Source organism: Dendrobates tinctorius, unplaced genomic scaffold (assembly GCF_039654945.1).
Source record: "Dendrobates tinctorius isolate UK_male_01 unplaced genomic scaffold, ASM3965494v1 ptg000158l, whole genome shotgun sequence".
Classification (NCBI taxonomy): domain Eukaryota; kingdom Metazoa; phylum Chordata; class Amphibia; order Anura; family Dendrobatidae; genus Dendrobates; species Dendrobates tinctorius.
The window spans coordinates 30814825-31100188 of record NW_027361825.1 but is presented as its reverse complement, the minus strand read 5'-3'; the positions used below and the strand labels follow the sequence as shown (position 1 = coordinate 31100188).

Sequence of the window (285364 nt, the reverse complement as noted above, 5' to 3'; positions counted from 1 at the left end):
GCTTCAAATTTGGTGTTCCAATGGTGTGGAGAGAGCCAAAAAATCATCATGATGACTGTTATTTCTGTGCAGTGCAAGTGCAAGGATTCAATAAGCATAAGAAACGAAAATGGGAGTAACATGGAATCTGCAAGAAGGCCTGTCCCTCATTGTGAAGATGTGCCTGTACCTGTGTTTACCATAAATAACAGTCATCATGATGATTTTTTGGCTCTCTCCACACCATTGGAACACCAAATTTGAAGCTTTTTCTTTGTCCTTTGCTCCATTTTCGTAATAATTCGATACATGCTTTGCACACTATGTGTGGTGCCCAAAACTTGTCTTGGTCCCCAAGCATAACCCCAAAATAGGCAAAATACACTTTTTTTACGAAGTGTGTTATGTTTCTTCTATGTTTTGGCAGTGTATATTCACCACAAATGTAACAGAATGAGTCTGGATCGTTAAGACAACTTCTTCATGATGAGTTCATGCTTTTCACTGGAAAACAGACAACAACATAAAGTTAGTGCAAAAATCAAGCTATGAACAAACTTTTAGAACACTAATTAACACAAAACTATATTGAGAACTGCTCAGTTCAAGTACTAATCCAAAGAAATTAATGAGATGATGCGTCGCATTTACCAACAAGTGCTATAAATAAGATACCAAAAATCTCAAAAACTTGAGCCAATCTGGCAAAACTGATGACATATTCAGAATCAGCACCCCAAAAATACCCTAAATTCGATGAAATATCTTTGGCACCAAAAATGCTGTTGACCAGTGTAATTTATCACTCAATTTATGCTGCTCAAGCCACTAGCAGCAAATATCAGAGCCTTATTGTGAAATTGCAGTTAGGTATGTTTTTCTCTGAAATGCTCTGATGTCAGACAAAATAAAGTTTGAAAATCCTGCCAGGGACCATGGTGAGAGACCTGACTCCCTGTTCTGATTGATTGACAGATGACTCCCTATATACACAAATGGAAGAGACCTGTCAATCACCTGGAGCGGCGCAGGGAGATTCCGACTGGGAGCTGAGCCAGACTAGTCATGTCTCTTATGTTTTCACTGAAATGCCAAAGCGTTTCATAATAATACAATATGCATGGCTGCAACTGAGCGGAAAGTCTCAGTATTCTAGTTGAAACTAGAAGGAACAGATTCTATTTTCGAGCTGTTTACCCTCCATTCTGAGTTAGCTGCAGAGGGCATTTGGTAAAGGAAGGAGTTACAGTGGCTGCAGTAAAGCCTGTAGCGGCGTGTCGACCCAAGTTACTGAAGTAAAATTGTCTCTGTAACCAGTTACAGGAAGTTATGCCTGCCTGTGAAAAATAGAGATTATCCAGAGAGTCAGGAGCTTAGAGAAGTGCCACTGTAAGATGAAGCAGCTTAGTCCTTGGTGAAAGGCTGCTGTGCTGTATCACCCGGGAAGCCTGTGTGTACATGGATGGTGAGGAGGTTATGAAGTACGTGGATGGCGAGGTGTTTGTCACTGACAGTGTAAGAAGAAGGATCGGTCCAGGGGTACCTGTTTTGCGCCGGGTCGGGAACTGTTGGGCTGTCTCCTCTGTTGTCTGGGGGAAAGCTTAGTGAAGCGGAACAACCTTTGCACTTAGCGGCAGGGGGCATTGCTAAGGTTCTGAGACAACAGTGTGTGCGGGAACAGGGAGACTTAGCGGGAAGAGACAGCCTGTAGCAGACAGGAGTGAGCGCTCCTTCCCTCGAGCACTGGCAAGACGCAGGCCCGCGCCGGAGAATCCCCGCCACTGCCAGCAGAAAATGTGAGAAAGGACGTGCAGTATGCTCGCTGATCATTACTAAGCAAGGAGCTGTGCGCTCCAGACCCGTGAGTACCATGCGTTTGCTGCCTGAGAGAGACTGAGGACAGAACTGTGATCTACGCACTGCTTTTCCGGAATATATTTGCCAGACTATGTTGGTCTCAGACAGTGCTGTGGCCTCCATCCTTCCAGCCACACTGGTACATGGACTTGGGGCTCAGCGTAAGGTACCAAAGACCAACCGCTGCCACCAGAAGATGGATGACCGTTATTTCCAGGACCTACGCAAGCATTGTGTCAGCCGTTGTACGCGCCATCATCACCTCACAATACACACTGCCTGAGAATCGGTGGATAGGATAAGTTAACCCTACAAGAACTGCCCTTACTGTCTTTACTGTGTTTTAATCCTATGTACAATTTTACTTTTGAACTGCTTCATTCCCTATTTAACCCTTTACCTCCCTGCATGGAGTATCCCACTGTAAATTAAAACCAGTTAACCCTTGCTCTCCTGTCTGAATCTGTGCAGCGCCCTGCATCTTTATCGCCACAAAAGGGTTAAATATGTACTGTTCTGTATGTGTTTTGTGAGCAATGGGAGTGATGTGTTATGAACGGGTCACCGAGGAGAACAGGAACAGACCAAGCCACAGAAAACCAGAGAAGTTGGAAACTAAGTGGATTGCAGACCCCTGATCCTATCCACACAAATAGCAGTAGCCATGGAGCGTACCTAAGATGCCCTAGATGCCTCGGCATGGCCGGAGAACTAACTCAGCCTAAAGCAAGAAAGGTGAAATCTAAACTGCCCCGGAGCAGACCCCAAAGGAATAGACAGCCCCAAACATATATTGTCGGTGAGACAAGATGAAAACACATACGCAGGCAGAAAAATAGACTGAGCAAATGATGGGGCCCAAACTGACTAGATAGGACAGGAAAGGAAAGACACTGTCTGCAATCACACAAAAAGCCCTGAAAAATACAACACGTCTGATGCACAAAAACACTGAAGTCGCACGACTTCGCCCCCACTATATCAGCACTCTGGTATATACTGAAAGCAAGGCAAAAAGAGACCAATATAACAGGGAACAAAACAAACTAACACAAGCAGCAACATATGGGCGGTGATTCAGCACATCCTCAGCAGGAGCAAGCTGACCCGCACAAAGCAGATATAGACAAAACCAGATCAAATGCTAAAGATTAGCAAATGAGCCACTTATCTGAACCATACAGGAGTCATCAAACATCAGACCTCAGAAGGCATAGGAAGAAAATCACCAGCAGGAATTGAAGGAAGTCAGCTGTCTTAAATACCCCAGTCAGAAACCCCAGATCTCCAGTCATCATCATTATCAGGTGGCAAGCCTCTGTCAAACTGTCCAGCTCCACTACCTTCAGTAACCACCAGAGGGATCCCGGAAAGAGAATTCACAACAGTACACCCCTTGAGGAGGGGCCACTGAACCCTCATCGACGCCACCAGGCTGGTCAGGAAGGCCCGATGAAAAGCATGAACCAATCTTTTGGCATGAATGTCAGAAGCAGAGACCCAAGATTTATACTCCTGGCCATAACCCTTCCACTTGACCAAGTACTGGAGTCTGTGTCTAGCCAAACGGGAATCTAGTATCTTCTCTACCTCATACTCCAAATTACCCTTAACCAATACAGGGTCAGGAGGCGCCGCCATGGGAACTAGTGGCTCTACAAACCTCTTCAACAAAGATTTACGAAAAATGTTACGAATCTTAAACTAACTGGAAGAGCCAAACGGAAAGAAACGGGGTTTAGAATTTCCAAAATCTTATAAGGTCCAATGAATCTTGGCTTGAATTTTGGAGATGCAACCTTCATAGGAATATTTTTTGAAGACAAACAAACCATATCACCCACTTTAAACCGGGGACCAATGGTCCTATGCCGGTTGGAAAACTGTTGGGCCTTTTCCTGAGAGTGGGACAACTTATCCACTACTTGGTCCCAAATCTTCTGCATTCTCTCTACCACAGAATCCACAATTGGGCTGGTCGAAGATTCCACCTGCCCTGAAGAAAATCGAGGTTGAAACCCAAAGTTACAGAAAGAAGGCGACATCAAAGTGGCAGAACTAGCCCTATTGTTTAGCGCAAATTCGGCCAAGGGCAAAAATGAGACCCAGTCATCCTGATCAGCAAATATGAAACATCTCAAATAGGAATCCAAAATCTGGTTTGTTCTCTCAGTCTGCCCATTAATCTGAGGATGAAATGCAGAGGAGAAGGATAACTGAATTCCCAGTTTGGAACAAAAAGCTCTCCAAAATCTGGAAACAAACTGGACTCCTCTGTCCGACAAAACGTTCTCAGGAATCCCGTGCAAACGAACCACCTGTTGTAAAAACAAGGGCACCAACTCGGAGGAAGATGGCAACTTTGGGAGTGGTACAAGATGGACCATCTTAGAAAATCTATCACAGATCACCCAGATAACAGTCATTCTCTGAGAGACAGGAAGATCAGAAATAAAATCCATTGAGATATGGGTCCATGGCCTCCTGGGCACCGGCAGGGGCATCAACAAAACACTAGAATGAGAACAGGGCTTGGACCGAGAACAAGTCCCACAGGAATGCACAAAATTCCTGACATCACAAGATAAGGCAGGCCACCAAAAAGACTGACTCACCAAATCTCTGGTACCAGAAATACCTGATGACCAGCCAACGTGGAGCAATGAACTTCAGACATTGCTCCACTCCCCTACTGGTCAGGGACATACAATTTTCCCATAGGGCAACGTTGAGGTTTGTCCTCCTGAAATTCCTCCAGGGCACGTCTCAAATCGGGTGAGATGGCGGAAAGAACTACACCATCATTTAGAATGGTAGTAGGCTGTCACATCAAGAGAATAAGCAAAGAAACTCCTAGAAAGGGCATCCGCCTTAACATTCTTAGTGCCCGGAAGAAAAGAGACCACAAAATTAAAACACGCGAAAAACAAGACCCACCTAGCCTGTCTGGGATTCATGCCTTTAGCTGATTCAAGATAAATCAAATTCTTGTAGTCAGTGAGGACCACAACTTGATGTCTAGCTCCCTCCAACCAATGTCTCCACTCTTCAAATGCCCATTTCATGGCCAACAATTCCCGATTCCCCATGTCATAGATACGTTCAGATTGGGAAAATTTTAGAGAAAAGAAGGTACAGGGATTCAATTTAGAAGTCACCGGATCTCTTTGGGACAAAACGGCTCCTGCACCAATCTCAGAAGCATCTACCTCCACCTGTAATGGGAGTGAGACATCAGGTTGCCGTAGAACTGGAGCAGAAGTGAATCTCCGCTTGAGCTCCTGAAATGCCAAGGCTGCCTCTGGAGACCAATTCACCACATCAGAGCCCTTTTTGGTCAAATCAGTCAATGGTTTAACAATAACAGAAAAATTACTTATAAATTTACAGTAGAAATTAGCAAAATCCAAAAACTTCTGGAGAGCCTTCAAAGAAGTGGGCTGAACACAATCATAAATGGCCTGTACCTTGGCCGGATCCATTTCAATAGTAGACGGGGACAAAATGAATCCCAACAATGAAATCCTCTGTGCATCAAAAAGACACTTCAATCCCTTAACACACAGAGAATTTTCCTTCAAAATCCGGAACAGAGTCCGGACATGTTCCACATGAGAATCCCAATCACTGGAAAAAAATCAAAATATCATCCAGATAAAATGATCAAAAACTTATCCACAAAATCCCAGAAAATATCGTTCATAAAAGATTGGAAGACAGAAGTGGCATTAGAGAGCCCAAAAGACATCGCCAGGTACTCAAAATGTCCCTCCAGGGTATTAAACGCCGTCTTCCATTTATCCCAGTGCTTGATGCGAATCAGATTATACGCCCCCCTGAGGTCAAGTTTGGTAAACCAACAGGCACTTTTAACTCTGGAAAATAAATCAGAAATCAGGGGTAACGGGTACTGATATTTAACAGTGATTTTGTTAAGGGAACGATAGTCAATACATGGCCTTAATGAGCCATCTTTCTTTGCCACAAAAAAAATAGCACCTAAAGGAGAAGAGGATGGGCTAATATGACCCTTCTCCAATGACTCCATGATATAAGATCGCATAGCATCATGTTCGGGTACCGATAGGTTGAAAAGCCGACCCTTGGGAAATTTTCACCCAGGCATTAACTCAATTGCACAGTCATAACTCCTATGAGGAGGCAAAGACGCAGACTTAGTCTCACTAAATGCATTAGAAAAATCAGCCAAATAGTCAGGAATATCATGAGAATGGGGAGAGGTGGAGAAAACAGGAGTGTCACTAAGAACACATTGACAACCCCAACTCACCACAGACACAGATTTCCAGTCCAAAACAGGATTATGAGTTTGCAACCAAGGAAAACCCAGAACAATAGTATCATGTAAATTGTGCAACACCAAAAATTTACAATTCTCTTGGTGTTCCAGGGCGACCCGCATTATCACTTGGGTCCAAAACTGGCATTTATGCTCCGCCAAAGGAGTAGCGTCAATACCCCTCAAAGAGATAGGAGTCAGCAGGGGTATCATGGGAAAACCACAACGTTTGGCAAAGTCAAAATCCATCAGATTCCAAGCTGCTCCTGAATCAACAAAAGCCTTAGTGGAAAATGTAGACAAGGAGCAGATCAAGGTAATTGCCAAAAGGAACTTAGGCTGTACACGGCCCACCGCAAATGCATGAGCAAAATGCTTTTCTCATTTAGGGCAGACAGAAATAGTATGAGAGGCATCCCCACAGAAAAAACACAACTTTTTACGCCTTCTAAACTCCTGACGTTGCACCCTAAACAAAACCCTATCGCATTGCATGAGTTCAGAATTTAGTTCAAAAGGCGGCAAAGACTCTCGCGTAGTTTAACGTTCACATAAACGCCGATCAATTTGGATGGCCAATGACAGAGTCGTCAAGACCAGAGGGGACAGGTAATCCCACCATAACATCTTTTACGGTTTCTGCCAAACCCTTTCGAAAGAGAGCTGCTAGGGCATCATCATTCCATTTAGTAAGGACCGCCCACTTTCGGAATTTTTGACAATATAACTCTGCAGAATACTGACCCTGGCTCAATGCCAATAAGGTTTTCTCAGCTTGATCAATAGCATTAGGTTCATCATACAACAACCCCAGGGCTTGAAAAAGCGCATCCACATTAGCCAGAATAGGATCTCCGGGTGTCAAAGAAAAAATATCCTCCTACGGCCCCAGAAAAAAAAGAAGATAAAATATACAAAAAAAAGTTCTGACTTTCATTTTTTTTTTAATTCTTTCCTTCCTTAGAGTACCCTAGAGTCTACAGATTGGCTGGTGATTCTGTTATGAACGGGTCACTGAGGAGAACAGGACTAGGCCAAGCCACAGAAAACCAGAGAGGTTGGAAACTAAGCGGATTGCAGACCCCTGATCCTATCCACACAACTAGCAGTAGCCGTGGAGCGTACCTCCGATGCCCTAGACGCCTCGGCATGGCCGGAGAACTAATTCAGCCTAAAGCAAGAAAGGTGAAATCTAAACTGCCCCGGAGCAGACCCCAAAGGAATAGACCGTCCCCATATATTGTCGGTGAGACAAGATGAAAACACATACGCAGGCAGAAAAATAGACTGAGCAAATGATGGGGCCCAAACTGACTAGACAGGAAAGGAAAGACACTGCAATCACGCAAAAAGCCCTGAAAAATCCAACACTTCTGATGCACAAAAACACTGAAGTCACACGACTTCGCCCCCACTATATCGGCACTCTGGTATATACTGAAAGCAAGGCAAAATAGATCACTATAACAGGGGACAAAACAAACTGACACAAGCAGCAACATATGGGCGGTGATCCAGCACAGCCCCAGCAGGAGCAAGCTGACCCGCACAAAGCAGAGATAGACAAAACCAGATCAAATGCTAAAGATTAGCAAATGAGTCACTTAGCAGAACCATACAGGAACAGAGCAGGGGACATCAAACATCAGAAAATCACCAGCAGGAATTGAAGGAAGTCAACTGTCTTAAATACACCAGTCAGAAACCCCCAATCTCCAGTCGTCATCATCATTCTCAGGTGGCAAGCCTCTGTCAGTCTGACAAGCTCCTCTACCTTCAGTAACCACCAGAGGCATCCCAGAAAGAGAATTCACAACAGTTATACTTTCTCTGCTAGACACACACACAATTTGCCACATTCCCTCATTTGTCTGAAGCTGCAAGCTTTGCAGACGTGCCCTAACTGGGAGGGGGAGGGGCTGACTTGTTCTCAGTGTGAAGGAGGAAGAATGTCTTGGACGCCATGATGACATGTGGCTGATCCAGGAGTGAGAGCTAAGAAGCAGGGAACCAGCCCCTAGATCATCCATGCTTTCAGAGCTGGGTGGCAAGCTGAGAGACTGCGTGGGATTATACATCCCACGCAAAAGTATTTTCCCTCAGAAATACTGCAATAACCTGGAATCAATGAAGGACAGTGCAAGTGGGAACTCGAGCTGTGTCACAAAGGATTCAAACTGCAAGTTGCTGAAGGTGAAATACACAGTGATTAGAGGCAATACTGGGAAGTTCTGAACTCCAGAAAGCCTTGGTCCCAGAAGATATTAGAATAGCAGGAGGTTACACTGAGTCACAGCAAGGAAAGATAACTCCCATTCTCCAGAGCAGACTGTAACCTGGTGAGAGTTGTAATATCTCCTCTGAACTGCACCTGAACTACAGTAAATGATAAAGTGACTTTCCTTGTCTCCTGCCTTATTACTCCGTACCTTCTACCTACATCACAATCTCTGGGGGTCCTGCCTGGTTGGAGAGGGTTTTAACATCTGCACTGCCATCACCATCTACTCCCCCAGGGATCATCTGCAGTGCCGGCTGTACTACAGTCGAACATTCCAACTGGTGTCACGAATCACTACATAAACTTTATCCCCATCCAATTCTACGCCTTTTACATGACCGCCTGGGGCCACGGACCGGGTCACCACTCCCATTGAAGTTAACGGGCTCGGTACCGAGTATCCCACGGCCTCTGGGGCGCGTCAACTGCATCCCACAATCTGCTCACAACCTTGTAAGATACATGGATGATGAGGGAGTTACCACAAAGAATGAGAGGCCTGAAGTATGAGATTGATCGTAAACCTGCTGAAAAAGCGTGTTCTGGAAGAACAGCCAGCAGCAGTATCTTTGGGAGAGAGTGAAAGAGCGACAAAGGAGTGGACCAATGCAGAATCATGCCCTGTTATCATGTGTGGAAGGTTTTGCAAGAGAACTACAGAAAAGACCAAATATGTTAATCAAACATTTAAATCAAACACCGCATCTGTTCTTTATTACCGCTGTAAAGAGTCTGTGTTGTGTTTGTCCTCCTGCCAGAGCTGCCTGTGAGTGTACAGTACTGACATGTACTGTGAGTAAAACACGGACATCACATTGACCAAAGCAATCAAATAGAGCTGTTAAGAGGACATTTTTTTTCACAAGGACAAACTGTGTGAAAAAAAATCACAGCATGCACCATTCTCTTCCATATATCTGATGAGACTCATCCATTCAAGTATCTGTGTGCGCAAACAAAATCTGATCTCAAAGGATCAACCGTATAGCATCCGATTTTTACTGATACATTGCCACTATCTAGCTTGGAAATTGCAGTTGATCATGAAAATTTTGAATTCTTGGTGTACCAATACGGATGCTACATGGATGTAAAAAATGCACACAGATGGAACATGGATGAGAATTCAGATGACAATATGGATGAAAATCTGAGTTGTTGGGATGAACATCAGAGGATCTTTTATGTGCTCTTCTTACACCAGTCTTATACTAAATTTGAGGCCTACCATACTAGCTTAGTGCAGCTCTTACAAGCACTATGTTTGAGAGAATCCAGTACCATTTTTTTTTTTTAACTGAGTTACCTGCTTTGTCCAATCTTGCTTGTTAGAAGGGTAGCTCCAAAATAAATTGATAAAGTTGTTCCACTTTCCTAGTCCAAAGAAGAAAAGAAAAGTCCAGCTCCAGGAGATAAAATCCAGAAACTTTTATTGAATCATAGATAAAAACAGATTCATGGCTGCTTGTGATTAAATGACGGCAAACATATTAGATTACCGCATGGGGATATTCCCAAGGTCTCTTTACGCGTTTCGAGCACAAGTGCTCTTAGACTCAGAGTAGCTGTGGAACATCAGCTGGGCAGCATATAAAACTCAATCACAGGTGATAAAAATCATCTAATCAAAAGTAAACAGAAAAAGTAATATCACAAAAAAGAAAAAAGATAAAACAAATATATTATACTATAAAACATAAAAAATAAACAAATAATATCAATAGTGCAACATAAATTCCCTTCTCAGATTTAATCCCAAAAGGAACACGTGTATCAAACATATAGATCCAATATGCCTCTCGGTTTCTTAGAAATTTTTCTCAGTCTCCGCCTCGCACATTTCTTCTAGTCCTTTCCACCGCATAAATCTTCATGCCAGCTAAATCCCTGTTATGGACGGAGATAAAGTGCTTTGAAAGATTAGAGACATTTCTAGCAGTAGTTTGCCCAACATCATAAAGATGTTCACGTATTCTCTCTTTTAGTTTACGGATCGTTGAGCCCACATATTTTAGGTCACATTTAATGCATTCAGCAATATAGATAACATAGTTAGAGTTGCAATTTAAAAACTCTGTAATTCTGTACACCTTGTTGTTAGCAGAATTAGAAAAAGATAAAGTTTTAGATGAAAACCGACATGTTTTACATGGTAATTGACCACACTTGTGATATCCAAATGTGGATAACCAGTTACTTTTGTTACTACTATAGGATTCTTCTGAGCGACACAGACTAGGTGACAGACTATTGCCCAACGTTAATGCCCTTCTGGAAACTATTTTAATAACATTTTTTCATAATTCAATCATAGTATCCTCTTTACGTAAAATATGTAAATTGTTGTTAATAATCTTACGAATTTGATTGAAGTAAGGACTAAAAGTAAGAATTAAATTTGGACAATCACTATTTTTATTTTTGGGAGTAGCAGAATTGGATTTAATGAGAGTATCCCTTGATTTTTTGGAGGATTGGAGGAGGAAAAACATTTTTGTGAGTTTTCGGCAATGCATGCATAATAGGGATTACAGGTATATATAGTATAGTATATATTTTTTGGATCTTTGTTTAATGGGAAAACCGCAACAATGCATCTCTACTACCACCTACAGAAAGAAAACTGCAGATAATACCATTCTTCATGCTCGAAGCTACCATCCAGCCCATACCATTAAAGCTATCCCTGTGGGAGAACTCACACGTGCTAAAAAAAATTGTAGCACAGAGGATAATTATAAAAAAAGAGTTTTTTTCGGGGCGTGGCATGGCTGCTGAGGAGTGAGGACGTGCTTTGGGAAGCTCCCGCTCCTATACCGGCTACCGACCTACCAGAGACCTCTACAGAATCCCTCTACCCCGATGCATACTAGGAGAGGCAAAGGGAGCAAGCTTGTCAGCTCCGCGGTGCCCGAGAAGGCTTCCCACGGCATACCCTGCTATTTTACAGGAGCACGGAGGACGAGAGCTGCAGGCGCCATATTGGATTCGGCGCGCAGAGTGAAGATGGCCCCGCCGACAGCAGGAGGCACGGTGCAGGGGATGGGGAAGCATGCCACGGGAAGCAAAGACTGTGGGGAGACCCCCCGGAGACCTACCACAATAACCTCAGGGGCCCCGCCGGGGACCGAGGGCTCTCCTCAGAATAACATCACAAAACCCCTGGAGACATGTGTCTCACAGGGAGACCCCGCGGGCACGGCAGCGCAGCCTCACACCAGTGCAACACATGTGGGCCTGGAGATGTCCCCGAAGCTTTCTGCGTTATGCCCCCAGACAGGTACCATTGCTCCCCCCGACACCGGCCTTGCCACCAATGTAGGTGCTACAGAGCAGGAAAATATCGCTCCGATGGGGAGAGGGCAGTCAAACTATACCATATCATCTGCCCACCAGGCTGGACCCCCACCCATCATGACTCTCCCACTTACACATCAGTCTACAACTTCCCCGATACCGCAGTGCGGACCAGCAGTCCCGTTCTTTATGGGACACTCTACAGCCCCCATGGGAATCGATCTCACTTTGTTATATGATAAAATAAAAGATATCCCGACGAAGCAGGATATGGAACAATACATCACCCGTTTGGAATCCTCCTATAAAACTGAACTTTCCATACTTAAAGATGACAGTCAGCAATGCGGGGAGAAAGTTGAGTCCCATGACCAGCTATTGGCTTCCCTGACTGGAAGGATAGTAGAGGCTCAGGAAGCAGCTATGACTGTTCAAACTAGACAGCTACAGACCTTAGCAGAAATGCTAGATGATTCGGAAAACAGGGGACGCAGGAACAACATAAGAATATGGGGACTACCTGAGTCCGTGCCCCCTCAGGAGTTGGATTCCACATTAAGGGGCATTTTTAATTCGGTATTGGACAGACCTCAAGATGCCCCATTGGAACTAGACCGTGCCCATAGGGCTCTAGGCCCGCGCCCCAGTGAGCAGGATCCACCGAGAGATGTGATATGCCGGGTACACAAATACCAACTTAAAGATGCAGTCATGGGGGCAGCCAGGAAGACAAGATCCAAAGACCACTTGGATACCCGCATACAGCTCCTACCAGACCTGTCCAGATGGACTTTGCAGAGGCGCAGAGCTCTTCGCCCTCTCTTGGATGTGCTATGACAACATGATCTTCTCTACACTTGGGGGTTTACGTTTTGCCTCCGGGTTCAGAGAGGGGGCAGAGTGCATCGTCTGAGTCATCCTAGTGGAATTTCAGCATTCTCAGCCGCCCTAGATATACCTGAAGTGGACATACCTGAGTGGCCACCTTTACCATCATTTAATAGAATGGATGACCCTCGCAGGGGTCATGCCCCTCAGAGACAGCGGCGACCCAGAAGAGGGCCCAATAGACACGAGCGTATACATCCAGAAGATGGAGATATTGCCTGATTATTCAGCTTCTTGATTTGCGGTTGTTTCTCTTTTAGCTGGATGTGGGGACGGGGATTGGGGACCATCCTTACTGGCAGTGCGGAACTGAGGTTTCAATCGGCTTTCATCGGCAATTGATTCCCCTTTTCTCTTCCCTTCCCCCTTCCTCCCCTTCCCCTTCCTCCCACGTTCCCCCCCTTCCCTCATCCATATTCTCTTTCACAGCTGATGTTTCATGATAAACGCTATCATTTGTTTATAACTGCTCATCATTCTGTTGTACCCTACTTCGAAGGAAGATACGATCCCTAGAAGTCTATGCCACCCTAGGTTTAAATTTTATGGTACCTTTAATATTGTTAGCCGTGACGGTATTGATACCAATGGATATGTGAAATATGCTGATAGCCCAGGAGCTGGTAAACCACGGTCATATATACTTTTCATGTGTTAACTCTCTGCCCTAGAGGTATAGGATTGTTAAGTAGTTATCAGGTTGGGGGCCGAGGGAGATAGAGTCTCCATCTCTCTTCTTGCCGTACACTTACCCCCCTGGAGGTGCTGCTTCGCCCTGGTGGCACGCAGCATTTAAAAAGTACCTCCACTAGGACTCACGTTATTTGTTGGTGTGGTTTATCCACACTTGTATTGTTACGTTTCACCGTTATCCCTAGCTTTCCTTTTCTACTTCTTTGTCTAACTCCTTGTTTATACCCTCTCTGCCCTACTAGCTTCTCCCTCCCCTCTCCACAGCGGGCACTGGATTCCGAGACCGACCCATCCTTTTGAACGAAGTTTGACCTCCTTGAACTCGGACTATGACCACAATGCCTGGTAAGAAGGCTGCACAAAAGATTACATTGGGCTCTCTAAACGTTCGGGGCTTTAACGTACCACAGAAGCGGTCATATTCTATACGGCATGCATAAGAAAAGAGTAAATATATTGATACTACAAGAGACCCACTTTAAAATTGGCCATGTCCCTAACATACCTGACCGCTACTATACGACTTGGTTCCACAGCGCCAACCCGGAGTCGCGATCCCGGGAGGTGTCCATATCACTCCATAAATCCCTCCAACATACCATACTGGACACACTAATTGATGCTGAAGGCAGATATCTGATCTTGAAAATCCGGATTTGATTTTTTCAACAACCTACACTATAGCGGATTGGTACGCCCCCAGCCGAGACCAAATTCAAGCTACCAGGTCTTTTTTGAAGAAAATGGCGGATTTCGCTGAGGGGGTTGTTATACTTGGAGGGGACTTTAACCTGACCCTTAATCCGACGATAGATTCCACAGCGGGGAGGTCTTGCCTTTCCTATCGTCAGATGTCTTCTCTGAAAAAGGATCTTCATGACCTTCATCTTACTGATGTTTGGAGAATCCTCAATCCCAATGTGAAAGACTATACATTCTTCTCCACGCCACATAATTCGTATGGTAGAATAGACTTCTTTCTACTTAGCCATTGTGCATTGGCGTGGGACCCGAAACCCTCCATTGGTAGTTTCCTTTGGTCGGATCATGCTCCAGTCTTCCTGGACATTAATCCTCCTGACTCGGGGACGCGCCAGTGGACGTGGAGACTGAATGATAATCTCTTAAAAGACCCTACCTGCATGACTGATGTTAAGACTACCATAGCAGCATTCTTGCAAGACCATGCACACGACAATACCGCTATGTCGATTAAATGGGAAGCTCTTAAATGCGTCCTTAGAGGGGTACTAATTAAACACGGTTCTCGTCTGAAACAGGTGAAAAACAGGGAGATCATGGACCTCACTGAAAAAATACTAACTCTGGAGACAATGCATAAGTCCGGCTTGGGGGCGGGAGTACAGCCTGACCTGATCAAATGTAGAGATGACTTGAAGTCCCTATTAAACGAGAAGTCGCGTCACCATAGAAACCATTTTAAAAGTATGCTATACGGTCAAGCCAATAAATGTGGACGCCTATTAGCCAGATTTCTACACCCACGCTGCTAGACCACATACATTCCATCTCTCCGGAGACACCGTGGGCAGACAACATCGAACGCAACGGAAATTCTTGATATATTGCGACGTTATTATCACACATTGTACAATATTAATGGGGATGGCCTCCATCAGCCGCCTACAGACTCCCAACCTCAAATAGACTCTTACATACATGATACTGCCCTCCCGACACTAGCAGCTGACTTAACGACACCACTGGAAACTGACTTTACGATTGATGAGGTCGACGAGGCCATTCAGAATACCCCGGCAGGCAAGAGTCCGGGGCCGGTTGGCTTCACTCCTCACTTTTACAAGATGTTCCGAGAGCAACTTAAACCCATTATGACGTCGGTCTTTAACTCCATCGTAGATGATTCACTGTTCGCCCCACAATCCTTAGAGGCTTTCATTACAGTAAGGCTGGAGTCACACTAACCAGCGCAAAATACGCTCCGTAGTTTACATGCGTAATACGGATGAATGACCCCTAAATAGTGCTCCGTAGGTCATCCGTAAGCCAGGTGCGGTCGCGAATTTTGCGCATGTCTGCATCCGTATGTAATCCGTATGGTATCCGTATGCAATCCGTATGGCGAGATTTTCTCGCAGCCTTGCAAAATGGACATTTAACGGTTTTGAAGCCTGCTAACTATTTAAATCATTAGCCTGCACCCTATTTCTACACTCAGAAACAGGTGGCTGCCTCCATACTGTCCATTTGTGAGCTTGCTTTCACGAGGTGTGTTGGTGTTCTTTGTGCAACATGGCAGAGGGTCTGAGATTCAATACAACTGGGCAGGTTCTCTTGAACTGGCTTTTGTCACGGCGCTTTGGGCAACCATACCCAGTGATAGTGGATCCGCGGAGGTGGAGACGCATGTGGGTCCATCCACTTTTGAGGCAACGACTCACAAGAGGTCATTTTCACCGCCTCTATTCTTCTCTGCGGGAGCATCCTGAGAAATTTTACCAGTACTGTCGCATGAGCATTTCCACATTTGATCGACTCTTGGAGACAGTGCACCCTGGGATAACCTTTCAGGACACAAGGATGCGTAAAGCGATATCTGCAGAGGAGCGACTTCTACTCACAATACAGTATGTACTACACAACCACATTCACTATGTTCATAATGTGTGTGCTAAAGTATGTTTTTTTGCCTTCTTGGACAAAGTTTTATGCCCTCATCTTACTCCAAATATGTTTCAACTTACACACCAGAATGTTAGCTCTAATATGTACTGCATATCACTTAGTCATTGTGGAACCAAATATGTGTGTGTTATTCTATCTCAATTCCTCCCAAGTTTGGTCGGCATGTAACTGATGTTTTTGGACTTTATGCATTCTAAACTTATCAATTTATGTTGTTCTACAGCTTCCTGTCCACTGGCCTGTCTTATGCCACCCTCCACCATGAGTTTCTCATTGGAAGATCAACCATTTCAGGCATAGTGAGGTCTACATGTACAGAAATCTGGACAAGACTCCATCAAGTGGTCATGCCCGACCCCAGGATGGAAGACTGGTTGAGGATATCAAGGGACTTTGAGGAGGACTGCCAGTTTCAAAATTGTATTGGGGCCCTGGATGGCAAACATATCTGGGTGCGTAATCCGCCGAACTCTGGCTCCCAATTCTTCAATTATAAACAATACTTTTCTGTTGTATTGTTGTCTCTGGTAGACCCTCAATACAAGTTTATAATTGGTGACATTGGGGCCTATGGAAGGACGGGAGACTCTAGAGTCTTCAATACTTCCATAATGGCTCGGCGGCTACGCACCAACCAGTTGGATCTACCACCACCACGCCAGCTACCAGGCTCCCCTGAAGAATCAGTCCCTTATGTCCTTGTGGCAGATGAGGCCTTTCTGTTATCGCGCAATGTCATGAGGCCATATCCCCGGCGCAACCTTGACCACAGGCGCTGAATTTGTAACTTGCGCCTATCACGTGCTAGGCGACTGGTGGAGTGTTCCTTTGGGATTCTTTGTGCCAAATGGCGGGTACTACAGTCTGCCATTCAGTTGAGTGAACAAAATGTGAATGAAGTTGTGAAAGCCTGTGTTGTTCTGCCTAACTTTACCAGGATACATGATTGTTCCTCCTCTGATGGTGTTGTGCGTAGGCCGGACAATGTGCGCAGGGTGAGACCACCTATGAACCCTCAACGTAGACCGCTCTCTGGCCTCAAAGTGCGTGATATTTTTACTAATTACTTTATCTCACCTGAGGGGGCAACTTCTTGGCAAGAGCATGCTGTGTCTATGTTATAATTTGTTTCTTTAAGTGTGACTAAATATATATTACTCAACCCCTTATGATTGTATGACTGTTTCATTGCATTGGTTAGTGTATGTTAGTATGTTGTGAGGGATTGTGAAAAATCACACAGAGACGTTAACTATAGTAGACAAATTTTTAGTTTTGCCTTTTTTTTTTGTTTGCTTAAAGGCAAACATAACATTGCCATAATAACATTTTGGCAATGGGCAAAATGACCCTTTGTGCCTTCTTTAACTTTTTTGAAAAGTAACATTACATAACATAACCCAAAAAAAGATTAGGCAATAACAACATTGCTGCCTGAGAATATTAAACTAGATTAGGAAAAAAAAGGTGAGCTCCATCACCAAAATAAATGCTAAAAGATAACACTCACATTTCTTCATAATGTTTTCCAATCATAGAAATATTCCACCATGACAGGCAAGGCTACCTCAAGGCTTTCAGACAGATATTACCTGTCTGTAGAACAGAGAATATTTAACCAAGCTATACAGGATGACAAAACAAAACTCACTTGTTAAGACATAGAGAGAGCGTGATATTCTGAAGGCTGGTCGCCTTGATTTGTTTTACTAGAGATTGCTAGCAAAAAAGATGACTACTTCACTAAGGCCAGCACGCCTTTCCTAGGCATTAGCAAGTGAGTAGTGTATTTTCATCCTTTCATTTTACAGTATAGCGCGTTGAAATATTATCTTTTGTACACACATGTAATATCTGTCTGAAAGGCGTGAGGTAGCCTTGCCTGTCATGATCGATTCTTTCATGATTGGAAAACATTATGAAAAAATTAGAATGTTAAATTATGTAAAAAAGCTTGGTGATGGAGAACACCTGTTTTTTCGTTTCTATTTGGAGCACCAGTTAAACCGCACTGTACATCTCCGGCCATCAGACTCATAAATCCTCATAGGTTGGGGAAGGGGAACGTGGAAGAGCAGCCCGTGGGTGCTGCTGGACACTGTGGCCAACATCACCCTGTGTGGGGCCATACTGTTGCCCATGATGCTGGAATTGTCCTGCCTCCTGGGACTGTTGGGGATACTGGCCAGAGTAATGATGATGGTGAGGGGCATCTTGTTGGCTGTGGTAGGCACGTGGCTCTACCCACCAAGATAGCCAGATCGTCCCCAACCAGGTTGGGACCAGCCTCCAACACTGGGTGGGTACAAGTGGCCATATTGGTGGGGTTGGCTAGAGGCTGATATTTGGGGCTGCGGAATAGAAGGTTGGGTAGTGGGAGGAAGGGGTTGAGGTGTTGGCCCACGTATTAGGGGCTGTTCGGACCCTGCTTGAGCAAGCATCTGTGTGGATGGTCTCATGCGCATTAGATTTCAGGGGGAGAGCTGCCACCTCTCCAGAAATTTGAAAACCTCATATGGGGTATTGGGGGGTGCTTGCATCAAGCAGGATCTGAATATATCCCCTAATATGGAGCCTGACCTCACGGGTAAGGGCACGGAGATAAAGGGTGAGGCTACGTGCGTAGGCCTCCTCCCCATCATCTGTAGTTACTCTAGATAAATAATTGAGCAGCCCTGTGTCCACATTGGTCCTGCTCTCTTGAATAGTGAGCAGGCGCCTTCGTGTTCGGCGTGATGTAAGAGCAGCCTGTGGGGAGGCCCTGATCTGGCCAGTTGGGCTGCTGCTCAAGTTGCCCTGCTCTTCCAGGATGGGTGATGGGGCAGCAGCAGACCATCCTGGTGGTGTTGTGTGTTGGGCAGCCATTGGGTTGTCCTGTGATGCCTCATCTTCTGCCATCCTTCTTGTAGGGGGAGAAGATGGGCCAGCCACCTCATCCCCTACAGGATCTATTATGGGCTCTGCCTCTGAGGCCATTCCTCGATCCGTAAGGTTGGATTGAGTTCTGTTATGAAATAGAACAGAGGCAAAAATACATCAATATTTTTGGCCCTGTAAAGTATTTGTGTAATGTGGTGTGAGGCATCTACTTACGGTCTCAGATCCAGAATTGGGGCGAGGAAGGACAGCCGGTCATAGTAGATGTACTTCCTTTTAACATATCCAGCATCCCCACTCCTGGACCGCTGCTGGCGTTCCCGGCGGCACTGGTCCCGGATGCTTTGCCAGCGTTTCATCACATCTTCCACTGCAATGTGACAGGAAATATTGTCAAATTCACATATTTGAGAGGTCACATTTTCTACCAGTAGTCTAGGCATGGGGCCTTCTGGGGTGTGCTTTCTACCCATGGTGGCATATGTAATTGGGCAGATACACAGGGTCTCTTTAGCTACACTTAATAATTGTTTTGTCTAGGAGGATGAGGAGCTTGTGGCCTAACCCCAAATTATGGCTGTGTGAAGCCACGTGTCACATCCAAATGTACGGATTCTATATTCCTTTTTTGTTGCGCGCTAAGGTTACTGATGTTTTGCGTTGTACTTACGAATTTTATGCTGCTTCTCACGTGGTCGGTCACAAAAGTCATGGTACATCTGGCGACAGATGCGCCTCCATGACGCCTCCTTTCTTGACTGGTTTGCATAATTTGCATCGCGTTGGTCCCAGATTTCGGGACGCTCCTGCACCAGGACAATGAGCATCTCAACATTTATGTACGTGGACGCCATGCTGCTGCTGTATTCCATGGAGGCGTACTTCCTGGATGTCTGGAGCGCTTTTTGAGCTCATTTGCATGTCTAGGCTTCCTGATGATGGATTGGCCCATTTCCTGTCACCAGCCAAAAGACCTGCGTATTGCTCGCAGGATACAGGTCTGGTCCGTGTGTAATCCGTATTTTTTGGGCGCCCATAGACTTGCATTGGCGTACTACGGGCGTAGTACGCTGACAATCGCAGCATGCTGCGATTGGCACGGAGCGTAGGATACGGATGAGAAATATACGCCTGGTGCGAGTGACCCCATAGAGAATCATTTGTCCGTGTCTAATGCGTGCTTTTATCGCCTCTCACTCGGCCGTATTCCTCGCCAGTGTGACCCTGGCCTTATACTGAAACCAGGGAAAGATTCCACAGTGGTAACCAACTGCCGCCCAATATCCCTTATTAACATCGATGTAAAACTTTATGCGAAAATCTTGGCTAACCGGTTAGCACCCCTTCTACCTTTAGTTGTTCATTCGGATCAGGTGGGGTTTGTGCATGGAAGGGAGGCGAGATACGGTATAGGTAAGACCCTTATCTTGACAGCACACGCCAAATTAAAACATAAGCCTCTTGCTTTGTTGTCGATCGACGCAGAGAAGGCCTTTGACCGAGTACATTGGGGTTTCATGTTCTCGGCTTTACGACAAATAGGCCTAGGAAATCGTTTCCTACATAGGATTGCGGCTTTGTATTCCGGTCCTTCAGCAAAGGTTAGACTCAAAGATTCCATAGCCATTGGGAATGGCACACGTCAGGGCTGCCCTTTATCGCCCCTTTTATATACGGTGGTTAAGGAACATTTGGCAGTGGCGATTAGAAAGAATCCCAGCGTGCACGGACTATCTGTAGACCGCGTCCATTATAAGGTCTCTCTTTATGCTGATGACCTCCTGCTGTACGTCTCCCAGCCACACATTACTCTCCCGTCGTTGATGGCCGACTTTCAAAAATACGGCGCAGTCAGCAATTTTAAAATTAATATTCATAAAACTGAAGCCATTAATATTTCCCTAACACAATCAGAACTTGTGAGGACCATGGGGAATCCTTTTCGCTGGAGGTCTGGAGCTATTCAATATTTGGGTGTTCAAATTCCCACTGACATGACTGACCCATATAAACAGAACTACTTACCCCTCCTAGAGTCGACTCTGAAATGTCTGAGAGAATACGGCCGAAGGAATATCTCGTGGTTTGGTAGAATGAATTCATTTAAGATGGACATTCTTCCCAGGTTTTTATATTTGTTTCAGGCGGTCCAGATTGTACCACCGAAGGTGTTCTTCCAAACCATCAGATCTGCACTGACCCGCTTTATCTGGCAGGCCTCTAAACCCCGTCTGAAATATTCCATCCTGACTGCCCCGAAGTCCAGAGGCGGAGCGGGCCTCCCTGACCTAGAAATCTACCATTGGGCCTCTATGCTTGTACGTCTATTCGACTGGCAATTCGGCCACCGTTCCAAGCAATGGGTGCAGCTTGAACAGGCATCCTTTAACGTTCCTCTGCGGCACCTGCCACGGATCCGATGTCATGACTTTGCTGTAGATGATCCTGGGGAGTCTACGGGTTTCTTGGCGCGGGAAACATTACAACTCTGGAGTCGTTTAAAAAATAAAAAGAAATTGATCAGCGATCTGAATCCACTGGCTCCAATTTTTGGAAACCCAGATTTCCCTCCTGGTCGTCATAGGGACCAATTTTTGGGTTGGCATATTAGTACTGACCTACGCCTGGGACAGGTGATAGCAGGAGGGCACATCCCATCATTGGAAACTCTACGGGAACAGTCTCCCACCAGGACACTCTCCTGGCTGGAATACAATCAATTGAGATCGTTCATCCGGGGACATATAGTTGACCGTACTCCTCATTTTGCCATAACACGGTTAGAAGAATTACTTCAGCAACAGGACCCTCCCTCTCATCTGATTTCTCTTTTATATAAGGAATTCCACACTAGTGACTCGGATGTGACACCGAGCTACATTCGGGCATGGGAGAGAGAGATGGGATGTGAGTTCTCTGTGGAAGATCTTGACAAAGCTTATCTTTTTACACATAAAATGTCTCCGGCTGGGGGCGCACAGGAGAAAAATTTCAAGATCCTGTCCAGATGGTATCTATCTCCTGTCAAACTGAAGTCTATTTTTCCGTCGGTCGACGATGCGTGTTGGCGGTGTGGAACTGAGAAAGGAACTCTGTTTCATATATGGTGGCAATGTTCCGCTATACAACCCTTCTGGAAGAAGGTGTTCTCGGCATATCACAACATTTCTGGAGATTATATCCCCCCTCCCCACAGATTGCCATCCTTTTGATTCTTCCGGGACCCATATCTGCTCAGAAACGGAGCCTTCTTCGGTTCTGTATCACTGCGGCACGGATGGTGATTTTGCGCCACTGGCGCACGATGGCACCTCCAACTATGGCAGAATGGGTTTCGAAATTCGTAGACATCTTCCGTATGGAGGAGATTATGGCTGAAATGGAAGGGGACAACACCCGCTTAACCCGGGTATGGCAGCCTTGGCTCATGTTTAGGGAAGCTACCGACCTGTCTCAACTGGTTGAAGAGAACTCATAGAGGTCGATGTGGAGATCCGGGGTCCGCTTCCCTCCCCCCTTCTGTTCCTACCCCCTTTTTAGGTTTTATATACATGTTTTGAAAAAAAAATTTTTTTTTATTTTTACCCTTCCTCTCTCCTCTACTCCCCCCCTCTTTTTGTGCCCTTTCTTGTCTCTTTCTTTCTTCTCTTCTAAAGTACACCTGTGCTGAAATCAGTAAAGATGTTACTATGAATGTTTATAGTTGCTGTCTTTATCATTTGATCATTATACTCCACTACTATACCAGAGGACATTTGAGGATGAAGGCTATCCCTCCAGCGTGATTCTTTGAACATAAGCAATGTATAATGAATGTTTATATAGCACCAGTTATTTGAACTGATTCTTGTACATGATGATGTATATGAACCATACACCAATAACCATCCTAATGGGACATTATGTGCCTCCGTTCCAGGGAAAGTCAAGGTCATATATGAGGACGACTATATTGCGATCTTGTATGGATGGGTGTACAATGTTTGATATCTTGTATGATATTTTTGCCTTTTGTTTTCAATAAAAATAGATTCAACAAAAAAAAAAAAGAGTTTTTTTATATCAAAAATCATTTGAATAAAAGGGGTTATCCTAATTGGACTATTCAGAGAGCTGCAAATATTATTGATAAAAAAAAATCAAGGGATACTCTAATTAAATCCAATTCTGCTACTCCCAAAAATAAAAATAGTGATTGTCCAACTTTAATTCTTACTTTTAGTCCTTACTTCAATCAAATTCGTAAGATTATTAACAACAATTTACATATTTTACGTAAAGAGGATACTATGATTGAATTATTAAAAAATGGTCAAAAAATTGTTTCCATAAGGGCATTAACGTTGGGCAATAGTCTGTCACCTAGTCTGTATCGCTCAGAAGAATCCTATAGTAGTAACAAAAGTAACTGGTTATCCACATTTGGATATCACAAGTGTGGTCAATTACCATGTAAAACATGTCGGTTTTCATCTAAAACTTTATCTTTTTCTAATTCTGCTAACAACAAGGTGTACAGAATTAAAGAGTTTTTAAATTGCAACTCTAACTATGTTATCTATATTGCTGAATGCACTAAATGTGACCTAAAATATGTGGGCTCAACGATCCGTAAACTAAAAGAGAGAATACGTGAACATCTTTATGATGTCGGGCAAACTACTGCTAGAAATGTCTCTAATCTTTCAAAGCACTTTATCTCCGTCCATAACAGGGATTTAGCTGGCATGAAGATTTATGCGGTGGAAAGGATTAGAAAAAATGTGCGAGGTGGAGACAGAGAAAAATTTCTAAGAAACCGAGAGGCATATTGGATCTATATGCTTGATACACGTGTTCCTTTGGGATTAAATCTGAGAAGGGAATTTATGTTGCACTATTGATATTATTTGTTTATTTTTATGTTTTATAGTATATTTGTTTTTTCTTTTTTCTTCTTTTTTGTGATATTACTTTTTCTGTTCACTTTTGATTAGATGATTTTTATCACCTGTGATTGAGTTTTATATGCTGCCCAGCTGATGTTCCACAGCTACTTTGAGTCTAAGAGCACTTGTGCTCGAAACGCGTAAAGAGACCTTGGGAATATCCCCATGCGGTAATCTAGTATGTTTGCCGTCATTTGATCACAAGCAGCCATGAATCTGTTTTTATCTATGATTCAATAAAAGTTTCTGGATTTTATCTTCTGGAGCTGGACTTTTCTTTTCTTCTTTGGACTGCTACATACGTCTTGGCAGAGACGTGTCCATGCTCGGAGCTTTCAATCAGTTCTTATGAACTTACTAAAGGTGAGCTGAAATTCATCCTTCTCAGTACCCACTTTCCTAGTGTCTGGCATACCTCCCAACTTTTGAAGAAGGGTGTGATGCTCAGGAGCAGACTACGTCCGAGAGTGGACCCTCTGGGTCACGGACCTGGAGCCCCTGGGCCGAGCGCGCCAGGTGATGACCGACCCCTATACAGGGATCGTTAGGGGCAAGACCGCAGGGGTCAGGACCATGACAGCTGGTACCAAGAGGGACGGCTCGAAGGACAAGCAGGACCAGTAGTGGAACAGGGATGCCGGACAGAGACTGGGGTACCTGAGCAGGGGATACTGGAAAAGGAAGAAACCAGGCAGCGATACTCGTGAGGACTGAAGGAGAGAGGCACAGACGAAGAGGATGGGCAGAGGTGGATGCCCCAGGGGAAGATATAGTAAGGAACGAGCTGAGGCCGAAAGAACCCAGGGGAGGGAAGGAGGCCGGACAGGAAGCAAGAACACAGATGACAGGCAGGGGAGACTCGAAGTGGAATGCACGGTCGACACTAGGGGGACCAGACAGAGAGAATGGTAACGGAGCGAAGACAGAGAAGACACGAACAGGACCAGAGGAAACATCTAGACAAGAGAAGTATAGAACCTATAGGGGTCAGAACTGTGCAGAAATACAACACAATCACCAGGTGTCTTCCCCATAGGGAGGACGCCAGAAATACCTCATTGCCAGGAAGTGGTCACGAAGCCCAGCCCCTCAGCGGCGGCCACCGCCAGGTAAAGAGAGCGGTTGGGCGCGCGCCCGTGGCCTAAGGACGGCGCACGGCACCGCAGCAGAAGGGGAGCGAGGACGGGAGAGCGCACAGGTGGAGGAACACCGGTAAGAAGAGGCTGCGGCGGGTGCCGCCGCTGATGGTTCATAGGCGGGCAGGGCAGCCGATGTCACAGTACCCCCCTCCTTACATCCCCCCCCCTGAGGTTGGCCAAAAATCTTTTCAGAATAAAAGGGACATTAACATTTTCTCGAGGCTCCCTGGACCTCTCCTCGGGGCCAAATCCCTTCCAATCAATAAGAAAAAGAGTCTTTCCATTGACTCTCTTCATAGCCAGAATGTCCTTTACCTCAAAAATGTAATCTGACTCAATTGCTGAAGGAGAAGCAATGGGAGTTGGTTGGAGCCGATTGAAAATCACAGGTTTCAGGAGCGAGACATGAAAGGCGTTAGGGACCCGGAGTGAAGCCAGCAACCTCAGTTTATAAGCCACCTCATTGATGTGTCCAAGTACTTCGAAAGGACCGATGTATCGGGGACTCAACTTTTAAGAAGGGACTCTCAGGCGGATGTGCTTGGTCGAAAGCCAGACTTTGTCACCAGGATGGTACGGAGGAAGGTCCTTTCTTCTCTTGTCTGCATGTTTTTTAAACCGGCCGCTGGCATTCACGAGTGCCTCCCTGGTCTCCCTCCAGACCTGCGAAAATTTCATGGCAAGAGTATCTGCTGCGGGAACTCCTGATGACATGGAAAAGTGCAGCAGAACTCCAGGATTCTGACCAGAAACCACAAAAAACAGCGACTTGGCGGTTGACTCGCTGGGATGATTATTACGGGCAAATTCTGCCCAAGGTAGAAGTGAGACCCAATTGTCCTGATGGGCGTTGGAAAAGTGATGTTGGTAAGTTGTCTGAACTTGATTAATCCATTCCACTTGCCCGTTGGTCTGTGGGTGATATGCAGAGGAGAAGTAGAGAGAAGTGCCCATAAGCCGACAGAGAGCCCTCCAGAATCGAGAGGTAAACTGGACCCCACAATCAGGCACAATCCGTTGAGGAAGACCATGCAGCCTGAAAATCTGGTGGATGAAGATCTCGGCCAATCTTGGAGCTGACGGCAGACCTGGCAAGGGAATGAAATGGGCCATCTTGGGAAGTGATCTGCTTCGAATAAGATGATAGTGCATCCAGCTGAACGGAGCAAATCTGTCACAAAATCCATTGCAATTTGCCGCCAGGGAGCCTCTGGAGCAGGTAATGGGTGCAGAAAACCGGAAGGCAGGCTCCTGGGTACTTTGTTCTGAACACAGATTGTACAAGAGGCTACATAGTCCATAACGTCTTGGCGGAGAGAAGACCACCAGTAATAACGGGAGAGAAGCAAGAAGGTCTTCTTGGTTCCAACGTGCACCGCAACCTTGGAGGAATGCCCCCAGCACAGTACCTCCGAGCGTTTGTTCTGCAGAACAAAGGTTTTGCCTGGCGGAGGAGTAGAGAAATTGACCGGTGCCACGGTGATAACTTTGGCAGGCTCGATAATATAAGAACCCTCATCCTCCTCAGGCGAGTGCAAGGACCTGGAGAGTGCATCCGCTTTGATGTTCTTATTGCCGGGTCGGAAGTGAAGCTTGAAGTCGAAACGAGAGAAGTACAGAGCCCATCTGGCTTGTCTGGAATTGAGTCTTTATGCGGATTGCAGATAGGCCAAATTTTTGTGGTCCATGAAGATAGTAAAGGGGTGCACTGCCCCTTCGAGCAGATACCACCATTCCTCCAGAGCCATCTTAATGACCAGCAACTCCCGATCTCCAATGGAGTAGTTGCACTCTGCAGGTGAAAAGGATTTAGAAAAAAACCCGCAGGGAACCAGATGCCCAGATGATGCCTGCTGGGAAAGAACTGCCCCAGTTCCGGTGGGGGAGGCATCAACCTCAAGGACAAAGGGCCTACTGGGCCACCGGGCGATGTAGGACCGGTGCTAAAGCAAAGGAGTGTTTCAGGGCAAGGAAGGCGTTCTCAGCTTCAGGAGACCAGCTGTTTGACTTAGTTCCTTTACGGGTCAGGGCCGTGAGGGGCTTGGTCACTGTGGAAAAATGAGGAAAAAAACTGTCGGTAATAATTAGCGTAGCCAAGGAAGCGCTGGATGACTTTTATACCAACGGGACAGGGCCACTTGAGTACCGCAGAGAGCTTCTCCGGATCCATCTTCAGACCGGAATCTGTGATTATATACCCCAGGAAGGGTAACGAGTCAACGTTTGCTCAAAGAGGCACTTTTCAATTTTGGCGTAGAGATGATTCTCCCGAAGACGATGCAGGGGCTATGCGTACACTCTTCCGATGAGAGGATAGATCAGGCGAGAAAATAAGAATAGCATCTAAGTACACCACCACGCAGGAGTACAGTAGATCCCGAAACACCTTGTTAACGAATTCCTGAAACACAGCCGGAGCATTTCAGAGACCAAACGGCATGACTAGATATTCATAATGACCATCGCGGGTAGTGAAGGCCGTCTTCCACTCGTCCCCTGCGCGGATCCAGATTAAATTGTAAGCTCCCCGCAGATCCAACTTCGTGAAGATCCGAGCCCCCCTCAGCCGGTCAAAGAGTTCAGGGATAAGCGGAATCGGATACCCGTTCTTAACGGTAATATTGTTCAGGCCCCGGTAGTCAATACAGGGTCGAAGTGATCCGTCTTTCTTCCGAACAAAGAAAAAACCTGCGCCTGCAGGGGACGAGGATTTCCGGATAAAACCCTTGGCCAGGTTTTCTTGTATGTACTCCGTCATGGCCGTGATCTCTGCTGGAGATAGAGGATACCTTCTCCCTCTAGGAGGGGTGGCTCCGGGGATCAGGTCGATAGGGCAGCCATAAGCTCGATGAGGGGGCAAAGAATCCGCTTCCTTCTTGCTGAACACATCAGCGTACGCGTGATACGGCGCGGGAAGACCCGGAGGATCGACTGGCCTAGGCAGAGAACAAGGATGGATGATGGCCCGCAGACAGCGCCCATGGCAGGAATGGCCCCAACGCAGAATCTCCCCTGAGTGCCAGTTGACAACTGGCTCGTGCAGCCTGAGCCAGGGCAATCCAAGGAGAACAGCGTGGGACAATTGAGGCAGAACATAGAAAGCTATTCTCTCGAGATGGAGCGCTCCAACTTGTAGATCTTCTTCAGCTGTAACCATAGTGATGAGCTCGGGTAGAGGTTTGCCATCAACGGAGGTGATTGCTCGCGGGTTTTTTTAGGATGACCACCGGAATCTGGAGTTTATCGACCTCCTTTTGACGAATGAAATTACCAGCCGCACCCGAGTCCACATACACCTCCACATATCTACACTCCCGACCTGCAATAATCAAAACTGAAAGGGTAAGGGGCAGAGAGGAATTATGATCACCTAGGGAGACCTCTCTTACCTGGCCTAGGTGGAGGCGTTTCCCGGTCTCTCAGGACAGGTGCGCACAAAGTGGTTGGCTCCACCGCAGTACAGACAGAGACCGTTTGTCATTCTCTCCCTGTGCCGCTGCTCGGACAAGTTGAAATGATCTATCTGCATGGGCTCGGGAGTAGCGCTAGTAGAGGGTACAGAAGAACGTGGAATGGGAGATTGATACAACCTAAAGGGCCTTTTCTCTCTAGCTGACTCCCGCGCGCATTCCAAAAAGCGCAGATCTATACGAGTAGCAAGGGATATGAGGTCCTCCAGGGAGGTGGGGGTGTCTCGACCGACAAGCTTGTCTTTGATTTTGCCAGAGAGGCCTCTCCAAAAAGCACCCACCAGTGCCTCATTATTCCATCCAAGCTCAGAAGACAAAGTCCGAAAGCAGATGGCGTACTGAACTACAGTAAGGGAACCCTGGTGGAGGTTAAAAAGGGCCTCCATAGTAGACGCTAAGCGTCCGGGTTCATCAAACACCTTGCAGAACATCTCCAAAAAATTCTGGATACTAGAGACTATGGGATCATCCCTCTCCCACAAAGGATTCACCCAGGCCAGAGCCTCCCCCTCGAGATGGGACACTATGAACGCCACCTTGGCATGATCTGTGGGGTATTGCTGGGGCAGGAGCTCAAAGTGCAGTGTGCACCGGTTTAGAAAGCTCCGACATAACTTAGGATCTCCGCTATACCTGGGAGGCTTACCCAGGCGAGGGAGTGGAGACGAAACTGCATCCCGGGGTAGGGTTGAAGCGGCCGCAGAGGACTGCAAAGCAAGCAGTCAATCGTCAACGGACGCCATGTATCCCAAAATGTGAGACTGAGCATCGCGCTGCTGTGCAAGCTCCTGCTGGAGACTGGCTAAGAGGGGAGCATGCCTTGGATCAGTGGTTTGCAAAGCGGACAGCCGGGTGTCCATGGATTTCATAAAGGACATAATCAGGGTATGATTCTCTCGTAAGAAAAGCAGTTCCTTCTGCGTTGAGGCCGTGGTACTGGCGGGGTCCATGGCCTGGTGATACTGTGATGCTCAGGAGCAGACTACGTCCGAGAGTGGACCCTCTAGGTCACGGACCTAGAGCCCCTGGGCCGAGCGCGCCAGGTGATGACCGACCCCTATACAGGGATCGTTAGGGGCAAGACCGCAGGGGTCAGGACCGTGACAGCCGGTACCAAGAGGGACGGCTCGAAGGACAAGCAGGACCAGAAGCGGAACAGGGATGCCGGACAGAGACTGGGGTACTTGAGCAGGAGATACCGGAAAAGGAAGAAACCAGGCAGCGATACTCGTGAGGACTGAAGGAGAGAGGCACAGATGAAGAGGACAGGCAGAGGTGGATGCCCCAGGGGCAGATATAGTAAGGAACAAGCTGAGGCCGAAAGAACCCAGGGGAGGGAAGGAGGCCGGACAGGAAGCAAGAACACAGATGACAGGCAGGGGAGACTCGAAGTGGAATGCACGGACGAGACGAGGCAGACCAGACAGAGAGAATGGTAACGGAGCGAAGACAGGGAAGACACAAACAGGACCAGAGGAAACAACTAGCAAGAGAAGTATAGAACCTATAGGGGCCAGAACTGTGCAGAAACACAACACAATCACCAGGTGTCTTCCCCATAGGGAGGAAGCCAGAAATACCTCATTGCCAGGAAGTGGTCACGAAGCCCAGCCCCTCAGCGACGCCCACCGCCAGGTAAAGAGAGCGGTCGGGTGCGTGCCCGCGGCCTAAGGACGGCGTGTGGCACCGCAGCAGAAGGGGAGCGTGGACGGGAGAGAGCGCAGGTGGAGGAACGCCGGCAAGAAGAGGCTGCGGCAGGTGCCGCCGCTGATGGGGCATAGGCGGGCAGGGCAGCCGATGTCACAAATTGAAAGAGGGAAGAAATTTGCCCAGCGCGTTGCGGCAAATTTTAGGCCACGCCCCTGACCACACCCATTTCACAACTAGTCACCCCCATATCCACACCAAAACCACACCCATTTTGTACTGCAGATCACACTGTTTCATAAACAATAATTATAAACAGAAAAAAATAAATTTATTTTCAAGTGATGAATTAAAGTATTAATGCAAACTTGGTAATAATATTTCTTTTAAATTAGAATGTAAAAGCTGCACAATACATAAGAGACCCACTCTACTAGATAAAATATCTTTAACAATATTGTGCTTTTGGTTAATGGGAGGAATTAGAGTATAGTTGACTTATTGTTCTGCATTTCTTCAGAAATCATGAGACGCATTACCCTCACCTCTCTCAACAGTGAGGTCAAATGAAGCAGAATGACCGGCAGGAACGTCTGTGACCACAAATTGGCACCAAGCAGAGCAGGCAGGTAGTTAACTACTTGCCTGTGAATTCTTAGCCTTTTAAGAAAAAAAATACAAAGGTCCTTCTGGATAGATAACCCCAATTAACCAAGATCACATTATTATTTGTGCTATTTTTGCCCTTAATGGAGCTAATACCTGTCACTTTAAAGGTAGGTTCAAATTGTGTTTCTGCTGTCCGCTTAACGATGATCCTTTAGACAGCAGCAAACACGCAATGTAACAGAGACGTTAACGCCTCCATAGGCTTGCATTCAGCAAATGCATCCAAACGCATGACAAAATAGGCATGTGTTTGCAAGTGTTCGTTTGTTGAAATGCACAGGCAAATGCTGACTGCAGTGTTTTTATGTATGTTTAGCAAACAGACGCAATATAACGTCATGCTACAGATTTGTACAAATCTGCAGCATTGTGTTATATTGCTTTTGCGATAGATGATAGTGGGTCGCCCCTCACACCCAGGGCAGCGGGATACTCGGTACCGGGCCGGTGTTAAGGGGGGATGTGTGTCACAGCAGCGGTGACCCGGTCCGTGGCCCAGGGCGCCCAATATCAATGGCGGTGATGTTAATGGTGTAATAGTTTATTTGGATAGTTTGAGACGCCACCTGTGGTGTTTGGCAAGTAAGATGTTGAGCCAATGCTGCACGCAGATCCACTGGGACTGATGGTGTGGTGCAGCAAAGATGGTGTAGCTCCCCACAGGTGGAGCTGTAGTCCCAGGGCAGTGTAGGTGCAATGGACGAGAAGAGGCGCAGAATGGTATAGATGTTGTTACCCAGATGTGGCGGTGCTGGAATAACTGGAGGACAACAGAGTATGTGGTTCCAAAGCTTTACTCACTGTTTGCAGTTCACACAACTGCCTGCCTCCGCACTGTGTTCTTTGGGTCAGGGCCCCAGCCAACCTCCAGGCAGGATAGGATTCTCCCCTCCACACTCCGCCAATATGTACCTTACTGAACGACTCCTCCAATGCGCCTTTAGGTGCGAAGCACTCCAGTACTTAGCTACCCTGGAATGCCTCTCTCTAGGTGTTCCTAGTCTCTACTTGTATGACAGACAGCTGTAGCCTGCTTCGGGGACTCCTCTCTGCGTCCCGGCTCTCTATTCAGTTGCTGTTGTGTCCCCAGTCTATGATGGGAGTAAAGCGTTAGTGGCTCACCACTCCTCCGGTGTCTGTTGCCGGACATAAAGATCCAATCAACCACGGGGACCGGGCCCTGGCCTTTGCGCTCTGGGCTGGAAGGGTTCTCTCTCTTTCTCAACCTGCTTCCCACCGTCCTTCTATTCTCCTTCGTTCTGATCTGTTCTATCTCTCTTATGGAATCTGTAGTCTCCAGTCTATGTCTCTTTCTTTCTGTTCCTTTCCCTTGCCAGCTGGCTCAGGTCACTGAGGCAGCTGCAGCACTCCTTCCTTCATCCCTCTTCCAGGGATCCTCACTCCTGTCTGAGTGACTTCCTTTCTCTCTCTAACCCTCTGTCAGACTGACCGACTGACCTGAAATCCTACACCTTCCCTCTCTTTTATAGCTAACTCCACCCGCCTCCCCAGCACCTCTCGTGTTACGAAGCCAGGGACCACAAAAGGCAACCCATAACCTTTCCAGCATAAAGCATGGATGGGTCCCTGCTGAACTATCCTGTGTGTGGGGTGTAGGTGTTGGAATGCGGAAGAGAGTTCCCAGCCTACCTGGAAGGTGGGGTACCACACCTTAGGAGAAGGTGCAGTACCTCTGTGGCGACTGAAGCCTCAGGGGCACCACAATAGCATAGATAGATAAAAGATAGGATAGAAAGATGATAGCATAGAAAGATAGATAGAAGCGACAATAGCATTACCAGTGTCTCCGCTCTCTCCTGCTTCCACTTCCGCTCTCTCCTGCTTCCACTTCCGCTCATTAATCTCATGAATATTCACCTAGTAACCAGGAAGCAGCAGGGTGAGAGCGGGGACACTGGTAAGATCGATGCAGCTATTCTATCTATGCTAGTATCTGTCTATCTCCATGTATCACATACGTTTTTGAGCTAGCAAAAATGTATGTGCGCAAAAAGGGCTTAAAATGCCACTTTTGCTGTCAGTTACAACAAAAACTGATAACGTTTCCATTGTAATACACAGCAGCAACGCAATGTGAACCTACCCTTACGCTCTATTTACATTGTGTTTTCGGCAAACGTCAGTCGCTCCAACCAGACCTTCTGTCTGAAGCTCTAAAAAATAGGATATTATCACAACCTGTAAAAGGTCTTATTAAGGCAGACCGAGTCATTTTATGCTTTGTCTGACCTCATTTTTTCCAGTGTCCACCTTTCTGAGGAATTCACAAAAGCATGGTTGACTATACTTTTGCGCTCACCTCAGAAATGTCAATACTGCCAATTGGGAGGTCAGACAGAACACAAAGTGACTGTCTGTCTCATTAAAGGCAATGGCTCTAAAACCTTATTTAAGGACTTCATACAGAAGCTCCAACACAACCACTGACATGTGGCAAAAATGAAATAAGGTCATACATAGCATTATACAGATTTTTTTTTTTACATGACAAAGGCTTTAACTACAAGAACTGAAATAAATAACTGCAAATTTTAAACAGATACCTCACATTTATAATGGGCAAATTATGCATAATATTAAACTGTGCAAAACATAAGTCTTCTAAACCAGGATAACCATATCATCATCAGCAGCAACCTGTGCACTACTAGGCACAGATGTTTGTTTTAAGTCACAGAAGCTTTTTGTCCCTTCTGTGGTACTGTTGTGTCCTTTTTCTCTGCTGCTGCAGTACGCTTACTTGACATGGTAGCAAAAACTTCAAACAGTGATGCTTGCTTCTTGGTGGAAAAATTAGTGTCTTCACTTTGTTGTCTACCCGGAGCTTCCCTTCTTGTAGTTTCAGGCACCGATTCGGTAACACTGTTTTCTTCTGTACCAGGTCCAGCTGTACTACTACTAGCGTGTTCTTTTGCACTAGATTCTTTTCTACTGGATAAAGCCACAGCTGTTACGGATTTTGCCTTTTGGAACAGTTGTCAAGAAGGCTGCCATGTGTGACATGGCGTTCTGGAAAAATATATTAATTTTGCTGGCCAGTATCGCACAGAGGGTGTTTCTGACTGTAGTTACAGCCTCATACACATTTGGACCTGGCTGTTGTGTTGTTGTATTTTATACCAAGGTGCTCCGCTGATCTTGAGGACTTTGCGAACAATGCTAAACAACCTCTCACATGAAGCGTTGCTGTGGGGAATAAGAAGAAGACATTTTACCAGCCTGCATAACACACTGTACTGACATTGCCCATTTATTGGATCCTTAATTTGTGACAACTGATGTGAAAACTCATCAATTCTGACACTTTCCTTTAATAAAACATTACTGCTTTGATGGTCCCTGATCTCCCTTTAGCAGTTTTCCATTTCTTGGGCACCAATTACATTTGAGAACCTGTTGACTATAGTATGAATATCTCCAATACTTGATGACAACCGCACATCTGGGTTTATAAAAGAAACACTTTTAAGTACTGGGTCCCCAAAAGGCATTACCTTTTTTATATAGTCCAGAGCTTTACAATAAAAGTCAACAGTCTCCCTGACGAATTGCCGGAACTTTGAGGTATCTATCAGGTTCCCTCTCCTGGAATAGATTCGTGTTCCAAACTCAATGAGAATATCCCCTTCAGAGATCTATACAGAAGAGTCAGAATACTCAATATCCAAAATGTTTTCAGCGCTAACAATGACATTTGGCTGGACAAATCTGACAAGAAGATCTCTGTACAAATGTAGCATTGCTGGGTGCAAGTGATGGACCATTGGAGCATCCGTCTGCAGAAGCACATAAAAGTAATTGTATACAGGAAGAACAGAGTGCAAAAATAAATGGTACACTTTTGTAATAGAATTTTGAATGCTGGCAAGAATGTGCTTTTCCCTAGCACCAAGTGAACCAATGTCTTCCTCAAATGTACTCAAAAATGTGACTTGAGAGCATCCCAGTTAAATAAGGTCCTTTCAACAGATTTTTGAAGTGATAGCCAACGCGTCTTCACGTGTTTCAGAAGTTTTCTAACTCCAGTGTTATAAAATGCCATATATTCCTGTAAGGCATTTACCTTTTTTTGAACTTTTTTGAAAATGAAAGTAAATGTCAACAATGAGGTCTTCTACACTTATGAACAAAGGTTTAGCTGCATGTTCAGCCATTAGATGGACTAAGTGGCAGGGACAACCAACTGCCTAAATTTTTTGTTCTGAACTCTGGGCAATTCTAATTCTTGACAACACACTATTGTGTTTTCCCTGCATGATAGCTGCATTATCAGCTGAATATGTTGCACACATATTCCAGTTTACATTATGATTTTTTTTAACATGGCATCCACAGCATTAAAAAGGTCTTGATGCGCCCCAGAGGCCATGGGATACTCAGCACTGGGCCCATTAACTTCAAAGGGAAATGTCACAGTGGCAGTGACCTGGTCCATGTCCTCAGGCGGTCATGTAAAAAGGGTAGAATTGATTAGGGATAACGTTTATGTAGTGATTCGTGACGCCAGTTGGAGTGTTCAACTGTAGTAAAGCCGGCACTGCAGATGATCCCTGGGGGAGTAGATGGTGATGTCAGTGCAGATGTTTAACCCTCTCCAACCAGGGCTGACCCCCAGAGATTGTGATGGAAGTAGGAGGCATGGAGTAATAAGGCAGGAGACAAGGAAAGCCACTTTATCATTTACTGTAGTTCAGGTGCAGTTCAAAGGAGATATTACAACTCTCACCAGGTTACAGTCTGTTCTGGAGAATGGGAGTTATCCTTCACTTTGCTTGTGACTCAGTGTAAGCTTCCTGCTATTCTAATCCCTTCAGGGACCAAGGCTTCCCAGAGTTTGGAACTTCTATTATAGCCTGTACTCACTGTGTATTTCTCCTCTGGCAACTTGCAGCTTGGATCCTTTTGTGAAGCAGCTCAAGTTCCTTCTTGTACAATCCTTCACAGATTCTAGATTGTTGCAGTCTTTCCGAGGGAAAACACTATGCTGTTGGTTGTATAATCCCACACAGTCTCTCAGCTTACCACCCTGCTCTGAAAGCATGGATGGTCTAGGGGCTGATTCCCTGATTCTTATTAGCTTTACTCCTGAGGGAGCACATGGCATGGCTTCCAGGTGCGTTCTTCTCCTTCTTCACTACTGAAAACAACAACTCTAGACTCCTCCCCCTCCCAGTTAGGGTATGTCTGCAAAGCTCTAAGCTTCAGACAAGTAAGGGATTGAGGTAAATTGTGTGTGTGCAGTGGTCTCTAGCAGAGAAAGCATAACTCTCATTGCTCACAAAACACATGCAAAACAGTACATATTTAACCCTTTTGTGGTGGTAAAGATGCAGGGCGCCACATTCTTAGGCTTTGCCAGATGGACTTGATACCATACCTAAAAATTCAGTCACAATTAGCCCTGTTTCTGGATGTTTATAAGTGAAAAGTATAGGGAAGTACTTTTCAAATTCATCAGAACTGGCATCCAGTGAGATGCCAAAATATTTTTTCTGGCCTTGGATAACATCTCTAAGATTTTGAAGAGCCTCTGGAGCTAGAGCACCCTGAATAATATGGGTAGTCTTAGTTGCTGCACACGCATATCTATCAGCAATCTTTACTAAATGCCGTGCATGGTCACTTGTGGCTAATGGGATATTATGCTCAACCAAGAAATTATTAAATAAGACTTCAGCTTTAATGACATCTCCAAATTTGGAATTGGAAGTAGGAAAGAAGGTAGATACTGGTTTTTATTGAGAAGCAGCCTTGTCTGATCCTATATGTTTATCAGTTTTAATATGGCTGCTTACCTCATTATTGCCAACATGGCTCACTGAAAAGTCCGCTGAACAAACTTCATAGAAAGCATATAAAACACCTCGCCATGACTTCTTTATAAAATGAGAAATCTTTCAACCAGGCATCTTTAAATTGACAGAGCCTTTTTGCCATTTTCTTAGGTGATTCACAGTATTTCTCAGACATAATGAATTCTGGAACTTCTTTGATAAACTGAAAGCTATTTGCTTTGGAAAGAGAAGCATAGAGACTGCATTACACTTAAGGCAGATACAAATTTACTAAAAGTAAGGAACTACTGTAACAATAAAACTATAACCCCAATAGATGTAGAAGAATGGATTTACACGTGCAGGTTTTGCTAATTTTTTTTTAACTACTACTGGAGCAAAGATAAAGAGAAAAGTATTTGTGAAATGACTAGTTTCACAAAGTCCTATTACTTGCACATATAAAAATAGGCAAGTTCTGGACCAACCATGAAGTTATGGGCTAGAGCCAGCACATTCCTATAATAGTCTCACATAAGCAACCTCCTTAATATGTTCATGTGAGAATAGTCTAAAAGTGTAACAAAAAGATCACAAGACCAATGCAAAATCTGCAATTTTTATTACTGGTGACCTGTTTATATGGCAAAGGAGACTTAAAACCCCTTTAGGCACTTGGGACAAGAAAAAAAACACAATCTCACTGATCCTGCACTGCTTCCAATGTTATTGCTGCTTCATACTTAGTTACACTTACTTATACTACATCATGATACACAGCATATGGCTAGAAGAGTCTTCTCAGCCGACCAATGGCTACAGCAGTGAACCGAGTTTGCAGGTGACTGAATAACAGGAAATTTCCAGTAATTTTCTGTGTGTAAGCATGAAAGGCAATATAGAGACCAAAAGAGGTTTTTCAAAAATTCTGACCTCTTAAAAAAATCCCCTGAACAATCCTGTGTTTAGCTAAAACAAAAAAAAACTACAGGCACAAATCCAGTCTTACAAATTTTAACACAATATGTAGTAAAATGCTTTTTGGATACTACAGTAGGATGTGCCATCATCAAATGACTAGTTGGGATCTGACTGCTGGAACATGTACTCACATGGTGAATTGGCAGGTCACAGTAGGGTTTACAATTGCGTGTTGATTGTTCAAAGCAGATAAACCTGTTATGGCCACAATCAGGGCTGTGGAGTCGGAGTTGTGGTCAGTGTTCATTTTGGTGGATTCAGAGTTGGTTTAAAATGGACCAAATCCGACTTCTGAAATATAAAATAAAATTGAGTCCAGTAGTTAAAAGCAGTATGTGCTGAATTTTTTTGACTTAATAGTTTGGGAATGTTATGAAATTTCCTATAAATGTCTGTTCTATTCCTGATCAAAGGATCTAGGCTTTTAGTTGAGATGAATATGTGCTGCACTTTGTGTACATGATAAGTAGTGAAGCTCCTCCTCTACAGAGAAGGGTAAAAGTACACTGGGAAGGAATGCCGGCACTCATCTCAGAACTGCTAGATTCTAGAGTGAACAAGGCCCTCGGTACCATATCCCTGTCAAAACAAAATTAAAATAAAAAATCATGATATTTTCACCTTCCGGCAGCCCCCGGCTGCCCCCTTCCCGCCTCTCAGCCACGCTCCCGGCGACTCTCATTCCCAGCGATGCCTTGCGACAATGACCTGTGATGATGTAGCGGTCTCGCGTGATGCTACGTAATCTGGGGTCATTGTCGCAAGGCATCGCTGGGAATGGGAGTTGCCGGGAGCATCGCGAGGATTGGGAAGGCTACGGGGGCTGCCGGGAGGTGAGAATATTGCGATTTTTTATTTTTTTTTTATTATTTTTAACATTATATCTTTTTACTATTGATGCTGCATAGGCAGTATCAATAGTAAAAAGTTGGTCACACTTGTCAAACACTATGTTTGACTAGTGTGACCAACCTGTCAATCAGTTTTCCAAGCGATGCTAAAGATCGCTTGGAAAATGCTAGTATTCCGCAAGCTAATTACGCTTGCAAAACGCTAGTTTTTCTCGGGAATTCCACATGCGTATTTCCCACATATTTCCCGCGGCAGGGAGTTGCGGAATTGCCACAGAAATTTCTTCGGCAATTCCGTACGTGTGCACATAGCCTGAATGAGACTCGCCCATTCAAGTTTATGAGTCTGAGGAAAAAAAAAATCAGATGCCACACAAACACAGTATTGCAGTGTCCCACAACTCCATTCCTCAGGAGCCACCAACAGATCATGTGCTCAGGAATTCATTATTATTGCACAGGGGATAATTCCCGCACCTGTCCAATGCTAAGGTCGCTCCTGAGGACTGGAGTTGGAGAACACTAACTGTATGGCTTCAAATTTTTATTGATACGTAGCAATTCTAGAACATAGGAAACTGTAAATGCTCCTGTTAATTATTAATAGCTGCTGCTGTAAAAATAACAGATTGTACACGGCAAAAAAAAAAAGTCCCACTTTTCTGGATAAAAATCGAACTAAAGGCACACGCATGAAAGGCACTAAAGGGTGTAAGTGTATAATATGTTGAGGGGTGACATTATTTGCTGTAGGAGAACTATTTATTCTATCTATCTATCTATCTAGCTGTGTATTGGTATTGCGTTTATTTAGGACAATGATGTAAAAAATGACATACAGTATTATACAGTAGGGTGTGTAAAAGCTCATATTAAAAATGCATAGCACCCACAAGACATACCGATGCTAGGTGAAGAAAAAAAAAAGCATGACACTCTCCAGACACTCACAAATTATGCTGGCTGAGAATCTCTGTGATTTATATACAGTGAATGAAATAATTCTTTGTTCCCTTATTGATTTTGTAAGCTTGCTCACTGACAAAGAAATAAACAATCTATAACTTTAAGGGTAGGTTAGTTTTATCAGTGAGAGATAGAATATCAAAAATAAAACCAGAAAATCACAGTCTAAATTATATAAAGTTATTTGGATTTTGAAGAGGGAAATAAGTATTTAATACCCTACCCTAGTATTTAATCATCGGACCCAAAGAGTGGTCGTAAATGGCTGCACATCCAGTTGGAAGAATATCGCAAGTGGGGTACCACAGGGCTCTGTCCTGGGCCCTGTATTGTTCAACATCTTTATCAACAATTAGATGAAGAAATTGAGGGTCAACTGATTAAATTTGCTGATGACACAAAGCTAGGAGGGATAGCTAATACTAGAGAAGAGAGAGAGAGGATTCAAAAAGATATAAATAAACTGGAGCAGTGGGCAGCAACTAACAGAATGGTTTTTAACAGGGAAAAATGCTACTACATCTGGGCACTAAAAATAAAAAAAGCATATACAGAATGGGAGGAATAGGGCTAAGCAATAGTGTATCACCCAGAGCGGAGTACTCAGGACGCCGGGCAGCATTGGATTCAGGAGGTCACGAGGGTGGCAGTCGTGCCCGGTGCCTGTGCTCCGAGGACAGTGAAATGGGGGTTAAAAAATAAAATAAAAGTAAAAGAAATTTGAAAAAGAGTGTAGTGAAACCTCCACCAGGGGGAGCTGGTGAGGGAAGAGAGGTTACACACTAAGAGCAGCAACCCTGAGAAACAGCACAGGTGCCATAGGTAACGAGAGAGAATAGTCAGACGAACCGAGTCAGAAACTAGCAGGAGCAGATATACCAGAAGGAGCAGCAATACACGTAGTCAAAATACCAAGACGAGAGTCAGAAAGCCAGAACATGAGCACAGGGTCCAAAACGTGAGGCGAAATACGTGGTCGGGGTACAAGCCGGGGAGTCAGATGCCAGAGAGGGAACGTAACAACAGAGACGAATACCAAGAGACGGGGTCAGAGATCAGTCATACACGTGAATATCAGTCAAAGGCAGGAGGATCACCAAGGTACAAGGGTCAGAGACTCTAAACTGGAAGCTTGAGCTATCACTAACACTGGTCAGCAGGCTGTGAGAGACTGAAATAGCCCAGCTAGCTCCAGAACGAGGCTGAGGAGATTAACCCCCGCATGACCAGTCCAGAGTGAAGACAGCAGAAGATAAACTCCGGACTGGACCATGACAGTACCCCCCTCTCATTGAGGGGCCACTGGACCCCCAGGCTTCCCTGGATGACGAGCGTGAAAGGCCCGGACAAACCAATCTGCATGGACCGAATGCGCTGGCACCCATGACCGATCCTCAGGACCGTATCCTTTCCAATGGACCAAGTACTGAAGTGAACAACGGAGCATACGAGAACCCACCACCTGTTCCACCTCGTACTCGGTCTTACCATCTACCATAACAGGCTGCAGGTGCGAGGGAGACTCGTCAGAGGAAGGCAACGACAGTTTCAGAAGCGCCTTATGGAACACATTAGGAATCCGTAATGATGGAGGCAAACGCAAGTGAAAGGCCACAGGATTAATCACCTCTAAAATCTCATACGGACCAATAAACTTGGGACCCAATTTAGCAGAGGGAATTCTCAGCCTTATGTTTTTGGTGGATAACCATACCTTATCCCCCACCTGATAAGTCGGCCCCACCGAGCATTGTTCATCAGCAAAAAATTTATATTTGCCCTGAGCCTCCCCAATGTTTTTCTGAACCTCCTTCCAAACCTCCTCCAACCGCAAAAAGGCCAAATCAGCCCCTGGACACTCCGAATCTAGTCTGGAGAATTCACCAAAACGAGGCTGAAACCCATAGTTGCAGAAGAAAGGAGAAGTATCAGTAGACTGATTGACACGATTTTTGAAAGCAAATTCCGCTATAGGTATCACAGAGCACCAATCATCCTGTCTGGATGTGACAAGACACCGCAGGATCTGCTCCAAAGACTGATTGGTCCTTTCACTCTGACCATTGGTCTCGGGATGGTAGGCCGGTGAAAAGGTCAGACTGATGCCAAGCCTTTTACAAAAAGCTCTCCAGAATTTTGCCACGAATTGCACCCCTCTATCAGACACCACACTGACAGGCACACCATGCAACCGAATCACATGCTCAATGAATAGCTTAGATAGAGTCTTAGCATTAGGAAGGCCCGTTAAGGGTACAAAATGTGATTGTTTACTGAACCTATCCACAACTACCCAGATCACGGTTTTGCCATTAGAGGGTGAGAGATCGGTGATAAAATCCATGGACAGGTGAGTCCATGGTCTATTCGGAATTGGCAGTGGCACCAATTGCCCGGCTGGCCGGTTGTGGGAGGCTTTAGCACGGGCACAAATTTCACAGGAGGACACAAAACCAGTGACATCAGAAGTCAACGAGGGCCACCAGAGCAGCCTAGTGATGGCTTTACGAGTGGCTGAGATTCCAGGATGCCCACTCAGAGCTGAGTCGTGGAACTCCCGAAGCACCCTTAACCAATACTGGACAGGCACAAAGAGCTTATTTTCAGGTATGGACGAAGGAGCAAGAGATTGGGCCTCACGAATCTCCTGCTCCAATCTCGGGGACACCACAGCCACCACACCCCCCGCACTGAAGAATGGAGGAGGAGGCTCAGGAGGCGATACCAGATCTAGGCAGCGAGACAAGGCATCCGCCTTCACATTCTTGGAACCTGGTCTGAAAGTGATGGAAAACTGAAAGTGACCACCTTACCTGTCTTGGAGTCAGACGTTTGGCGGATTCGATGCAAGACAGGTTCTTGTGATCTGTAAAGACAGTGATACGATGGACAGCCCCCTCCAAAAAATGCCTCCATTCTTCAAAAGCCAATTTAATGGCCAACAACTCTCGGTTACCCACATCATAATTTCTTTCAGCAGAGGAAACTTTTTTAAAAAAGAAGGCACAGGGTCTTAAGTTAGTTAATGTGGTGGGCCCCTGGGACGACACAGCCCCCACTCCCACCTCAGAGGCATCCACTTCAATGATGAATTGTTTAGACAAGTCAGGTTGAACCAGTACCGGAGCAGTCATGAAACGTTCTTTTAACAAAGAAAACGCCGCCACAGCTGGAGCTGACCAGTTTTTGAGATCCGCCCCCTTTTGGGTGAGATCAGTGAGGGGTCTGACCACTTGAGAGAACCCCTTGATGAATTTTCTATAATAATTGGCGAAACCCAGAAATCACTGAAGACCCTTGAGATCTCTGGGTTGCACCCAATCCACAATGGCCTGTACTTTCCTAGGGTCCATACGAAACCCTTCAGCGGACAGAATGACCCCTAGAAAGGACAATTCTTGAGTAAAAAATGAACATTTCTCCAATTTGGCAAAGAGTGAGTTCTCTCTGAGCCTCTGGAGAACCGCATGAAGATGACCTATATGACTTTGTCTATCAGAAGAATATATGAGTATGTCATCAAGATAAAACAACTACAAAGCGTCCAATAATATCAGAAAAAACATGGATAATGAAATTCTGGAATACCGCTGGTGCGTTAGTCAAACCGAAGGGCATAACCAAATTTTCAAACAGACCCTCAGAGGTGACAAACGCAGTTTTCCATTCATCTCCCTGCCGCATACAGATGAGATTGTATGCTCCCCTGAGGTCCAACTTAGAGAACCACCTGGCCCACGACAATTGATTGTACAAATCAGGTATCAGTGGGAGAGGGTAAGTGTTTCTTATGGTTATATAATTAAGTTCTCGAAAATCGAGGCATGGGCGTAAACCACTATCCTTTTTTTTTTTTTTTTACAAAAAAAGAACCCCGCTGCCACGGGAGATACAGATGGCTGTATATGCCCTTTACAGAGGCTCTCAGAGATATAATCCTTCATAGCAGACCGCTCAGGGCCGGAGAGATTGTACAGCCGGGCTTTCAGCAATTTGGCACCGGGAACAAGATCCACGGCACAATCGAATGGGCGGTGTGGTGGTAGAACCTCAGCCTCCTTTTCGGAGAACACATCCTTAAAACCCTTCAGGTACTCTGGAATACCCTCCAGACTGACGGATGACAGACACAGTAGCAAGACAATTTTCAGAACAACCAGGTCCCCATTTAACAATATCCCGGGACCCCCAGTCAATAACCGGGTTATGCCGTTGCAACCAGGGAAACCCTAACACCAGGCTAGCAGGGAGGTTATGCAAAACAAAGCATGACATGCGCTCCTGGTGTAGGGCCCCCACCCTGAGGGTGAATTCTTTAGAAATGAAATGGAGACCATCCTTAGTGAGAGGTGTAGAGTCAATAGCCACAATTTTTAAGGGAGTCCCCAACCTAACTGTCCCTAATCTACAGCGAGCCACCAGCTTAGAGTCAATCAGGTTCAGGGATGACCCACAGTCTACAAAAGCCGACGTATGGTAAAAGTCGTTCTCAACACCAAGTTCCACCTTAAGCAGTATCTTTGAAAATGAAGAAAAACGTACCTGAGAGTCTGCGTGACCTCCACGATTATCACCCAGACTCAGCCGCTTGTTAGTCGGAGGACAGGAGGGGCAGTCTTTTTTCCAATGTCCTGGATCTCCGCAGTAAAAACACAACTTTCCATCACGTCGCCGTTTCCTCTCCTCCTGGGGGTTGGTGGCTCCCACCTCCATAGGTTCTGATGGAAGCAAAACATCAGGGTTAGTAGGGAAAAACGGAACCCCTCGCTGAGTATCACCTCTCTCTCGCAGTCTCCGATCCATACGAATAGCCTGAGTCATAGCCTCCTCCAACGAGCTGGGAGGTGGATGGAGAGCCAGAGCGTCCTTCAAGCAATCCGACAGTCCCTTCCTGAACAGACATCTCAGTGCGGAGTCGTCTCAGGACACCTCAGTGGACCATCGACGGAATTCGGAGCTGTACCATTCGGCTGAGTGCTTCCCTTGCCCCTGACCCATAATAGTGTCCTCTGCCACCCTAACACGGTCTGGTTCATCATATATAAGTCCTAGGGCCTCAAAGAACCTATCTACCGACATCCATTCATGGGCATTAGGGGGCAACGAGAAAGCCCAGGATTGGGGACCCTCCCTAAGTAAGGAGATAACAGTCCCCACCCGCTGAGTCTCATCCCCAGACGATCGGGGTCAAAGAGAAAACCATAATTTACAACTCTCCTTGAATATGTGAAATTTATCCTTTTCGCCAGAAAATGTGTCAGGAAGTTTAACTGAGAGTTCAGGAGAGTGCAAAATAACATTTACAGAGTCACCTGGTGGACAAACAATATGAGAGGTGTTTCCCTGCATGGTCTTAATAGTCTCAGTCAGTTCTCTCTGTAAGTGGGTCTGAGACATGACAAGGGACTGATGATTCACAGAAAAGTCCTGCGCCATCTGCGTCAAACTGGACACTTGATCTGCCAAGTTATGCAGCAGATCCATGACCAAAGAAAAAAAAAGCGCAAAATCCCGTTTAAATGTATAGGCTAGTGATAATGTAGTGAAACCTCCACCAGGGGGAGCTGGTGAGGGAAGAGAGGTTACACACTAAGAGCAACAACCCTGAGAAACAACACAGGTGCCACAGGTAACGAGAGAGAATAGTCAGACGAACCGAGTCAGAAACTAGCAGGAGCTGACATACCAGAAGGAGCAGCAATACACATAGTCAAAATACCAAGACGAGAGTCAGAAAGCCAGAACATGAGCACGGGGTCCAAAACGTAAGGCGAAATACATGGTCGGGGTACAAGCCGGGGAGTCAGATGCCAGAGAGGGAACGTAACAGCAGAGAGAAATACCAAGAGACGGGGTCAGAGATCAGTCCGGGTCATACACGTGAATATCAGTCAAAGGCAGGAGGATCACCAAGGTACAAGGGTCAGAGGCTCTAAACTGGAAGCTTGAGCCATCACTAAAGCCCCCGTTACACACTGCGATATCGCTAGCAATATCGCTGTAAAGTCACCGATTTTGTGACGTAACAGCGATATTGCTAGCGATATCGCTACATGTGATACTTACCTCCGACCGCCTCCCCCGCAGATTATCGCTGGTCGCACGAGAAGGTCCTGGATCATTTCTCGTCGGGCGCTTCCTGCAGGGCTTCCTGTGGCGCCGACGAGCGACGCATGGACGCGGGCGGGAGGAAGTTAGGATCGCCACATCTGACAGGTAAGTAGCAACCCCCGACCCCAGCAATGTCGCTGCTGAGATCTGCCTGTGTGGCAGCTCACTAGCGACCACTTAGCGATGCACCAGCGATCCATATCGTTGTCGGGATCGCTGGTGCATCACTAAGTGTAACGGTACCCTAACACTGGTCAGCAGGCTGTGAGAGACTGAAATAGCCCAGCTAGCTCCAGAACGAGGCTGAGATTAACCCCTGCATGACCAGTCCGGAGTGAAGACAGCAGAAGATAAACTCTGGACTGGACCATGACAAAGAGTACGTGATGCCAGTTGGAGTGTTCGACTGTAAGATAGCCGGCACTGCAGATAATCCCTGGAGGAATAGATGGTGATGGCAGGGCAGATGTTTAACCCCCTCCAACTAGGGCTGACCCCCCAGAGATAGTGGTGGAAAAAAATGGCACGGAGTAACAAGGCAGGAGACAAGGAAAGTCACTTTATCATTTACTGAAGTCCAGATGCAGTTCAGAGGACAAAACTACAACTCTCACCAGGTTTACAGTCTGCTCTGCATGATGGGAGTTATCCTTCTCGCTGCTATGACTCAGTGATGTGAAGACAAGTGACGTGAAGCAGACCACAAGGGCTTAAGAGGCATCAAAACACAGAACCAGACTCCAATCAGAGGACAATGAAACTTTCATTCCTTATCTATGAATTGGTCCAATATTTATGTTTATCCCCCTCCCATAATGATAGTTCTTCTTCACGTCACTTGTCTTATCTATTGCATATTTTCTGTGCTGTGTTGTGCATAAATATGTGATTCTTGAGATTTTGTATTAGTCAATGCCTGATGAAGAGACCTGAGTAGTCTCGAAAGCCTGCAATTTGTTACCATCTTTTCCGTTAGCCATTAAAAGGTATCAACCACTGAAGACTCTCAATTCTGAATATTCTTCTATCTACTGGCTAACATGGTACAAAGATATACATCTTTCCTGTGTCATTCCACATGGTTCGAGGGCTCCGTGCAAAATCTTTCCTTATGGGGTATCGGGGTATCCAGGATCATGAGGAAGGTGAGAGATCAGCCTAAAACTACAAGGGGGAACTTGTTAATGATCTCAATGCAACTGGTACGAAAGTCACCAAGAAAACTATTGGTAACATGTTACGCTGTAATCGATTAAAATTCTGCAGTGCCTGCAAAGTCCCAATGCTCAAGAATGCACATGTGCAGGCCCGTCTGAAGGTTGCCAATGAACACCTTGGTGATTCTGAGAGTGATTGGGAGAAGGTGCTGTGGTCAAATGACACAAAAATTGAGCTCTTTGGCATTAACTCAACTCGCCATGTTTGGAGGAAGAGAAATGCTGCCTATGACCCAACAACACTGTCCCCACTGTCACGCATGGTGGTGGAAACATTATGTTTTGGGGGTGTTTCTCTGCTAAGGGCACAGGACTACTTCACCGCATCAATGGGACAATGGATGGAACCTCCTTCCCTCCGCCAGGACATTAAAAATGGGTGGTGGCTGGGTCTTCCAGCACAACAATGACCCAAAACATACAGCCAAGGCAACAAAGGAGTGGCTCAAAAAGAAGCACATTAAGGTCATGGAGTGGTCTAGCCAGTCTCCAGATCATAATCCCACTGAAAATTTAAGGAGGGAGCTGAAGCTCCGAGTTGCCAAATGACAGCCTCAAAATCTTAATGAATTAGAGATGATCTGCAAAGAGGAGTGGACCAAAATTCCTACAGACATGTGCGCAAACTTCATCATCAACTACAAAAAAGTCTGACAGCTGTGCTTGCCAGCCAGGGTTTTGCCACCAAGTATTTTCTTGTTTGCCAGAGGGATCAAATACTTATTTCTCTCTTCAAAATGCAAATAAATTTGTATAATTTATACAATGTGATTTTCTGGATTTTATTTTTGATATTCTCTCACTGTTAAAATTAACCTACTCTTAAAATTATAGATTGTTCATGTCTTTGTCAGTGGACAAATTTACAAAATCAGCAAGGGATCAAATAATTATTTCTTTCACTGTACGTCGATGTGAGCGAACCCTTAAAGAGGCTGTCCATTGCTCAGATAACCCCTTCTCAATTAATATATTTCATCTTGCTGGCATTGTTTCAGCATTATTGTTGCCAGGTCTCACGTGATGTTATCTCACATGAGCTGTTCAGCCAATCAACGGGTGCTTCACTCTCATTTCCTTTAAACATAACTTATATCCAGAAAGAGTTTGAGAGCAGCAGTTGTTATTACTTCTGGCTGTCAGTTTCGCCCAAAATAAGTGAAAGTGAAGTGATCCATGAAGCAATCCCCGGTGTGTTCCCCCTGTGCACTCTGTCTCTAATCCCCTTGCGCTCTACTCCACCTTGTGCGCTGTCCCCTGCCTTTTACGCTGGCTTCTTCTACTTGTGTGAGCTGTGCTGCAATAAGTGGGCATGAGGGGCATGCTGCAGTGATAAGCCTTCTGATCCCAACACCCATCTCACCTGCTCAGCTGCTTCATCTTCATGTTCCCACCAGCGTTTGGGCCATCTCGCATCACTGCTATGCATTGGGCTGACGTCAGCTCCCAGCACATAGCAGTGATGTTCAATGGCAGCCAGCCTATCACAGGCTGCTAGCTTATGTGCGCGGCCTTTGATAGATAAGGGATCATTAAATGTTTATGCTATGTGGCAGGAGCTGACATCAGCCATCTTAATACCTTAGTTTGCGACGCATGGCTGCAGTTTCTGATAGGCCCGTGGTCAGATATAGAGTGGGCCCGAGGTTACTGGCGGGAGGATCTGGGGCTCACCGGGGGTTATCCGCTGTCCCAGCAGGCTACTCCTGCCCTATCCCCATGTGTCACCTTCTTCTCCCATTTATTTTCATCCTGCCTCCATTGTCTATCACCATGTTGTGGCCTACAGTACAAAAAAAGTTCCTCCTCACTCGGCCGTGGTCCAGCATAGTCTTCCTCCTTTCTCCTCACCCGGCCACGGTCCAGCATCGTCCACCTCCTTCCTCCTCACCCACCCACTGTCCAGTGTCATCCTCCTCCTTCCTTCTCAACCGGCTGTGGTCCAGCGTCGTCCTCCACTTTCCTCCTCACCCAGCCACGATCCAGCGTTGTCCTCTGCCTTCCTCCTCACCCGGTCGTGATCCAGCATTGTCCTCCTCCTTCTTCCTCACCCGGCCGCGATCCAGCATCGCCCTCCTCCTTCCTCCTCACCTGGCAGTGGTCCAGCGCTGTCCTCTTCTGTATGTGACTCCGCCTCCCATCACCTGGCACAACCACTCACTCTCCGTGGTCAGGAGCATGTTAGCTGCTGTAAAATAATGCATATCCTGTAAAATACTCAGGACTAGTTACCAGATAAAAATATAGTGGTTTATTTGGATTCTTCCATCAAAGAAAGGTTATTACAGAAAAACAGGTGAATAAAAATAAGTGAAAGAGATATTGTCCATTGTTCATAGCAAAGCAGCATGTATTCTTCTTTCTCTCCGGGATCTCACATGGCAAATGGCGTCTGTCTCTCAGTTCGGCTTCTTCGTAGTCAAGTAACATACCAGCTGTTGAGTTATGTCATCTTGCGTCTGTGTCTCATGATGGTGAGGGAAGAAGAAGAGCGACCTCTACAGTTAGCCATGAATTATATACGTCTCCTAAAGCACGTGGTCTCTACATATATGGAGTTTGACATTTACCTCAAGGCTAAACTTAAAAATAGCCTATGTCATGTAAGCTAAAGCATTCTACAGAACTGGGTGTAATAAGAAATATTTAACGAATTATTAATATTTAACAATTCCCCCTTTTGAGGGAGACAGACATTAATTGGAACCCTCAAATATAACGATCTTTTTTTCTTCTTTTCTTCTTCTTTGACAAAATAATTTAATATCAATAATAATAATAATAATAATAATGATAATAATAATAATAATAATAATAATAATAATAATAATAATAATATTAGATTACCGTTATAAGTACTCAATTACATAATTGATGTGAATTCATGTTATGGTAAGCCGTGAACAATATTCATATAAAATATGTATAATTATACTTCCCTAAGTCTAAATTGAAGCATCTCAGGTCCAGTCATCATCATCTGGTGTCATCTGGTCTTCATTTTGATGTCTTCTGTCTTCTTCTTGGTTCTTTTAAAAACACAGTTTTTCTATAGCATATAGAAATTGTGTTGTGTATCAAATCAAAGTCCATAATTTCAAATGTTAATACGAAAACAAAGTCTATGCAGCTTTAATATCTGTGCAGTGTCATCTTTAAAAACCTGGGCTTATATTGGCTCGCCTTGGATATTCTGGAATCCTCCATCGGTACTGGTCTTTGAACAGGTGTGACGTCTTTGGTCAGCAAAGCAAGGGTTAAAATGACTCTTCCTTGCTAAACACAGCACCATAACCAGTCCTTGTCCTAATGCACAGGACATATGTCAGGGTTGTAGCTTCCTGACAATTACCTTCATTGTTCACCAGCTTTACATCGAAGCTTTACAGGTGATTGAAAACTTCTGGAACTTGATAAGAACGAGATAACACAGTTCACATCAGCATCGTAGGATCATCGTCCTCTGGTTGTCAGGTTAGACACTTTAATTGTGACTGTCAGTGGTGGATTCTGCACTTGTAATTAACACAGTCTTACTGAGAAGTCATAGCTTTGTTACCTTCTGGGACTTCTGGATCGCGGCATTCTTCTTCTTGCAACTGATAAGAATCAGTTTTAATATGAAAAGTCTTTATTAACGTAATTTCAGTATCTTGCTTGAAGTCTTCATTCCCTAGTCTATACCAAATCCGGTAATTTTCCTATCCTATAATATCACAGCGTACCATAGCAATCAGTAATATCCATATAATTATTATCAGAATTTGTACCATATATAGATTTCAATGTTTGAAATATTAAACCAATAATAAGTGATAATACATTATTATCCATATTTTTTCATGTGATAGAACATTTTTATGTCATAGGTGTAATTACCTTTTTCAACCCATAGGTGTCACTGTGTTTTATGTAACCAGTGTTTTCATCTTTATTAATAAGGAATATATTTATTATACTAATAATATGTAGGAATGTAAAGCCATGAACCAAAATAAGAATATATGAGTGAGCGAATGAATGAATAAAAGAATTGTTGCATATAACTCAGAAGTGAAACATTTCCTTAGTAATAGAACCATATAATTGCTATATTTAATGAAGCAATATTCTCAGTAGATATTACTTTACTAAATATTGGTGAAAGAATTAAAAATAATGAAAAATAAGAATAAAAATAAAAATAAGAATAAGGCCTTTATGTTGATGCAGAGTAGTTATGTCTTCAGTAACATATACCCTTAATATTTCCATGATCTGGATTATTTCATAATTGTCATAAACTTGTGTTATCAAAATATTCAAATCATGCAACTTTGCATGTAATTCCTCTTAGTGTAAAGAAATGACTCTTTATAATACTTGTTATTATACCCAATACTTATACCATTGTACCTTATTAATAATTTTTTCCTATTAAAATGTGTGAAGAAGAGGTATTAATCAAATGTGATGATGTAGTCAGGATCAAAAACATATTTCCCCCTTAATACCAAAAAATATTGTTTCATGAAATAATTCATTTATCAAAACCAAAATTAAAAATAATTAATGTATAAATTATGTGAATTTATACTTGCTTATACCATTATTTGTCTGAAGATGTGTAACCATCAAAATTAATTTGAATATCATAAAATTATCCTTTGGAAAAATTAATTTAAATGTAGTTTAAGATTAACACACTTGGACAGAGAAGGAAGGTCCACTATTCCCAGATGCAGCTGGTGAATACCAGGCTCTGTGCTGGTGCCTGTTTAAAAGAGCTAAAGCTGATAAGGAAAGAATAGATTTTCTTCCTAAACTATTTTCTATTTTGTTGTGCGATTGCACTTATCCACAATTAACTAAATCAAGAAATAATTACTATAGAAATACAGAAATATATGTTGTATAGATAATATTTCATTATATATCCTAATATTCTAATAATCTAACTGATCTGCATATTTCTCCTAAAGATAAAAGCTTTGGGGTTTTTTTTTTTTTTCTCTCTTATAGAATCCTGAGGCCTCATACAAACGTATCACATCACTCGCTCAGCAGCTGCTCATACACTCAGTCACTGTCACTCAGACTGTGTCACATATTAAGTTTAAACCAAATACCTCACATACGAAGGTGTGATGAATACACGTATTTTAACCCAAATTATCCTAATTATCAATGCATTGTAAACTATTTCAATTTAGTCTCTTAATATTTCTTTGAATATTCCCCAAATACACATGACATAAATATATGTATATGTATAGCTATACTTGACATTTAGGCCTGGAAAAAAAATTCCATTGGTTTGCAAAAGTTGAGACCCCCTTAAAAATTCTTTTCCTAAGGAACAGGGACATAGTATACTGGTATACTTGTATTATTAGAACAAGGTTCAAATTCCCCTGCTGTGGTTGTCATTCAAACCATGCAGTAAAGCACACACCCAGAACATTTTAAAAAGCAATTAGTTATTTCCTTTTAAGGGTTAGATATATAAAATCATGCAATATTGCAACTTCCTGTGTAAATAAAGGCATAAATCCTTGGAAGAGAATTTTTCTCGATTAAGTCCTGCTTTGAAATGAAAATTCTAAGGAAACATAAAAAATAAGGTTAATATCATATTCATAATTCTATATATTATTACTGATGTAGATTTTAATTTTCATTAAAAAATACAGTTCTACTATTTCTACTTCTACAAACACTCTATATATACTGTATGAATATGTATATATCCACAAACCATAAAACTACAGGATTATACTCTATAACTCACTAATTGTATAACACTGTTACACAATATATATTACTTTTTTCCTAGCCAATTCCTACACCCATACTTATTTCTCTGCAAAAAATATCCTGAAAGGTTCTTGCCATTTTAAAGCTGATAGATTCTTGGAGCAGAGTATTCAGTTTACAGGCCATGATGTCACTCACCACCTGTTTCTGTCTGTTAAATTCGGCCATCTTTGTTACAGAAAGAAAATCAGAACTCATCATTTTTCTTAATTCCATTTGTGTCTTTTCGGTGTTCCTTTGCATCATTCCATATGGCTTATAACAAACATGTGATTTTCTTTTTCTTTCTTCGTAGATTTGATTTTGGGGAAATCTCATTTTAGAAGGTTTTGCTAATACAGGCTTCTGATAAGATTTTACTCTGCCTGTCTTTACAAAATTAGCACAATTTACTTTCCTCTCACGATTCTCGTGTTTTCTGGCAAAATCAAGGGATTGCGCACATTCAAACAAAGAATCTTTTTGTGACGCAATAACACGAGATGCAGGATTTAGAAACCAAAATTTGCTTACAAAACTCCTTATGAGGGACGGTGTTTTGACATTCTCACTCAGCATTCTATACAAACGTTCATATATGGACATGAACGTAAAAATACATTCCTTCCGACCAATCCTTAATTTTTGAAGAATATCAATATCTGGATGATTTTCATTTGATGAACAAAAAATGAGAATTTTTAATCTGTCTTTATCAGTTAAATTCTCATGTGTTTCACCAGATAACTTTAAAGACAATCTCCTAGCAAAATTTACAGGGATCCACATTTTGAACAACTGATTCTTCTCCTCGTTAGATAAATCAAATTTATCAGCACAACTTTCAAAAATCTCAGAGTTTCTACAAACATCTATTTTGTTGTCATAAGCAGGAATTATTTGGCATATCTTTATCAAAGTTTTCCTTCGGATTTGGGCCTGTGAGTCGTCTATTTTTAGTGGTACGTCTTTCCCTTGTACGTCCTCTACGTCAGTTCTGAAGTCTCCTCCTACTTCTCCATCTTGTTCCACGTCTGCAAGGTCACCTTCAATAGCTGCTACTTGTAACTGTTTCTCCACATTACAGTGAATCTCGGGAACATCACAACAATCATTTTTAGATTTCTCTGACACAGATCTATGAAATATATCTACCATCTGTAGAATATTTTTTAATCTCTCTCTTTCTCTATTGAAAAACTTAGAATCTAACCTCTGATTCTCGAGTTCACACTCGGCATATAAACTTAACCATAAAACTTCTGAATTAGAATTGTCTACAGACTTAAATTTCAATTTACTCTGCTTAGCAAGACAATTAATGACATCCATTTTATCTTACCTTGAAATGTCTCAGCTTGTTCCTTTGATGGACAACGCTGGGTTCCTGTTGTCTTGGTTTCAGCACGTCTGGCACTTTGGCACTTGCAGTACGTCTCAATCTATCTGGCAATTCTTACTTCTAGGTTCTGTGTGATTCTTGTAAGTAGTGGAATTCCCGATAACTTGCACATATGATTTGACGTTAGCAAAGTCCAATCCCCCGTGTGGGCAAGTTGAGGGAAATCCGCAAAAAAGTACAAAAATTCAGATCTGGCTGGCTCTCCAATGTAAAATAATGCATATCCTGTAAAATACTCAGGACTAGTTACCAGATAAAAATATAGTGGTTTATTTGGATTCTTCCATCAAAGAAAGGTTATTACAGAAAAACAGGTGAATAAAAATAAGTGAAAGAGATATTGTCCATTGTTCATAGCAAAGCAGCATGTATTCTTCTTTCTCTCCGGGATCTCACATGGCAAATGGCGTCTGTCTCTCAGTTCGGCTTCTTCGTAGTCAAGTAACATACCAGCTGTTGAGTTATGTCATCTTGCGTCTGTGTCTCATGATGGTGAGGGAAGAAGAAGAGCGACCTCTACAGTTAGCCATGAATTATATACGTCTCCTAAAGCACGTGGTCTCTACATATATGGAGTTTGACATTTACCTCAAGGCTAAACTTAAAAATAGCCTATGTCATGTAAGCTAAAGCATTCTACAGAACTGGGTGTAATAAGAAATATTTAACGAATTATTAATATTTAACAGCTGCATATATTTCACAGCAAGCTCTTGTCAAGAGAGCGAGCAGTCGTCAAAGGCAGTGCGGGACGCGGCGGGGGCGCAAGAGCAATGTTATATGCCGGCGACCCACGCACTCACGTCAACAGCCAGCCCCTGATTGGCTGATGGATGTTAACTATTCCAGGGATAGCAGGAATCAATGCATTTCAGCTGAACGCGCATCGGCATGTTCAGATGAATACAGAACCTGACGAATGTTGTCCCTGAGGCCCTGTGAGCAGAAGCAAAAAAGGGGGGTCATTCCAGGCTCACAGAGCCCCATACACCACCCTGCCTGCAGGCACAGGGTCCACCCTGAGACTGCCACACTCTACCCTGAGACTACAGTAACTCACTGCCCTGAGAGACTGCCCTGACACTGCCATGAGAAACTGCTGCTGACTGCCCTGCCACTGTCAGGGCCTGAAATCAACCTCCACTGGTCTCCTCTCCTGCAGGACCTGGCTGCTGCTGGGTCAAGTTATTAACTCAAGTTGCAGGAGAACAGTTTTTGCTGTGGCAATGTGGAGATGAGCTGGGGTCACATGTGAGGATTCTTCCTCGGTAGCACATGCAGGCAAAGGGGGAATGGCCATAACATAGAGGGGGCTTGGCCTACAGAAGAGATGCTATAGAAGGCATCTTGAGTGTGCATGGCCAGCATCAATATGGGGCATGACCGGTACAGTAGGGGCGTGACCCCTACAGTGGGGGCGTGGACTCCACTGAGCGAGAACATGTATGCAGAGGGTGTGTGGCCAGCATGATGAGGGGGCGTGACCAGCAAAAGAAAAGGGGCCTGGCCGACACCGAGAGCTACATGGATGCATCAAGAGGGGAGCGTGGCGGCTGATTCTTAGTGCAGATTGAGAAAAGTAAGATCCCGGCCAGGACAGCGGGACAGAGTCTCAAAATTGGGACTGTCCCCCTGGATCTGGGATGGTTGGGAGTTATGGTGACTGGTCAAGAACCTGGAAGAAATTATGACATTTGTTTGCATTTCAAACTCAAGAAACCATATTAAATATTGAAGAATTACTAAAAGTGGCTTCATCATATAGCCCCTTAAAGTTCTGGAGGCCCCAACAACTGCTTTAACAGGCGCTTGGAGTCCACCAATTCTTTATATTTCAGAAACAATTGAGCGCAGCTGTAAAAGCTGAGCACCACACTCTTACATTAGAATAACACATAAAATGAACATATCTGAGATATTCCAACTTATCGCCTAGTACACAATTTGACTTTTTTCACCAGTTACCTCAACTAACCTTAGGCATGTTTTCTAGCAATCCTGGTCAGGCAAAAGGTTGTGAAGAGATAGAGATGATAGAAAATATGATAAGAGAATAAACAGTGACTTGACAAATATGCTCGTGTTCTTATCAAGGATTTAGGATCAATATATAAATTTTTTTTTTTACTTATAAACCCTAGTTAAACACTTACTAATAAAAAAATAAGGTAAAACTAGGATCACAGAAATTTCAATAAACAATTGCTCCACTGGCAAAGAAAACTGCACAAGTGTACTGTGATATTGTACTTACCAACACATGCATTTCACAGTTTAGATGTACTGTACAATGAACTTTTTTTCATATTTTAAAAATTGACAAAGAACAGGAAATTTTATCTTATAAAATAAAAAATAAGCTTTACCTTGATTAAGCTCAGTGCATACAAGTCATTAGACTATGGCAGGCACAACGCATGTTGAAAAGTGAGCAAAAGTGAGATCCAGCACCTGAAATGCTGGGAGAATGTTGATGGAGAAACAGTACTCTGAAAAAAATTGGATGGTACTGTAAATTATAGAGCATGAAAATTGGGTAGTATCTCGACATACTGTATTAAGCTAGTATAAAGTCTGTCAAGAACTTAGAGACTGGGAATAAGCATCCTGCTCATCACTTGCTGCTGTAGCTGGGATGGGTTCTGTCTGTGAACCTGCTGCTGCTGTGGTGGAGGACGGGAGTACTACAGCTCCCAGGTTTTCTTTTTGTGTCAACAGTACTGCAGGAATCCGCCTGACATGGAGGGCATACCAGCCTCCTTCACCATAGTGCCAGGTGAAGGACACGCGCTCTCCCGGGAACAGATCTCGATCTGGGTGTCCCCTGATGAGATGGGACTCCACATTTGACAAAGAGATCTTGTGCTTTGCCTGAATCCCTGATGAACCCCCAACCCTGCTCTAGGCTGAAACTCATCACGGTACCCCAACTCAGCGGGGTCTGGCCCTCCATGCGCATCTTGTGGGCCTGGGCTTTGGCCTGCAGGTTTCTTTCTTCCAATGCCTCCCAGCGGGCCTGACGCTCCCACGCCCCCTGCTCTAGCTTCAGGACCGGCTGGCGGCAGAACTCCTCATCCACCAGGAATCCCATTAAATCTGACCCCTTGCTCTCCCACAGGATCACCTCCGGTCGGCCTGGAAGTGGGTGCTCAGGCTTCACTGGTTCTAGCAGCCCACTCCTGTGATCTACCATCCAGTCCCAGGCGACATCTATCATCACTTGGCTTGGTTTAGTGACTGGCAGTGGTTCTACGGGCCCCAGCAGGGTTTCCCATTTCCCAGGGGCAGCACCTGTACCTGCTCCTCTAGTGCTGGTATCATCAGTCGCAGGTTCCGGCGTAGGGGGTATCAATAGTGTGGGTACCCAGGACCCGGTGACATTGTCCGCCACCGTCTGCTTCCACCGGGTGATTGCAGCCAATTGTGTGCGCAGGAAGCGACGCGTCAGCTCCTCCACCTCTCCTTCCAGGAGCTCCAGGTCAGTTCCAGTCGGGCGAGTGAAGCCTTGATCTTCCTGGCCTGGGGAGCCTTCCGCCTCCACCCCATGCCCGACAGGCCTCCATCCACTGCTCGCCATGATGCATGGCTCCCAAAGTCCCGATTCCCGCGGGACAGTCCCGTTTTTGACACCCCCCCTCCTGCATCCCGCCCGGGATGCTATTTTCCCCGCATTGCACTCAGCTGCCATGCCACGCCCCCCATCCACCGACGCCATGCTCGCCGTCCCAGATAGACGCACCGCAGCCTGTAATGCTGTGTGTGTTCTGTGGGCAGAGGACCTGTGAGAGGGGAGGAGTCAGGGATCACATGATCAGGGGCCTCCATGACTATGTGGCTGGGCTGTGTGTGTTCTGTGCGCACAGGACCTGTGAGAGGGGAGGAGTCAGGGGTCACATGATCAGGGGCCATGTCTGCCTCCGTGTCTGTCTGTACTCTGCAGGACTCTGCTGTGCTGGTTGTCATGGTGTTGGATGAGGTAAAGTTTCTGTGTGGGGAGGGTTTTACAGTGTGGATGTAGCAGAGCCATGTGTGTTTGAGGTGTACGGAGCGGAGCCGTGTGTGTTCGAGGTGTACGAAGTGGAGCCGTGTGTATACAAGGTGTACTTAGCAGAGCCGCGTATGAGGTGTACAGAGCGGAGCTGTGTGTGTACATGGTGTACGGACCGGAGCTTTGTGTGTACGAGGTGTACGGAGCCGTGTCTGTACGAGGTGTAGGGAGCGAAGCCGTGTGTGTACGAGGTGTACGGAGCAGAGCTGTGTGTGTACGAGGTGTACGGAGCAGAGCCACGTGTGTATGAGGTGTACGGAGCAGAGCCACGTGTGTACGAGGTGTACGGAGCAGAGCCACGTGTGTACGAGGTGTACGGAGCAGTGCCACGTGTGTATGAGGTGTACGGAGCAGAGCCACGTGTGTACGAGGTGTACGGAGCAGAGCCACGTGTGTACGAGGTGTACGGAGCAGTGCCACGTGTGTATGAGGTGTACGGAGCAGAGCCACGTGTGTACGAGGTGTACGGAGCAGAGCCACGTGTGTACGAGGTGTACGGAGCAGTGCCACGTGTGTATGAGGTGTACGGAGCAGAGCCACGTGTGTACGAGGTGTACGGAGCAGAGCCACGTGTGTACGAGGTGTACGGAGCAGTGCCACGTGTGTATGAGGTGTACAGAGCGGAGCCACACGTGTACAATGTGTACAGAGCGGAGCCGCGCGTGTGCGAGGTGTACGGAGCGGAGTCGTGTGTGTACTTGGTGTACGGAGCGGAGCCGCGTGTGTATGGGGTATGCGGAGCAATGTGTGTACGGAGTGGAGCCTTATGTGTGTTGGATGTATGGAGCGGAGCCAAGTGTGTACGAGGCATACAAAGTGGGCTTTTCCCATGGACACAGGAGTACATGGCGGAGCCCCGAGGAGCACTTTAACCCCTTAACGACTGCCGATACGCCTTTTAACGGCGGTAATTAAGGGTACTAAAACCACAGTGCCGTTAATTCACGGCGCTGTGATTTAAGTGAATAGCGCCCCCCAGTGTCGGATTTTCTCCGGGGTCTCGGCTGCCAGGGGTAGCCGAGACCCCAGAGAACATGAATCGGTCGGTTTTTACCGACCCCCGCTTTTGCGATCGCCGTTATTAACCCTATAACGGCGACCGCAAAAAAAAAAAAAAAAAGCCGCGATTTTACATTTAATTTCTCTCTCCTCTGATGTGATCGCACATCAGAGGAGAGAGAAATAGGGTCCCCGATCCCCCCCCGGTACCTCTCCGTGGCCCTCCGTCCCCTCCCGGTGGTCCCACGTCCCGCCGGCATCCTCCGATGGGCGCTGCCATCTTGAAAATGGCGGGCGCATGCGCAGTGCGCCCGCCGGGAATCTGCCGGCTCCGGCTGGCAGATTCCATTCATTATTTTGATCACTATGATAAACGATCATAGTGATCAAAATAAAAAAAATAGTACATAATCCCCCCGTTTATCACTCCCTTATATAGGCCAATATAATGAAATAAAGAAAATTTTTTTTTTCAGTTTTCCATTAGGGTTAGGGTAGGGTTAGGGCTAGGGTTAGGGGTAGGGTTAGGGTTGGGCTAGGGTTAGGGTTAGGGTTGGGCTAGGGTTAGGGTTGGGCTAGGGTTAGGGCTAGGGTTAGGCTAGGGTTAGGGTTGTGCTAGGGCTAGGGTTAGGGCTCGGGTCATGACTAGGGTTAGAATTAGGGTTAGGGCGAACTAGAATTAGGGTTAGAATTAGTATTAGGGATTAGGGTTGGGATTAGGGTTAGGGTTGGGATTAGAGTTAGGGGTGTGTTGGGGTTAGGGTTGGAGCAAGAATTGAGGGGTTTCCACTATTTGCCAACTTTAGGGGTCTAAAAATTGGGGTCTAAAAAATCACTTTTGTGGAAATAAAAAAAGACTTTTTATTTTCACGGCTCTGCGTTTATAAACTTTTGTGAAGCGCTTGGTGGTTCAAAGTGCTCACCACACATCTAGATAAGTTCATTAGGGGGTCTAATTTCCAAAATGGGGTCACTTGTGGGGGGTTTCCACTGTTTAGGCCCATCAGGGGCTCTGCAAGCGCAACATGATGCCCGCAGACCATTCCATCAAAGTCTGCTTTCCAAAATGGCACTCCTTCCCTTCCGAGCTCTCCCATGCGCCCAAACAGTGGTTCCCCCCACATATGGGGTATCGGCGTACTCAGGACAAATCGCATAATAACTTTGGGGGTATGATTTCTCCTGTTACCCTTGTAGAAATAAAAATTTGGGGGCGAAAATATCATTTTTGTGGAAAAAAAATGAATTTTTTATTTTCACGGCTCTATGTTATAAACTTCTGTGAAGCACTTGAAGGTTCAAAGTGCTCACCACACATCTAGATAAGTTCCTTAATGGGTCTAGTTTCCAAAATGGGGTCACTTGTGGGGGGTTTCCACTGTTTAGGCCCATCAGGGGCTCTGCAAGCGCAACATGATGTCCGCAGACCATTCCATCAAAGTCTGCATTCCAAAATGGCACTCCTTCCCTTCCGAGCTCTCCCATGCGCCCAAACAGTGGTTCCCCCACACATATGGGGTATCGGCGTACTCAGGACAAATCGCATAACAACTGTGCGGGTATGATTTCTCCTGTTACCCTTGTAAAAAAATAAAAATTTGGGGGCGAAAAGATCATCTTTGTGGAAAAAAATAGATTTCTTATTTTCACTGCTCTACGTTATAAACTTCTGTGAAGCCCTTGGGGGTTCAAAGTGCTCACCACACATCTAGATAAGTTCCTTAATGGGTCTAGTTTCCAAAATGGGGTCACTTGTTGGAGGTTTCCACTGTTTAGGCACATTAAGGGCTCTCCGAACGCAACATGGCATCCGATCTCAATTCCAGCCAATTCTGCGTTGAAAAAGTCAAACGGCGCTCCATCCCTTGCGAGCTCTGCCGTGTGCTGAAATAGTGGTTTACCCCCACATATAGGGTATCAGCGTATTCAGGAGAAATTGTACAACAAATTTTGTGGTTGATTTTCTCTTTTAACACTTGTGAAAATAAAAAAATTGGTTCTGAAGTAAATTTTTTGCAAAAAAAAGTTAAATATTAATTTTTTTCCTTCCACAATGCTTTAGTTCCTGTGAAGCACTTAAAGGGTTAATAAACTTCTTGAATGTGGTTTTGAGCACCTTGAGGGGTCTAGTGTTTAGAATGGTGCCACTTTTGGGTATTTTCTGTCATGTACACCCCTCAAAATGACTTTCAATATGATGTGGTCCCTAAAAAAAATGGTTTTGTAAATTTTGTTGTAAAAATGAGAAATCGCTGGTCAACTTTTAACCCTTATAACTTCCTAACAAAAAAAAATTTTGCTTCCAAAATTGTGCTGATGTAAAGTAGACATGTGGGAAATGTTATTTATTAAGAAATTTGTGTGACACATCTCTCTGATTTGAGGGCATAAAAATTTAAAGTTTTAAAATTGCAAAATTTTCAAAATTTTCGCCATATTTCCATTTTTTTCATTAATAAACACAAAACTTATCGAAGAAATTTTACCACTAATATGAAGTACAATATGTCACGAAAAAACATTCTCAGAATCAGCGGGATCCATTAAAGCGTTCCAGAGTTATAACCTCATAAAGGGACAGTGGTCAGAATTGTAAAAATTGGCCTGGTCATTAAGCTGCAAACTGGCTCTGTCGCTAAGGGGTTAAAACTCGCACATGACGTTCCACCGGAAGTGATGTGCTGGAAGCTGACTGGAAATGAGGTAATTTCATGAGGAGATTGTGACGGAACCAGGAATGCTTCAGATCCATCACCATGTCCTCCGACAGTGCGGACAGCACCGGGAGGGTCAGGTGGCCATTACAACGGGAGCCGGGCTGCTATAGTATCTTTATGGAATCTTACTTTCTTTCTTTCTCTCTCTCTCTGTTCTTTCTTTCTCTCTCTAATCTTTCTTTTTCTCTCTCTGTTCTTTCTTTCTCTTTCTGTTCTTTCTTTCCCCTCTTTCTTTCTCTCTCTCTTTCTTTCTCTCTGTTCTTTCTTTACTTCTTTCTTTCGTTCTCTCTGTTCTTTCTTTGTCTCTCTCTGTTCTTTCTTTCCCCTCTCTTTCTCTCTATCTCTGTTCTTTCTTTCTTTCCCCTCTTTCTTTCTCTCTGTTCTTTCTTTCATTTTTCTTTCTTTCTTTCTCTTTCTTTCTCTCGCTCTCTGTTCTTTCTTCCCCTCTTTCCTTTTCTCTATCGCTCTGTTCTTTCCCTTCTTTTTTCTTTTTCTCTCTGTTCTTTCTTTCTCTTTCTTTTTTTCTTTCTCTCTATTCTTTCTTTCCCCTCTTTCTTTCTTTCGCTCTCCCTCTGTTCTTTTTTCTGTCCCCTCTTTCTTTCTCTCTCTCTGTTCTTTCTTTTTTCCTTTCCCCTCTTTCTCTCTCTGTTCTTTCTTTCTCTCTGTTCTTTCTTTCTCTCTGTTCTTTTTTTCTGTCCGCGCTTTCTTTCTCTCTGTTGTTGTGAGTTCATTTTCCCCTTCACTACTGAGGCCCGATGAACTCCCTCTTCTGGTAAAGAAAGGTAATGAGCCTGATTATCAAACACCTGAGCCTAATGATGATGACTGGCTGAGTGGAGTTACTGACTGGATATAAGGCTGCCAACGCCCTTCTGCCCTGCGGGTGATTTCTCTGTGGGATCCTTGGAGACCAGTCTGAATTCCTGCTCTTCTAAAGCTAAGTTTTCTGCTCGGCCTTTTGCATTTGTGCTTTGACTTTGTTTTGCTTTGTTTTTCTGGATTTCTGCCATTCCCTGCTGGGGTGAGCTGAATTCCTTTAGCTCTGTCTTCTGAAAATACCTGAGTGCTGATTTAGTTTTTGAAGCCTAGCTGCTTCAGGGTCTTTTTCCATATCAGCTTGTTGGCTTATGTCTTTGATAGGGTTTTGGCAGATTGCAGACAGCAACCTTCCTTTCCTGTTCTGTTTAGTTAGCTTGGGCCCCATCGTTTGCTCAGCCTATCTTTCTATCTGTGTGAGTGTTTTTTCATCTTGCTTCACCATCATTATATGTTGGGGGCTGCCTTTTACTTTGGGGTCTGCTCTGGGGCAGTTTAGATTTCCTTTTCTGTCTTTAGGCTATTTAGCTCTCCGGCTGTGATCGAGGGGTCTAGGGCACCGTAGGAACACCCCACGGCTACTGATAGTTGTGTTGATAGGTTCAGGGGTCTGCAATCTGATAGTTGCCAACTTCTCTGGTTTTCTGGACGTAGCTTCTATTTTTGTGTCTGCCTCCTACGGTGACTCTTTCATAACACTCTATGTTCTTTCTTTCTTTTTCTCTGTTTCTTTATTTCCCCTCTTTATTTTTCTCTGTTCTTTCTTTCTTTCCCCTTTCTTTTCTCTCGCTCTATTCTTTCTTTCGCTCTCTGTTCTTTCTCTCTCACTATGTCCCTAATAGCAGTCAGTGTGATCAGCAGTGCTAAATGGGTGTGGCTGGGCATGGACATGTGTGTGACTAGTCGTGAAATGGGTGTGGTTGGGGCGTGGCCTAAAATTTGCGGTGGCGCGCTGCGTGTGCCACAGCCTTTGTCCCTCTTTCCCTTCTTCAAAAGTTGGGAGGTATGATTATGTCTTCCTAGTGCTCTGCCTTCTCTTCTGCTTTCTTTCCACCACTGGGTCTCTGCCTGCCCTCCTCTATGGGCAGTGCCTGTATCCTTTGCAGGCATACCAGGGCAGGAGGCAGACTCCCCTTGCTGTCGGCCATGATTGAGTCACATAGAAGTAAAGGCAGGGGACGTTCATGCTGTTTCGCACCCTGGTCTTGGTACCACCCATGATGGCACGCCTCACTGCACACCGCATGGAACAGCAATGGCAGTCATCTTTACAGTCCAACGAATTCACTCCTTTGCACATTCTCTTAGGCTCACGGGACCCTTGTTAAAGGGTCAGTTCATCCTGTTCGTGATGCCAAAATGGATCTCCCGCCAGGGCAGTGGGGATACTCGGTACCAGGCCGCTTCTTAAAAGGATGTGTCACGGCAGCTGTGACCCAGTCCGTGGCCCTGGGCTTCCAATAAAAGGAGATATTTACAAAGGATGATAAAGTTTGTAACATTTATAATGAAGTGTTTGTGGCGCCACCTGTGGTTTATTGTCAGAGGTGACCAGCGCTGCAGTGCAGACCCTCTGGACTGATGGTGATGCAGCAGAGTTGGTATAGCTCTCCACAGGCAGAGCTTTGTCCTAGGGCAGTTGTAATACAAGAGATGTTGTGTTTGATGAGGTTAGATGTAGCAGAGTTGGGTAGGTGACGCAGGAAGAATTAGAGGACACAGCTGGATGCATTTTCAAAGGTTTACTCACAGTTCTGGTGCGGGGCACAATAAATGCCCAGGTAGATCAGGATCCACCTTCCTAGGACTCCTTTCAGTGTATGCCTTTCCTGGCTGTCTCACTGTGCTGGTTTCTACTCCTCTTCCTGCCCAATACTTCACAGTCAGTGTCCCAGGCCAGCAGCCACGGACCTTGTCGGTCGACATCCTCTCTGCGTCCCCTTGCTCCCTTATCACTGCCTTTCTGGAGAAGATAACTGTGGCTGTGTCTGAGGTACCTGCAGGTGCCTCTGCCTCCAGCTTCCAGCTGAGTCTGATGATTATTCCACTGGATTAGGGTGCCTGTTATGATTGGGTCACCGAGGAGTTAAACAAAACCAAGCTAAGTCACAGAAAACCAGAGAGGTTAGTAACTACGCGGATTGCAGACACCTGATCTTAACCACAGAATTAACAGCAGCCGTGGAGCGTACCTACGATGATTCTAGATGCCTCGTCACAGCCGGAGGACTAAATAAGCCTAAAGCAAGAAAAGGGGAAATCTAAACTGCCCCAGAGCAGACCCCAAAGAAATAGACAGCCCCCACACATGTATTGACGGTGAAACAAGATGAAAGCACAAACACAGGTAGGAAAATAGGCTGAGCAAACGATGGGGCCCACACTAAATAGAAAGGACAGGAAAGGAAAGATGCTGTCTGCAATCACGCCAAAAAACCCTGCAAAAATGTCCAACACTTCTGATGGCCAAAGAAACCCTGAAGTCACTAGACTTCACCCACTATATCAGCACTCTGGCATATTCTGAGAACAGAGCAAAAAGAGGCCAATCTAATAAGGGACAAAAAGCAAACTGGCACATACAGTAACATAAGAGTGGAAATTCAGCACAGCCCCAGCCGGGGCTGGCTGACGACACAAAAAACTGAATAGACCAAACCAAATCAAATGTGAACATTAGCAGAGACAACTTAGCTTGAGAAGGCAGGAACTGAGCTGGAAACTAAGACCTCAAGAGGCAGGAAAAAATCACGAGAACTGGAGGGAATAGGGAGTTGGCTGTCTTAAATCCAGTCTGAGACTCCAGATGTCCAATCCTCATCCTCATCAGGTGGCAGGTCTCTGTCAATTAGATCAGCTTCATTACCTCTTGCCACCACCAGAGGGAGCCCGGAAAGAGAACTCACAACTCCTCTGTCAGCACAAACAGTTCCCCCACCAGAAACCAGAGGCAGACCAGAAAATGAGTTCACAACGGGCTGGTACCCCACTGCGACCTGATCCCTCCACCCAACATCAGTTGGCATAAAACAAGCCCCACAGGCAGTATGGTTGCTGCGCCATGCCTCTAGGATCCCTTCTCTCCAGGAGCTTCCTTCTGTCTCTTTCCTTCCTCCAGCTCCTCCTGACAGGGAGCTGCTTCACAAAGTCTTTCCACTTTCACTTCCTCTTCAGTCTGACTAAAACTCTCTTCTTCCCCTCTCATCCTACTAACTCCACCCACATCCCAACACCCTTTACTACCCAGGCAAGGTTGAGATCATCCTCCTGTATGGTACATCCAGGGTGCCCTGCTTCTGTAGTGTGTGTTGGGTGCAGGTGTTAGAGTCCAGGGTGGTGCTCCCTCCTTACCTGAGAGTGGGGTACCACACCTCTGGGTGAGGTGCAGTACCTCTGTGACGACTGGACCCTCAGGGGCGCCACAAATACAATTAGATAAATTCTAATCCTTAAAGACTGGTACTAAAAACTTGCAGGAAAAAGAAAAGCGCAGATAGGGTCTTATCTCACGATTTACAAGTGTCATATTAACAAAGAGCTGCTCACCTGATAGTGGTGTAATGAAAACATGTATATGCCAGCTGCCGCAGATCCACGGGTCGACACGCGACCATAAGAGGAATGTTAAAAATGAAGATTGTGACCACACTGCCAACCAATTCAAAGCCAGACATAGTAAAGATATGATGAATTAGTTCCTATGTCTTAAGGGTATTCTGATATCTCCATGGCATATGCCATAATTGTCTGGTAGATGGAGGTTCCACCTGTTGGACTCACATGTATCTCATAAGTAGGACCTGATCTTTAGCAACCGAGAATGGAGAAATGATCTCACAGAAAGGTCTTTCTCCATTCACTTCTTTTATATCCATGATTTTCTGCCAGCATATGTGGATTTCTGCACAAGCAGTGGTAATCAGAAGAAGCAAGGAGGAGGAGATGAGTGGTAAGGGGAATATGAGAATTTATTTCATTTTTTGCATGTTTATTATGCTCTGAGGTAAGGAAATACCCCAGAGTTCAATAAGGAACATGTAATTAGCAGAGATTGAATGTGTGTGAAGAAGCAAATTTGAATTTTGCCTTATATGTTCATCTCTACATGCTAGCTTAACCTCTTTCTGACATGAGACGTACTTGTCATGGTTAGGACATGGTTAATGTCCTGGTTTCTCAGGGTTAATTTTGCCGGCCTCTCTTTGGATCTGGGAGGGGTATTTATACTCACTCTAGACTAGGATTCCCTGTCAGCTATAATGTTATTCTGGCTGTGTGACTGACCCCCTGGGTGTGCTGGTAAACTGCATTGCTTGTTTGATTCCCGGGTATGACACGATCTGTCTCCTCACTCTGTTCTCTGTCTCACATTTTGGTACTATTGTCTTCTCTGGTTCTGACCTCCTTGCTTGGCTATCGTTACTCTGTTACTGTTTGCCCCTTTTCTACCATCTATTGCCCGTTCTGGTTTTCAGATCTATTCCTACGTCCTGACTATCCGCTTTGGTTAACCCTTTGGTACTGTCCTGCTATCTCGTGCTTTGACCTGTTATGATTGAGTGACCGTAGGAGGCAGACACAAAAATAGAAGCTACGTCCAGAAAACCAGAGGAGCTGGCAACTATCCGATTGCAGACTCCTGAACCTATCAACACAGCTAGCAGTAGCCGTGGGGGGTACCTACGGTGCCCTAGACCCCTCGGACACAGCCGGAGAACTATATAGCCTAAAGATAGAAAGGGAAATCTAAACTGCCCCAGAGCAGACCCCAAAGTAAAAGGCAGCCCCCAACATACAATGACGGTGAAGCAAGATGAAAAAACACTGACACAGATAGAAAGATAGGCTGAGCAAACGTTGGGGCCCAATCTAATCTAAACAGGAAAGGAAAGGAAAGCTGCTGTCTGCAATCGGCAAAAAACCCTATCAAAAACATAGGCCAGCAAGCTGAAATGGAAAAAGACCCTGAAGCAACTAAGCTTCAAAACTAAATCAGCACTCTGGTGTTTTCAGGAGACAGAGCTAAGGAGTTCAGCTCACCCCAGCAGGGAATGTCTGAAATCCAGAAAAAACAAAGCAAGGCACAAATGCAAAAAGCAAGGAAGAAAACTTAGCTTTAGCAGAGCAGGAATTCAGACTGGACTCCAAGGATACCACAGAGAAATCACCCGCAGGGAGAATGGGCGTAGGCAGTCTTATATCCAGTCTGTGACTCCACTCAGCCAGTCATCATCATTAATCTCAGGTGTCTGATAATCAGACTCACTACCTCTCCTAACCAGAAGAGGGAGTTCCTCGGGCCTCAGTGATGAAGGGGAGAATGAACTCACAACATTGACCCCAGCTTGTTCTGGTTTTCATCCCTGTCTATGCCCCTTGGTAACTTGTCCCATAGTTACCTTTCTAGGAGTTTCCCTGCAGCTCCTAGCTCTGTGGAGCTTGGGCCATGCCCCCAGCAGTCACGTGCTTCAGGTCTTGATAGTCTGAAGCACACATCATCACCGCTGCTGCCCTGCTCCACAGGTATCTTTGAGCACTGTTTATGTACTCAGGACACGCGCACTGGCTCAGTGAGCAAGTGCAGTGCGGTGTTCCTGACAGTACTATACCATCCATGTGCCCTGGGCCTGTATGACCATGGACGGTATGGTACGTCTCAGCGATCGGTCGGGCACATGGGTGGTGTGCGGCCGATCACGGCCCGGTGTCAGCTGATTATCACCGCTGACATCTGGCACTAAGTGCCAGGAGCGGTCACAGGCCGCTTTTGGCACTTTAACCCCCGGAATACTGCGATCGAACATGCAGCATTCTGGGAGCAGGCAGAGGGCTGACAACTCCTCTGCCTTTGGATTGGAGTGATGCGGGGTCCCGATCTCTGTCATGGTAACCCGTTGTCGTCATGACAACATCCGGGTTACCAGAGCTGAGAAATTTCCTGTCATGAGCAGTGCATGTCAGGAAGTCTCTTAGGTCAGTGTGCATGGATTGCACTGCTGACAGCTTCTGTAGCATGCAGATGCTGCTTCATCTGCATGCTATAGAAGTGATCAGCCTGCAAAAAATGATTGTCCCATAGTGGGACATAGTGTAAAAATTTTAAATAATTGTAAAAATATTAAAAAAATAACTAATAAAAAAATCAATATTTATTCTATCACTAAATAAATATTTGAATGAAAAAAAATCTAAACAATAAGAGTACATATATTTGGTATCTCTGTGTCCGTAATGACCCGACCTATAAAACTTTCCCACTAGTTAACCCCTTTAGTGAACACCATATAAAGAAGGTAAGAAGCAATGCTTTATCATCATACCGCTGAACAAAAATGGAATAACACGCGATCAAAAAGACGGATATAAATAAACATGGTAGCGCTGAAAACGTTATCTTGTCCCGCAAAAAGCGAGCCATGATACAGCGTCATCAGCAAAAAAATGAAAAACTTATAATAAAATAAGCTATAGCTTTCAGAATAAAGTGATGACAAACAATTATTTTTTTAATAAAACCATTTTTATTATATAAAAGCGCCAAAACATAAAAAATGATATAAATGAGGTATCACTGTAATCGTACTGACCTAAAGAATAAAACTGCCTTATCAATTTTACCACACGCGGAGCGGTGTAAATGCTCTCCCAAAAGAAATTCATGAATTGCAGGATTTTGCTCATTCTGTCACCAAACTATGCCTAACAGTGCCTCATCAATACCCTCAGGGATGACCAACAAGGAAATTATCTCCTGATGTTTTGGAAAGATTATGAATGTAAGAGGAATGGTTTGATGAGGGATTTGTGTAGACAGAGTGGACCCATTAACCACCTGGATGGTGATTGGCTTTGGGAGCATCACCAGGGGTATTGTGTGCCGTCGGGTGAAGGTTGAAAGCAGAAAATTGCCCTCAGCCCCGGAATCCATGCAAGCCTCAATAATGTGAGTAGTCGACCCATATGAAAGAGTCACCTTAAAGGTTAATTTGTTGGACACATCTGCCATGTCTATTGAGCCTCCTGTGATAGCCACTAGATGCAGTCGTCTCCCTGCCGCCTGGGGACACTTGTTAGCATAATGACCTGCCTGCCAACAAAAAAATGAGGTCGGGCATTTATGAATGGAACGGGACCTAGGTTCCGCTTAAGATACCTCCACGGCCTTTACTGGCTCGCTAGTCTGGGCCAGAGACCCCAAAGGATTGGTAAAAGTTGGGGCCAACCGAATCCTTTGTCTACACTGGGCTTGCTCCAATCTTTGCTCAACGTGCCAAAGATCGATGTGAGTGGACACCGATATTAAGTCATCCAGTGTAGTGGGAATCTCCCTAGTGTCCAGAGCATCCTTTACGTGGTCAGCAAGGCCCCTCCAAAAAACGGGAATCAGAACCTGATCTGACCACTCCAACTCGGAAGCTAAAGTCCAGAATCGGATATCAAAGTGGCAGGCATTGGAAGAACCCTGGGTTAACGCCAAGAGTTGGAGTGCGGTGTCATGGGTATCCTCAGGTCCTAGAAAGACCTGCTTCAGGGCACCCAGGAAGCAAGAGGCGCTCCGTAAAACCTGATCCTTACGCTCCCATAGCGGCGTAGCCCACTCCATTGCTCTGTCGTCAACAGAAACACCACAAATCCAACCTTGGCCCGTTTAAATGAGAAACGTGAGGCCAATCGCTCCAGCTGAATCGAGCACTGGTTCACGAATCCCCTGCATGCCTTGCTGTCCAAAGAGAACTTATCGGGAAGCAGGAAGTGTGGGAAAGATGAAGCAAGAGTCGCAGCAGAAACCCTAGTAGCAGGTACACTGGCTGTCTGTGCCGCTACTGCGGATAGATCCGCAGCTGATGTCACCTGCTCAAGCGTGGACAACCTGCCCTCCAACTGCTGGATATTTTGCTGAAGCTGCTGCTCGTCCACCATTACTAGCCAGACTCTGGCGCTACTGGCGGATTGCACTAAATTAAAATAAACGATAAAGTGCAATCTCAATCCGGGATCCACCGTGCAGAAATGTATACCTGCTGCTAGTAAGTACTGAATGAACACACAGCGAGCAATTTCTAGTACACACAGAGTTAACGCCACTCAGTATGCACAGGACGCTGAGTTCCAAATTCTGTTAAATGTCACAGGGAAAGTAGCAAATATGACGCTAGGTGTGAAACCCTATCGCTCTCCCAGGGAAGTCTAGGCTAAAGGTCAGTCTTGCCCTGCAACTCAGCTGTGCCAATTGCACACAAGATGGAAACAGATGCTAATCCAAGCGGGGTTTCCCACCCTACACTACCTGCCTAGACACACAGCCTCTCGTAAAGAGCGGCAAACACACACACGTGCAAACAGAGTGGTAGCATATCCACACTCGTACCTCAATACATATGACACTAGCACCCCGGCATGCACCTCTGAGAGCCTTTTATACACTATGCTCATGTCCAGTCGGACAGGACCTTGCCCATGGACCAATCTGGATCTGCCACATCACCAGAGCAGCTGTCGTCTGACCACCAATAGGAAGACACCACATCACAGACATGTTCAGTAAGGTGATTTCTGGACTTAGACTTCAGAGCGTCCAATCACCGCTGCCTATCACTGGTTACCATAGACTTGGTTGGAGAGCCAGCAGTAGCCAAACGAACAGCATGAGCCTGAGCAAGACACTGGGACTGACGTCTATGCTCAGCAGCAGTGGTCGAAGCTGAATTGGAGACCGCAGAGGCAGATAAGGCTTGGGATCTATCCCATGCAGCGGGAGAATCCTGACGCCTAACACATATGACATTCTCCCAATGCTCTTCTGGATAATCCAGATGCTCTCTAGCAAACTTCAGACTGGCCCAGACATGTACTGGCTTAAGCAGGGGGACACGTCTGGCACTGCAGGATCTGAGTCCCTGACGGCGCAGTGTGTTACTGATGGTAGCATTTGTTATGGTGGTCCCAGCTCTATGCAGGTCATTCACTAGGTCCCCTGTGTGGTTCTAGGATTTTTGCTCACAGTTCTTGTGATCATTTTGACCCCACGGGGTGAGATCTTGCATGAAGTCCAAGATTGAGGTAGATTATCAGTGGTCTTTTTTTGTCTTCTATTTTTATTTTCCTCACACTAAGCTGCTTGCCTCTTGCAGATTCAGTCTTCCCAGCCTGATGCAAGGCTACAATTTTGTTTCTGCTGTCCTTCGATTCAACCACTCTTTGGTCTTCACCATAGTTGAGTTTGAGCATATGGACAGGTGTCCTTTATACTAATAACAAATTCAAACAGGTGCCATTACTACAGGTAATGAGTGGAGGACAGAGGAGCCTCTTAAAGAAGAAGTTACAGGTCTGTGAGAGCCAGACATCTTGCATTTTTTTAGGTGACCAAATACTTATTTTCCACTATAATTTGAAAAATAAATCTTGCCAAATCAGACAAGGTCATTTTCTGGATTTGTTTTCTCATTTTGACTTTCATAAATGTAGTCTACCTATGATGTCTATTATAGGTCTCTCTCATTTTTTTTAAGTGGGAGAACTTGCACAGTTGGTGGCTGACTAAATACTTTTTCCCCCACTGTATACAGTTGTGGCCAAAAGTATTGACACCCCTGCAATTCTGTAAGATAATACTCAGTTTCTTCCTGAAAATGATTGCAAACACAAATTCTTTGGTATTATTATCTTCATTTAATTTGTCTTAAATGAAAAAACACAAAAGAGAATGAAGCAAAAAGCAAAACATTGATCATTTCACACAAAACTCCAAAAATGGGCCAGGCAAAAGTATTGGCACCCTCAGCCTAATACTTGGTTGCACAACCTTTAGCCAAAATAACTGCGACCAACCGCTTCCGGTGACCATCAAGGAGTTTCTTACAATCCTCTGCTGGAATTTTAGACCATTCTTCTTCGGCAAACTGCTCCAGGTCCCTGATATTTGAAGGGTGCCTTCTCCAAACTGCCATTTTTAGATCTCTCCACAGGTGTTCTATGGGATTCAGGTCTGGACTCATTGCTGGCCACCTTAGAAGTCTCCAGTGCTTTCTCTCAAACCATTTTCTAGTGCTTTTTGAAGTGTGTTTTGGGTCATTGTCCTGCTGGAAGACCCATGACCTCTGAGGGAGACCTAGCTTTCTCACACTGGGCCCTACATTATGCTGCAAAATTTGTTGGTAGTCTTCTGACTTCATAATGCCATGCACACGGTCAAGCAGTCCAGTGCCAGAGGCAGCAAAGCAACCCCAAAACATCAGGGAACCTCCGCCATGTTTGACTGTAGGGACCGTGTTCTTTTCTTTGAATGCCTCTTTTTTTTCTCCTGTAAACTCTTTGTTGATGCTTTTGCCCAAAAAGCTCTACCTTTGTCTCATCTGACCAGAGAACATTCTTCCAAAACATTTTAGGCTTTTTCAGGTAAGTTTTGGCAAACTCCAGCCTGGCTTTTGTATGTCTCGGGGTAAGAAGTGGGGTCTTGCTGGGTCTCCTACCATACAGTCCCTTTTCATTCAGATGCCGACGGATAGTACGGGTTGACACTGTTGTACCCTCGGACTGCAGGGCAGCTTGAACTTGTTTGGATGTTAGTCGAGGTTCTTTATCCAACATCTGCACAATCTTGCGTTGAAATCACTTGTCAATTTTTCTTTTCCGTCTACATCTAGGGAGGTTAGCCACAGTGCCATGGGCTTTCAACTTCTTGATGACACAAGAACATTCAGGTCTTTGGAGATGGACTTGTAGCCTTGCGATTGCTCATGCTTCCTCACAATTTGTTTTCTCAAGTCCTCAGACAGTTCTTTGGTCTTCTTTCTTTTCTCCATGCTCAATGTGGTACACACAAGGACACAGGACAGAGGTTGAGTCAACTTTAATCCATGTCAACTGGCTGCAAGTGTGATTTAGTTATTGCCAACACCTGTAAGGTGCCACAGGTAAGCTAAAGGTGCTGTTAATTACACAATTTAGAGAAGCATGACTTGATTTTTCGAACAGTGCCAATACTTTTGTCCACCCTCTTTTTGTGTGAACTCAGCCTAAAAGCTATGATTGTATCAAAACTGCTGCAACTAGTAAATTAAGTGACATATTGCTGGAATCAGGAACACAAAATGTAGCTGTTTTAATTTTATTTAAGAAATCTATATTACATGTGAAAATAAGAAACTTTGCACTATATCTTATCAGAGAAATCATTCTTACTTTCAAAATTCTTAATTCACAGACTGTAGGGGGCTTCAGTGAAAAAAGATTTTCTCATTACTGGGATAGTTGGTGCTTATAAAGCACTAGCTGAAGAGCTCGGCGCTGCCCGGGCATAGTAACTAACTACGGTTAGTTATAACAAATTATAATGATTATATATATATATATCTAATATATAAAGCTCAAAGTGTGTATGTATGTGTGTATGTATGTGTGTGTGTATGTCAGGGATTGGCATCCGCACCGTCGCAGCTACAGCCACAAAATTTGGCACAGTCACACGTCTGGACGTCCCTAGTGCACCCATCTCCCCAGTGCACCCGTCTCCCCAGTGAACCAATCTCCCTAGTGCAGCCATCTCCTCATTGAACGTGCACCCATCTCCCTAGTGCAGCCATCTCCTCAGTGCAGCCATCTCCCTAGTGCAGCCATCTCATTGCAGCGATCTCCCCAGTGCACCCGGCTCCCCAGTGAACCCATGTCCCTAGTGCAGCCATCTCCCTAGTGCAGTCATCTCCTCAGTGCAGCCATCTCCCTAGTGCAGCTATCTCCTCTGTGCAGCCATTTCCCTAGTGCAGCCATCTCCTCAGTGCAGCCATCTCCCTAGTGCAGCCTTTTCCCCAGTGCAGCCATCTCAGTGCACCCGTTTCCTCAGTGCAGCCATCTCCTCAGTGCACCCATGTCCCTAGTGCAGCCATCTCCTCAGTGCAGCCATCTTCCCAGTGCACCCATCTCCCCAGTGCACCCATCTCCTCAGTGCAGCCATCTCCTCAGTGCACTCATTTCCCCCCTGCACCCATCTCCCCAGTGCACCTGTCTCCCCAGTGCAGCCATCTCCTCAGTGCACCTGTTTCCCCAGTGCAGCCATCTCCCCAGTGCAGCCATCTCCCCAGTGCAGCCATCTCCTCAGTGCACCCATTTCCCTGATGCACCGATCTCCATAGTGCAGCCATCTCCCCAGTGCACCCGTCTCCCCAGGGCAGCCATGTCCTCAGTGAACCCATCTCCCCAGTGCACCTGTTTCCCCAGTGCACCCATTTCCCCAGTGCAGGCTCCGCTCATTCTCCACCTGGCTCATTCCCCCCAGTGCTCATTCCGCCCCCGGCGCACATTCTTCACCCCGGAGCTCATTCCCCCCCGGGGCTCATTCTCTACCACCCTCCTGTTGCTCATTGCCCCCCAGGTGCTCATTCTCCACCTTCCCCCAGCGCTCATTGCCCCCCCGCTCATTCTCCACCTGGCTCATTCACCCCCCGCCGCTCATTCTCTATCTGGCTCATTCTCCTCCTCCCCCACTGGGCAGCATGGGCTCACTCATCCTCCTCCTCCTCCCCGCTGCCGTTTTTTTCACTCATCCTCCTCCCCCCTGCTGCCATGGGCTCACTCATCCTTCTCCTCCCCCCGCAGCCGTGGGCTCACTCATCCTCCTCCTTCCCCCCCCGCTGCCGTGGGCTCACTCATCCTCCTCCTTCCCCCCCCGCTGCCGTGGGCTCACTCATCCTCCTCCTTCCCCCCCGCTGCCGTGGGCTCACTCATCCTCCTCCTTCCCCCCCGCTGCCGTGCGCACACTCATCCTCCTCCTCCCCCCCCGCTGCCGTGGGCTTACTCATCCTCCTTCCTCCCTCTCCCTGTATGGATGACATTGGCTGGGCTCACCTCGCGGTCCCTGCATGTGTATGTTTACCCCAGCCGGCATCTTCACGCGAGCGGTCACGTGGTACCACTCATTAAGTTCATGAATATGGATGCCACGCCTACGGGAGAGGAGTGACATCCATATTCATTACTGTAATGAGCGGCACCTCGTGACCACTCACACAGGAAGAGCTGGGGTGCTGGAGACCATCGGAGCTGCAGACACCGCTGGAGAAGGTGAGTATGATGTCAAGGAGGGAGGGGGACACCGGTCTAAAAAAAAAAAACCTTGCTCAGGTGCTGCCCTCCCGCAAAGTCCCACTCCAGGCACGGGCCCTCCAGTGCCTGATGGCAAATACGGCCCTGGTCGCAGCCAAGCACAAGTGGAGGTAGACGTGGAGAGTGGAGAGCTGTTGCTGCTGCTTCTGCCCTTGAAATGATGCCTCCATCTGAGACATCACAAGAAGTCCTTGAGTTTTTAAGGAAAATAAAACAAGACCCAGAGGAGGAGCTATTAAGGAGCTTCAGACCATATTTTCACAATATGCTCCCGGAAAACAAGCAGAGCTGCATTAGTATGATATTAATAGTGTCATTTATATATGTTCTCTAGTATTGAGCGATACCTTCCGATATCGGGAAATATCGGATCGGATTGGATCGGACCGATACCCCAAAAATATCAGGTATCGCCGATTCCGATACCGGAAACCCATGCAAGTGAATGGGGCACAAATATCGGAATAAAAATAAACACTTTCTTTCCTTGCACATCCAGTTCGGGAGGGTGAAGAGTGTGGGCAGTGCATGGGCGGAGACTGTGCATGTCTGTACGGGCCTCTCGTAGGTCTGTACGGGCCTGCCGGGGGGGGGGTCTGTGCGGGCTGCCGGGGGTCTGTGCGGGCCTGCCAGGGGTTGTGTGTTTGTGTGCAGGCATCGTCCGATGGGACTACAAGTCCCATTGGGCTATGCCTGCTACAATGACAATGATTGACACATTAGCCAATGATGGGACAGTAGTAGTCCCATCATCCGGCTAATGTGCTGAATGTAAAAAAAAACATACATACTACATACATACTGCATATGTACAACATTCATACAACATACATGCAACATACATACTAAAGTACATACATACTTCATATATACTACATTCATACAACATACATACATACTACATATATACTACATTCATACAACATACATACTACATATATACAACATTCATACAACATACATACATACTACATACATACTTCATATATACTACATTCTTACAACATACATTACATACTTCATATATACTACATTCATACAACATACATACATACTACATACATACTACATTCATACATGCTACATACATACTTCATATTTACTACATTCATACAACATACATACACCCTACATACATACTACACATATACTACATTCATGCAACATATATACATACTACATATATACTACATTCATACAACATACATACTACATACATACTTCATATATACTACATTCATACAACATACATAAAACATGCTACATACATACAACATACATTCATACAATACATACATATAGACATACAGTACATATAACATAGAGTACATACCATCACTTGTCACTTTGATCCCCGAAGCCAGTGTCATCTGTAAAAAATATTAAAATAACAAACAACCTATATACTCCCTGATCCGCAGAAATCCATGAGTGTCCCATGACGATCTCCCGTGGAGAACAGCAGCATCAGCTGATACAACCGCTCTCTAGGGGCCCCAGGAATACAATGACGGGAGGTAGGTATCCTTCCGCACTGTATTCCTCCGCCACTGTAAAAAAATAGTCCCTAGTCTCACTTTTGGCATTGCTGTGTGAGAAAGTTCCCACGCTGCTTTTGCCATAAAGTGAGATCAGTGAACTATAGTAACCTCTCAGTGATGCACTGCAGGAGATCGTCGTGGGACACTCATGGATTTCTGTGGATCAGGGAATATATTAGTTGTTTGTTGTTTTAATATTTTTTACAGTGAGAATGACACTGGCTTCGGGGATCAAAGTGACAAGTGATGGTGAGTATGTTGTTATGAATGGGTCACCGAGGAGGAACAACAAAAAGCTAAGTCCCAGAAAACCAGAGAGGTTGGTCACTCTGCAGATTGCAGATCCCTGATCTTAACCACACAACTAACAGTAGCAGTGGAGCGTTCCTACGTTGTTCCTAGACGACTCGTCACCGCCGGAGGACTACTTAAACCTATAGCAAGAAAAGGGAAAACTAACTGCCCCAGAGCAGACCCCAAAGGAAAAGACAGCCCCCACACATGTATTGACGGTGAAGCAAGATGAAAGCACAAACACAGGCAGGAAAATAGGCTGAGCAAACGATGGGGCCCGACTAACTAGAAAGGACAGGAAAGGAAAGCCACTGTCTGCAATCTGCCAAAAAACCCTACCAAAAATAATGTCCAACACGTCTGATAGCAAAATTAACCCTGAAGTCACTAGACTTCTCCCACTATATCAGCACTCTGAAATATTCTGAAACAGAGCAAAAAGAGGCTAATCTAATAAGGGACAAAAAGGCAAATTGGCAAATACAGATAAATAGGAGTGGAAGTTCAGCATAGCCCCAGCAGGGGCAAGCTGACCACACAAGAAACTGAATTGACCAACAAGTGCAAGTGTGAACATTAGCAAGAAACAAACTAAACTTAAGAAGACTGGAAGAGAGCTGAAGTCCAAGACCTGAGAAGCAGACTGAATCACCAGCACTAGGATAGGGCGTCGGCTGTCTTATATCCAGTCTGATACTCCAGAGATCCAATCGTTATCCTTCTCATCAGGTGGCAGATCACTACCACTTAAACCAACCTCACTACCTCCTGTCACCACCAGAGGGGGAACGGAAGGAGAACTCTCAACTGGTGGAGCAGAAAATGAGCTCATAACAGTATGTACTCTATGTTATATGTACTGTATGTCTATATGTATGTATGAATGTATTGTATGTAGTATGTATGTAGTATGTATGTAGCATGTTGTATGTATGTAGTATGTATGTTGTATGTAGTAAGTATGTAGTATGTATGTATGTTGTATGAATGTAGTATGTATGTAGTATGTATGTAGTATGTAGTGTGTATGTATGTTGTATGAATGTAGTATATATGTAGCATGTATGTAGTATGTATGTATGCTGTATGAATGTAGTATATATAGTATGTATGTAGTATGTATGTATGTATGTTGTATGAATGTAGTATATATGAAGTATGTATGTAGTATGTTTGAATGTTGTATATATGCAGTATGTACAGTCATATGTAAAAGTTTGGGCACCCCTATTAATGTTAACCTTTTTTCTTTATAACAATTTTGGTTTTTGCAACAGGTATTTCAGTTTCATATATCTAATAACTGATGGACTCAGTTATATTTCTGGATTCAAATGAGGTTTATTGTACTAACAGAAAATGTGCAATCTGCATTTAAACAAAATTTGACCGGTGCAAAAGTATGGGCACCCTTATCATTTTCTTGATTTGAACACTCCTAACTACTTTTTACTGACTTCCTGAAGCACTAAATTGGTTTTGTAACCTCATTGAGCTTTGAACTTCATAGCCAGGTGTATCAAATCATGAGAAAAGGTATTTAAAGTGGCCACTTGCAAGTAGTTCTCCTATTTGATTCTCCTATGAAGAGTGGCATCATGGGCTCCTCAAAACAACTCTCAAATGATCTGAAAACAAAGATTATTTAACATAGCTTTTCAGGGGACGGATACAAAAAGTTGTCTCAGAGATTTAACCTGTCAGTTTCCACTATGAGGAACATAGTAAGGAAATGGAAGAACACAGGTACAGTTCTTGTTAAGCACAGAAGTGGCAGGCCAAGAAAAATATCAGAAAGGCAGAGAAGAAGAATGGTGAGAACAGTCAAGGACAATCCACAGACCACCTCCAAAGACCTGCAGCATCATCTTGCTGCAGATGGTGTCACTGTGCATCGGTCAACAATACAGCGCACTTTGCACAAGGAGAAGCTGTATGGGAGAGTGATGCGAAAGAAGCCGTTTGTGCAAGCACGCCACAAACAGAGTCGCCTGAGGTATGCAAAAGCACATTTGGACAAGCCAGTTACATTTTGGAAGAAGGTCCTGTGAACTGATGAAACAAAGATTGAGTTGTTTGGTCATACAAAAAGGCGTTATGCATGCGCTGTATTGTTGACCGATGCACAGTGACACCATCTGCAGCAAGATGATGCTGCAGGTCTTTGGAGGTGGTCTGTGGATTGTCCTTGACTGTTCTCACCATTCTTCTTCTCTGCCTTTCTGATATTTTACTTGGCCTGTCACTTCTGAGCTTAACAAGAACTGTACCTGTGTTCTTCCATTTCCTTACTATGTTCCTCACAGTGGAAACTGACTGGTTAAATCTCTGAGACAACTTTTTGTATCCTTCCCCTGAAAAGCTATGTTGAATAATCTTTGTTTTCAGATCATTTGAGAGTTGTTTTGAGGAGCCCATGATGCCACTCTTCATAGGAGAATCAAATAGGAGAACTACTTGCAAGTAGCCACCTAAAATACCTTTTCTCATGATTTGATACACCTGGCTATGAAGTTCAAAGCTCAATGAGGTTACAAAACCAATTTAGTGCTTCAGGAAGTCAGTAAAAAGTAGTTAGGAGTGTTCAAATCAAGAAAATGATAGGGGTTCCCATACTTTTGCACCAGTCAAATTTTGTTTAAATGCAGATTGCACATTTTCTGTTAGTACAATAAACCTCATTTGAATCCAGAAATATAACTGAGTCCATCAGTTATTAGATATATGAAACTGAAATACCTGTTGCAAAAACCAAAATTGTTATAAAGAAAAAAGGTTAACATTAATAGGGGTGCCCAAACTTTTACATATGACTGTATGTTTTTTTTTTTTTTTACATTCAACACATTAGCCGGATGATGGGACTACTACTGTCCCATCATTGGCTAATGTGTCAATCACTGTCATTGTAGCAGGCATAGTCCCATGGGACTTGTAGTCCCATCGGACGATGCCTGCACACAAACACACAACCCCCGGCAGGCCCGCACAGACCCCCGGCAGCCCACACAGACCCCCGGCAGACCCCTACAGACCTCCGGCAGGCCCGCACAGACCCCCGGCAGGCCCGTACAGACCCCCGGCAGCCCGCACAGACCCCCGGCAGGCCCGCACAGACCCCCGGCAGTCCGCACAGACCCCCGGCAGTCCGCACAGACCCCCGGCAGGCCCGCACAGACTCCCGCCAGCCCGCACAGACCTCCGGCAGGCCCACACAGACCCCCGGCAGGCCCGCACAGACCGCGCATCATGATATCATTTCAGCAGCCAATCACAGCCATGCCATTAGTTAACATGGCTAACACAACTGGCTCATTGCATTATGGGATCTTCCGATTCTGGTATTCGATATTGTAAAAATATCGGTACTCGGTATCGGAAATCCGATACTGCAAATATCGGCCGATATTCGCTGTATCGGAATGCTCAACACTAATGTTCTCACAAACCCCATCCAATTGATTGGAGGAGGCTATTCCTGGGTTTTCTTTCTTTCTTTTTTTTTTTAAGGCCATGTAGGAAATGTTGTTTTTTGATATTTCCAAACTATTTCTGTACAATATATATATATTTTTCTAAAATATATTTTGTTGAAATTTAGCAAACTAACTTTGTGAGAAGGTTTTTTGATTGGGATCAGTAAGTCCCAGCCATTAGTTCTGATCTTGTGTAGCAGACTGAGACTCGATTAGTACTCTAGTTTCAGTGTGCCACATAAGATCAGAACTAACAATAATTGTAGAGTAGATCAAATTGGATTAGTGACGTGAACTGAGTGACATCAGTTTCCAAGTCTGTAAGCACGTAGCTGCATACAGGCTGGAAGCAAAAATGTCAGTAGCAAAAAAACCCACCAAATTTGCACATGATAGATCCACCTCAACTAAATCTAATTTTTCTATGGACGAGGATATATCCACACAACCATCTCATTCCGGTGGAAATTCTACGCTTGATCCACTTTCCAGACGTTTTGTTACGCACCAATCTGCTAAAAGCAAAAATACAACAGGGCGCAATCACCCGGAGGGTTCCACCAGCAGTCTTCAGGTGATCAATCTCTCCTCATATGATCTCACTCAACCACAGCTGGAGGTCTTGAGTCGGGGCTGGACCTTCTCCCCCACTAACCCCTTTGATTATTTTGTAGCATTAAAAGACCTTCATCTTTTTGCGAGGAAGTTGCTATTACGAAAATTACATCATAAAAATTTGTTTAACAAGCCAATGACTGAGAACGAGAGGGAGGCACTTCGGGCCTTGGAGGACCTCCTTGAGGAACAGACACCTCCTACTCAGAGTAAGTTTCCTCCTAATATTTTACCCAGATCTACGAGTTTCCCCCCTTGTCTTTAAGTCCTGCCATATACATTTTTACTAAACTTGTCACAGAAGACTTCAAAAAGTTGTCCTCCTGGCGAAGATTCGACAATCTCACCCACAGGCAGCGTCAAGCGATTGCCAAATTGCAATCCATCCCCGGGGTGGTTTTTAAGCTGGCAGACAAGGGGGGGGAATGTCATGGTCTGGCCCACAATTATGTATGAATGTGAGGCCTATAGACAATTGAAAAATCCTGACACATATGAGAAATTGTCTTTCAACCCGACTGCCTCCTTCTCGCTCGCACTCCAGTGCATTCTCATTCGCTCCTTAGATGAAGGAACCATCACTAAGGTGGTTTTTGAGGGGTTGATGGTCAAGACCCCTAAAACACCTACCTTCTACCTCTTGCCCAAGATCCACAAGGATGCCGTCGAGCCCCCTGGTCATCCGATCGTGTCCGGTATTGAGGGACTGTGTGCAAATTTTTAGATTATTACCTCAATCCACTGGTCGAGCTGTCAACATATTATATTAAGGACATGACGGACATCCTTACATGGGTCGATGGCGTCCTTGTGGATACCCATACTCTTTTGGTGACTGCGGACGTCGAATCCCTATACACCTGTATCGATCACACCCTAGGCCTGGATGCGGTTCACCTTTTCCTGAGGATGTCCGACTTGGACGGCCCCTTGTGCGATTTGCTCCTCGAGCTGCTGCAATTTGTCCTAACCCATAATTATTTTGTCTTTAAAGACCAATTTTATCTTCCGTGGTGTGGCACGGCCATGGGTGCGGCCTGTGCGCCCTTGTATGCCAATCTCTTCCTGGGCTCTTGGGAGAAATTCATTTTTGGCGATGGGGGCACGCCGGCCTCCTCCCATGTGCTGTGCTGGCACCGCTATATTGATGATTATTTATTTTTTGGGATGGGACGGTGCAGCAGCTCGGGGTCTTTATGGCGTGGCTTAATGTAAATACTTACAACATTAGACTTACTTTTAAGTATGATTCTAAAAGCATTGATTTTCTGGACGTCACTCTGAAGATAGACGACCATCGTCGCATCCAGACTGACGTATACAGAAAACCCATCTCTGTGAATGCTTTACTCCAAGCCGGTTCTTCGCACAACTTTTCCACCATTTGGGCCGTCCCGGTTGGCCAGTTCCTCAGGATGAGGCGAATCTGCTCCACTGATGACAGATTTGAAAGACGTGCCAGGGATTTGCGTGCACGCTTTCGTGATCGTGGATACAGCAACAGGTGTATAGGGAGGGGTTATGACAGGGCCAGAGCCACTGCTCGTAAAGACCTGTTGTACCCAAGAACAGGCACCCCCGGCAGAGGTGGGGGGAGAGATGGGTCTAATCCCATCCGTTTTATCTCGACCTTCAATCATGAGTGGGACCATATGAGGAGGATACTCTCCAAACATTGGGCGGTTTTGAGCTCTGAACCCTCCTTGAGTACTGCTATTGGTGATCGTCACATGATGACTTCAAGGAGATCCAAGAATCTCAGGGACCTTTTAGTGAAGAGCCATTATTCCCCTGTAGTTGCCAACCCCTTTGGATCTAGAGGTCCAATAGTGGGATCCTTCCCATGTGGCCACTGTGTTGCCTGCTCGAATGTCCTGCGCTGCTCGACATTTCACTCCTCTGATGGATCAAAAATTTCCAGATCAAACAGCATATATCGTGTGGTAGCACCAATGTTATTTACTACGCCACATGCGGGTGCCCCATGATATATGTTGGCTTGACATCTAGGGAACTACGTGTGAGGGTGCGTAAGCACGTGAGGGACATTCGAGCGGCCAAGACAGTGGCTGACATTTCTACTCTTAAAACCATCCCCCGCCATTTTAGGGCCTTTCATAAGTGTGATCCACAAACCTTTATGGTGAGGGGGATAGATTGTATCCATTTGGGAATTCGGGCTGGCAACTACAAAAAAGCATTGGCCCAAAGAGAGGCCAAATGGATTGTCACTCTGGATACAGTGACCCCCAAGGGTCTTAACGAGTCCCTGAGTTTTGCCTCTTTTATATAGCCTATGCTGTCTCTGTTGCATTCACCAGTGTATACACTCCAGTTCCTGTTGGCAAATTTTATGGTTTTTAACTTTTTTGTCTTTTTCTTTCATTTTAGTTATTGTTCTAATATTTGTTTCGGCTGTTTGTGGATACTACGGACCTTCTTTGGATCCATGCTGCTCCTACATTCTTTACCTTCTTATGATCGAGATATGAGGATTTTTTGTCATCTACATGGTAGGAGACTGGTCACTCGCCGTGGCTACATAGAAGGACTCTTGTTATGCTCATTATGGGACCTGCCATCTTTTATTGACAGCTATGGATAATTTCTGCAGCATAGCGGATTGTTTTGTATATTTATAGGCTCTGTGATCTTGGTATTGTGTCGTTGATATTTTGACACTGCGGGCTGGTTTTTGATGTATTATTTTGTCTTTGCACATTATTTTATTGTGCTTATTACTATTTTCATATATATCTGTCATGTAAGCACTACCATTTATCAGATAACAACATTGGCAATTCAGTGCATTATGCTGCGGTATATATGTGGTTTATGTTTCCCAGATATTATTGTGCTCACATATACCTATTATATACACATCACCATATATGAGATAATAACATTGGTAATTCAGTGTATTGTGCTGCGGTGCGCATGCGGTCTATGTTCCCCAGTAAACCTCTGCATGGAGGAGGGTGTCTATTGTGCCTTGGACGCAGGTGCGGGGGTCTGCCCCGCCGCGTGCGCTCTGATGCCTGATGCCTGTCTTCCTGTCAGAGGACCTGGTGGTTACATGGCGCCTGCGCCGCTATCACGGCTCTGATTCACTCCCCCACACCATGTGATCACACATGTGATCGCGTTACTACAATACAAAAAGGTCCTTGTCTCCATTCAGCCTCCATCCCCTTGAGAAAGCGCCCTGTGCGAGCGCGAAACGCGTGTCGGGGGTTGCCTTCTGGACCTGGCCACCTGTGCACCATCTGGTAAGCAGCCCTCCGCCACCCTACATGCATCCACTATGGGTTTAGGGATTACTCTAGCGGGCATAACTTACCCTCATTGCCGGTAGCATCATACTGTGCTGAGACAGGACAACCTTCTCTCATTGGTCATGTGCCCATTTTGGCCGAAACACGTACTGTTTCTGGGTAGTCCTGCATGACATCTTCCAGATTTCACTGCATTATGTGTGCTTCTGTGACTTTGTTTTTTTTTGTGCACAGCCTTTTACTTTTCCCCCTCCCGGTCTGTACTGTCTGCGTCTCATGATTTTTGCAATTTTTTGTTATTGATATGTCATTTGTCAGTGCATGTGCTAAATTATTATTATTATTATTATTATTATTTATTGTTATAGCGCCATTTATTCCATGGCGCTTTACATGTAAGGAGGAGTATACATAAAAACAAGTACAATAATCTTAAACAATACAAGTCATAACTGGTACAGGAGGAGAGAGTACCCTGCCCGCGAGGGCTCACAATCTTCAAGGGATGGGTGATAATACAGTAGGCGAGGGTAGAGCTGGTCGTGCAGCGGTTTGGTCGATCGGTGGTTACTGCAGGTTGTAGGCTTGTCGGAAGAGGTGGGTCTTCAGGCTCTTTTTGAAGGTTTCGATGGTAGGTGAGAGTCTGATATGTTGCGGTAGAGAGTTCCAGAGTAGGGGTGATGCGCGAGAGAAATCTTGTATGCGATTGTGGGAAGAGGAGATAAGAGGGGAATAGAGAAGGAGAGCTTGTGAGGATCGGAGGTTGCGTGCGGGAAAGTACCGGGAGACGAGGTCACAGATGTATGGAGGAGACAGGTTGTGGATGGCTTTGTATGTCATGGTTAGGGTTTTGTAATGGAGTTTCTGGGCAAATAATAAATAATAATGATACATGTTGTACTTTTATATTTACTATTGAATCCATTACTCCTTATTTCTCCTTTGTTCATATTATGTATGGAGTCGAATTCTTTATGTGATGGTGGTTTATTCATCATGGTTACCGCCTATTTTCTCATGTAGAGTATTGGGCGCCTTTTTATGTTTCTTAACATGTGAATTTGGAACATGACCTGTTTTTATTACAAATCCCAAATTTTTTTTTTCTAACTTTTTTTTTTTTAAGGCCATGTAGGAAATGTTGTTTTTTGATATTTCCAAAGTATTTCTGTACAATATATATATATATATTTTTTTAAATATATTTTGTTGAAATTAAGCAAACTAACTTTGTGAGAAGGTTTTTTGATTGGGATCAGTAAGTCCCAGCCATTAGTTCTTATCTTGTGTAGCAGACTGAGACTCGATTAGTACTTTAGTTTCAGTGTGCCACACAAGATCAGAACTAACGATAATTGTAGAGTAGATCAAATGGATTAGTGACGTGAACTGAGTGACATCAGTTTCCAAGTCTGAAAGCACGTAGCTGCATACAGGCTGGAAGCAAAAAAGTCTGTAGCAAAAAAACCCCACCAAATTTGCACATGGTAAAACCACTGATTTCCTTGTGTGTTTTTCAAAACATGCAGGGAAATCAGCCACCACAATCCACACGTTGGGTCTTAATAATCATTTGATGAAATGGCCGCCTGCTGCCTGGAGACGGCTCCCTGGGAAGACATAAAATAATCTGGAAAAACCTCTCGACTTGCAATTGCAGCTGCAGCATGGTGACCAAAATTAACTTGCTGATCCGAGGTGTTGATGGTGTTGTCTGAAGGAGTTTCCACAGAAAGCAAGTGTTCTTGGTTAACTTCATGTTGCCGAACAAAATTGTGTAACACCACAACACAAAGATTTAGTTCACCTCACCCCTTAAGTTACTGACAATGCAGCAAGTCCGAGCAAGGACACGTCTCCGCCAAGACGTTCTGGGAATACTTCATAAAAAAGGAATGTCCAGCTCCAGGAATAAAATCTAAGACATTCTTTATTACAGTAATTCCAATGAAACAATGATATGGCTGCTATGGTCGTCATTGCGGCTTACCCTGGCATGGGATTACCGCATGGAAATTTGCCCAGGAGGTTCTGAACGTGTTTCGAGCGCTGTGCGCTCTTAAACTCAGAATGATCATTCTGAGTTTAAGAGCGCATAGCGCTTGAAACACGTTCAGAACCTCCTGAGCAAATCTCCATGCAGTAATCCCATGCCAGGGTAAGCCACAATGATGATCATAGTAGCCGTATCATTGTTTTATTGGAATTAATAAAGACTGTCTTTGATTTTATTCCTGGAACTGGACTTTAAATTTTTATGAAGAACACCACAACACGCCTTAACAATATTTGTTGCACTCTTTGGTCCTACTTCCATGCAGCTCATGAGTACACACCACTTTCCTGACAGGATCCCAAAGGCACACTCAACGTACCTTCGTGCTCTAGTAAGTCTATAATTAAAGATCCTCTTCTGTGAATCTAAAGATCGCCGGGGAAATGGCCGCATTACATTTGGGGAGAGTCCAAAACTCTCATCAGCAACCAGGATATATGGAAACTGATGGTTGGTGTAGTCCAGTAATGCAGCAGGTTCGGGGACATTTAATTGTTTGCTCTTCAAATGGTACTCAATTCGAGAGCTACTCCAGATCCTTGCATCAGATGTGCTCCCATAGGCCCCAATTACAAAATTGTAATTGCTGTCAGCAATAGCCAAATAGAACAATACAATAGAAAAATAATGTCTATAATTGAAAAATTTGGAGCCAGAGAAGGCCGTTTTTTTGACTCGGATATGCTTCCCATCCAGCGCACCGATACAGTGTGGAAATTGTGCATTTTTTTGGAAGTTCGCTGCAATAGCTAGCCAGTCTTCCTGCTTTGGAGAAGCCAAAACAATTTCCTTTTGGCGCTCCCACAGTACCAATATGTGCAAATATCTTGGACACTGTATTAATCCCTAACAGGAACTCAAAATGAAGTGCCGAAAAAGTGCTGCCTGTTGCAAGGAACCTGTAATTTTAAAAAAGGGGAGGTACACATTAGTAATCTATTATGAAACATTAAAAGCCTAAATTAGTTATTTCAAATAAGGTTGTCATTACCTCAATGTCACAATAAGCCACTGTTCTGGAGAAATGCAGCAACGCATTCTGGTATCCTTGAATGCAATCCAGGGCCGCAGCTCTGACAACAGCAAATCAAAAGTTGCCATGGACATACGGCAGTATAAAAAGAATTTTTCGTGCTGAGGCAAGGCACTGTACAGCGTATGGAAATAACCTTTCCACGAATGCTGCAACAGAATTGGGTGCACGCACAGCCTCCTTGGTGCAAGTGCAGCTGCTGCTCTCTGCTCATGCTCTAAATGCTGGTTAAGCAACCAACACAGAATCACATCAACTTCAAAATGCCTCGACATGTTCAGAAAACTGAAATCCAAAGTTTGCGACAAACAAAGGACACAGAGCTCTGCACACTGTGACGACGAGAAGAAAATGGCACTGGAGAAAGGGCGGAATCTTTTTTTAAGGTTTTTTTTTTTTTCTTTAATGTTCTTTGACAATTTCCTGTTTGCTTTTTGTTTTCTTTTCAAAGACTGTCGGTGTGAAAAAAAAATCACAGCATGCACCATTCTCTTCCATGTATCTGATGAGACTCGTCCATTCAAGTATCTATGTGCGCAAGCAAAATTTGATCCTAAATGGATCAACTGTATCGCATCCGATTTTTACTCATTGATACATTGCAATTATTTAGCTTGGAAACTGTATTTGTTCATGTAAATTTTGAACTCTTGAGGTACCAATACGGACACTACATGGATGTAAAAAATGCACACAGATGGAACATAGATGAAAATTCAGATGACAATATGGATGAAAATCATCCAAGTTTTCGGGATGTAAATCAGAGGATATTTTATGTGCTCTTTTGCCATCAGTCTTATACTAAAGTTGAGGCCTACCATACTAGCTTAGTGCATCTCTTACAACCACTTTGTGTGAGAGAATCTAGTACCATTTTTTCTTTAACTGAGTTACCTGCTTTGTCCAACCCTAATTGTTAGAAGGGTACTACCAAAATATATAGCTGAAGTTGTTCTACTTTCCTAGTGACTGGTCAAGAACCTGGAAGGAACTTGCATTTCAAACTAAGGAAACCATATTAAATATTGAAGAATTACTAAAAGTGGCTTCATCATATAGCCCCTTAGAGTTGTGGAGGCCCCAACAACCGCTAGAACAGAAGCTTGGAGTCCATCAATTCTTTATACTTCAGAAACAACTGAGTTGCAACAGCTGAGCAGCACACTCTAATATTAGAAAAACACATAAAATGAACGTGCCCATTATCGGAGATATTCCAATCTTTCACCTAGTACACAATTTGACATTTTTCACCGGTTACCTCAACTAACCTTAGGCATGTTTTCTGGCAATCCTGATCAGGCAAAAGGTTGTGAAGAGATAGAGATGATAGAAAATATCATAAGAGAATAAACAGTGACTTGACAAATCTGCTCGTGTTCTTATCAAGGATTTAGGTTCAATCTGTAAATGATTTTTTACTTATATAAACCTAAGTTAAACACTTGCTAACAAAAAAAAGGTAAAATTATGATCACAAAAATTCCAATAAACATTTTCTCCACTGGCAAAGAAAACTGCATACGTGTACCGTGATATTGTACTTACTAACACATGAATTTTACAATTGCGAGACACTTGAAAAAAATTACAGTTTAGATGCACTGTACAATGAACGTTTTTTTCATATTTTAAAAATTGTCAAAGAGCAGTAAATTTTATTTTATAAGATAAAAAATAAGCTTTACCTTGATTAAGCTCAGTGCATACAAGTCATTAGACTATGGCAGGCACAACGCATGTTGAAAAGTATGCAAAAGTAAGATCCAGCACCTGAAATGCTGGGAGAATGTTGATGGAGGTCTGTCAGGGCCAAAAAACCTATCCAAACCAACCCGAGTCCCCTGAGGAAGAGGAGCTGAGAACTCTTCGAAACACGTTGGTTTGGAAAGGTTTTTTGGCCCTGACAGGCCTCCGTACCTACTGTGACATCACACACTGTCTCCAGACAGTAGCGGCCATTTTTTGCCCGTATCTGGGAGCGCTACCGGCAGGAGCACTCCTGGATCTGCAGTGTAGCTTCGGCAAACCCACCTCACTGAATTCACCTTGCGATTATTGCCTCCACCACCACTCTTTGTCCACAAGCTGGTGTCCTTCCACGGCAGCACTGATCCTTTCAAGGGCTCATCCAACAGTGAGTTCAAAACGTTTCACCTGTGGCCATTGTGCATATATTTATCTATAATATAACGCTGTAAGCGTCACTCTGTCCGAAGCCTTTATAGACTGCGGGAGCGCGATGCGCCTGTGCAGTCTGGCTCCAGACAGAATGAGGCAGCCAGCGGTGAGGAGTTTGTATGGTGCCGGAGATGGTGGTACCGTACACACTGCATACCTCCATCTCAGCTGCCATACTTACATACTTACCTGACCGGCAGGAGCATTGCCGCGGCGCTTCTCTTCGGCCGGAGACTGGAGCAGGAGTGCGGCCGGAATCGCGCATGCGCATAGCGTGATCCGGTGCCATTTTACTGAAGACACACTTGCAGTTTGTCTCAGCAATATGGTGCCGGACAGCACTATGGGCATGCTCGATTCAGCCGCACTCCTGCCCCGGCCTCCAGCAGAACGTGACAGCACTGGAGCACAGGAAAGAAGGGTGAGTATATTTTTTATTTTTTTGTATGTGTGTAGTATTAATAGGAGTGAGGAGACCATGCATACCAGGATAGGGGAGGTGAGAGGACCATGCATACCAGGATAGGGGGGTGAGGGGCCCATGCATAGCAGGATTGAGGGATGAGGGGTACCATGCATACCAGGATAGGGGGGTGAGAGGACCATGCATACCAGGATTGGGGGGTGAGGGGGCCATGCATACCAGGATTGGGGGATGAGGGGTACCATGCATACCAGGATTAGGGGATGAGGGGTACCATGCTTGCCAGGATAGGGGGTGAGGAGACCATGCATACCAGGATAGGGGGGTGAGAGGACCATGCATACCAGGATTGGGGGATGAAGGGTACCATGCATACCAGGATTGGAGGATGAGGGGTACCATGCATACCAGGATAGGAGGTGAGGGGACCATACATACCAGGATAGGGATGAGGGAGTACCATGCATACCAGGATTGGGGGATGAGGGGTACCATGCATACCAGGATAGGGGGTGAGGGGACGATGCATACCAGGATAGGGGGTGAGAGGACCATGCATACCAGGATTGGGGGGTGAGGGGGCCATGCATACCAGGATTGGGGGGTGAGGGGGCCATGCATACCAGGATTGGGGGATGAGGGGTACCATGCATACCAGGATAGGAGGTGAGGGGACCATACATACCAGGATAGGGATGAGGGAGTACCATGCATACCAGGATTGGGGGATGAGGGGTACCATGCATACCAGGATAGGGGGTGAGGGGACGATGCATACCAGGATAGGGGGTGAGAGGACCATGCATACCAGGATTGGGGGGTGAGGGGGCCATGCATACCAGGATTGGGGGGTGAGGGGGCCATGCATACCAGGATTGGGGGATAAGGGGTACCATGCATACCAGGATAGGGGGGGGTGAGGGGACCATGCATATCAGGATTGGGGGATGAGGGGTACCGTGCATACCAGGATAGGGGGTGAGGGGACCATTCATGCCAGGATAGGGGGTTGAGGGGACCATGTATACCAGGATTGGGAGATGAGGGGTACCATGCATACCAGGATTGGGGGATGAGGGGTACCATGCATACCAGGATAGGGGGTGAGGGGACCATACTACCAGGATAGGGATGAGGGACTACCATGCATACCAGGATTGGGGGATGAGGGGTACCATGCATACCAGGATTGGGGGATGAGGGGTACCATGCATACCCGGATTTGTGGATGAGGACTACCATGCATACCAGGATTGCGGGATGAGGGGTACCATGCTTACCAGGATAGGGGGTGAGGAGACCATGCATACCAGGATAGGGGGGTGAGAGGACCATGCATACCAGGATTGGGGGATGAGGGGTACCATGCATACCAGGATTGGAGGATGAGGGGTACCATGCATAAGACTATAAGGGGTGAGGGGACCAAACATACCAGGATAGGGATGAGGGAGTACCATGCATACCAGGATTGGGGGATGAGGGGTACCATACATACCAGGATAGGGGGTGAGGGGACCATGCATACCAGGATAGGGATGAGGGAGTACCATGCCTACCAGGATTGGGGGGTGAGAGGACCATGCATACCAGGATTCGGGGATGAGGGGTACCATGCATACCAGGATAGGGGGTTGAGGGGTCCATGCATACCAGGATTGGGGGATGAGGGGTACCATGCATACCAGGATAGGCGGTGAGGGGACCATACATATGAGGATAGGGATGAGGGAGTACCATGCATATCAGGATTGGGGGTGTGAGAGGACCATGCTTACCAGGATGAGGGGATGAGGGGTACCATGCATACCAGGATAGGGGGTTGAGGGGTCCATGCATACCAGGATTGGGGGATGAGGGGTACCATGCATACCAGGATAGGCGGTGAGGGGACCATAGATACGAGGATAGGGATGAGGGAGTACCATGCATACCAGGATTGGGGGATGAGGGGTACCATGCATACCAGGATAGGGGGTGAGGGGACCATACATACCAGGATAGGGATGAGGGACAACCATGCATACCAGGATTGGGGGATTAGGGGTACCATGCATACCAGGATTGGTGGATGAGGGGTACCATGCATACCAGGAGTACGGGATGAGGGGTACCATGCATACCAGGATAGGGGGTGAGGGGACCATGCATACCAGGATAGGGATGAGGGAGCACCATGCATACCAGAATTGGGGGATGAAGGGTACCATGCATACCAGGATAGGGGGTGAGGGGACCATACATACCAGGATAGGGATGAGGGAGTACCATGCATACCAGGATTAGGGGGTGAGAGGACCATACATACCAGGATTGGTGGATGAGGGGTACCATGCATACCAGGATAGGGGGTGAGGGGACAATACATACCAGGATAGGGATGAGGGAGCAGCATGCATACCAGGATTGGGGGGTGAGAGGTCCATGCATACCAAGGTAGGGGGTGAGGGGACCATACAAACCAGGATAGGGGGTAAGGGGGCCATGCATGCCAGGATTTGAGGGTGAGGGAACCATGCATACCAGGATAGGGATGAGGGCGTACCATGCATACCAGGATTGGGGGGGTGAGCGGACTGTCACGGTCCCTGGCCTTGCTGTCACGGCCCCCAGGCCCCCAGTCACGCTCCCCGCCAGGCGTCCCAGCGCGCGCGGCCATACTCACCTCGCTCGGCAGCCGCGCTCCCTCCAGCCCCTGCGTCGGCGTTCCTCTCTGTCCAGGCCGCGGCTGGTAACGTCACCGCAGGCGTCGCGCATGCGCCGTAGGCCGCGGCCGGCTCTCCACATCTGATCTGATCTGGTCTCCGGCGATGCCCTGCTCCGATAACGCCGCCGGACCAATGGGGGCACAGCGGCAGCAATATCTGGCCGCCCTCCCTTAGTGGAGGCGCCTGACCGTTGTTGTTCTCACGCAGCGCTTTAGGCTCCGTGCTCTCGCCGGGCATCAGGCTCCTTGCCTTAATCTGTGTGTTTCCTTCCAGCTCTGCTTCCTGTGTCCATACCTGCTCCAGTCCTGTGTCCATACCTGCTCCAGTCCTGTCTCCGTACCAGCTCCAGTCCTGTGTCCGTACCTGCTCCAGTCCTGTGTCCGTACCTGCTCCAGTCCTGTCTCCGTACCTGCTCCAGTCCTGCTACCTGTCTCCGTACCTGTTCCAGTCCTGCCTACCGGCCTCCGTACCTGCTCCAGTCCTGTTATCTGTGTCCGTACCTGCTCCAGTCCTTTTACCGGTGTCCGTACCTGCTCCAGTCCTGTGTCCATACCTGCTCCAGTCCTGTGTCCGTGCCTGTTCCAGTCCTGTCTCCATACCTGCTCCAGCCCTGCCTTCTCGAGTCCGTACGTGCTGTCTGTCTCAAGCCTTGCCTACCCGGGTTTCAACCTGCTGTCCTGTTCAGTTTAGTCCACCGGTGTCTATTCCAGATGGTCCTTACACAGTTCTTCCCGTCTGCAGCTCAGTGATCCATTCCGAGCTGCCCCTCTTGGTCCCGGCTACCATGGCACTCGAACCCCTGGACCTGCGCCTAACGGTCCCTGTATAGGGGTTGGCCACACCTGGTTGCTCATCCGGGGCCCCTCGGTGCCACGGTCCAGAGGGTCCACTCCAGGGAATTCCACCTTGCCTTGTGCGGAGCTAACACGGACCATGCATATCAGGTTGAAGAATGGGGTGCCATGCATACCAGGATTGGGGGTGTGAGGGTACCATGCATACCAGGGTAGGAATGAGGGGTGCCATGCATACCAGGATAGCAGGGCGGCAGCACATAGCAGGATGGGAGACCATATACCAATAAAAATGCTCGCCACCTGGGCGTAGAACCGGTTCATAGCTAGTATATTATAAGCCGGCAACAAACTACTCCAGGATAAACCGTACTGTGCAAGTGGTCACCTATTCACTTAGTAGCTCATACTGCTACTCCCATACCAGTACTATTATTCTCTACCAGCCTGGTTCTATTGTAGGGAAGGTGGACTGACGGACGGACCTGTTTGCAGTAGGAAGGCAAAGGGTGTAGTGCATTGTAGGTGAGAGATGGGAAAACAGCTGGAGATAAAGAGGAAAAGTGTAAGATTTAAGTTTGACCATTAGAGGGCAGTGGAGAGTGTAAGGATGGGACTGAACAACTGCCATTGGCTGAAGTAACTGTCAAGTCATGGGGGGCGGGGTTACCAGAACATGAGAGAGATAAAAGGCAGGGAGAAGGTCCTGGAAGGTTCAGTCAGCGAGGGGAGCACAGGAGACAGAAAGGTCTGCTGAAGGGATAGGACAGAGGAGAAGCTCCAGCAGGGACTGACAGCTGAAATAGGTCACGGGGGGTGGCCCGAACAGGAGGGGCCGCAGACAGAGACAGACTGGGATACCATAAAAAGAACGGACTCGGACTGGTAAAACGCTGTGGTGGTAGGCTTAGGGCAGCCACAGTGGAAGAGCCGCGAGGGACGTTAAGTAGCTAAAGGAAGAGGGTGAAGGTACCCGGGCCTGTGTGCGGAGTAGAGCTGCTGCTACGTGAAGCTGCGGAGATAGTTGAGCAGCTGCTGTGTGAAGCCGCGGAGTTAATCGAGCAGCTGCTGTGTGAAGCTGTGGGGCCTGGCAGCTGTTGTGTGGAGCTGTGGAGTGTATTGCGCAGCTGCTGTGTGGAGCTGTGGGTCGTGGAAAATACGATCAATAAAGAAGACCTGTTGGACACGATCCTGTCTCTGTCTCGAGTCTGTCTGCGGCCAGTAACGGACCACCACCCTGTCGGTCATCCTACCTACACTGTCATAGCAGTAGGAGAAAACTATTTAGTGTTAACAGGGAAGTGAGTTTTAGCTATTGTTTTATTAACAGTACCATACAATCCCTTGCGGGATTCATTATATTTTTCTACATAATCTATACCAAAAATCATTCAGGGTAATCCACAAAAGGTTTTTAATGTTTGATTATTTTATATTATATATAGTATATTGTCCCACCATTGGTTTCACATATCTTCTTGCACTATTCAGTGTATGTTTGTCACCTAGTTTCCATTAAGTGACATAGCTTAGCTATCTAATTAGTGCAACTGAGTGTTAAATTATACAAAATCTTTTGATTTTTTCAATTTTGGATTCCACACACAGATTCCATCTTCTATTTGCAGCTTTTTAGTAATCTTGTTCTCCCCTCTCCTTTTAAAGTCGCTGGTGTACTTTTTATGTAAATTTCTAAAACAAATTATTTGTGATTGTGTTTTTTTTTCTTGTGTGACTCCAATGACATATCATCTGTGGCCAAAATTAATTTCGAGGGACGAATGACATCTGATAAAATTTGGGAACATTTACAAAACCAGCCATCAGTGGTCTGATATCTTCTTCTGTGAATGTTTTCTCTGGAATTAATTTGAAGTGCTGTAAGATGGTGGTAATGAAAATGAATAATTCCATCCTGGCCAAACCTTCTCCAAGACAAATCCGCTTCCCTAATAAAAGAAAAACTTGTTAACTGCAAATTCTACTTGGTTGATTGTATTCCACCATAAATTACACATACTACCTCCTTTTGCACATTGAGCACCTTTTTCTTCCTCATTGATTTTGCAACAAAGATCTATCTTTCTAATGACTTGCGTAGACTATAACTAAGTGCCCAATTCATCATTTGCATCTTTTTTAAGTCACTTTACTTTTTTGTTCAAATTTCTTTGAAATGGTATTGTTGAATTTAAAGATGTTCTTGCTCATTATATTTTACTTTTGTTTGTGGCTTATTTAAATTGTTGCAAGCAACTGTAACAATTGAGAAACAACTTCTGGCATACAAATAAATTGTTCAAATGGGGGACTGGAGTACACATGCACAAACATTTTAGGCTATGTGCCCACGTAGCGTTTTTCAAGCGTTCTTTTCCTGAGCAGAAATGCATGCCCTTGCCAGGGAAAACGCATGGGCTTTTTGACACGCGTTTTTGACGCGATTGTCAAGCATTTTGACATGCAATTTCCTAAGCGTTTCCGCAGCGGAAAAAAATGCACCATTAGCACAACATGTGCATTTTCCATTCTATTACATTAGATGCTTTTCTTAAGCATTTCCACAGCAGAAACGCTTGTCTAAAAGCGCTGCGGAAATGCTTAAAAAACGCAACTTTTTAAAAAGTCACATACGGTAATAAAAGAATCAGCTCCAAAAATTAGCAAACCATGCGCATAATGGTGAACAGAGAAAAAAAAACACATGAAGAAGTAGAAAATAGACTTGAAAATATTTAAAATAAATACAACTTAAAAAAAATTGGGCCCAAAACAGAAAAGAGGAAAAACTAGACAGAAATTAAGAGCAAATGCACCAATGAATTGGCCCCCAGTTTTCAGCGACTTACTTTGGTTCTGCTTATCTGAAAAATTATTACATTACTAAACAATTTGGGCCTTTGAAATGGTGCATGATTCAAGGATTCACTCTTGGGAGCTCCCAATAATCAGGCACTGCCCTATCATACCCTAAAAAGATAATACTGTGCTAAAGGGAACCTGTCCTCTGATTTATTTTACCCAAATCATGGACAGTTTGAATGAGAGAATGTCTCTGCCATTATTTATTCAGTCTTTTTAGTCAGTGCTTAGTTTTATGGTCATTACCAAGTGGGTATGGCTCACAGGATAGAGAAACAGAGCCGGGTAAAGACACTCAGCAGGTACTATATGAAAACCAGTATGGGTTAGTTAACCGTCAGTTCATTATACAGTGGTAAGATATACACTCTTTATTTCTTACTCTGTCTGTAGTCCGCTTAACATCCTGGAATTCCACCCACACCCTCATACAGCTGTCCCATCACTCATCAAACATCTCATCACTCATTAGTCTGAAATGGATTAACAAATTAATACCTGCAGAGAATGGCATGAAGGCCTCATTCTTCTTAAAACATCCTTTATCATCTAAGAAATTATTAGGATCAAACTTAGTGGGGGCGGCAAATTTTGTAGGGTCCCAAAGAACTGAACACAATAATGGATAGACATCTGTGCCCTAAAACCACAAGGGATGAAATTTATGGTAAAAATGCCATAGAAGGATTAATGGTTTCTTTAAAATGGCAGACTGTCCAGGTCATGCAGAAGAAAAACTCCAGCACACATCATAACACCTTCATGATTGACTGCATAATATTCTTATGGAGGGATATAGTATTAGTTTTATGCTAAATGTAGTAGGATCCTTCTCTTTTGGAGGTAAACTTTGTCTCACATGGAGAAACCCATTTATCCGTGATAACTAATATTGCTACTAGTTACTAATGATGCATTATCTCATTATCTTACCTTAGGAATCGTGTATCCCTTGAAGGTAACATCTTTTGTTGTTGCATGGGGAACATTCAGTGGGAGAATATCACAGAATCTCTGGATTTCATGTATTACAGCATCCATATATGGCATTTTGCTGCGGTCCTCAATATTTGGGATGCGGCTGTCACCAATCACACGGTCAATTTCTTGATGTAGTTTAGCTAGGGAAATGTATGCCGGGAACTAGGAAAAATTAGTTTAAGCTACAAATAAAGAACAAGTAGGTTTCCATATAAATAGTAATAATGTAGAGAGAAAGGAAATGTCCTATATAATAAGTGACTTCAAATTAAAGTTCCTGGGCATCGATGTAAAATCTGTACCAGTTTCTGCACCTGTCATCTGCTGGTCTCCAAATTTGGGAACCTTGTGGCCAAAGCTGATTTCTAAGGCTTGGATGTTCTTGCATTCTCTGAACCCTCCATAGTCATATCACCGGCCATCAACATAAATGATGTATGAATATAAAGTTAAATAAGAAAATAAGAGATTCTATAAATGAGCTATGTATGTTGTATGTAGTCCAGGGTATTGTAAAAAAACAGACTCCTTTTTGTGTCAGTGTCATTTTGTCTTATAACGTCTATGTAGTGATGGGCGAACCCGAACAGTAAGGTTCGTGGTCTCTACCGAACACCTACTGTTCAAGCAAGGTAATCACGTAATTAATTACAAAAGCGAAAAATGTGACTGCACATAATAGTAAAAAGGAAATGGGACAGTCATAGTAATATCTGAATAGTAGTTATGGGACTCAATATATGCAGATTTTAGACTCTGGGGAAGAGTACCATATTTTTCGGACTATAAGACGCACCGGACCATAAGACGCACCCCAATTTTCAGAAGGAAAATAGGGAAAAAAATAATAATGTGTCAAATGGGGGTCCATCTTACAGTCCGAATTCAGCTTACCTGGGAAGGGATCCGGCACAGGTGGAGGAGTGGTCACAGGGGTCACTCAGTGGTCCGGGATCGTGCGGTGGCGGCTCTGTGCTGGAGCAGCTGGGCTGTACTGGGGCAGGTGGGCTGTGCTGGGGCAGGTGAGCTGTGCTGGGGCAGGTGAGCTGTGCTGGGGCAGCTGTGCTGGGGCTGGGGCAAGTGGGCTGTGCTGGGGCAGCTGTGGTGGGGCAGCTGGGCTGTGCTGGGGCTGGTGGGCTGTGCTGGGGCAGGTGGGCTGTGCTGGGCCAGCTAGGCTGGGGATGGGGCAGCTGGGCTGGGGCAGCAGGGCTGTGCTGGGGCAGCTGGGCTGGGGCAGCTGTGCTGTGCTGGGGCAGCTGTGCTGGGGCTGGGGCAGCTGGGCTGGGGCAGCTGGGCTGTGCTGGGGCAGCTGGGCTGGGGCAGCTGTGCTGTGCTGGGGCAGCTGTGCTGGGGCTGGGGCAGCTGGGCTGTGCTGGGGCAGGTGGGCTGGGGCAGCTGTGCTGGGGCTGGGGCAGCAGGGCTGTACTGGGGCAGCTGTGCTGTGCTGGGGCAGCTGAGCTGGGCTGGAGCAGCAGGGCTGGGCTGGGGCAGGTGGGCTCTGTGGGGTGAGGGTGGCGGCTCTCTGTGCTGCGGTGGCCTCCGGGAGCATGGACGCTGGAAAGATGGCCACCGGTCCGGGGACGGCGCATGCGCAGGTTCAGATCTCATCCCGAGATCTCGGGGGATGAGATTCAAATCTCGGCAGCGAGATCTCGTCCCCCGAGATCTCGGGACAAGATCTGAACCTGCGCATGCGCCGTCCCCGGACCGGCGGCCATCTTTCCGGCGCCCATGCTCGGAGGAAATGCCGGTGGAGCCGCCGCCCCTGCACCGGAGCACAGAGAGCCGCTACCCCTGCACCGGAGCATAGCCCGCTGCCACCACCGCACTACAGAGCCCCGCGGCACCCGCACCAGCCTCGGAGGTAGGAACATTGTGACCATAAGACGCACCCCCCACTTTCCCCAAAAATTTTGGGGGAAAAAAGTGCGTCTTATGGTCCGAAAAATACGGTACTGTAAGTCCAGCAGCATTGTAGTCTGTCAAAACAGGTAACAGTTAGTGATGAGTGAGCATGCTCGCCAATTCTCTGTACTCGCACAAAGCATCTCACTGCTCGAGATGCTCGGAGCTCACTGAGTATTTCTGGGGTTGCTTGGCGGGAGCTCGGATCCTGGCTCTGCATGTTTGCCACTCTTTAGAGAGCCAATGAACATGCAGGGATGGTCAGCCACACACTGTAATGCCGCAGCCATGTTGATTATGGCATTGCAGTGATTGGCTGGCCGCACAGCGTCATCAGGTCTATATCAGTCCTGGCACCGCCATGCTCGTCACAGTCTACTATGGAATCAGGCAGTGTAGGGAGAGTTGCTGCTGAGCTAAGGAGAGATTTTCTTGGCTCTTACTTAGTGTGGGAATACCATATATTATACACATATCCATCTCAAGTAACAGTCCTTTTGAGGACTAATAAAGCAGCATAGATATCAGTGCTAGGTAGGCAGGCAGTGTATGTGGCAGACTGCAGTGCATATAGCAAGAGGGTCCATTCCAGTTCTGTCTGCTGCTGCTGCTATTACAGATATTTCTAGACATAGCATCAGGTATCAGGGGCCAGGAATATTTTTTTTTACAGACCAACTATTTAAAACTATGGTTTGTCCATCACACGGATCAGAGATAAAAAGTGAGCTTAAAATTTTGCTATTTCTGGCCTCCCTTTAAATTTTGTTGCAGTGTATTAGCACAGTTATTGACACCAGTTTGATGGTAAAAATAGTTACCTATAGGCCAGCTATTTAAAACTGTGGTTTGTCCATCACACGGATCAGAGATAAAAAGTGCCCTAAAAATTCTGTCATTTGTGTCCTCCATTTAAATTTTGTTGCAGTGTGTTAGTGAAGTTATTGACACCAGTTTGCTGGTAAAAATAGTTACCTACAGGGCATCTACAGTGGGTATGGAAAGTATTCAGACCCCTTTAAATTTTTCACTCTTTGTTTCATTGCAGCCATTTGGTAAATTCAAAAAATTTCATTTTTTTTCTCATGAATATGCACTCTGCACCCCATCTTGACTGAAAAAAACAGAAATGTTGACATTTTTGAAAATTTATTAAAAAAGAAAAAATGAAATATCACATGGCCATAAGTATTCAGACCTTTTGCTCAGTATTGAGTAGAAACACCCTTTTGAACTAGTACAGCGATGAGTCATCTTGGGAATGATGCAACAAGTTTTTCACACCTGGATTTACGTATCCTCTGCCATTCTTCCCTGCAGATCCTCTCCAGTTCCTTCACATGGGATGGTGAACGTTGGTGGACAGCCATTTTTAGGTTTTCCCAGAGATGTTCAATTAGGTTTAGGTCAGGGCTCTGGCTGGGTCAGTCAAGAATGATCACAGAGTTGTTCTGAAGCCACTCCTTTGTTATTTTAGCTGTGTGTTTAGGATCATTGTCTTATTAGAAGGTGAGCATTTGCCAAGTCTTAGTTCCAGAGCACTCTGAAAGAAGTTTTCATCCAGGATATCTCTGTACTTGGCTGCATTCATGTTGCCTTCAATTGCAACTAGTCGTCCAGTCCCTGCAGCTGAAAAACAATCCGATAGCATGATGCTGCCACCACCACTAGAGTTGAGTAAAACAGGTCGGTCAGATTCAAAAGTTGCCTACTTTCGCCAAAGTCGGGTTTCGCCGAGCGAAACCTGACCATAGCGTGAGATCGGCCATGCGCTCACCGACCCGAGCACCAAAGTCACGTTTACCATAATGCTTACAGGCGCCTTTTCTCAACAAATGAGCAAGGATGCACACTGTGGGCAGCACAATGACATGGGCAGCGGCCACCACCATCTTAGAGAAGGGCATTGAAGTGATTGGCTTGCTTTGTGTGTCGTCACAGTGGCTATAAAAGCCCTGACCGCCGACCGCCATTTTACTTCTGCCGATCTTAGCATAGGGAGAGGTTGCTGCCGCTGTTTCTCAATAGGGAGAGTGTTAGGCAGGAAAGAAAAAAGAATCTGTGCTTCTGCTGATAGCAATTGTGCTGTACAGTTAGTGTGCAGTGACAGGGGAGGATTTTTTTGTTTGCAGCAGCACTGGTTATTAGGCTGCCTGATAGCTGCATTGCTCTGTGCAAACTGCTTTTTAGATAGCACTCATACTTTTATTCATTTTTTATTTGCACAGTTACCGAGCATTCATTTATTCGCACACCGTATAGAGCTGTACGCTCATCACACACTACAGTGTACCGGCTGGTATCACGGACAAATACATGCTGACTATCTGTGTGTGCCGAAGATTTCAAATTTCCCCTACACAGTATTCAGCTTTCCGCTTCTGATACAGTACCATATATCTGCTGGTTGGATTATGGTCAAATCCGTACTGAGACAGCGTCTGTGTGTGCCTCCGGAAATAAATATACGGAGATTTAAAATTTCACCTACACCGTATTCAGCTGTCCGCTTCTGATACAGTACCGTATATCTGCTAGCTGGATTACGGTCAAATCCATACTGAGACAGCGTGTGCGTGTGACTTCGGAAATATATACGAAGATTTACATTTTTCCATACACCGTATAGAGCTGTACACTCCTCACACACTACCGTGTACTGGCAGGTATCACGGACAAATACATGCTGACTATGTGTGTGTGACTTCGGAAATAAATATACGGAGATGTAAATTTTCCTCTACACTGTATTCAGCTGTCCGCTTCTGATACAGTACCGTATATCTGCAGGTTGGATTACGGTCAAATACATAATGGGAGAGTGTCTGGGTGTGCCTAAGAGAATATATAAAAGGAGATTGAAATTTTCCCCTACACTTTATACAGCTGTCCGCTTCTGATACAGTACCGTATATCTGCTGGTTGGATTACGGTCAAATACATAGTGAGACAGCGTCTGTGTGTGACTTAGGAAATAAATATATGGAGATTTACATTTTTCCCTACACCTTATACAGCTGTACGCTCCTCATACAGTACCATATATCTGCTGGTATTTTTGGTACATTTTCCCAAACATGAGGAAGTATGGTGGAAGAGGCCAAGGACGTGGGCGGGGGGGCAGCTGGTACTGATGGTGGTGGTGGTGCATCTGCTGGTTATGCCAAAAGCACAATAGCAGCAAAGGCAGGAGGTGTTGAGCCTGCATCATCATCTGGCTCAAGAAAGCATGGAAGGTACCCTTTTCTGGGAGTAGGTAAACCGCTTTTAAAGCCGGAGCATCAAGAACAGGTTTTGGCTTACACTGACGACACAGCCTCCAGCTCTACCGCCTCCTCTTTTGAAGTTTCTAAAACTGCAAGCACTGAGTCGTCAGTGCTGACTTCTGGTCTGGAACAACACCTTTCTTTGTGTCTTTCACCCACACCAAAAGTGAAGGATGTGGCAGGCCACACTTCAGATTACTCCATGGAGCTCTTTACACATACCATGCCTGGGTTATCAAGTCAAATCCTGAATTCCCCAGTCCAAGTTGAATCTGACATGGAGTGCACTGATGCACAGCCACTGCTAGATGAATCTGCTGGTACATTGACCTAGAGCACTACATTGCCCTCACATTCTACTGAGCCAGAATCTGACCCTGATGAAACTCAGGTGCCCCTTACATGGTGACACAGAGGAAGGTGCACATGAAATGGAGGAGGAGGTGATGGAATACCCAGTTGTTATCCCAGATTGGCATCCATTGGGGTAAGAGGGTGCCGCTGGCAATAGCTCAGAGGAGGAGAAGGATCCACAGCAGGCATCGACATCGGCGCAGTGGTTTTCTGGCAGGCCTGCAGCTGTCCAAAAACGTGCTAAAAAGCAAAAAGAGTTGCAGGACAGCTTGGCCAGACAGTCAAATTAGCACAAAGTGCAAGCCCTGAAAATTTATACCATAGTAGGAAGAGTGCAGTGTGGCACTTTTTTCACCAAAATCCTATTGATGAGGCAAAGGTTATCTGTAAGAAGTGCGGAAGGACCATTAGCCGAGTGAAAAATCTCCAAAATTTGAATACCAGTTGCATGCTTAGACATTTAAACACCATGAACTTGCAAGCGTGGATGTACTACAAAACCTCAGGTAGCACATGTGCACCTGCTCCGACTGAAGGTAGCCAGCAACGCTACATCGCTTCCCCCACTGTAAGCCCACCGGTTAGCACACCAGCAGCAAGAAATGTTGAGGTGTCATCGCAAGGCCAAAGCAGTCAGGGAATCACAATGTTTTTGCAATGAAAGACTGAATCTAGGCCATCAGCACCATCACCAACCCCCTCTCAGTCCACCATGTCCACCGCTAGTTCTCCCATATGCAGCTCTCAAGTCCAGCTCACCCTACCAGACACTCTGAGTAGCACAAGAAAGTGCTCATCCTCTCATCTGCGTACACTGGCTTTGAATGTTCCGTTTGGTTGAAAGCGCAGCGTTCTGAGAGCTCATGGCCTACGCTGTCTCACGCTATGACCTACCAAGTCGGCACTTCTTTTCTAGAAAAGCCATCCCTGCCCTACACCTGCATGTGAAAGACCGCATTGTCCATGCACTCAAACAATCAGTGAGTGGAAAGGTGCACCTCACAACAGATGCATGGGCCAGTAGGCATGGCCAGGGCCATTACGTGTCCATCACTGCACACTGGGTTAATGTGGTGGATGCAGGGTCCACAGGGGACAGCGATGGTGGGACAGTGCTGCCTAGTGCATGGTATAGGAAACAGTTGCCTCTAGGCGTTCGACCCTCCTCCTCCTCCTCCAGAAGTGAAAGCTCGTCGATAGAGCGCAGTCGCACGAGCACTCCATCCGCAGCTGCCAGTGTTGCACAGGAGGTGTCCCACTATTGAACAGCTAGTGCTAAGTGTCAGCAGGCTGTTTTAAACATGATGTATTTGGGCGACAACAGACACACTGCGGAAGTACTGGCCAAGTACTTGCAGTGAGAAACTGAGTCATGGCTGGGCAGTCTACATCTTGAGCCAGGCAAGGTAGTCAGTGTTAACGGCCGTAATTTTGTGGCGGCCATAGCCCTTGTAAAACTCAGACATATACCTTGCCTGAACCTGGTGGTGCAGTGCTTCCTAAATAATTTTCCTGAGTTAACAGCCATGCTCTATAAGGTGCGAAGACTGTGCTCGCACATCCGTTGCTCGCCCGTAGATTCCAGTCGTATGCAGAGGCTGCAGCGATCGCTTCACCTCCTCAAGCACCGCCTAATCATAGACGTTGCAACAAGGTGGAACTCCACCATGCACATAGTTGAGAGGCTGTGCGAACAGAGGCAGGCTGTAATGCATTTTTGGGAGGATCCACAGACTGGCAGTTTGAGGGCAGACGTGGAGTTGTCAGGTGTGCAGTGGTCAAAGCTGAAAGACCTCTGTAAAGTCCTTCGGTGTTTTGAGGAATGCACACGGCTGGTAAGCACAGACGACGTCATCATAAGGATGAGTATCCCACTTATGTGTCTGCTCATGCAAACTTTGAAGCACATTAAAGATCAGCTGTCTGAAGAGGAGGAGGAAGAGGAGGAGGAGGAGCGAAGCCTTGCTGGTAGTCAGCCATTGTCTGCTCAGGGAACTGTCCTGGATGAGGTGGAGGAAGAAGAGGAAGAGGAGAAGGAGGAGGAAGAGGGGGATGATTATTTTGGGGAGGAGGATGCTTCTCATGGGGGCAAGAGAAAATATTGGCTTGCCAGGGTCAGGTACAGGGTGTGTGCATGACTGGAGGAATGTGGATTTGCCAGAAAGTGCTCCTCCACCCACCACTGTCAGTGCAACATTGACACCTGGAACATTGGACCACATGTGTGATTATGTATTGCGGATCCTAAAAAGGGATCCTAAAAACCCCCGCCAAAATTATGAAGGATAACGACTACTGGTTGGCCAGCATCCTCGATCCACGCTATAAAGGCAAATTGCAGAACATCATGCCACAGGAGAACCTATACTGTAGCTAATATTGGCTATCAAACCAGCAACTCTGATAAACCGTTTGTTTGAGGCATTCCCAGCACACAGCAGCGGTGCAGGATCTACCACGAGCCATACTGGGCCAAATGGAAGAGGTGTTTGTGGTGCACACAGCTGAACTGGCATTGGAGACAGGGGTTTCATGATCATGTTGTGGACTGATTTCTCGAGGACCGCTCACACGACTGTTAATTCTGAATCGATTGCAACAGACAGGAGACAGCAGTTGTCAATTATGGTTCAAAATTACCTCTCCTCCCCTATCAATGTTCTCCCTCACAGTTCATTCCCCTTTGACTACTGGGCCTGTAAACTGGACACCTGGCATGAATTGGCACAATATGCCTTTCAAGAGCTCGCTTGCCCTGCTGGTAGTGTGCTATCAGAAAGAGTCTTCAGTGCTGCTGGATCAATCCAGACAGAAAGAAGGACCCGGCCGTCGACCCCAAATTTTGGTGATCTCACCTTCATTAAAATGAACCATGCATGGGTTTCAAAGGATTTTGTCCCACTTTCCCCTGATGACACATAGGTTGCCAGCAAAATGGCTCGCTTTGTCCTCCTCTTCCTCCGACTTCTCCAATGCCTTCATTTGCAGCTGCTGAACGTCCAGCCTACACCTCAACATATGCCAGTTTTTCCACCTCCCTAACTGGGCTGTCCCCCCCCCAGGGCCGGCGTCCACACCTGGCGCACCCGGGCAAGTGGCGGTGCCCTGAGCAGGTGTGGGGCCCCAATTGTGGGTGATGGCACTGGCACAGGGCCCCTCACAGTACGCCGGTGTCTCTGATGGTGGGGGGGCCCACTCGCCGTCACAGACAAAGTTGTCTATGAGGGGCCCTGTGCCAGTGCCGTCACCCATGAGTGGGCCCCCCTGCTTGCTCAGGGCACCAGCACTTGCAATACTTACCTCTCCCTGCTCCACCGCTGTGACCTCTTCCGCATTTCCTGACAGTGACATTCAAGTCAGAGAGCGCGAATACGTCACGTCTGTACGCCCTCTACCTGAACAGTCCAAGTGCAGAGAGATGGAAGATGGCGATGCTAAGGAGTCTAGAGTAGAGCAGTGCCCAGCGAGGAGAGGTATTTATTTTTTTTATGTTTGGAGCAATATATGGGGAGCAATATACACTGGAGAATTATATATGGGGCCCATCATACACTTGAGCATCATAGATAGGGCCCATTATACACTGGAGCAACATATGGGACCCATTATATATGGAGCATACACTGGAGCATTAGAAATGGGGCACATCATACACTGGAGCATCATCCATGGGGCCTATCATACACCTGCGCATTATAAATGGGGCCCATCATACACTGGAACATTATTAATGTGGCCCATCATACACTGGAGCATCATATACGGGGCCCATTATACACTGGAGCATTCTAAATGGGGCCCATTATATATGGAGCACTATACACTGTTTGCATAATTATTATTAGACAAGTTGTATTTGAGAGGATGCTTTTTATTATTGAACAACAACTATGTTCTCAATCAACCAAAAAGACTCATAAATATCAAAGCTTAATATTTTTGGAAGTTGGAGTGGAGTTTTTTTAGATTTGGCTATCTTAGGAGGATATCTGTTTGTGCAGGTAACTATTACTGTGCAGAATTATTAGGCAACTTATAATAAAAACCAAATATATACCCATCTCACTTGTTTATTTTCACCAGGTAAACCAATATAACAACACAAAATGTAGAAATAAACATTTCTGACATTCAAAACCAAAAAAAAGGGACCAACAGAGCCACCTTTCTTTATGATGACACTCAAAAGCCTTCCATCTATACATGCTGTCAATTGCTTGATCTGTTTACGATCAACATTGCATGCAGCAGCCACCACAGCCTCCCTGACACTGTCAGGGTGTAATGTTTTGAGTTTTGACTCCATGTAGATCTCACATTTTATGAGAGACCACAGGTTCTCTATGGGGTTCAGATCAGGTGAACAAGGGGGCCATGTCATTATTTTTTCTTCTTTTAGACCTTTACTGGGCAGCCATGCTGTGGAGTATTTGGATGCATGTGATGGAGCATTGTCCTGCATGAAAATCATGTTTTTCTTGAACGATACCAACTTCTTCCTCTACCACTGCTTGAAGAAGGGTTCTTCCAGAAACTGGCAGTAAATCTGGAAGTTGAGCTTCACTCCATCCTCAACCCGAAAAGGTCCCACAAGTTCATCTTTGATGATACCAGCCCATACCAGTACCCCACCTACACCTTGCTGGCATCTGAGTCAGAGTGGATCCAGAGTGGATCCAGCCTCAGGCCCATCCAGCTGGCCCATCAAGAGTCACTCTCATTTCATCAGTGCATAAAACCTTACAAAAATCTGTCTTAACTAGTGTTGAGCATTCCGATACTGCAATATCGGGTATCGGCCGATATTCGCTTTATCGGAGTTCCGATACTGAGTTCCGATACTTTTAGAATATCAAATACCGGAATCGGTTCCCATAATGCAATGAGCCAGTTTGATTTTATTCAGCCAATGAGGAATCCTAAGAAGTGTGGGCACATCCTGTTATGCATGTTAGGCATGTTAACTAATGGCATGGCTGTGATTGGCTGCTGAAATGATGTCATGATGCACTATAAAAGCCGCCGCCGCCATTTTGGGTTCACTCTGCTGTGAATTTACTTAGGGACAGGACGCTGCTGTTTTGACTCTGAGGGACAGTTTGAGCTAGCGATTTGCTTTATTGTGCTTTACCCAGGCTAGGTGCTTCCTATGTGGGCTGCGAGATCTGGCAATGAAGGCTGGTTCCGTAGTGCCAATAGGACAAGCTCCCCCTGTAGGACTGTGGGTTTCGGTAACTCCGGCCGGCTCGCGGCCTTGCAACTTTTTTTTTCTTGTGTACCTTCTGCTGCCTATCTGAGTTCCAGTACCATTAGCTGGTTCTTTGGAAGTCAATCTTGAATAAGTCCCCCTGGGTTCCAGTAACGTCAGTTGGTTCCAGGCAGAGCCTTTGGCTTAGGTGCCTCCATCTCGGTATCTGAGGTCCACCAACGCCTGCTGGTCCTTGGTAGTGCTTTCTGGCACAGGTACCTCCTGCTTAGTAACCGGGTTCCAGTACCATCAGCTGGTCCTCGGTAGTTCCATTGGCTCTTGTACCTTCGGCTACCCATCCAGGTTCCAGTACCGTCAGCTGGTTCTCAGCAGTTCCTCAGCCTTCTTGTACCTTCTGCTACATTTCCAAGTTCAAGCTTTTTGAAATGGTTTTTGGTAATCTCTCTGGATCTCCCTGACGACGACCCTGGAGATGATGACCCTGAAGACCACCCCGAAGAATTAAAAAAAAAAAATTATTCCTGCTATTCTATTTGATTGGGCTAAACCTCTATGCCTTTAATGTCTCCTCCACCTTCCACAATACATTGTACATTATTCTTAGTTGATTTCCTTCATGTAGAATTAACCTATAAGGAAAATAAGGGGTTTTTTTCATTCCGATATTTGTGTCCCATTGAATTGCATTGGTTTCCGGTATCGGAATCGGCGATATCCGATATTTTTGGGGTATCGGTCCGATCCAATCCGATATTTCCCGATATCTGAAGGTATCGCTCAACACTAGTCTTAACATATTTCTTGGCCCAGTCTTGACGTTTTTTTCTTATGTTTCTAGTTCAAAGGTGGTAGTTTTCCAGCCTTCCTTACCTTGGCCATGTCCCTGATTATGTCACACCTTGTGCTTTTTGATACTCCAGTAACGTTGCAGCTCTGAAATATGGTAAAACTGGTGTCAAATGGCATCTTGGCAGCTTCACGCTTGATTTTCCTCAATTCATGGGCAGTTATTTTGAGCCTTTTTTTTTATCAACACGCTTCTTGCGACCCTGTTGGCTATTTGCCATGAAACGCTTGATTGTTCAGTGATCACGCTTCAAAAGTTTGGCAATTTCAAGACTGCTGCATCCCTCTGCAAGACATCTCACAATTTTTGACTTTTCAGAGTCCATCATATCTCTCTTCTGACCCATTTTGCCAAAGGAAAGGAAGTTACCTAATAATTAAGCATATCTTATATAGGTTGTTGATGTCATTAGACCAAACCCCTCCTCACTACATAAATCACCTGATTTACATAATTGGCAGTTGGCTTTCAAGCCTATACAGCTTGGAGTAGGACAACATGTATAAAAAGGATAATGTGATCAAAATACTAATTTGCCTTATAATTCTGCACACAGTGTATAGGAACATCATACACTGGAGCATTATCGATGGGGCCCATCATATACTGGAGCATCATATGGGGCCCATCATATACTGGAGCATCATATCGGGCCCATCATATATTAGAGCATCATATGGGGCCCATTATATATGGAGCATTATATAGGCACATCATACAATGGAGCATCATCCATGGGTCCTATCATATACTGGAGCATCATATGGGGTTCATTATTTATGCGCCATCATATAGGGTATGGAGCATTATATGGAGCATATATGGGGCCTATTCTGTATGGAGCATTATATGGAGCCCATTCTGTATGGAGCAATATATGGGCTCATTATTCTGTATGGCGCACTATGTGGTGGCCATAATACTGTATGGAGGAATATACGGTCCGGTTTTTGAGCTATTGTAGAATTTAAAATAGATATCAGTCATGTAATGTAAGAAGTGAAGCATTTTTCATTGCACTATACCAATATTTCTCTGCCGTATCGGAGCATTATGAATTGTGGTATGTGTTAAAGCGGCCCACTGACACTCTTTCGCCGGGGCACACGAAAACCTGGAGCCAACCCTTCCCCCCACAACTTTAGCCATATAACCCCCAGATTTACTGCGTTGTGCCAGGCTATGAAAAAATATCATCCTGCTTCCACAGTCGCTGCAACATGTGCAGAGTTTAATTCCATGGTGTTGTCATATCGCATATCAACCGGTAGTCCAAAAATCTATATACCAACTGAAGTGGAATGGTGGAAGTCAGCAGCACAACAGCGGTTTCTGCAGCAGCGCATCCGGGCTGGGACAGTGGCGGAGTAATTGCTGTGCCATGAGGTTGAGGATGCGAACCTTGCATGGCACATGTGTAAGGTTGGCCTGGCGTAGGGCCGCCACCAGGTTTGCACCGTTATTGCACATGGCTTTCCCTGGCTCCAGGTTGAGTGTGGACATCCATTGCTCAAAGTCGGCATGGATAGCTGTCCACAACTGTTGATTTGTATGACTGTGATCTCCAAGGCATATTATTGTACGGAGATGGGGGAGGGATTCTTTCTGCAGTGTTGGAACCTGTGTTTATTTAAGGCAGAGGTTGAGAGCGTAGATGGAGGCCCTAGAGGAGGTGGAGGAGGCATAAGCACATCAGGAACATTTACATACAGATGTTTGCTGTGCAAATCCTGGGGATTCCAAGACATGGTGTCTAGTGACACCTTGGTGTCTATTGCTTTAGTTCTCCATCCCCTGGTGCATACTAGTTTAGTTCTCCAACCCAGGCTATTTAGTAGCTTTGTTCTCCAACCCCTGTTGTCTAGTAGTTTAGTTATCCATTTTATTATGTGTAGTGTTTTATTTTATTTTTCAATCCCCAAGTGCCCAGAAAGCCTTGGGGTTTGCAAGACTTGTGGAGCAGCCCCTTCCCCGACTGTCCCTACAGCCACCAGAGTCACCCAGTGCCCAGTCATCGAGCTGTAATTTATTATTATTATTATTATTATTATTATTATACATTTATATAGTGCCATTTATTCCATGGCACTTTACAGGGAAAAGAAGAAATATAGACAAGTACAATAAACATGTGCAAGACAAGGGACACACAAGTACAGAAGGAGAGAGGACCCTGCCCGTGAGGGCTCACAGTCTACTGTCTATGCTTGCTCATCCAGGTGTCATTGTTGAAATGCACCCTGGCAGACATAAAATTTTTCAGGGAACAGGTGATGTTGTCAGTGACTTGTTGCTGCAGCGCATGCACATCTTTCTTACAGAAGTAACGGTGACTGGACAACTGGTATTGGGGGGACTGCGACGGCCACCAACTTTCGGAAACCGTCTGTATTCATAAGGCATAAAGGCTGTATTTCCATGGCCAACAGATTGGCTTTGCAATAATCGCAGAGATCACAGGCCATGAGTCATACAGAAACAAGCACTGTGATCTTATAGCGAATAGGTCTCAGCTGGCCCCTATCGTCCAGACAATGATACAATTGGGCGATGAATCATCCAAGGAGGCTGCAAGCTGTTCACAATAATTACGGTAGGTCTCAGAAAAGTAAAAGTGAATGTACAGCTTATCCACATCCAGATTACAACACATGGAATATGGGTATATCGCGCTGTACAATTGTAGGTAACAGCATGTTCGCAGGATGCAGTGACGAGACACGAGACTGAGTGTTGTTTTGGAAAATAACGTTTATGAACTGGAGCCACTAGGGCTATACTGAGCAACCAAAAAGGGGTAACACTAATTGTCCTCACAGGGACTCAACAACAATAACAATACTTTTCTTTAACGAGAATGTGACTGACCCAGCAAGGCCAGCTATTATGGGGCCAAGAAACGGCCAACTACGGGTCCTTATTTACTAAAGTCAACTTATCCTTCCTGATGTCCCTCGGTGTCGCTGGTGTGGCTGCTTTGGTGTCACTGATGTGGCTGCTTTGATGTCGCTGATGTGGCTGCTTTGACGTCGCAGCCGCTGGGCCCAGCTGTTGAGGAACTGTCGTAGTCTTCAGGTGTCCAGCACCCAGGAGAAGTTGGGGCACAACAGGCCCTAAGGGAGTCTTTCGTTGCGGTAACCCCCTGTAGCCACAGCAGGGTCCCGTTCATTAGCGAGTCCACGGGGACTCCAGTCCCCCCCAAGCAGGGTAGTGACGTAGTCTGGAAGAGTGGCAGTTGGTAGGCCACGCGCACAGACTGGGCCTGTGCAAAGAGTCTCTCCATAGATGAGGAGCAGGCCCCAACTGCCAACTGTTGCGGGGTAATGACAGCCCTGGGCAGTGATGCACAGGCCGTAACTGCGGACTGTAGTGGGGCGGCAGCGGGCAGGCCGCCACTGCGAGCAGGATTGAAGCAGCGGCAGCCGCAGGAGATTGCGGACAGGCCGCAAAGGGCTGGAGCACAGCGGTACCGGCTGCAGACGACCGTGGGCAGGTCGTGTACCTGACTTGGTGGGGGGTGACAGTCTCTAGTTAGTAAGTTTGGTAATAATAATAATAATAATCTTTATTTTTATACCTCCTCTCTGACGGGCACTGATAATCTCTCTGCTGCCGTTCTCCCCTCTGGTCATCGTCGGCCGCTCTAGCTCTCTCACAGTCCCACAGGCTCTTGTTCAGTGTCTGGCGTGCCACCAACTGTCTCCCCTGCTTGCCCCCTGCTCCTTTTATACTCGCCCCTCCCCTTGCTGCCCAGTCACGCTCAGTCATCGGCTCACCTCCTTTGTTCCCCGGGTATTGTTTCCCTAGGAACCCAGATGGCGGTTCCCTTGGTTCCGGCCCAGACAACCTATGGAGGTGCTCTTCCCTACACTCCCCCACCCTGTAAGCTCGCCAGTCCTCGGGCGAGGGCTTCAGTGTATTTGAGTTGATCTGCAGAGGTGCCAGTTTTTGTTGCCATATGAACTGGTCTTGTTCGTATCGGTCGGGGGGGTTTGGCGGCTGTTGACCTCTCGGAGCGTATTAATTCGACTGGGGTGGAGTCTTCTGGGGTGGTGGACGGTGGCGAGTTTACTAGTTCGGGCAGGTTAATTGTGTCAGTTGGTTCGTCATTGAGTAGAGAGCCCCTGGTTATTGGGGAAAAGTCTTCTTCATCGTCCGGGTCCCAGAACACAGGCAACGGTTCAGAGACCGGAGGGGCAAGTTCAGGTTGTTTTGGGTCGATCGAGATACATGGACGTAACATATTACGGTGCACAATGCGAGTGGGCAGCGTTCCATCTTTCTTGGGTTGTATTTCGTACACAGTTCCCTCAGAATTTATACGACGTAGGACCCGATAGAGATTCTCTTCCCAGCGTGGCTCTAATTTGTTCTGGGGGCGTTGATCTAGTATGAGTACTCGGTCTCCGCTTTGGAGGTTGAGAGGTGAAGTTGTATTCTTTCCTGGATGTTCTAAGTCTTGGAGTTTGGTATGTATGATGCGATGATTTCGGACCCATGAAGATACTCCGGTCCAGGGCTGGGGCTCCTTCGGGTCCAACTCTACCTCCGTGATTCCTTTGCCTTCTCGTCTGAACAACAGAGAGTAGGGGGTGTAGCCGGTAACTCGATGTACTCGGTTGTTATAGACCCATACTAATTCAGGGACATATTCGGGCCAATGGGCCTTCTTGTCACTCTCCAGAGTATGCAACATTTGGATTAATGTCCGATTAAATAGCTCGCAGGCCCCGTTTCCCTGCGGGTGATACGGCGTGGTCTGGGATTTGTCAATACCATAGAGACGGTGTAGTTCCTCCATAACTTTTCCCAAAAAGCATGCTCCTTGATCTGAATGTATCCGTTGAGGACAGCCGTAAACCTGTATGAAGTTTCTGCAAATTGCAGAGGCGGCCGACTCTGCGGTCTGATCTTGAGTGGGGGTGACCACAGCGAACTTAGTGAAATGGTCCACCATGACGAGGCAGTGTTCATACCCCTGGATTGCGGGACCAATGGTCAGGTAATCCACCGTCAGAAGCTCGAGGGGCGCTGAGGGCACAATTGTTTGTACTGAGGTTCGCTGTGCGGGTGGTTTAGCTAATTCACATGGGCGACAGGTCTGGCAAGTCTCGTCCACAACAGCCTGTAAGCGTGGATGGTAAATTTTCTGTTGTAACCATTGCAAAGTCTTTTGAGCCCCGAAATGAGCCCCTTTTTTCGTGGGCTTCTCGAGCCAGTTTGTGGAGTAGAGCTCCGGGCGTAACTACCTGCCAGATTGTCATATAGGTTTTTCGTGATGTCTTTTTACGATACAATAGTCCTTTTCGGATTACCAACCTCTCCCATTGTCATAACATTAGCGACGTGTCCTGAGTCAAAGTTCATCTCTCGGGGTCAGTGGGCAATTTGCCAGCGGCGACCCACGTCCAGAAGTCTAATTTCTTCGTCTTCTTGCTGCTGCTGGATCCAGTTGTCCCGGGATTGTTCCAACATGCCTCTTTGGGTCTCCGGGGGAGATACTTTCTGGGTGGCAGCTGTGAGCATGGCAGCGGTGAGGGCGAACGGTATTTCTTCCCCTTCTAGTTTGTCTTCTCGACTCTTCCCTGGGGTTGTATGTCGAATTCTGGAGAGGGCGTCAGCATGTACATTCTTGGCCCCTCTTTTATAGATAATTTTATAGTTGAATTTCGCCATCCGGGCCACCCATCTTTGTTCCAGAGCTCCCAGTTTGGCGTTTTCCAAATGAGCCAGCAGGTTGTCGGTCCGCACCACTACTTCGGAGCCCGCCAGGTACTCTGCGAACCGCTCCGTCATGGCCCACACCACTGCGAGGAGCTCGAGCTTAAAGGAGCTGTAATTGTCAGGGTTGCGCTCGAAATCATGGAGTGAGCGGCTTCCATACGAGATCACTCTCTCCTGGCCGTCTTTAACCTATGACAACACAGCCCCCAGCCCGTGAAGACTCCCGTCAGTGTGTAGGATGAACAGTAGCAAGAAATCCGCATATGCCAAGACTGGGGCATGCGAGAGCGCAGCCTTAAGGTCTTGGAAGGCCTCTTCTTGAGGTTGTTGCCACTGGATTTTCCGTCCATTTGCCCCAGCGGGATCCCCCTTCAGCAGGTCGTGCAGGGCTCGAGATGCAAAATTTTTTACGAAATGATGGTAGTATCCGGCCAACCCCAGGAAGGCCTGCACGTCTTTTATCGTCTCGGGGTAGGCCATCCCTGAATAACAGCAACCTTTTCCCGGGACGGCCTTACGCCCTCTGCCGAGAAGACATGGCCCAGATACTCAATCTAAGAGCGAAATAGGTGGCATTTTTGGGGTTTTACCTTCAACCCGTACTTTTGCAACTGGCCGAGCACCTGCCCCAACCGCTGTAGGTGGTCCTCGAATGTGGCAGCATAGATGATGATATCGTCCAGGTATATCAACGTGGCCTAAAAACTGAGATCTCCCAGACACTGCTTCATCAAGCTCTGAAAGGTCCCTGGGGCATTGGCCAGTCCGAACGGCATTCAATTGAACTCAAATAGTCGCATAGGCAGTATGAACGCCGTCTTGGCCCTATCTTCTTCTGACATGGGCACCTGCCAGTGCCCACTGGCCAGGTCCATAGTAGAAAAGTACATCGCCTTCCCCAGGGCGGACAAGGACTTTTCTATGTGGGGCAGTGGGTATGAGTCTTTAATAGTACAAGCATTCAGCTTTCGATAATCCACACAGAATCGTAAGGTACCATCCTTTTTACGGACCAACACAATGGGGGCCACCCAGGGGCTTTGGCTTTCCCGTATCACCCCCTTTTGCAACATTTGGGCCAACAGAGTTTTACCTCTTGGTAGAGTTGTGGAGGAATCTGTCGATATCGTTCTCGGATGGGGGCCGCCCCTGTCGTGGGAATTTCATGAGTGATGGCAGTGGTACATCCAAAATCTTCCTCGTGACTAGCAAATACTTCATGGTACTCTCCAAGCAGTGTTTTGACCTGGGAGAGCTGGGCTGGAGTTAGTCCGGAGAGCTTGGCCCACATCTGTTCAAGGATGTTTCGACCCTTCTCCTGAGCCGAGATTTCAGTGGCCTGCAGAGTACGAATCGTTACTTCCCAAGTGTCCTTGGATTGCACTCTCAATTGAACCCCAGTAGTTGGCAGCACTTCTTCTAAAGGCCTTACTAGTTTGGCCAGTTCGGTCCGAGCTTTTAGGACGATGTTTCGGTCTTCGAGGTTGACACAGTGCACCAGGACGGTCCCTTTTTGCACTGTAGTTAGGGAACGGGCCACCAGTATGCCAGGAGGTAAGTGCTCCTAGTAGCATGGCTCCACCTGCATCTCTACGCCTTCCAAGGGCATTGAGGCTCGAATTGGCAGGGCCATCACCATCTGCCCAGGAGGCAGTACAAGCAGGGGAGCCGCTGGGGCAATGACTTTGCCCAGAACCTCACCTTCCCGGCAGTCCTGATGTACTCACGCCTCCCGTACCAACTGCTGGAATACCTGTCCCTGGGCCATGCGGGAACCCCACTGCTTCAGGATCTTATGCGTGGGATCATTGAGGAGCAGATTGCCGAACTCTCGTAGTATGTTCATGCCCAGAATAACTGGATGCTGCTTATCGGTTTCTCCTTGCATCAGTACCACTCCTCTGCGACCGAGGGATTTACCGCACAATGTTACCTGCACCCAGACCACCCCGGCAACAGGGACCGGTAGTTGATTGGCATCTACTAGTCTGATCATGGGTCCCCACTGGGGTCTTGCTGCCTTGGCAAAATTTTTCTGGAAATAAGTTGCAGGCATAGTTGTGACTTGTGACCCCGTGTCCACCAGGCACCAGACGGCCCGGCGGTCCTCCACTTCTGCCCAAACCACCGGACATTTTGCGACCAAATCTTCGGGACTTTAACCACCCCTAGTTGTGGGTTTTGGCTCAGAGCGGCGTCCCCCCAGCCCGGAGCCCTCTAGTTTTATGGCTGCTGGGTTGGGCATTTCCCACGCAATGGACACTCTCGGGTGAAGTGGCCTGGTTCTCCGCACTCATAACACCGGGCCTGTGCAGACCAACCGCCCCGTGGGGAGCGGGACCCCCAGGGGCCGGGATTAAAACTAGGTCGTCCACTCCCGGACTCCGTCCTTCTCTTCACTTCGGCTAACTTGCCCTTAATGTTCTTCAACTCTTGTTTCATCTCTTCCACCCATTGAGGCTCCTCGACTGCGTTCATGGAAGCCTCCACACTCTGGACCTTCCCCACGGGAACCGCCTTCCCCTGCTCTTGCTCTCAAGCCCGTGCTTGACTTCCCACCTCTGAAAAGTCTATACAGGGATTCATTCTGATCTGCTCCCGGAATGCCTGTTTTATTAACGGGTCTCGCAGTCCAGTCACCAGTAGGTCGCGTAGGGTAATGTCAATAGGTCCAACCCCTACTTTGTCCTTTCTTTCAATAGCCGTATGCAATTCTTGGAGGACATTCATATACTGGGTGATAGTCTCCCCCTCTCCCTGCATTCGACTGAACAACCAGGTCCTTAATTCTACCACATTAGTTGGGTCCCCATGGGTCTGTTCTACTATCTGCAAAACTTTATCAAAGGTGTTGCGGTGTCCCGGGGGCCTCAACATCACTGACCTCCGAACCTCCCCGTCTAATGCCATGAGAGCTACTTCGGCTTCCAGGTCATCCGCTCTGTCCAGCTTCATAGCATAGTATTGGAGCCGGAAAACCTAGGCAGGTTGTTCAGCATAATAACTCCCAATGAAATGCTGGAACGGGGCCCTCATTATCTGTAGAGTTCACAGCCCTGCCCTGGACTGGGGCACCATTGTCTGCGCTCGGAGACTGCATCCTGACGACTACGCCAAATGTAGGTAACAGCAGGTTCGCAGGATGCAGTGACGAGACACGAGACTGAGTGTTGTTTTGGAAAATATCATTTATAAACTGGAGCCACTAGGGCTATACTGAGCAACCAAAAAGGGGCAACACTAATTGTCCTCACAGGGACTCAACAACATTAACAATACTTTTCTTTAACGAGAATGTGACTGACCCAGCAAGGCCAGCTATTATGGGGCCACGAAACGGCCAACTACGGGTCCTTATTTCCTAAAGTCAACTTATCCTTCCTGACGTCCCTCGGTGTCGCTGGTGTGGCTGCTTTGATGTCGCTGATGTGGCTGCTTTGACGTCGCAGCCGCTGGGTCCAGCTGTTGAGGAACTGTCATAGTCTTCAGGTGTTCAGCACCCAGGAGAAGTTGGAACACAACAGGCCCTAAGGGAGTCTTTCGTTGCGGTAACCCCCTGTAGCCACAGCAGGGTCCCGTTCGTTAGCGAGTCCACGGGACTCCAGTCCCCCCAAGCAGGGTAGTGATGTAGTCTGGAAGAGTGGTGGTTGGTAGGCCACGCGCACAGACTGGGCCTGTGCAAAGAGTCTCTCCGTAGGCGAGGAGCAGGCCCCAACTGCCAACTGTAGCGGGGTAATGGCAGACCCGGGGCGGTGATGCACAGGCCGCAACTGCGGACTGTAGTGGGGCGGCAGTGGGCAGGCCGCCACTGTGGGCAGGATTGAAGCGTCGGCTGCCGCGGGAGACAGCGGACAGGCCACAACGGGCTGGAGCACAGCGGTACCGGCTGCGGACGACCGTGGGCAGGTCATGTCCCCGACTTAGCTGAGGGTGACAGTCTCTGGTCGGTAAGTTTGGTACCTCCTCTTTGACGGGCACTGATAATCTCCTCTCTGCTGCCGTTCTCCCCTCTGGTCACCATCAGCCGCTCTAGCTCTCTCACAGTCCCACAGCCTCTTGTTCAGTGTCTGGCGTGCCACCAACTGTCTCCCCTGCGTGCCCCCTGCTCCTTTTATACTCACCCCTCCCCTTGCTGCCCAGTCACGCTCAGTCATCTGCTCTCCTCCTTTGTTCCCCGGGTATTGTTTCCCTAGGAAACCAGATGGCGGTTCCCTTGGTTCTGGCCCAGGCAACCTAAGGGGGTCCTCCTCCCTACACAATCATTGCTAACTCCACGATAATCCTACACTCCTCGCTGCCAACAACAATCCTGTTTTGTAGTGGAACACCTGTTGGTCACCATTATACTATTTTTACTGTGGTGAAATTGATGCCACTTTGGTGGTATCTGGCAATAATTTTAGGAAATGTGAAAACTCCAGGTTGGGTGTCCATCTGCTGGATTGGGTGTAGAGAAAGACCTGTCGTTCCCTATTATACTATTTCTACTGTGGTGAAATTGATGCCACCTTGATGGTATTTGCCAATACTTTTTGGAAATGTGAACACTCCTGGTTGGGTATCCTTAATGCATGTTGCCTATAGCAGTAGGCCTCCGACACCATCAGGCCTCCACTTCCTTGGACTCAACTACACAGATTACTATCCTTAAATTTTTCTGAAAATGGAAGTCCTGAAAACTGATATTTGTGCCATCTGAGTGTGTCTCAGCATGAAAGCAGGTAGAGGTGTTGCATGTGCTATCAGTGCTCCCAGAAAAGGGGCCCTACACCAATCCCTCACCCACTTCGTCTTACTGTGATGTTCAATTGAAGGCTGTAAATACTGTCCCAGTCGCCGATACCTCATTCCTGGATGATTGCTGCAGTGCAATGCTAAAATCTGTACTGTGGGTGAATTGAGGCCACTTTCCTGGTGTCTGTCCCTCATTTGATGTGTCTTGGCAGCATTTGGGGCAATTATAAGGTGTTGTGCATGCGTTTGTTTCTGTTTCCCTTTGATGTGAATGGCATTCGGTTATGTTTGGAAAATATTCGACGAATTACTCCTTTCATATAAATAATATTAGCCAGATTTCTCTTTCCTCATGTGCAGTCACTGCAGGACCTTAGGTATCCATGGTTGCGATCACTAGCAACTAGCTATCTATTTCTATATCAGTGGTCGTAACCATGGATTCCTAAGGTCATGCAATGCCTGCCCATGAGGAAAGAGACATAGTGAATCAGAAAAAACTATACTAGATTTGTGATTGTAGGTATTTGCTAATATTAATATTATTACACCTACTACATATTGGGATAGGATCTTGGAAAAGGGAATATACCTTTAAGTTTATGGCTTACTGCTTGAAGCTTTGAGATATAGTCTTGTGATTTTCTGGTTAAGTCCTTTCTAATTAGCCCCTTGTTGTATTATTGTTCCTTATGTTGAACTCGGTTTTCATTTCCGACTATTCTTTAGGACTCTGATTTTGTATTGTTCCTGCCCTCTTGGCTCTTATTTGGCAACCTGACCATTCCTGCCAACCTGCACCACCAAACAGCAGCTTTTCCATTGCCCCAGCCCAGGGGCCCCTGTTTAAGTCCAGATCCCTGTACAGGGATTAAAGGGTGAAGTGGCTTATGTTAAGCCTGTCCAGAAGACTTCATACACTTCAAATTTATGTTAAGGACATATAACTCTGCCCTTCACCTCGCCAAACAGACCTACTTCACCACCCTGATCTCCTCACTATCCAACAACCCCAAGAAACTTTTTGACACCTTTCACTCCCTCCTCAGGCCAAAAGCACAAGCCCCTATCACAGACATTTGTGCTGATGGCCTGGCCTCCTAGAGAAAATAGACAATATTCGCCAGGAAATCCGCTCCCAATCACCAAATTCAGTGACTCCCATCCCTCCCTGCATTTTCCCTGGCTCACTCTCCACATTCGATCCCATCACAGAAGAAGAAGTCTCCAGGCTCCTCTCCTCTTCTTGTCCGACTACATGCACAACCGACCCCATTCCCTCACATCTCCTCCAGTCTCTCTCTCCAGTCGTCACAACTCACCTAACTACAATCTTTAATCTCTCCCTCTCCTCTGGCATTTTCCCCTCCTCCTTCAAACACTCTATCATTACTCCATTATTAAAGAAACCCACCCTCGACCCATCCTGCACAAACAACTACAGACCAGTCTCCAATCTCCCTTTCATCTCTAAACTCTTGGAGCGACTGATATACTCCCGCCTTACCCGTTACCTCTCCACTCACTCCCTCCTAGACCCTTCACAGTCCGGTTTCTGCCCCCTACATTCGACAGAAACTGCACTCATCAAAGTGACCAATGACCTTCTGACAGCAAAACGTAACGGTGACCACTCTCTGCTCATTCTTCTCGACCTTTCTGCAGCTTTCGACACTGTTGACCACCCTGTCCTACTCTCTAGGCTCCAGTCACTAGGCATTAAGGACACTGTTCTCTCCTGGTTCTCCTATCTTTCTGACGGCTCCTTCAGTGTTCTGTTCTCTGGCTCCACTTCATCTCCTCTTCCTCTCACTGTCGGGGTACCTCAGGGCTCAGTCCTTGGCCCCCTTCTCTTCTCTCTCTACACAGCCCCATTTGGTCAGACCATCAGCAGATTTGGCTTTCAGTACCATCTTTATGCTGATGACACACAACTATACACATCATCCCCTGACCTTACCCCCGCTGTACTACAGAACGCCACTGACTGTCTGTCTGCAGTCTCCAACATCATGTCTGCTCTCTATCTGAAACTCAACCTCTCCAAAACTGAACTTCTTCTGCTCCCGCCATCTACTAACCTCCCTAAATCTGACATTTCCCTCTCCGTGGGTGGCACCATAATAACATCCCGACAGCAGGCGCGCTGTCTGGGCGTTATGTTTGACTCTGATCTCTCCTTCACCTCCCTGTTCTGTTATGATTGAGTCACCGTAGGAGGCAAAAACAGAAATGCTAGCTAAGTCCAGAAAACCAGAGAAGTTGGCAACTATCAGACTGCAGACCCCTGAACCTATCAACACAACTAGCAGTAGCCGTGGGGGGTTCCTACGATGACCTAGACCCCTCGATCACAGCCGGAGAGATACATAGGCCTAAAGAAGGAAAGGGGAAATCTAACTGCCCCAGAGCAGACCCCAAAGCAATAGGCAGCCCCCCACATATAATGACGGTGAAGCAAGATGAAAACACTTACACAGACAGAAAGACAGGCTGAGCAAAGACGGGGCCCAAAAACTACCTAAATAGGAACGGATAGGAAGGCTGCTGTCTGCAATCTGCCAAAACCCTATCAGAGACAAAAGCCAACAAGCTGATATAAAAATGGCCCTGAAGCAACTAACCTTCAAAAACTAAATCAGCACTCAGGTACTTTCAGAAGACAGAGCTAACGGAACACTGCACACTCCAGCAGGAGTGGCAGAATCCAAAAAGCAAGAAAAACAAAAACAAATCTCAAATGCAAAAAGGCAAAACAGAAAACTTAGCTTTAGGAGAGCAGGAATCAGACTGGTGTCCAAGAGTCCACAGAGAAATCACCCGCAGGGCAGAAAGGGCGTAGGCTGCCTTAAATCCAGTCAGTGACTCCACTCAGCCAATCATCTTCATTAGTCCCAGGTGCCTGATAATCAGGCTCACTACCTTCCTTCACTAGAATAGGGAGTTCACCAGGCCTCAGTGACGGAGGGGAAAATGAACTCACAACAGTACCCCCCCTTGAAGAGGGGTCACCGAACCCTCAACAACGCTACCAGGGCGATCAGGGTGAGCCCGATGAAAGGCACGCACCAATCTTTTGTCATGAATATCAGAGGCAGAGACCCAGGAATTATCCTCCTGACCATAACCCTTCCACTTAACCAAATACTGGAGTCTCCGTCTAGCCAGACGGGAATCCAGAATTTTCTCTACCTCATATTCCAAGTTAACTTCAACCAATACAAGGTCCGGAGGTGCCACCTCAGGCACAACTGGCTCAACAAATCTCTTCAACAAGGACTTATGGAACACATTATGGATCTTAAATGTGACAGGAAGAGCCAAACGAAAAGAGACCGGATTAATAATCTCCAAAATCTTGTAAGGTCCAATAAATCTAGGCTTAAACTTAGGAGAAGCCACCTTCATAGCAATATTTTTTGATGATAACCACACCATATCACCAATCTTAAACTGGGGACCAATGGTCCTATGTCGATTGGAAAACCGCTGGGCCTTTTCCTGGGAGAGAGATAACTTATCCACCACTTGGTCCCAGATCTGGTGCATTCTCTCCACCACAGTGTCAACACCTGGGCAGGCAGAGGGCTCCACCTGCCCTGAAGAAAATCGAGGATGAAACCCAAAGTTACAAAAAAAGGTGACATCAAAGTGGCAGAACAAGCTCTATTATTTAAAGCAAATTCGGCCAAGGGCAAAAATGAAACCCAATCATCCTGATCAGCGGAAATAAAACATCTCAAATACGACTCCAAGTTCTGGTTTGTTCTCTCTGTCTGCCCATTGGTCTGAGGGTGAAAAGCAGAGGAGAAGGACAACTGAATTCCCAACTTGGAACAGAACGTCCTCCAAAATTTAGACACAAATTGAACTCCTCTGTCAGATACAATGTTCTCAGGAATCCCGTGCAAGCGAACCACCTGTTGCAAAAACAGGGGCACCAACTCAGAGGAAGATGGCAACTTAGGGAGAGGTACAAGATGAACCATCTTAGAGAACGTATCACAAATCACCCAAATAACAGTCATTCTTTGAGAGACCAGCATATCAGAGATGAAATCCATTGAAATATGGGTCCATGGCCTCCTGGGGACCGGCAAAGGCATCAACAACCCACTAGAGCGAGAACAAGATTTAGACCGGGAGCAAGTCCCACAGGACTGCACAAAATTCCTGACATCATGAGACAAGGTGGGCCACCAAAATGAACGACTCACCAGATCTCTAGTACCAAAAATACCCGGATGACCAGCCAATGCAGAGCAATGAACTTCAGACATCACTCTCTTCTTCCACTGGTCAGGAACATACAACTTTCCACTGGGGCAACGCTCAGGTTTGTCCTCCTGGAACTCTTTCAGAGCAAGTCTCAAATCGGGCGAGATGGCAGAAAGAACTACCCCTTCGCCTAAGATGGTAGCAGGCTTGGTCACCACAGGAGAATCAGCAAAGAAACTCCTAGAGAGGGCGTCTGCCTTGACATTCTTAGTTCCAGGAAGGAAAGAGACCACAAAATCAAAACGTGTAAAAAAACAAGGCCCACCTAGCCTGTCTGGGGTTCAAGCGTTTAGCCGACTCTAGGTAAATCAAATTTTTGTGGTCAGTGAGGACCACAACTTGATGTTTGGCTCCCTCTAACCAATGTCTCCACTCCTCAAATGCCCATTTCATGGCCAACAGTTCCCGATTCCCCACATCATAGTTATGTTCAGATGAAGAGAACTTTCGGGAAAAGAAAGCACAGGGATTCATTTTAGATGTTACCGGATCCTTTTGGGACAACACTGCTCCTGCACCAATCTCAGAAGCATCCACCTCTACCTGAAACGGGAGTGAGACATCAGGTTGCCGCAGAACCAGGGCGGAGGTAAATCTACGCTTCAGCTCCTGAAAGGAAGCAACCGCCTCCGGAGACCAATTCAACACATCCGCACCCTTCCTGGTCAGGTCAGTCAATGGTTTGGCAATACTAGAAAATTTTGCTATAAATTTCCGATAAAAATTAGCAAAACCCAAAAACTTCTGGAGGGCCTTCAAAGAAGTGGGCTGAACCCAATCATAAATGGCCTGTATCTTGGCCGGGTCCATTTCAATAGTTGACGGAGACAAAATAAATCCCAAAAAAGAAATCCTCTGTACTCCAAAAAGGCATTTTGATCCTTTGACATACAGAGAATTCTCTCTCAAGATCCGGAACACAGTCCGAATATGTTCCACATGAGCATCCCAATCCTTGGAGAAGATCAAAATATCATCCAGATAGATAATCAAAAATTTATCGACAAAGTCTCGGAAAATATCGTTCATGAAGCACTGGAAGACAGAAGGGGCATTAGTGAGCCCAAAAGGCATCACCAGGTACTCAAAATGTCCCTCTGGAGTATTAAACGCCGTCTTCCATTCATCCCCCTGCTTAATGCGGATAAGATTATACGCCCCCCTGAGGTCAAGCTTGGTAAACCAGCAAGCACCTCTGACTCTAGAGAATACATCCGAAATCAGGGGTAACGGATACTGATATTTAATAGTAATTTTATTGAGGGCACGATAATCAATACAAGGCCTTAAAGAACCATCCTTTTTGGCCACAAAAAAAACCGGCACCTAAGGGTGAAGAGGATGGTCTAATATGACCCTTCTCCAACGCCTCCTTAATATAGGACCGCATAGCCTCGTGCTCGGGTACAGATAAATTGAAGAGCCGACCCTTAGGAAATTTACACCCCGGGCTTAGTTCAATTGCACAGTCATAACTCCTATGAGGAGGCAAGGACGCAGACTCATTCTCACTAAATACATCATAGAAGTCCGCCAAATAGTTAGGAACCTCATGCGACTGAGGAGAGGTGGAAAAAACCGGAGCCTCACTAAAGGTACACCGGCAACCCCAACTCACCACAGACACAGACTTCCAATCCAAAACTGGATTATGAATCTGCAACCAGGGAAACCCCAGAACAACGGCATCATGCAGACCATGCAACACCAAAAATCTGCAATTTTCTTGGTGGTCTGGGGCGACCCGCATGACCAACTGGGTCCAAAACTGAGGTTTATTTTTAGCCAGAGGGGTAGCATCAATCCCCCTCAAAGGGATAGGCGTCTGCAGAGGTGTCAACGGAAATCCACAACGTTTAGCAAAATCCAAGTCCATTAGGTTTAGCGCTGCTCCCGAATCCACAAAAGCCTTGGCGGAAAATGTGGACAGGGAACAGATCAGAGTAATCGCCAAAAGAAACTTAGGCTGAACCCCACCAACAGAAAACGTGTGTGCAAAGCGTTTCTCACGTTTAGTACAAACAGAAATAATATGTGAGGCATCTCCACAGAAAAAACACAGCTTATTGCGCCTTCTGAATTCCTGACGTTGCGCCTTAGACAAAACTCTATCACATTGCATAGGTTCAGACGTCTGTTCAACGGTGGTAACACCTCTCGTGTAATCCTGCATTCACGTAAACGCCGATCAACCTGAATGGCTAAAGACATAGAATCGTCCAGACCAGAGGGAACAGGAAATCCCACCATAGTATCTTTTACGGCTTCTGACAAACCCTTCCGAAAGAGAGCAGCCAAGGCACTATCATTCCAGGTAGTAAGGACCGCCCACTTTCGGAACTTTTGACAGTACAACTCTGCAGATTCTCGACCCTGGTTCAATGCTAACAGGGTCTTTTCAGCCTGATCAATAGCATTAGGTTCGTCGTACAGCAACCCCAAGGCTTGAAAAACTGCGTTCACATTAGTCAGAATAGGATCATCTGGTTTCAAAGAAAACGCCCAATCCTGGGGATCGCTGCGCAGCAAAGAGATGACAATTTTAACCTGCTGCGCGGGGCTCCCTGACGAGTTAGGCTTCAAAGCAAAAAATAATTTACAATTATTTTTGAAACTCAAAAATTTTGATCGATCCCCAAAAAATACATCAGGTGTGGGGATCTTTGGTTCAACAGCATGTGAACGAGCAAGATAGGCGGAAATTCCTCGCACTTCAGCAGCGAGCTGCTCCACAAGATCAGACACTTGCTTTATCTCCATTGAGAGGAAAAAAAAAAAATTCCCCCTACGGCCTCAGAGATATAGAGGAAAGAATATACACACTCCTTTTTTTTTTTGTTTTAACACAATTCTTTCCTGCAATTGAGTACCCCAGGATCTGCGGTTTGGCGGGTGATTCTGTTCTGTTATGATTGAGTCACCATAGGAGGCAAAAACAGAAATGCTAGCTAAGTCCAGAAAACCAGAGAAGTTGGCAACTATCAGATTGCAGACCCCTGAACCTATCAACACAACTAGCAGTAGCCGTGGGGGTTCCTACGATGACCTAGACCCCTCGATCACAGCCGGAGAGATACATAGGCCTAAAGAAGGAAAGGGGAAATCTAACTGCCCCAGAGCAGACCCCAAAGCAATAGGCAGCCCCCCACATATAATGACGGTGAAGCAAGATGAAAACACTTACACAGACAGAAAGACAGGCTGAGCAAAGACGGGGCCCAAAAACTACCTAAATAGGAACGGATAGGAAGGCTGCTGTCTGCAATCTGCCAAAACCCTATCAGAGACAAAAGCCAACAAGCTGATATAAAAATGGCCCTGAAGCAACTAAGCTTCAAAAACTAAATCAGCACTCAGGTACTTTCAGAAGACAGAGCTAACGGAACACTGCACACTCCAGCAGGAGTGGCAGAATCCAAAAAGCAAGAAAAACAAAAACAAATCTCAAATGCAAAAAGGCAAAACAGAAAACTTAGCTTTAGGAGAGCAGGAATCAGACTGGTGTCCAAGAGTCCACAGAGAAATCACCCGCAGGGCAGAAAGGGCGTAGGCTGCCTTAAATCCAGTCAGTGACTCCACTCAGCCAATCGTCTTCATTAGTCCCAGGTGCCTGATAATCAGGCTCACTACCTTCCTTCACTAGAATAGGGAGTTCTCCAGGCCTCAGTGACGGAGGGGAAAATGAACTCACAACACCTCCCATATAGAATCTCTTACCCGCTCGTGCCGCTTACACCTAAAGAACATCTCTAGAATCCGCCCTTTTCTCACCATGGAAACAACAAAAACCCTCACTGTCGCCCTGATCCACTCCCGCCTGGACTACTGTAACGCTCTATTAATTGGCCTCCCCTTCACTCGACTCTCCCCTCTCCAGTCCATCCTTAATGCAGCAGCCAGGGTTGTCCATCTGGCTAATCGTTTCTCGGACGCGTCCGCTCTTCGCCAGTCGTTACACTGGCTGCCCATTCATTACAGGATACAATTCAAAGTACTTGTTCTCACCCACAAAGCTATCCACAGTGCAGCACCCCCTTACATCTCCTCCCTCATTTCTGTCTATCGGCCTAACCGACCACTGCGCTCTGCAAATGACTTTCGACTAACCTCTGCCTTAATCCGTACCTCCCACTCCCGACTCCAAGACTTCTCCCGCGCTGCGCCAATCCTCTGGAATGCTCTACCCCAAGATATTAGGACCATCCACAATTTGCATAATTTTAGGCGCTCGCTCAAAACACATTTGTTCAGAGCGGCCTATCACGTTCAGTAATCAAAGTCATTTTATGCTTGTGTGTGTGTAGCCCATTCACTATCGCCATCTATCCCCCACCCCCTGAAGATGGCTGGACCATCATTGTAAATACATCATTGTAAATACAAACCAGTGCTTTGTATCGCCCCCACCTCATTGTAGATTGTAAGCTCCCATGAGCAGGGTCGTCTTATTTCGCTTTAATTATTGTATTGTTAACGTTATTACTTATGACTGTTGCGTTTGAAACTGTTCAACTGTAAAGCGCTGCGGAATATGTTGGCACTATATAAATAAAGATTATTATTATTATTATTATTATGATAGCCACTTTAGAGCTGCCAGGAGATCACTGACAGAACATCCTTACAAATACTGACCTTGTATTTCAGGGTACTTCATAATTGCCATTAATCCATGTCTTAATGTAGAGCTGGATGTTTCTGACCCAGCAAAAAACATGTTGAGTATGGTCATCACCATGTTATTCATGTCGAAGTTAGGATTATCCTTTTCCTGAAAATGCAATGTGTATCATTATATTTTAAAAGAATGTTCCATCTTGGAGAAACATTTTTGAAGGTGCATCAGTCCAGATTAAATTTATAGGTACGCTGGTCAAACGGCAAGGAAAAATATCTATTTTTGTTTCATAATCCTAAACAAAAAATACAGTTGTGTTCTTCCTCAACTTTCTTCTTCATTTATCAAATCCTGAGCTGTGTATTGCAACTGAATGCCAACTCTGGAAAAAAAGTGATACTCTGCTGGGAGTAAAGGGTTTAAACAAAATTATCTGTTTAGGAATTACTTTTTCTACAAAGCCTCCTGATTTTAGGAGCTCAAAAGTAATTGGACAAATTAACTTTACCATAAATAAAATGTTCATTTTTAATACTTTATAGAGAATCCTTTGCAGGCAACGGCTGCCTGTAGACTGGAAGCCAGGGATGTTACCAAACACTGGGTTTGCTGCATTATGATGACTTGACAGGCCTTTACTGCAGCTCACTTCAGTTGTTGCTTGTTTGTAGGTTTTTCTGACTGAAGTTTTGTTTTACGCATGTGAAATGCATCTCAATGTGGTAGAGTTCTGGGGATTGACTTTTTGTAGAATATTTCACTTCTTTGCCTTAAACTCCTGGGTTGCTATTGCAGTTTGTTTTGGTTCATTGTTCTTCGGTACTGTGAATTTCTGTTAAATCAGCCTCATTGTATTTGGTTGAATCTGAACAGAAAGTATCACCCTGTACACTTCAGAATTCATCTGACTTCTTCTGTCTTCAGTCACTTCATCAGTAAACACAAGTGTCCCACTGCCATTAGAAGCCATGCATGCCCGAGCTATCACACTGACTCCATCATGTTTTACAGAGGATTTGGTGTGTTTTGGATCATAATACTGTTCAAATTTTTCTCAATACCTTCTTCTTTTTATCATTCTTATACAAGTTGATCTTAGTTTCATCTGTCCAAAGAATGCTTTTCCAGAACTGGGTAACTTCTTTAGATTTTTTTTTTGGCAAAGTCCAATCTGGCTTTTCTGTTTTTAAAGGGAAGGTGCCATCCCCAAAAATTTTTTTCAGCAATTGAAAAAATGTAAAGAATTAATGTTTACATTTTCTTAAAAAATATTATCATTTGTTTTTAATTTTGTAAAATATGAAAAATAATTTTAAAAAGTTTGGCATTTCCACTTGTTAACACTAGGGGGAGCAGATACTGAAATTTGGCACAAAAACCTAGTGTACTGTACAACTAGCTCACATTACTGTCCTGCAGTAATTATGGGCATAGTGTCCATGATGTTTGATATTGATATATGATCATGCCCTAAAATGGACACTGTATGGGCGGAATCTGCTGACATGGGTGTGGTGTCACACCTCTCCTACTGGGTGCTTGCTAAGGGAAAAGAGAGGATGACATCTAGGAACACAGTGAGCAGCCATTTTGATGGGGCCTGCAAAGTTATACTGACTGTCTTTTCATGTAAAGTCTGGATCAGAACAGGTCACCAATCAGCAGAAATGTTTCCTGGATTTCTGTGGAGCAGACAAGAAGACGGTCCATCCATGTGTATAAAACACAGCGCTCTATGTACAATCCCTGGCACTGAACAGGGTGCCCCCCATAGACCAGCAAACTGCTCTCCTGAAATACTCTGTGCTGCTGTCACCCTGCTCCTCCCCCATATATCTCCCTCTGTGCCCCCCACAGACCAGCACATTGCTCTCCTGAAATACTCTGTGCTGCTGTCACCCTGCTCCTCCCCCATATATCACCCTCTGTGCCCCCCACAGACCAGCACATTGCTCTCCTGAAATACTCTGTGCTGCTGTCACCCTGCTCCTTCCCCCATACATCTCCCTCTGTGACCCCCCCATAGACCAGCACACTGCTCTCGTGAAATACTCCGTGCTGCTGTCTCCCTGCTCCTCCCCCATATATCTCCCTCTGTGCCCCCCACAGACCAGCACATTGCTCTCCTGAAATACTCTGTGCTGGTGTCACCCTGCTCCTTCCCCCATACATCTCCCTCTGTGACCCCCCATAGACCAGCACACTGCTCTCCTGAAATACTCTGTGCTGCTGTCACCCTGCTCCTTCCTCCATATATCAGGCCCCTGTCGCCTCGCTTTCACACATCGCCAGGACAGGATCTGAGGAGAGGAATGGGGTCTTCGGTCACCGAGGATGGCAGGCAGCAAGGATTCTGGGAGCAGGGTGACAGCAGCACAGAGTATTTCAGGAGAGCAGTGCGCTGGTCTATGGGGGGCACACAGAGAGATATATGGTAGAGGGAGCAGAGTGACAGCAGCACAGAGTATTTCAGGAGAGCAGTGTGCTGGTCTATGGGGGGGCACAGAGAGACATATGGTGGAGGGAGCAGGGTGACAGCAGCACACAGTATTTCAGGAGAGCAGTGCGCTGGTCTATGGGAGGCACAGAGGGAGATGTATGGGGGAGGAGCAGGGTGACAGCAGCACAGAGTATTTCAGGAGAGCAGTTCACTGGTCTATGGGGGGCACAGAGGGAGATATATGGGTGAGGAGCAGGGAGACAGCAGCACAGAAATCCAGGAAACATTTCTGCTGATTGATGGCCTGTTCTGATCCAGACTTTGCATGCAAAGACCCCATTCCCCTCCTCAGATTCTGTCCTGGTGATGTGTGAAAGCGAGGCGACAGGCGCAGTCCGGGGTGACGCTGGGAAGCAGGCTGGGGGGGAATGGAGCCATACAGTAACGATAAAAATGAGACCCCTCTCTTCAGCTGCTTCACCAGCCCTCCCCTGACTGCACCTATTACCCCTGACCCGTGTGCAGGTGCTCAGCCAGAACCACCCTAGAATGGGTCCCCTTTTAGCAGATCACAAATAATACCGCCATATACTTCACACACAATGCCGCCATATACAGTGGGGAAAAAAAGTATTTAGTCAGTCAGCAATAGTGCAAGTTCCACCACTTAAAAAGATGAGAGGCGTCTGTAATTTACATCATAGGTAGACCTCAACTATGGGAGACAAACTGAGAAAAAAAAATCTAGAAAATCACATTGTCTGTTTTTTTTTTCATTTTATTTGCATATTATGGTGGAAAATAAGTATTTGGTCAGAAACAAAATTTCATCTCAATACTTTGTGATATATCCTTTGTTGGCAATGACAGAGGTCAAACGTTTTCTGTAAGTCTTCACAAGGTTGCCACACACTGTTGTTGGTATGTTGGCCCATTCCTCCATGCAGATCTCCTCTAGAGCAGTGATGTTTTTGGCTTTTCGCTTGGCAACACGGACTTTCAACTCCCTCCAAAGGTTTTCTATAGGGTTGAGATCTGGAGACTGGCTAGGCCACTCCAGGACCTTGAAATGCTTCTTACGAAGCCACTCCTTCGTTGCCCTGGCGGTGTGCTTTGGATCATTGTCATGTTGAAAGACCCAGCCACGTTTCATCTTCAATGCCCTTGCTGATGGAAGGAGGTTTGCACTCAAAATCTCACGATACATGGCCCCATTCATTCTTTCATGTACCCGGATCAGTCGTCCTGGCCCCTTTGCAGAGAAACAGCCCCAAAGCATGATGTTTCCACCACCATGCTTTACAGTAGGTATGGTGTTTGATGGATGCAACTCAGTATTCTTTTTCCTCCAAACACGACAAGTTGTGTTTCTACCAAACAGTTCCAGTTTGGTTTCATCAGACCATAGGACATTCTCCCAAAACTCCTCTGGATCATCCAAATGCTCTCTAGCAAACTTCAGACGGGCCCGGACATGTACCGGCTTAAGCAGTGGGACACGTCTGGCACTGCAGGATCTGAGTCCATGGTGGCGTAGTGTGTTACTTATGGTAGGCCTTGTTACATTGGTCCCAGCTCTCTGCAGTTCATTCACTAGGTCCCCCCGCGTGGTTCTGGGATTTTTGCTCACCGTTCTTGTGATCATTCTGACCCCACGGGGTGGGATTTTGCGTGGAGCACCAGATCGAGGGAGATTATCAGTGGTCTTGTATGTCTTCCATTTTCTAATTATTGCTCCCATAGTTGATTTCTTCACTCCAAGCTGGTTGGCTATTGCAGATTCAGTCTTCCCAGCCTGGTGCAGGGCTACAATTTTGTTTCTGGTGTCCTTTGACAGCTCTTTGGTCTTCACCATAGTGGAGATTGGAGTCAGCCTGTTTGAGGGTGTGCACAGGTGTCTTTTTATACTGATAACAAGTTTAAACAGGTGCCATTACTACAGGTAATGAGTGGAGGAAAGAGGAGACTCTTAAAGAAGAAGTTACAGGTCTGTGAGAGCCAGAAATCTTGATTGCTTGTTTCTGACCAAATACTTATTTTCCACCATAATATGCAAATAAAATGAAAAAAAAAACAGACAATGTGATTTTCTGGATTTTTTTTTCTCAGTTTGTCTCCCATAGTTGAGGTCTACCTATGATGTAAATTACAGACGCCTCTCATCTTTTTAAGTGGTGGAACTTGCACTATTGCTGACTGACTAAATACTTTTTTCCCCACTGTAGATCATACACAATACCACCATGTAGATCACACATAAAACCAGCAGGGTGACAGCAGCACAGAGTATTTCAGGAGAGCAGTATCACATGGCAGAGAATTAGATACACGGCTCAGCAGACAGTATCACACAGGAGAGGATTAAGATAAACGGCTCAGCAGTCAGTATCACACAGGATAGGATTAAGATACATGGCTCAGCAGTCAGTGTCACACAGGATAGGAATAGATACACGCCTCAGCAGTCAGTATCACACAAGAGAGGATTAGATACACGGTTCAGCAGTCAGTATCACACAGGAGAGGATTAAATACACAGCTCAGCAGACAGTATCACACAGGAGAGGATTAGATACACGGTTCAGCAGTCAGTATCACACAAGAGAGGATTAGATACACGGTTCAGCAGTCAGTTTCACACAGGAGAGGATTAGATACACGGCTCAGCAGACAGTATCACACAGGAGAGGATTAGATACACGGCTCAGCAGTCAGTATCACACAGGAGAGGATTAGATACACGGTTCAGCAGTCAGTATCACACAGGAGAGGATTAGATACACGGTTCAGCAGTCAGTATCACACAGGAGATTAGATACACGGCTCAGCAGTCAGTATCACACAGGAGAGGATTAGATACACGGTTCAGCAGTCAGTATCACACAGGAGAGGATTAAACAACATGTTTTGTTACTTACTCTTTTTTTTGCAAATTATATAAAATTGCGACACCTTCCCTTTAAGGCTGATTAATGGTTTCCACCTTGTGGTGAACCTTCTCTATTCATGCTCTTGAAGTCTTCTTTTTATGGTTGACTTAGATGCTGAAACACGTATTTCCTGGAGAGTGCTCTTCACTTGGATGGATACTGTGAAGGGGTCTTTCTTCAATATGGATTTTGCGATCATCCACTTCTGTGTTCTTCTTTGTATGTCCAGGCTTTTTCCTTACCAGTGTGTTCTTTTTTTGCAGGATGTAACAAACTGTTAATTTGCCCACTCCTAACATTTCTGCAAACTCTCTATTGGATTTCTTCTTTTTTCAGCCTAAATATGTTCTGTTTCTCTTTCTTTGTCTGCAAGTTGTTTTTCACAGAAACAGCTTCCAAATGCAAACATTACACTTGGAATCAGCTCCAGATCTTTAACCTGCTTAACTAATGATGGATTAATGAGGGAAAAGCTAATGCAATCAATTATGAAGGTTTTGAGATAATTGTCCAATTACCCTTGGTCCCTTGAAAAAGAAGCAGCTACATATTAACCCCTTTACCCCAAGGGTGGTTTGCACATTCATGACCGGGCCAAATTTTACCATTCTGACCACTGTCCCTTTATGAGGTAATAACTCGGGAACGCTTCAACGGATCTGGACGGTTCTGAGAATGTTTTGTCGTGACATATTGTACTTCATGATAGTGGTAAAATTTCATTCATAAAACTTGCATTTATTTATGTAAAAAATGGAAATATGGTGAAAATTTAGAAAATTTAGCAATTTTCCAACTTTGAATTTTTATGCCTTTAAATCACAGCAATATGGCACACAAAAAACATAAGTAACATTTCCCACATGTTTACTTTACATCAGCACAATTTTGAAACCAAAATTTTTATTTTTTAGGAACTTAAAAGGGTTAAAAGTTGACCAGTGATTTCTCATTTTTATGACACCATTTTCTTATAGGGACCACATCACATTTTAAGTCACTTTGAGGGGTTTATATGATAGAAAATACCCAAAAGTGACACCATTCGAAAAATTGCACCCCTCAAGGTGCTCAAAACCACATTCAAGATGTTTATTAACCCTTCAGGTGCTTCACAGGAATTTTTTGAATGTTTTAAAAAATGAACATTTAACTTTTTTTCACAAAAAAATTAATTCAGGTCCAATTTTTTTATTTTACCAAGGGTAACAGGAGAAACTGGACTACAAGAGTTGTTGTACAATTTGTTCTGAGTACGCTGATACCTGATATGTGGGGGGAACCACTGTTTCGGCACATGGCAGAGCTCAGAAGGGAAGAAGCGCCGTTTGACTTTTTCAATGCAAAGTTGGCTGGAATTCAGATCGGACGCCATGTCACGTTTGGAGAGCCCCTGATGTGCATAAACAGTGGAAACTCCCCACAAGTGACCCCATTTTGGAAACTTGTCTCCCCAAGGAACTTATTTTGATATGTGGTGAGTAGAGTTGAGCGATACCAGCCGATACTTGAAAATATCGGATCGGAATGGATCGGCCGATCTTAAAAAAAAGTATCGGTATCGCCGATTCCGATACCGGGAACCAATGCAAGTCAATGGGGCCAAAATATCGGAATTAAAAAAAACCCTTCTTTCCTTGTAGGTTAATTCTACATGAAGAAAAACAACTAAGAATAATGTAGAATGTATTGTGGGAGGTGGAGGAGACATTAAAGCCATAGAGTTTTAGCCCAATCAAAAGGAATAGCAGGAATTAAACTTTTTTTTTAAAGACGTTAGGAGTTACAAAGATATTGACTATGTTAGCCTCATTTATATTTTGCCAGACATGTATGTCTTCTTCTTTCTTCTTCTTTCTTATTCTTCTTCCCTTTTTTACCTTCTTCTTCTTCTTCTTCTTATTCCTTTTTTTACATTCTTCTTCTTCTTCTTCCTTTTTTTACATTCTTCTACTTCCATTTTTTACATTCTTCTTCTTCTTCCTTTTTTTACATTCTTCTTCTTATTCCTTTTTTTACATTCTTCTTCTTCTTCCTTTTTTAAATTCTTCTACTTCCTTTTTTTACATTCTTCTTCTTCTTCTTCTTCTTCTTCTTCCTTTTCTTACGTTCTTCATATTCTTCTTATTCAACAATTATTATTCTACATATTCAACTTCTTCATCTTCTTCCTATTCTTCTTCATCATATTCTTGTTTGTGTCAGGCATTCCTGTAGTTGTTATCTAGAAAAGTTAGAAGTTTATACCTTCCGTTCTACCTGTCACAAAAGATTTACAACAGGATTTGTCCGCGTTCAGTTTGGCCTGCAGCAGCAGGCCTTTTCCAGGGGCACCACGAGGAGGAACGGACTCACCCCCATACACTGCTTAGTCTTCTTCTGCTTATAAATAAGATAATATCATTTGCTCAGAGTATTAGTCTTATGCTTAATGTTCTTCTGCTTTGTTTTTTTTATGCTTCTTTGTCTTCTCTCTCTTGTTGTTCTGCATCTTGGTGGTTGTCTTCCTGTTCTTTGTCCTCTTGAACCAGCTGACGGTACTGGCACCCGGAGGGGCAGCAGAAGGAACAAGAGCCAATGGCACTACCGAGGACCAGCTGACGGTGCTGGAACCCGGTTACTAAGCAGGAGGTACCTGTGCTACAAAGCACTACCAAGGACCAGCAGACGTTGCCGGAACTCGGATACCGAGATGGAGGCACCTAGGCCAAAGGCTCTGACGAGAACCAGCTGACGGTGCTGGAACCCGGAGGGGTAGCATAAGCTGCAAGAGCAAATGGAAATAGCGAGGACCAGCTGACAGTGCTGGCACCCGGAGGGGCAGCAGAAGGAATAAGAGCCAATGGCACAACCGAGGACCAGCTGACGGTGCTGGAACCCGGTTACTAAGCAGGAGGTACCTGTGCTACAAAGCACTACCAAGGACCAGCAGACGTTGCCGGAACTCGGATACCGAGATGGAGGCACCTAGGCCAAAGGCTCTGACGAGAACCAGCTGACGGTGCTGGAACCTGGAGGGGTATCAGAAGTTACCCCTGAAAAGCAAAGTTGGCATGCCGCAAGCTGGCCGCAGTTACCGAATCACACAGTCCTACAGGGGGTGCTTGTCCTACTGGCACTATGGAACAAGCCTTTCTTACCAGAACCCGCAGTCCACATAGGAAGCACCTAAACTGCTGGCACCCTAGCCTCGGCTAACCCAACCGCAACACGACATGGCAACTTGGGGTGGCAAACTGACATTGACACTTCCCGGAAACAGCAGGCAGGGCTGGAACCAAGCTGGGCAGGAGGGAGTACCCGTGCCAAAGTCAGTTATGAGCAGCAACTGGCGATGTTGGAGCCCAGGACAAGCACTTAGCAGGCTGAGGCCTGATGTGCTGTCAATTGGGAGGCAGCAGGACAGATTGCCATCAAAACAGCAGGGGAACAGCTGACGTTACTGAACCCCACAAACACAGGAGCTAGTGTTTTACTCTGTGAAGACGGCACTTCCGAGCAACAACTGGCTGTGTTGAAGCCCAGGGACAAGCACGGAGCAGGCTGAGGCTGCATTGAAGAAATTTTAAGATCGGTTGTAGACTACTAATTTGAACCAAGCTCCACTTAGGCCTGTGGCTTCACTGATTTTCGTATTTCCCCTGTCCTCCAACCCCGCCAGTTACAGCTCCGAAGTGGCGTCTGCACAATCCACACTTGTTCCTGTGTTACAGGTGTTCAGTCCGGTCAGTTAATCCCCTGATGTGTGTCCGGCAATGTCGCCTGCTCTGTCCACATTCCCATAACACAGGAACAAGTGTGGATTGTGCAGACGCCACTTCGGAGCTGTAACTGGCGGGGTTGGAGGACAGGGGAAATACGAGAGACAGTGGAGCCACAGGCCTGATTGGAGCACGGTTAAAAATCAGTAGTGGTACGACTGTGTAGGCAGCAGGAGACTTTGCCATCTACACAGCAGGGGATCAGCTGACGTTACTGAACCCCACTGAGACACGGGAGCAAGTGTCTCTTTCCGTGTGGACGGCACTTCCGAACTACAACTGGCTGTGTTGAAGCCCAGGAAATAGGAGGGTGTAGGCAGAGGCCTACTGTATTTTGAATGAGGTGACAGCAGGAGAGACTGCCATCCACACAGCAGGGGATCAGCTGACGTTACTGAACCCCACTGAGACACGGGAGCAAGTATCTCTTTCCGTGTGGACGGCACTTCCGAACTACAACTGGCTGTGTTGAAGCCCAGGAAATAGGAGGGTGTAGGCAGAGGCCTACTGTATTTTGAATGAGGTGACAGCAGGAGAGACTGCCATCCACACAGCAGGGGTTCAGCTGACATTACTGAACCCCACTGAGACACGGGAGCAAGTATCTCTTTCCGTGTGGACGGCACTTCCGAACTACAACTGGCTGTGTTGAAGCCCAGGAAATAGGAGGGTGTAGGCAGAGGCCTACTGTATTTTGAATGAGGTGACAGCAGGAGAGACTGCCATCCACACAGCAGGGGATCAGCTGACATTACTGAACCCCACTGAGACACGGGAGCAAGTATCTCTTTCCGTGTGGACGGCACTTCCGAACTACAACTGGCTGTGTTGAAGCCCAGGAAATAGGAGGGTGTAGGCAGAGGCCTACTGTATTTTGAATGAGGTGACAGCAGGAGAGACTGCCATCCACACAGCAGGGGATCAGCTGACGTTACTGAACCCCACTGAGACACGGGAGCAAGTATCTCTTTCCGTGTGGACGGCACTTCCGAGCTACAACTGGCTGAGTTGAAGCCCAGGAAATAGGAGGGTGTAGGCAGAGGCCTACTGTCTTTGGAATGCGGAGACAGCAGGAGAGACTGCCATCCACACAGCAGGGGATCAGCTGACGTTACTGAACCCCACTGAGACACGGGAGCAAGTATCTCTTTCCGTGTGGACGGCACTTCCGAGCTACAACTGGCTGAGTTGAAGCCCAGGAAATAGGAGGGTGTAGGCAGAGGCCTACTGTCTTTGGAATGCGGAGACAGCAGGAGAGACTGCCATCTCCACAGCAGGGGATCAGCTGGCAATGATGAACCCCACTAACACTTGAACGAATGTGTTTGGCTCTGTGGAGACGACACTTCTGAACACCAACTGACGCTGTTGGAGCCCAGGATTAGGCGAGGAGCAGGCTGTGGCCTACTGGATTTTGGCAGGTGAAGGCAGCAGGAGACTTGCCATCTCCACAGCAGGGGAACAGCTGGCAGTGCTGAACCCCACTAACACTTGAACGAATGTGTTTGGCTCTGTGGAGACGACACTTCTGAACACCAACTGACGCTGTTGGAGCCCAGGATTAGGCGAGGAGCAGGCTGGGGCCTACTGGATTTTGGCAGGTGAAGGCAGCAGGAGACTTGCCATCTCCACAGCAGGGGAACAGCTGGCAGTGCTGAACCCCACTAACACTTGAACGAATGTGTTTGGCTCTGTGGAGACGACACTTCTGAACACCAACTGACGCTGTTGGAGCCCAGGATTAGGCGAGGAGCAGGCTGGGGCCTACTGGATTTTGGCAGGTGAAGGCAGCAGGAGACTTGCCATCTCCACAGCAGGGGAACAGCTGGCAGTGCTGAACCCCACTAACACTTGAACGAATGTGTTTGGCTCTGTGGAGACGACACTTCTGAACACCAACTGACGCTGTTGGAGCCCAGGATTAGGCGAGGAGCAGGCTGTGGCCTACTGGATTTTGGCAGGTGAAGGCAGCAGGAGACTTGCCATCTCCACAGCAGGGGAACAGCTGGCAGTGCTGAACCCCACTAACACTTGAACGAATGTGTTTGGCTCTGTGGAGACGACACTTCTGAACACCAACTGACGCTGTTGGAGCCCAGGATTAGGCGAGGAGCAGGCTGGGGCCTACTGGATTTTGGCAGGTGAAGGCAGCAGGAGACTTGCCATCTCCACAGCAGGGGAACAGCTGGCAGTGCTGAACCCCACTAACACTTGAACGAATGTGTTTGGCTCTGTGGAGACGACACTTCTGAACACCAACTGACGCTGTTGGAGCCCAGGATTAGGCGAGGAGCAGGCTGTGGCCTACTGGATTTTGGCAGGTGAAGGCAGCAGGAGACTTGCCATCTCCACAGCAGGGGAACAGCTGGCAGTGCTGAACCCCACTAACACTTGAACGAATGTGTTTGGCTCTGTGGAGACGACACTTCTGAACACCAACTGACGCTGTTGGAGCCCAGGATTAGGCGAGGAGCAGGCTGGGGCCTACTGGATTTGGGCAGGTGAAGGCAGCAGGAGACTTGCCATCTACACAGCAGGGGAACAGCTGGCAGTGCTGAACCCCACTAACACTTGAACGAATGTGTTTGGCTCTGTGGAGACGACACTTCTGAACACCAACTGACGCTGTTGGAGCCCAGGATTAGGCGAGGAGCAGGCTGTGGCCTACTGGATTTTGGCAGGTGAAGGCAGCAGGAGACTTGCCATCTCCACAGCAGGGGAACAGCTGGCAGTGCTGAACCCCACCAACACTCGAACGAATGTGTTTGGCTCTGTGAAGACGACACTTCTGAACACCAACTGACGCTGTTGGAGCCCAGGATTACGCATGCCACATGCAGAGGCCAATGGGCAGCGGTTTTTATGGAGGTTGTGGACTACTACTGATTCTAACCATGCTCCACTTAGGCCTCTGGCTCCACTGTCTCTACTATTTACCCTGGCCTCCAACCCCGCCAGCTACATCTCTGAAGTGGCGTCAGCACAATCTACACTTGTTCCTGTGTTACTGGTGCTCAGTCCCGTCAGTTGATCCCCTGATGTTTGTCCGGCAAGTTCGTCAGCTCTGTCCTCATTCCCACTACTGGTTATGGGAATGTGGACAGAGCAGGAGACCTTGCCGGTCACACATCAGGGGATAAACTGATGGGACTGAGCCACAGGAACACAGGAACAAGTGTAGATTGTGCTGACGCCACTTCAGAGATGTAGATGGCGGGGTCGGAGGTCAGGGGAAATAGTAGAGACAGTGGAGCCAGAGACCTAAGTTGGGCACGGTTAAAAATCAGTAGTGGTTTGAATGTTGATGGAGCTGGTGACTTTGCCGTCCACACAGCAGGGGATCAGCTGGCATTACTGAACCCCACTAACACAGGAGCTAGTGTGTTTCTCTGTGCAGACGACACATCTGAGCGACAACTGGCTGTGTTGAAGCACAGGGATTATAGTTCAGGTGGTAGAAAAATGAACACACCAGCAGACCTGGATACAGTTGCCAACCACTAATTTAGTCTGTAAGAGGAATGGCAAAGTTTTTGGAGATCCAGGCCTTGTTCATTTTCAGAAAAGTCAGCCGGTCAACAATATCGGAAGATAGTCGCGTGCGACGGTCTGTTAGTACACCACCTGCGGCACTAAAGACACGTTCCGATAATACACTGGCAGCAGGGCAAGCCAGCACCTCCAATGCATACTGGCTAAGCTCTGGCCATGTATCCAGCTTAGAGACCCAAAACTTGAAGGGGGAAGAGCCATCTGGGAGTACAGCGACAGGGCAAGACATGTAGTCTGACACCATCTGACGGAAGCGTTGCCTCCTGCTGACTCGAGGCGTCGCTGATGGTGTAGACAATTGTGGTGGACACACAAAACTTTGCCACATTTGGGCCATAGTGCTCTTGCCTTGTGCTGCGGCGCTGCCTCTGCTCCCTCTTTGTGCAGAGTTTCCTCCACTGCCTCGACGCACAGAGCTGCTTTGTAAAGCACTAGCAACAATGCTGTCGGGTGGAATGGAAAACATTATGGACTGCACCAGTGACTCTTCGTACTCCCGCATTTTACGCTCCCGGTTCAACGGTGGTATGAGCCTTTGTACGCTGTCCCGGTAGCGAGGATCTAGGAGGGTGTACACCCAATAATCAGCCGAGACGAGAATGTGGGCGATGCGGCGGTCATTTCTAAGGCACTGCAGCATGAAATCAACCATGTGCTGCAGACTCCCAACTGCCAAAGAACCGCTGTCCCCTGTTTGAGGCGTGACCTCGGCCTGCTCTGCATCACCCCACCCTCGCTGTACATACTGAGTAGAGGTTTGTGTACCTCCCTCCTCTGGAGAGATGTCTTCCTCCTCCATCGACTCCTCCTCATCCTCCTCACAAAGTGTCCCCTGCCTAGGCCTTTGTGAGGAAACACGTAGCGCAGACTGTCCAGAAGCAGATGGCATTTGGGACTCCTCATCCTCCACCTCTTCTGAAACCTCATCCCTTAGTGCTTGCAGTGTTTGTTGAAGCAGGCAGATAAGGGGGACAGTCATGCTGACTAGTGCATCATCTGCACTCACCATCCGCGTGGATTCATCGAAGGCACGCAAAACGAGGCAGATGTCCTTCATAGAGGCCCACTCAATGGTGCTGAAGTGTGAACGGCGCACAGTGCGACTTGTTTGCGCCTGATGCAGCTGGTACTCCATGACTGCTGCCTGCTGCTCACACAACCGCTCCAACATATGTAACGTTGAATTCCACTGGGTGGGTAGGTCACATATGATGCGATGTTCCGGAAGGCCAAATCGTCGCTGCAGAGCAGCGAGGCGCGATCTTGCCGTGCTGGAACGTCGCAAGTGAGCGCACTCTATGCGGACCTTGTGCAACAGTGCAGCAAGATCCAGATAGTCCCTCAGAAAGCTCTGCACGACCAAGTTAAGAACATGTGCCAGACATGGGATGTGTGTGAGGTTGCCTAGGCCAAGAGCTGCCACCAGATTTCGGCCATTGTCACACACTACCAAGCCCGGCTGGAGATTCGCTGGCCCAAACCACACATCGCTCTCCAGCTTGATAGCATTCCAGAGCTCCTGCGCTGTGTGGCTTCGATTCCCCAAAGAAATTAATTTGAGTACAGCCTGTTGACGTTTGGCCACGGCTGTGCTCATATCGGTCATAACAGGCTCCTGCTCTGCTGTTTCTGAGGAACTTGAGTAGGAGGAGGAGTCTATGTGTACAGACTGGAGTCCTGCAATCCGTGGCGTTGGAAGAACACGTACAGCACCACTCTCCAGATCCGTACCCGGCTCCACAACATTGACCCAGTGGGCAGTGAGGGAAAGGTATCGTCCCTGTCCATGGTTACTGGTCCACGCATCGGTGGTCAGGTGGACCTTGCTACTAACGGCGTTTAGTAGCGCATGTTTTATTTTGCCCTCAACATGTTTCTGCAGGGCAGGGACGGCTCGCCTGCTGAAATAAAAGCGGCTGGGCACGTTGTATTGGGGGACTGCCAATGCCATTAAGTCCCGGAAGGTGTCAGTGTCCACCAGCCTGAATGACAGCATTTCAACTGCCAGAAGTTTGGCAATGCCAGCATTCAGAGACTGTGCTCGGGGATGGTTTGCCGAGTAAGGGCGCCTTTTATCCCATGCCTGTGCTACCGATGGCTGTGATGGATGGGAACGTGCTGCTATGGGTGTAATCTGACAGGGTCTCCGGACAACAGTGGCAGAGGTTCTACCTTGGCGATCCTGTGAGGAAGCCGAACCAGCAGTGTGTGAGCTGGAGGAAGAGGGCCCAACACGAACTGAAGAGGTGGTAGGTGGTGCTGTACGTTGGCCTACGTCTTCAGGGTGTCTCTGCAACTCCAACTCGTGCTTGGTGCGCACATGTTTCCACATATTTGTGGTATTGAGGTTGCTGACATTTCTCCCTCTTTTGACTCTCTGATGACACAGCTTGCATTTGACAAAGCAAATGTCATCTGCAACTGTGTCAAAAAAGGACCACGCACTGCAACTCTTGTGAGCGCCCGGTTTGCCTTTGGAAGGAGGAATGCTCCTAACGGGTGCCGAAGTGGAGGGTACAGGCAACCAAGTCTTCCCCCTCCCTCTGCCTCCTGTTTTGGCCGGTAGGGGAATCTCTTCCTCCGAGCTGCTCCCACCACCTTCCTGTTGCTCACGCCATGATGGGTCAAGGACCTCATCATCTTCCCTCCCCTCTTCAAACAGCTGCTTCTCCGGGGTTGTCTCGCCAGCACCGTACGCACCAGAAAGTGGCAACTGAGTCTCGTCATCATCTGATGCGTACTGAGGTGTGCTGACCATAGGCACTGGCCCACTCGCCTCTTCAGATTCAGAGGGACAAAGAAGTTGCGCATCACTGCATACTCCCTCTTCTTCACATTCAGGAATGCTGCTTGGCTGGCCCCCTCTTTCCAAGCCAACAGATTCCGAGAACAGAAGTAGAGACTGTGATGGCTCCTGTCCATGTCTCTCTGACTGCCTGGGCACTTTGGCAGGTGGTGAAGAGACAGATGGTTGCTCTTCGGTGCTCTGACCCTGAGAGGATGCGGAAGTAATTGAAGTCGATGCGTTAGCTGCCATCCATCCGACAACGGCTTCAATTTGTTCCTCCCGCAGCAGTGGGGTACGTTGAGGTCCTACAAAGCTGCGCATAAAGGACTGTTGCCTGCTAAAACTAGGGGATGCTGATCCACTGGTGCCCGCAGCAGGCCCAGAATCCCCACGTCCTCTACCTGTAGAATCCCCACGTCCTCTCCCTGCAGAATCCCCACGTCCTCTCCCTGCTGAAACTCCACGCCCACGCCCACGCGCCTTACTCCCTGCCTTCTTCATCTTGCAAGACTGCTTAAGATAGGTAAAAAAGTACAAAGGGGGGCCTTAGTGTGCTTATTCCTGAACAGCTGGTTACAGGTACAAGAAACACTAATTTTATGAAGTGTGTGTGTGTGGACTAGACTTTAATAGGAGCTGATGTGGCCTACACAAGTTCCAAATGTAGTGTTTGGTGAACTTTTTTTGTGGTTTCTTTGTTGGAAACAAACTCAAAGTATGTGAACAAAGAATTGAAACTGATAGTATCACCAACTTTTTGGAGCTATTACAATGCAGGCAGGTAACCTACAATGCAAAAGATGAGGCTCCAAAAAAATTGGGTAATACTAATCTGGCTGCGCCGGCAGGGCACAAGCCAGAAAAAAAGGCTCCTCTATCTACTCCTATATAGTGTTTGCAACCAACCAATGTTGATGGATACGGATGGATGCACACTAATAGGAGAAGAAAAAATGAGCTGCACTCAAAGACAAATATGTGTGAGGCAGTGACGCACGTTGAGCGTCCTACAACCAGACGTAGCTGCAGGACACTCTACTCAGCGTGAGCTGCACTCACACACAGTCAGAGACCTCTCAGACAGCCGTCAACAGTGCAGCTAAGTGGGCACTGGCACTGACAGGCTGCAGAAAGGCTCCGCTGTGTACTCCTATATAGTGTTTGCAACCACCGTAGATGGAGACGGATGGATGCACACTAATAGAAGAAAAAATGAGCTGCACTCAAATAAAAATATGTGTGAGGCACTGACGCACGCTGAGCGTCCTACAGCCAGACGTAGCTGCAGGACACACTACTCAGCGTGAGCTGCACTCACACACAGTCAGAGACCTCTCAGACAGCCGTGAACAGTGCAGCAAAGTGGACACTAGCACTGAAAGGCTGCAGAAAGGCTCCGCTGTCTACAACTAGTGTTTGCAACCAACGTATATGGATACGGATGGAAGCACACTAGATTGAAATTATGTAAAAAATGCAGCTCAAAAAATAAAAGATGTATGAGGCAGCAGTGATCACACTGGGTGGCCTACAGCCTGACGTGGCTGCAGGACCCACTCCACAGCGTGAGCTGCACTCACACAGCCCTTGCAGACAGCTGTGAACACTGCTGCTAGGGCAAAGAAGGCTACAGTGGTGGTTTATGTAGCCTGGGTAAAGCACTAGATGTTTGGTGGAATCGCTATTTCTAACTGTCCCTCACAGTCTTCTACAGCAGCCTGTCCCTAACTGAATTCACAGCAGAGTGACCAGAAATGGCGGCTGCGGTGGCTTTTATAGTGCATCATGACATCATTTCTGCAGCCAATCACAGCCATGCCAATAGTTAACATGCCTACATGCCTAACAGGATGTGCCCACACTTCGGAGGATTCCCATTGGCTTAATCAAAGCAAGCAGGCTCATAGCATGATGGGAACTTCCGATTCCGATTCCGATTCCGGAATCCGATATGACAAAAGTATCGGAACTAAGTATCGGAATTCCGATACCGCTAATATCGGCCGATACCCGATACTTGCGGTATCGGAATGCTCAACACTAGTGGTGAGAACTTTGAACCCCCAAGGGCTTCACAGAAGTTTATAACATACAGCAGTACAATTAAAAAATCATATTTTTCCACAAAAATGATCTTTTCACCCAAAATTTTTATTTTCCCAAGGGTAACAGGACTGTAAAAGTTATTGTTCAATTTGTCCTGAGTACGTTGATACCCCATATGTGGGGGTAAACCACTATTTGGGCGCATGGCAGAGCTCGGAAAGGAAGCAGCGCCATTTGACTTTTTTGGCTGGAATTGAGATCGGACGCCATGTCGCATTTGGAAACCCCCTGATTTGCCTAAACAGTGGAACCCCCTCTACAAATGGCACCATTTTGGAAACGAGACCCCCCCAAGGAACTTATCTAGATGTGTGGTGAGAACTTTGAACCTCCAAGGGCTTCACAGAAGTTTATAACGCCCGGGCGTGAAAATAAAAAAAAATCTATTTTCTCACAAACATGATCTTTTAGTCCCAATTTTTTTATTTTGTCAAGTGTAACAGGAGAAATTGGACCCCAAAAGTAGTTGTCCAATTTGCCCTGAGTACACTGATATCCCATATGTGGGAGAAAACTACTGTATGGGCACATGTCGGGGCTTGGAAGGGAAATACTGACGTTTTGGAATGCACTTTGATGGAATTGTCTGCAAGTGTCATGTTGCCTTTGGAGAGCCCCTGATGTGCCTAAACTGTGGAAACCCCCCACAAGTGACCCCATTTTGGAAACTAGAGCTCCCAAGGAACTTATCTAGATGTGTGGTGAGCATTTTGAACCCCCAAGTGCTTCACACAAGTTTATAACGCCCGGGCATGAAAATAAAAAAAATCTTATTTTTTCCACAAACATGATCTTTTAGTCCCCAATTTTTTTATTTTCCCTAGGGTAGCACAAGAAATTGGACCCCAAAAATTGTTGTGCTATTTGTCCTGAGTAGGCTGATACCCCATATGTGGGGGTCAACCACTGTTTGGGCGCATGGCAGAGCTTGGAAGGAAAGGAGCACAGTTTGACTATTCAACACAGATTTGACTGGAATTGAGATCAGACGCGATGTTGCGTTTGGAGAGCCCTGATGTGCCTAAATAGTGGAAACCTCCCAATTCTAACTCCAAACCTATCCCCAAAACACCCCTAACCCTAATCTCAGCCCTGACCCTAGCCCTAACCCTAATGGGAAAATGGAAATAAATACATTTTTTTAATTTTGTTATTTTTCCCTAACTAAGGGGGTAATAAAGGTGGGGTTTGATTTACTATTTTTAGCGGGTTTTTATGTTTGGCAGCTGTCACACGCTAAAAGACGCTTTTTATTTTAAAAATAGTTTTTGCATCACCACATTTTCAGAGCTATAATTTTTCCATATTTTGACCCACAGAGTCTTAGGGGGGTGCTCGGGGGGTCTTAGGGAAGCACGCAGGGAGCCCCCTCCCTGCCCGATTCTTGCCTAATCCCCAGTACACTGCGATCATGTTTGATCGCAGTGTGCCAGGGGTCAATGTGCCGGGGGCGGTCCGTGACTGCCCCTGACACATAGTGCCGGGTGTCAGCTGTGATAATTGTTGACACCCGGCCGCGATCAGCGTCGCTCCCCCCCGAGGGCGCCGCTGATCGCTTAGATGTACTATCCCGTCCCCGGTCATACGGGCCTGGGTACCGTGGACGGGATAGTACGTCTGATGTCAGAAAGGGGTTATAGAGCTGTAATTCCTAAACCTTTACTCCAATTAGGGTATGAACATCATGCAGTCTGCACTGTAAGTCTGTATTGATTATATTATTGTATCTTGAATATATTTTGTTAAACAGCTAAAATAAATTTACTTCTGGTAGTCCCATAGACATTAAGTTGAACAAATCTGTGCAATGTCCACCAATCTTTTTCAACAGAGAATGCATATCAAAGCTCAAATCTCGGGGCCAGTGGAAACATCATCACTTATTATCACAAATACCGCCATATGTAAGTTGGATTTTTTGAGTGAATCCAGCAAGATAATGAGTATAAGGATAGGCCACTGATCTATGAAGTTTGACCACCACCCCTCACCCATCCCACTCCACTGCAAGACAGACTGCTTCTAATCTTACATGCTTAACCCTCTCCTAACCCTAACTCAGATAAGTCAGATACCTGCTTCTGTTTTGTGAGGAAGCAATCAATGAAATCTCTGGGTGAGTTTGGATCAAATGTCTCTTCATTCATTTTTATTCGTTCTGTGATGAAATCGGTCACTCTTGCCAAGCTTTTGTTTATTCTCTGGTGTGGTCCTGGTATATAGCTCATGAGGGTTGGCAGCATGTCTAGGAACTGGGTAAAGAAACACAAATTATTAATTTTCAATGTTCCAACATATATTGGTACTTAGAATATTGGTGGCAACCTTAACCAAAAGATAGGTATTGAAGGAATCCTATGGATTCTTGAACTTTCTTCAATGTAAGTTCACATCCTGACAAAATGTGTTCATGTGTAGCTAAGCAACCTTTCCTTGCAACCAGAAAAAATGTAAAACCTGTCCATTTATAATGACCATGGACAAGATAAAGATCCCCAATTCACATCAGGACTACAAGATCCCAGGTACTTTCAGCTGACACAGGTTATTTTCATCTTTAGCTTTGTAATGTTGCAGGTGATTTCTTGATATTCTGGTGGCTCTTGTAATTTGGTTTCCAATTGTTCTTGGATTGTAGCTCTGATTCAAAAATGTCTTTCTGAGGCAACCAAGGTGTGTGTCTCTATCCATGGGGTTGGAACATATACGATTGTATCTGATGGCTTGGCTGTAGACAATAGAGTTTTTCATGTGTTTTGGATGGAAACTGTCTCATTTAAGGTATGTTGGACGGTCGATTGGCTTCTGATACAGGGATGTCTCTATTTCATTTTTCTTTAGCTTAATTATGATGTCTAAAAAGTACATTTCAGTGCTGGAGTAGTTGAGTGTTAAGCTTATGGTGGAATAAAATTGATTAAACTGTTTGTGGAAAGTCTTTAGCTGTTGCTCAGACTCCATCCAGGTCATTAGAATATCATCAATGTAGTGGTAGTAGGACAGAGGCCTGATGGGACATGAGGACAAAAAGTCGTTTTCAAGCTTGACCGTCCAACATACCCTAAATGAGACAGTTTCCTTCCAAAACACATAAAAAACTCTATTGTCTACAGTCAAGCCATTCAATACAATCGTATATGTTCCAACCCCATGGATAGAGACAAACACCTTGGTTGCCTCAGAAAGACCTTTTGAATCAGGGCTACCATCCAAGAACAATTTGAAACCAAACTACAAGAGCCACCAGAATATCAAGGAATCAACTGCTACATTACAAAGCTAAAGATGAAAATAACCGGGTGCCTCTAGTGGTCACCTACAATCCAACCCTGGAGGTGCTAAGGGGAGCTGCATAGAAATTACATCCTTTACTACAAAAAAATGCAGATTACAATCCATATTTCCAGACCCCCCACTACTGTGTTTTAGGCAGCCAACAAATTTAAGATGCATCATTGTCAGAAGCTCCCTGTCCTGCACAAGAGCTACAGGAACCTTTCCTTGCAACCAGAAAAAATGAAAATCTGTCCATTTATAATGACCATTGACAAGATAAAGATCCCCAACTCACATCAAGACTACAAAATCCCAGGTATTTTCAGCTGCATCACATCCAATGTGGTGTACATAATCATTTGTACTAAATGTCCAAGTGGGGGGTCTGTATGTGGGGGAGACCGGGCAAAAACTGTGAACAAGGATGGATTCTCATCGCCACACAATAAGAGAAAAAAGAATGGATCTACCTGTGGCCAAACATTTTTGTATCCCATGTCACAGCACCATGGACATGAGATTACTTGTATTAAATGGCAACTTCAAAACTCAGAGAGACGAGAGTCTGGGAGTATAAATTTATGATGACCTTTGACACACTCTGCGCAGGAATGAATGTGTCGCATGGATTTATGTCTTTTTACATCAATTAAGTTATTTGCTCTTCAGACCTTCTGGAGGCACCACACAACACAGAACCAGACACCAATCAGAGGAAAATATAACTTTCACACTCCTTATCTATGAGGTGTTCCAATATTTATGTTTATCCCTCTCCCATAATGACAATTCTTCTTCCTGTCACTTGTCTTATCCATTGCGTTATTTCTTTGCTGTTTTGTGGAGCTGGTTGAGTTGACAGATGTCAATCACCTGAAGAGGATGAGTGGAGGTCAGGTGTTACAGACTGGGAAGATTTAAGTGAGCAAGCTTCTCTCAGTTGTTGCTGGTGATTTGGTTTTCTTCCTGTGCATTTTGAAGTCTGCTTGCCCCCTGCTTGGTCCTGCATCGTTCAGATGTTATTTGTTTGCTGGAATCTTTTTGCAATTGATCCAGTTTTGCCTCTCTCGGCTTTCTACTTTGCTGTGTGGGTTCAGCATTGTTCCCTACTGGGACCAGTGCTGGACCCCGCTCCATATGTCACAGCTTATGTCAGCCTGTTCAATATTGCTAATCCCCTGTTATATCAGTATCTTTGCTTTGCTTCCAGTTCACATCAGAAGGCTGATCTAGTGGGGGAGAGGTGTGTGGCCTCAGTATTTTTGCATATCAGACGTGTTAGATTTTTTAGGGTTTTTGCATGATTGCAGTCAGTATCTTTCCTGTCCTGTTCTATCTAGACAGTTTGGGCCCCATCATTGCTTACTCTATTTTCTGCCTGTGTTTGTGCCTCATCTTGTCTCACCGGCAATATATGTTTGGGGGCTATTTCTTTGGGGTTCTACTCTGGGGCAGTTTAGCTTTCCCCTTTCTTGCTTTAGCACTAGAACTACCGGAGGGGTCATTTTGACCCTTTTGCCATTTCTTTTTCCTATAATTTCTAAAATTTTAACAAATGAGTTCTGACTTTTTGTGTCTTTTATTTATTCATGGTAGTGTATATTTTAGGACACAAAAATGAATTGTAACTTTCAGGGGCCCGGATTTTACATTTCATACCTATAAGTACTGAAGGGGTCAATTTGACCCCATACATAAATGTAGTAGTAGGCAAGTCACCTAATATTACAGAGTACAGAAAATCACAGTGCTTCTCCCTAGTTGTAGAGTGTAATTGTATCTTTGCATATCAGGGATGATTCAGCATTTTGTTTTGTCTGAACATGTTTGATCCATGTCTCTTGTAGTGATTTCTGTCTGCACTACAGTAGCAAACATTACAGTTGAAGCTACAACTCTGCATGTTTGTACAGTGTCATTTTATTACTTCTGCGATCTTACAAGTCCCTTTTTGCGACGTATATTTGAAGCATGAGTAAGCAGAGGGGTCTGACAAGTGATGAAATTTTGAAATGTCTTCAGAATTTATCTGAAAATGAGTCAGAAGAAGTGGCCCATTATCTGCAATGTCTGAACCACAAACAAAAGGACAAGAAATCTGCAAGCGTCGAAAATGTGGCATTGGAAGATGCAACGAAAACAAAACAACTAAAACTTGCGCAAGCTGTAACAAACCAGTTTGTGGAAAATGCACTGGGAAAGTGGAAGAAAGTACTGTTTGTGTTAACTGTTGGACACCGCATGCTATGACCATGGAAAAGGAAAATGCGTGCTGTACTTGATCTTAACACTGTTCCTACTAAGTTAAAATAAATGTTCTTTAATTTGTTGGCAACAAAAAAAGTTATTTTTACTCCAGAGTCAGTAGTTTTGAATGGGGATCAAAATGACCCCTAATGGTAGTTATAGGTATTATGAAACATGCGGTAGTTCTAGTGTTAGGCTTAGTTAACTCTTTGGCTGTTCCGAGGTGTCTAGAGAATCGTAGGTATGTCCCACGCCTAATTCTAGTTGTGTTGTTAGGTTTAGGGGTCTGCAATCAGCTAAGTTACCAGCCTTTCTGGTTTTATAGCTGCCTAGCTTATTCCCTGGCTATCCTCCTCGGTGACCCAATCATAGCAGTCGACCCTTTAACAAGCCTTGTTACATGACTTAGGATAAAAGCCAAAACCAGAATCTCAATTTGCAGACACTGTGTTTCGGGGTACTGCCCCTCATCAGTGCAAAGTGTGAGATCTGGTTTGGCTGTTTAAGAGGCGTCTAACTGATATATATATATATAGGAGGAGGAGGAGGAGCGCCGAGAGATGGCTGCTCTGGCATGAGGCTCCTGAGTTTTTTAGTTTTTTACCCCGTTTAATTGTTAATTCTCCCTTTGGTTCACTCACCATTGCGTAGCTACAAGATTCGGCAGAGCTGGGAGTAGTGTGGAGACTGCGATCAGCTGGGACCGGTGTCTTTCTGTCTTCGTGGAGCTCCGTGCCTGGATTCAGCTGGGAGAGAGTGAAGCTGCTGGCTGCCTGCCAACTTTCCTACAACTTGTACCCATTTCCAGCAAGCAGATGATCCCAGGATAGGAAACCTGGTGGAGTGTGCGGTGCTGGAGTTGTTCTGGAGATCTTGTGGTCCACGTGGAGCAGTAGGGCTACAGAATTCGGCAGAGCTGGGAGTAGTGTGGAGACTGCGACCAGCTGGGACCGGTGTCTTTCTGTCCTCGTGGAGCTCCATGCCTGGTTTCAGCTGGGAGAGAGTGAAGCTGCTGGCTGCCTGCCAACTTTCCTACAACTTGTACCCATTTCCAGCATGCAGATGATCCCGGGATAGCAAAGCTGGTGGAGTGTGCGGTGCTGGAGATGTTCTGGAGATCTTGTGGTCCAGGTGGAGCTGAAGGGGTGAGCTGGGCAGGTTTGGACTGACTGTTGGCGTGTCCCCTGATGTCCCTGTCTTGTTGCACCCATGCCCTCCCCCCAGCAGTGCTGGGAGCACCCTTTATGGAAAATTGTACATTTAACTCTGCTAAGCTGTGACTGTTCAGTCTTTATAGCTACAAGCTGAGTGTAATCATGGCCACTGCACTCTGTAAACCTACTCTTATGATTTCAAGGGACGATTTATTATTCTGGAATCATTCGCAATTTCTCATGGACTCCCCTTCTTGGAGCATGATTGCTAATTCAACAATTGAGTACATAAAATCCATTACTTCTGTGAAACCTGTGGAGGTGTACTGCAAGAGAGGGAGAGGAGGCGTTCTGGCACGTCTTCGGAGGAGAGAGTTCAGAACAGCTCTTCCTTCACTCCACTTGGCTAATGTCCGTTCCTTATCTAACAAAATGGAGGATCTGAGCTTACTATGTAACATGAGATCTGATATGGCCAATTCAGCTGCTCTTTGTTTTACTGAGACCTGGTTGAATGAGACCATCCCTGATTGTAGTCTGGATCTACCTGGTTTTGTTATCTACAGAGCTGACCGTGATTGTGTAGCTTCAGGTAAACAAAGGGGGGTGGGGTATGTCTCTACATCAACACTAGCTGGTGCTGTGATGTTAACCTACTGGGAAAAGGTTGCTCTCCAGATCTAGAGTACCTTGCACACAATTGTAGACCATTTTACTCTCCAAGAGAGTTTTCATCTATGGTTCTGGTTGCAGTATATATTCCCCCTCAAGCATCTGTTAAAGCTGCTATTGGTGAATTAGCTTGCAAAATATCAGAATGGGAGAAAGGATCTCCAGAAGCATTTGTGATCGTAATGGGGGACTTTAGCAAAGGAAAACTCAGCCTGGATCTCCCCAAATTTACTCAACATATAAACTGCTTCATGAGAGAGAACAATACGCTTGATCACTGCTATACAGTCATAAAAGAGGCCTACAGGGCAGTGAGGAGAGCAGCAGTGGGCTTTTCAGATCATTGTCTAATTCATTTAATTCCAGCATACAGGCAAAGGTTGAAAACATCCAAACCTACAGTTTATACAAAGAAGACATGGTCTGAGGAGGCAAAATTGCAAGTACAAGCATGCTTTGAATGCACGGACTGGGAGGTATTCCAGGAAACATGCTCGGGTCTGGATGAATGGGTTGATGCAGTGTCATCATATATCCATTTTTGTGAAGACACGTTTATTCCATCCAAATCTGTCCACTTTCGGGGAAACAACAAGCCGTGATTTACAAATAAAGTCAGGTTGATCCTAAGAGAAAAGAGGAGGCTTATAAAGCAGGCGATATTACTGAATTCAAGAAACTTAGGAACTCGCTATCTAAAGAGATCAAGTTAGCCAAACACGAGTATGCAAAGATTCTGGAGGAAAGGTTCTCATCAAAAGATACTAGATCTGCATGGAGAGGATTAAGAGAGGTCACCAATTATAAAAGCCACCCCACTATAGTGAACCCCAGCAGAAGTCTGGCAGCAGAGTTAAATGAATTCTACTGCAGATTTGAGGCAAGCTCTACACACAGTGGCTATTCATCTCTAAGCTCCTCAGTCTGTTCATATAAAGATCATTCATTGTGCAACACCCAAGTAGTGATCTCCGAGGCAGAGGTGATACGCATCCTGAAGGGACTTAAGGTCAAAAAGGCACCTGGCCCTGATGGTGTATCTCCAATGTGTCTGAAAGTATGTGCTACCCAGCTTGCCCCTATACTGACAAATATATACAATGTGTCACTGAAAGAGTGCGTTGTACCTCAGTGTTGGAAAAATTCCACAATTATCCCTGTCCCCAAGAAAGTGGGATCCTCTGAGTTGAACGACTATAGACCAGTAGCACTCACATCTGTAGCTATGAAAGTCTTCAAAAGAATTATGATGTCCCACCTGATAAAATTCACGCAGAAGCTATGGGACCCGCTTCAGTTTGCCTATAAGGAGAATCGTTCGGCAAACGACACTGTCAATCTGGCACTGAAGTACATTTTGGATCATACAGATGAACTGCACTCATATGTCCGGATTCTTTTCATGGACTTTAGCTCAGCGTTCAATACCATTGATCCGAATTTACTTCATAAGAAAATGGTAGCTCTTGGAGTCCCTCTCAACTTATGCTTGTGGATTTATAACTTCCTGACAGCCAGGATACCGAGTGTAAAAGTTGGACCATTCACTTCAGACACCTTGGTCACAAACATCGGGGCACCTCAGGGGTGTGTTTTGTCCCCGTTACTGTTTTCTCTCTATACGAATGATTACATCTCTTCAGCAGACTCAGTAAAAATCTTGAAATTTGCCGATGATATGACACTGATTGGTCTCATCAGGGGAAATGCTGAAGACTTGTATCGGAGTGAGGTGGAAAGAATATGTGACTGGTGTAAAGCCAATAATCTTGTACTCAACATTAAACTGGTTGTGGATTTTAGGAAAGATCAACATGAGATACTTCCAATCTACATCCATGACGAAGTGGTTCTTAGGGTCACAGAGACCAAATTCCTTGGTGTTATCATCTCTCATGATCTTAAATGGGGGAAAAACGTGGATGCTGTTATAAGAAAAGCACAACAGAGGATGTTCTTCCTGCGTCAGCTGAAAAGATATGGTTTGTCTAAGAATCTGCTGATCTTATTCTTTAATGCTGTCATCAGATCTGTGATTTGTTCCTCTCTGATAATCTGGTATGGGGGAGCCACTGCGCATGACAAACTCCGCTTACAAAGGACTTTCAGAACAGCAGAGAGAATTATAGGTTCCCCCCTGCCTAAAATCCAGGATCTTTATGATAAGAGTATTCGATCCCACGCATTGAAAATTTCATCAGATGCCTCTCACCCGGGTCACTCCTCATTCCAACTACTCCCTTCAGGACGTCGCTTCAGAGTCCCCAAATGCAGCACCAACCGCCATATGAACAGCTTCTATCCACTCTCTGTTCAACAATTAAATCGTCATGTGTAGACTATATACTGTATCTGTCTTGTTAGATGTTACTTGTTGTATCTGTTGTTATATATTATGTTGCCTCTTTGCCACAAAGAATTCCTTGTATATATGTAATATGTACTTGGCGATAATAAATTTGATTGATTGATTGATTGATATCCAAGAAGTACAACATCTTCAGATGTTGTATTAGTCTAGCCTGATGAAGAGACCCAAGTAGTCTCGAAAGCTTGCAATGTGTTACCAACTTTTCAGTTAGACATTAAAGGTATCAACCACTGAAGACTCTCAATTCTAAATATTGTTTTAAAAGGTAATTTCAAATCTCAGAAAGACAGAAGCATCTGGGAGTATAAACTCATGATGACCTTTGACACACACAGTGCCGGAATGAATATGTTGCATGTATTTTTTCTTGTTACATCAATTAAGGAATTTGCCCCTTAGAGCTTATGGGGACATCACAACACAGACCCAGACTATAAAACATTCACAATTCTTATCTATGAACTGTTTCAATATTTATGGCCATAACTGTTTATCACTCTCCCATAATGATAAATTTCTGCTTCATGTCACTTGTCTTATCTATTGCATTCTTTCTGTTTGTGCTGTGTTGTGCATAAATATGAGGATTCTTCAGATGTTGCATTAGTCTTTGCCTGATGAAGAGATATGAGTAGTCTCGAAAGTTTGCAATTTATTACCATCTTTTCAGTTAAATACAATAATACTGAAACAGATACCATCGTTACATGTCAGTATCACTGTTGTGGCCTACTAACTTAGCAAAGCCCAACGGATAAAGAACACTCCATAAACTAGTTCGCACAGCAGAAAAACAAGGAGTAATAATTCTTTTTTCAAAAACTGCAAAATGCATTCAGGACAATATAAATACACATAAAAAAGCATGTATATTTCATATAAAGACAAGGATTATAGAAACAGTTAGCCATTAAAAGGTATCAACCACTGAGAACTCTCAATTCTAAATATTTTTCATTTGTAACTAATACACTTTTGAAAAAAAACAGAGCTCTACAGACCTAGAAAGACAAGTCGGGCATATAGTGTAGACTGTTAGGCTAAGGACATCAGTAATACAGTTTTTAATTCTATCTCCGACAATATAAGTTTTTCTATTTGTCAGAGACGATGAAATTAATTTTACTTAACAGAGTGAATACCTTACAATGGGGAGGGTGAAGCAAAAAAAAATCCAACATATTTGTCCATTTTCAAAAACTCTTTAGCCAAAATAAAGCCCCCTAGATGCATGATTTTTTTTTTCAATTCTGCAGCCTGAAGGATGATGATCCTAGGTCTTACCTGTCACCATTACTTACAATTACTATACTGTCTAGAACTATCATGTTAGACAGTTCTCTCTACAGAATAGGTGATAACTTCTAGATTTTTAGGGTTCAAATCATTGAGATCCCCACCGATCAGAATAGGGCACTTTTGACCTTAGTTGGAATGGAAATGCTCAATTGCCTTTACATTCATTCTCTATGGGACAGCTGAAGTACAGTGCTTTGGTTTTCCTTCCAGTCTCATAGAAAATGAATTGAGTGGCAGTCAAGCATGCAATCTGCTGCTTCATTCAAATCTTTTTCTGCTGATCCCTGGAGGTCTCATTGAGCTATTCATTAATGATCTAGAACTTATCACCTATCCTGTGGATAAGTGATAACTTTTGCTACCAAAATATAACTTTATTTTCATAATTGGCAGATGTCTAATTTAAAATGTAGAACAGTACCAGTACTTACCTGTCCAAAAATCCCGCTCATATCCAGAAATACATCAGAAAACATGCCCAGAAGCTTCTGGAAACTATCGTCACTGTATTCAAAGCGGTTCCCAAACACAATGGAGCATATTACATTTGCTATGGCCTGAACTAGAAGATTGGTTGGGTCAAGGTATTGTTCTGTATAAAACATAACAAAATCAGAAATCATCAATAAACCTTCAGTGCTTTTCCAAGGACAAAAAAGAAGGGAGAAATAAAGGATAAAATTTGGGAGGATAAAGGAAGAATTAAATGAATAAAGACGAAAGTGAAGGAGCGAAGGAAAAGGAAAAAGGAAGGGAGGGGACGAGAGGGGAGAGGGAAGGAAGAAAAGCAACATACAAATACAGTTAAAGTCAGATGCACATGTACAAAGTGGACTTAGGAGATGAGCCTGCACTATACTCAGTATCTGCCTGTAGCAGCAGCAGCCAAAGCTAAGATCCAATATGTAGCAGAAAACTACTGTTTGTGCGCACAGCAGGGGTCAAAAGAGAAGGAGCGCCATTTGACCTTTTGTATGCAAAATTTACTGGAATCATTAGCAGATGTGTGTAGTGGAAGCCCCCACATGGCCACATTCTGGAAACTAGACCCCTCAAGGAATGTATTTACATGTGTGGTGAAGAGCGTGAACCCCCAAGTGCTTCACAGAAGTTTATAATGTAGAGTCGTAACAATAAAAAGGTCACATTTTTCCCACAAAAATGTTCTTTTAGCCCCAATTTTTTTATTTTAACAAGTTTAACAAGGGAAAAGGGGTAAAACGCTAATTGTCAATTTCTCTGGAGTACACAGATACCCCATAAGTGGGGGAAAACTACCGTGTGGGTGCACAAAAGGGCTCTGAAAGGAAGGAGTGACATTTTGGAACTCAGACTTTGGTGGAATGGTCTGTGACCCCCACAAGTGACCACATTTTGTAAAATATACACCTCAGGAATTTATGTAGATGTGTACTGAGCACGTAGCACACAGAGGTACTGCACAAAATTTTACACCATTGATTTGTGAAAATGAAAAAAATGTATTTTTCAGACAAAAATTTTGCTTTAGGCCCTAATTTAATCATTTACACAAGGATAGCAGGAGACCATAGACCCACAAATGTGTTGTGTATTTTCTCCTGAGTACAGCAATACCCTATATATCATTGAAAACTACTTTTGAGGCACAGTGCAAAGCTCAGACGGGAAGAAGCACCATATTGAAGTTCAGCTTTTGCTGGACTGGTTTTAGGGTGCCATGTCACATTAGCAGAGCCCCTGAGGTCCCAGAAATCCCCTATAAGTTACCGCATTTTAAAAACTACATCCCCAAATGAATTTACGTAGGAGTGCAGTGATGATATTGACACGACATGTGCCTCATAGAATTTTATACCGTTGGGTGGTGAAGAAAGAATAATTACATTTTTACCACTAAAATGTTGTTTTAGCCCAAAATTTTTAATTTTTCTAAGGGCTAGTAGGAAAAAAGGGACCACTCTGTTGTAAAATTTCTTCCTAAGTATGCCAGTATGTAATTGGGAAAAACTTTTCAGGCACAGTGCAAAGCTCTGAAAGGAGCGAGCGCCATATGGTGCAGATTTTACTGTTATAGTTTTACTGTTATAGTTTGCTGGTGGCTTGACCCACTGGGAGAGCCCTTGAGGTAGCAGAACCCCCATAACTGACCCCATTTTAAAAAGTACACCTCTCAATGAATTCATCTAGGGGTGTAGTTGTAAGACAGTGACCTGGACGGTTATGTGCTTATCCCTTAATTAAAAAAACAGTTATAACCTGTGAATGTGTAAAAGCATTTCATATTCCATACTACCTTATAGCCACCAAGGTGCACGGTTGGTGTATTTCTTTAACCCCTTTGCAACATGCGCCATTCTAGTACAGCGGATGACGCTTCTCTCCCTTTGATGTGGGCTCCGGCGGTGAGCCCACATCTTTCCCTGCACATGTCAGCTGATTTGAACAGCTGACATGTGCCAGGAACAGCGGCAGGTGGAATTGTGATCCACTCGCAGTTAGTAACCCATTAAGGGCCACTGTCAAACTCTGACAGTGGCATTTAACGTGCATTTCTGGCCATCGGAACAGACATCTGCCCATCAGTGACCACTGTCACGTGATTGCGGGTCACCGATGGGTTGGCATGACAACCAGAGGTTTCCTGTAGACCTCTATGGTTGTCACTGCTGGATTGCTATCAGCACCACCCAGTGGTCAACACTCATAGCATGTAGGCAAACCTGCCACATACAGGTGATCTGATCATCTCCTGTATGTAGCAGAGTTGGGTTATTGCAGCTTCTAGTTTCCCATGAAGACTATTAAAGCATGTCAAAAGTAAAAAAAAATGTTTTTAAAAATGTTAAAAAAAATATATAAAAGTATAAATTATCCCTCTTTCGCCCAATTCAAAATAAAACAATTAAAAAAAAAATCAAACATACACATATTTGGTATCGCCGCATTCAGAATCCCCTGATCTATCAATAAAAAAAGCATTAACCTGATCACGTAGTGAGAAAAAAAAAAGTAAAAATGCCAGCATTACGTTTTTTTGGTCGCCACGACATTATATTAAAATGCAATAATGGATGATCAGAAGATCGTATCTGCACCAAAATGGTATCAATAAAAACAACAGTTCAGTTCTCAAAAGATAAGCCCTAACCTGACCCAAGATCACAAAAAATGGAGACGCTACAGGTCACAGAAAATGGCTCAATTTTTTTTTTTTTTTAACAAACTTTGGATTTTTTTCAGCACTTAAATAAAAAATAACTTACACATGTTTGGTGTCTATGAACTTGTAATTACCTAGAGAATCATAATTGCAGGTCAGTTTTAGCATTTGGTGAACATGGAAAAAAAAAGTTGTGGAATTGCACTTTTTTTGCAATGTCACCGCACTGGAATTTTTTTTTTCCATTTTTGAGTACATGATGTGGTAGAACCAATAGTTTCTTTCAAAAGTACAACTTGTCTGCAAAAACCAAGCCCTCACATGACCATATTGACAGAAAAAAAAGTTATAGAACTGGGAAGCAGGGGAGCGAAAAACAGAAACACAAAAACTAAAAAGGGCTTCTTTTTTTTGTGTATGACTCAATGTGGTCTAATAAATATATTAGTTACAGGGAAAGGATAAGATTAGTACATAGGACATAGCAATAAAAATAAGATAATGAAATAGATTTAGATTTGATAGGGATAGGAAAGTGCAATGGAAGGCATAATACTAGCAGGAAATAGATACAGTTGTGGCCAAAAGTATTGACACCCCTGCAATTCTGTCAGATAATACTCAGTTTCTTACTGAAAATGATTGCAATCACAAATTCTTTGGTATTATTATCTTCATTTAATTTGTCTTAAATGAAAAAACACAAAAGAGAATGCAGCAAAAAGCAAAACATTGATCATTTCTCACAAAACTCGAAAAATGAGCCAGAAAAAGTACTGGCACCCTCAGCCTAATACTTGTTTGCACAACCTTTAGCCAAAATAACTGCGACCAACTGCTTCCGGTAACCATCAATGAGTTTCTTACAATGCTCTGCTGGAATTTTAGACCATTCTTCTTTGGCAAACTGCTCCAGGTCCCTGATATTTGAAGGGTGCCTTCTCCAAACTGCCATTTTTAGATCTCTCCACAGGTGTTCTATGGGATTCAGGTCTGGACTCATTGCTGGCCACCTTGGAAGTCTCCAGTGCTTTCTCTCAAACCATTTTCTAGTGCTTTTTGAAGTGTGTTTTGGGTCGTTGTCCTGCTGAAAGACCCATGACCTCTGAATGAGACCCAGCTTTCTCACACTGGGCCCTACATTATGCTGCAAAATTTGTTGGTAGTCTTAAGAATTCATAATGCCATGCACACGGTCAAGCAGTCCAGTGCCAGAGGCAGCAAAGCCACCCCAAAATATCAGGGATCCTCCGCCATGTTTTACTGTAGGGACAGTGTTTTTTTCTTTGAATGCCTCTTTTTATCTCCTGTAAACTCTATGTTGATGCCTTTGCCCAAAAAGCTCTACTTTTGTCTCATCTGACCAGAGAACATTCTTCCAAAACGTTTTAGGCTTTTTCAGATAAGTTTTGGCAAACTCCAGCCTGACTTTTTTATGTCTTGGGGTAAGAAGTGGGGTCTTCCTGAGTCTCCTACCATACAGTCCCTTTTCATTCAGATGCCGACAGATAGTACGGGTTGACATTGTTGTACCCTCGGACTGCAGGGCAGCTTGAACTTGTTTGGATGTTAATCGAGGTTCTTTATCCAACATCCGCACAATCTTGCATTGAAATCTCTTGTCAATTTTTCTTTTCCGTCCACATCTAGGGAGGTTAGCCACAGTGCCATGGGCTTTAACCCCTTAAGCCTCAAGGGTGGTTTGCACGTTAATGACCAGGCCAATTTTTACAATTCTGACCACTGTCCCTTTATGAGGTAATAACTCTGAAACGCTTCCATGGATCCCGGTGATTCTGACATTGTTTTCTCGTGACATATTGTACTTCATGTTAGTGGTAAAATTTCATTCAAATAACTTGCGTTTTTTTGTGAAAAAAACGGAAATTTGGCGAAAATTTTGAAAATTTCACAATTTTCCAACTTTGAATTTTTATGCCCTTAAATCACAGAGATATAGCACACAAAAAACTGAATACGTAACATTTCCCACATGTTTACTTTACATCAGCACAATTTTGAAACCAAAATTTTTTTTTGTTAGGAAGTTATAAGGGTTAAAAGTTGACCAGCGATTTCTCATTTTTGCAACACCATTTTATTTTTACGGACCACATCACATTTGAAGCCACTTTGAGGGGTCTATATGATAGAAAATACCCAAAAGTGACACCATTCTAAAAACTGCTCAAAGGTGCTCAAAACCACATTCAAGAAGTTTATTAACCCTTTAGGTGCATCACAGGAATTTTTTGAATATTTAAAAAAAAATGAACATTTAACTTTTTTTCACTAAAAAAATAATTCAGGTTCAATTTTTTTAATTTACCAAGGGTAACAGGAGAAATTGGACTGCAAAAGTTATTGTGCAATTTGTCCTGAGTACGCCGATACCTGATATGTGGGGGGGAACCACTGTTTCGGCGCATGGCAGACCTCAGCAGGGAAAGAGCGCCATTTGACTTTTTCAATGCAAAATTGGCTGGAATTCAGATCAGACGCCATGTCGTGTTTGGAGAGCCCCTGATGTACCTAAACAGTGGAAACCCCCCAAGTGACCCCATTTTGGAAACTAGACCCCCCAAGGAACTTATCTAGATATGTGGTGGGAACTTTGAACCCACAAGGGCTTCACAGAAGTTTATAACGTACAGCGGTACAATTAAAAAATCATATTTTTTCCACAAAAATGATCTTTTCACCCCCAATTTTTATTTTTCCAAGGGTAATAGGTCCCTAAAAGTTATTGTGCAATTTGTCCTGAGTACACTGATACCCCATATGTGGGTGTAAATGACTATTTGGGCGCATGGCAGAGATCGGAAGGGAAGCAGCGCCATTTGACGTTTTTGGCTGGAATTGAGATCGGACACCATGTCGCGTTTGGAAAGCCCCTGATGTACCAAAACAGTAGAAACCCCCCTTAAATGACACCATTTTGGAAACTAGACCCCCCAAGGAACTTATCTACATGTGTGGTGAGCACTTTGAACCCCCCAGTGCTTCACAGAAGTTTATAACGCCCGTGCGTGAAAATACAAAAATCGTATTTTTTCCACAAACATGATCTTTTAGTCACCAATTTTTTCATTTTCCCAAGGGTACAAGGAGAAATTGGACCCCAAAAGTTGTTGTCCAATTTGTCCTGAGTACGCTGATACCTCATATGTGGGAGAAAACTAATGTATGGGCACACGTCGGGGCTCGGAAGGGAAGTAGTGACGTTTTGGAATGCAGACTTTGATGGATTGGTCTGCGGGTGTCATGTTGCCTTTGGAGAGCCCCTAATGTACCTAAACAGTGGAAACCCCACACAAATGACCCCATTTTGGAAACTAGACCCCCTAAGGAACTTATCTAGATGTGTGGTGAGAAGTTTGAACCCCCAAGGGCTTCACAGAAGTATATAATGCCCAAGCATGAAAATAAAAAAATCTTATTTTTTCCACAAACATGATCAATTAGTCTCCAATTTTTTTATTTTCCAAAGGGTAACAGGAGAAATTGGACCCAAAAAGTTGTTGTCCAATTTGTCCTGAGTACGCTGATACCTCATATGTGGGAAAAAACTAATGTATGGGCACACGTCGGGGCTCGGAAGGGAAGTAGTGACGTTTTGGAATGCAGACTTTGATGGATTGGTGTGCGTTTGGAGAGCCCCTGATGTACCTAAACTATTGAAACTCCCCACAAGTGACCCCATTTTGGAAACTAGACCCCCCACGGAACTTATCTAGATGTGTGGTGAGCACTTTGAACCCCCAAGTGCTTCACAGAAGTTTATAACGCCTGGGCGTGAAAATAAAAAAATCATTTTTTTCCACAAAAATGATATTTTTGCCCCCAATTTTTTATTTTCCTAAGGGTAACAGGAGAAATTGGACCCCAAAAGTTGTTTTGCAATTTGTCCTGAGTATGCTGATACCCTATATGTGGGGTAAAACACTGTTTGGGTGCATGGCAGAGCTTGGAAGGGAAGGAGCACCATTTGACTTTTTCAACGCAGAATTGGCTGGAATTGAGATCAGACACCATGTTGCATTTGGAGAGCAGCTGATGTGCCCAAACAGTGGAAACCCCCCAATTATAACTCCAACCCTAACCCCAACACACCCCTAACCCTAATCTGAGCCCTAACCCTAGCCCTAACCCTAGCACTAACCCTAACCCTAGCCCTAACCCTAGCCCTAACCCTAACCATAACCCTAATGGGAAAATGGAAATAAATACTTTTTTTTAATTTTATTATTTTTCCCTAACTAAGGGGGTGATGACGGGGGGTTTGATTTACTATTTATGGCGGTTTTTATTTTTGGCGGCTGTCGCAGGCTAAAAGACGCTTTTTATTGTAAAAATAGTTTTTGCATCACCACATATTGAGAGCTATAATTTTTCCGTATTTTGACCCACCGAGTCATGTGAGGTCTTATTCTTTGCGGGACGAGTTGACGTTTTTATCGGTACCATTTTTGGGCACGTGACATTTTTTGATCGCTTTTTATTCCGATTTTTGGGACGCAGAATGAACAAAAACCAGCGTTTCATGAATTTCTTTTGGGGGGGTGCGTTTACATCGTTCCGCGTGCGGTAAAATTGATAAAGCGCTTTTATTCTTCGCGTCGGTATGGTTACAGCGATACCTCATTTAGGTCGTTTTTTATGTTTTGTCGGTTTTTTGCAATGAAAACAATTTTATATAAAAAATAATTATTTTTGCATCGCTTTATTCTGCGAGCTATAACTTTTTTATTTTTTTGCAGATGATGCTGTATGGTGGCTTGATTTTTGTGGGACAAGATGGCGTTTTCAGCGGTACCATGGATATTTATATGCGTCTTTTTGATCGCGCGTTATTGCACTTTTTGTTCGGTGGTATGATAATAAATCATTATTTTTTGCTTCGCTTTTTATTTTTATTTTTTAAGGGGTTTGCTAAAGGGGTTAGCTAATGGGACAGTTTTATAGGGCGGGTCGTTACGGACGCGGCGATACCTAATATGTGTACTTTTATTGTTTTTTGGCTTTTTTATTTTCAAAAAATGAATTTATTGGGGAATATTTTTTTTTGTTTTTACTAATTTATTTAGCGATTTTTTTAAAATTATTTTTACACTTTTTTTAATTTTTTTTTACTTTATTACATAGTCCCAGGTTGGACATCACTGTCCTGTGACAGATCGCTGATCTGTCACATCACAGATCACTGTGACAGATCAGCAATCTGTCACAGGCAGTTCTGCAGACTTCCTCATGCCTGCGGTTTGCAGGCAGTGAGGAAGTCAGCTCCCTACAGGCACCCGAAGGCCCCCGTCGCCATCTTGGATCCGGGGGCCTGTAGGGAAAGAGTCCCCCGCAGCAGCGCTGCACATTGCGCTGCCGTGGGGGGCTCAGGGAAGCACGGAGGGAGCCCCCTCCCTGCCGATGCTTCACTTTAACTCCCGGTACACCATGATCGTGTTTGATCGCAGTGTACAAGGGGTTAACGTGTCGGGGGCGGTCCGTGACCGCCCCTGACACATTGTGCTGGGTGTCAGCTGTGATAATCAGCTGACACCCGGCCGCGATCAGCGGCGCTCACCACGTGGGCGCCGCTGATCGCATTAGACGTACTATCCCGTCCTTGGGAATTAAGTCCCAGGGCACATGGACGGGATAGTACGTCTAATGGCAGAAAGGGGTTAAACTTCTTGATGACACTGCGCACGGTAGACACAGGAACATTCAGGTCTCTGGAGATGGACTTGTAGCCTTGAGATTGCTCATGCTTCCTCACAATTTGGTTTCTCAAGTCCTCAGACAGTTCTTTGGTCTTCTTTCTTTTCTCCATGCTCAATGTGGTACACACAAGGACACAGGACAGAGGTTGAGTCAACTTTAATCCATGTCAACTAGCTGCAAGTGTGATTTAGTTATTGCCAACACCTGTTAGGTGCCACAGGTAAGTTACAGGTGCTGTTAATTACACAAATTAGAGAAGCATCACATGATTTTTCGAACAGTGCCAATACTTTTGTCCACCCTCTTTTTTTATGTTTGGTGTGGAATTATACCCAATTTGGCTTTAGGACAATTCTTTTTGTGTTTTTTCATTTAAGACAAATTAAATGAAGATAATAATAACAAAGAATTTATGTTTGCAATCATTTTCAGGAAGAAACTGAGTATTATCTGACAGAATTGCAGGGGTGTCAATACTTTTGGCCACAACTGTAAGTATAGCATAGGAACAGTTAAAGTATTCAGGAACTGCCCCGAGTTTGGGAGGGACAAAGATATATATGGTAAACACTTCCTGGATTTAGAGAGTAAGGGTGAGTGCACATGGTGCAGATTCTGCTGCGGAATTTTCCGCGCGGATTTTGCTACATCTGCAGGTAAATCCGCTGGTCAAAAGACCTGCGGTTTATCTGCGGATTAGCCTGCGGTTTGACACCACTACAATTGAGAAGGTGTGAAACCGCTGTGGATTCCACACAAAGAAGTGGCATGCTGCGGTTTTGTAACCACAGCAAATCCGTGTGGAAAAAACCGCACTGGGTGCACTGCGGTTTTTTTTTCCCATTCAACATAAAAGTACTGTACACCACTGCAAAAACTGCTGCAGATCCGGCAGCGTGTGCACACACCCTTAGGCCTCTTTCATACATCAGTATTTTTGATCAGTATTTCATCAGTATTTGTATGCCAAAACCAGGAATGTCTCCAAAATAAAGAACAGGAGTCAGTCTTTCAATTATATTTTTTTCTCAGTAAGTTCCATTCCTGGCTTTGGCATACAAACACTGATGCAAAATACTGACCAAACACTGACGTGTGAATGAGCCTTTAGAGATAGAGATGAGATAAGAGATTAAATAGAAAGAATGACATATTGGAGCCCAAGGACAGAGGGCCAAAAAGCACAGGAAAGTACAATCTTTTGGGCAGCATGCGCAAGTCTTCCACTAACTTCAGCGCAGATAAAATGAATAATCCAGCTCACCTGCCTTGGCTTAGTGGTGCATGGAAGTACGAATTCCATGTAGTCTCATGTCCAAAAGTCCAACCAAAAAAATTCCAATTCAGCTCCCAAATTTTAGAAAAATTAATTGGACAGAAAAGCAGAGAGTAACGGACAAGCCGCACCAATACCGAGGCAACGCGTTTCTAACTGAAGTAGTTATTTTTCATTTTCAAACAAACTTTATTAAAATTTTTCAGACATAACAGTAATGTTTTTACAGCATTATAATAATAGTAGAGTTGAATTTTCAAATTAACAGTAATGATTCGACATTGATATGATAAGTAGAGATTACGCTGCTTGCCATGAGAACATCATGCACTTATATACCTCCACCTCCTAATTGCAAGCCAACACACATATGGTGCATAATGACAATTAAGACACATTTTTTTACAAGACATAATGAGAAGAAAAAAAACAAGAAACAAAAAAGCAAAAATACAGTAAAAAACACAATGAATGAATTGTTACAAGAAATGAAATATTTAAAAACATACATAAAGAATACAAAAAACTACTATATGACAGATCCAATGTGAATAGCACACTAAAACTGGAACATAATTTCTTTGCGGGCATTAAGCCCATTAGGGACACATGTTTTCTGTCGGAATATCCCAAATGCCTCTCTGGTCATCAGGCATCTTTTTAAATCACTCCCTCTCGCTGATGTTATAACCTTTTTCAATTCCCATAACTCGCAATGATGAGACATTCCTCTGGTGCTGGGAAATAAAATGTCTGGGGGCAAAAGAAACTGTTCGATTTGAGCTGCTGAGAGAAATAATATCAGTCAAATGTTCAGAGAATCTCACTTTTAATTTGTGCGTAGCACAACCAACATAACTCAAAGCGCATTCCGTACATGACATCAAATAGACAACATTTTTTGTGTTGCAATTGATGAAATTCTTGTTTTTAAACTGTTGTGCATGTTCACTATCTTGGAACATATGCGTTTTTTCAGAATGCATACAGGTTCTACACCTAGCTTCACCACAGCGGTAAAAACCGCAGTGATGCAACCGTGTGCGGCGTTTTCCATTATTAGAACCAAAAAAACTAGGAGAAACAATGTTCCCCAATGTCATCGACCTCTTTGCTACAATTTGACAACCATCAGAGAGAATTTTGCATAACATGTCATCTTCATAAAGAATACCCATATTCCTACCGATTAGATGTTTAATAGCACCAAATTGAGGACTATAATTGACAGAACAGACTAGTTTTTTATGATTATTGGATATGATTATTGACCATTGTGGATACCCTCTTTTAATTAGTCTCTTACAACATGCATTCATTTCCTGTGTTAAAGACTCACCCTCATTACAATTTCTAGCAATTCGGTTGAATTCACCCACTGGAATTGCTTTCACAGTGTGGCTCGGATGACTACTAGTAGCGTGCAATATATTATTGCCAGATAGCGGTTTGCAATGAGTGGAGGTAACAATTGTAGAGTTGAGCGAAACGGGTTGGTCAAATTCAAAAATCGCTGACTTTCACCAAAGTCGGGTTTCGTGAAATGAAACCCGACCATAGTGTGAGGTCGGGCATGAGGTCGCCGACCCGCAAACCAAAGTCGCGTTTCAAATGAAGCTTCCAGTGCCTTTTTTCAGCCAATGAATGAGGACGCACACTGTGGGCAACGCGATGACATGGGCAGCGGCCACCACCATCTTAGAGAAGGGCAATTAAGTGATTGGCTGTCTTTGTGTGGCGTCACAGGGGCTATAAAAGGCCGTGACCGCCGACCGCCATCTTACTTCTGCCGATATTACAATAGGGAGAGGTTGCTGCTGCTGATTCTGAATAGGGAGAGCGTTAGGCAGGGAAGAAGAAAAAAAATTGCTTCTGCTGATAGCGCTTTTCACTGTACAGTTAGTGTGTAGTGAAAGGGGAGGATTTTTGTTGTGTGCAGCAGCGCTGGTGGTGATTAGGCTGCCTTTTAAGGCTACCTGATAGCTGCATTGCTGTGTGCACACTGCTGTTCAAACTGCTTTTTTCAAAGCACTCCAACTTTTATTATTTTGTTCTGGAGAGTTACCGAGCGTTCATTTTTTCACACACTGTATAGCGGTGTATGCTCCTCACACTACCGTGTACCGGCTGGGATCACGGACAAATACAAGCTAGCTGTGTGTGATTCTGGAAAAACCAACCGAGGAGATTTTCCATTTTTCTAGACCTACATCGTATAGAGCTGTCGGCTTTTCAAACAGTTTCTTATATCTGCTGTTTGCTCACGGTCCAAACTATACAGAGACAGCGTGTGTCACTCCATATAAACATAGCCTGAGATTTACAATTTTCCATACAGACACCGTATAGCAGTGTACGCTCCTCACATACTACCGTGTACCGGCTGGTATCACGGACAAATACAAGTTATCTGTGTGTTTTTCTGGAAAAAAAACGGAGGAGATTTTCCATTTTTCCAGACCTACACTGTATAGAGCTGTCAGCTTTTCAAACAGTTTAGTATATCTGCTGTTTGATCACGGTCCAAACTAAACAGAGATAGTGTGTGTCACTCCATATAAACATAGCCTGAGAGTTACAATATTCCATACAGACACCATATAGCGGTGTACGCTCCTCACACACTACCATGTACCGGCTGGTATCACGGACAAATACAAGCTATCTGTGTGTTTTTCTGGAAAAAATAAACGAGGAGATTTTCCATTTTTCCAGACCTACACCATATAGAGCTGTCGGCTTTTCAAACAGTGAAGCAGTGTGTTTTTCTGGAAAAACAAACTGAGGAGATTTTCCATTTTTCCAGACCTACATCGTATTGAGCTGTCTGATTCTCAAACAGTATTGTATATCTGCTGTTTGCATTACAGTCACATCTATACAGAGTCAGTGTGTGTGTGAGACACTCTGTCAATACATATACGGAGATTGTTAGTTACACAAAAAACGTATCCAGCTGTACACTTCTGATACAGTACCGTATATCTGCTTGTTGTATTACGGTCAAATACATACTGGGAGCGCGTCTGTGACTAACAAAAAATATACGTAGATTTAATTTTTTTAATACACCTTACACAGATGGATGCTCCTCATACAGTACCATCTCTCTGCTGGTATTTTGGGTACATTTTCCCAAACATGAGGAAGTGTGGTGGAAGAGGCCGTGGACGTGGGCAGGGGGGGCGCGGCTGGTTCTGGCAAAAGAACAATAGCAGCTAAGACAGGAGGTGTTGAGCCTGCATCATCGTCTGGCCCAAGAAGGCCTGCAAGGTTCCCTTTTCTTGGAGTAGGACAACCGCTTTTAAAGCCGGAGCATCAGGAACAGGTTTTGGCGTACATTGCCGAAACAGCCACCAGCTCTATTGCCTCCTCTTCTGAACATTCCAAATTTGCAAGCACGGAGTCTTCAGTGCAGGGTTCTGGTCAGGAAAAACACCTTTCCTTTGTGTCCTTCACCCCCACCAAAAGTGAAGGATGAGGCAGCCGATACTTCAGATTACTCTATGGAGCTCTTTTCACATACCATGCCTGGGTTATCCAGTCAAATCCTGAATTCCCCAGTACAAGATGAATCTGACACGGAGTGCACTGATGCACAGCCACTGCTAGATGATTCTGCTGGTACATTGAACCAGAGCATTACATTGCCCTTGCAGTCTAATGATCCAGAATCTGACACAGATGAAACTCAGGTGCCCCTTCCCGCATACTATACCACCTTACACGGTGACACAGAGGAAGGTAAAGAGGAAGATGCAGATGACTTTGAAGAGGAGGTGATGGATGACCCAGTTCTTGACCCGGATTGGCATCCATTGGGGGAGGAGGGTGGCGCTGGCAATAGTTCAGACAAGGAGAAAGATCCGCAGCAGGCATTGACATCGCAGCAGCAGTTATCTGGCAGGCCCGTAGCTGTCCAAAAACGTGGACCAAAAAATAAAAGAGTTGCAGGACAGCTTGGCCAGACGGTCAAGTTAGCACAGCGTGCAAGGCCAGAAAATGTCTACCATAGTAGTAAGAGTGCAGTGTGGCACTTCTTTGTCCAAAATGTTATAATAATTGTAATAAAGTCCTTTCTTTTCCGTGCATGGGTGTATGTGTATGTATATATATATATATATACCTATGCGTGTATGTATATATGAGTGTGTATGTATATGTATGTATATGTGTATCTATGCACATGACTGCATATATGCCATTTATTTTTGCTTAAGACTTTGAAACTCTTTTCAGCTGACTGTATTGTAAAGACATGGGTGTTACTTTTGGGCGTTACTTATTGTGAACGTTATCTGGCTTTCCTTGCCTTGCGTGACTTCTCTGGTAACTGTAGATAAGAATTTCTAACAAGCTAAGCATATTCCATGTACTCTTTTTTGCAAACGCAATATGTTTCTACACCCTTTCGGCTTTGCTATTTAAACTCTTAAGAATATGTATTGAGTTAGACAGAGGACGGCCCACACCTGGTGTGGCTGTCATTCTCTCTCCATGCCAGCATGTCCAATAAAGAAGCATCTTACTTATTCAGGTCTGGACGATTTCTAATTGGAAGACTGAAACTCCCTTGACATTTTGGTGCGTTGGCCAGGAATACAACACCTTTCCCTCACCGGTGAGTACTGTAAACCGTGCACGGGGGAGTCTGGGACTCCTTAAGTAAGTCCTCCGCCTTGACATTAGGCGTCACCAGGGGCATTAATCAGTTATCCCGGTCTGAGGGAAAGTGACGGATTTCGTATAGTCTAAGGATCTCTGGGAATCGTCTGTATCTGAATACAGGTAAGAACATTTAATAATTTTCATTATATTCGGTAACCTTGTTAATCCAGTATGAATATTATTCTTGGAATTGAATGGGGACTGTGATTGTAGACTTTTCCAATTGGGGTTTGTGAGAGGCTCCTATAAATTGGAAGTTTACATGCAATTGGAGTTATAAGAACTCCTGTAAATTGCTAAGCTCCATAGTGTATTGGGTTTGTTTGTTCTTGTAAAATATTCCAAAGAATAATAGTAATCTTTATTTTTTTATTTTTATTTTTGAATGGGATGAATGTTATTTTAGGAATTGAATAGGGAACTGGTAGACTTTTCCAATTGGGGTTAGTGAGAGGCTCCTGTATGTTGGAGGTTTACATGCAATTGGAGTTATAATAACTCCTTTAAGTTGCGAAGCTCCATAGATTTGGGGTTTGTTTGTTCTTTTAAGATATTCCTCTGAATAACAATAATCTTTATTTTTTTATTTTTTGAATGGGTACAAAGCCAGTGTGAGAAGGCTACTGTGGAATAAAAAACTCCGTGTGCACGTTAAATTGATCTAGATGGGAGAATCAAGGGAGATTCTCGTTAGATTAACCCCTTAATGACAGCCAATATATCTTTTTACTGACCTGAGATTTAAAAGAATATCATCCCCACACAGGTGACGATCCAGCAGCTGTCGGCTGTCAACTATAGCTGACAACTTGCTGTATCCTGCTATACTACTTTGCAATAATTCCTGAAAATCACCTGAAGGGTTAATAAACTACCTGACAGAAGTTTTCAATATGTCAGGGGGTGCTGTTTTAAAAAAAAAAAAAATATATATATATAGGCTACTAAGGGGTTAAGGGATCCGGTATAAGATGAATTTTTGCCGGTATTCTGTTTTGTCTTCTGTACTTTGTTGAATGTTGTTTCCTGTCAAGTGTGCTGTTTTGTCTGGCTTTTAAAATTGCATAGAACTAAAACGCCATAAATATATGTTTTATGTTACACATGAGACTCCTTGAATGTTATCTTGAGTGAATGTATGAGGATTGCAATATAAAATCCTGACTGTATTAAGGAGTCCAGTAGGCGTGGTCAACAGTCATGTGTGGACTGGAGACAAATCATAGGTTATTATAGTGGTATAAATCACCTAGGTACACGTCACCTGATCCCCATAGAAAATATTCTATGTTGTTTTGTTATATGTTTTTCTTTTAATAACACAGAGTGACTGAACCCTCCTCGTTTCACTGAGGAGAGTTTGCGCCTGTGGTGCTCTGAATACCTGATATTAAGAACGGGAACGTCTCTGTATATAAAGAGGTGGTGTCATTGGACTTTATCTCAGCACTTCAGGAATAGGAGTACGAGGGAACTTTAATAATCTCTTGTCTTATGTCTCTGTGTACGTGTGTCTGTCCAGTCACTAACTGTGAAGAGTGTTGTACGTTGTGTGTTTGTACTGTTACACTGGTCAGAAGTCCCTGTGAGCATATGTATCTGTCATAACAGTGACCATAGCCCTTGGGGACTTTCATGTTTTTTACACTGTGTTGTCACACTCGTCCTTACAGGCCTTCATTGGATGGAGGCGGCAAGATATAGAGATACAAGCTGGTAAATATCTAGGACATAGTGTAATCAGTGAGGATTATTTAGATCCTGGATATTAGTGGCAGTAATTGAATTGTTGCTATTGGTTTTTTATCTTCTTGTTGACATATGAATTTCACTGATATTTGTCAAACTTCTTATAAGTGGGTAGAAATCCATTGTGCTCCAGGGTTTCTATTGTATAGTCCTCATCTTGTTTGTCTTTTTGTGTTTAAGAATTTTATGTAACATCATTATGGGACTTTATCCCATAGATATATATTTTAAGTCCTTGTCCTCATTATAAGGCAGGATTGTTACTGACCATTTCATCTGATGGCTGGAAAGTTATTAAGATTGTATCAAGAAGGTATCCCTGGAATGAGACTGGATATGGTCCTTTTTCATCAGGTACCCAGAGAGAACAGTCTTCAGATCAAATGTGCAATGTGTCCTTATTGGTAACTTATAGGCCTAACTCTTACATATTATAACAAATAGAGAGTAAACATTGTATATCCTTGTCAATGTCTTTTTAGTCTTGACAAACAAGGAGTAGGCACCACCCAGAGCACACAGTCCTGAGGTGGGGAGATAAGCTGTTAACATTAGGATTGTTGTGGAATGTGGTTGTGGTTTTGAGATAAGAAGGGGCCACTAGGAGACCCTGAATGTGTCCTTTGACAGATGGGTCGTATTGGATGATAAACTTAGTTTCATAAAATGTGAAAATTTGGTACAAGAAATGTGTAATGAGAGGAAATATTTAATTTGGCTAAAGTAGAAATACATTTATAAAACACTGTATTTCCAGAAGTAACTCTCCTTGTGGGAAGCCATGAGGTCACTTTTTTTGTTGATTCAGGAGCCACTAGAACCTTAGTACATCCAGAAGAGATACCGACTATTGGACTGTCTGCTGCCTGCATAGTGGTAAAAGGAGCAAGCGGTAAGACACAGAGAACCATTGTCTACGCCTGTGGAGACACCGGGCCCTCGGCACAGGTAAAAGTGCAATTACACAAATTATAATATCAACTGTGTGGGAGGGATATGATGCAAGCCCTGAGCCTGTGAATAATTCCTACTGCTGCCAGACTATAGGTGACATCCATGGCTGAGACAATGGTGCTCCAGGGGTATGGGGAATCTAGATATTATTACAGTCTAGATTCAATAACTGCAGGACCATCCTTTATTACTGAGCCCTTCATCAAGGAAGCAATAGATAAAGGTATACAAATGTAGATGTTCACACACCTGAAGAACTACACTGCACCATGTACTACAGGTATTTCAGGGGTCCTGATGTAAAATATGGGAATTTTCATGCTCTAGATTGTTCTTTGCACACCATATACTGGAATTATAAAGGGAACTGTGTCATCAGTTGTAAACTGTCAGGACAAATTAAATTGTTGTTTTTGCTTTTTAGAGGCACCGTGCCACATGTTTCCCTCTCCAGATGTAAAGGTAGAACATGGAAATTTCTTGGTGATTTTGTTGGAGTGTAAGGAAAGTAACAATGGGAGGATTTGGGTGATGGCTCATTTTACAAATGCCAGACTGCAGGCATGTTCAGAAGTACTAAAGTGGAACACCATTTCTAAACCCAGTGTCCACCTGCAGGGAGGCAGGGGAACGAGTGAGAAATGCTGATCCTTTCCTAGAATTAGAGGAAGAATTGACCACATACCCAGGATCTTTGTGGTCCACATGACCTGCAGATGTGGGATTGATAATAGGGGTGATTATACCCTGTCCCAGCTCACCTTGTAACACAACCTTGTTTCCAGTAGGGAGGGCGCCCCCATCTGTAAGCGAGGCTGTGATAACAAGAGCCCCCACAGTGCCAGACCCCCATACTCTGCTGAATGACTGGAGGCCGGAACATAAGGTCTTTACGGTGATGTCAGTAATGCCAGGTTTGGTTTGTATTCACATATAAGGGGAGCAGGTATACATTCACCGGAATCCCACAAGGGTACTGTGAACTACCTACTATTGTTTTCCAGGTAAAATCGGCTAACCTAGGTCAATGTGAGTCACCAGAAGGTAGCCAGATGCTCTTATATGTGGATGACATGCTATTGGCATTTAAAAAAAAAAAAATGGTAACAAAAGGGGTTATCTTTAAAGATGACCTATATGTATAAACTGCCCATTAACCTCCTAAGATATGTCACAGTATTGAGCCATGGCATAAGCTATGTCTCAACAGGAGGGATGGTAGAGATCATATCTTACGTATTTATGATGTATGGCTTTACTAACTATTAAAAATTTTTGTTTAATCTGCATTACTTGTGCAAAAATAATTCCTAAGGGAATCTGAGACCAGAGAGAGGACAATGTCTTCACCCTGAATACTTATTCCAACACATTTGTATGGATTTTATGGAACAAGTGTGAGGGGAAAAGTCCGGCCTTGTTATTATGGATGCTTTCAGCAGGTGGATTGAAGCTGTCCACCCTGATGCATTAATGGTACCAAAGGTCCTTCTAAAGGAAGTCATACCCAGATTTGGGGTTCCAGAAAATATATAGTAAACTAAGTAATGTTATTATTACCTAAAACCTTTGTCAATTGAGTTGGGAAACCGCTGTGCCTGTCATCCTCAGTCAGCCGGACTGGTTGAGAGACACAGTGGGATCTTGAAAAATAGGTTGACAAAGACCATGCAGGAAACAGGAAAAATTGGTTGTACTGTTTCCTATTGGTTGTACTAAATATGTATGTCACACGGACATCGGTAGTGCTGACAGCCTTTGAAGTCATATACGGGAGATCTTTTCTGTTACCTCAGCTAAAGCTCTTTAGAAGGATAGATGATGAAGGTGATTGCACATTAGCAGAATATATGGCTAAGATATTAACTCACAAAGAAGTTTCTACTCGTAGTTTTGTTCCAGGAAACCCACTAACAAAACCTGAGATTGTGAAACCTGCAGACTGGGTCCTTGTGAAGGTGATAAAGAAGAGACACCAGCACCATCCTAAGTGGGAAGGTCCTTACCATGTCCTGTTGACTTCTCCTACTGCGGTCAAGATTGCTGAGCGCAGCTCCTGGATCCATCTCTCATACTATAAACTTGTCAGACAGGTAGGGACAGAGTAGGATCTGACTTGCTTGTCAAAGTCCAGCTACAAAGGGAGGTTTTCCACAAGGGAAAGCTTGTCTCAAACTGGTGAAGTCTCCCATTCATCCCCCTACCCGGACAAGACGGTCAGTAGAGTTGAGCGAAACGGGTCGAAAAATTTCAAAAGTCGCCGACTTTTGGCAAAGTCGGGTTTCATGAAACGAAACCCGACCCTAGGATGAGGTCGGCCACGAGGTCGGCGACTTACGCGCCAAAGTCGCGTTTCAAAAGTTTGTTTTGCGCTCTTTTTCAGCCAATCAGGATCCACGGACACTGTGGGCAACGTGATGACATAGGCACGGGTCACCACCATCTTTCAGAAGGGCATGCAAGTGATTGGCTTGCTTTGGTGGGCGTCACAGGGGGTATAAAAGGGCGTGCACGCCGACCGCCATCTTACTTCTGCCGACCTTAGCATAGGGAGAGGTTGCTGCTGATTCTGTAGGGAGAGCGTTAGGCAGGGAAGAAGAAAAAAAAACTGCTTCTGCTGCTAGCGATTGTGCCTGTACAACACACCAGTCACTGTGTGTGCAGTGCAAGGGGAGGCTATATTGTGGTGTATCAGTGGTGTTGGTTGTTGGGCTGCCTTCTAAGGCTTCCTGACATTCCTGCATTGCTGTTTACCCACTGCTCTGCAAACTGCTTTTTTAAAAGCAATCCCAATTTTTTTTTTTTTCCTGCTGAGGTACTGAGCGTGCATTTTTTCACACCATACAGCGGTGTACGCTCCTCACACAGTACCGTGTAACAGCTGTTATCACAGCCACAGTGAAGCTATCTGTGTCACTCTGTGAGAATAAGTCGAGGACATGTTCCGTTCTTACAGACCTGCACTCTAGGGAGATTCCTACTCTGTCCAATTCTACATACACCTTGTAGTTTGTGATACACTAGCCAATTTCTGCCTGTGACATAGCGCTGTGATATTCAGTGGGCCTCACACAATCCAAAAGTGTCCAGTGTCCACAAGTGTCTGCAGAAATTCAAAATCTCCCTTATCCTCTAGTCACTTTGGTCACAGCTGTGCCATCGAGCCTGTGACATAGCGCTCAGATATTCAGTGGGCCTCACACAATCCAAAAGTGTCCAGTGTCTGCAGAAATTCAAAATCTCACTTATCCTCTAGTCACTTTGGTCACAGCTGTGCCATCGAGCCTGTGACATAGCGCTCAGATATTCAGTGGGCCTCACACAATCCAAAAGTGTCCAGTGTCCACAAGTGTCTGCAGAAATTCAAAATCTCCCTTATCCTCTAGTCACTTTGGTCACAGCTGTGCCATCGAGCCTGTGACATAGCGCTCAGATATTCAGTGGGCCTCACACAATCCAAAAGTGTCCAGTGTCTGCAGAAATTCAAAATCTCACTTATCCTCTAGTCACTTTGGTCACAGCTGTGCCATCGAGCCTGTGACATAGCGCTCAGATATTCAGTGGGCCTCACACAATCCAAAAGTGTCCAGTGTCTGCAGAAATTCAAAATCTCACTTATCCTCTAGTCACTTTGGTCACAGCTGTGCCATCGAGCCTGTGACATAGCGCTCAGATATTCAGTGGGCCTCACACAATCCAAAAGTGTCCAGTGTCCACAAGTGTCTGCAGAAATTCAAAATCTCCCTTATCCTCTAGTCACTTTGGTCACAGCTGTGCCATTGAGCCTGTGACATAGCGCTCAGATATTCAGTGGGCCTCATACAATCCAAAAGTGTCCAGTGTCTGCAGAAATTCAAAATCTCCCTTATCCTCTAGTCACTTTGGTCACAGCTGTGCCATCGAGCCTGTGACATAGCGCTCAGATATTCAGTGGGCCTCACACAATCCAAAAGTGTCCAGTGTCTGCAGAAATTCAAAATCTCACTTATCCTCTAGTCACTTTGGTCACAGCTGTGCCATCGAGCCTGTGACATAGCGCTTAGATATTCAGTGGGCCTCACACAATCCAAAAGTGTCCAGTGTCCACAAGTGTCTGCAGAAATTCAAAATCTCCCTTATCCTCTAGTCACTTTGGTCACAGCTGTGCCATCGAGCCTGTGACACAGCGCTCAGATATTCAGTGGGCCTCACACAATCCAAAAGTGTCCAGTGTCTGCAGAAATTCAAAATCTCCCTTATCCTCTAGTCACTTTGGTAACAGCTGTGCCATCGAGCCTGTGACATAGCGCTCAGATATTCAGTGGGCCTCACACAATCCAAAAGTGTCCAGTGTCTGCAGAAATTCAAAATCTCCCTTATCCTCTAGTCACTTTGGTCACAGCTGTGCCATCGAGCCTGTGACATAGCGCTCAGATATTCAGTGGGCCTCACACAATCCAAAAGTGTCCAGTGTCTGCAGAAATTCAAAATCTCACTTATCCTCTAGTCACTTTGGTCACAGCTGTGACATCGATCCTGTGACATAGCGCTCAGATATTCAGAGGGCCTCACAAAATCCAAAAGTGTCCAGTGTCCACAAGTGTCTGCAGAAATTCAAAATCTCACTTATCGTCTAGTCACTTTGGTCACAGCTGTGCCATCGAGCCTGTGACATAGCGCTCAGATATTCAGTGGGCCTCACACAATCCAAAAGTGTCCAGTGTCTGCAGAAATTCAAAATCTCACTTATCCTCTAGTCACTTTGGTCACAGCTGTGACATCGATCCTGTGACATAGCGCTCAGATATTCAGAGGGCCTCACAAAATCCAAAAGTGTCCAGTGTCCACAAGTGTCTGCAGAAATTCAAAATCTCACTTATCGTCTAGTCACTTTGGTCACAGCTGTGCCATCGAGCCTGTGACATAGCGCTAAGATATTCAGTGGGCCTCACACAATCCAAAAGTGTCCAGTGTCCACAAGTGTCTGCAGAAATTCAAAATCTCCCTTATCCTCTAATCACTTTGGTCACAGCTGTGCCATCGAGCCTGTGACATAGCGCTCAGATATTCAGTGGGCCTCACACAATCCAAAAGTGTCCAGTGTCTGCAGAAATTCAAAATCTCCCTTATCCTCTAGTCACTTTGGTCACAGCTGTGCCATCGAGCCTGTGACATAGCGCTCAGATATTCAGTGGGCCTCACACAATCCAAAAGTGTCCAGTGTCCACAAGTGTCTGCAGAAATTCAAAATCTCCCTTATCCTCTAGTCACTTTGGTCACAGCTGTGCCATCGAGCCTGTGACATAGCGCTCAGATATTCAGTGGGCCTAACACAATCCAAAAGTGTCCACTGTCTGAAGAAATTCAAAATCTCACTTATCCTCTAGTCACTTTGGTCACAGCTGTGCCATCGAGCCTGTGACATAGCGCTCAGATATTCAGTGGGCCTCACACAATCCAAAAGTGTCCAGTGTCCACAAGTGTCTGCAGAAATTCAAAATCTCCCTTATCCTCTAGTCACTTTGCTCACAGCTGTGCCGTCGAGCCTGTGACATAGCGTTCAGATATTCAGTGGGCCTCACACAATCCAAAAGTGTCCAGTGTCTGCAGAAATTCAAAATCTCACTTATCCTCTAGTCACTTTGGTCACAGCTGTGCCATCGAGCCTGTGACATAGCGCTCAGATATTCAGTGGGCCTCACACAATCCAAAAGTGTCCAGTGTCCACTAGTGTGAGCAGAAATTCAAAATCTCCCCTGTCCTATAGACACCTTGTACCTTGTTTTACATTACTATATAGTTTGTTGGATTTTGTCTACATTTCTATCAAAAATGAGGAAGGCTGGTGGAAGAGGCCGTGGAATTGGGCGGGGGTTGGCAGCTGGCAATGATGGTGTTGGTGGTGGATCTGATGGTAGTGGCAAGAGCAAAATAGGACCGAATGCAGGAGGTGTTGAGCCTGCGTCATCATCTGGCTCCATAAGGCTTCGAAGGCTTAGTTTTCTAGGAGTTGGCAAACCGCTTTTAAAGCCAGAGCATCAGGAAAAAGTTTTGTCTTACATTGCTGACTCAGCCTCCAGCTCTATCGCCTCCTCTTCTTCAGTTGTAAAAAGTAAAAGCACTGAGTCGTCATTGGAGGCTCATGTTCATGAACCACGCCTTTCCTTGTGTCCTTCACCCCAACCAAGATTGAAGGATGACGCAGGCCATACTACTGATTACTCCATGGAGCTGTTTTCACATACCATGCCTGGATTATCAAGTCAAATGGTGAATTACCCAGGCCAAGATGAATCTGACATGGAGTGCACTGATGCACAGCCGCTGATGGATGATTCTGCTGGTACATTTACTCAGAGCACTACATTGTCCTCGCAGTGTACAGAGCCAGATTCTGACCCTGATGAGACTCAGGTGCCCCTTCCCGCACACTATACCACCATACACGGTGACACAGAGGAAGGTGCACATGACATTGAAGAGGAGGTGATGGATGACCCAGTTGTTGACCCAGATTGGCATCCATTGGAGGAAGAGGGTGCTGCTTACAATAGCTCAGATGAGGAGCATCCACAGCAGACATCGACATCGCAACAGCTGTTATCTGGCAGGCCCGGAGCACTCCAAAGACAGGTTCCAAAAATCAAAAGAGTTGCTGGACAGCTTGTCCAGAGGGTCAAAAGATCACAGCGTGCTAGGCCGCAAAATGTCTGCTAAAGTAGGAAGAGTGCAGTGTGGCACTTTTTTTAACAAAATCCTCATGATCAGGCCAAGGTTATCTGTAAGAAGTGCGCAAAGACCTTTAGCCGAGGGAAAAATCTGAAAAATTTGAATACCAGTTGCATGCTTAGACATTTAAACACCATGCACTTGCAAGCGTGGACACAACACCAAACCTCAAGTGCCACATGTGCAACTGATCACAACGAAGGTAGTCAGCAATGCTACATTGTTTCCCCCACTGTAAGCCCACCGGTTAGCACAGCAGCAAATGTTGAGGTGTCGTTGCAAGGCCACAGCAGTCAGGGAATCCCACTGTTATATCAACGAAAAACTGATTCTAGGCCATCAGAAAGAACACCAACTCCATCACCATCATCAACCCTCTCTCAGTCCGCCCTGTCCACTGCTACTTCCTACATATGCAGCTCTCAAGTCCAGCTCACCCTCCCAGACACTATGAGTAGGTCAAGAAAGTACTCAGTCTCTCATCCGCGTACACTGGGTTTGAACGCCCACATTGCCAAACTAATCTCGTTTGAGATGATGCCCTTTCGGTTGGTGGAAAGCGCAGCTTTCCGCGAACTCATGGCCTATGCAGTACCACGCTATGACCTACCCAGTCGCCACTTCTTCTCTCGCAAAGCCATCCAAGCCCTCCACCATCATGTGAAAGACCGCATTGTCCATGCACTCAAGCAGTCAGTGAGCGGAAAGGTGCACCTCACAACTGATGCATGGTCCAGTCGGCATGGCCAGGGCCGTTACGTGTCCATCACTGCACACTGGGTTAATGTGGTGGATGCAGGGTCCACAGGGGACAGCGGTGGTGGGACAGTGCTGCCTAGCCCACGGTATAGGAAACAGTTGGCTGTAGGCGTTCGACCCTCCTCCTCCTCCTCCTCCAGAAGCGAAAGCTCGTCCACAGAGCGCAGTCGTACGAGCACTCCATCTGCAGCTGCCACTGTTACACACGAGGTGTCCCCCTATCGAGCAGCTAGTGGAAAGCGTCAGCAGGCTGTGTTGCAGATGATGTGTTTGGGCGACAGACACACCGCCGAGGTGCTGGCCGAGTACTTGAAGCGACAAACTGAGTCATGGCTGGGCAGTGTACATCTTGAGGCAGGCAAGGTAGTTAGTGATAACGGCCGTAATTTTGTGGCAGCCATAGCCCTTTCAAAACTCAGCCACATACCTTGCTTGGCTCACACCTTGAACCTGGTGGTGCAGTGCTTCCTCAAAAATTATCCGGAGTTAACAGCCCTGCTCCAGAAGGTGCGAAGACTGTGCGCGCACATCCGCCGGTCGCCTGTACACTCCGTTCGTATGCAGAAGCTGCAGCGATTGCTCCACCTTCCCAACCATCGCCTCATTATCGACATTGCAACAAGGTGGAACTCCACCCTGCACATGGTGGAGCGGCTGTGCGAGCAGAGGCAGGCCATAATGCATTTGTGGGAGGATACACGGCCAGGCACTTTGAGAGCAGACATGGAGTTGACAGGTGTGCAGTGGTCGAAGCTGAAAGACCTCTGTAAAGTCCTTCAGTGTTTTGAGGAATGCACACGGCTGGTAAGCGCAGACGACGCCATCCTAAGCATGAGCATCCCACTTATGCGTCTGCTCATGCAAACTTTGACGCACCTTAAGGAGCAGGCTTCTGCAGCCAATGTTGATGAGGAGGAAGAGGAGGAGGGAATCCTTGATGACATTCAGCCATTGTCTGCTCAGGGACCTCTCCTGGACGAGGAGGAGGATGATGGGGATGATTACTTAGGGGAGGAGGATGCATCTCGTGGGGCAAGTGAAAATGTTGCCGTGGCAAGGTCTAATACAGGGTTTGTGCGTGACTGGAGGGATGTGGATTTGCCAGAAAGTGCTCCTCCAACCAGCACTCGCAGTGAATCATTGACACCGGGAACATTGGCCCACATGTCAGATTGTGCCTTGCTGATCCTAAAAAGGGACCCCCGCATTGCCAAAATGATGAACGATGACTACTACTGGTTGGCCAGCATCCTGGATCCACGCTATAAAGGCAAATTACAAAACATCATGCCACAGGAGAACCTTGACCTAATATTGGCTAATAAACAAGCAACTCTGGTAAATCGGTTGCTTGAGGCATTCCCAGCACACAGCAGCGGTGATGGTTCTCACACGAGCCGCACGGGCCGGGGGCAGCTTGCCAGAGGTGTTCATGGTGCACACAGCAGAAGTGGCGTTGGAGACAGGGGTTTCATGACAATGTTGTGGACTGATTTTTCAAGTACCGCTCACACAACTGGTAATACTGCATCGATGGAAAGTGACAGGAGACAGCAGTTGTCAACTATGGTTACAAACTACTTTTCCTCCCATATCGATGTTCTCCCACACAGGTCATTCCCCTTTGACTATTGGGCCGCTAAACTGGACACCTGGCCTGAATTGGCACAATATGCCTTACAGGAGCTCGCTTGCCCAGCTGCAAGTGTGCTATCGGAAAGAGTCTTCAGTGCAGCTGGATCAATCCTGACAGAAAAAAGGACCTGTCTGTCAACCCAAAATGTGGATGATCTAACCTTCATTAAAATGAACCACGCATGGGTTTCCAAGGATTTTGTCCCACCTTCCCCTGATGACACATAGGGTGACAGAAAAATGGCTTGCTTTGGTCCACCTCTTCCTGGGACTTGACCTATTTCACCTTTTGCATCAGCTGAATGTCCAACATCAACATATGCCACTTTCTAAAACTCCCTAACTGTGCTGCCTCCCCCCCCATGGCCGGGGTCACCACCTAGCGCACGACACCATGCGAGTGCCGTTGCCCTGGACAGGTGGGTAGGTCGACTCTTGGGCGCGGGCACTGGCACAGGGTCCCTCATAGTGCAATCAAGTGTCTCTGATGGTGGTGGTGCACACCTGCCGTCAGACACACCGCCGTACTATGAGGGGCCCAGTGCCAGTACCGACGCCCACGAGTGGGCCCCCCTTGCTTGGGCAGGACCCCAGCATTTGCAATCTTTACCTCTCCCTGCTCCTCCGCTGTGTAGTCTGGGCCGTTAAATCCATACTGTGCCTGACTCCGTTTGAGCCTGCCTCCTGATGTATAGACATATATTTTGAATGTGTACGCTATCTATACATGTTATCCGGGGATACGGTACCCTTTCTAACCTTTGTGCAATCATGTGCAATCCATACTGGGCCTAACACCGTCTGAGCCTGCCTCCTGATGTATCTACATATATTTTGAATGTGTACGCTATCCATACATGTTATCCGGGGATACGGTACCCTTTCTAACCTTTGTGCAATCATGTGCAATCCATACTGGGCCTAACACCGTCTGAGCCTGCCTCCTGATGTATCTACATATATTTTGAATGTGTACGCTATCCATACATGTTATCCGGGGATACGGTACCCTTTCTAACCTTTGTGCAATCACGTGCAATCCATACTGGGCCTAACACCGTCTGAGCCTGCCTCCTGATGTATAGAGATATATTTTGAATGTGTACGCTATCCATACATGTTATCCGGGGATACGGTACCCTTTCTAACCTTTGTGCAATCACGTGCAATCCATACTGGGCCGAACACCGTCTGAGCCTGCCTCCTGATGTATAAACATATATTTTGAATGTGTACACTATCCATACATGTTATCCGGGGATACGGTACCCTTTCTAACCTTTGTGCAATCACGTGCAATCCATACTGGGCCTGACACCATTTGAGCCTGCCTCCTGATGTATAGACATACAGTATATTTTGAATGTGTACGCTATCCATACATGTTATCTGGGGATACGGTACCCTTTCTCACCTTTGTGCAATCACGTGTAATCCATACTGGGCGTGAGAACGGCTGGCGAGCTGTTAAGCAAGCTACAGCACCTGTGGTTTGCACACGTAAGTTTTTCATTTTTTCAGGAATGACGGTTAGGCCTAATTCCGGAACTGGGGTTGACCTGCACTTACTGGGAAATCATTGTTCGCGGGTAATAATTGTAATCAGTGATCCCCATCACTAACGTTGTTCAGCGGGTTATCTGTACCTGTAAGCGACAAACGCTGGCCTTTTCAGTGTAGCGCACATGCAGCCACGGACATGTAAGGGCATGACACACCAGTTATTGGCCAATCTCATGTGCCAGAGCCTCACGTGTCCCTCTAGTAAGCCGGACTCGGTCCGCGGGGCATGACGGAGTCTCGTTCGTTAACGGAATTAAGCTTGCAATGTGTGCATCTGTTCTGTAGCTGGCTTGTTTGAGGTTTCCCAGGTGGAGTCGAATTTAACCATAGGCTCCACTCCTGGTGGTGCCCTTCTGGACATTCCTTTAAGGTTCAGCTTTGCAACCATACTCCCCACGTAAAACAAACACTTTGCCTTCATGAACACTGTTTGGAGGGTCATGACTCGTGGGAATAACGCCGCCCAATCAGTTAACCTGCTAGAGAGATCGTTCGTTGCTCCCAAGCATGACATCACACTCCCTAGGAGGAAGGTAATGCCACTGTGGCGACCGTACTCCTGGGGGCGACACAAGTGCACTGATGCCCAGCCACTGCTCGATGAATCTGCTGGTACATTGACCCAGACCACTACATTCCCCTCGCACGCTACACGGCCTGAATCTGACCCTGATGAAACTCAGGTTACCCTTCCCATATACAGTTCCATCTTACACGGTGACAAAGAGGAAGCTGCAGATGAAAGTGCAGGTTCGGCCCACCCACCATCAGACACACCACCGTACTATCAGGGGCCCTGTGCCAGTGCCGTCACCAGCGAGTGGGCCCCCCCCTGCTTGCTCAGGATCACAGCACTTGCAAAGTTGAAATACTGTGCAGTGAGATGGAAGATGGGGACGACGAGGAGTCCAGACAAGTACAGGGATTCCCTAGCGAGGAGACTTATTTGATTGTTTTCAATGTTGGGACAGCAATTTTTGGGGAGCACTATACTCTGGAGAATGATAGATGGGGCCCACCATACACTGGAACATTCCAAAGGTGGACATCAGACACTGGAGCAGCATTTACAGGGCCCATTATACACTAGAGCATTAGAAATGGGGCCCATTATGTTTGGAGCATTATTTGGGCCCATAAGACAGTGGAGCTTCATCCATGGGGACCAACATATACTGTAGCATTATGTGGAGCTCATCATATACTGTTTCAAACATTATATGGGACCAATGATTCTGTATGGAGAAATAGATGGGCCTCGTCATGAGATGTAAAAAGTGAAGTATTTTTCATTGTACTATACCGCTATTTATCTGCCGTATCGGAGCATGATAAGTTGTGGTATGTGTTAAAGGGGCGCTCTTTCGCCCAGGGCACATGAAAACCTGGAGCCAGCCCTCCCCCCCCACAACTGTAGCCAAATAACCCCCATTTTTCAGTGCGTAACTTGTATTATGAAGTTAATTAAGGTTGACAAGCTTAAGTAAGAAGAATTGATGCTTTTGGCATTCAAATGGGCACTGTAGGTGTGTTTCCTGTCCTCCTCTCACTGCCGACTTTTATTCCCCATTGACTTACATTGGGTTTCGTGTTTCAGGACGACCCCGACTTTTCCCTATAATCGGACGACCTTGCTCGACCCGACTTTTGGAAAAGTCGGGTTTCACGAAACGAAACGCGACCCTAAAAAAACAAAAGTCGCTCAACTCTAACGGTCAGATCTAGGATGAGTACATCATGGTTAGTCACATGTATAGTCTTCGTGACCATAGTGATGGGAGAGTGGAGAATAATAGACCCAGCAGGAGAGGAAAGTCCAGGGTGGTAGAATGGTTTCAGATTTAGGACTTTCAATCTTACTTTTGAAATTGGGCAGGAGGCCACCATGTTAGTGGATTTCTGTCTGTTGTATAAATGATGCAGAGACAGGGAACAAGCTGGGAAACTAGCAGAGTCTGATAAGTATGTTTGTGTTATGAGCTCTAATAGCAGAGGGGATGGATGTGTGTGACTGGAGTAAAGCAGCATGGACAATTGTAGCCCGAGACTATAGGTATAAGCTTTATGGCTACATAGATTTAAAGCCTGATTCTCCATTAGGAAAAAGGAGGTCCCCTTACACAAATAAGAATAATTGTAATCAGCTACTGAGAACTTTTAAAAAACCCTAAGATGAGGGATCAAAGGTTATAGGAGCTGATATGTCAGGAACAGACCCAATTTGATATTTCTACATAGAAGTTCAGAATAATAGCATACATTGACCCAAGGAAGGTATGTAAGAAAAAACCCTAATAGAGTCTATAGGGTTCATAGTTAGATTGTCTAACCTAACTTATGAAGATAAACTAGCTCTTTAGAGAGACTGTGAGAAGAAAGAATGGTTAGAATGGCTTAAATATATTGCAAAAAGCTTAAAAAAAATTAAGTTATATAGTAAAACTTATGTCTCCTCAGAAAGGGAAGGAAAATGTAAAATGTTATCATTTTTATATCCTCCACTTGAGAAACCGGATATTCCACCACAGGTGATTGCTAATCCTGGTAACTATACTTGTTTTAGTCTTCCAGGGCATGGGCACGACTTCGGTGAGCTCCAAGGCGACTCTTGTAGAGAATGGATCATTGTCTCCCACGGGGCCAAGTACTCAGCCATATGGTCAGACCAGACTACCCTGAGAGTGGATATATGGTGGTTATGTGGTGATAAAAGCATAAGAGCGAGACTACCACATGGTTCCCGAGGGGATTGTGCGGTGTTCCAGCCAATCATGCCGTTCCACCTGTTGTCAACAGGGATATGGCCAAAGGTACGTAGTGGAAGAGACAGAAGTGTGAAACTCTGCAAGGATCCTTCCATTCTAGTATCTACAGAGATGACATTGCAGTTCCCAGGGGAGTGACCAACGAGTACAAGGCTAGGAACCAGGTAGCAGCCGGGTGGGAATCCATAATTTGGTGGGTGACTATAAAAAATGAATGTAGATTGGATAAACTACTTATACTATAACCAGCAGAGATTTGTTAATTATACCTGAGATGCAGTTAAAAGGATAGCTGAGCAATTAGGACCAACTCCTCTCATGGCTTGGTAGAATAGGATGGCATTAGACAAGTTAGTAGCAGAAAAGGGAGGTGTATATAAAATGTTTGGAGGATTTTTGTTGCACGTTTATCCCTGATACAGATCCTGATGGAAGTATCTCCAAAGCTCTTGATGGACTGCCTTCCCTGTCTAATGAATTAGCTGAGAACTCTGGATATGACGACATATTCCTGGACTGAAGGATGGTTTGGGAAATGGTCCGGATTATTCACTTCTGCGTTGACATCTCTTACCATCGCGGCCGGAGTGCTGATTGTTTGTGGGTGCTGTGCTATTCTATGCATTAGAGGACTTGTTCAAAGACTGATTGACTCTGCCATAACAAAAACTATGCATCAAGGAATGGAGACCTTGGAATCCAACGAAAGAATGAAAATTTTGGGACTTAATGATAAATATACTGAACATATTACTCTCCCTCTAGATTATATGAAGAGCTTCTGTGAAATCTGACAAAAAGAAATCTGTCCCTAATGTGTACAGATAAATGATTTTATTACAAGATGAGGGAATGTTATAATAATTGTAATAAAGTCCTTTCTTTTCTGTGCATGGGTGTATGTGTATGTATATATACAGTGGGGAAAAAAAGTATTTAGTCAGTCAGCAATAGTGCGAGTTCCACCACTTAAAAAGTTGAGAGGCGTCTGTAATTTACATCATAGGTAGACCTCAACTATGGGAGACAAACTGAGAAAAAAAAATCCAGAAAATCACATTGTCTGTTTTTTTTTTCATTTTATTTGCATATTATGGTGGAAAATAAGTATTTGGTCAGAAACAAAATTTCATCTCAATACTTTGTGATATATCCTTTGTTGGCAATGACAGAGGTCAAACGTTTTCTGTAAGTCTTCACAAGGTTGCCACACACTGTTGTTGGTATGTTGGCCCATTCCTCCATGCAGATCTCCTCTAGAGCAGTGATGTTTTTGGCTTTTCGCTTGGCAACACGGACTTTCAACTCCCTCCAAAGGTTTTCTATAGGGTTGAGATCTGGAGACTGGCTAGGCCACTCCAGGACCTTGAAATGCTTCTTACGAAGCCACTCCTTCGTTGCCCTGGCGGTGTGCTTTGGATCATTGTCATGTTGAAAGACCCAGCCACGTTTCATATTCAATGCCCTTGCTGATGGAAGGAGGTTTGCACTCAAAATCTCACGATACATGGCCCCATTCATTCTTTCATGTACCCGGATCAGTCGTCCTGGCCCCTTTGCAGAGAAACAGCCCCAAAGCATGATGTTTCCACCACCATGCTTTACAGTAGGTATGGTGTTTGATGGATGCAACTCAGTATTCTTTTTCCTCCAAACACGACAAGTTGTGTTTCTACCAAACAGTTCCAGTTTGGTTTCATCAGACCATAGGACATTCTCCCAAAACTCCTCTGGATCATCCAAATGCTCTCTAGCAAACTTCAGACAGGCCCGGACATGTACAGGCTTAAGCAGTGGGACACGTCTGGCACTGCAGGATCTGAGTCCATGGTGGCGTAGTGTGTTACTTATGGTAGGCCTTGTTACATTGGTCCCAGCTCTCTGCAGTTCATTCACTAGGTCCCCCCGCGTGGTTCTGGGATTTTTGCTCACCGTTCTTGTGATCATTCTGACCCCACAGGGTGGGATTTTGCGTGGAGCACCAGATCGAGGGAGATTATCAGTGGTCTTGTATGTCTTCCATTTTCTAATTATTGCTCCCACAGTTGATTTCTTCACTCCAAGCTGGTTGGCTATTGCAGATTCAGTCTTCCCAGCCTGGTGCAGGGCTACAATTTTGTTTCTGGTGTCCTTTGACAGCTCTTTGGTCTTCACCATAGTGGAGTTTGGAGTCAGACTGTTTGAGGGTGTGCACAGGTGTCTTTTTATACTGATAACAAGTTTAAACAGGTGCCATTACTACAGGTAATGAGTGGAGGAAAGAGGAGACTCTTAAAGAAGAAGTTACAGGTCTGTGAGAGCCAGAAATCTTGATTGCTTGTTTCTGACCAAATACTTATTTTCCACCATAATATGCAAATAAAATGAAAAAAAACCAGACAATGTGATTTTCTGGATTTTTTTTTCTCAGTTTGTCTCCCATAGTTGAGGTCTACCTATGATGTAAATTACAGACACCTCTCATCTTTTTAAGTGGTGGAACTTGCACTATTGCTGACTGACTAAATACTTTTTTTCCCCACTGTATATATATATACCTATGCGTGTATGTATATATGAGTGTGTATGTATATGTATGTATATATGTATCTATGCACATGACTGCATATATGCCATTTATTTTTTCTTAAGACTTTGAAACTCTTTTCAGCTGACTGTGTTGTAAAGACATGGGTGTTACTTTTGGGCGTTACTTTTTGTGAACGTTAGCTGGCTTTCCTTGCCTTGCGTGACTTCTCTGGTAACTGTAGATAAGAATTTCTAACAAGCTAAGCATATTCCATGTACTCTTTTTTGCAAACGCAATATGTTTCTACACCCTTTTGGCTTTGCTATTTAAACTCTTAAGAATATGTATTGAGTTAGACAGAGGACGGCCCACACCTGGTGTGGCTGTCATTCTCTCTCCATGCCGGCATGTCCAATAAAGAAGTATCTTACTTATTCAGGTCTGGAGGATTTCTAATTGGAAGAATGAAACTCCCTTGACACAAAATCCTACTGATGAGGCAAAGGTTACCTGTAAGAAGTGCGGAAGGACCTTTAGCCGAGGTAAACAACTCTGAAATTTGAATACCAGTTGCATGCTTAGACATTTAACCAACATGCACTTGCAAGCATGGACGGACTACAAAACGTCAGGTAGCACATGTGCACCTGCTCCGACTGAGGGTAGCCAGCAACGCTCCATCACTTCCCCCACTGTAACACCACTGCCACCGTTAAGCACACCACCAGCACTAAATGTTGAGCTGTCATCGCAAGGCCAAAGTACTCAGGGAATCACAATGGTTTTGCAACACAACGCTGAATCTAGGCCATCACCACCAATACCATCACCAACCCCCTCTCACTCTGTCCGGCCACCGCTAGTTCCTCCATATGCAGCTCTCCAGTACAGCTCACCCTACAGACACTCTGAGTAGGACAAGAAAGTACTAATCCTCTCATCCGCGTACACTGTGTTTGAACACCTATATTGCCAAACTAATCTCATTAGAGATGATGCCCAACCGTTTGGTTGAAAGTGAAGCTTTCCGCGAGCTCATGGCCTATGCAGTCCCACGCTATGACCTACCCAGTCGGCACTTCTTTTCTAGAAAAGCCATTCCAGCCCTCCACCTGCATGTGAAAGACCACATTGTCCATGCACTCAAGCAATTAGTTAGTGGAAAGGTGCACCTCACAACAGATGCATGGTCCAGTAGGCATGGCCAGGGCCATTACGTGTACATCACTGCGCACTGGGTTAATGTGGTGGATGCAGGGTCCACTGGGCACAGCGGCGGGGGAACAGTGCTGCCTAGCCCACGGTATAGAAAACAGTTGCCTGTAGCCTTTCGAGCCTTCTCCTCCTCCTCCTCTATAAGCAAAAGCTCGTCCACAGAGCGCAGTCGCACAAGCACTCCATCCACAGCTGTCAGTGTTGCACATGAGTTGTCCCACTATCGAACAGCTAGTGGTAAGCGTCAGCAGGCTGTGTTAAGATGATGTCTTTGGGGGACAACAGACACACCGTGGAGGTACTGGCCGACTACTTGCTGCGACAGACTGAGTCATGGCTGGGCAGTCTACGTCTTGAGCCAGGCAAGGTAGTCAGTGATAGCAGCCTTAATTTTGTGGCAGCCATAGGCCTTGCAAAACTCACACACATACCTTGCCTGGCTCACACTTTTAACCTGGTGGTGCAGTGCTTCCTTAGTAATTATCCAGAGTTAACATCCCTGCTCCATAAGGAGCGAAGTCTGTGCTCGCACATCCGTCGCTCGGCCGTACACTCCAGTCGTATGCAGAAGCTGCAGCGATTGCTCCACCTCCCCAAGCACCGCCTAATTATAGACATTGCAACAAGGTGGAACTCCACCCTGCACATGGTTGAGAGGCTGTGCGAACAGAGGCATTTGTGGGAGGATACACGGGCAGGCAGTTTGAGGGCAGACATGGAATTGTCGGTTGTGCAGTGGTCAAAGCTGAAAGACCTCTGTAAAGTCCTTCAGTGTTTTGAGGAATACACACGGCTGGTAAGCGCAGATGACGCCATCATTAGCATGAGCATCCCACTTATGCGTCTGCTCATGCAAAGTTTGACGCACATTAAGGAACAGGCGTCTGCAGCGGAGGAGGAACAGGAGGAGGAGGAGGGAAGCCTTGCTGACAGTCAGCCATTGTCTGGTCAGGGAACTGTCCTGGACGAGGTGGAGGAAGAGGAGGAAGAGGAGGATGAGGATGAGGGTGATGATTATTTTGGGCAGGAGGATGCTTCTCAGGGGGCAAGAGAAAATATTGGCATTCCAAGGTCATGCACAGGGTTTGTGTGTGACTGTAGGGATGTGGATTTTCCAGAAAGTGCTCCTCCACCCAACAGTGGCAGTGCATTATTGACACCTGGGACATTGGCCCACATGTGCAATTATGCCTTGCGGAACCTAAAAAGGGACCCCCGCATGGCCAAAATGATAAAGGATGACGACTACTGGCTGGCCAGCATCCTCGATCCACGCTACAAAGGCAAATTACACAACATCATGCCACAGGAGAACCTAGATATATTGGCAAACAAACAAGCAACTCTGGTAAACCGTTTGTTTGAGGCTTTCCCAGCACACAGCAGCGGTGCTGGTTCTCCCACGAGCCGTAGTGAGTACAATGGAAGAGGTGTTTGTGGTGCACACAGCCGAAGTGGCGTTGGAGACAGGGGTTTCATGACCATGTTTTGGACTGATTTCTCAAGTACCGCTCACACGACTGCTAATACTGCATCGATTAAAAGTGACAGGAGACAGCAGTTGTCAACTATGGTTACAAACTACTTATCCTCCCATATCGATGTTCTCCCTCACTGGTCATTCCCCTTTGACTATTGGGCCTGTAAACTGGACACCTGGCCTGAACTGGCACAATATGCCTTACAGGAGCTCGCTTGACCTGCTGCTAGTGTGCTATCCGAAAGAGTCTTCAGTGCTGCTGGATCAATCCTGACAGAAAAAAGGTCCCGTCTGTCGATCCAAAATGTTGATGATCTAACCTTCATTAAAATGAACCATGCATGGGTTTCCAAGGATTTTGTCCCACCTTCCCCTGATGACACCTAGGTTGCCAGAAATCTGCCTTCCTTTTGTTCTCCTCTTCCTCTGACTTGCCCAATTCCACCATTTACAGCTGCTGAATGTCCAGCCTACACATCAACATATGCCATTTTTTAAACCTCTGTAACTGGGCTGCCCCCCCCCAAGCGCTGGGGTCAACACCTGGCGCACCCGGGCAAGTGCCGTTGCTCTGAACAGGTGGATGGGCCCACTGATGGCCGACTGCACTGGCACAGGGCCCCTCATAGTACAACACAGTGTCTCTGACGATGGGGGGCACACTCGCCGTCAGACACACCAGCGTACTATGAGGGGCCCTGTGCCAGTACCGTCGCCCACGAGTGTGCCTCCCTGCTTGGTCATGGCCGCAGCACTTGCAAGTTGCAATACTTACCTCTCTGTGCTCCACCGCTGTGTAGTCTGGGCAGTTAAATCCTTCACAAGGATGGCCACTAGAAATTTGGTGTATTGATCGATGATGGTTAAGATGTAGCTATGGCCTGTCCTGCTGGCCTCTACCTTCAGATGATCAATGGCTACCATTTGTAATGGACGTCAACTTACAAGCGGATACAGTGGTGCTTTATGATCACCTTTCACTGTTGTGATAGTCACAGACGTGTGATATTCCTACCACCATTTTTAAATGTCTACTCTCATGCCAATCCAATAGAATCACCTACGGCCTGTGGCTTCTGTCTTTAGCCCTCCAAAATGCCCTTACACATCATGATAAGACTGCAGAGGGCACAGTGAGGTGGTTAGTTCATGCCGTGCCCCCTGCAGTCTGAACGTCACCGACAGATGACGTGCCAGACAGCAGCAAGCAGCCATGGATGCAGGACAGGTGAATATCAAAGGTGCCAGCAGTGACATCGGCGCCTGACACCCAGCAACGGAGAGGTGAGTATGTCATTTTTTTTTATTTTTAAATGCAGCATCAGCGGCAGCATATGAGGGCATAATGTATGGACCATCTTATGGGGGCAGCATATGGGGGAATAATCTATGGAGCATCTTATGGGGGCAGCATATGGCGGAATAATCTATGGAGCATCTTACGGGGGCAGCATATAGGGGCATAATCTATGGAGCATCTGACAGATGGTGTGCCAGACAGCAGCAAGCAGCCATGGATGCAGGACAGGGGAATATCTCAAGTGCCAGCAGTGACACCGGCACCTGACACACAGCGATGGAGAGGTGAGTATGTCTTTTTTTATTTTTAAATGCAGCAGCAGCGGCAGCATATGAAGGCATAATATATGAAGCATCTTATGGGGGAAGCATATGGGGGAATAATCTATGGAGCATCTTATGGGGGCAGCATATGGGGGAACAATCTATGGAGCATCTTATTTGGGCAGCATATGGGGCATAATCTCTGGAGCATCTTATGGGGGCAACATATGGGGGCATAATCTGTGGAGCATCTGACAGATGGCGTGCCAGACAGCAGCAAGCAGCCATGGACGCAGGACAGGTGAATATCTCAGGTGCCAGCAGTGACACCGGCACCGGACACCTGACACCCAGCAACGGAGAGGTGAGTATGTCTTTTTTTATTTTTAAATGCAGCAGCATATGGGGGTATAATGTATGGAGCATCTTATGGGGGCAGCATATGGGGGAATAATCTATGGAGCATCTTATGGGGGCAGCATATGGGGGAACAATCTATGGAGCATCTTATTTGGGCAGCATATGGGGGCAACATATGGGGGAATAATCTATGGAGCATCTCATGGGGGCACCATATGGGGACATAATCTATGGAGCATCTTATGGGGGCAGCATATAGGGGCATAATCTATGGAGCATCTTATGGGGGCAGCATATGAGGGAATAATCTATGGAGCATCTTATAGGGGCAGCATATGGGGGCATAATCTATGGAACATCTTATGGGGGCAGCATATGGGGGCATAATCTATGGAGCATCTTATGGGTGCAGCATATGGGGGCATAATCTATGGAGCATCTTATGGGGCAGCATATGGGGGCATAATCTATGGAGCATCTTATGGGGGCATAATCTATGGAGCATCTTATGGGGCCATAACCTTTATGGAGCAGCATATGGGGCATATTATACTATGGAGCATCTTATGGGGCCATTATTAACCTTTGTGCAGCATTATATGGGGTGTATTTTGCCTGGAGCATCTTATGGGGCTATCATGAACTGTATGGAACATTATGTGGGGCTCCTGATTCAATTGTTAGGGACGGCGGAACGCACTAAATATAAAATAACGTAAAGTGTATTCGCCACCCGGGGTCCACCATGCAGAAGGTGATAACACAGCTGCTAGCTAATGGTGGACGTATAATATGGCGGTATTATGCACGCGGGTTGAACGTCACCCAGGTGCATTGAGCGATCTCTGTTTACTCACAGAGACACCTTAAGTGTAAAACACAAAAAAGGCTGAGCCTGTTAGCGTCACAGGTCTCAGAGAAGTCACGCACGGTATACGGTCACAGGAGCTGGGCACTAGGCAGAGCGTCAGCGTCCATCTAGACCTACCGTGCGTGCGGTGTCACAACTGCAGACGCCAAGAGGAGCTGCAGACTGCAGCGCGGCGACAGACACTGCCGCTAGTCGACAATGCCCGGAAGCAGGCGCACTGTCAGATGCTAGCACTGTGGAGGATGCTGTAGTGGCTTGTAGCTTGCCACTGGCTGGCGCTGACTCTGCAGCTAAGTCCCTATACACACTCATAATATCAGAGGGAGGGGATCTTAATGAATCATTCGCAGGTTCATGCATCCATCATCATTCACACAGTTAGCAACTAGAGACTACATTAGCGCATGGCCGACCGGCCATGCGACCCTTTTATAGCCAGGACCTTCCAGAAGCTTCCAGATCCCTGAGATGGACCAATCAGATCATGAGAAGGACCTGAGAATGTGACTTCCGATCTCCAATGGGAGATTGTCTCGTGAGCATGCCCAGTAGCACAATGGGAGGACTTAGCCTCTGGAGTGACTTGCTGCTGAGCAGCCTGCGCTGCTATTGCTGGCCCAGAGGTGGCAGCAACAACCAGACCCACAGAGCTGGTCTGAGCAGGGCATCTTGCATGCTGGGGTTGCTGTGCAGGCTCCTGAGTGGTCGGTGGAGAATGGGAGACCGCTGAATGCAAGCCTCTGGTTTCCTGCTATGCAGTTGCAGGAACCCGAAACCTAACATCAATATGGATATTCAAAAACATTTAACCTACTGACGTCTCAATTAATTTTACTTTTATTGGTATCTATTTTCATTTTTTAAATTCACCAGTAGCTGCTGCATTTTCCACCCTAGGCTTATACTCGAGTCAATAAGTTTTCCCAGTTTTTTGTGGCAAAATTAGGGGGGGTCGTCTTATACTCGGGTCGGCTTATAATCGAGTATATACAGTAAGTGTAATCATCACTAAGTAACACCTCAATTTGCCGCCTGTACACATCTGTGTCCATCACTACCGTTAATCCCCCCTTATCAGCTTTTTTTACTGTAATCTGTGACATATTTTTAACCTCATTCAGCGCTTGGCGCTGCTTGAAATTCAGATTCCACTCCTCCACAAACTCTTTCGAGTATACTGTGCGTCAAAAAACGGAAGAAACGCGGGGGCCGCAAGCACAGGCGTGCATAAAAGAATGACTACCCACAACAAGAAATAACCAATTTGTCTTTTTCAAATGATTCTTATGATTTTTCTAATGTGCTTAACATTTTCAGCTGCAACCTGACGATGGATCAATTACAGGTTTTGTCATTAGGTTTGAACTTTGTCCCGGATAAATGTTTTGATTTATTTCAAACTTTGCTTGACATTAACAGGTTCATACGTAATCTCACGGTGAGAAAGCATTTTTTTTAGTGATGAATACATATATAACTAATTCTGATATTTTATCTGAGAATGTTTATGGGAATTTGATGTTTGGTGAGCAAATTGCATTGATGCATCTGGAAGATCTGGGTGGAGAAAGTTCACACATGAACAAGTCTGTTTGCCAAGCTGAACACTTGGTGACAAGAAATCCATTTTTTTATCCAGTCCATTCAAGGGTGGACTGTATGGAAAAATTTCAATGTGCAATGGAACAGGATCTTCGCTCGCTCCATCAATCCACATTATCTAAAAATGAGAAAGGTAATCTGAAATTCAAGCAGCGCAAAGTACTGAATGAGATTAAAAATATGTCACAGATTAGGGCCCCGTCACACACAGCGACTCACCAGCGATCCCGACAATGATATCAACTTGTCAGGATCGCTTGTGTGTCGCTACATGATCGCTGGTGAGCTGCCAAACAGGCATCTTCACCAGCGATCAGCACCAGTGACGAGGAGCACTCGCGTTGCTGTGTGCCTTAGTTACCAGCGCGCTGATGCAGGAAGCTGGAAACCAAGGTAAACAGTGGGTTTCTAAGTGCCGCACTTAGAAACCCGCTGTTTACCTTAGTTACAAGTTCCTGCTCGCTGATCGCTGGTCTCCCGCCTGCCACACGCAATGCGTGCTGGCCAGCGGGAGACCAGCGACCAAAAAAATGTCCAGAGCTTTCATGATTGATCAGCGATACCCGGCAGGGGGGCCAGTCACAGATAGATGTCACACACAGCGATCTCGCTGGTAAGATCACTGTTGCGTCACAAAACTTGTGACTCAGCAGTGATCTCACTAGAGAGATCGCTGTGTGTGATGGGGGCTTTACTGTAAAAAAAGCTGATAAGGGTGGATTGACGGTAGTGATGGACATAAATATGTACAGGCAACAAATTGAGGTGTTACTTAGTGATGATTCCACTTATGTCATATCGGTAGCAGATCCTACCAGGAAATATCAGCAGGAATTATTCAGCTTTGTAGATGAAGGGCTAGCTTTGGGTGTGCTCACCAAGACACAGTCTGATTATATTTAAGTGGAGCACCCTGTTATCCCCATATTACATGCTCTGCCTAAGGTTCATAAAGGCATAAATCCCCCCCTCTATGCATCCTATCATAACGGGCATTGGCTCAGTAACTGAACATTTGAGTCATTGGCTAGATTCATTGTTGCTGCCATAAGGTACTCGTACAGCAGGTTTTTTGAGACATTCGAAAGAGATGTTAAATCAGCTTTCAAATATCATTTGGAATGAAAATTTTCACTGGATAGGATGTGACATGGTTGCATTATATACATCTATACCACAACAACTAATGATGGAGGCGGTATATTATCACCTATAAAAGTACAGTGATTACACTAATGATTTGAGTGAATTCATTGTACAAGCAATTTGCTTCATTAGTAAGAGTAATTATTTTCTGTTTGACCACCAATACTTCCTTCAATGCAAAGGAGTGTCAATGGGGGGGAAACATTCCCCTTCCATTGCAAACTTAATAATGGCTTACTGGGAGGAGCAATTTCTGTATACCAATGAGAATTGTGCAATTGTGCCTGCATCTTCTGGTATGGCAGATACATTGATGATGCCCTCATTGTTTGGAGGGGCAGTGTGACTGCCATACCGGAATTTGTCGGGTACTTAAACAGTAACAATTTTAATTTACGGTTTACATATCACACGGATTCATCTATTATTTCTTTTTTTGACTTAAAATTGCAGGGTATTGTAGGGAAATCAATTGTTACCTCCACTCATTGCAAACTGCTATCTGGCAATAATATATTGCACGCTACTGGTAGTCATCTGAGCCACACTGTGAAAGCAATTCCAGTGGGTGAATTCACCCGAATTGCTAGAAATTGTAATGATGGTGAGACTTTAACACAGGAAATTAATCAAGCGCACCCAGGTGCTCTGTAATTCAGTCCAAGGTAGTTCCCTTCATGGCATATACCTATTTGTACATAGCTGCCCTTTTGTATCAATGATTTTACTGAAGTCAAAATAAAAATCATTTTTATCCTTTCAGCTGGATTTCCCCATTTTTTGGAACATTCTCCAGGTTTGCAGAGACCAATCCGTGCTCGGATCATATTATTCCAGCAAAGAAACAGTGAAGTGGGCTGAAATAACTCCTGTGTGCCACAGGAAATTAATGCATGTTGTACGAGACTAATTAAAAGAGGGTATCCACAATGGTCACTAAAACGAGCAAAAGAAATTGTATGTAAAAAAAGCGAGAAGATTTACTTGCAACAAAAACTGAATTCGTATCTGTGAATACCAATAATCATAAAAAACTAGTCTGTTCTGTCAATTATAGTCCTCAATTTGGTGCTATTAAACATCTCAACCGTAGGAATATGGGTATTCTTTATGAAGATGACATATTATGCAAATTTCACTCTGATGGTTGTCAAATTGTAGCAAAGAGGTCGATGACATTGGGGAACATTATTTCTCCTAGTTTTTTTGGTTCTAATAATGGAAAACGCCGCACACGGTTGCATCACTGTGGTTTTACCGCTTTGGTGAAGCTAGGTGTAGAACCTGTATGTATTCTGAAAAAACGCATATGTTCAAAGATAGTGAACATGCACAACAGTTTAAAAACAAGAATTTCATCAATTGCAACACAAAAAATGTTGTTTATTTGATATCATGTACGGAATGCGCATTAAGTTATGTTGGTTGCACTACGCACAAATTAAAAGTGAGATTCTCTGAACATTTGACTGATATTATTTCTCTCAGCAGCTCAAATTGAACAGTTTCTTTTGCCCCCAGACATTTTATTTCCCATCACCAGAGGAATGTCTCATGATAAATGGGTATTCGTGATTCATGTGAGCTTCCATACCTAGTTATTTAAAACTCTTATTGGCCACCCAACCCCATCGATTCATACCCCAACAAAATAAACACTCCAGAGGTATTTGGATAAATTGGCCACAGCAGCCTTTTATTAAACATATAACATAACATTTTAAACACAACGTCCCAGAAGGGGTGGTCCTCGAAGCCCCAAACCATAAAACTCAGATTTGATATTCCCAACTTGGTCCTCAGGTCGAGTCTTGCCTCTAGCCGCTAAGCACCAGCTCAGAGACACATATCAACCCACCTGGCCAGTTTCCATTACCATTAAGCACGGGTCCACTTTAATCCCTTCTGCGGGATAATTCAATTACCCATCCACTTGAATCCACACGGGGGGAGTTCAGGACCTCTTGAGATTCCCCCGAACCACTATTTATCAGCATCAACCAACTTCGAGGACCTTCCCCCACGCCATACTGCCGTGACAAGTAATTATACAGACTTACAAACAAATTATAACCCCAACTCCTAAATACCGCCCATATTCATACAAGGAAAGGAAACCTATTAAAACAAGATTAACCCCAAAGCGATTACCTAACCAAAAAACTAATTAAGGGAGGGTGGGTGGGAGCTTCTTGTCACTACGTGGGGGAACCTAAAATGGTTGCCCCACTAAGATGGTCACTGTCTTTATAATGATAACTTGTACTTCAGCTCTGACCCCGCCTCCCCCTCATCCCAGCACTAGCCCCACCTTATCCAAATACATTAACCCCGTAGTACCATCCTAATCCCTAACTCCAGCTCCACTCAACCCTGTCATGTCGGCCTCCCTTTTAAGGCCTGCGGCCCAGTACAGCCTCTCTTGACAAATGGGTATTCGTGATTCATGTGAGCTTCCGTACCTAGTTAATTAAAACTCTTATTGGCCACCCAACCCCATCGATTCATACACCAACAAAATAAACACTCCAGAGGTATTTGGATAAATTGGCCACAACAGCCTTTTATTAAACATATAACATAACATTTTAAACACAACGTCCCAGAAGGGGTGGTCCTCGAAGCCCCAAACCATAAAACTCAGATTTGATATTCCCAACTTGGTCCCCAGGTCGAGTCTTGCCTCTAGCCGCTAAGCACCAGCTCAGAGACACATATCAACCCACCTGGCCATTTCCCATTACCATTAAGCATGGGTCCACTTTAATCCCTTCCGCGGGATAATTCAATTACCCGTCCACTTGAATCCACACAGGGGGGAGTCTAGGACCTCTTGAGATCGCCCCCCCTGAACCGCTATTTACCAGCACCACCAACTTCGAGGACCTCCCCCCCACGCCACCAACATAAATGTTTTGATCCCTCAAACATTTATGTCCCTCCACATTTCCTCTTTTTAATGTCCTCTGGTTCCACCAAATGCCACGTATCCAAACCGACCCTGTTTTGGCAGATCTTGCTCCTCTTCCAAAATTCCCCGTTTACCAAATTCCAAATCCGTGTGGCGCACCACAACCTCCCCATTCCTTGCCATGAAAGGCAGGACACTGCTTTATTCACCTTGATCCCAAATTTATTCACTCACTGAACAGACCTCGCTCCATTCCACACCTTTCCGTAAACGATATCATACCCTACCACTAGGGATGGGCGAGTCTACTCGCTAGGACTCGTTACTCGGCGAATAGTAAGGGACTCGCTGGACTCGTTACTCGGCGAGTCTCCCAGTGATTACTCGCACAGTAACGAGTCCAATGCAAGTCAATGGCAATCCTAGTTTTGTCAGAGTTTTTTTTTCTCACTCGCTAGACTCGCTATATCACATCGCTGTCAACAGCGAGTCTGAGCGAGTCTGAGCGAGTCTACGATTCCGAGTCCTGTATACTGGATTCGGGACTCACTTATACAGAATCTGTTATGTTCCTACAAGTTTCCAAGACAGCCTATGTCAACACACAGCGATTGTGAGCGAGTCTGAGCGAGTCTACGAATCCCGAGTCCTGTATACTGGATTCGGGACTCGCAAATATAGAATCTGTTATGTTCCTACAAAGCTTCCGAGACAGCCTAGCGTGTTAGGTCAGAAAACTTTTTTAGATGGACAAGCATGTTAGCCAATCATATTCAGTAATGTTGGTTGTGGCAGGACTATGATTGGCTTCTGTCCATCGTGATGCCTATGTCATGTATGAGAGGCGAGGCTGTATATAAGCCTTTTCCACCGCCATTTCCTCTACATTCCTGAGAGATCTGAGATAGAGCAGGGTGAGGTAGATGCTTGAGCAGATCATAGGGATTGTCAGTTAGTGTAGGGAAACTTCAAGATTCCTTATATTAAACCCAAACAGCTCTTCTGAGAGCTACCAGGAGGACAGAGGAGTACTGTGTAGACTGTAGGCAGGCAGGCAGGCAGGGAGGATCAAGCCTTACAGTGCAGTGCACAGTGCAGGGACTAGTGTGCAGCTTCACTGCTAGGTGTCAGCACACACACTTACCCCGCCAGCAAGTGACGCCTACAGCACCACCTAACTCCATCTCGGTGACTGTGCATTTGTCAACAATGTCACAAAAACCACAATTTCCCAAAAAAGAGGTTGCAAAGGGACGAGGTTGTGGCCGTAGCAGTGCAGGGAACATCACTTGAGCGATCTCCCTCCAGGCTGTAGTCTGCTGGATGTTATGCCCATAGGCAGGGTCAGTGGGGAGCCAAAGCAGGGGCCGAGCCTCCACCAGATCAATCAACTGCAGCGTGTTGACAGTGACACGGGCCATGATTGCTCTGTATTGCTCTGTGTGTGTGTGCGTATGTCAACTCGACTCGGATTATTTCCTGTTTGCTCAAAGCATGGTGTGTGCTAGAGAAAATCGCTTCCCTCACCTCATCGGCGCTAAATAAGACAAACAAATGCGAGTTTGGACTCGGACACAGCAGGAACAAACTGTTGCGAGTGGGGTTTACAAATCGCCAATGCAAGCGCTTTCCGAGACACATCTGCGATTTGTAAATCGCACATTACTCGCTAAGACTCGCTTCCCCATTCATTAACATTGGACTCGCTAGACTCGCAACGAGTAGCGAGTCCCGGGCTCGGACTCGCTAGAGTCAAGCGATTCCGAGTAATTTAGGACTCGCCCATCACTACCTACCACCACAACCTAGGAGACATAGCCATAGCTGCAACATATCAAACTTCATATCCTTAATCACATCCCTGTAGAGCCTTTTCCAAAAACCAATCTTTCCCAGATGTATTGCCAGTACATCTGAATCTTGGGCCCAAGCAAACAAATCTTTGAAATTCGGAGCGTAACTGTTTCCAAACCATCCACCCCACCTTCTGATCCACCGTGAGACCGCTAGATTCCTTGGCACCCAAGCTGCCAACTATCTAGGCAGACCGCTGCCCTTAATGCTGCCCAGAAAACAAATGAACGTCTCATAATCCACCAGTGCAGTTATCCATACTTAAGCAAAATCAACGCTGGATCAACGTACTATTAGAACCTCACAGACTCCCAACGACCGATCCTCTTCGTCACTTCCTAGCCTAAGCCTCTCCTGACTGTCTCTATGGCTGCTCCCATCAGAAGTTAATGCCCATTGTAATCCTCAGAAAGGATAACTTCCAAGTCCAAACACCTCTTTTTATTGCCGCAAATTGAAAATGTGACAGAAAATAACCGTCCTTATGTATCAATAACAGGGCACCCAACGCGAGCATTATCCACAGAAAGAACTCTTCATATAAATCCACTTAGCATATAAGGAGAACTAACCACATCAAACAACCTTACCTTGCAACCTTTGTTTACGACATCGGTTTTTTGAAAATGTGACAGAAACGAACCGTTTTTTATGTACCAATAACAGGGCACCCAACGTGCCAATTATACACAGAAAGAACTCTTCCTATAAATCCACTGGACATATAAGGAGAACCAACCACTTTAAACAACATTACTTTGCAACTTTTGCCTTCGACATCCGTTTTGGAGGTACGGATAAATGTCACCCCCCTGTTCTCAAACCCATTCGTATCCCATTTCCGCAGCACTCCTTCCCAAAATCTAGAAGGACTGACTAACTCACTCAATTAAAAAGAAAAAACCCAAAATAAGGTTGCCGGGAAAGCGCCCTGAAAAGGAGGTAACTCTCGTGAAGAGGAACAGACATCCACTAGCTGATTGACAAAATCAGTAAATACATGATAAAACACCGGCCAACTTCCGTCCCATACCCTTAGACCAGAAGGATTTTTGCTAAATCCTAAATACCCCTGAACTTAAAAATTCAAAAGCTATATCCGACATTAATTTATTCAATTTAGGAACAGACCAACTCTTCTCCTGACTATAGCCCACCAATAACACCGAATTGCTCTCCTCCTCCAGCCCTTTGCCCAATGCCGACCTCAATCCTCCCAATTACCACATGCCTAAACATATTATGTCCACATACATTAAAGATCTAGACAATAAATCCCTTACTGCCATTACTGTCTGATGGAAAGTTCCAGAACTCCACCGGACACATCCACCTTGTTAAACTCGCTCCTACTGTGGACCAGAAAAAGCTTCCAGAATAGAATAGAGTAACTCACGCCACGCCCAACCTCAGCTGATTACCACAAGTCAAATTAGGCCCAACCAAACCAAATGCTGAAACACCCTGTCCAACGACCGCTCGGGAGGAGGTAACGAATTTTTAGGGGCCTATCCGCCCAAACCTTTGAAATTGAAACCAAACCGAATCTACCACCCTGAAAAGAATGCCATTAACCTACAATAATAGTTCCACAATGATTGGGAATACCTGACACCAAACCCAATTATACGCCAGACCATTATTACTCCCAACATTTGGCCCTCACTCTACTAACCACCATTACTAAGCCAAACCTTTTGCCCTGACTCCACCAAACACCCAAACTGAAATGTACAACCCGAAACCATGCTGACCCGTCAAGCTAACAAAAGGACCTAAATCCACCAATGCAATCCAGATGGACCTGATATTATACAACTCTCTTTTGAGTCAAACAAATGCGTAGACACTGTCACCATAGACAGCCGACGGCAGAACACTTTGCACAACGGCATAATCTTACAGGCAAAATTAGCTTGTCCAGTAGAGATTGAGCCTCATGCAACGTCACCATCTAAAAATCATTAACTCGACTCGCTTCTGCCTTCATGTCAACCATCATTTTAACCGGCGACCTGCTGTCCAAAGCAAATTGTATCAATTTGATACACAAGAAAAACTAAATAGTGTCACAGGGCCCACCGTATTTTGGGCCACTTAAGGGGCCGAAACTTCCTCGCCATGCTCTCCATTGTCCGTAATAGAATGAACAATCAGGATCCTGTGCCAAACCAGTGACCAAAAATTCATCCAATTAATGAATAGAAGAATTGAAAACAAACATCTCTGTAAGCGACCATTCCAAAAAACAAACCAAGCGTCACAAGAATATGAACATGAAAGGGGACACCCCATAAGTAGACAATGATCAACAAAGAGACCCAATCCCCAAAAACAACCTAACCAATGCATACTATCCATTTTGGCCTAGTTCCCTTTCAACAAAACTGTACCCAATACATAGCAGCAACAACAGAAGTGTACAACACCAAACCCAACTGAGGGTCGATACCCTCAGTTACCGATGACCTTTACGTAAAAGAATTGTGATGAATTTCTTTAAATGTACTAGACCCCTCCATTTACCACCACACAAATCGTTGAAACCCTCAAATTATTAAAGGAGAGCCTATTTAAACAGTCCAGCCCTTTTACCCAAAGCCACATCTTTATATAATTGTTTAGAAAGCAAAGCCCACTTCCAGTTTCGGTAGACAACCAAATTTTAACGACAAGAGGAATCCTGAAAACCGTCCCTAAAACCCTCTCTTACCCGTGGGCTGCCATCTTATTAAGACCTATTTAGGAAGCCTCTCTTCCTGACACAATGACCTCGACCCATTTTTCAATTCCATCATTATCCCCTTTGCTTTCTTCCCATGAAACACTTTACCACCCCATGACCTACTTAAATAATAAACACGACCCTTTCTCCATTGCCACCGAGTCTCCTGACCGCTACAAAGTCTCGTTGCATACAGGAAACGATTGTTTCCTATGCCCCAGCCTCCCCGGGGCCCTTATCCTGCTTTTCACTATCGAAACTGCTCAACACATTTAGCCTAAAAAACCTCACCAATCACTTTCATGTAACCACAAATCCCAAGCAGTTCTCCCGGGACCTTTCATAAATAACGATAGCTAGTATAGCGGATAACTGTACCCATTACAGAAGATTCTCCAGATTAAATGAACCCTCTTTTTATCCTCACCTCACCTTGTCTAAATTAAAACGTTCCACTTGAAGCACTGAAAATATCTCAACATATTGTCCTTTCCAAATCGTGTCCCCTACCCCATGTTTCAAGTGCACCCCCAAAATCCCCTCAAACACAAACCTCACCCTTAGCATACTCATCTAATAGCAATAAATACACTCTTTCCTCCTTGCCTCCTGCCTTCACTAATGGGCTGCACTTCATGCCGAACTGGATGTATGTATCTCACCCACTCATATCGCCTTAAAAAACACCTATCCTTAGCACTACCCAGCCTTGCTGCGGAAGGTGCTACTCTGCCTTGAGGAGTCCCGGATCCCCATAACCCGTAGTGATCCCAGATCCCCATAACCTGACTAAATACCGTATGGATCCCAGATCCCTATAACCGGACAAAATACCGTAGCCCATGCAAAATAAACTTTATGCCTCTGCTAGCCCCCCTTAATAAAACAAAATTTCTAATGCATACACTCATAAAAGGCTAGCAAAGGGTTAAGAGTAAGGAAAAAATGATCTGTCTCACCTGGCTGCCTGGGTGCTGTGATCCCAGCAGCCGCAGATCCTGAATCCGGTTGAATCGATTCGCGCTGGTCCCCGAAATGTTGCGGTGTCCTAATGCTTCACGCCATCCTGGTGATCGATCTGCTGCCTGCATGTTCCTTCAGGCTCCCCCTTGCTCTTTGCCCCCAGGCCAGCCTGACACTGCCCGCCATTTTGTTGAAGCGCCGCTTTAGCCGCTGAATGGGTGGTGCTGGCTGGCTGCGTACCAGGCCCCGTCCCTCTCACCGTATCCTCCTGACCACGCTGAGTGGATCTGCCACCCGACAGGGCGTCTGCTGCACCCGGACCGTAAGCCTTCTGTGACGATGTAGAGAGGGAGGCCGAATCGTCCTCCGTTGCAGGCCCCACCGCCTAATCGGATTCCTCCCGGTTCTCATAATGTGAGCTGCTGGCTTATAGCTCACACCCCGAGCCGGAGGGTCCCAGTAGGGGCTCCTGATGCGGTGCCGAACCAGAAGGGGACCTGCATACTAAGGTATGCTGGAGAATTAGCTCTCTGTGGCCGACATCCATCCTGCAGTGCCTGAGGTGACCCAGTCACAGCTCCCTGTAGCAAGCCTTGGAAGGCAGCTTGCATCCAGCTAGCACCCAGCGACTCCTCAGCATACCTCAGTTGTTGGAGCATTGTTTCCACCTCCATAATTAAGGTTCTACAGAAGAGACCCCACAGCTTCTTGTCACTATGTGGGGGAACATAAAATGGTTGCCCCACTAAGATGGTCACTGTCTTTATAATGTTATCTCATACTCCAGCTCTGACCCCGCCTCCCCCTCATCCCAGCACTAGCCCCCACCTTATCCGAAAACATTAACCTCATAGTACCATCCTAATCCCTAACTCCAGCTCACTATATTCCCACTCAACCCTGTCACGTCGGCCTCCCTTTTAAGGCCTGCAGCCCAGTACAGCCTCTCTTCATTGCGAGTTATGGGAAATTAAAAAGGTTATGATATCAGTGAGAGGGGGTGATTTAACCCCTTAGTGACGGAGCCAAATTTAAAAATTCTGACCAGTGTCACTTTATGTGGTAATAACTCTGGAACGCTTCAACAAATTCCAGTGATTTTGAGACTGTTTTTTCGTGACACATTATACTTTATGATAAAGGTAAATTTAGGTCGATGTGTTTTGTGTTTATTTATAAAAAATATCAGAAATATTTAAAAAATGTAAAAAAAATAGCAATTCACAAACTTTGAATGATTATCCCTTTAACCCAGATGGTCATATCATAGAAAAACATTAATAAATAATATTTCCCACATGTCTGCCTTACATCAGCACCATTTGTAAAATGCTATTTTATTTTGTTAGCGTTTCAGGAGGTTTAAAAATGTAACAGCAATTTTTTAAGTTTTTCAAAGAAATTTACAAAAAAAATTTTTAGGGACCTATCCAGATTTGAAGTGACTTTAGGGGTCCTATATATTGGAAAACCCCCAAAAGTGATACCATTTTAAAAACAACACCCCCTGACATACTGAAAACTGCTGTCAGGTAGTTTATTAACCCTTCAGGTGCTTTTCAGGAATTAAGACAAAGTGTCATGATACGAGTGAAAAGTTGATTTTTACCATCTAAACATCGCTGACTTTTGAACAGGTCAGTGTAGCCGGCAGACTCTAAGGCCGATATTTGCTCATGAATTGCCATGGGAAACATCAGGACCACACAATCATGGTCTCAGGGTGCCGATGGGGATAAATAGGGAGAAACCACACTCTTTTAAACATTTATATGATATAGTCACTATTGACATCAGAATCTAAGGGGTTAAACAGATATGGACGGTGACAACACTGATCGTTTGTGATACAGCAAGTTGTCAGCTATAGTGTACAGCCGACAGCTGCTGGATTTGATTGTCACCTGTTTGGGGATGATATTCCCTTATATCTCAGGTCAGTTAAAAGATGTATTGACGGTCATTAAGGGGTTAAAAAGATGCCTGATGACCAGAGAATAAAAGAAACAAAACAGGGCGCATCCACTGTGTGAAACCTTTAAAACACAATTGTAAGGGTGAGGCAAGGAGAGACTCACCTGATAGGGTTGTGAAACTTCGGTAACAACATCTACAATGGCATGAAACAGCTGCTGCAGTCTGCACAGGGTCCAAGGACTTGTAAGTGAAGATGGCTTTAAGGTGCAATGATACACTGCGCTGCTGTAGGTATAATTCAAGGAAATTTATTGGTGCCTACGCGTTTCCTGAGCTGTCCCAGCTCACTTCATCAGGGCCCTGATGAAGTGAGCTGGGACAGCTTAGGAAACGCGTAGGCACCAATAAATTTCCTTGAATTATACCTACAGCAGCGCAGTGTATCATTGCACCTTAAAGCCATCTTCACTTGATGACCAGAGAGGCATTTGGGATATTCCGACTGAAAACATGTGTCCCTAATGGGCTTAATGCCTGCAAAGAAATTGTGTTCCAGTTTTAGTGTGCTATTCACATTGGATCTGTCATTTAGTAGTTTTTTGTATTCTTTATGTATGTTTTTAAATATTTGATTTCTTGTAGCAATTCATTCAATGAGTTTTTTACTGTATTTTTTCTTTTTTGTTTCTTGTTTTTTTCTTCTCATTGTGTCTTGTAAAAAAATGTGTCTTAATTGTCATTATGCACCATATGTGTGTTGGCTTTCAATTAGGAGGTGGAGGTATATAAGTGCATGATGTTCTCATTGCAAACAGCTTTGAAAAAGAACTACTTTAGTTCGAAATGCGCTGCCTCAGTATTGGTGCAGCTTGCCATTACTTTCCGCTTTTATGCCCAATAAATTTTTCTAAAATTTGGAAGCTGAATTGGAATTTTTTTTTTGTTGGACTAACTTCAGAGGACCTTCCCGAATTAGGTAGAGAAGAGAATGCCTTTTTTTTCTTCCAGAAGGGGAATTATGTCATTGCATTGTATTCTATATGGTATGCATTGCTGAATTTCCACCTCTCTCTCTCCCATGCTCCTGAATGCCCCATGCAAATTGCATTGTATTCTGTATGGTATGCATTGCTTACCCATCTTCTTGTATCCATAATTGTACTCCATCTTGTTAGCTTTGCCACACATCTAAGTGGTCTGTATAACCCCTTCCCCCTTTTATGACCTCTGCTTAACTTAGTACATCTGGCCTGGGCAGTCACACCCCATTTTCACTCACACCTGATTGTCTTTAGCTGCACATGTATTCAGCACCATGGGTCTGCTCCAGACGTAGTCGGCTCCATCTATTTCAAAATCCGTTTTTCAAAGTACAGATTTCTTAGTACACTACTCTGAATTAGACTAGAATTGGACAGGAATTGACTGTAAGGTAACGGACTATGAGATCACAACAATGTTTCGGCTTCTTTTTACTATCACACCCACACTATATTTTTCCCCAACTCCTGTAATCCCCCCTCCTAGTAAGGAACTAGTCATTTCCCCCTCCATTCTTCCCAGCCATCTCACCTCTTCGTCAGAACTGTTCCTCCACATACAATCTTTTTTCTCCAGACACACACAGTCACATCATGTCCTATCCTGCTCCCACCTTCTAATACTCTGTCTTCTACTCCTCATTGCTGGCGACGTATCCCCAAATCCAGGCCCTCCTCAACACATCCCCACACTCACTTCTAACACCCTGCCATGAACCTCTACACATCTTCGCAACCATGATAACCTCATACCCATTCATCCAGCCCCCACTCCCCCAACCCCCTTACCTGGAGCTCTATGGAACGCACGCTCTGTCTGCAACAAGCTGTCGTTTATCCATGACCTCTTTATCACCAACAAACTCTCCTTCCTTGCCATCACTGAAGCCTGGCTCACTCCCTCTGACACAGCCTCTCCAGCTGCTCTTTCCTATGGCGGATTCAATCAATCTCACACCCCTTGCCCCAGCAACAATCGTGGTGGAGGAGTTGGCTTGCTCCTGCCTGATACCTGCTCCTTTACCCCTCTTCAACGTCCACCGTCCGCTACTCTTCCCTCGTTCGAAGTGCACTCCATCCGCATCTATTCCCCCTCCAACCTCCAACTGGCTGTCATATACCGCCCCCCAGAACTAGCCATCTCCACCTTTCTTGACCACTTCACCACCTGGCTGCTCCATTTCCTTTCTGCTGACATCCCCACCATAATCATGGGCGGTTTCAACATCCCCATTGACACTTCCACTCCAGCTGCCTCTAAACTTCTATCGCTCATGGCTCCCTCGGCATCACTCAAAGGTCCTCTGTGGCCACTCACAAAGATGGGCACACGCTGGACCTTAACTTCACCCGTTTCTGTTCCCTCACTAATCTCAATAACTCACCCCTCCCCCTGTCTGACCACAATCTACTGACATTCTTTTCCCTCTCCTCTCCTACTGCGCAACCCCCGCTCCATAAACTCGCTCACCCTCGCAGAAATCTCAATCACCTCAATTTACAATCACTCTCTGAGTCCCTTCTCCCTCTTACAGACATAGCTTCCCTTCATGACACAGATGCTGCTGCCACTTTTTATAACACCACAATAACAGCAACACTTGATTCGGCTGCCCCCCTCACGCAGAGCAAAACTCGAACAATGAACAGGCAGCCCTGGCTGACCAGCCTGACCAAAGAATTGAGACGAGTTTCCAGGGCTGCTGAGCGGAGATGGAAGAGAACCCAATCTACTGAGCACTTCAAAGCATACAAGCAGTCCCTTGCCAGCTTTAAGTCCACGCTCTGTGGCAAAACAAACTTACTTCGCATCTCTCATATCCTCCCTGTCTCACAACCCTAAACAACTTTTTAACACTTTCAATTCTCTACTCCGTCCCACAGCACCTCCTCCCTCCTCTCATTTCTGCTGAAGACTTTGCCTCCTTCTTTAAGCAGAAGATTGATGCGATCATACAAAGCTTTGGCCCGCAGCCCCCAATGCCCCTCTTAGCCGCTCAGCCCTGTCCTGCAAAAGCCAGATTTTCCACTATGACAGAAGATCAGCTCTCCACCCTTCTGTCAAGATCACACCTCACCACTTGTGCCCTCGACCCGCTCCCATCCAACCTCATCCCTAACTTGGCCACAGTCTTCATCCCAACTCTAACACATCTCTTCAACCTTTCACTTACAAATTGTGTCTTTCCCTCATCCTTCAAACATGCCTCAATCACACTCATCCTCAAAAAGCCCTCCCTTGACCCATCCTCTGTGTCTAACTATCACCCGATATCTCTTCTCCCTTACACCTCAAAACTACTGGAACAGCATGTATATCTTGAACTGTCCTCCCACATCTCCTCCTGTTCCCACTGTGACCAGTTACAATCTGGCTTACGACCGCATCACTCAACTGAAACTGCCCTAACTAAAGTCACTACTGACTTACTAACTGCCAAGAACAAGCGACACTACTCTGTCCTTCTCCTGGACCTGTCCTCTGCCGTCGACACCGTGGACCATTCCCTCCTGCTACAGATTCTCTCATCTCTTGACATCACAGACTTGGCTCTATCCTGGATCTCATCATACCTAACAGACCGAACATTTAGTGTCTCCCTCTCACACACCACCTCCTCACTTCGCCCCCTGTCTGTCGGTGTTCCTCAAGGTTCAGTCCTAGGACCCGTACTATTCTCCATCTACACCTTCGGCTTGGGACAGCTCATAAAATCCCACGGTTTGCAGTATCACCTCTACGCCGATGACACACAGATCTACCTATCTGGACCCGACCTCACCTCCTTACTGACCAAAATCCCACAATGTCTGTCTGCTATCTCAGCCTTCTTCTCTGCTCGCTTTCTCAAACTGAACATGGACAAAACAGAATTCATCATCTTTCCCCCATCTCACTCTACCCCTCCACCAGACCTATCCATCAATGTCAATGGCTGCTCGCTTCCCCAGTCCTGCACGCTCGGTGCCTTGGGGTGATCCTCGTCTCTGCGCTCTCTTTCAAACCACATATCCAAGCCCTCGCCTCCTCCCGCTGCCTCAAACTCAAAAATATTTCCCGCATCCGCTCATTCCTCAACCACGAAACCACAAAAACACTAGTGCATGCTCTTATCATCTCCCGCCTCGACTACTGCAACCTCCTACTCTCTGGCCTCCTCTCTAGCACTCTGGCACCACTCCAGTCCATCCTACACTCTGCTGCCCGACTAATCCACCTGTCTCCCCGCTATTCCCCAGCCTTCCCCCATGCCAGGCCTTTCACTGGCTTCCTATTGCCCAGAGGCTCCAATTCAAAACCATAACCATGACATTCAAAGCCATCCACAACCTGTCTCCTCCATACATCTCTGACATGGTCTCCAGGTACCTACTTGCACGCAACCTTTGATCATCTCAAGATCTCCTTCTCTACTCTCCCCTTATCTCTTCTTCCCACAACCGCATGCAAGACTTCTCCCGTGCTTCCCCCATACTCTGGAACTCTCTGCCCAAGGGTGCCAGACAATAAAAGCTGAAAAAGACTTGACTGTAACATCGCATTGTGCTGTACTAAGATGGAAATTGGACTGTTCAGTAAAGTTCATTTAGCTGTAAAGGATCAAGTGTCTCCTGTTCAATGTGCCCCTGATCAAGGATCCAGAGTTGTGGAGTCAGCAACGTCTTCCAACCAAACCATGAATGTAATCAATTCACACAATGCACAATGGAGACTGTGATACTGTCTACTTGTAGGGTACCAGAATGTGGGAAAACTGAAGCCCCTCGCCCATGTTTACCATTCACTACATCTTTACAGTGATCATATTGACATCACAGTTGTGTCACAGAATTTTATACCATTGGGCAGTGAAGAAAACAAAAATTATCTTTTTACCACAAAAATGTTGTTTTAGTCCATGATTTTACATGTTCACATTGAGAAATGAGTAAAAATGGCAGCAAAATTTGTCCAACAATTTCTACTAAATGTAGAAATACCCCAAATGTGGCTGTACAGTACTGCTTAGCCCGATGGCAACACTCCGCAGGGACAGACCACTATTTTCCTCTTGGAGCGCAGATTTTCCAATAATAGTTTGAGGACTCCATATACAGGGCCCTTATATGCTAGAATAGCAGAATCCCCCCTTCAAGTGACCCTATTTTGGAAATGATGCCCCTTTAGGAATTTATCTGCAGGTGTTGTGATGATTTTGACTTCATGGGTGTTTTCCCAGAAACAGCCAGCAGTGGATGTTGCTGAGTGAAAATTGCAAACTGCCATTGTAGTGCCCAGTAAATTTTAGTCACCAGTATGTTTTAGTGCTCAGTACATTGTAGTGCCCAGCTCGTGCTTCTGGAGATAAGCACCAGTAAATTAGACGGGCTCTCAATGTAACAGAAATGCAAAACATGTGGATGCTAAATGTGGTTTAGGAACACTGGAGCTCAGAAGAGAGGGGAGCCTATGGATTTGGGAGTGCAGAATTTGCTGAATTTCTTTTTGCGTGGTGGGGAACCATTTAGCTTTTCTAGAGCCTTTGTAATACCAGTAACATGGAAGCCCCCCATATTTCTGTTAACAGATGAGGTACCTGAGTGGGGACTTGTTTGTTTTGTAGATTAAATTGAAGCTTTTGTTGCGAGCATTATACATAGCATCTGGGATCACATTTATCCTGCGCTCTATGCTGAACACTTAATCCCCTGTCACACACAGCGATCTCGCACTGGTAACTAAGGTACTGGTAACTAAGTACTGGTAACTAAGGTACACATCGGGTTTCTACGCGGCACGCAGCACTTAGAAACCCGATGTGTACCTTAGCTACCAGCGCGCTGGTGCAGGGAGCTGGTAAACAAGGTACACATCGGGTTTCTAAGTGCTGCGCGCTGCTTAGAAACCCAATGTGTACCTTAGTTACCAGCTCCCTGCACCAGCGTGCTGGTAACTAAGGTACACAGTGGGTAACTAAGCGACATGTGTCGCTTGTTACCTGAGTGTCGCTGGTGCTGATCGCTGGTTTGGCAGCTCACCAGCGATCATGTAGCGACACACCAGCGATCCTGACAAGGTCATATAGTTGTCGGGATCACTGGTGCGTCGCTATGTGTGACGGGGCCCTTACTTTGGATTTTTTATCTAAATCTCCTAGTGACATTATTTGCAAGAAACCCCCGAGGGATCAATTCACTGTAATGAGGCAAAAGATTTACTCTGGACTCCTCCTGCCTCTTTCAGTGGTGTTCTTCTTTTCAGAAGTGCACAAAAATGGGGCGGACTGCGCTTTTATGCACGCCTAAAAAGACAGACGCCACCAAATCACAGGCCAAACAGCATGCACAGTGCCTCCATCTGCCTTATTGTAGGAAATCTTCCTACGGGGCTTCTGTCTGAATCACGAGTTTCAGAGATTTACATGGAAACCCTGGTGTAAGCGATGAGCGTAAGGCCTCTTTCACACTTCAGTTATTTGCATCAGTTACAATCCGCCAAAAAGGCGGAAAAGCGGATCTGTTCTCAACTGATGTGAACGGATGGCACAAGATCCGTTTTGAGAGAGAGAGAGTTTTTTTTTGTCCAGCACCCAGACAGAATTTCGGGTTAAATAAGTGTCTGGAGGATCCGCTGGCAAAAAAGAAAATTGCGGATCCGTTTTTTCAAAACCTGGCGGATTGTGACTGATTGTAAAAAACTGAAGTGTGAAAGAGGCCTAATGCGCAGGATAAATGTGGGCTGATCCTTGCTGCAATGGACAAATCAACAGAAGGTGAAGAATTACTTTAATTAATTTTTTATGCAGTTCCTGGTGTAGTATAAGTGATTAGATGACTTTATTTCTTGTGTCAGTTCGATTACAGCGATAAGAGGTTTATATAATGTATTTTTCGAACTTTAAGACACATCTGTTTCCCCAACAATTTTGGGGGAAAACTTGGGTGCATCTTATAGTTGGAATGCACTTACCAGGAGTGTGGCGGCAGCAGAAGGTGGGCGATATTGCCAGCCCTGGGCTGGGAAGAGGGGGTATTTGGTGTTATTAATCTGACTCAAATACCAGACTGGTGGGGCAGTATTTGGCGGTGCTCTGTGGTGCTGGGGCTCTGACGACATTTTGTGAAAGCTTTTAGCCCCCACACTTCCATTGCTGCAATGTGGTGGCCTCTGGGAAAATGTCCGCCAGAGTCAGCGCATGTGCAGATTAAGATCTTTATCAATAGTTTTTTTATGTTTTTGTGCTTTTACACAATAGAAACTAATTTATGGAAAAAATAATTATTTTTACATCGCTTTATTCTGAGAACTATAACTTTTTTTACTTTTCCGCTAATTAAGCTGTATGGTGGTTTGTTTTTTTGCGGGTCAAGAAGAGGTTTTCAGAGATAACATTTTTATTGACATTGGTCTTTTTGATAGCGTTTTATTCCCCTTTTGGTTCAGCAGTATGATGATAAATTTTTTTTACCTAGTTTTTTATTTATCTTTTACAGTGTTCCCTGAAGGGCTTGACTAGTAGGAAAGGCTTTTGGGTTTTTTTTTCATAAAAATTTTCATTTATGGGTATAATGTATTTTTATATTTTTATTATTATTTAGCTTTTTTTATATATATCTATAAAGTTTTTTTTTTACTTTTTCACTATCTATGGGATTTTCACTTTTTTCACTCTCATCGCTTATAAAGCATAGCATGCACAGGAATTGCTATGCTTTATAAATTGTCAGTGCTGCACAGACATACAAAGTTGATTCTCCATGCTCTGAGCATGGTGTAACAAGTTTGCTAGCTCTGGTGACCTGGATGTCATCGCGTTGCGATGATGTGGTGGGGGCTCCGATCGGAGAGCAGATGCCTGCCTTCTAAATGCTGCAATTGCAATCGCTCACAGCATTTAGGCCGGGATCACACACAGCGAGATACGGCCGAGTCTCGCAGGTTAAAACCAAGCTCTGGCACTGGCACTCCGGAGCGGAGCGTGCAGTCGCACAGCAATACACGGAGCTGCACGCTGCGCTCCGGAGTGCCGGCGCCAGAGCTTGGTTTTAACCTGCGAGACTCGGTCGTATCTCGCTGTAGTGTGACTCCGGCCTTAGGCCGGGGTCACACTGGCGAGGAATACGGCCGAGTGAGAGGCGCTAAAAGCACGCATTAGACACGGACCAATGATTCCCTATGGGGTCCCTCGCACCAGCCGTATATTTCTCATCCGTATTCTATGGTCCGTGCCAATCGCAGCATGCTGCGATTGTCAGCGTACTACGCCCGTAGTACACCAATGCAAGTCTATGGGTGCGCAAAAAATACGGATTACACACGGACCACACATGTGACTTGCGAGAAATACGCACCAGGTGTCTTTTAGCAAAGCCGGCAATTCAGTGCGAGATACAGTAATCTCACACTGACAGGTTTAATAAAGAAACGAAAGAATAGATATATACACATAGAATACATATATATATATATATATATATATAGTCATATGTAAAAGTTTGGGCACCCCTATTAATGTTAACCTTTTTTCTTTATAACGATTTTGGTTTTTGCAACAGGGGTAGTAGTCTGGTAGCTCTGGCTGATGGGAAGATGTGGGATATTATAGTGAATGTGGCTATGCTGAGTGGGCGGGGCTATACTCTCAACTTTATATATATATATATAGATATAATCATTATAATTTGTTATAAGTAAACGTTGTTAGTTACTATGCCCGGGCAGCGCTGGACTCTTCACCTAGTCTATTATAAAAAAGTTACAGTATATAAACAAACTAACAAAGTGAAAGACACAAAACATAAGGTCCGACTCAATTACAATAGTATATGGACCGGGGATACGAGACCACATAAAACAAAATATTATTACAATTGCTATGGCAGCATTATAATAGTATCAGACCAAAGATAGAAAGATATATATGTCACTCTGGGTGCATTAAAGGACATAAAGCATATTGCCACTTTGATATACATACCCAAAAGAAACTCAATTAAACAGTCGAATACTAAAAAGGGTCTCACCCAAATAAATTCTTGTAAGTGGTCACACCATGCAGCCAAGGGCAGCGGATTTGGCCCTGCGGATCCGCAGCAGAACTGCAAGTGATGTATAGTACCATTCTAGTCTATGCAAATCAAAAAATGCAGTGCACATGCTACGGATTTTTCCACGCAGATTTGCTGTGGATTTGAAACTGCAGCATGTCACTACTTTTGCGCAGATCCACAGCGTTTTGAGACCTGCTCCATTATAGGAATCTGCAGGTCTCAAAACGCAGGGGAAATCCGCACAAAAACTGCAGTAAATCCGCAGGTAAAGCGCAGGTCATTTTACCTGCAGATTTAGCAAAATCGCCACGGAAAGTTCCACAGCAGAATCCGCACCGTGTGCACATACCCTAATGGTGTCAGTATGTTTTTAAAACTGTTTTTAATCATGTTTGTGCTTCAGTGACTAATAAAGAGAGATTTTTTACATGTTCTTATTGCAGGTGTGCACAGTTTATATGCATTGGTCTTTTTTTTGCTTTGCACAAGTTCTCCTCTCCATGCATCTCATAGCACCCTGATTCATGCTATATTACAACTAATTATTGGTAACATTGTGGTGCACTCAATACCACACCATTTGCACTGATATGACAGCTGACACCTGGCTCTCAATATAAGGAGTGGTGTCCGCACCATTCCTGGCAGATTACCGTATATACTCGAGTATAAGCCGACCCGAGTATAAGCCGACCCCCCTAATTTTGCCACAAAAAACTGGGAGAACTTATTGACTCGAGTATAAGCCTAGGGTGGGAAATGCTCCATAGATTATTCCCCCATATGGTGTCCCCATAAGAAGCTCCATAGATTGTTCCCCCATATGCTGCCCCCCATAAGAAGCTCCATAGATTGTTCCCCCATATGCTGCCCCCATAAGAAGCTCCATAGATTGTTCCCCCATATGCTGCCCCCATGCTGCTGCTGCTGCTGCATGTAAAAATAAAAAAAAGACATACTCACCTTTCCGTCGCTGGGTCTCAGGTGCCGGTGTCACTGCTGGCACCTGAGATACTCACGTGTCCTGCGTCCATGGCTGCTCACCGCTATCTGCCACGTCATCAGTCAGTGACGTTCAGACTGCAGGGGGCGCGGCGTGCACTAATCACGTCACCGCGCCCTCTGCTGTCTGAAGTCACTGACCGATGACAGACAGCAGCAAGCAGCCATGGACGCAGGACAGGTGAGTATAGCTATACTTACCCGTCCTGACGCTGTGTCTTGAGCCCCCAGCTTCTCCGCGCTCTCTCTTCCTGCCTTCAGCGGTCATGTGGTACCGCTCATTAAAACTCATGAATATGCGCATATTCATGAGTTTTAATGAGCGGCACCACGTGACCGCTGAAGGCAGGAAGAGAGAGCACGGGGAGAAGCTGGGGGCTCAAGACACAGCGTCAGGACGGGTAAGTATGACCTGACACCCCCGCCCCCCCTCCCCCTCTGACCCCCTTTGTATATGACTCGAATATAAGACGAGAGGGGGACTTTCAGCCCAATTTTTTGGGCTGAAAATCTCGGCTTATATTCGAGTATATACGGTAACTCTCTAAGGCCGGGGTCACACTAACCGACGCAAAATACGGTCAGTATTTTACATGCGTAATACGGATGAATGGCCCCTAAACAGTGCTCCGTATGTCATCCGTAATCAAGGTGTGGTCGTGTATTTTGCGCATGTAAGCATCCGTATGTAATCCGTATGGCATCCGTATGGCGAGATTTTCTCGCAGGCTTGCAAAATGGACATATAATGGAGCCCTATGACAGGGTTTCTAACGGAAACCAAAGAATAGATATAGACACATAGAATGCATATATATATATATACAGTATATATATATATATATATATGCATTCTATGTGTCTATATCTATTCTTTGGTTTCCGTTAGAAACCCTGTCATAGGGCTCCATTATATGTCCATTTTGCAAGCCTGCGAGAAAATCTCGCCATACGGATGCCATACGGATTACATACGGATGCTTACATGCGCAAAATACACGACCACACCTTGATTACGGATGACATACGGAGCACTGTTTAGGGGCCATTCATCCGTATTACGCATGTAAAATACTGACCGTATTTTGCGTCGGTTAGTGTGACCCCGGCCTTAGAGAGTTACCGTATATACTCGAATATAAGCTGAGATTTTCAGCCCAAAAAATTGGGCTGAAAGTCCCCCTCTCGTCTTATATTCGAGTCATATACAAAGGGGGTCAGAGGGGGAGGGGGGCGGGGGTGTCAGGTCATACTTACCCGTCCTGACGCTGTGTCTTGAGCCCCCAGCTTCTCCCCGTGCTCTCTCTTCCTGCCTTCAGCGGTCACGTGGTGCCGCTCATTAAAACTCATGAATATGCGCATATTCATGAGTTTTAATGAGCGGTACCACATGACCGCTGAAGGCAGGAAGAGAGAGCGCGGAGAAGCTGGGGGCTCAAGACACAGCGTCAGGACGGGTAAGTATAGCTATACTCACCTGTCCTGCGTCCATGGCTGCTTGCTGCTGTCTGTCATCGGTCAGTGACTTCAGACAGCAGAGGGCGCGGTGACGTGATTAGTGCACGCCGCGCCCCCTGCAGTCTGAACGTCACTGACTGATGACGTGGCAGATAGCGGTGAGCAGCCATGGACGCAGGACACGTGAGTATCTCAGGTGCCAGCAGTGACACCGGCACCTGAGACCCAGCGACGGAAAGGTGAGTATGTCTTTTTTTTATTTTTACATGCAGCAGCAGCAGCATGGGGGCAGCATATGGGGGAACAATCTATGGAGCTTCTTATGGGGGCAGCATATGGGGGAATAATCTGGAGCTTCTTCTGGGGTCAGCATATGGGGGAACAATCTATGGAGCTTCTTATGGGGGGCAGCATATGGGGGAACAATCTATGGAGCTTCTTATGGGGACACCATATGGGGGAATAATCTATGGAGCATTTTCCACCCTAGGCTTATACTCGAGTCAATAAGTTCTCCCAGTTTTTTGTGGCAAAATTAGGGGGGTCGGCTTATACTCGGGTCGGCTTATACTCGAGTATATACGGTAATCTGCCAGGAATGGTGCGGACACCACTCCTTATATTGAGAGCCAGGTGTCAGCTGTCATATCAGTGCAAATGGTGTGGTATTGAGTGCACCACAATGTTACCAATAATTAGTTGCAATATAGCATGAATCAGGGTGCTATGAGATGCATGGAGAGGAGAACTTGTGCAAAGCAAAAAAAAGACCAATGCATATAAACTGTGCACACCTGCAATAAGAACATGTAAAAAATCTCTCTTTATTAGTCACTGAAGCACAAACATGATTAAAAACAGTTTAAAAACATAATATCCCACATCATCCCGTCAGCCAGAGCCACTGGACTACTACCCCTAATATCCCACATCATCCCGTCAGCCAGAGGAACCGGACAACTACCACTAATATCCCACATCATCCCATCAGCCAGAGCCACTGGACTACTACCCCTATTATCCCACATCTTCCCGTCAGCCAGAGCTACTTGACTACTACCCCTAATATCTCACATCATCCCATCAGCCAGAGCCACCGGACAACTACCACTAATATCCCACATCATCCCATCAGCCAGAGCCACTGGACTACTACCCCTATTATCCCACATCTTCCCGTCAGCCAGAGCTACCGGACTACTACCCATAATATCCCACATCGTCCCATCAGCCAGAGCCACCGGACAACTACCCCTAATATCCCACATCATCCCATTAGCCAGAGCCACCGGACAACTACCAATAATATCCCACATCATCCCGTCAGCCAGAGCTACCGGATGATGTGGGATACTACCCATAATATCCCACATCGTCCCATCAGCCAGAGCCACTGGACTACTACCCCTAATATCCCACATCATCCTGTCAGCCAGAGCCACCGGACAACTACCACTAATATCCCACATAATCCCATCACAGCCGCTGGACTACTACCCCTAATATCCCACATCATCCCATCAACCAGAGCCACCCGACAACTACCAATAATATCCCACATCATCCTGTCAGAGCCACTGGACTACTACCCTAATACCCACATCATCCCGTCAGCCAGAGCCACTGGACTACTACCCCTAATATCCCACATCATCCCGTCAGCCAGAGCCACTGAACAACTACCACTAATATCACACATCATCCCGTCAGCCAGAGCCACCGGACAACTACCACTAATATCCCACATAATCCCATCACAGCTGCTGGACTACTACCCCTAATATCCCACATCATCCCATCAACCAGAGCCACCGGACAACTACCAATAATATCCCACATCATCCTGTCAGAGCCACTGGACTACTACCCTAATACCCACATCATCCAGTCAGCCAGAGCCACTGGACTACTACCCCTAATATCCCACATCATCACGTCAGCCTGGGGTCAGAACCAGGGCACTGAGTGGAACGGTCCTAACTTCCATACCGGGGATCCCTTTATGAGAGGCCTGGCGTCAGAACCAGTGCACTGAGTGGATTTGCCCTGACTTCCATTCCAATGATCCCTTTAATAGAAGCCTGGGGTGAGAATCAGAGCGCTGAGGGATTTACCCTAACTTCCATACCAGAGATCTCTTTAAGAGAGGCCTGGGGTCAGTACCAAAGAGCAAAGTGGATCCCAGGGATCCCTTTAAGAAGCGCCTTCGGTCAGAACCAGAGCACAGAGAGGAATTGCACTAACTTCCATATCAATGATCCCTTTAATTTGCCCTAAATTCCATACAGGAGATCCCTTTAAGAGAGCCTGGGGTCAGTACCAGAGCATTTGAAGGCAATTGCCCTGACCTCCATACCGGAGATCACTTTAAGAAAGGCCTGGGGTCAGTACCAAAGTGCAGAGTGGATTTGCCCTAACTTCCATACCAATGATCCCTTTAAGAGACCCTGGAGTCAGAACCCCAGAGCTGAGTGGAACGGTCCTAACTTCCATACCGGAGATCCCTTTAAGAGGGAAGATGTGCCTATGGGATGGAAGATGTGTGATGTGTATATGGGCAGGGAGGGGCGATTCATTTCTGTCATGTACTCTCTGCTCCTTTCAGGGGGGGCAGACAATGGCTGGGAGCTTTTGTTCCCGGGGATGCTAGATTTCTCCCACCATGTCAGTGTCTGCTGAGGTGTTGTCAAGTGGGAAAGCTTGCTCATAGCAACCAATCACAGCTCAGCTTCTTTTAACCAGCTGTGGTGAAATGAGAGATGCTTAGTGATTGGTTGCACGTAAAACTGGTTGCTCACGGCAACCAATCACAGCTCAGCTTCTTTTGAACAGCTCTGGTGAAATGAAAGATGCTTCATGATTGGGTGGTGATAAACACACACACACACATTCAGTTTTATATATAGAGATTATGTAACAATTTACAGTGTTGAGCGATACCATCCGATACTGAGACGTATCGGATCGGATTGGATCGGACCGAAACCCCAAAAACTATCGGTATCGCCGATTCCGATATCGGAAGTCCCATAAAAGTCAATGGGACAGAAATATCGGAATTAAAAAAACCCCTTTCTTTCCTTGTACATCCATTTTGGGAGGGGGGAAGAGTGTTGGCGGTGCGTGGGCGGACACTGTGCGTGCGGGGTCTGTGTGGGCCTGCCGGGGGTCTGTGCCGGCTGTCGGGGGTCTATACGGGCCTGCCGGGGGCCTGTTCCGGCTGTCGGGGGTCTGTATGGGCCTGCCGGGGGCCTGTGCCGGCTGTCGGAGGTCTGTACGGGCCTGCCGGGGGCCTGTGCCGGCTGCCTGGGGTCTGTACGGGCCTGCCGGGGGCCTGTGCCGGCTGTCGGGGGTCTGTACAGGCCTCCCGGGGGCCTGTGCCGGCTGTCGGGGGTTTGTACGGGCCTGCCGGGGGCCTGTGCCGGCTGTCAGGGGTCTGTACGGGCCTGCCGGGGGCTTGTTCCGGCTGTCGGGGGTCTGTACGAGCCTGCCGGGGGCCTGTGCTGGCTGTCGGGGGTCTGTACGGGCCTGCCGGGGGCTTGTTCCGGCTGTCGGGGGTCTGTACGAGCCTGCCGGGGGCCTGTGCCGGCTGTCGGGGGTCTGTACGGGCCTGCCAGGGGCCTGTGCCGGCTGTCGGGGGTCTGTACGGGCCTGCCGGGGGCCTGTTCCGGCTGTCGGGGGTCTGTACGGGCCTCCTGGGGGCCTGTGCCGGCTGTCGGGGGTCTGTAGGCCTGCCGGGGGCCTGTTACGGCTGCCGGGGGTCTGTATGGGCCTGCCCGGGGCCTGTGCCGGCTGTCGGGGGTCTGTGCGGGCCTGCTGGGGGTCTTGTGTGTGTGCAGGCATCGTCCGATGGGACTACAAGTCCCATCGGGTGATGCCTGCTACAATGACAGTGATTGACACATTATACGTACTACATACTTCATATATACTACATTCATACAACATACATACATACTACATACTACATACTACATACAATACATTCATACAATACATACATATAGACATACAGTACATATAACATAGAGTCTTGTCACTTTGCTCCCCGAAGCCAATGTCATCTGTGAAAAAATATGAAAATAACAAACAAGCAATATACTCCCTGATCCGCAGAATTCCATGAGTGTCCCACGTTGATCTCCAGGGGAGAACAGCAGCATCAGCTGATGCGACCGCTCTCTAGGGGGCTCCAGGAATACAATGACGGGAGGTAGGTATCCTTCCGCACTGTATTCCTCCGCCACTGTAAAAAAAATAGTCCCTAGTCTCACTTTTGGCATTGCTGTGTGAGAAAGTTCCCACGCAGCATTTGCCATAAAGTGAGACTAGGGACTATTTTTTTACAGTGGCGGAGGAGCCCCCTAGAGAGCGGTCGCATCAGCTGATGCTGTTGTTCTCTACGGGAGATCGTCGTGGGACACTCGTGGATTTCTGCAGATCAGGGTGTATATTGCTTGCTTGCTTTTTTCATATTTTTACACAGATGACATTGGCTTCGGGGAACAAAGTGACAAGTTATGGTGAGTATGTACTCTATGTTATATGTACTGTATGTCTATATGTATGTATTGTATGAATGTATGAATGTATTGTATGTAGTATATATGTAGTATATATGTAGTATGTGTGTATGTATGTTGTATGAATGTAGTATATATGTAGTATGTATGTATGTATGTATGTTGTATAAATGTAGTATATATGTAGCATGTATGTTGTATGTAGTATGTATGTATGTTGTATGAATGTAGTATATATGTTGTATGTATGTAGTTTGTATGTATGTTGTATGAATGTAGTATGTATGTAGTATGTATGTAGTATGTAGCATGTATGTAGAATATATGTAGTATGTAGTATGCATGTATGTTGTATGAATGTAGTATATATGTTGTATGTATGTAGTATGTAGTATGTATGTATATTGTATGAATGTTGTATGAATGTAGTATGTAGTATGTATGTAGTATATATGTAGTATGTATGTTGTATGAATGTAGTATATATGTAGTATGTATGTAGTATTTTTTTTGTTGTATGAATGTAGTATATATGAAGTATGTATATAGTATGTATGTTGTATGTATGTAGTATGTATGTAGTATGTAGTATGCATGTAGTATGTATGTTTTTTTGTTTTTTTTTACATTCAACACATTAGCCGGATGATGGGACTACTACTGTATTTGCAGTATCGGAATGCTCAACACTAGTAACAAATATTCATGAATATATTTAATACATTTAAAACGATTTGCAATAGCTTTTCTGTACTCCTTTGGTCTTTTTGTCTGCAACTGTTAGTTGGAGTATACCTGCTGTTTCTATATTTTTTAACCCCTTCTTTTCTGGAATTTTTATTCAATACAGTAACCCTGTAATGTGATAAGGTGGACTAAGCCACTATACATATCAAAACAGCACAATAATCCTATTGCACCCTTAAGTGGATCAATTATTTTTTTTCAGCGATCCAGTAATATATTGAAGTGGACCAAGCCACTATATATGTATCAATCAGTCATGCCAAGGGTACCAAAATGGACCATATAATAGACAATCAATGGGCATCCCCACGAGCTCCTACTCAATGTAACAGGGTAAATAATGCCATATAGTATGATGTAGGGATAGGGTAAAATCACATCTTCCCTAATCTCAGCTGTATACACTAGGGGTTTCAGAATAGAAAGCTGTAATACTGTAGAGTAAAACAAATGAGCTTGAGTAAAGAATCAAAATCAAATAATTGAACATAAATAGTCAGGTATATTATGCACCATTACCAGCTACTCCAAGTGCACCCCATGAGGGTCCAAGGATAAAATATGACAAACTGCTCAAAAGGAGCAAAACCTGAAAACCCTAATGACCATATAGCACAGAGAGCTCTGTGGTGGAAGAGGAGCAGAAGGTGTGAGGAAGGAAGGGTGTGTCATATAAGCTGAGCTCTGTGTTAGCAATCATGTGTGCACCGCTCCTGTGCGAGCAAAACATATCCATACTAGTGATGGGCGAACCTGTGGATGTTTAGGTCTGGCGGGTTTGACCAAACTTTTAATAAATGTGTGAATGGTACGTAAACCTTAACCATATTCAAATAAATGCTCTCCTCTGTGTGACAACACGGGAAGCAGTGTCTCTGACCGATGGTAGCATTACACGTTACCATTGATCACAGCGCTGCGGTTCCCACGCTGTCAAATAGATGACAGCATGGGAAAAAGCAGCTATTACCAGTGGTAAAAAAGGTTGAAAAGGTTACCACTAGAGTTGCGCGAAACAGGTTGGTCAGATTCAAAAATCGCCGACTTTTCGCCAAAGTCGGGTTTCGCCGACCGAAACCCGACCATAATAGCGTGTGTTCGGCCATGCGGTCCTCAACCCGAGCGCCAAAGTCGTGTTTCCCATAATGCTTGCAGGTGCCTTTTCTCAGCCAATGAGCAAGGATGCACACTGTGGGCAACGAGATGACACAATGACATGGGCAGTGGCCACCACCATCTTAGAGAAGGGCATTGCAGTGATTGGCTTGCTTTGTGTGGCATAACAGTGGCTATAAAAGCCCTGACCGCCGACCGTCATCTTACTTTTGTCAATCTAAGCATAGGGATAGGTTGCTGCTGCTGTTTCTCAGTTGGGAGAGAAGTTAGTCAGGAAAGAAAAGTTATTCTGTGCCTGTGCTGATAGAAATTGTGCTGTACAGTGAGTGTGCAGTGACAGGGGAGGATTTTTTTGTTTGCAGCAGCGCTGGTTATTAGGCCGCCTGATAGCTGCATTGCTGTGTGTACATTGCTGTGCAGACTGCTTTTTTCACAGCACTAATAATTTTATTCTTTTTTCTGCACAGTTACCGACCGTTCATTTTTTCCCACACTGTATAGAGCTGTACGCTCCTCACACACTATCGTGTGCCGGCGGGTATCACGGACAAATACATGCTTACTATCTGTGTGTGACTCCGGAAATAAATATGTAGATTTAATTTTTCCCCTACACTGTATACAGCTGTACGTTTCTGATACAGTACCATATATCTGCTGTTGGATTACGGTCAAATACATACTGGGAGAGCGTCTGTGTGTGACTCAGGAAATAAATACGGAGATTTAAATTTTCCCCTACACTGTATACAAGTGTACGTTTCTGATACAGTACCGTATATCTGCTGTTGGATTACGGTCAAATACATACTGGGAGAGCGTCTGTGTGTGACTCAGGAAATAAATACGGAGATTTAAATTTTCCCCTACACTGTATACAGGTGTATGTTTCTGATACAGTACCGTATATCTGCTGTTGGATTACGGTCAAATACATACTGGGAGAGCGTCTGTGTGTGACTCAGGAAATAAATACGGAGATTTAAATTTTCCCCTACACTGTATACAGCTGTACGTTTCTGATACAGTACCATATATCTGCTGTTTGGATTACGGTCAAATACTTACTGGGAGAGCGTCTGTGTGTGACTACAGAAATAAATACCAATAGAGTTGAGCGAAACGGGTCGAAAAATTTCAAAAGTCGCCGACTTTTGGCAAAGTCGGGTTTCATGAAACGAAACCCGACCCTAGGATGAGGTCGGCCACGAGGTCGGCGACTTACGCGCCAAAGTCGCGTTTCAAAAGTTTGTTTTGCGCTCTTTTTCAGCCAATCAGGATCCACGGACACTGTGGGCAACGTGATGACATAGGCACGGGTCACCACCATCTTTCAGAAGGGCATGCAAGTGATTGGCTTGCTTTGGGGGGCGTCACAGGGGGTATAAAAGGGCGTGCACGCCGACCGCCATGTTACTCATGCTGATCTCAGAATAGGGAGAGCTGCTGCTGCTGCTGATTTTGTAGGGAGAGCGTTAGGCAGGGAAGAAGACACCAAAAACTGCTTCTGCTGCTAGCGATTTTGCCTGTACAACACACCAGTCACTGTGTGTGCAGTGCAAGGGGAGGCTATATTGTGGTGTATCAGTGGTGTTGGTTGTTGGGCTGCCTTCTAAGGCTTCCTGACATTCCTGCATTGCTGTTTACCCACTGCTCCGCAAACTGCTTTTTTAAAAGCAATCCCAATTTTTTTTTTTGTCCTGCTGAGAAGAAAAAAAAACTGCTTCTGCTGCTAGCGATTTTGCCTGTACAACACACCAGTCACTGTGTGTGCAGTGCAAGGGGAGGCTATATAGTGGTGTATCAGTGGTGTTGGTTGTTGGGCTGCCTTCTAAGGCTTCCTGACATTCCTGCATTGCTGTTTACCCACTGCTCCGCAAACTGCTTTTTTAAAAGCAATCCCAATTTTTTTTTTGTCCTGCTGAGGTACTGAGCGTGCATTTTTTCACACCATACAGCGGTGTACGCTCCTCACACAGTACTGTGTAACGGCTGTTATCACAGCCACAGTGAAGCTATCAGTGTGTCACTCTGTGAGAATAAAACGAGGACATGTTCCGTTCTTACAGACCTGCACTCTAGGGAGATTCCTATTCTGCCCAATTCTACATACACCTTGTAGTTTGTGATACACTAGCCAATTTCTGCCTGTGACATAGCGCTGTGAAATTCAGTGGGCCTCACACAATCCATAAGTGTCCAGTGTCCACAAGTGTGTGCAGAAATTCAAAATCTCCCTTATCCTCTAGTCACTTTGGTCACAGCTGTGCCATCGAGCCTGTCACATAGCGCTCAGATATTCATTGGGCCTCACACAATCCAAAAGTGTCCAGTGTCCACAAGTGTCTGCTGAAATTCAAAATCTCCCTTATCCTCTAGTCACTTTTGTCACAGCTGTGCCATCGAGCCTGTGACATAGCGCTCAGATATCAGTGGGCCTCACACAATCCAAAATTGTCCAGTGTCCACAAGTGTCTGCAGAACTTCAAAATCTCCCTTATCCTCTCGTCACTTTTGTCACAGCTGTGCCATCGAGCCTGTCACATAGCGCTCAGATATTCATTGGGCCTCACACAATCCAAAAGTGTCCAGTGTCCACAAGTGTCTGCTGAAATTCAAAATCTCACTTATCCTCGCGACACTTTGGTCACAGCTGTGCCATCGAGCCTGTCACATAGCGCTCAGATATTCATTGGGCCTCACACAATCCAAAAGTGTCCAGTGTCCACAAGTGTCTGCTGAAATTCAAAATCTCCCTTATCCTCTAGTCACTTTTGTCACAGCTGTGCCATCGAGCCTGTGACATAGCGCTCAGATATCAGTGGGCCTCACACAATCCAAAAGTGTCCAGTGTCCACAAGTGTCTGCTGAAATTCAAAATCTCCCTTATCCTCTAGTCACTTTTGTCACAGCTGTGCCATCGAGCCTGTGACATAGCGCTCAGATATCAGTGGGCCTCACACAATCCAAAAGTGTCCAGTGTCAACAAGTGTCTGCTGAAATTCAAAATCTCCCTTATCCTCTAGTCACTTTGGTCACAGATGTGCCATCGAGCCTGTCACATAGCGCTCAGATATCAGTGGGCCTCACACAATCCAAAAGTGTCCAGTGTCCACAAGTGTCTGCAGAAATTCAAAATCTCCCTTATCCTCTCGTCACTTTTGTCACAGCTGTACCATCGAGCCTGTCACATAGCGCTCAGATATTCATTGGGCCTCACACAATCCAAAAGTGTCCAGTGTCCACAAGTGTCTGCTGAAATTCAAAATCTCACTTATCCTCTAGTCACATTTGTCACAGCTGTGCCATCGAGCCTGTGACATAGCGCACAGATATCAGTGGGTCTCACACAATCCAAAAGTGTCCAGTGTCCACAAGTGTGTGCAGAAATTCAAAATCTCCCTTATCCTCTAGTCACTTTGGTCACAGCTGTGCCATCGAGCCTGTGACAGAGCGCTCAGATATTCAGTGGGCCTCACACAATCCAAAAGTGTCCAGTGTCCACAAGTGTCTGCAGAAAGTCAAAATCTCCCTTATCCTCTCGTTACTTTTGTCACAGCTGTGCCATCAAGCCTGTCACATAGCGCTCAGATATTCATTGGGCCTCACACAATCCAAAAGTGTCCAGTGTCCACAAGTGTCTGCTGAAATTCAAAATCTCACTTATCCTCTCGTCACTTTTGTCACAGCTGTGCCATCGAGCCTGTCACATAGCGCTCAGATATTCATTGGGCCTCACACAATCCAAAAGTGTCCAGTGTCCACAAGTGTCTGCTGAAATTCAAAATCTCCCTTATCCTCTAGTCACTTTTGTCACAGCTGTGCCATCGAGCCTGTGACATAGCGCTCAGATATCAGTGGGCCTCACACAATCCAAAAGTGTCCAGTGTCCACAAGTGTCTGCAGAAATTCAAAATCTCCCTTATCCTCTCGTCACTTTTGTCACAGCTGTGCCATCGAGCCTGTCACATAGCGCTCAGATATTCATTGGGCCTCACACAATCCAAAAGTGTCCAGTGTCCACAAGTGTCTGCTGAAATTCAAAATCTCACTTATCCTCTAGTCACATTTGTCACAGCTGTGCCATCGAGCCTGTGACATAGCGCTCAGATATCAGTGGGTCTCACACAATCCAAAAGTGTCCAGTGTCAACAAGTGTCTGCAGAAATTCAAAATCTCCCTTATCCTCTAGTCACTTTGGTCACAGCTGTGCCATCGAACCTGTGACAGAGCGCTCAGATATTCAGTGGGCCTCACACAATCCAAAAGTGTCCAGTGTCCACAAGTGTCTGCAGAAAGTCAAAATCTCCCTTATCCTCTCGTCACTTTTGTCACAGCTGTGCCATCGAGCCTGTCACATAGCGCTCAGATATTCATTGGGCCTCACACAATCCAAAAGTGTCCAGTGTCCACAAGTGTCTGCTGAAATTCAAAATCTCACTTATCCTCTAGTCACATTTGTCACAGCTGTGCCATCGAGCCTGTGACATAGCGCACAGATATCAGTGGGTCTCACACAATCCAAAAGTGTCCAGTGTCCACAAGTGTGTGCAGAAATTCAAAATCTCCCTTATCCTCTAGTCACTTTGGTCACAGCTGTGCCATCGAGCCTGTGACAGAGCGCTCAGATATTCAGTGGGCCTCACACAATCCAAAAGTGTCCAGTGTCCACAAGTGTCTGCAGAAAGTCAAAATATCCCTTATCCTCTCGTCACTTTTGTCACAGCAGTGCCATCGAGCCTGTCACATAGCGCTCAGATATTCATTGGGCCTCACACAATCCAAAAGTGTCCAGTGTCCACAAGTGTCTGCTGAAATTCAAAATCTCCCTTATCCTCTAGTCACTTTTGTCACAGCTGTGCCATCGAGCCTGTGACATAGCGCTCAGATATCAGTGGGCCTCACACAATCCAAAAGTGTCCAGTGTCCACAAGTGTCTGCTGAAATTCAAAATCTCCCTTATCCTCTAGTCACTTTTGTCACAGCTGTGCCATCGAGCCTGTGACATAGCGCTCAGATATCAGTGGGCCTCACACAATCCAAAAGTGTCCAGTGTCAACAAGTGTCTGCTGAAATTCAAAATCTCCCTTATCCTCTAGTCACTTTGGTCACAGATGTGCCATCGAGCCTGTCACATAGCGCTCAGATATCAGTGGGCCTTACACAATCCAAAAGTGTCCAGTGACCACAAGTGTCTGCAGAAATTCAAAATCTCCCTTATCCTCTCGTCACCTTTGTCACAGCTGTGCCATCGAGCCTGTCACATAGCGCTCAGATATTCATTGGGCCTCACACAATCCAAAAGTGTCCAGTGTCCACAAGTGTCTGCTGAAAATCAAAATCTCACTTATCCTCTAGTCACATTTGTCACAGCTGTGCCATCGAGCCTGTGACATAGCGCTCAGATATCAGTGGGTCTCACACAATCCAAAAGTGTCCAGTGTCCACAAGTGTGTGCAGAAATTCAAAATCTCCCTTATCCTCTAGTCACTTTGGTCACAGCTGTGACATCGAGCCTGTGACAGAGCGCTCAGATATTCAGCGGGCCTCACACAATCCAAAAGTGTTCAGTGTCCACAAGTGTCTGCAGAAAGTCAAAATCTCCCTTATCCTCTCGTCACTTTTGTCACAGCTGTGCCATCGAGCCTGTCACATAGCGCTCAGATATTCATTGGGCCTCACACAATCCAAAAGTGTCCAGTGTCCACAAGTGTCTGCTGAAATTCAAAATCTCACTTATCCTCTCGTCACTTTTGTCACAGCTGTGCCATCGAGCCTGTCACATAGCGCTCAGATATTCATTGGGCCTCACACAATCCAAAAGTGTCCAGTGTCCACAAGTGTCTGCTGAAATTCAAAATCTCCCTTATCCTCTAGTCACTTTTGTCACAGCTGTGCCATCGAGCCTGTGACATAGCGCTCAGATATCAGTGGGCCTCACACAATCCAAAAGTGTCCAGTGTCCACAAGTGTGTGCAGAAATTCAAAATCTCCCTTATCCTCTAGTCACTTTGGTCACAGCTGTGCCATCGAGCCTGTGACAGAGCGCTCAGATATTCAGTGGGCCTCACACAATCCAAAAGTGTCCAGTGTCCACAAGTGTGTGCAGAAATTCAAAATCTCCCTTATCCTCTAGTCACTTTGGTCACAGCTGTGCCATCGAGCCTGTGACAGAGCGCTCAGATATTCAGTGGGCCTCACACAATCCAAAAGTGTCCAGTGTCCACAAGTGTGTGCAGAAATTCAAAATCTCCCTTATCATCTAGTCACTTTGGTCACAGCTGTGCCATCGAGCCTGTGACAGAGCGCTCAGATATTCAGTGGGCCTCACACAATCCAAAAGTGTCCAGTGTCCACAAGTGTCTGCAGAAATTCAAAATCTCCCCTGTCCTATAGACACCTTGTACCTTGTTTTACATTACTATATAGTTTGTTGGATTTTGTCTACATTTCTACCAAAAATGAGGAAGGCTGGTGGAAGAGGCCGTGGAATTGGGTGGGGGTTGGCAGCTGGCAATGATGGTGTTGGTGGTGGATCTGATGGTAGTGGCAAGAGCAAAATAGGACCGAATGCAGGAGGTGTTGAGCCCGCGTGATCGTCTGGCTACATAAGGCCTCGAACGCTTAGTTTTCTAGGAGTTGGCAAACCGCTTTTAAAGCCAGAGCATCAGGAAAAAGTTTTGTCTTACATTGCTGACTCAGCCTCCAGCTCTATCGCCTCCTCTTCTTCAGTTGTAAAAAGTAAAAGCACTGAATCATCATTGGAGGCTCATGTTCATGAACCACTCCTTTCCTTGTGTCCTTCACCCCAACCAAGATTGAAGGATGACGCAGGCCATACTACTGATTACTCCATGGAGATGTTTTCACATACCATTCCTGGATTATCAAGTGAAATGGTGAATTACCCAGGCCAAGATGAATCTGACATGGAGTGCACTGATGCACAGCCGCTGATGGATGATTCTGCTGGTACATTCACTCAGAGCACTACATTGTCCTCGCAGTGTACAGAGCCAGATTCTGACCCTGATGAGACTCAGGTGCCCCTTCCCGCACACTATACCACCATACACGGTGACACAGAGGAAGGTGCACATGACATAGAAGAGGAGGTGATGGATGACCCAGTTGTTGACCCAGATTGGCATCCATTGGGGGAAGAGGGTGCTGCTTCCAATAGCTCAGATGAGGAGCATCCACAGCAGACATCGACATCGCAACAGCTGTTATCTGGCAGGCCCGGAGCACTCCAAAGACAGATTCCAAACATCAAAAGAGTTGCTGGACAGCTTGTCCAGAGGGTCAAAAGATCACAGCGTGCTAGGCCGCAAAATGTCTGCCAAAGTAGGAAGAGTGCAGTGTGGCACTTTTTTGAACAAAATCCTCATGATCAGGCCAAGGTTATCAGTAAGAAGTGCGCAAAGACCTTTAGCCGAGGGAAAAATCTGAAAAATTTGAATACCAGTTGCATGCTTAGACATTTAACCAGCATGCACTTGCAAGCATGGACCCAACACCAAACCTCAAGTGCCACATGTGCAACTGATCACAACGAAGGTAGTCAGCAACGCTACATTGTTTCCCCCACTGTAAGCCCACCGGTTAGCACAGCAGCAAATGTTGAGGTGTCGTTGCAAGGCCACAGCAGTCAGGGAATCCCACTGTTATATCAACGAAAGACTGATTCTAGGCCATCAGAAAGAACACCAACTCCATCACCATCATCAACCCTCTCTCAGTCCGCCCTGTACACCGCTACTTCCACCATATGCAGCTCTCAAGTCCAGCTCACCCTCCCAGACACTATGAGTAGGTCAAGAAAGTACTCAGTCTCTCATCCGCGTACACTGGGTTTGAACGCCCACATTGCCAAACTAATCTCGTTTGAGATGATGCCCTTTCGGTTGATGGAAAGCGCAGCTTTCCGCGAACTCATGGCCTATGCAGTACCACGCTATGACCTATCCAGCCGCCACTTCTTCTCTCGCAAAGCCATCGCAGCCCTCCACCATCATGTGAAAGACCGCATTGTCCATGCACTCAAGCAGTCAGTGAGCGGAAAGGTGCACCTCACAACTGATGCATGGTCCAGTCGGCATGGCCAGGCCCGTTACGTGTCCATCACTGCGCACTGGGTTAATGTGGTGGATGCAGGGTCCACAGGGGACAGCGGTGGTGGGACAGTGCTGCCTAGCCCACGGTATAGGAAACAGTTGGCTGTAGGCGTTCGACCCCCCTCCTCCTCCTCCTCCAGAAGCGAAAGCTCGTCCACAGAGCGCAGTCGTACGAGCACTCCATCTGCAGCTGCCACTGTTGCACACGAGGTGTCCCCCTATCGAGCAGCTAGTGGAAAGCGTCAGCAGGCAGTGTTGCAGATGATGTGTTTGGGCGACAGACACACCGCCGAGGTGCTGGCCGAGTACTTGAAGCGACAAACTGAGTCATGGCTGGGCAGTGTACATCTTGAGGCAGGCAAGGTAGTTAGTGATAACGGGCGTAATTTTGTGGCAGCCATAGCCCTTTAAAAACTCAGCCACATACCTTGCTTGGCTCACACCTCGAACCTGGTGGTGCAGTGCTTCCTCAAAAATTATCCGGAGTTAACAGCCCTGCTCCAGAAGGTGCGAAGGCTGTGCGCGCACATCCGCCGGTCGCCTGTACACTCCGTTCGTATGCAGAAGCTGCAGCGATTGCTCCACCTTCCCAACCACCGCCTCATTATCGACATTGCAACAAGGTGGAACTCCACCCTGCACATGGTGGAGCGGCTGTGCAAGCAGAGGCAGGCCATAATGCATTTGTAGGAGGATACACGGCCAGGCACTTTGAGAGCAGACATGGAGTTGACCGGTGTGCAGTGGTTGAAGCTGAAAGACCTCTGTAAAGTCCTTCAGTGTTTTGAGGAATGCACATGGCTGGTAAGTGCAGACGACGCCATCCTAAGCATGAGCATCCCACTTATGCGTCTGCTCATGCAAACTTTGACGCACCTTAAGGAGCAGGCTTCTGCAGCCAATGTTGATGAGGAGGAAGAGGAGGAGGGAATCCTTGATGACATTCAGCCATTGTCTGCTCAGGGACCTCTCCTGGACGAGGTGGAGGAAGAAGAGAAGGAGGAGGAGGAGGATGATGGGGATGATTACTTAGGGGAGGAGGATGCATCTCGTGGGGCAAGTGAAAATGTTGGCGTGGCAAGGTCTGGTACAGAGTTTGTGCGTGACTGGAGGGATGTGGATTTGCCAGAAAGTGCTCCTCCAACCAGCACTCGCAGTGCATCATTGACACCGGGAACATTGGCCCACATGTCAGATTATGCCTTGCAGATCCTAAAAAGGGACCCCCGCATTGCCAAAATGATGAACGATGACGACTACTGGTTGGCCAGCATCCTGGATCCACGCTATAAAGGCAAATTACAAAACATCATGCCACAGGAGAACCTTGACCTAATATTGGCTAATAAACAAGCAACTCTGGTAAATCGGTTGCTTGAGGCATTCCCAGCACACAGCAGCGGTGATGGTTCTCACACGAGCCGTACGGGCCGGGGGCAGCTTGGCAGAGGTGTTCGTGGTGCACACAGCAGAAGTGGCGTTGGAGACAGGGGTTTCATGACAATGTTGTGGACTGATTTTTCAAATACCGCTCACACAACTGGTAATACTGCATCGATGGAAAGTGACAGGAGACAGCAGTTGTCAACTATGGTTACAAACTACTTTTCCTCCCATATCGATGTTCTCCCACACAGGTCATTCCCCTTTGACTATTGGGCCGCTAAACTGGACACCTGGCCTGAATTGGCACAATATGCCTTACAGGAGCTCGCTTGCCCAGCTGCAAGTGTGCTATCGGAAAGAGTCTTCAGTGCAGCTGGATCAATCCTGACAGAAAAAAGGACCCGTCTGTCAACCCAAAATGTGGATGATCTAACCTTCATTAAAATGAACCACGCATGGGTTTCCAAGGATTTTGTCCCACCTTCCCCTGATGACACATAGGGTGACAGAAAAATGGCTTGCTTTGGTCCACTTCTTCCTGGGACTTGACCTATTTCACCTTTTGCATCAGCTGAATGTCCAACATCAACATATGCCACTTTCTAAAACTCCCTAACTGTGCTGCCTCCCCCCCCCATGGCCGGGGTCACCACCTAGCGCACGACACCGTGCGAGTGCCGTTGCCCTGGACAGGTGGGTAGGCCGACTCTTGGGCGCGGGCACTGGCACAGGGTCCTTCATAGTGCAATCAAGTGTCTCTGACGGTGGTGGTGCACACCCGCCGTCAGTCACACCGCTGTACTATGAGGGGCCCAGTGCCAGTACCGACGCCCACGAGTGGGCCTCCCTTGCTTGGGCAGGACCCCAGCATTTGCATTCTTTACCTCTCCCTGCTCCTCCGCTGTGTAGTCTGGGCCGTCAAATCCATACTGTGCCTGACACCGTCTGAGCCTGCCTCCTGATGTATAGACATATATTTTGTATGTGTACGCTATCCATACATGTTATCCGGGGAAACGGTACCCTTTCTAACCTTTGTGCAATCACGTGCAATCCATACTGGGCCTAACACCGTCTGAGCCTGCCTCCTGATGTATAGACATATATTTTGAATGTGTACGCTATCCATACATGTTATCTGGGGATACGGTACCCTTTCTAACCTTTGTGCAATCACGTGCAATCCATTCTGGGCCTAACACTGTCTGAGCCTGCCTCCTGATGTATAGACATATATTTTGAATGTGTACGCTATCCATACATGTTATCCGGGGATACGGTACCCTTTCTAACCTTTGTGCAATCACATGCAATCCATACTGGGCATAACACCGTCTGAGCCTGCCTCCTGATGTATAGACATATATTTTGAATGTGTACGCTATCCATACATGTTATCCGTGGATACGGTACCCTTTCTAACCTTTGTGCAATCACGTGCAATCCATACTGGGCCTAACACCGTCTGAGCCTGCCTCCTGATGTATAGACATATATTTTGAATGTGTACGCTATCCATACATGTTATCCGGGGATACGGTACCCTTTCTAACCTTTGTGCAATCACGTGCAATCCATACTGGGCCTAACACCGTCTGAGCCTGCCTCCTGATGTATAGACATATATTTTGAATGTGTACGCTATCCATACATGTTATCTGGGGATACGGTACCCTTTCTCATCTTTGTGCAATCACGTGTAATCCATACTGGGCGTGAGAACGGCTGGCGAGCTGTTAAGCAAGCTACAGCACCTGTGGTTTGCACACTTAAGTTTTTCATTTTTTCAGGAATGACGGTTAGTCCTAATTCCGGAACTGCGGTTGACCTGCACTTACTGGGAAATCATTGTTCGCAGGTAATAATTGTAATCAGTGATCCCCATCACTAACGTTGTTCAGCGGGTTATCTGCACCTGTAAGCGACAAACGCTGGCCTTTTCAGTGTAGCGCACATGCAGCCACGGACATGTAAGGGCATGACACACCAGTTATGGGCCAATCTCATGTGCCAGAGCCTCACGTGTCCCTCTAGTAAGCCGGACTCGGACCGCGGGGCATGACGGAGTCTCGTTCGTTAACGGAATTAAGCTTGCAATGTGTGCATCTGTTCTGTAGCTGGCATGGTTGAGGTTTCCCAGGTGGAGTCGAATTTAACCGTAGGCTCTACTCCTGGTGGTGCCCTTCTGGACATTCCTTTAAGGTTCAGCTTTGCAACCATACTGCCCACGTAAAACAAACACTTTGCCTTCATGAACGCTGTTTGGAGGGTCATGACTCGTGGGAATAACGCCGCCCAATCAGTTAACCTGCTAGAGAGATCGTTCGTTGCTCCCAAGCATGACATCACACTCCCTAGGAAGAAGGTAATGCCACTGTGGCGACCGTACTCCTGGGGGCGACACAAGTGCACTGATGCCCAGCCACTGCTCGATGAATCTGCTGGTACATTGACCCAGACCACTACATTCCCCTCGCATGCTTCACGACCTGAATCTGACCCTGATGAAACTCAGGTTACCCTTCCCATATACAGTTCCATCTTACACGGTGACAAAGAGGAAGCTGCAGATGAAAGTGCAGGTTCGGCCCACCCGCCATCAGACACACCACCGTACTATCAGCGGCCCTGTGCCAGTGCCGTCGCCAACGAGTGGGCCCCCCCTGCTTGCTCAGGATCACAGCACTTGCAAAGTTGAAATACTGTGCAGTGAGATGGAAGATGGGGACGACGAGGAGTCCAGACAAGTACAGGGATTCCCTAGCGAGGAGACTTATTTGATTGTTTTCAATGTTGGGACAGCAATTTTTGGGGAGCACTATACTCTGGAGAATGATAGATGGGGCCCACCATACACTGGAACATTCCAAAGGTGGACATCAGACACTGGAGCAGCATTTACAGGGCCCATTATACACTAGAGCATTAGAAATGGGGCCCATTATGTTTGGAGCATTATTTGGGCCCATAAGACAGTGGAGCTTCATCCATGGGGACCAACATATACTGTAGCATTATGTGGAGCTCATCATATACTGTTTCAAACATTATATGGGACCAATGATTCTGTATGGAGAAATAGATGGGCCTCGTCATGAGATGTAAAAAGTGAAGTATTTTTCATTGTACTATACCGCTATTTCTCTGCCGTATCGGAGCATGATGAGTTGTGGTATGTGTTAAAGGGGTGCTCTTTCGCCCAGGGCACATGAAAACCTGCAGCCAGCCCTCCCCCCCACAACTTTAGCCAAATAACCCCCATTTTTCAGTGCGTAACTTGTATTATGAAGTTAATTAAGGTTGACAAGCTTAAGTAAGAAGAATTGATGCTTTTGGCATTCAAATGGGCACTGTAGGTGTGTTTTTTGTCCTCCTCTCACTGCCGACTTTTATTCCCCATTGACTTACATTGGGTTTCGTGTTTCGGGACGACCCCGACTTTTCCCTATAATCGGACGATCTTGCTCGACCCGACTTTTGGAAAAGTCGGGTTTCACGAAACGAAACGCGACCCTAAAAAACCAAAAGTCGCTCAACTCTAAATACCAAGATTTAAGTTTTCCCCTACACCGTATACAGCTGTTTGTTTCTGATACAGTACCGTATATCTGCTGTTTGGATTACGGTCTAGTACATACTGGGATAGCGTATGTGTGTGACTAAGGGAATATATAAAAGGAGATGTAAATTTTCCCCTGCACTGTATACAGCTGTACGCTTCTAATACAGTACCATATATCTGCTGTTTGGATTATGGTCAAATACATACTGGGAGAGCGTCTGTGTGTGACTACGGAAATAAATACCGAGATTTAAGCTTTCCCCTACACCGTATACAGCTGTTCATTTCTGATACAGTACTGTATATCTGCTGTTTGGATTACGGTCTAGTACATACTGGGATAGCGTCTGTGTGTGACTAAGGGAATATATAAAAGGAGATGTAAATTTACCACTGCACTGTATACAGCTGTACGTTTCTGATACAGTACCGTATATCTGCTGTTTGGATTATGGTCAAATATATACTGTGAGAGCATCTGTGTATGACTATGGAAATAAATACCAAGATTTAAATTTTCCCTACACTGTATACATCTGTACGTTTCTGATACAGTACCGTTATCTGCTGTTTGGATTACGGTCAAATACATACTGGGGGGAGTCTGTGTGTGACTAAGGAAATATATACGGAGGTATACTTTTTCCCCTACACCGTATACAGCTGTTAGTTTCTGATACAGTACCGTATATCTGCTGTTTGGATTACGGTCAAATAAATACTGGGAGAGCGTCTGTGTGTGACTAAGGGAATATATAAAAGGAGATTTAAATTTTCCCCTACACTGTATACAGCTGTTCGTTTCTGATACATTACCGTATATCTGCTGTTTGTATTACGATCAAATACATACTGGGAGAGCGTCTCTGTGTGACTACGGAAATAAATACCGAGATTTAAATTTTCCCCTACACCGTATACAGCTGTACGCTCCTCATACAGTACCATATATCTGCTGGTATTTTTGGTACATTTTCCTAAACATAAGGAAGTTTGGTGGAAGAGGCTGCGGACGTGGGCGGGGGGCAGCTGGTACTGATGGTCGTGGTTGTGTATCTGCTGGTTATGCCAAAAGCACAATAGCAGCTAAGGCAGGAGGTGTTGATCCTGCGTCATCGTCTGGCTCAAGAAGGCCTTGAAGGTTCCCTTTTCTGGGAGTAGGTAAACCACTTTTAACCCGGAGCATCAGGAACAGGTTTTGGCTTACATTGCTGAAACAGCCTCCAGCTCTATCGCCTCCTCTTCTGAAGTGTCAAAAAATGCAAGCACTGAGTCGTCACTGCAGGCTTCTGGTCAGGATCAACACTTTCCCTTGTATCCTTCACCCCCACCAAAAGTGAATGATGCAGCAGGCCACACTTCAGATTACTCCATGGAGCTCTTTTAACATACCATTCCTGGGTTACCAAGTCAGATCCTGAATTCCCCAGTCCAAGATGAATCTGACATGGAGTGCACTGATGCACAGCCACTGCTAGATGATTCTGCTGGTACATTTACCCAGAGCACTACGTTGCTCTTGCAGTCTACTGAGTCAGAACCTGACCCTGATGAAACTCAGGTGCCCCTTCCCGCATACTATACCACCTTACACGGTGACACAGAGGAAGGTGCTGCTGAAATTAAAGAGGAGGTGTCCCAGTTGTTGACCCGGAATGGCATTCATTGGGGGAAGAGGGTGCCGCTGGCAATAGCTCAGAAGAGGAGAAGGATCCGCAGCAGGCATCGACATCGCAGCAGCGGTTATCTGGCAGGCCCGTAGCTGTCCAAAAATGTAGTAAAAAGAAATAAAAAAGTTGCAGGACAGCTTGCCCAGATGGTCAAATTAGCACATTGTGCAAGCCCTGAAAATTTATACCTTAGTAGGAAGAGTGCAGTGTGGCACTTTTTTGATCAAAATCCTATTGATGAGTCAAAGGTTACCTGTAAGAAGTGCGGAAGGCACTTTAGCCGAGGGAAAAATCTCCGAAATTTGAATACCAGTTGCATGTTTAGACATTTAATCACCATGCACTTGCAAGCGTGGACGGACTACAAAGCCTCAGGCAGCACATGTGCACCTGCTCCGAATGAAGGTAGCCAGCAACGCTCCATCGCTTCCCCCACTGTAAGCCAACCGGTAAGCACACCACCAGCAAGAAATGTTGAAGTGTCATCGCAAGGCCAAAGCAGTCAGGGAATCACAATGTTTTTGCAACGAAAGATTGAATCTAGGCCATCACCACCAGCACCATCACCATCACCAACCCCCTCTCAGTCCATCAGGTCCACCACTAGATACCCCATATGCAGCTCTCAAGTCCAGCTCACCCTAGCAGACACTCTGAGTAGGACAAGAAAGTAATCATCCTCTCATCCGCGTACACTGGCTTTGAATGCCTACATTGCCAAACTGATCTCATTAGAGATGATGCCCTTCCGTTTGGTTGAAAGTGCAGCATTCCGAGAGCTCATGGCCTACACTGTCCCATGCTATGACCTACCCAGTCGGCACTTCATTTCTCGATAAGCCATCCCTGCCCTCCACCTGCATGTGAAAGACCGCATTGTTCATGCACTCAAACAATCAGTGTGTGGAAAGGTGCACCTCACAACAGATGCATGGTCCAGTAGGCATGGCCAGGGCCATTACGTGTCCATCACTGCGCACTGGGTTAATGTGGTGGATGCAGGCTCCACAGGGGACAGCGGCGGTGTAACAATGCTGCCTAGCCCACGGTATAGGAAACAGTTGGCTGTAGGCGTTCGACCCTCCTCCTCCTCCTCCAGAAGCAAAAGCTCATCGACAGAGCGCAGTCGCACATGCACTCCATCCGCAGCTGCCAGTGTTGCACACAAGGTGTCCCGCTATCGAACAGCTAGTGGTAAGCGTCAGCAGGCTGTTTTAAAGATGATGTCTTTGGGCGACAATAGACACACCGCGGAGGTACTGGCCGACTACTTGCAGCGAGAAACAGAGTTATGGCTGGGCAGTCTACATCTTGAGCCAGGCAAGGTAGTCAGTGATAACGGCCATAATTTTGTGGTGGCCATAGCCCTTGCAAAACTCAGACACATACCTTGCCTGGCTCACACCTTGAACCTGGTGGTGCAGTGCTTCCTAAATAATTATCCGGAGTTAATAAGGTGCGAAGACTGTGCTCGCACATCCGTCGCTCACCCGTAGACTCCAGTCGTAGGCAGAGGCTGCAGTGATCGCTCAACCTCCCCAAGCACCGCCTAATCATAGATGTTGCAACAAAGTGGAACTCCACCATGCACATTGTTGAGAAGCTGTGCGAACAGAGGCAGGCTGTAATGCATTTTTGGGAGGATACATGGGCAGGCAGTTTGAGGGAAGACATGAAGTTGTTGGGTGTGCAGTGGTCAAAGCTGAAAGACCTCTGTAAAGTCCTTCAGTGTTTTGAGGAATGCACACGGTTGTTAAGCGCAGACGACACCATCATAAGCATGAGCATCCCACTTATGCGTCTGCTCATGCAAACTTTGACGCACATTAAGGATCAGGCATCTGCAGCAGAGGAGGAAGAGGAGGGAAGCCTTGATGACAGTCAGCCATTGTCTGGTCATGGAACTGTCCTAGACGAGGTGGAGGAAGAAGAGGAAGAGGAGGAGGAGGAGGATGAGGGGGATGATTATTTTGGGGAGGAGGATGCTTCTCAGGGGGCAAGAGAAAATGTTGGCTTGCCAAGGTCAGGTACAGGGTTTGTGCGTGACTGGAGGGATGTGGATTTGGCAGAAAGTCTCCTCCACCCACCACTGTCAGTGCATTGTTGACACCTGGAACATTGGCCAACATGTGTGATTATCTCTTGCAGATCCTAAAAAGGGACCCCCGCATTGTCAGAATTATGAAGGATGACGACTACTGGTTGGCCAACATCCTTGATCCACGATATAAAGGCAAATTACAGAACATCATACCACAGGAGAACCTAGAGCTAATATTGGCGAACAAACAAGCAACTCTGGTAAACCGTTTGTTAGAGGCATTCCCAGCACACAGCAGCGGTGCAGGTTCTACCACGAGCTGTACTGGGCCAAATGGAAGAGGTGTTCGTGGTTCACACAGCCGAACTGGCGTTGGAGAAAGGGGTTTCTTGACCATGTTGTGGACTGATTTCTCGAGGACCGCTCACACGACTGGTAATACTGAATCGATTGCAACAGACAGGAGACAGCAGTTGTCAACTATGGTTCAAAATTACCTCTCCTCCCCTATCAATGTTCTCCCTCACTGTTCATTCCCCTTTGACTACTTGGCCTGTAAACTGGACACCTAGCCTGAAGTCGCACAACATGCCTTACAGGAGCTTGCTTGCCCTGCTGGTAGTGTGCTATCAGAAAGAGTCTTCAGTGCTGCTGGAGCAATCCTGACAGAAAGAAGGACCCGGCTGTCGACCCAAACTGTTGATGAACTCACCTTCATTAAAATGAACCATGCATGGGTTTCAAAGAATTTTGTCCCATCTTCCCCTGATGACACATAGGTTGCCAGCAAAATGGCTCGCTTTGTCCTCCTCTTTCCACCTCCCTAACTGGGTTGTCCCCCCCAGGGCTGGCATCAGCACCTGGCGCACCCGGGCAAGTGGCGGTGCCCTAAGCAGGTGGGGGGCCCACTTGTGGGCAATGGCACTGGCACAGGGCCCCTCACAGTATGCCGGTGTCTCTGATGGTGGGGGGCCCACTCGCCATTACAGACACCGTCGAACTATGAGGGGCCCTGTGCCAGTGCCGTCGCCCACGAGTGGGCCCCCCCTGCTTGCTCAGGGCACCAGCACTTGCAATACTTACCTCTCCCTGCTCTACCGCTGTGACCTCTTCCGCGTTTCCTGACAGTGACATTCAGGTCAGAGAGCATGATGACATCATGTCTGTACGCCCTCTGCCTAAACAGTCCAAGTGCACAGAGCTGGAAGATGGCGATGCTGAGTAGTCTAGAGTAGAGCAGTGCCCAGCGAGGAGAGGTATTTCATTTTTTTTAATATTTGGAACAATATATGGGGAGCATTATACACTGGAGAATTATATATGGTGCCCATCATACACTTGAGCATTATAGATAGGGCCCATTATACACTGGATCATCGTATGGGGCCCATTACATATCAAGCATTAACACTGGAGCATTATAAATGGGGCCCATCATACACAGGAACATCATCCATGGTGCCCATCATACACTGGAGCATCATATACGGGGCCCATTATACACTGGAGTATTATAAATGGGGCCCATTATATATGGAGCATTTTACACTGTTTGCATACTTATTATTAGGCAAGTTGTATTTGAGAGGATTCTTTTTATTATTGAACAACAACTATGTTGTCAATCAACCGAAAAGACTCATAAATTTCAAAGCTTCATATTTTTGGAAGTTGGAGTGGGTTTTTTTTAGATTTGGCTATCTTAGGAAGATATCTGTTTGTGCAGGTAACTATTACTATGCATAATTATTGGGCAACTTAATAAAAAACAAATATTTACCAATCTCACTTGTTTGCTTTCACCAGGTAAACCAATATAACAACACAAAATTTAGAAATAAATATTTCTGACTTTAAAAAAAAACAAAAAAAAGGACCAACATAACCAGCTTTCTTTATGATGACACTCAAAAGCCTTCCATCCATAGATTCTGTCAGTTGCTTGATCTGTTTACCGTGCCAGTGCTGTGGCCCATGAGTGGGCCCCCTCTGCTTGCTCAGGGCACCAGCACTTGCAATACTTACTTCTCCCTGCTCCACCGCTGTGACCTCTTCCGCGTTTCCTGACAGTGACATTCAGGTCAGAGAGCATGATTACGCCATGTCTGTACGCCCTCTGCCTGAACAGTCCAAGTGCACAGAGCTGGAAGATGGTGATGCTGAGGAGTCTAGAGTAGAGCAGTGCCCAGCGAGGAGAGGTATTTCATTTTTTTAATGTTTGGAACAATATATGGGGAGCATTATACACTGTAGAATTATATATGGTACCCATCATACACTTCAGCATCATAGATAGGGCCCATTATACACTGGAGCATCGTATGGGGCACATTACTTATGGAGCATAATATGGGCCCATCATACAGTGGAGCAATATAAATGGGGCCCATCATACACTGGATCATCATCCATGGTGCCCATCATACACTGGAGCATCATATACGGGGCCCATTATATACTTGAGCATTATAAATGGGGCCCACTATATATGGAGCATTATACACTGTTTGCATAATTATTATTAGGCAAGTTGTATTTGAGAGGATTCTTTTTATTATTGAACAACAACTATGTTGTTAATCAACCGAAAAGACTCATAAATTTCAAAGCTTCATATTTTTGGAAGTTGGAGTGTTTTTTTTTTACATTTGGCTATCTTAGGAGGATATCTGTTTGTGCAGGTAACTATTACTGTGCATAATTATTAGGCAACTTAATAAAAACCAAATATTTACCCATCTCACTTGTTTGCTTTCACCAGGTAAACCAATATAACAACACAAAATTTAGAAATAAACATTTCTGACATTCAAAAACGAAAAAAAAAGGGACCAACATAGCCAGCTTTCTTTACGTTGACACTCAAAAGCCTTCCATCCATAGATTCTGTCAGTTGCTTGATCTGTTTACGATCAACATTGCGTGCAGCAGCCACCACAGCTTCCCTGACACTGTTCCGAGAGGTGTAATGTTTTCACTCCCTGTAGATCTCACATTTTATGAGGGACCACAGGTTCTCTATGGGGTTCAGATCAGGTGAACAAGGGGGCCATGTCATTATTTTTTCTTCTTTTAGACCTTTACTGGCCAACCACGCTGTGGAGTATTTGGATGCATGTGATGGAGCATTGTCCTGCATGAAAATCATGTTTTTCTTGAACGATACCGACTTCTTCCTGTACCACTGCTTGAAGAAGGTGTCTTCCAGAAACTGGCAGTATGTCTGGGAGTTGAGCTTCACTCCATCCTCAACCCGAAAAGGTCCCACAAGTTCATCTTTGATGATACCAGCCCATACCAGGACCCCACCTGCACCTTGCTGGCGTCTGAGTGAGAGTGGAGCTCTCTGGCCTTTACTGATCCAGCCTCGGGCCCATCCATCTGGCCCATCAAGAGTCACTGCCTCATTTGCCTTATAATTGTGCACACAGTGTATAGGCCCATCATAAACTGGAGCATCATCAATGGGGCCAGGCTCGGTCTGGCCTGGCGGGGTACCGGGGAATCCCCCGGTGTGCCCTCCCTTTGGCTGTGGGAAAGAGCCAGCGAGAGGAGGAGAAGTGAAAAAAAAGGGGCGCAGGCCCTTTAAAAGAGCAGGGGCGCACACGCAGCATTCATCACCTGAATCACTGCGGCGCACGTCCCGATTGATAGTGGCATGTGTGCGCCCGGCGTATAACGTCAGTTTCATGTGACGGGCGCACACATCCACCGCTGGCCTCTGCTATGTCGGCGGCCATTTTGTAATGAGAGCGCTAGCCGACGACCTGCAGAGGAGGAGGAGGAGGATGCCGCCGCCGCTGGGAGCGCAGTTAGGTAGGAGTGAAAGATTTTTTTATCTTCTCTCTCTCTCGGGGGGGGGGGGGCTGGATCGGGGGGGGCTGGATGGATTCAAATAACGGGGGGGCCTGGATGGATGCACATAATGGGGGGCCTGGATGGATGCACATAATGGGAGGGGCCTGGATGGATGCAAATAATGGGGGGCCTGGATGGATGCACATAATGGGGGGGCCTGGATGGATGCACATAAAGGGGGGCCTGGATGGATGCACATAACGGGGGGCCTGGATGAATGCAAATAACGGGGGGCCTGGATGGATACACATAACGGGGAGGGGCCTGGATGGATGCAAGTAACGGGGGGGGCTGGATGGAGGCACATAATGGGGGGGCCTGGATGGATGCACATTACGGGAGGGGCCTGGATGGATGAAAATAACAGGGGGGCCTGGATGGATGCACATAACAGGGGGGGCCTGGATGGATGCACATAATGGAGGGGCCTGGATTGATGCACATAACGGGGGGGCTGGATGGATGAAAATAATGGGGGGCCTGGATGGATGCACATAACGGGGGGGCCTGGATGGATTAAATTAACGGGGAGCCTGGATGGATGCACATAATGGGGGGGCCTGGATGGATGCACATAATGGGGGGCCTGGATGGATGCACATAACGGGGGGGCTGGATGGATGCAAATAGCGGCCGGGGGGGCCTAGATGGATGCACATAACGGGGGGGGGGCTGGATGGATGCACATAACGGGGGGGCCTGGATAGATGCACATAATGGGGGGGCCTGGATTTATGCACATAACGGGGGGGCTGGATGGATGCAAATAACGGGGGGGCTGGATGGATGCACATAACGGGGGAGCCTGGATGGATGAAAATTACGGGGGGCCTGGATGGATGCACATAATGGGGGGACCTGGATGGATGCACATAATGGGGGGGCCTGGATGGATGCACATAATGGGAGGGGCCTGGATGGATGCACATAACGGGGGGGGAGGCCTGGATGGATGCCCATACAGGGGATGGGGGGCTGAATGGATGCCCATACAGGGAGGGGCCTGGATGGATGCCCATACAGAGGATGGCGGCTGGATGGATGCCCACACGGGATGGGGGGCTGGATGGATGCACATGCAGGGAGGAGCCTGGTTGGATGCCCATGCAGGGGATGGGGGGGCCTGGATGGATGTCCATACAGGGGTTGGGGGGGCTGGATGGATGCCCATACAGGGGATGGGGGGCTGGATGGATGCACATACAGGGGGGCCTGGATGGATGCCCATACAGGGGATGGGGGGGCTGGATAGATGCACATACAGGTGGGGGCTTCTTGGATGCCCATACAGGGAATGGGGGGCCTGGATGGATGCCCATACAGGGGATGGGGGGTGTTGTGAATTCTCTTTCTAGGATCCCTCTGGTGGTCACTGAAGGTAGTGGAGCTGGTCAGATAGACAGAGGTGTTGCGAGTTCTCTTTCTGGCATCCCTCTGGTGCTTACTGAAGGTAGTGGAGCTGGTCAGATTGACAGAGGCTTGCCACCTGATAATGATGATGACGATTGGAGATCTGGGGTTTCTGACTGGTGTATTTAAGACAGCTGACTTCCTTCAATCCCTGCTGGTGATTTTCTTCCTGTGCCTTCTGAGGTCTGATATCTGATGTCTCCTGCTCTGTTCCTGCATGATTCATAACATTTTTCATAAATCTTTGTTGAATAGGTTTGTGGAGCCAGTTGTTTCCATGGCGGGGCCTCCTGACCCTGTATTGGTTAAAGGTAATTTGGAGTATGAGGTAGAAAAGATATTGGATTCTCATTTGGCTAGACGGAGAGTCCAGTACTTGGTCAACTGGAAGGGTTATGGCCAGGAGGATAATTCTTGGGTTGCTGCTTCTGACATTCATGCTGAAAGATTGGTCCATGCTTTTCATCGGGCCCATCCTGACCGGCCTGGAGGTGTGGATGAGGGTTCGGTGACCCCTCCTCAAGGGGGGTACTGTTGTGAATTCTCTTTCTGGGATCCCTCTGGTGGTTACTGAAGGTAGTGATGTCTCCTGCTCTGTTCCTGCATGGTTCACCTAAGTGGCTCATTTGCTAATCTTTTTGCATTTGATCTGGTTTTGTCTATCTCTGCTCTGTGTGGATCAGCTTGCCCCTGCTGGAGCTGTGCTGGATCACCGCCCATATGTTACTCCTTGTGTCATTTTGTTTTGTCCCCTGTTATATTGGTCTCTTTTTGCTTTGCTTTCAGTATATACCAGAGTGCTGATATAGTGGGGCGAAGTCATGTGACTCCAGAGTTTTTTGTGCATCAGACATGTTGGATTTTTCAGGGTTTTTTGCGTGATTACAGACAGTGTCTTTCCTTTCCTGTCCTGTCTAGTCAGTTTGGGCCCCATCGTTTGCTCAGTCTATTTTTCTGCCTGCGTATGTGTTTTCATCTTGTCTCACCGACAGTATATGTTTGGGGGCTGTCTATTCCTTTGGGGTCTGCTCTGGGGCAGTTTAGATTTCACCTTTCTTGCTTTAGGCTGAGGCATCTAGAGCATCGTAGGTACGCTCCACGGCTACTGCTAGTTGTGTGGATAGGATCAGGGGTCTACAATCCGCTTAGTTTCCAACATCTCTGGTTTTCTGTGGCTTGGCCTGGTTCTGTTATCCTCCTCGGTGACCCGTTCATAACAGGGGGGGGCTGGATGGATGCCCATACAGGGGATGAGGGGGCTGGATGGATGCCCATACAGGGGGGGGCCTGGATGGATGCCCATACAGAGGATGGGGGGGCTGGATGGATGCCCATACAGGGGATGGGGGGGCTGGATGGATGCACATACAGGGGGCCTGGATGGATGCCCATACAGGGGATGGGGGGGCTGGATGGATGCACATACAGGGGGCCTGGATAGATGCCCATACAGGGGATGAGGGGGCTGGATGGATGCATATACAGGGGGGACCTGGTTGGATGCACATACAGGGGATGGGGGGGCTGGATGGATGCACATACGGGGGGCCTGGATGGATGCCCATAAAGGGGATGGAGGGCCTGGGTGGATGCACATACAGGGGATGGGGCACCAGGATGGATGCACATACAGGGGATGGGGGACCCTGGAAGGATGCACATACAGGGGATGGAAGGGGGCTGGAAGGATGCACATACAGGGGATGGGGGGAACTGGAAGGATGCACATACAGGGGAGGGTGGTCTGGATGGATGCACATACAGGGGAGAGGAGTCTGGATGGATGCACATACAGGGGAGGGGGGCCTGGATGGATGCACATTCAGGGGAGGGGGGCCTGGATGCAGGCACATACAGGGGAGGGAGGAGCCCTGGATGGATGCACATACAGGGGAGCCAGAATGGATGATTGTACGGGGGGGCCAGGATGGATACATGTATGGGAGGGAGCTAGGATGGATACACCTGGGGGCCAGAGGTAGGACAAGGGGTCAGGATGGATACACACACGGGGGGAGGGGCAGGACAAGGGGCCTGGATGGATACCCATTCAGGGGTGCAGGATGGATACATGTGGTGGGCCCAGATGGATACATAAGGGGGGCCAGGATAGATACTGTATATGGGGGCAGGATAAGAGACGAGGATGGATATATGAGGGAGCCAGGATGCATATATGTGGGGGGGACAGGATGGATTTATGGGGGACAGGACAAGGGACCAGGATACATATATATGGTGGGTCAGGATGCATATATGGAGCAGCTAGGATGGATATATGGGGGAGGGGGCCCGGATGGATATATGGGGGAGGGGCAGGACAAGGGACCAGGATGCATATATATGGTGGGCCTGGATGGATGGGTATATGGGGGGTGGCCAGGATGCATATATTTGGAAGGGGGCAAGGATGGATATATGGGGGAGGGGCAGGACAAGGGACCTGTATGCATATATATAGGGATGCATATAAATGGCAGGCCAGGATTCATTTATGCGGCAGCCTGGATGGATATATGGGGGAGGTGGTGGCCAGGATGAATATATGGAGGGAGGGCAGGATGGATATATATGACTGGGCAAGAATTCATATATGGGGGGCAGGATGGATATATGGGGGGAAGGGACCAGGATGCAGATATATAGGGGCCCAAGATTTATGGGTGAGGGGGCAGGGCAAGGGACCAGGATGCAGATATATGGGGAGGGGCCAGGGTTGATATCTATGTGGGGCCATGATGGCTATATGGGGGGGCAGGACAAGGGACCAGGAAGGATATCTGCGGGTCCAAGAGAGATATATGGTGAGGCAGGACAAGGGACATTTGAGGGCCAGTATGTATACCTAGGGAAGCGGGATGGATATCTGGGGCCAGTCTGGACAAGGGACATAGGGGGTAAGGCTGGGTGAGATTATTAATTAAAGGGGGCCAGGATGAGGGACTTTATTACTGTTTGGGGGCCAGAATGAGGAACATGCTATATTAGTTTATGGTGACAAGTGGGGAACATAATTTCTTTAGGGTCCAGTTAGGGACATTATTACTACTGTAATATAATTTACTTTTTAGGGAACAAAAGGGGATCCTGTTACTGTGCAGGGTGGTACTACGTTGCTTTTATTCTTCATCTGACATAGTGTAGAAGTCAGGGAAAAAGTAAGGAAAATGCTCTTGAATCGATCAGCTATTGATGACTGTGTGTTATTTTTTGCAGAGGTGAGTCCTGGCTGGAAGAAGTGACGGCGGTCTGTGCTGGTTGAAGAAAAGCAAAGATAAAGGACTTCAACTACAGATGTCACTGGTGAGTCGGTGTATTACATGCACACACACATTATACACTATATACTGTGTAAAGAGCACCTTTGTATAATGTTACTGGTGATCACTGTATTACCTGCACACTATATGCTATATACAGAGGTCCTGTGTATAATGTCACTGGTGATCACTGTATTACCTGTACACTGTCACTATACACAGATCTCCTGTGTATTATGTCACTGGTGATCACTGTTTTACCTGTACACTGACACTATATACAGAGCTCCTGTGTATAATGTCACTGATGATCACTAGAGTTGAGCGAAACGGGTCGAAAAAATTCAAAAGTCGCCGACTTTTGGCAAAGTCGGGTTTCATGAAACGAAACCCGACCCTAGGATGAGGTCGGCCACGAGGTCGGCGACTTACGCGCCAAAGTCGCGTTTCAAAAGTTTGTTTTGCGCTCTTTTTCAGCCAATCAGGATCCACGGACACTGTGGGCAACGTGATGACCTAGGCACGGGTCACCACCATCTTTCAGAAGGGCATGCAAGTGATTGGCTTGCTTTGGTGGGCGTCACAGGGGGTATAAAAGGGCGTGCACGACGACCGCCATCTTACTTCTGCCGATCTTAGTATAGGGAGAGGTTGCTGCTGATTCTGTAGGGAGAGCGTTAGGCAGGGAAGAAGACAAAAAAACTGCTTCTGCTGCTAGCGATTTGGCCTGCACAACACACAAGTCACTGTGTGTGCAGTGCAAGGGGAGGCTATATAGTGGTGTATCAGTGGTGTTGGTTTTTGGGCTGCCTTTTAAGGCTTCCTGACACGCTGGCATTGCTGTTTACCCACTGCTCCACAAACTGCTTTTTCAAAAGCAATCCAATCTCCCTTATCCTCTAGTCACTTTTGTCACAGCTGTGCCATCGAGCGTGTCACATAGCGCTCAGATATCAGTGGGCCTCACACAATCCACAAGTGTCCAGTGTCCAAAAGTGTGCGCAGAGATTCAAAATCTCCATTATCCTCTCGTCACTTTGGTCACAGGCAGCTGTGCCATCGAGCGTGTCACATAGCGCTCAGATATCAGTGGGCCTCACACAATCCACAAGTGTCCAGTGTCCAAAAGTGTGCGCAGAGATTCAAAATCTCCATTATCCTCTCGTCACTTTGGTCACAGGCAGCTGTGCCATCGAGCGTGTCACATAGCGTTCAGATATCAGTGGGCCTCACACAATCCACAAGTGTCCAGTGTCCAAAAGTGTGCGCAGAGATTCAAAATCTCCATTATCCTCTCGTCACTTTGGTCACAGGCAGCTGTGCCATCGAGCGTGTCACATAGCGCTCAGATATCAGTGGGCCTCACACAATCCACAAGTGTCCAGTGTCCAAAAGTGTGCGCAGAGATTCAAAATCTCCATTATCCTCTCGTCACTTTGGTCACAGGCAGCTGTGCCATCGAGCGTGTCATATAGCACTCAGATATCAGTGGGCCTCACACAATCCACAAGTGTCCAGTGTCCAAAAGTGTGCGCAGAGATTCAAAATCTCCATTATCCTCTCGTCACTTTGGTCACAGGCAGCTGTGCCATCGAGCGTGTCACATAGCGCTCAGATATCAGTGGGCCTCACACAATCCAAAAGTGTCCACTGTCCACAAGTGTGTGCAGAAATTCTAAATCTCCCCTGTCCTATAGACACCTTGTACCTTGTTTTACATTACTATATAGTTTGTTGGATTTTGTCTACATTTCTACCAAAAATGAGGAAGGCTGGTGGAAGAGGCTGTGGAATTGGGCGGGGGTTGGAAGCTGGTAATGATGGTGTTGGTGGTGGATCTGATGGTAGTGGCAAGAGCAAAATAGGACCGAATGCAGGAGGTGCTGACCCTGCGTCATTGTCTGTCTACATAAGGCCTCGAACGCTTAGTTTTCTAGGAGTTGGCAAACCGCTTTTAAAGGCAGAGCATCAGGAAAAAGTTTTGTCTTACATTGCTGACTCAGCCTCCAGCTCTATCGCCTCCTCTTCTTCAGTTGTAAAAAGTAAAAGCACTGAGTCGTCATTGGAGGCTCATGTTCATGAACCACACCTTTCCTTGTGTCCTTCACCCCAACCAAGATTGAAGGATGATGCAGGCCATACTACTGATTACTCCATGGAGCTGTTTTCACATACCATGCCTGGATTATCAAGTGAAATGGTGAATTACCCAGGCCAAGATGAATCTGACATGGAGTGCACTGATGCACAGCCGCTGATGGATGATTCTGCTGGTACATTCACTCAGAGCACTACATTGTCCTCGCAGTGTACAGAGCCAGATTTTGACCCTGATGAGACTCAGGTGCCCCTTCCCGCACACTATGCCACCATACACGGTGACACAGAGAAAGGTGCACATGACATAGAAGAGGAGGTGATGGATGACCCAGTTGTTGACCCAGATTGGCATCCATTGGGGGAAGAGGGTGATGCTTCCAATAGCTCAGATGAGGAGCATCCACAGCAGACATCGACATCGCAACAGCTGTTATCTGGCAGGCCCGGAGCACTCCAAAGACAGGTTCCAAAAATCAAAAGAGTTGCTGGACAGCTTGTCCAGAGGGTCAAAAGATCACAGCGTGCTAGGCCGCAAAATGTCTGCCAAAGTAGGAAGAGTGCAGTGTGGCACTTTTTTGAACAAAATCCTCATGATCAGGCCAAGGTTATCTGTAAGAAGTGCGCAAAGACCTTTAGCCGAGGGAAAAATCTGAAAAATTTGAATACCAGTTGCATGCTTAGACATTTAACCAGCATGCACTTGCAAGCGTGGACACAACACCAAACCTCAAGTGCCACATGTGCAACTGATCACAACGAAGGTAGTCAGCAACGCTACATTGTTTCCCCCACTGTAAGCCCACCGGTTAGCACAGCAGCAAATGTTGAGGTGTCGTTGCAAGGCCACAGCAGTCAGGGAATCCCACTGTTATATCAACGAAAGACTGATTCTAGGCCATCAGAAAGAACACCAACTCCATCACCATCATCAACCCTCTCTCAGTCCGCCCTGTCCACCGCTACTTCCACCATATGCAGCTCTCAAGTCCAGCTCACCCTCCCAGACACTATGAGTAGGTCAAGAAAGTACTCAGTCTCTCATCCGCGTACACTGGGTTTGAACGCCCACATTGCCAAACTAATCTCGTTTGAGATGATGCCCTTTCGGTTGGTGGAAAGCACAGCTTTCCGCGAACTCATGGCCTATGCAGTACCACGCTATGACCTACCCAGTCGCCACTTCTTCTCTCGCAAATCCATCCCAGCCCTCCACCATCATGTGAAAGACCGCATTGTCCATGCACTCAAGCAGTCAGTGAGCGGAAAGATGCACCTCACAACTGATGCATGGTCCAGTCGGCATGGCCAGGCCCGTTACGTGTCCATCACTGCGCACTGGGTTAATGTGGTGGATGCAGGGTCCACAGGGGACAGCGGTGGTGGGACAGTGCTGCCTAGCCCACGGTATAGGAAACAGTTGGCTGTAGGCGTTCGACCCTCCTCCTCCTCCTCCAGAAGCGAAAGCTCGTCCACAGAGCGCAGTCGTACGAGCACTCCATCTGCAGCTGCCACTGTTGCACACGATGTGTCCCCCTATCGAGAAGCTAGTGGAAAGCGTCAGCAGGCTGTGTTGCAGATGATGTATTTGGGCGACAGACACACCGCCGAAGTGCTGGCCGAGTACTTGAAGCGACAAACTGAGTCATGGCTGGGCAGTGTACATCTTGAGGCAGGCAAGGTAGTTAGTGATAACGGGCGTAATTTTTTGGCAGCCATAGCCCTTTCAAACCTCAGCCACATACCTTGCTTGGCTCACACCTTGAACCTGGTGGTGCAGTGCTTCCTCAAAAATTATCCGGAGTTAACAGCCCTGCTCCAGAAGGTGCGAAGACTGTGCGCGCACATCCGCCGGTCGCCTGTACACTCCGTTCGTATGCAGAAGCTGCAGCGATTGCTCCACCTTCCCAACCACCGCCTCATTATTGACATTGCAACAAGGTGGAACTCCACCCTGCACATGGTGGAGCGGCTGTGCGAGCAGAGGCAGGCCATAATGCATTTGTGGGAGGATACACGGCCAGGCACTTTGAGAGCAGACATGGAGTTGACAGGCGTGCAGTGGTCGAAGCTGAAAGACCTTTGTAAAGTCCTTCAGTGTTTTGAGGAATGCACACAGCTGGTAAGCGCAGACGACGCCATCCTAAGCATGAGCATCCCACTTATGCGTCTGCTCATGCAAACTTTGACGCACCTTAAGGAGCAGGCGTCTGCAGCCAATGTTGATGAGGAGGAAGAGGAGGAGGGAATCCTTGATGACATTCAGCCATTGTCTGCTCAGGGACCTCTCCTGGACGAGGTGGAGGAAGAAGAGGAGGAGGAGGAGGATGATGGGGATGATTACTTAGGGGAGGAGGATGCATCTCGTGGGGCAAGTGAAAATGTTGGCGTGGCAAGGTCTGGTACAGGGTTTGTGCGTGACTGGAGGGATGTGGATTTGCCAGAAAGTGCTCCTCCACCCAGCACTCGCAGTGCATCATTGACACCGGGAACATTGGCCCACATGTCAGATTATGCCTTGCGGATCCTAAAAAGGGACCCCCGCATTGCCAAAATGATGAACGATGACGACTACTGGTTGGCCAGCATCCTGGATCCACGCTATAAAGGCAAATTACAAAACATCATGCCACAGGAGAACCTTGACCTAATATTGGCTAATAAACAAGCAACTCTGGTAAATCGGTTGCTTGAGGCATTCCCAGCACACAGCAGCGGTGATGGTTCTCACACGAGCCGTACGGGCCGGGGGCAGCTTGGCAGAGGTGTTCGTGGTGCACACAGCAGAAATGGCGTTGGAGACAGGGGTTTCATGACAATGTTGTGGACTGATTTTTCAAATACCGCTCACACAACTGGTAATACTGCATCGATGGAAAGTGACAGGAGACAGCAGTTGTCAACTATGGTTACAAACTACTTTTCCTCCCATATCGATGTTCTCCCACACAGGTCATTCCCCTTTGACTATTGTACCGCTAAACTGGACACCTGGCCTGAATTGGCACAATATGCCTTACAGGAGCTCGCTTGCCCAGCTGCAAGTGTGCTATCGGAAAGAGTCTTCAGTGCAGCTGGATCAATCCTGACAGAAAAAAGGACCCGTCTGTCAACCCAAAATGTGGATGATCTAACCTTCATTAAAATGAACCACGCATGGGTTTCCAAGGATTTTGTCCCACCTTTCCCTGATGACACATAGGGTGACAGAAAAATGGCTTGCTTTGGTCCACCTCTTCCTGGTACTTCACCTATTTCGCCTTTTGCATCAGCTGAATGTCCGACATCAACATATGCCACTTTCTAAAACTCCCTATCTGTGCTGCCTCCCCCCCCATGGCCGGGGTCACCACCTAGCGCACGACACCGTGCGAGTGCCGTTGCCCTGGACAGGTGGGTAGGCCGACTCTTGGGCGCGGGCACTGGCACAGGGTCCCTCATAGTGCAATCAAGTGTCTCTGACGGTGGTGGTGCACACCCGCCGTCAGACACACCGCTGTACTATGAGGGGCCCAGTGCCAGTACCGACGCCCACGAGTGGGCCCCCCTTGCTTGGGCAGGGCCCCAGCATTTGCAATCTTTACCTCTCCCTGCTCCTCCGCTGTGTAATCTGGGCCGTCAAATCCATACTGTGCCTGACACCGTCTGAGCCTGCCTCCTGAGACATATATTTTGAATGTGTACGCTATCCATACATGTTATCCGGGGATACGGTACCCTTTCTAACCTTTGTGCAATCACGTGCAATCCATACTGGGCCTAACACCGTATGAGCCTGCCTCCTGAGACATATATTTTGAATGTGTACGCTATCCATACATGTTATCCGGGGATACGGTACCCTTTCTAACCTTTGTGCAATCACGTGCAATCCATACTGGGCCTAACACCGTCTGAGCCTGCCTCCTGAGACATATATTTTGAATGTGTACGCTATCCATACATGTTATCCGGGGATACGGTACCCTTTCTAACCTTTGTGCAATCACGTGCAATCCATACTGGGCCTAACACCGTCTGAGCCTGCCTCCTGAGACATATATTTTGAATGTGTACGCTATCCATACATGTTATCCGGGGATACGGTACCCTTTCTAACCTTTGTGCAATCACGTGCAATCCATACTGGGCCTAACACCATCTGAGCCTGCCTCCTGAGACATATATTTTGAATGTGTACGCTATCCATACATGTTATCCGGGGATACGGTACCCTTTCTAACCTTTGTGCAATCACGTGCAATCCATACTGGGCCTAACACCGTCTGAGCCTGCCTCCTGAGACATATATTTTGAATGTGTACGCTATCCATACATGTTATCCGGGGATACGGTACCCTTTCTAACCTTTGTGCAATCACGTGCAATCCATACTGGGCCTAACACCGTCTGAGCCTGCCTCCTGAGACATATATTTTGAATGTGTACGCTATCCATACATCTTATCCGGGGATACGGTACCCTTTCTAACCTTTGTGCAATCACGTGCAATCCATACTGGGCCTAACACCGTCTGAGCCTGCCTCCTGAGACATATATTTTGAATGTGTACGCTATCCATACATGTTATCCGGGGATACGGTACCCTTTCTAACCTTTGTGCAATCACGTGCAATCCATACTGGGCCTAACACCGTCTGAGCCTGCCTCCTGAGACATATATTTTGAATGTGTACGCTATCCATACATGTTATCCGGGGATACAGTACCCTTTCTAACCTTTGTGCAATCACGTGCAATCCATACTGGGCCTAACACCGTCTGAGCCTGCCTCCTGAGACATATATTTTGAATGTGTACGCTATCCATACATGTTATCCGGGGATACGTTACCCTTTCTAACCTTTGTGCAATCACGTGCAATCCATACTGGGCCTAACACCGTCTGAGCCTGCCTCCTGAGACATATATTTTGAATGTGTACGCTATCCATACATGTTATCCGGGGATACGGTACCCTTTCTAACCTTTGTGCAATCACGTGCAATCCATACTGGGCCTAACACCGTCTGAGCCTGCCTCCTGAGACATATATTTTGAATGTGTACGCTATCCATACATGTTATCCGGGGATACGGTACCCTTTCTAACCTTTGTGCAATCACGTGCAATCCATACTGGGCCTAACACCGTCTGAGCCTGCCTCCTGAGACATATATTTTGAATGTGTACGCTATCCATACATCTTATCCGGGGATACGGTACCCTTTCTAACCTTTGTGCAATCACGTGCAATCCATACTGGGCCTAACACCATCTGAGCCTGCCTCCTGAGACATATATTTTGAATGTGTACGCTATCCATACATGTTATCCGGGGATACGGTACCCTTTCTAACCTTTGTGCAATCACGTGCAATCCATACTGTGCCTGACACCGTCTGAGCCTGCCTCCTGAGACATATATTTTGAATGTGTACGCTATCCATACATGTTATCCAGGGATACGGTACCCTTTCTAACCTTTGTGCAATCACGTGCAATCCATACTGGGCCTAACACCGTCTGAGCCTGCCTCCTGAGACATATATTTTGAATGTGTACGCTATCCATACATGTTATCCGGGGATACGGTACCCTTTCTAACCTTTGTGCAATCACGTGCAATCCATACTGGGCCTAACACCGTCTGAGCCTGCCTCCTGAGACATATATTTTGAATGTGTACGCTATCCATACATGTTATCCGGGGATACGGTACCCTTTCTAACCTTTGTGCAATCACGTGCAATCCATACTGGGCCTAACACCGTCTGAGCCTGCCTCCTGAGACATATATTTTGAATGTGTACGCTATCCATACATGTTATCCGGGGATACGGTACCCTTTCTAACCTTTGTGCAATCACGTGCAATCCATACTGGGCCTAACACCGTCTGAGCCTGCCTCCTGAGACATATATTTTGAATGTGTACGCTATCCATACATGTTATCCGTGGATACGGTACCCTTTCTAACCTTTGTGCAATCACGTGCAATCCATACTGGGCCTAACACCGTCTGAGCCTGCCTCCTGAGACATATATTTTGAATGTGTACGCTATCCATACATGTTCTCCGGGGATACGGTACCCTTTCTAACCTTTGTGCAATCACGTGCAATCCATACTGGGCCTAACACCGTCTGAGCCTGCCTCCTGAGACATATATATTGAATTTGTACGCTATCCATACATGTTATCCGGGGATACGGTACCCTTTCTAACCTTTGTGCAATCACGTGCAATCCATACTGTGCTTGACACCGTCTGAGCCTCTCTCCTGAGACATATATTTTGAATGTGTACGCTATCCATACATGTTATCCAGGGATACGGTACCCTTTCTAACCTTTGTGCAATCACGTGCAATCCATACTGGGACTGACACCGTCTGAGCCTGCCTCCTGAGACATATATTTTGAATGTGTACGCTATCCATACATGTTATCCGGGGATACGGTACCCTTTCTAACCTTTGTGCAATCACGTGCAATCCATACTGGGCCTAACACCGTCTGAGCCTGCCTCCTGAGACACATATTTTGAATTTGTACGCTATCCATACATGTTATCCGGGGATACGGTACCCTTTCTAACCTTTGTGCAATCACGTGCAATCCATACTGTGCCTGACACCGTCTGAGCCTGCCTCCTGAGACATATATTTTGAATGTGTACGCTATCCATACATGTTATCCAGGGATACGGTACCCTTTCTAACCTTTGTGCAATCACGTGCAATCCATACTGGGCCTGACACCGTCTGAGCCTGCCTCCTGAGACATATATTTTGAATGTGTACGCTATCCATACATGTTATCCGGGGATGCGGTACCCTTTCTAACCTTTGTGCAATCACGTGCAATCCATACTGGGCGTGAGAACGGCTGGCGAGCTGTTAAGCAAGGTACAGCACCTGTCCAGACAAGTACAGGGATTCCCTAGCGAGGAGACTTATTTGATTGTTTTCAATGTTGGGACAGCAATTTTTGGGGAGCACTATACTCTGGAGAATGATAGATGGGGCCCACCATACACTGGAACATTCCAAAGGTGGACATCAGACACTGGAGCAGCATTTACAGGGCCCATTATACACTAGAGCATTAGAAATGGGGCCCATTATGTTTGGAGCATTATTTGGGCCCATAAGACAGTGGAGCTTCATCCATGGGGACCAACATATACTGTAGCATTATGTGGAGCTCATCATATACTGTTTCAAACATTATATGGGACCAATGATTCTGTATGGAGAAATAGATGGGCCTCGTCATGAGATGTAAAAAGTGAGGTATTTTTCATTGTACTATACCGCTATTTATCTGCCGTATCGGAGCATGATGAGTTGTGGTATGTAGAGTTGAGCGAAACGGGTCGAAAAAATTCAAAAGTCGCCGACTTTTGGCAAAGTCGGGTTTCATGAAACGAAACCCGACCCTAGGATGAGGTCGACCACGAGGTCAGCGACTTACGCGCCAAAGTCGCGTTTCAAAAGTTTGTTTTGCGCTCTTTTTCAGCCAATCAGGATCCACGGACACTGTGGGCAACGTGATGACCTAGGCACGGGTCACCACCATCTTTCAGAAGGGCATGCAAGTGATTGGCTTGCTTTGGTGGGCGTCACAGGGGGTATAAAAGGGCGTGCACGACGACCGCCATCTTACTTCTGCCGATCTTAGTATAGGGAGAGGTTGCTGCTGATTCTGTAGGGAGAGCGTTAGGCAGGGAAGAAGACAAAAAAACTGCTTCTGCTGCTAGCGATTTGGCCTGCACAACACACAAGTCACTATGTGTGCAGTGCAAGGGGAGGCTATATAGTGGTGTATCAGTGGTGTTGGTTGTTGGACTGCCTTTTAAGGCTTCCTGACACGCTGGCATTGCTGTTTACCCACTGCTCCGCAAACTGCTTTTTTAAAAGCAATCCAATCTCCCTTATCCTCTAGTCACTTTTGTCACAGCTGTGCCATCGAGCGTGTCACATAGCGCTCAGATATCAGTGGGCCTCACACAATCCACAAGTGTCCAGTGTCCAAAAGTGTGCGCAGAGATTCAAAATCTCCATTATCCTCTCGTCACTTTGGTCACAGGCAGCTGTGCCATCGAGAGTGTCACATAGCACTCAGATATCAGTGGGCCTCACACAATCCACAAGTGTCCAGTGTCCAAAAGTGTGCGCAGAGATTCAAAATGTCCATTTTCCTCTCGTCACTTTGGTCACAGGCAGCTGTGCCATCGAGCGTGTCACATAGCGCTCAGATATCAGTGGGCCTCACACAATCCACAAGTGTCCAGTGTCCAAAAGTGTGCGCAGAGATTCAAAATCTCCATTATCCTCTCGTCACTTTGGTCACAGGCAGCTGTGCCATCGAGCGTGTCACATAGCGCTCAGATATCAGTGGGCCTCACACAATCCACAAGTGTCCAGTGTCCAAAAGTGTGCGCAGAGATTCAAAATCTCCATTATCCTCTCGTCACTTTGGTCACAGGCAGCTGTGCCACCGAGCGTGTCACATAGCGCTCAGATATCAGTGGGCCTCACACAATCCAAAAGTGTCCACTGTCCACAAGTGTGTGCAGAAATTCTAAATCTCCCCTGTCCTATAGACACCTTGTACCTTGTTTTACATTACTATATAGTTTGTTGGATTTTGTCTACATTTCTACCAAAAATGAGGAAGGCTGGTGGAAGAGGCCGTGAAATTGGGCGGGGTTTGGCAGCTGGTAATGATGGTGTTGGTGGTGGATCTGATGGTAGTGGCAAGAGCAAAATAGGACCGAATGCAGGAGGTGCTGACCCTGCGTCATCGTCTGTCTACATAAGGCCTCGAACGCTTAGTTTTCTAGGAGTTGGCAAACCGCTTTTAAAGGCAGAGCATCAGGAAAAAGTTTTGTCTTACATTGCTGACTCAGCCTCCAGCTCTATCGCCTCCTCTTCTTCAGTTGTAAAAAGTAAAAGCACTGAGTCGTCATTGGAGGCTCATGTTCATGAACCACACCTTTCCTTGTGTCCTTCACCCCAACCAAGATTGAAGGATGACGCAGGCCATACTACTGATTACTCCATGGAGCTGTTTTCACATACCATGCCTGGATTATCAAGTCAAATGGTGAATTACCCAGGCCAAGATGAATCTGACATGGAGTGCACTGATGCACAGCCGCTGATGGATGATTCTGCTGGTACATTCACTCAGAGCACTACATTGTCCTCGCAGTGTACAGAGCCAGATTTTGACCCTGATGAGACTCAGGTGCCCCTTCCCGCACACTATGCCACCATACACGGTGACACAGAGAAAGGTGCACATGACATAGAAGAGGAGGTGATGGATGACCCAGTTGTTGACTCAGATTGGCATCCATTGGGGGAAGAGGGTGCTGCTTCCAATAGCTCAGATGAGGAGCATCCACAGCAGACATCGACATCGCAACAGCTGTTATCTGGCAGGCCCGGAGCACTCCAAAGACAGGTTCCAAAAATCAAAAGAGTTGCTGGACAGCTTGTCCAGAGGGTCAAAAGATCACAGCGTGCTAGGCCGCAAAATGTCTGCCAAAGTAGGAAGAGTGCAGTGTGGCACTTTTTTGAACAAAATCCTCATGATCAGGCCAAGGTTATCTGTAAGAAGTGCGCAAAGACCTTTAGCCGAGGGAAAAATCTGAAAAATTTGAATACCAGTTGCATGCTTAGACATTTAACCAGCATGCACTTGCAAGCGTGGACACAACACCAAACCTCAAGTGCCACATGTGCAACTGATCACAACGAAGGTAGTCAGCAATGCTACATTGTTTCCCCCACTGTAAGCCCACCTGTTAGCACAGCAGCAAATGTTGAGGTGTCGTTGCAAGGCCACAGCAGTCAGGGAATCCCACTGTTATATCAACGAAAGACTGATTCTAGGCCATCAGAAAGAACACCAACTCCATCACCATCATCAACCCTCTCTCAGTCCGCCCTGTCCACCGCTACTTCCACCATATGCAGCTCTCAAGTCCAGCTCACCCTCCCAGACACTATGAGTAGGTCAAGAAAGTACTCAGTCTCTCATCCGCGTACACTGGGTTTGAACGCCCACATTGCCAAACTAATCTCGTTTGAGATGATGCCCTTTCGGTTGGTGGAAAGCACAGCTTTCCGCGAACTCATGGCCTATGCAGTACCACGCTATGACCTACCCAGTCGCCACTTCTTCTCTCGCAAAGCCATCCCAGCCCTCCACCATCATGTGAAAGACCGCATTGTCCATGCACTCAAGCAGTCAGTGAGCAGAAAGGTGCACCTCACAACTGATGCATGGTCCAGTCGGCATGGCCAGGGCCGTTACGTGTCCATCACTGCGCACTGGGTTAATGTGGTGGATGCAGGGTCCACAGGGGACAGCGGTGGTGGGACAGTGCTGCCTAGCCCACGGTATAGGAAACAGTTGGCTGTAGGCGTTCGACCCTCCTCCTCCTCCTCCTCCTCCAGAAGCGAAAGCTCGTCCACAGAGCGCAGTCGTACGAGCACTCCATCTGCAGCTGCCACTGTTGCACACGATGTGTCCCCCTATCGAGAAGCTAGTGGAAAGCGTCAGCAGGCTGTGTTGCAGATGATGTATTTGGGCGACAGACACACCGCCGAGGTGCTGGCCGAGTACTTGAAGCGACAAACTGAGTCATGGCTGGGCAGTGTACATCTTGAGGCAGGCAAGGTAGTTAGTGATAACGGGCGTAATTTTGTGACAGCCATAGCCCTTTCAAAACTCAGCCACATACCTTGCTTGGCTCACACCTTGAACCTGGTGGTGCAGTGCTTCCTCAAAAATTATCCGGAGTTAACAGCCCTGCTCCAGAAGGTGCGAAGACTGTGCGCGCACATCCGCTGGTCGCCTGTACACTCCGTTCGTATGCAGAAGCTGCAGCGATTGCTCCACCTTCCCAACCACCGCCTCATTATCGACATTGCAACAAGGTGGAACTCCACCCTGCACATGGTGGAGCGACTGTGCGAGCAGAGGCAGGCCATAATGCATTTGTGGGAGGATACACGGCCAGGCACTTTGAGAGCAGACATGGAGTTGACAGGCGTGCAGTGGTCGAAGCTGAAAGACCTTTGTAAAGTCCTTCAGTGTTTTGAGCAATGCACACGGCTGGTAAGCGCAGACGACGCCATCCTAAGCATGAGCATCCCACTTATGCGTCTGCTCATGCAAACTTTGACGCACCTTAAGGAGCAGGCGTCTGCAGCCAATGTTGATGAGGAGGAAGAGGAGGAGGGAATCCTTGATGACATTCAGCCATTGTCTGCTCAGGGACCTCTCCTGGACGAGGTGGAGGAAGAAGAGGAGGAGGAGGAGGATGATGGGGATGATTACTTAGGGGAGGAGGATGCATCTCGTGGGGCAAGTGAAAATGTTGGCGTGGCAAGGTCTGGTACAGGGTTTGTGCGTGACTGGAGGGATGTGGATTTGCCAGAAAGTGCTCCTCCACCCAGCACTCGCAGTGCATCATTGACACCGGGAACATTGGCCCACATGTCAGATTATGCCTTGCGGATCCTAAAAAGGGACCCCCGCATTGCCAAAATGATGAACGATGACGACTACTGGTTGGCCAGCATCCTGGATCCACGCTATAAAGGCAAATTACAAAACATCATGCCACAGGAGAACCTTGACCTAATATTGGCTAATAAACAAGCAACTCTGGTAAATCGGTTGCTTGAGGCATTCCCAGCACACAGCAGCGGTGATGGTTCTCACACGAGCCGTACGGGCCGGGGGCAGCTTGGCAGAGGTGTTCGTGGTGCACACAGCAGAAATGGCGTTGGAGACAGGGGTTTCATGACAATGTTGTGGACTGATTTTTCAAATACCGCTCACACAACTGGTAATACTGCATCGATGGAAAGTGACAGGAGACAGCAGTTGTCAACTATGGTTACAAACTACTTTTCCTCCCATATCGATGTTCTCCCACACAGGTCATTCCCCTTTGACTATTGTACCGCTAAACTGGACACCTGGCCTGAATTGGCACAATATGCCTTACAGGAGCTCGCTTGCCCAGCTGCAAGTGTGCTATCGGAAAGAGTCTTCAGTGCAGCTGGATCAATCCTGACAGAAAAAAGGACCCGTCTGTCAACCCAAAATGTGGATGATCTAACCTTCATTAAAATGAACCACGCATGGGTTTCCAAGGATTTTGTCCCACCTTCCCCTGATGACACATAGGGTGACAGAAAAATGGCTTGCTTTGGTCCACCTCTTCCTGGTACTTCACCTATTTCGCCTTTTGCATCAGCTGAATGTCCAACATCAACATATGCCACTTTCTAAAACTCCCTAACTGTGCTGCCTCCCCCCCCATGGCCGGGGTCACCACCTAGCGCACGACACCGTGCGAGTGCCGTTGCCCTGGACAGGTGGTTAGGCCGACTCTTGGGCGCGGGCACTGGCACAGGGTCCCTCATAGTGCAATCAAGTGTCTCTGACGGTGGTGGTGCACACCCGCCATCAGACACACCGCTGTACTATGAGGGGCCCAGTGCCAGTACCGACGCCCACGAGTGGGCCCCCCCTTGCTTGGGCAGGGCCCCAGCATTTGCAATCTTTACCTCTCCCTGCTCCTCCGCTGTGTAATCTGGGCCGTCAAATCCATACTGTGCCTGACACCGTCTGAGCCTGCCTCCTGAGACATATATTTTGAATGTGTACGCTATCCATACATGTTATCCGGGGATACGGTACCCTTTCTAACCTTTGTGCAATCACGTGCAATCCATACTGGGCCTAACACCGTCTGAGCCTGCCTCCTGAGACATATATTTTGAATGTGTACGCTATCCATACATGTTATCCATGGATACGGTACCCTTTCTAACCTTTGTGCAATCACGTGCAATCCATACTGGGCATGAGAACGGCTGGCGAGCTGTTAAGCAAGCTACAGCACCTGTAAAGACAAGTACAGGGATTCCCTAGCGAGGAGACTTATTTGATTGTTTTCAATGTTGGGACAGCAATTTTTGGGAAGCACTATACTCTGGAGAATGATAGATGGGGCCCACCATACACTGGAACATTCCAAAGGTGGACATCAGACACTGGAGCAGCATTTACAGGGCCCATTATACACTAGAGCATTAGAAATGGGGCCCATTATGTTTGGAGCATTATTTGGGCCCATAAGACAGTGGAGCTTCATCCATGGGGACCAACATATACTGTAGCATTATGTGGAGCTCATCATATACTATTTCAAACATTATATGGGACCAATGATTCTGTATGGAGAAATAGATGGGCCTCGTCATGAGATGTAAAAAGTGAGGTATTTTTCATTGTACTATACCGCTATTTATCTGCAGTATCGGAGCATGATGAGTTGTGGTATGTAGAGTTGAGCGAAACGGGTCGAAAAAATTCAAAAGTCCCCGACTTTTGGCAAAGTCGGGTTTCATGAAACGAAACCCGACCCTAGGATGAGGTCGGCCACGAGGTCAGCGACTTACTCGCCAAAGTCGCGTTTCAAAAGTTTGTTTTGCGCTCTTTTTCAGCCAATCAGGATCCACGGACACTGTGGGCAACGTGATGACCTAGGCACGGGTCACCACCATCTTTCAGAAGGGCATGCAAGTGATTGGCTTGCTTTGGTGGGCGTCACAGGGGGTATAAAAGGGCGTGCACGACGACCGCCATCTTACTTCTGCCGATCTTAGTATAGGGAGAGGTTGCTGCTGATTCTGTAGGGAGAGCGTTAGGCAGGGAAGAAGACAAAAAAACTGCTTCTGCTGCTAGCGATTTGGCCTGCACAACACACAAGTCACTGTGTGTGCAGTGCAAGGGGAGGCTATATAGTGGTGTATCAGTGGTGTTGGTTGTTGGGCTGCCTTTTAAGGCTTCCTGACACGCTGGCATTGCTGTTTACCCACAGCTCCGCAAACTGCTTTTTTAAAAGCAATCCAATCTCCCTTATCCTCTAGTCACTTTTGTCACAGCTGTGCCATCGAGCGTGTCACATAGCGCTCAGATATCAGTGGGCCTCACACAATCCACAAGTGTCCAGTGTCCAAAAGTGTGCGCAGAGATTCAAAATCTCCATTATCCTCTCGTCACTTTGGTCACAGGCAGCTGTGCCATCGAGCGTGTCACATAGCGCTCAGATATCAGTGGGCCTCACACAATCCACAAGTGTCCAGTGTCCAAAAGTGTGCGCAGAGATTCAAAATCTCCATTATCCTCTCGTCACTTTGGTCACAGGCAGCTGTGCCATCGAGCGTGTCACATAGCGCTCAGATATCAGTGGGCCTCACACAATCCACAAGTGTCCAGTGTCCAAAAGTGTGCGCAGAGATTCAAAATCTCCATTATCCTCTCGTCACTTTGGTCACAGGCAGCTGTGCCATCGAGCGTGTCACATAGCGCTCAGATATCAGTGGGCCTCACACAATCCACAAGTGTCCAGTGTCCAAAAGTGTGCGCAGAGATTCAAAATCTCCATTATCCTCTCGTCACTTTGGTCACAGGCAGCTGTGCCATCGAGCGTGTCACATAGTGCTCAGATATCAGTGGGCCTCACACAATCCACAAGTGTCCAGTGTCCAAAAGTGTGCGCAGAGATTCAAAATCTCCATTATCCTCTCGTCACTTTGGTCACAGGCAGATGTGCCATCGAGCGTGTCACATAGCGCTCAGATATCAGTGGGCCTCACACAATCCAAAAGTGTCCACTGTCCACAAGTGTGTGCAGAAATTCTAAATCTCCCCTGTCCTATAGACACCTTGTACCTTGTTTTACATTACTATATAGTTTGTTGGATTTTGTCTACATTTCTACCAAAAATGAGGAAGGCTGGTGGAAGAGGCCGTGGAATTGGGCGGGGGTTGGCAGCTGGTAATGATGGTGTTGGTGGTGGATCTGATGGTAGTGGCAAGAGCAAAATAGGACCGAATGCAGGAGGTGCTGACCCTGCGTCATCGTCTGTCTACATAAGGCCTCGAACGCTTAGTTTTCTAGGAGTTGGCAAACCGCTTTTAAAGGCAGAGCATCAGGAAAAAGTTTTGTCTTACATCGCTGACTCAGCCTCCAGCTCTATCGCCTCCTCTTCTTCAGTTGTAAAAAGTAAAAGCACTGAGTCGTCATTGGAGGCTCATGTTCATGAACCACACCTTTCCTTGTGTCCTTCACCCCAACCAAGATTGAAGGATGACGCAGGCCATACTACTGATTACTCCATGGAGCTGTTTTCACATACCATGCCTGGATTATCAAGTCAAATGGTGAATTACCCAGGCCAAGATGAATCTGACATGGAGTGCACTGATGCACAGCCGCTGATGGATGATTCTGCTGGTACATTCACTCAGAGCACTACATTGTCCTCGCAGTGTACAGAGCCAGATTTTGACCCTGATGAGACTCAGGTGCCCCTTCCCGCACACTATACCACCATACACGGTGACACAGAGAAAGGTGCACATGACATAGAAGAGGAGGTGATGGATGACCCAGTTGTTGACCCAAATTGGCATCCATTGGGGGAAGAGGGTGCTGCTTCCAATAGCTCAGATGAGGAGCATCCACAGCAGACATCGACATCGCAACAGCTGTTATCTGGCAGGCCCGGAGCACTCCAAAGACAGGTTCCAAACATCAAAAGAGTTGCTGGACAGCTTGTCCAGAGGGTCAAAAGATCACAGCGTGCTAGGCCGCAAAATGTCTGCCAAAGTAGGAAGAGTGCAGTGTGGCACTTTTTTGAACAAAATCCTCATGATCAGGCCAAGGTTATCTGTAAGAAGTGCGCAAAGACCTTTAGCCGAGGGAAAAATCTGAAAAATTTGAATACCAGTTGCATGCTTAGACATTTAACCAGCATGCACTTGCAAGCGTGGACACAACACCAAACCTCAAGTGCCACATGTGCAACTGATCACAACGAAGGTAGTCAGCAACGCTACATTGTTTCCCCCACTGTAAGCCCACCGGTTAGCACAGCAGCAAATGTTGAGGTGTCGTTGCAAGGCCACAGCAGTCAGGGAATCCCACTGTTATATCAACGAAAGACTGATTCTAGGCCATCAGAAAGAACACCAACTCCATCACCATCATCAACCCTCTCTCAGTCCGCCCTGTCCACCGCTACTTCCACCATATGCAGCTCTCAAGTCCAGCTCACCCTCCCAGACACTATGAGTAGGTCAAGAAAGTACTCAGTCTCTCATCCGCGTACACTGGGTTTGAGCGCCCACATTGCCAAACTAATCTCGTTTGAGATGATGCCCTTTCGGTTGGTGGAAAGCACAGCTTTCCGCGAACTCATGGCCTATGCAGTACCACGCTATGACCTACCCAGTCGCCACTTCTTCTCTCGCAAATCCATCCCAGCCCTCCACCATCATGTGAAAGACCGCATTGTCCATGCACTCAAGCAGTCAGTGAGCGGAAAGGTGCACCTCACAAATGATGCATGGTCCAGTCGGCATGGCCAGGGCCGTTACGTGTCCATCACTGCGCACTGGGTTAATGTGGTGGATGCAGGGTCCACAGGGGACAGCGGTGGTGGGACAGTGCTGCCTAGCCCACGGTATAGGAAACAGTTGGCTGTAGGCGTTCGACCCTCCTCCTCCTCCTCCTCCTCCAGAAGCGAAAGCTCGTCCACAGAGCGCAGTCGTACGAGCACTCCATCTGCAGCTGCCACTGTTGCACACGATGTGTCCCCCTATCGAGCAGCTAGTGGAAAGCGTCAGCAGGCTGTGTTGCAGATGATGTGTTTGGGCGACAGACACACCGCCGAGGTGCTGGCCGAGTACTTGAAGCGACAAACTGAGTCATGGCTGGGCAGTGTACATCTTGAGGCAGGCAAGGTAGTTAGTGATAACGGGCGTAATTTTGTGGCAGCCATAGCCCTTTCAAAACTCAGCCACATACCTTGCTTGGCTCACACCTTGAACCTGGTGGTGCAGTGCATCCTCAAAAATTATCCGGAGTTAACAGCCCTGCTCCAGAAGGTGCGAAGACTGTGCGCGCACATCCGCCGGTCGCCTGTACACTCCGTTCGTATGCAGAAGCTGCAGCGATTGCTCCACCTTCCCAACCACCGCCTCATTATCGACATTGCAACAAGGTGGAACTCCACCCTGCACATGGTGGAGCGGCTGTGCGAGCAGAGGCAGGCCATAATGCATTTGTGGGAGGATACACGGCCAGGCACTTTGAGAGCAGACATGGAGTTGACAGGCGTGCAGTGGTCGAAGCTGAAAGACCTTTGTAAAGTCCTTCAGTGTTTTGAGGAATGCACACGGCTGGTAAGCGCAGATGACGCCATCCTAAGCATGAGCATCCCACTTATGCGTCTGCTCATGCAAACTTTGACGCACCTTAAGGAGCAGGCGTCTGCAGCCAATGTTGATGAGGAGGAAGAGGAGGAGGGAATCCTTGATGACATTCAGCCATTGTCTGCTCAGGGACCTCTCCTGGACGAGGTGGAGGAAGAAGAGGAGGAGGAGGAGGATGATGGGGATGATTACTTAGGGGAGGAGGATGCATCTCGTGGGGCAAGTGAAAATGTTGGCGTGGCAAGGTCTGGTACAGGGTTTGTGCGTGACTGGAGGGATGTGGATTTGCCAGAAAGTGCTCCTCCACCCAGCACTCGCAGTGCATCATTGACACCGGGAACATTGGCCCACATGTCAGATTATGCCTTGCGGATCCTAAAAAGGGACCCCCGCATTGCCAAAATGATGAACGATGACGACTACTGGTTGGCCAGCATCCTGGATCCACGCTATAAAGGCAAATTACAAAACATCATGCCACAGGAGAACTTTGACCTTATATTGGCTAATAAACAAGCAACTCTGGTAAATCGGTTGCTTGAGGCATTCCCAGCACACAGCAGCGGTGATGGTTCTCACACGAGCCGTACGGGCCGGGGGCAGCTTGGCAGAGGTGTTCGTGGTGCACACAGCAGAAGTGGCGTTGGAGACAGGGGTTTCATGACAATGTTGTGGACTGATTTTTCAAATACCGCTCACACAACTGGTAATACTGCATCGATGGAAAGTGACAGGAGACAGCAGTTGTCAACTATGGTTACAAACTACTTTTCCTCCCATATCGATGTTCTCCCACACAGGTCATTCCCCTTTGACTATTGGGCCGCTAAACTGGACACCTGGCCTGAATTGGCACAATATGCCTTACAGGAGCTCGCTTGCCCAGCTGCAAGTGTGCTATCGGAAAGAGTCTTCAGTGCAGCTGGATCAATCCTGACAGAAAAAAGGACCCGTCTGTCAACCCAAAATGTGGATGATCTAACCTTCATTAAAATGAACCACGCATGGGTTTCCAAGGATTTTGTCCCACCTTCCCCTGATGACACATAGGGTGACAGAAAAATGGCTTGCTTTGGTCCACCTCTTCCTGGGACTTGACCTATTTCACCTTTTGTACCAGCTGAATGTCCAACATCAACATATGCCACTTTCTAAAACTCCCTAACTGTGCTGCCTCCGTCCCCATGGCCGGGGTCACCACCTAGCGCATGACACCGTGTGAGTGCCGTTGCCCTGGACAGGTGGGTAGGCCGACTCTTGGGCGCGGGCACTGGCACAGGGTCCCTCATAGTGCAATCAAGTGTCTCTGACGGTGGTGGTGCACACCCGCCGTCAGACACACCGCCGTACTATGAGGGGCCCAGTGCCAGTACTGACGCCCACGAGTGGGCCCCCCTTGCTTGGGCAGGGCCCCAGCATTTGCAATCTTTACCTCTCCCTGCTCCTCCGCTGTGTAGTCTGGGCCGTTAAATCCATACTGTGCCTGACACCGTTTGAGCCTGCCTCCTGATGTACAGACATATATTTTGAATGTGTACGCTATCCATACATGTTATCCGGGGATACGGTACCCTTTCTAACCTTTGTGCAATCATGTGCAATCCATACTGGGCCTAACACCGTCTGAGCCTGCCTCCTGATGTATAGACATATATTTTGAATGTGTACACTATGCTATCCATACATGTTATCTGGGGATACGGTACCCTTTCTAACCTTTGTGCAATCATGTGCAATCCATACTGGGCCTAACACCGTCTGAGCCTGCCTCCTGATGTATAGACATATATTTTGAATGTGTACGCTATCCATACATGTTATCTGGGGATACGGTACCCTTTCTAACCTTTGTGCAATCACGTGCAATCCATACTGGGCCTAACACCGTCTGAGCCTGCCTCCTGATGTATAGACATATATTTTGAATGTGTACGCTATCCATACATGTTATCCGGGGATACGGTACCCTTTCTAACCTTTGTGCAATCATGTGCAATCCATACTGGGCCTAACACCGTCTGAGCCTGCCTCCTGATGTAAAGACATATATTTTGAATGTGTACGCTATCCATACATGTTATCCGGGGATACGGTACCCTTTCTAACCTTTGTGCAATCACGTGCAATCCATACTGGGCCTAACACCGTCTGAGCCTGCCTCCTGATGTATAGACATATATTTTGAATGTGTACGCTATCCATACATGTTATCCGGGGATACGGTACCCTTTCTAACCTTTGTGCAATCACGTGCAATCCATACTGGGCCTGACACCGTTTGAGCCTGCCTCCTGATGTATAGACATATATTTTGAATGTGTACGCTATCCATACATGTTATCCGGGGATACGGTACCCTTTCTAACCTTTGTGCAATCACGTGCAATCCATACTGGGCCTGACACCGTTTGAGCCTGCCTCCTGATGTATAGACATATATTTTGAATGTGTACGCTATCCATACATGTTATCCGGGGATACGGTACCCTTTCTAACCTTTGTGCAATCACGTGCAATCCATACTGGGCCTGACACCGTTTGAGCCTGCCTCCTGATGTATAGACATATATTTTGAATGTGTACGCTATCCATACATGATATCTGGGGATACGGTACCCTTTCTCACCTTTGTGCAATCACGTGTAATCCATACTGGGCGTGAGAACGGCTGGCGAGCTGTTAAGCAAGCTACAGCACCTGTGGTTTGCACACGTAAGTTTTTCATTTTTTCAGGAATGACGGTTAGGCCTAATTCCGGAACTGCGGTTGACCTGCACTTACTGGGAAATCATTGTTCGCGGGTAATAATTGTAATCAGTGATCCCCATCACTAACGTTGTTCAGCGGGTTATCTGCACCTGTAAGCGACAAACTCTGGCCTTTTCAGTGTAGCGCACATGCAGCCACGGACATGTAAGGGCATGACACACCAGTTGTTGGCCAATCTCATGTGCCAGAGCCTCACGTGTCCCTCTAGTAAGCCGGACTCGGACCGCGGGGCATGACGGAGTCTCGTTCGTTAACGGAATTAAGCTTGCAATGTGTGCATCTGTTCTGTAGCTGGCATGTTTGATGTTTTCCAGGTGGAGTCGAATTTAACCGTAGGCTCCACTCCTGGTGGTGCCCTTCTGGACATTCCTTTAAGGTTCAGCTTTGCAACCATACTGCCCACGTAAAACAAACACTTTGCCTTCATGAACGCTGTTTGGAGGGTCATGACTCGTGGGAATAACGCCGCCCAATCAGTTAACCTGCTAGAGAGATCGTTCGTTGCTCCCAAGCATGACATCACACTCCCTAGGAGGAAGGTAATGCCACTGTGGCGACCGTACTCCTGGGGGCGACACAAGTGCACTGATGCCCAGCCACTGCTCGATGAATCTGCTGGTACATTGACCCAGATCACTACATTCCCCTCGCACGCTACACGGCCTGAATCTGACCCTGATGAAACTCAGGTTACCCTTCCCATATACAGTTCCATCTTACACGGTGGCAAAGAGGAAGCTGCAGATGAAAGTGCAGGTTCGGCCCACCCGCCATCAGACACACCACCGTACTATCAGGGGCCCTGTGCCAGTGCCATCGCCAACGAGTGGGCCCCCCCCTGCTTGCTCAGGATCACAGCACTTGCAAAGTTGAAATACTGTGCAGTGAGATGGAAGATGGGAACGACGAGGAGTCCAGACTAGTACAGGGATTCCCTAGCGAGGAGACTTATTTGATTGTTTTCAATGTTGGGACAGCAATTTTTGGGGAGCACTATACTCTGGAGAATGATAGATGGGGCCCACCATACACTGGAACATTCCAAAGGTGGACATCAGACACTGGAGCAGCATTTACAGGGCCCAATATACACTAGAGCATTAGAAATGGGGCCCATTATGTTTGGAGCATTATTTGGGCCCATAAGACAGTGGAGCTTCATCCATGGGGACCAACATATACTGTAGCATTTTGTGGAGCTCATCATATACTGTTTCAAACATTATATGGGACCAATGATTCTGTATGGAGAAATAGATGGGCCTCGTCATGAGATGTAAAAAGTGAAGTATTTTTCATTGTACTATACCGCTATTTCTCTGCCGTATCGGAGCATGATGAGTTGTGGTATGTGTTAAAGGGGCGCTCTTTCGCCCAGGGCACAAGAAAACCTGGAGCCAGCCCTCCCCCCCCCACAACTGTAGCCAAATAACCCCCATTTTTCAGTGCGTAACTTGTATTATGAAGTTAATTAAGGTTGACTAGCTTAAGTAAGAAGAATTGATGCTTTTGGCATTCAAATGGGCACTGTAGGTGTGTTTCCTGTCCTCCTCTCACTGCCGACTTTTATTCCCCATTGACTTACATTGGGTTTCGTGTTTCGGGACGACCCCGACTTTTCCCTATAATCGGACGATCTTGCTCGACCCGACTTTTGGAAAAGTCGGGTTTCACGAAACGAAACGTGACCCTAAAAAAACAAAAGTCGCTCAACTCTAGTCATCAATTTTCCTCCTTGGCTACAGTCCCATGGAGCTTAAATTTCTGAATAATATGTGCAACTGTAGTAACAGGAACATCAAGTTGTTTGGAGATGGTCTTTATAACTTTTACCTTTAACATGTTTGTCTATCATTTTCTTTCTAATCTCCTGAGACAACTTTTTCCTTCACTTTCTCTGGTCCATGTTGAGTGTGATACACACCATGTCACCAAACAGCACAGTGAGTATCTGTATCCCTCTATACAGGCCACTCACTTATTCCAAGATTGTAGACACCTGTGATGCTAATTAGTGAACACAACTTAATTTAACATGTCCCTTTTGTCACATTATTTTCAGTGGTACCATAATTTCTGTCCAGGCCTATTTCATGAGTTTTATTTTTTTTTAATTCTGTGGAAGCATGGTTGAAAAGCAATGTCTGACTTTCATTTGTTCGTTTTCATAGATTTTTGATTTATTATTACTTTTGTCAGATTCAAGTTATTTCTGTGACCATTGTGGGTTTTTCTTTCATTAAACGAGGTTTACCAACAATTTTGACCACGTGTGTAAGTGGAGCCCTTTATACTATTTATGTGGAGGGCCAGTATACAGTTTGCAGGGTTATGTGGGATCCATTATACTGTTTGCAGCTACTATGTGGGGGACCATTATATTGTTTGCAGGAAAATGTAGGAGATCATCAAACTGTTAGCAGGGCTATGTGTGGGGGCATTTTACTGTTTTCAAGGCTATGTGGGGCCTATTATGCTGTCTGCAGGGCTATGTAGGGGGCTATCAAACTGTTTGCAGGGCTATGTAGGGGGTGCTATACTGTCTGTGATGCTATGTGGGGAACATTTTTCCTGTTTGCAGGGCTATGAGGTAGGTCATTATGCTGATTGCAGGGCTATGTGGGGTGCTATATGCTCTTTACAGGACTAAGTGGGGGGCCATTGTAAAGCTTGTAGGATTACGTGTGGGGGGGTCTTCATACTGTATAGAGGACTGTGGGGGGGGTCATAGTTGGAACATCATAAAGTGATTGGGTCACAATACTTTGCCAGGAGGGTACAGTAGAGTCGCAATACTGTGTGCGTAGGGTACTGTGGAGGAATTCCCTGTTGGATATCATACTGTGTTTGGTGGTCATTTTTGTTGATGTCATACTTTATGGATGCTCATATTGAAGCCCTTGATTCCCCTTTCATTGCCTTTATGGAGGCAGTGAAAGGGGGAATCTAGGGTTTACATATGAGGAAAATTACTTTATAAGGGCTGTAAATTGTGAGTTCTGTGAACATATACAGTATGTGGTTAGCTATACTCTGGGAGACCCAGTCACTGTGAACAATGAGTGTGACATCAGTAAGATTATCTCAGTTCACAGGCTCTGGTTCTCACTCTGCACAGCATGAGAACTGTAATGATGAGCGGTAACATTACTAACACATGGGCTTGATGTCATCACCACCTGCTGACATCAACTCCACAGTCTCAATAACCGGATTGCCACTATACCAGGACAATCGAGAAGAGACGAGGCTAAGTGCCAGAATTGGCCTATCTAATGGATGAGTTATTTCTGGGGTGGCTGAGGGCTGGTCTTATTTTGCCAGGAATGGGCCAATTTCCACCTCCCTACCCAACCTATTAATATCAGCCCCCAGCTGTCTACACTGCTTTTGCTGGTTATTAAAAATTGGGGGAACCCCTCGTTATTGTTTTTAGGGTTCCCCATTTTAAATAACCTGCAAAAGCCAAGCAGACTTCTCGGGTTAATATTAATAGGCTGGAAAGGTCCATGCATATTGGCCCCTTCTCACTATAATCAGACCAGCTCACAGCTGTCTGCTTTCCCTTGGCAGGTTATTAACCCTTTGGCACCAAAGCCTGTTTTTTCCTTCGTAACAGGGCCAATTTTTAAAATTCTGACCAGTGTCAATTTATGAGGTAATAGCTCAAGAATGCTTTAACGGATCCCGGTGATTCTGAGAATATTTTCTTGTGACATATTGTACTTTATGATAGTGGTAAATATTCTTTGATATGATTTGCACTGATTTGTAAAAAAAATTTGGCGAAAATTTCGCAATTTTCAAGCTTTTAATTTTTATGCCCTGAAATCAGAGAGTCATATCACATAAAATAGTTAATAAATAACATTTCACATATGTCTACTTTACATCAGTACAAGTTTTGAAACTTTTTTTTGTTAGGAAGTTATAAGGGTTAAAAGTTGACCAGCGATTTCTCATTTTTCCAACAAAATTTACAAAATTATTTTTTTAGGGATCACTTCACATTTGAAATGAGTTTGGGGAGTCAGTATGACAGAAAATACCCTAAAGTGACACCATTCTAGGAACTGCACCCCTCAAGGTGCTCAAGACCACATTCAAAAAGTTAATTAACCCTTTAAGTGCTTCACAGGAACTGAAGCAATGTGGAAGGAAAAAATGATCATCTAACTTTTTTTTCACAAACATTTTATTTCAGAACAAATTTTTTTTTATTAAAACAAGTGTAAAAAGAGAAAATTAACCAAAACATTTTTTGTGAAATTTCTTCTGAATCCGCAGATACCCCATTTGTGGGGGTAAACCACTGTTTGGGCGCACAGCAGAACTTGGAAGTGAAGGAGCGCCATTTGACTTTCAATGCAGAATTGGCTGGAATTGAGATCGGATGCCATGTCATGTTTGGAGAGCCCCTGATGTGCCTAAACAGTGGAAACCCTCGACAAGTGACACCATTTTGGAAACTAGACCCCCTAAGGAACTTATCTGTATGTCTGGTGAGCACTTTGAACCCCCAAGTGCTTCACAGAAGTTTATAACAGAGCAGTGAAAAAAAAACATTTCTTTCCACAAAAATGATCTTTTAGCCCCCAATTTTTTATTTTCAAAAGCATAACAGGAGGAATTAGACCCTAAAAGTTGTTGTCCAGTCCAGTTTGTCCTGAGTACACTGGTACTCCATGTGTGGGAGAAAACTACTGTTTGGACACACAGTGGTGTTCAGAATGGAAATACTGACGCTTTGGAATGCAGACTTTGATGGAATAGTTTGCAGGCGTCATATTGCATTTGCAGAGCCCCTGATGTGACTAAACAGTGAAAATCCAACACAAGTGATTCAATTTTGGGAACTATACCACCCAGGGAACTTATCTAGATGTGTGGTGAGCACTTTGAACCCCCAAGTGTTTCACTAAAGTTTATAATGTAGAGCCGTGAAAATAAAACACTTTTTTTCCACAAAAATGATTTTTAGCCTCCATTTTTTTATTTTGTCAAGGGTATCAAGAGAAACTGGACCCCAAAAGATGTTGTGCAATTTGTCCTGAGTACGCAAATACCCCAAAAGTTGGGGTAAACCACTGTTTGGGCACACGGCAGAGCTCGGAAGGGAAGGAGCACCGTTTGACTTTATCAATGCAGAATTGGCTGGAATTGAGATCGGACACTGTATCGCGTTTGGAGAGCTCCTGATGTGCCTAAATAGTGGAAACCCCCATTTCCAATTCCAACCCTAACCCCAACACACCTCTAACCCTAATCCCAACCCTAACCATAACCCTAACCACAACCCTAACACCAGCTCACCCCTAACCCTAATCCCACCATGACACTAACCATAACCACAAAACACCCCTAACCCTAATCCCAACCCTATCCATAACATTAGCTACAAAAGTAACCCTAACACACTCCTAACTGTAATCCCAACCCTAAGAATAGCCCCAACTCTAACCCTAATTTTAGCCTCAATCCTATTCCAAACTTTATCCCCAACTCTAACCCTAACTTTAGCCTAACATTAGCCCTACCTTTAGCCTAACCCTAACCCAAACCTTAGCCTAACCCTAACCATAACTTTAGCCTAACAATAACCATAACTTTAGCCTAACAATAATCCTAACTTTAGCCTAACCCTAACCCTAACTTTAGCCTAACCCTAACTTTAGCCTAACAATAACCCTAACTTTAGCCTAACAATAATCCTAACTTTAGCCTAACCCTAATCCTAACTTTAGCTTAACCCTAACCCTAACTTTAGCCTAACCTTAACTTTAGCATAACAATAACGCTAACTTTAGCCTAAAGGTAACCCTAACCCTAACAGTAACCCTAACACTAGCCCTAACAATAACCTCAACCCTAACAGTAATCCTAACTTTAGCCTAACAGTAACCCTAACAGTAACCCTAACCCTAACAGTAACCCTAACATTAGACTAACAGTAAAAATAACCGTAACTCTAACAGTAGCCCTAACCCTACAGTAACAGTAGCCCTAACCCTACAGTAACAGTAACCCTAACCCTACAGTAACAGTAACACTCACTATAGCTTAACAGCAACCCTAACTTTAGCCTAACAGTAACCCTAATAGCCACCCTATCTTTAGCCTAACACTAACCCTAACTATAGCACTAACACTAACCCTAAAAGTAACTCTAACTATAGCACTAACCCTAACCTGCTGTATCTGTTTTTTTACTTAATGACAAGATTCCTGACTGGCACAGCTGTTGCCAGCAGCACTTGTCACACTGTTTCTCCTCTATTCTCTCACTGACAGGAGATCAGAGGAGAAACAGCATTATTATGAGGCAGATCGCCGGGAAAGTTCATTGCTACAACAAACTTTCTGTGACGGACAGCGTAACAGACTTACCCCCTGAGACTGTACGAGTTTCCGGGGATGTGCTGGGAAAGCAAGGAACTCCTGCTGTGACGTGAGATGCTGTTGTGAGCATGCCTGCAGGTGAATAGGACCAGCAGCATGTGACCACCGTGGTAATGATTGGAGGCTAGGTCCTGAACTCCCAGGGATGATGACAGGAGCCAGGGAAGCTGAGAGACGTGTCAGTAGAGCCAAGGTCAGACCAGAGGACAGCACGGTAACCAAGGGAAGAGACAAATAGCTTGGTAAGAGACAAGCCGGGGTCAGAAGCCAGAGAGAGACCAGAAAAACTTACGAGCAGGAAGTCGGGGGATAAAGCAGAGATCAAAACCAGGAGTATCACGAGAAGTACCGAATCAGGAGACAAATGCAAAAATGGGGAGCAGACTGGGTCATACACAAGCACGCAAACAGGAATAAGCAATACACACAGGTATTCACGGGGTCAGCTGCTCAGCTGATATCGGATGTGTAACTGACAACGGGCACAGCACAGGGGCGGGTAAATATAGCCCTTCCCAAAGAGAGGCCACATAACATTAACCCTAGAAGTACTGCCAAAGAAATCCTGAGCAAACCATGACAGGGCCCCCTCTCAATGGGGGGGCCACTGGACCCTCAGGCTTGTCAGGATGCCTGACATGAAATGCCTGGACCAGACGAAAAGCATGTACAGAATTAAATGGGACCCATGACCGATCCTCTGGACCATACCCCCTCCAGTGTACCAAATACTGCTAAGTACGGTGCACCCACCAGGAATCTACGATGAATCCCACCTCGTACTCCATGTGACCCTTCAACAATACCAGGAGAACAGTGAACAAGAACTCTCCTCAACAGTTCCCAAGGGTTTCAACAGGGTCTTGTGGAGAACGTTGGAAATTTTTAACGAAGCTGGGAGATGCAACCTACTGGCCACCAGGTTAATAATCTCCACAACCTCATATGGACCAATGAATTTCGGACCCAACTTGGCAGAGGGAACTTTGAGACTTATATTACGAGTGGACAACCACACCTTCTCTCCAACCTGGAATGTAGGAACCGACACCCTTTTCTTGTCAGCAAAAAACTTGTACCTCTCCTGAGCCTTGGAGATGTTACGATGAACCTCAGCCCACAGGACCTTCAAACGCTGCACAGTACCCTCAGCCCCAGGACAACCAGAGTACAAGCAGGAAGACTCCCCAAAATGCATATTAAACCCATAGTTAACAAGGAAGGGAGACATACCAGTGGACTGACTCACACAACTGTTGAAAGCAAACTCAGCCAAAGGCAAAACATCACACCAATCATCCTGCCTGGTAGAGGCCAAACACCACAGGATTTGCTCCAGGGACTGATTAGTGTGTTCAGTCTGCCATTAGACTCAGGGTGATAGTCAGAAGAAAAGGACAATGTTATGCCCAATTTTTTACAAAATGCCTTCCAGAACTTGGCCACAAACTGACCACCTATGTTAGACAGCGCATTCATCGGCACACCATGCAGACGGATCACATGTTGCATAAACAGCCTGGACAAGGTTTCTGCTGAAGGCAACGCAGATAAGTGTACAAAATGGGCTTATTTCGAAAATCTGTCCACCACCACCCACACAACGGTGTTACCCCTGGAAGAAGTGAGATTGGTGATAAAATCCATGGACCTATGAGTCCATGGTCTATCAGGAACTGGTAGAGTCATTAATTCCCTGGCCGGCCAGCCAACTATGAGAGCTCTAAGAATGGGCACAAACCCCACATGTAGACACAATTTTTTTTACATCAGTAACCAGTGAGGGCCACCAAAAAACCCTTGTCATGGCCTTCTGGGTGGCCAAAATCCCAGGATGGCCTTTAACAGGGACTCATGGAACTCCCGTAGGAGCCTAATATAAAATTGCTCCTTGACAAACAATCTCCCAACCGGCTTGGAACTGGGAGCAAGAGACTGGGCCTCAAAAATCTCTCTCTCCAACTCAGATAAGATATTGGACACAACCACCCCAGGTTGAAGAATGGAGGATGGTTGTTCGGGAGGGGACACTGGATTAAAGCTACGGGATATTGCATCAGCCTTAATTTTTTTTTATCCCGGGCGAAAAGTAATGAAAAATTGAAACCTAGAAACAAAGACCACCAGGCCTGCCTGGGGGTCAATCTTTTGGCAGACTCAATGTAAGCTAGGTTTTTATGATCAGTGACCACAGTAATAGGATGAGCCCCCCCCTCCAAAAAATGCCTCCATTCTTCAAAAGCCAACTTGACCGCAAGAAGTTCTCTATTGCCAACATCATAATTTCTCTCTGCTGAAGAGAACTTTTTGGAAAAGAAGGCACACGGTTTGAGGTTAATCAGAGTTGCGGGTCCCTGAGACAACACTTCCCCCACCCCCACCTCAGAAGCATCAACCTCCACCACAAAGGGTTCAAATGGATTTGGTTGAACCAATACCGTGGCAATCATAAAACACTTTTTCAACACCAAAAAAGATTCTACGGCGGATGTTGACCAGTTATTTACATCCGCACCCTTTAACGTGAGAGCAGTAAGAGGCTTAACTGCCTGAAAAAAACCCTTGATTACCTTTCGATAGTAGTTTGCAAACCCCAAGAAGCATTGCAAACCTTTCAAGTCACAGGGCTGAACCCAATCACTAATAGCCTTCACCTTCTTGGGATCCATGCGAATCCCCTCATTGGAAACAATCAAACCCAAAAATGATAACTCCTGTACCAAAAAAATGAACATTTTCCCAATTTTGCAGAAAGTTGGTTTTCTCTGAGTCTCTGCAGGACAGTACGCATATGTTGTAAATGGGTTTGACTGTCAGGGGAGTAAACCAAGATGTCATCAAAGTAAATATCCACAAAGTGACCGATCAGATCAGCAAACACAACATTAATAAAATTTTGAAAAATGGCCGGGGCGTTTGTCAGCCCGAAGGGCATAACCAGATTCTCAAAAAGACCATCTGACATGAGAAATGCAGTCTTCCACTCATCTCCCTCTCAAACCCTTATCAAATTATAGGCTTCCCGCAAATACAATTTTGAATACCATTTAGCCCCAGACAATTGATTACACAAGTCAGGAATGAGAGGGAGTGGGTATGGGTTTCATACAGTGATTATGTTGAATTCCCGAAAGTCGAGGCAAGGACGCAAACCACCATCTTTTTTCTTTACAAAGAAAAAGTCAGCTGCCGCAGGAGAAACAGAAGGACGGGCATGCCCCTTACGGAGACTCTCGGCAATATACTCCTTCATGGCCAGCCACTCAGGACCAGACAGAGTAAACAATCGGGCCTTGAGTAATTTATCCCCAGGAATTACATCGATGGCACAATCAAAAGATCGAGGTGGCGGTAGAACCTTAGCCTTGCTTTCAGAGAACACGTGTTCAAAGTCCTTCAGGTACTCTGGAATACCTTCCAGACATTGGTTAACACAGTTAGACCCCCATTGAACAATTTCCCCAGTAACCCAGTTAATAACAGGGTAATGATGCTGTAAACAAAGCCTTCCCAAAACCAGCCCTGCAGGTAAATTGTCCAGCACAAAACAAGTTATGTTTTCAAAATGAGCAGGGCCCACCTTCAGTAGGAAGACCTCTGAGACATAGAGGATCCCCTTTTTGGTGAGAAGAGAGGAGTCAATGGCCACATTTTAGCCTAACTGTCCCTATCTTACATTGAGCCACCAGGCGAGAGTCAATCAAGTTGATGGTAGAGCCACACTTGACGAAAGCCGTGGTATGGGATAACCCACTGTCTACCTCCAGATCCACGTGGAGTAGAACCTTTGGCGATGACAAAAATTGTTCCTGAGGGTCTGGGTAACTTCCTTGACCGTTACCCAGACCTAGTCATTTCCCGAGATCTTGGCAGATGAAGGGCAAGAAGGACACTCTTTTTTCCAGGGTCCTGGAGCTCCACAGTAAAAATACAGCTGATTTTCTGGGCAGCACCGCCTCTCCTTCTCTTTGAACGATATAGCTCCCACCTCCAAGGGTTTAGCAGCTGATTACGTATCATTTTTGCAGGGATATGGAGTTTACAGTTGCATCACCTATGGTCCATGCGGACAGCCTGTATCATTGCATCCTCAAGGGAGCCCAGTGGAGGATGTAATGCCAATGTCATTCAGGCGTTCAGACAGGCCCCAGCGGAATAAACTCTTGAGAGCCGAGTCATTTCATGATACCTCTACAGCCCAACGCCTGAATTCAGAGCAGAACCACTCGGCTGAGTGCTTCCCCTGTGCCACAATCATAAACATGTCCTCAGCCAGATGC

The 285364-nt window shown here is 46.0% G+C and overlaps 1 protein-coding gene across 1 annotated transcript; it reads right to left on the bottom strand.

Annotated features, from left to right (window-relative positions):
* Positions 1-95261: 95261 nt before the first annotated feature.
* On the bottom strand, positions 95262-282282 carry LOC141051639 (cytochrome P450 2C42-like). Its single transcript, XM_073548657.1, has 7 exons — positions 281997-282282; positions 157677-157837; positions 148302-148478; positions 128667-128802; positions 97667-97854; positions 97232-97373; positions 95262-95820 (listed from the first exon to the last, which is right to left on the bottom strand). The coding sequence occupies exons 1-7, from the start codon at positions 282280-282282 to the stop codon at positions 95636-95638; spliced, it is 1275 nt and encodes a 424-aa protein (XP_073404758.1). The 3' UTR covers positions 95262-95635.
* Positions 282283-285364: the final 3082 nt, after the last annotated feature.

Bases quoted from the DNA above. Each gene is read 5' to 3' on its own strand.
- LOC141051639 (XM_073548657.1), bottom strand. From the start codon at position 282,282: ATGCATTTTGGGGAGTCTTCCTGCTTGTACTCTGGTTGTCCTGGGGCT. The intron at 128,803-148,301 runs GTATCTGACTTA...TTGCATTTTCAG, and splicing joins TCCTCACAAAACAGAAGCAG to GAAAAGGATAATCCTAACTT. The intron at 97,374-97,666 runs GTAAGATAATGA...TTGTGGTTTTAG, and splicing joins AGGGATACACGATTCCTAAG to GGCACAGATGTCTATCCATT.